The sequence below is a fragment of the Tursiops truncatus genome, chromosome 14 (genome assembly GCF_011762595.2).
Source record: "Tursiops truncatus isolate mTurTru1 chromosome 14, mTurTru1.mat.Y, whole genome shotgun sequence".
Classification (NCBI taxonomy): Eukaryota; Metazoa; Chordata; class Mammalia; order Artiodactyla; family Delphinidae; genus Tursiops; species Tursiops truncatus.
This window is the reverse complement of record NC_047047.1, coordinates 66,055,646-66,287,801: the sequence shown is the minus strand read 5'-3', so window position 1 is coordinate 66,287,801 and position 232,156 is coordinate 66,055,646. Positions and strand designations below refer to the sequence as shown.

Below are 232,156 nucleotides of genomic sequence, written 5' to 3'. Positions count from 1 at the left end.
AGAACAGGGTGATTATAAATCGCACTTTAGCAGGTGACGGATGTCAAATGGAAAATCCAAAAGTTGAAAGTTACCACTTAAAAAATTACCTATCTGGCATATTCTTTCCGGGTAATAGTGGCTCAAAGGCCAAGGGAATATTATTCTTTTTGGACGCTAAAGTTTAAAAAGGATTTCCTAATGGAAATAAGTATGTAGGAAAACATGTTGTTACAGCCTTGCCTTTGGCCTTGTACTTTCTTTTGTTCTAGTTTGAAAGAGGGGAAGGGATGTGGTTGTCTGGCAGTGCAGTCGCTGAAGTCCGAGACAACTTGGCAGCCTCAGCTGACCCTGTGCGGGCATGATGGTCCAGAACTGGGCCACTACTTCCACAGGATCAGAAACGTAATTTTGTCCTTGTCCCTAGACTTGATGTATCAATAGTTTCATACAGTCAGAACATCAGCCAGGCTTCCAAGAGAAATTGGTATTTAAATGGTGTATTTATTAATAGAAATACACTACACCTCTCCAGTGGAGCAGTGTTCATGTTGGGTGGTGACATGTCTCTTTTTGCACAGGAAGGTCACACAGTAAAAACCAGTTTTATAACTGGAAGATTATCTTTGCACCAGAGTGTGGAATTGGAAGAGACATGAATTGGATGGTTAGTGGACAGTGTGTAGCCGGTACTAAAGGCGTTGGAATTCTTGGCTTCCTTGCGTGTTGCTCTGACCCTTCTCCTTTTATTTTTATTTATTTATATTCATTTTTTGCGGCACGTGGAATCTTTTAGTCGCGGCACACATGTGGGATCTAGTTCCCCGACCAGGGATAGAACCTGGGCCCCCTGCATTGGGAGCGTGGAGTCTTACCCACTGGACCACCAAGGAAGTCCCCTGACCCTTCTTTTAACAGGACCGTTACTGTGGGTGGAATGTCGGTGTTTGGGTCTCCTCAGGCACCCACTTAGGACTGCCCGTTAGGGTGCATTCTAATGATTCAGGGACCATGAGTACCACCAAATATGGTTACACCTAAGAAACAAATTTGCTATTTTCTGCCAAACTTTGACTTCATTAATTATCCCCAACCTGGCAAAGTCTGCACTTCCCCACCCCCCAATTTTTTTGTATTATTATGGTAAAATATACATATCATTTAACCATTTTTAAGTGTATAGTTCTGTGGCATTAAGTACATTTCCATGGTGGTTCAACTGGCAAAATCTCTTAACTGGTGATTTTGGTGGAAGGATCAGGTTGAGGAAATGAAAGCGAATATGAATACAATGAGTCTGTTGTGGAGACCCCAGAGTTAGGGCCGACAGCTCCAATTCTGGGTCCGAACTACAACATGGCAGTGATAAATCTGCTTAATTTCTTTTTTCGGTCTGTGACAGGAGAGTAACGACAATGCTGTTTGTGACAAGGATGCTGTGAGAACTGAATGGAGCAGTGTCTGTGGGACACTGAACACGAAAGCTCAGTTCGTGTTAGGCATTTTCCAGTATGGGAGAGGGGGAGGAGCGCAAGTTTTAAGGGAAACTCCTTTCTGTCTCTGACATTTTTTAGAAATTCAGACAGAGCCTTATGGGTAAGCACAGTCCTCCTTTTCCACAGGTGAAAAAGTGAACTTAAGTCTTTTTTCTGTAACGCATTTTAAAAATCTGTTGTTTTACAAGCTATGACATTCATTGAGTATATTTTGGAACATATCAAAAGCATAGGGCTTCCCTGGTGGTGCAGTGGTTGAGAGTCCGCCTGCCGATGCAGGGGTCACGGGTTCGTGCCCCGGTCTGGGAAGATCCCACGTGCTGCGGAGCGGCTAGGCCTGTGAGCCATGGCCGCTGAGCCTGCGCATCTGGAGCCTGTGATCCGCAACGGGAGAGGCCACAACAGTGAGAGGCCCGTGTACCGCAAAAAAAAAAAAAAAGCATAAAGAAGGAAAATAAAATGTTAAGAGAGGTTAACCATTTGTAACGTTATGGTGTATCTCCTTTTAATATTTTTCTCTTTGCATGAGTGCATACACATTTTTCTTATGAAATTGGAATCGCATATTAATATTATTCTTTGTCACATAAAATATTGTTAATTATCCCTTGAAAGAAGAATGCTTGTGGTTCTGCCTTATTAAACTTGAACTTACTCTCCTATTATAATTTGTTATAAGTAGTGCTACGGTGAAGTTCTTACCTTTTGTATTTTTCTTTAAATGTATCCTTATGAGATATTCCCATGAGTAGTGTTACTTAATTAAATACATGAATATTCTCTTCAGACTAAAGAAATTTGCCAAAACCCTTTTCCAGAAGGGTTGTGTTGATTTTCAACCCCACAAAATAGTGTGTTTCCACCTCATCATGAACCTCAGGTCACCTGCAATTCTGTTACGACTTGTATTTCTTAACAGTATTGTGGGTTCAGGTTCTTGTCCATGCTTAAAGGGATTGTCTTATTTACCTGTAAGGGCTTTTTATATGTTAAAGATACCTCTTGCCAAACAGATGGCACAAATATTTTTTCCCAATTTGCCTTTTATCATACTATTTTCCTTTATAGTTTTCTTATTTTTAAGCTTAATAAATTTCCCCCTAGGAAGATAATTCTTGTATAATATTTTGTTCTAGTCGTTTTATGTTGTTGTTTTTTTTAATATTTACCTCTATAGTAACTGGTTGTGATGTATCAGTGCATTGTGAAATAAAGTAGGTTGCAACCACCATTTTTCAAAGTAGAAAAGGTAATTATAGAAAAGATTGGTGCATTGCATGTAGCTAAGGGTAACTGTTTTAGAGGTTGCAACGTAACATGTGTTTCTGTGGGTAAGACGTTTGAAAGCTGCTGCTCTCATCCATATGGAATTATTTTTGGTATAGCTGTGAGATGAGGCTCTAACCTAGGATTCCCCTGCACACACCAGTATTTTCCACACTGTTGAATACTGTTTACTGTGGACTGAATTTGTGTCTCCCTAAAATTCGTACGTTGAAACCCTAATCCCCAATGTGATGTTATTGGAGATAGCACTTTTGGGAAGTAATTAAGTCATGAGAGGGGAGCCGTCATGATGGGATTGGTGCCGTCATAAGAAGAGGAACAAGAGAGCTTGCTTCCTTTCTGCCGTATGAGGATATGGTGAGAAGACTGCCATCCGCAAACAGGAAGCAGATTCTCACCAGGTACCAGATCTGCCGGCAGCTTGGTCTTGGACTTCTCAGCCTTCAGAACTGAGAAATGAATGTTTGTTGTCTCAGCCACCCAGCCCATGGTAGTTTGTTATAGCAGCCTGAACAGACTAAGACCCTCCTTTCCTATCCCATAGACTTGTGTTTTCTTTGCCATATGGTAGGTCTGTTTCAGTGCTGTCCATTCTATTCTATTGATCTCTCTTCTTGTGCTTTGTAAGTCATTTTGTTGTTGTTGGTACCTTTTTATACTTCTTTGAAATATTTTCCTAAATATTTTTGCCTTTTCATTCTTCCATATTATTAAAATAGTAAAGATTCTTTGGTTGTAAGAAACAAAAACTTACTAGATGCAGCTTAAGCAAAACAAATGTAGTATTACAGTTTCAGAGAATCTGTGTACACAAGCAGAAACAGCTGGGGAAGAACCCTAGGGCCTTTGGGTGGTCCCTTATTTGCTGCCCTCTGCTGCCCTCTATTGCCTCAAAGTTCTCTCTGGCTGCCTTACAGTCCGTCTGTGATGTTATAATCCAGCCACTTGCTGATTCTCAGGAGAGCTGGATATTCTCTGCCTCTCCAGATCCCCTCTCCACCTTTCTCCGTCTGCTCTTCGCCTTCGGTGGTTGAGTTTTACAAACTGCATCAGCCCAGCTCCCTTTCCTGGCTTCTGGGAGGGTCAGCCAAGTGGGTGGTACTGGCAAGTGATGGGAGGGTGGGAGGAGAGGAGGTCTGAGTATTCATTCCCCCGGGTGAGCCCTTTGCCCACCACCTCTGAACCCCTTCTCTCCCCACTTGCAATGGTTTATATGCAGAGGTAACCACTGTTATTTTAGATTCTGGATCTCTCCAAACCTTCATGCATTTGTGTACCTACAGATGTGCTCTTAGGAAATAAGTAGTTTCTTTGTTCCCACATAAATGGTATCATACTGTATGTAGCATTCTGCAGCTTGAAGTTTGCTTTTTATTACTCAATATATCTTGGAGGGCTTTCCAAGTTAGTAATATAGAGCTATTTCATTCTTTTAAACTGCATCAGGATCAGCTGGCCGGCTGGTGAAAGCAGATTGCTGGGTCCCACCCTGGAGTTTTAAGTCAGTGGGGTGGGGAGGGGCAGGGAATGTGCATTTCTAACAAATTCCCAGGTGGCATTGATGCTGCTGTTCTGTGAACCTACTCCCTTTTGAGAACCGCTGCAGTGGTTTTAGGCTGTTGAGCCATCCCCTAATAGACACTGAGGTTGTTTCCAATTTCTCAGAAAAATAAAGAAGGTGGCAGTGACCTTGTCTGTACTGGTGCACGTGTACCGAGATCTTCCTAGGGTGGGTATCGAGAAGGGGAATTTTAGGTCACAGGGTATGACCTGTAATTTTAGTAATTACTGTCAAATTGCCTATCAGTGGGCTATAGCAGGTTACAGATGAACTTTCAAATAATTTTCTCCCAAGTTAAAAATAAATCTGATGGGAATTTTGACTGGGCTTGAGATAAACCAACAGATTAAGAGAATTGGTTTCATCATGGAGTACTATAACATTAAAATTTGCTTTTCTCATTTGAAAAGTAAAATATTTACTTTTCTCATTGGATAGGCATATAATATGATTATTATTTTTTAAGAATTGGGAAATGGTGACTCCTGCTTCGACCTCCTTAGGTTGGGATAATTACATTGGGAGTAATGATCTAGTTGCTCCTCTAAGAGTCTGTAAGCATCCCAGCCTCGGCAAAGTACATAAGATTCTTATACATCATATTTACCAGACTGTTACCTCATGAATGAATGGTTTTGTGTGTGTGTTAATTCAGCAGGATAGGGGAAGCACTGGGGTCTGTGTAGGTGGGAATCTTTTCATGGGGAAGGAATTTTTTTGCCTCTCTCCTCCCACACCTGGATTCTCAGTGTTTCGCATACAGTTGATTGCATTTGACACACAGCATTGGAATGTCCCTGGGATTAGGGCTGTGACAAGTATAATGCAGGAATGGGGATGAGTAGGAGGATACAGTTAAGCAACTAATTAGAATACAAGGTAGAATGAAGCAAGCGTCATTTACTTTCGCAGGTGAAGTGCTGTGGAAGCCAGGAGAAAGGAGAGACTGATCTACTCCTAGCCAGGGATCAGAACTGAGGACTTGAATACAGTGACCCAAGCCTTGAGGGAGGGCCTTCTAGGAAGCAAGGACGATTACAGTGAGTGGCAAATAGATGCTTAACAGGCGTGTTCTAAAAACCTCAAACCTCAAACACCTGAAAACACTCTAAAAAACTCAAACACTTACAGGGGAGGTCCTTGATTCAGTTAAGTGGCAAGTTTTTCTCAGGTGTCCCCAGATGGCCCTTTCTGTCTCACTAGACATGCTGTGTCTGGAGTTCAGAGCACATGTGTGTTGCTTCTTGTTCTTGCTTGAATTTGCTGAGTTTAGCGAGTGCACTTAACACCCGGTCACTGTCATCACATTTTTCTCCTATCCTCACCAGATTGCCTTGGTTACTTTCTCAAGTTAGAAGGACGACGTCAATGTGAAAAACGACCATTAGATGTCAGCCTTGCTTTGTGCAAATTTTTTCTTATCGCAGACGAGGCATTTTGAGGAAAAGCTGCTAGTTGTGACCTCTTCCTGTGTAAACTCCCATGATGGGTGGGGGAGTTTGTTTTCTGAACCCCACCCCTGGGCTTGGCCCAGAGAAACCTTGAGATGCTTCCAGCTCTCTTTCTTTTCTGGTGACCAGGTCCCAAAAGAGAACCTTGAATGTCCCTAGCCCAGCAACATGCATCATGAGAGGGACCGAAAATGAATCCCAGTTTAGAGGAGATCGGGTCTCTAGTCTGTGGGCTGGCACCTCCAGATACACTGGTTTGGGCAGTACCCATGGAGCAGGCAACTGGTCTACCTCCATCCCTCCTGGACCCACCACACCCTGCACTGGACTACAAACACCAGTCTGACCAAATGCCTGGCCGACAGGGAAGCAGCAGCAGCTCTTAGTCTCTTAAGAGTCCCTGAGCATAGGAAGCTAGAACCCACGTTTCCCTGCATTTCAAAAGTGAAGTAAATAACAATAAGGCCAGAATCAGAGAAAAAGCACAATACTGTTCACCAACTACATTAATTTTCCCAGTAGACTTTGTCCCTGAAAACCATGGTTTTACATTATGTCAATGACTGTGGAGGCAGAATTTGTTTTTCAATTCTTTTCCCACCTTATGAAGATTTCCAATATGCAGAAGTTAAAAGTAGTATGATTCTCTCTATGCACACCACTTAGGTTAAGCCGTTGTTAATATTTTGCTTCATCTACATTTGTGTGCATCTTTTTTTGCTGATCCTTTAGAGAGTAAATTGGAGATGTCATGACAACTTTACTCCTAAATACTTCAGTGTGAATTTTCTAAAAATTATGACCTCTAACACAATCACAATACCATATTACACCAAAAAATTCAAACAGTAATTCCCTAATATCATCTAATATCTAGTTCATATTCAATTTTCCCCAAATATCTTATTTTAAAAATTAATTAATTAATTAATTTTGGGCTGCATTGGGTCTTCGTTGCTGCTCGCGGGCTTTCTCTACTTGCGGTGAACAGGGGCTACTCTTCACTGCGGTGCACGGGCTTCTCATTGCGGTGGCTTCTCTTGTTGCGGAGCACGGGCTCTAGGCGCATGGGCTTCAGTAGTTGTGGCATGCGGGCTCAGTAGTTGTGGCTTGCAGGCTCTAGAGCGCAGGCTCAGTAGTTGTGGTGCACGGGCTTAGTTGCTCCACAGCATGTGGGATCTTCCCGGACCAGGTATTGAACCTGTGTCCCCTGCATTGGCAGGTGGATTCTTAACCACTGCACCACCAGAGAAGTCTCTCCCCAAATGTATTTTATAGTTGGCTTTTCTCAAACCAGTATACAGTCAAGGTGCACCCATTGGATTTTGTTGTTGAGTCTTCTTTAATTATTCTTGCTCTAAGACCCCCTCTTCCCCTCACCCACCCTTAGTTTTTTCTATGGCATTGACATTGAAGAGACCAGGCTAGTTGTCTTGTAGAATGAGCCACATGTTGGATTTGATTGTTTCCCTATTGTGGGTTTAACTCATTTCTTTCTCCCTGTATTTTCTATAATCTGGATGTTAAATCTCAGTATTATCCAACAGAACTTTCTGTGATGATGGACTGTAATGTCCAGTATGGTAGTCACTAGCCACATGTGGTCACTTGAAATGTAGCCAGTGTGTCTGAGTAACTGAATTTTACATTTTATTTAATTTTCATTCATTAACTTATATATATAATATATATATATTTTTTAACATCTTTATTGGGGTATAATTGCTTTACAATGGTGTGGTAGTTTCTGCTTTATAACAAAGTGAATCAGTTATATGTATACATATGTCCACATATCTCTTCCCTCTTGCGTCTCCCTCCCTCCCACCCTCCCTATCCCACCCCTCCAGGCGGTCACAAAGCACCGAGCTGATCTCCCTGTGCTATGCGGCTGCTTCCCACTAGCTATCTACCTTACGTTTGGTAGTGTATATCACACTCTTCTCTCTCTCCAGGATTAGTTTCACAACCTCCTGCCCTGTCCACCCAAACATGTTCTCCACCTGCAGCTGCTGTGAGCTTCATTCATTGCAGTGACACTAACACCATGGGGTATTGTCCCCTGCATTGGTGAGTGATTTTTGTATTTTATTGAATATATTATTGAAGTAGGGTAGGCAATATCTCCATTTTTGCAATTAAAGAAACTGGGGCTCAGAGAAGTTTGGTAACATGTCTGTGGTCACACAGCTCTCAGGTGTTAGAATTTAGTCTCATTTACCTTTGTATCTTAGTTCCTCACATATGACTGAGTGAGTGAGTGGATCTCAGACTTTCAGTGATAGACTGAACCCAGGAGGTCAAATCCAATAGGTTCACCTGAGAACACCCAGAGTTTTCCCTGGAGGTCTATGGGGTGGGCTACCTCCTGTGTGGGGAGGGGAACAGGTGTGTGTGAGGAATGGAGGTGTGGATGGGTGACTATTTTCAAGGAGAGACCTGGGGTACAGGAAGGGGTGTTCTGCCCAGCCTAAACTCTGGCAATAACTAGTGGCAAATCTTGGTTAAGTCACATATATTTTCTGTGCTTAGTCCAGAGGCTGGGCTAGTGTCTCTGTTTCGGTCCTAAAATTTTGTCAAAAACTTCCTTCTCTAGGAAAGTCTGTCCCGGGTCCCTCTTGAGGGGTCTGCACGAAAACGCAGTTCAGATGATGTCATTCCTCTGCTCGAAATCGTTAGAGCTCCCCTCGCCTGCAGAACAAACCCAGACCTGACAGAGCACTGCAGGTACCGGCCCTGGTCCGCCTGCCTAGACTTGGGCCCTCCTGCCAAATCCTAAACTCGCAGGCCCGTTCGATCCTCTGTGCCTTTGCTCAGAGCATGCCTTTCCCCCTTCCTTGCCCATCTTTTTTTTTTGTGTGGTACGTGGGCCTCTCACTGTTATGGTCTCTCCCGCCGCGGAGCACTGGCTCCAGACGCGCAGGCTCAGTGGCCATGGCTCATGGGCCCAGCCGCTCTGCGGCATGTGGGATCTTCCCAGACCGGGGCACGAACCCGTGTCCCCTGCATCGGCAGGCGGACTCTCAACCACTGCGCCACCAGGGAAGCCCATCCTTGCCCATCTTGATCCTGTTTCCTTCCCGGCCCCGCGAGGATGCAGCTTTTCCACGGAGGGTCTCCAGGTACCTAGTGAGACAGCACTGCAGAACACAGACCGTGTTCTCTGGGCATTGCAGCGAGCATTCCCTGCATGGCATAGAATTGCCATGAGGACAGCTGGAGACCCATCTAGGCTGAGCCTCTTAACTCTATAGACACATCTGTCTCCTCCTCGTGAGGGGTGCCTGCGTCACCTGGGTCTGTCTTGTAGGACTGGAGGGCTGGCCCCTGGTAACTTTAAAGGTAGTGTGGGTTTGCACGTTTGTACATGTGTGTGAATGTGTGCGCGTGTGTGTTCATGTAGGGTGGGGGAGGAGGGGGAAGAACTCAGACCTGACATTCGTGATTGATTACCTACCAGCAATGGTACTGAATTATTTTTGTACATGACTTCATTTAATCCTAACAAAGCCCTTTGTTAGGACGCTTTTTCAGGTTAAGAAACCAAAGCTCAGAGGAATTGAATAAACTTCCCAAGTTAATTCAAGAGCGGCAGGGCAGGGGACTTCCCTGGTGGTGCAGTCGTTAAGACTCCGTGCTCCCAATGCAGGAAACTAGATCCCACCTGCATGCCGCAACTAAGAGTTCACATGCCACAACTAAGGAGCCCGCCTGCCGCAACTAAGACCCAGTACCACCAGATAAATAAATAAATAACTATTAAAAAAAAAAAAAAGAGGGGCAGGGCAGGGTTCCAACCTAGCTGTGTCAACCTCAAAGCAGAGTTCCAGGTGTCCCGAGGTGGGCGTTCAGGGGCAGGCTGGGGCAGGGCTGTGGGGTGGGAGGGCTGCCTACACCCGGGGCACCTCTTCAGAGAGTATTTAAGGGGGGCACATATTTTGGGTTCAAACACTAAGTGTGGTAACTCGGCCGTTTCGCCTTCCTCTCTCTCTCTCCTCGCCTGGACACGGCACTATTGTTCCCACCAAACACATCTGAGCAGATGAGCTCTCTGACTTATTCCAGGATTGGGAGCCGACCCCCTCCCCAGTCCCCCTGCTCTGGTCTCTCCTCCCTACTCAGATGCTGGCCCTCCTGCCAAGGGCTGTTCATGTGAGGACCAGACTCTGCCCAGCTCCCTTGGGAGCAAGGTGGACCCGGAGTGGGGCACTGGCTCCCTGCGGGCTGTGCAAGGTACAGGGCGGTTGGGATTTTGTCTTTGGGGCCGACATTCTTTCCTGGGAGACTCCATGTTTGTTTCCTTTCCACCTGAAACCTGAGTCCCTTCTGTCGCCTTTTTCATTCCTGTGGTGTTGGTCACCATGGAACCTCTTTAGCCATTGCTTTAGTGGAAGGAGTAGACAACGTCAGTTACCTCGGGCCACTCCTCTCCCTGAGTGCGGACACCGAGGCCGGGGGTGGAGGAGCCAGCCATCTTGGGCGATCCAGAACTTCAGGGGTGAGGACGGAACCCTGGTCCCCAGAACCCCCTGGCTGTTAGCCCTTTAGGTCAGGGGCTGGCTCTTCCAACAGGGGACACACTCCTTGGTGCCCAGGACAGTGCCAGGTCAGATGGGGGTTCAGTGAATTGTGCCTCAGGGTCAGCACTAAGTACTGTCCATGCCAAACCCGAAAGCTTTGTTCACATTTGGAATGGAATTTCTGATCCTGGTTTTTATAGTTTGGACATAGATCTTTAAGTTCCCACCAGGTCCTGGGGAGGCGGCACCCACTGCTCTCACATAAGACATGCTTGTCCGTCCACAGCTGTGGGTACCTCCCCGTGGGCAGGCACTGAGGAGGTCCTGCATGTAGACCCTGCGGGCCCGAGGGCTCAAAGGTGTGGATGCAAGCGGTGGGCGGGCCTAAAAGGGGCTCTGCCGACTGGGTTGCCTGGGCAAGCTACGGAGTGGGCCCAGGTATCCCTCAGGGAACGGGGGAACCTGGGCCGTCTTCGTCCGCCAGGGAGTTTGGGGGGAGTCGGGTGGAGGGCCCAGAAGGTGCCGCTGGACTCACGTATCTGTACTCTGAGGCAGCTCCAGATCTCCTCTTTAGCCTCCTAGACGTGATGCTCTGGGCAGACTGAGTAGCAATATCCACTTTGGCAGCCTAAGGTCAGAAACAGGGCTGGTCTCTTAGTATAAAGGGAATCTGAACTATAGCCCAGTGGTTCTCAATCCTGTTTGAACATCAGAGTCACTCAGAAGTTAAGAAAAACACAAAACAAAAAACCCCAAACAGATCCCTGTGGCTGCTCCCTAGAAAACTCTACCTCACTTGGGGCCTGGGGTGAGGCCTGGGAATCTGTCATTTTAATCAGTTCCAGGAGACTCTGATCTGCAGCTGAGGTTGAGAACAAGGGCTGTAGCTAAATGTCGCTTTTCCACATGGAATTCGCACAGAAAGTCTGCGCTCTGGTTGGGAATGGGTAGCAGGTGTCTGTGTGGCCTGCAACCCTCACTGCCCCCAAAGCCTGGACTCCAGCGCGTTTGCTTTAATTCAGCCGTGGAAGGTCTGTCCCCCCAGGAATGTTCCTTCTGGGCTTTGCCCAAAGCAGCCACCTTGTCTTGAGTCTCTCACTCAGTGGGGCGAGGAGCGGGGTGTTGGGAGCCGTGGAGCAGAATCTCCCTCCACGTTGCTCGAGAGAAGTACCGTGTCCCTCGGCTATTCCTGGCAGCTTGTCACTACCATGTGGCCAAAGCCCTATCCCAGCTGTCAGCAGACAGGGGGTTGCCTTCTCCCCTGATCGTGAGGAAAATTCTCCTCAGACAGAGAACCCGAGTGGCTTGAGGCTGTAATCAGTGGGACCAGGCAAAGGCTGGGCTGGGGCCATGCTGGCTGGGCCGGGCTGGAGCCACTGTTTGGCCAGGAGGGTGGCTAGGAGCCGCTCGGCCTTCTGGGGCCTGTGTGGGGATGCGGCGGGCTGGCTTCCAGACGGAAGGCAGGTTTTCTCAGCCCCTGAGTTGGGATTTGTTGCTCAGCAAAAGGAAGTTGGCATTGCATCCTGCCCTGTCCCCAGATGATATCTCGAGGGACCTACTCTCGAGTAGAAATTGGGAGATTTGGGAGATGTGGCCTTTGCCCTTGATTTTATCACTGATCAGCTCTGGCCGTTCACCTCCCTGCCTGTCAGGGTGAAAATGGGTCACTGTTATCTCAGCAGAGAATTTAGAAAATTGTGTGAAGTCACAGCATCTGCGGGTAGACCCTTATCACATGGAAAAAGAATGAACTCAGATCAAGGGCGGGAGCAGATGACTGACCCCAGAGGGTTAAGGGAGGCTGGGAAGGGCTTGGCGTGCTCAAGCGGTCAGCACAGGACACTGAAATGGCTGAGAGGGTCTGAGGTTGGCTTGGTCAGCAAAGTGAGAACAAGGGCCAGGAGCCTGGTACAGATGGAGACTGGCGCGCCTGAGAGAAAACTGGAGAGCTGGCCTCCGGGGAGGCCCTACCGCGTACCTGCGTGATAAGAGGGGTCACAAAGCTTGACACTCAGCGTGAGATTCCAGGGCAGCTGGCAGAGTGATGAGGAAAGTAGCAACTGATGGGGAAGCAAAGTGTCAGACTCCCCCTTGATAAACTCCACCTTCCCCAAGACCCTGAGTTGTCCAAGAGCAAAGGCGGGTTCATGGGCTTCACGGACACTCTTCACAATGAACTCGGCCTACAGTCATGCAGCCCGGGGACTTGGTAATTTTGAAGCGCCCAAGAGAGTCCAAATGTTATAAAAGAAGCGTCCTTTGGTTTAGTGGCAGATTGCTTCACTGTAAGAATGCTTTAACTCCTGGCGGGCTTCCCGCGAAGTGGTATAGAAAGCGTTTGTGGTTTGTACTGACTCCTTTCTGCCTCTCCCCATCATAGGTCCCTGGATGCTACAGGTTGGGGCCCTCTGGATACCTAAGGATCGTACTCACGGCCCAGAAAGTAGCTGCTCCCTGCAGACCACCTCCCAGGTGCCTTCTCCACCCAGGGCACGGGCACCCGTGACGCTGTCCCCCCGGGTAAGGGGCACCTAGGGAAGTCATGAGGGGGTGGGGATCTTCCTCGGGTACTCCCAGGGGCTCCGCCTGGGGGATGTAGCTGGGCTGCCGGGCTTTTCCATCCGGGCCAGGCTGTCTGTGGGCCCTCCCTGCTCAGCCGTCCGTCAGGGGCCTCCCTGGCCTGACTATGGCCTCCTCAGCCTGAGCTTTGCCTCCACTCTCGAGCTGGTGGGCTGGCCGAGGGGCTGAGCGTGGTCTTCTGTGGTGGGAAGATGGAGATGGGCAGAGGATACAGGAGTGGGGCCTCCAGGAGCACCGGCTGGCCCCGTTTCCTCAGCTGACAGGGCAGGAGAGTGGGAACAGTGTGGCCAGCTGTGTGGCGGGAGACTGGGTCCCAGGCCTGGCGCTGCCACTGGGAGCCAGCTGTGTGGGCCTCAGTCTCCTCTGCAGAGTGAGGGGATCAGAGGTCCTGCCCTGGAGAGAATGGGTGCTTGTGAGGGGGAGGGCCACTTCTCCCTGGAGGGCTTGGAGCAGGGGCCTGGAGACCCCTTGGGAGGAGTGTGGAGAATCGGGAATGCCTGAGCAGTTCAGGAAACAGGCCGCGGTGCTCAGGGCAGGGCACCTGGGGAGCCTGTGAAGGAGGCTGAGAAGGTGTAATTGGGGGAGGGGTTTGGAGCCAAGCTGGGGGTAGAAGTCAGGCCGAGAGGGCGGGGAAGACTGGGCTCTGGTGGGGATCATGGTGCCCTGGCTGGCTGGAATTGGGATGGCAAGCCCCCACCTGAGGGCCAGGCTCTGCTTTGGGGGACAGGCTGCAGAGAGCCCGGGGCAGTCTGTCCTCAGTCCTGGCCTCAGTGGACTCTAAGATGCCGCTCTCCCTATGTTTCTGTCCCCCGGCAAGGTTCTGGCTCCGCTGGCCGTGTACTGTGGGAGCATCTCTTGGACCAGTGCTGGACACTCCCGGGGGGAAGCAGTGACTCCAGCCCAAAGACTTTTGGAAAAGGTGAGACTGGGGGACTGGGCCTAGTGACTTGGTCACATCAAACGACCTTCAAGTGCCCAGGGCAGCCTTTCTGGGGCCTTTGGGCAGAGATGGGGGATTCCACCTGACAGCTGCCCAGTCAGGGCCAGTGACCACGGAGCAGAGCTTGGGCCTCGTCCTGGAGGGAGGAGATGGGTGTGTTTAGATGCCCAGCTGTGTCCTCAAGCTACTGGCAGGTATTATTTTTACTTTGGTCCTTACTGAAAATGCCCTTTGGTTTTAGGTGGGTCCTTTCAATCCTGTGCCTCAGGGGATGGAGTTGTACGGAGGGGACCCGCAGGAACAGGGAAGTGGGGCTCTTCTAGGAACCCCGGGAAGGCAGGGCTGTGGTCCCTGGCTTCAGGACCTGGGCTCCTCTAGCACCGCAGCTCTGGTCTCTGCTTCCCTCAGCCTCCCTCCGGCCAGTGCTGAGCGTCCTGCTAGAGAAGCCGTCGCAGCTCTTGAGTGGATGTGGGGAGCCTGGCAGCCTCAAGCTGGGTGCTTCCCTGAAGGGCTGGCAGGCCAGGAATGGCCATCCCAGGAAGCCCGGGGCCCTGTCACTGGGCCCCCAGCCCCTGGTGCCACTTCCTTTGCTGGAGTCGGAGGCCAACCGTGTGGCCCGGGACACCACTCAGATTAAGGACAAGCTCAAGACAAGGAGGTTCTTGGAGGGCTTGGCAGCATCTCCCCGAGGTGAGCCCTGGGCCTGTCCACCTGCCACCTGGGCTGTGAGGACCAGCAGGTGTCCAGCTGGCAGCTGGGCTAGTCAGGGGGCGCCCGCCAAGCACCCTCTCTCTACACCCTCCACCTCCTCCCCGGAACGCCGTCTCCCACCGGGGCCTCTGCGGTAGCTCCCGACCTGCCTCCCCATTGTCACCCTCGCTGCAGAGGAATTCTAGTCTTCTAGCCTTCGCTGCAGAGGAATTCTTTTTGAACACGAATCTGACTATATTCTTCTTTCACTCCCACGGGCTATGCTTAACGCCACCCAGTGGTTTTCAGATGGCCGCAAGGACTAGAACCTGTTGTCCTCACTCCTAATTCAGTACTGATTTTGTTTCCCTTTCTACCCAACCTGCCTCTGAATTTTAAATAGGTAACTTTGATTGACACTTTCTACCAAATTTTACAGGCGTGGGAAAGGACACTCAGCAGAGTCTAGTGGTGCGGGTGGAGCTGGGGGCGGATCTGCACCCTCATCTCTCCATCTCAGCTGCCCCAGGACATAAAGCCCTGTTGCCAGCATCTCAATTAACCCCATTCCCCGCACTCCTGGGACTAACCTACTCCCCGTCCCCACCCGTTACAGCCTCTCTGGATCCTGGGGGAGCCCCCAAAGGAGTTCCCCTGAGGACCGCCATTCCCCGGGCTGCCTCTCAGAGGCTGCTGAGGGTGCCCAGGCCGATGACTCCCATCCAGAGCCTCCCCACCACCCCGGAGGCCAGCGGAACCAAGGACAAAGGCAGGCCTGGACCCACCCAGGAGCCATCAGGGACCCCAGGAGCTGAGACCCGGTGCCCAGGAGGTAAGGCGGTTGGACTGCTCTGAGTCTTGCTTCCCTGCCCTTCTGTTTTTCTTTCTATCCTTTACCAACCCCTGTTCCCAAGCCCTGAGCTTCTCTGGAGGTGTCTTCTCTGGCTTGGGAGTTGCCCCAGAGGTACTGAGCCCAGTCCTCCTGAGCAGAGGCTGTGTGACCACCTGTCTTACACTTGGTGGTTCCCAAGCCATCTCTGATATAAATGTTCCAGAATTCCTCATGCTTCTGGCCCTCCCCATTTTTGGTAAGGAACTGTGGCAGAGGGGAAAGAATGCTGGGCTGGGACTCCGGGGATCTGGGTTCTGGTTTTCACTCTGCCCCTCACTGGTTGTGTGACCTTGGGCAAGTCACTCCCCTCCCTGGGCCCCAGTATGCACTAAAAAGAGGGAATTGGACCAGATGTTTTTGAGGATCCCTTTCGGCCCTGACGTTCTAGGATTTTCTGAAATGAGAACAGAAAAACAAATAATAATAATAACAAAAGGGGTTGGAGTAGGAATGAGGGGATTCCCTTCTTGCCTAAAATGGTAAGGAAACAATGAACCTGGAGGTCTGAGGGTTGTGTGGCTGGAAAGAGAAACAGAGGATACTTGCCAGCACTTCTGCCCAGGTGGCTGCTGATAGAAGGGACTGCCTGCGAGGTGAGCATCCAGATGGAACGTTTCATGGACCAGACCCCTCCTCCAGCTCCGCTCCCAGGCACAGGTGTCCCAGCAGTACCTGCACTGCAGTGACGAGAAGATGCACAAGTCCCTGGCGGGCATTGTGATCCCGCCCTTCCCAAAGGACAAGGTGCCCGCCAGGACCTCCTCCTGCACGCCTGGCTCCCTTCCCAGCCTCTTGCCTCCAGGCCAGGACATCCTCATGGGCCTGAGGCCTGCCACCACACGGTAAGCTGCGCTAAGTCAAAAGTACCTTGCAGCCCTCTCTCCTCTACCCCCCAAGATCCTCTTGGGCTCCCTATGGCTAAGCCTCCACGCCAGGGCAGAACTCTAGGGGCCGGGCGTGTGAGGGGCAAGGTCCTGCACTGTGAGCCTCAGACCTGGGGTCATCACAGCTCTCACCCTTGACTCCAGTGGGAGGGGTGTGTGGGCTTAATTAACAGTGTCTCAGCCTCTGTCTTCTACCAGTGTCCTGAGTGTGTGGTTGCTGCAGTGATGAATAAAATACAAATTATTTTAAAGCTCTATTGAATTCATGGTAGCTGTTTGTGACGACGTATTGATATTTTCTTAATTAATGGACACTAAAAATACAAGTATTATCGTGTCTGTGTATATGGGGGGGGAGTCCACAAAACTTTTGAACTTAAAAGGGGTCTTCATACCCCCAAAAGGCTGGGAATCAGTGGGTAGAGGATCTCTGTGTTGTAATGAATCTGGACTTACGGCTGGTAAGTGGGACAGAGGGTGCTCTCACATGGCCAAAGACATCCCTGTGGTCAGGCCAGACTGCTGGAGTGACTGTGTGTGTATGTGAGAGAGAGAGAGAGAGAGAGAGAGGGCGAGAGCGTGCGCTTTATCTGGGGTCGGCTGTACCTATTTCTCTCAAGCTTCGTCTCTCCCTCTGTCTCCCACGCTGTCTTCCCTTCTGACTGTAGGCGTGTCCACATCTTTCCCACCCCTGGTGCAGTGTGGGAACCCACTGTGGACCTGCTCCTGGGTTTGAGTTCTCTGCCTGATTTCGCAGCTGACCTCCCTCCTCCCCATCGGCACTGCCTCCTCCTTTCCTGCTCAGACACCCTACTCTCCCTCCCCTCTGAGAGTTCTTGGTGGCTCTCATGACTCTCTGGCCCCAGGTAAGTGACCCTCCCATCCCATCCCACTGCTCTTGACTTTTTTGCACCATCTGAGCTGTTGATGCCCTTGGACTCTTCCTCACCTTCCTGACTTTAAACCTGCTTCTCGACCTTCCAGGAAGCCTCCTGTGCACCTTCTTTCATCATTTCTTAAATTTGTTCCAGAGCCCTTTGCCCCCCACCTCCTTGTTCTCCCCTGGGATCTTATCTGTTCAGTGGCTTCCAAGATCATGGGGGATGGGTGACTTCCGTGTCCCCTGCTCTCACCCTGAGGTCTCTCCAGAGTCAAGCTCTGTGCTTCCATCCTCCTGCTGAGCACCCTCAGGGTCCTCATGGCTGAGGCAGATCCAGCATCAGAGGCAGCGAGGGAGGATGTGCCACCGTCACGGCACCACGGACAGAGCACCTCATGTTTCCCCAAACTGCCTCCCTCCTACAAGGTGCAGGTGTTCCCTTTGATCTTCCAATTGCAGCATCATCTTTGACTTTTGCTCCTATTGCCTCCTGTTCCCAGCAGATTGCCGCATCCCATTAGGTCTTTCTTGAACAGTAAGAGAAAATACAAAAGCTACCATCCCCGTCTTGCCCCTGCCTTTCCTCTCAGTTTGCACTTACTGGCTCCCTTTTGACCTGCCCCCATAGCTCCCACCCGGTCTCCTTGCAGCCCTGGGCTCTCCATCCTAATCTCGTGTTTTCATCCACCCCCTGAATACACCTCTTCCATGCATCTCACATTTATGGACTTCCTGGTGCCAGCAGCGTAAAGATGAGTCTCCCTGGCCAGACATTCAGCGTGTCCCAGCGCACCACTCCACACTTCCTCCTGTGCTGCTCTACAGGCTCCGACCCACCCTTCCCAATGCCTGTGCCGAGCCCTGGACGGCACCTCTCTGCAGCCCCAACATGAGCCTTTCCCCCTTGGCCCGCCGATCAGTTCCTATGTTTTTCAAGCCCCAGCTCCACATCTGCCCCCGCTCTCAGGTCTTCCCTGGCCTCCTCAGGGGAGTGGGGAAGGGACGCGCCTTCTCAGCACTGTCCACAGGCATCCAGCCTGTGCACTGCCTGACTACCTCCCGCCCACTGATTTGCTCCACGTTTATTTAAACCTCATTTCTATTCTTTAACTTGGAGCACTACAAGGCAGGGGCCATATCTGGAAATCTCTGTGGCTCCCATGGTGTCAAGCTTGGTCCTGGCCATGGATTAGTCACATAATAAGTATCTGCCCATTTGCTGTCTGGTTGTGACATGGATTTCTCTCCATTGCCTCTGTGAGGCTAACAAATGGCTGGGAGGGAGACTCCATTTCCATTTCATCCATCCTCCCGTCCAGCCATGCATCCATGTGCTCACTTAAAAGCTATGGAGCACCACTCTGTGTCAGGCATCGTGCCAGGTGAAAGCAAAGCCCAACAAGACAGCCAGGGGCAACCACAGGGATTGCCCAGGTCCACCTCTGCCCCCCAAACCTGTTAGTGCTCCTGGGCAGTGGTGGGTTCTGTAGTGAAGACGCAGCGGAGGGGCTCCCTAGGCTGGGTGCCCTGGGGTGTTTGCCTACTGGCTGCAAAACACACAACCCCTCCATGTAGGTCCTGACCCAAGAGGCTGTGCGAGTTCCAGGGAGCAACTCTGAGTCTTGACTGGCCCAGGCCCACCCTGAAGCTCTGCCCCTCCTGTAGACCTCGGGTCCCCTGACCTCCACAGACCCCCTCGGATAGGGGCCCCTGGATCTGGGCAGGCACTGAAACGGGCTCTCCTACTGCCTGTCTTCTAGCCACCCCGGCCTGGGTCTTTCCGCTGAGTGAATCCTCTGAGGCCAGAGCACAGGATGTTGTGTTCCAGTCCTTGCGTTGTGGCTTGTGACCCTGTCAGCCCCCCAGGGGGTCCTGCTGTCTGTGCATCTCCCCGTGAGAAGAGAAAATCCATGTTGGATGAGGTATAGCTGGTCTTCACGGGAATGTAAGCCCATGAAGGCAGGGATTGCCATCTGTCTTAGTGATGCTGTATTCCCGCTAAAACCAGTGCCGGGAATGCCCCATCTTCCTTTCCTGTGCTTAGTTTGGGATTGAACCTCTGTTACAAAACAGTGGTGATTTCCCATCAGCAGCAAAGGGGGTCAGTCCCTCTAGACCCTGAGGGGCAAGGGTGGGGGGATCACCGAGCTCTCCTGGAGTGGGGGCTGTTCGGAGGACTTGAACTCAGTCTGCTCTGAGCTGGAAGGAGGTTTATCCTCATCTGCGGCAGCCGCTCTCCTGCGGACAGAGCAGGGCACGGGGCTCCCTTTTGGACTGAGCAGTTTCATGTGGAGGTGGCTTCCTGGGGAATGGATGGGCTGTGCCTCTGGAAAATAGGGCTCGGAGCTGTGTCTGGACACTGAGGCTGGCCTGGCCTGGCCTGCCGGTCAGCCTGCCCTCAAGTTTGCGGAAGGGACTGCATCTCCTGCGGCTTTGAAGCCCTGGCCAGGAGCCTCGTTACAGGGCCACCCATGGCTCCCTCGGCCCTTGCCCCCTCCTGGAGCTAGCCTGGGCTCCTCACAGCAGGAGCTCTTGCTTGCCATCTCTCACGGGTGTTTTTTTCTCCCCCATTCTTTTAAGATTGGTTGGGGAGGGTGGGCCTTGGGAGAAGACCCCCAGATCACTGGGTATGTACTCGCCGTGCACACCCCCATGTGTTTTTTGACTCTCTGGTTCCTGGGCTGGATCATGGGATCAGAATTAGGGCCAGAGGAGACCTGGGTGCTGTCAGACTCAAACCCCTCATTTCACAGACGGGAAAGCAGAAGCCACCCTGGTGCCACGGACGGTGGCCCCAGCTCTGTGCCGCCCTCCACCAGCGCAAGTTGCTTCACGAACACCCAGCTGAGAGAGACGGTGCTGTCCCCGTTTGACAGAGGAAGGGGTTGAACTGAAGCTGGACCTTCTCCCTGGCCTCAGGGCACAGAAAGCAGCCTTGACGCATTTGCACGCAGGTCCTCACGGCTCCAAAGCTGGCGCTTCTGACCCATCGTGTGTCTGCTGCCCCTGCGCGGTTCTAAGTGAATAGAGGATTCCTCTCCAGACAGAGTGAGAAATTAAACCACATCCCACAATGCCTTAGTCAGCCCATCCCGGAAGGTTTCAGCATCAGGGGAATAGAGCGAACCCGGGCTGGCAGTGAGGCAGGTGGCCGAGGCCCAGGGAGGCTCTCCAGCCTGATGACCTAGTTTGTGGAGAGGATGGAAGGTTGGGGGAGGGGACCTGGGCGGAGCACCCTGAGCCTGGGCCGCAGGCGATGGGGGGCTAGAGGCGGCTGCTGTGCGGACGGGCAGGAGGGAGTGGACTCTTGTCTAGCTTCCCAGCAGCTTACTCTGTAATCAGCTCAGCAGGTGGGTCAGTTGCCCAGGGGGAGGCTGCTGCCCAAGAGGCCTCAGGGTTAAGATGCTCAGCTGCGCCCGAGGGGCAGGCCTGGCACAGAAACCTGTGTGGTGACTGCCCCTCCCCCTCTCCCCGGCTGGGTTGCTGCGGGGTAGCTGGGGCGGTCTGGTGGCGCACGCCGGCACCCATTGTCCCTTCAGAGCGACCCTGAGAGCCCTGGAGCGGGGCTTTGGGCCAGGGGACATGAGCCTGTAGCTACGCCCTCGTCCGCCTCACCAGCTTGCTGCTTGAGAACCAGGTCCCCAGCGGGCAGGGGCCAGGCTGCTTGGACAAGGCTTTCTAGGGTGCCTCTTGGAGGCATAGGTGAGAAGGGGCTACAAAGTGGCAAAGTCCTTAAGGGGCTCTCTGACCCTCCAGCTGTCGGCTGGGAACAACATTGCCCAATTTGGGGACCACGTCTGGCACGTAGTAGGGGCTCACGTGGTATTGTCTGAAGCTGAGGGCTTCCCCCAATCTTGTGGCTTTTCCGCAGTCCCTGCCCTGGTCAGCTGGCACCTGGACACCTGTACCCTCGGTCCTACCTTACTTCTGGGCAGATGGAGGCTTCGCCCCTCCTCTCCCTCGGCCCTGGATCCTTCTCCCAGGAGGGATCTTTGGCAGAAGGTGTGAGCCAGGCAGAGATCTGGGGTGACCCAGGAGCCCTGCCGGACCCCCAGACTCAACATACCCTTTCTGGGGCTTCCCTGGTGGTCCAGTGGTTAAGAATCCGCCTTCCAATGCAGGGGACATGGGCTTGATCCCTGGTCAGGGAACTAAGATCCCACATGTTGCGGGGCAACTAAGCCCACGTGCCACAACTACTGAGCCCATGTGCTCTGGAGCCCACGTGCCACAACTAGAGAGCCCTTGCATCGCAACTACTGAGCCCGCGCACCACAACTAGAGAGAAGCCCATGTGCCACAAGGAAGATCCCGCGTGCCGCAACTAAGACCAGATGCGGCCAAATAAATAAATAAATATTAAAAAAAGAAAAGAAAGGAAAAGAAAAAAACATACCTTTTTCAGCCTCAGGCAGCCCCAGATGGTGACCCCAATTCCAGAGGACCCCTGATTTGCAAGTTCACTCAAGGACAGTGAACTCCAAACTTTGTGAGCAGGAGAACCTAGTTAACATTTCTTTCATTAAAAGAAAACGAATGGGGTCTTTCCTGGTGGCACAGTGGTTGAGAGTCCACCTGCCAGTGCAGGGGACACGGGTTCGAGCCCTGGGCCAGGAAGATACCACATGCCACGGAGCAACTAAGCCTGTGCGCCATGACTACTGAGCCTGCGCTCTAGAGCCCATGAACCACAACTACTGACCCTGCGCATCTGGAGCCTGTGCTCCACAGTGGGAGAGGCCGCGACAGTGAGAGGCCTGCGCACCGCGATGAAGCGTGGCCCCCGCTCGCCTGCCGCAACTGGAGAAAGCCCTCTCACAGAAATGAAGACCCAACACAGCCAAAAATAAATAAATTAATTAATTTAAAAAAAAAAAAAAGAGAAAACGAATGAACTTACCCGCACACTGCCTCTATTACCAGAAATGTGCTCTTTGAAGCCATTAATTGGGAAAATATAGAATGACAAAGAGATACTATGGATTTGATGTCCTTTGGAAATGAATTTGTATTTTATCAATTGTAAGAGCACCTGAAGGTCACTGGGTCTCAGCTTTCCTGTCTGTAAAATGAGAGCCCTGGGCTGGCATTAGTTCTCTGGGCCCTTCACGCTGTGTCATAGTCTCAGATAGGAGCATGGTGGTATATAACAGTCAGTGGGCTCATTTTATTTTTCCTTTTTCTGAAGTACACACCTCCCAGTTAAAACAGACTTACATTCTCAGGAAATATCTTAAAACTCTTAGATAACCGATCTGCCCCTATTTCCTGCCCAGCCTCCTCCCTCCTCACTCCCCGCATCCCCCCACCCCCAGTCTTAGAATAAGGTGTGCAATACTAGTTGAATGAATGGATAGAGGGATGAAAGGAGGAGGGTGTTGGTCCTTGGGCAGCCTGGTCTATACGTGCCAGTGCCGCCCTGTAGAGTCAATTTAACCTGTGTCTTTCTCCAGCAAGGAAGCATTGGGCAGAAGAACCGAGGGTGAGGGGCTTAGGCAGGAAAATGTCACACCAACCGCAGGGCCATAGAGCCTCAGCCCCAAAGGGATGGCTGCTGCTCCTGGGTGCTGGGCGTCCTCAGCTCCATTCTTGTTCTCTACTCCTCAGAGCCAAAACCTTTGGTCCTGTCCGTCAGAGACAGGTCTGCTGCCCCTGAGAAGCCTGCCCTGCCTTCCTCTCAGTCTGCTCCTATTCTGACAGCCTTCTCCTTCAGCCACGCCAAAGAAACCCAGCCCTTGCTAAAAGAAGAGGACCAGAAGGAGAGTGGCACCAAGGTACCTGGAAAGCGAGGGGAAGAGGAAGCTGGGGTCAGAGTGGACCACTGGCTGAACACACACATGTTTCTGAAATATGTAAGTGTGGGACCAGCTTGAGGAAAGCAAGGAAGAGCCCCGAGGCAGCTGCCCCTAGTACTTGAGGCCAGACCCTATAGATGGGTTTGGGGTGAAGGCTGGAGAAAAGAAGAGAAAGAAGAGAGGAGGAGGATGGAGGTGAAGGGAAGAGTACAGTGGGGAACTGAGGGGTGGCGATGAGGGAAGAAGGGAGGGCAGAAGGAGGTCACACATGGTTCAGAAGCAAGTAGGATGTGGGGGAGAGTGCAGAGGGGCTTAGGTGAACCAAGCTTAGTAATTTGAACCAACACCCAAAATAGCAACCCAGAGGCAGCTGACTCAGAGGCAGATCAGCCAAAGGCCTGTGCCTGTCAGGCTGACAAATAACTTGGACTTCTAAGGTGACCTTGATCCAGATGATTCATCCAGATTCTCGTCTGGATGAATTTAGTGAAACGTGGAGAGTCACTGTTATGGTCATCATTTGAAACAGAGATATAAGAGTACAATAAACATACCCTGAAAGCCTGCTGTATGCATATACTATGGGATCCAGTGATGCTGGTAAGGTCCAGGCACCACATCCTCCCACTCCAGCGAGGGTGACGGACCATGAGACAAAGGAAGAACAATTCAGGGCCATGAAATGATCTCATCCTCCACCCCACCTTAGCCGCTCACTCCCATGGTCATACTGTAGACGTTGGCACTGCAAACAACTTCACCACCGTCACTTCTCAACCTCAAGCACCCCATTCACTCACCTCCTTCTCCTACTGTTCTAGCTCAATCCATCCAATATTCCAGCTCCAGCACTTGTCCTTCTCCTGCATCAACAATGTTCTCCTTGAAACGGGATCATTCCCACCAGCATCCTAGCTCTCTGTTTCCTCTCTCCTCTCTTAAAACCAAAGAAAAATATTGCCTTGTGTCTCTACTCGTCCTCTCCTGAGTGCAGGCCAGTGGGGCTTAGTCCCCGCCAGCCCCGTTGAAACTGCCCCCATTGAGGCATCAATGAGGCCACCTTCCCATGTGCAGCACATCTCAGTGCTCTTCCAGCTTGACCCATCGCCAGCTTTTGTGGCTCATCCTTCTTGAATTCCCCACTGAGGGACGGAGATGAGGGATGGCTTCTTTCTTGCTTGTCTGACTACATCAAAATTAGCTCCTTCCTGGTCCTTCTTTGCTGGTGCCTCCTTGTCTTCCTGACCTCTACGTACTGGAGCCCCCAGGGCGCAGACCTCTAGCGTCTTATCTATTTATACGGGCCCCTGTGGTTTGATCCAGCCCATGGCATTAGGTACCACCTCTATGCTGAGGACTCCCAAGTCTCCCTCTCCAGCCCAGACTTTCCCCAGTCTCCAGTAGCTGTTAAATTATATGACTATGTTTATATAGAACTGATACTCGACGTCTCCATTTAGGTCTCTAATTATATCTCAAACTTACCTCGTCCAAGGCTTAACTGTTGAACAGTTACCCCCGCAAAACCTCCTTTTCCCCATGTCCCCTCTCCATGAATGGCAGTAAAAGGCAACTCCAGCCTTCCAGCTGCTCCGGCCCCAAATCTTGGGCCCATCCCTGCCTCCTGTCTTTCTCTCTCATCCCACACCTCATATATCAGCCAAAGCTGTGGGCTCTACTTTTGAAACATGTCCAGAATCTAGCCCTTCTACCATCTTCATTCCTGCTATCCTAGTCCAAGTCCCACCTCATGGGAACCCCTTGTTCTATTTTTGCAACTTCTCGTGAGTCTTAAATTATTTCAAAATAAAAAGTTATTAAAAACAACACTTAGAGAATACCCCCCATCCAGCCAAATAAAAAGAAAAAGAAAAAAAAAGAATCAGATCATGACACTCTTCTGCTCAGAACCTCCAGTGGCTTGCTGTGTCCTCCGGAGGAAAAGCCCAAGCCCCCACCATGGACCACAGGGCCCAGTGCGCTGTGACTCCGGCCCCATCCCTCCGGCCCCACCTGTGTCCTGCCTCTCCTCTGACTCAGGGTGCTCCTGCCTCAGAACTCCCAGCCACGCCCAGCGCACGTCAGCCTCAGGGCCTGCTCCCTGCTTCATTTCATTTATGTCTCTGCTTCAATTTCACCGCCTCTGAGAGTCCCTCTGGGTCTCCCTACCCGAAACAGAAGCCCCGTCACCCTGTGTCCCTTACTTGCCTTCCGGTGCATGTTGCCTGATACTAGAGGCTGTCTGTTTGCCGTCATCTGCCCACTCCATGTGGCTCATGGGGAGCAAGGCCTTTGACCTTTTGTTCATTCTCGGAGCAGCAATCAGCACACAGGAGCCACTCACATTCCTGCTGATGGAATGAAGAAGGTATAGAAAGCACACTTGGGTCTCCAGCGTGATGGAGTTTGCCTTGATCTTGTACCGGATCCAGGTCACCGTAGCCAGGTCTGCCCAGGAGAAGATGCAGCTGAAGCAGATGAAGGAGATGGAGTTGGTCCAGAGAGTGAAGGAGCTGGAGAGGGAGAGGGGGAGGGAGCTCGCTTCCCAGAGCCTGGGCTCCCGGAGGACCTTGATGAAGGAAGGTACTGGGTGCTTGGGAAGGCCCCCTCAGGCTGGGGAGACTTCTTGGCCAACACCTGGGCCAAAAGAGAGGCTGTCCACGCCTCCCACCCTCTCCGTCCTGAGACTGGACAGGGAGCCATGTCTGTTGTCTTGTAGCTCACTGATGGGCCCATTTCCAAAGGGGGACTCTGGGGCCGGGGGACAGGCAGGACCAGCTCTGTCCTCGGACTTTCTCTGCCTCCACAGGCCTCCTTACCCTCCGGGGCAGTGGGACCCTCTCTGTGCCCACTGGGCTGAGCAGCCCCCGCAGAAACAACATTGGCGTCATCCTGAGGAAGCGGGCCGACAGGGCCTCACTGCCCAGCATCCTTGTCAGAAGCAGGAACTCAGCTTTGCCTGCCGTGCTTCAGGCGGGACCTAGACCAACTGGCTGGGGGGGCATGTGTCCCCCTCGCTACACTGTCTTGGGGTGCTTTGGGGTGTGGCAAGGGTGACTTCTGCTGCTCTGCTTCTGCCAGTTGCCCATGTCGGAGGAGGGGGCAGCCTGGGGTGGTCACCTTGCCAGAGACAGGAACAGTGTCTGGAAGTCAGAAGTATCTGGGGGCCAGGCTGGGGACCCAGGGCGTTGTAACGGGAATTGTGGATGGCTGGACAGGTGTGCCCAGCCTGCGTGACATGTCCTAGAGGACTCACCAGTGCACCGGGACCACAGATGCTGGAAGCAGCCTCCATGGGAGTAGCTGGAAACACCAGGAAGAGGAAAAAAGGGGTCTGGGAAGACCCTGGGTTCTTGCTTGTTGCCTCATAAAATGTCAGGGCTGGACAGGGCTGGTGACAGACTGGGATCTGAGGAGCTGAAGGTTCTATGGGGACACTCAGGAAGGTGCCAAGGGACAAGGGGAGGCCCTGTCCCCATTCTACCAGAGGAGTGTCTATTTTGTCTCCCCTTTTTGAATGCTGGGGCTCCATGCGGGATTTCATTTGAAAAGATTTTGCTAGTAAAGAACATTTGAAAACAACCAACCTGGTTCAGAGTTTCTTTAAATGTGGACATTGTTGGTAGAATAGAGCATCATTTTTGTGCTAGAAATAATATTGACTGACCTCCCTTTTCTATTCTCTTTCTATCCTTTTGATTCCATCAAGTAGAAAGTCTTAATCTGGTGCTAGTTTTTAGCACCTCTCTAAGACTTGTGAATCTCCTTTTTAAACAAAGAGATCCTTCTCCCAGCTTGAGACATCAGACGCTGACTGTCCTTTTACAGCTTGAGTTTATAATGTTCTTTTACTGTCCATATTTATCGTATACCATGACAACTAATCATTTACCAATTATGGTAGTGACATAAATTTCCCTTTAAAATAAACTTATTTAGGATTTGAAAAGTGGGTTGATTTGAAGAAAAGTACCATATAAATAAAGTAAAAGTAATTTAGAGATATAGCAAAAAAATCATGAAATTGGTAACTGAATGGTTGACACTTGGGAAATATTGAGCTATCTAACCTAAGCCACTCATTTTATAGACAACAGAGACTCAAGGTCACCCAAGGTCTCTCAAGGTGATGGTGGCCCATGGGGACTATGGCTAATGAATCTTTGGCAAATGAATCTTGATCCAATGGCAAAGCTGAGAGGAGAATCCAGGAACGAGTTCTTTTTTTTCTTGGTTTAAATAAAGGACTGCCCCGATTCAGATTTACTCAGGACCTCCTAGATAGGCCATAGGGAAAGTCATGTAAAGACGAACCTCTGAAGAAAACTAGGCAGGAAGTGAGAGCTCTGGATTCCAGTTCAGGCTCTGTTGATGGAGGAACTGAGGCACTGTGGGCGTCCCCAGCCTCTGTGGGCTTCTGGTGCCTCAGCTCTCTGATTGGAGCATTGGACCAGATGGAAACCTCCAAACGTCCTTCCTGTTCTAGAATTTTATGATTCTGGCATCTGTCCCCAAGGAAGGAGAGCCTAGGAAACGTGATCTGATTTTTAAACAACATCCCTGCTTATTGTCAGTCCCTGCAAGTGTGGCCACATCTTGACCACTCAAGTGTCAGCTAATCGTCTCGTCGGTGCCTTCACTGTCTCCTGCTTCCTCCCGCCGGCTGCCTTTGGGCCACTTCCCTGTCTTGGGTGGCTTCACAAAAGGATGGAGAGTCGGAGGGAAGGAGGAGGAGAAGCCGTAACACGGGCTCCTGGGTGGGGATGAGGTGAGAGCAGGGGAGTCATTCCTTGACAGACTTGCTGGCCTCACCTCGAGCCACAGACAGGGCAGGATTCTGAGTGTGTCACCAGCGCGGTGGGCTTGGTCACATGACATCAAGAGCCTATCACAGGCCAGCTTGTTTATAATAATCAGATGGGCGGTGGTAGGGGTAGAAACTGTCAACCAGGGGTAGGAGTTCGGTGATCTCTGTGGCTCCCCAGGGAGTGCAGCCCAGGCCCTGGCTTCTCACCCTCACGGCTCCCTTCTCCCTGCGTGCCCCCCTAAGGTGGGCTCGGCGCTGTGCGGGTCACGGGTCCGCTGGGTAACACCCGCCTGCTCCTTTCCTTCTCTGTGAGCGCAGCTCACTCCTTACCTGCGGTGCTTACTTTGGGGTCTCCTGAGTGGGAAGAAGAGGAGGAGACGGACCTTCGGGCTTTTAAGGAGCTAAGGCCTTTCTCGAACGCAGAGCTGGGGCTGGTGGATGCCCTGCAGTGCCTGGACCGCAGCGACTGGTGAGGAAACACTCCCTGTGCTCCGGCCGCCGCCCCCCCCTCCCCCACTGCAGGCCCTCGTGGCTCTCCTCGTGGCCCAGATTTCATCAGAAGGAAGCATTGTCCCCTGGAGGAGGCGTGAGGGGGAGTGCCTGTGGGTCTGGCCACCTGCGCCTGCCCCATGCAGTACACCAGAGCCAGCCCTAGAAAGTACGATCTGACTCCGTGGTGCTGTCGTGGGGGCCTGAGGAAGGTCACAGCCCTTCATTTTTCTAAGTCGAGTTCATTCTGCTCCCGTGTTCCTCCCACACACAGTCTTAGTTGCGAGCAGAGCGATGACTTGAGGTCCAGAACCTTTGCAGGAAGGCCTCCTCGTCTTCAGTCCTCACGTGCAAGTGCCTTCTCTTGCAGGTGCTGGCTTTGTGTCTGGCGTAGGCCCGGGCTCTGGGGTGGGCTTCCATCCTGGGTGGGGATGGGCCCCGGGCCCCATAGAATGGCTTGCACGGGATGGTTAGGATTTCAGCCTGGGGGTTACACCAGGACACCCTGCCGCCGAGGCCATTGAATCCCTCTGCACTGCGGTGGAGGTGTGGTGATGGGCATGCCCTGGTCTGCAGAGGGAGGGGGCTCCTTCCATGCCCACTGCCTGTGACAGGCCTGGACTTGCTTCTCAGGCAGATGAAGGAGAAGGGCCTAGTGAGCATCCAGCGCCTGGCGGCCTGTCACTCGGAGGTCCTCGCTGGGAGGCTGCACGACGTGTCCTTGGCTGTGACTGGAGAGGTGAGGCCTCCTGTGTCCTGTGTACTCCGCTTGACCCCCAGCCAGTCCCCTTTCCCTGGTGGTGTTGCTCAGTGTGGGTCACACAGCAGCCATGGAGGTGCCCACGGCTCCCTGCAACATGGGCATCCCTGCCTATTTCTCAGCCCTCAGCCACTGAAGCAGGAGCTAGCCACCCATTTCTCAGATTGGAAAGCTGAGGCCTGGGGTTCCCTTATTTCTAATCTCTGGGTATTGAAACAATCAGCATCTTATGTGCCCATTTGTCATAGCCCTGCATTGTCCTCTGTACTTAGGACGCCTCAGGAGGGATGGAGTGTTCTGGGCCAGATCTCTAACTTCTGGGCAGTTGTAACATTTCCCAAATTCTTTCTCCTATGGGGCTAGAACTTGGCCTAGGCTGGGCTCAGAGGGGCAGTAAAATGTATCGTATCACAAGTGGAGGCCATGACCCATGCCCTTGGGAACAGACTGTTCCAGTGGGGAGCCTGTGAAGGTCCAATTAAATAATTGTGTTTTCAAGACTAAGTGTTGCACAAATTTCAGATGATAATGATAATAATAGAATTGATAATTATGATGATAGCAACAGTAACAGTGTTTCTTTAAAACGGGACTGTTGTGCCCAGAGCAGCTGCAGGGTTTCCGTTTCTAGCCTGGCGAAGCCTAGGCCCGGGTGAGGGTGAAGTCTGTGGGAGGGTGGTGCAGGGTTCCTTCTTCGTATGTGCTGGAGCCCTTGGCAGGGCCCAGCAGCCTGGCAGGGTCCCCCTCCCATCTCTCTCCAAGGTCACCAACCTCTGCTCCAAGGTGTCCCACGTGGCCATCAGCACCCTGGGAGAACTCTTCCGGGCCTTGAAGAAGAATATGGACCAGGAGGCTGAAGAGATCGCCTGCTGCCTGCTCCAGAAGATGGGAAACACCAGCAAGTTCATCCAGAGGGCGGCCAGCCGGTCCCTGGGGGCCATGGTGCAGCACGTGACCCCCACCTGCTCCCTGGTGGCCCTCACCTCGGCGGGCATCTAGTATGTGGGGGCCTGTTGTCTGGGGGGGCGGTGGCCTGGGAAGGTGATGCAAAGGGGAAGAGGCGCTGGGGTGAGGGAGGAGCAGGGAGATGGCGCAGGCACCTCACGTACTTTCCTGGGCGAGGAAGACCCCTGTTCCCTGGTGGGCTTCTCTCCCACCTCTCCTGGACCAGCGTGTGGGTAACGAGGGGAGCTCAGTGCAGCCCCGGGTCCCAGCTGGGAAGGGACAGGTTCTATTGTCTGCTCAACACTGTGGAGCCCGTAGTGGCTGTGGTAATGTCCCCAGAGACGGGGCGGCAGAGGCAGCCTTTGGCCTGTGCCTGAGGAGCCCCTGCCACTGTCTCAGGGGAGGGGTGCTTCCTTCTGATGAAATCTGGGCCACGAGGAGAACAAGGCACAAGACCTCCTCCAGCTGGTACCGCTTGGCCTTCTGGGGTGGAGGAGGGGGCTGGCAGCCACTGGAGCATTTCTGCAGCCAGATCTGCTTTCTCTTCATGTAAAAACCAAACACAGCAGCAAAACCAGAAGCATTTCCCAAGCCCTTTTTCCCACAGGGTGAAACAGCTCTCAACCCCAGCAAGCCAGTTACGACACCGACCCTTATGCAGGGTGGCCTTTTGGGTAGAACCCAGGGCGTGTTGGAGCAGTCAAGAGGCCTTTGCCTACAGGCCCCCGAGCCATGTTGCCTGGGCTCACATCCTGGATTGTTACTAAACTTCCCCATGCCTTGGTTTCCTCATCTGTAAAAGGGGGATAATACTGGGTTGGCCAAAAAGTTCGTTCGGGCTTTGCCGTAACATCGTAGGGCAAAACCCGAATGAACTTTTTGGCCAACCCACTGCTAATACTGTTGTGAGGAGTAAAGGAATTGATTCAGGAAAGAGCACGTAGAGCAGCGGCTGCCTCCACCTCGCATCTGTTGAATGCCCTCCGTGGCTACTGTTAACTCGGGAGAAATGAATTGTACTTAGCTCTGGATTCCTCCCCATGCCGCCGCTTCCTCCCCTGCAAGACGATGACAGGAGTAGCTTACAGAGTTGAGGTGACGCTGGTTTGAAGGTGCTCAGTATGGTGCCTGGCAGGGAGGCTGTGCTCGCAGCAAACTGAGACAGTTGACGGTGGTCCGCAAGGACCAGGGGAGCCTGGTACAGGGCTGTGCATTTGAATGCCCGGGGGTCTGGCTAAAATGCTGATTCTGATTCAGGTGCTAATGATGCTGGTCCCTGGACCAAACTGAGTAGGGAGAGCCCAGAAGCCTCCCTTTGTGTTCCACTGGGACGGACCCCAGGGCCAGTGTCACCTCATGGACTGTGGGCACATTGAATCCACATTGAATGGGGTGAGAAATAAAGAGGTGACATCCTGATGGGTTCCTCCTGTAAGATTTCAGGTTCTCCCTAAAATCATCCATCAGTCTCCTATCCCCCCGGCCCCGTCTCAATTCAGCTCAGTGAATGTGCAGGAAGCTCCCACGAAGTGCTGAAGGGTCGGCATGTGCCCGGCACCCGTGGGGCATGGGGGATCCGACTGAGAGGAAGCTACGCGGATACCCCTGTACTTCCCAGCGGACAAGGACACTGCCACCCCCAGGGAGCACTACTTCTGCCTGGAGGCCTCAGAAGGCAGAAGTAGGTTATTCTAAGTGGAGAAAATGTGGGGAAGTGCATCATTTAGGCAAAGGCAGGACAGGAGCTCAGGAAGGAACGGGGATGGCAGGCGCACAGTGCATCTGGTGACGTCACGTGTCTTCACGTGCTCAGTCCACCCTGTCATCATCCTTAGTTCCAGTGTCAGGAAGGTCTGCTCTTTCCTTGAAGATTCCCTTTAGTCTGCTCGGGACCAAATTCGGAGCCCACTGCGGCATGAAACATGGATGCACAGCTGTAGGTCCACGTGTGCCAGGCTGGGGACCCACACACCGCATTCCTTGGCTGGGCCCTTGTCCGTGATTGTGTTTCCTTTCAGCCACCGAAACCCCTTAGTCTGGAAGTGCACTGCCGAGCACCTCTCGGTCGTCCGGGAGCAGATGGGCGCCGAGAGGCTTCTCTCAGGCACCAGAGAGAGCACAGACATGCTGGTGCACAACCTGGTGAGGCTGGCCCCGGACTCCAACCAGGACGCCAGGTAATGCGGGGCCAGGGCCAGCCCAGGGCAGACAAGGCAACCAGCCAGCCTCGAGGGCCCAGGCCCAAGTCGCTCAGCTTCCCCGGGGCCACTCGGAAGGACAGTCGGTGGACGAAGCTGTGTCCTTTCCCTGCAGCTGTCGTCCCACCTCTCCACAGCGCCACAGCCGGGCCCGCTCAGGGAATGGCCACTACCCCCTGCCCCTGGCTCCCCTCTCTAGCCATTGCAATCTTGCTCTAGTTCCTGTCCCAGCCCAGCTCCATTCTCTATGAGGCCATCCATGCATTCAATTTTTCAAGAGATATTTGATAAGCATTCTTTTCATGACTATGAATATGACTGTGAATAAGAAAAATTAGGCCCCTGCTGTCTTGGAGATTACCTCCTAGTTGGGTAATAAGCAAGTAAATAATTACGACAATTTTAGACACAGATAAGGGGTAAAACAAGAGGTAGTAGAGAATGGGGTCAGGGCTACTTTAGATTGAGAGCCAGGGGAAATCTTTCTAAGGAGTGACATTTGAGTGGAGAACTGATGGGCTAGTAGGACCCAGCTCTTGGAGGGTCTGGGGTGCAAGAGTCACAGCAAAGGAAGATAGTACAGAGGCTCCCGGGTGGGATAAGCTTGCTGTTTAATGAAGAGAAAGGCGAGGCTTTGCGGAGCACCGTGAGTGAGGGGAGTGGCAGGCCATGAGACGGAGAGGGCAAGGCCAGGCCCGGGGTGGGGGCCTCACAGGCCCTGGTCAGGAGCTGGGATTCCCGTTTGGGTGTGACCGGAAGCACTGGAGGATGTTTTCAGTAGGAGTGTGAGGCAGTGTTAGATGGTTTTAAGCAGGAGAGTGATAGGATCTGATTAACTGTCTTTAAAACCTGGTGTTGGGGTGCAGTTAATCACACTCCCCGGTTCATGGCGTGTTATCACCATGTCTAGGGCCCCCAGCACGCTCGGTACAGCTCCAGAGGGCACGTCCACACTGCGTCCTGTGTTGTGTCTGAGGCAGTGCCTTCGTGTGGGGTGTCCGTGCAGTGCAACCCTGGAGGGATGCGACGCACGGGATGCTTCCCACCCTGCCCAGTGCACTCCCACGGTGCTGTACCTCAGTCCTTGTAAGTGGCCCCTGACAGAGCCCAGGAGGATCTCTTTGGGAATTTGCCCGGAGCGCGAGTGAGGTCAGGGCCGTGTTCACTCAGGCCACCCAGGCATCGCCGGGAGCCCTCATGCACGCGGGGCTCCTCCACCTCCCTCCTGAGTTCCGAGGCGAATACATCCTTACAACATTGCAGTTTCTGGATTTCACATTTTTATCCATCTGATGGGGAAAAGTTCTAGCTCATGGCTGTTTCCGAATACTTTTTTTCCCCTCCCTGATTACTAACAAGTTTGAGTGCTTCTTTATATGTTTGCTAGCCTTTTGATTCAAAAAAACACCTCTTATTCTGTTCCTCCTACAACATAATGTTAGGCTTTGGGAAATTCGATGGAGAGGAAGAAGGCCTAGACAAAGCAGAGCTATTTTATGCTTGGAACTTGCTGTCTCTGCAGGATCCTGTTTGGGGATTTTCTGCCTCTCCTTTCTACCTCTCCACGAATCAGCCCATGAAGATAGCACAGAGATTCTCTTTATCGGACCCACTACTGTTGAACTATCCTCTATCTGTCCTCTTTCTTAGAGGGGGCAGCAAGACAATTTTGGTCTTACTACAGTATTCTCCAAAATAATTTGTATATGCCTCAAACCCTTCCTATATCATTAAGGATCCAGGTTTTTGAAAACCAGGTCAGGAAGAGACAACCCCTCAACCCTAGTATCTATTGTTAAATCCCTTCCTTGACTCACTGACCAGTGAAAGGGCTGGATGACTAAAGTTAAAAAAAAAAAAATTGGACGTTTCAGGGGAGACTAATCATGAAAATATTATCCTACGCACCAGATTTAATGATCCGCAAGCTTTCCTCCTGGTTTCCAAGCTGCTGGGTGATCTGATCTGGGGAAAGAGTGATTCACAATTTGGGCAGCTTTCTCATTTTTTAGACAATATTCCCTTTGGTTACCTCATAAACAAATTATTTATAAAAAAACAACAAACATCTCTGACTACTTACTGGATTGATGGTGGGGGAGAGGGGCCAGGATGGAGAAGGGATGCCAGGCAGATGGCTACCCCGGAGTCCCGGCAAGAGGTGCCGGAGGCTGCAGCAGGGGGAGGAGGGGTGGAGTGGGGTATATTTTGAAGGCATAGCTGAGAGCAGTTGGGCGCTGAGGATTTCAAAGAGGAATCAAAAGATGATGCTGAACAACTGGGTGAATGATAGTGCCATTTACTGGCAGGAAGACTATTGTCAGGGAAGTAGAAGGTTTTGGTTGGCTGGTTCTTCACTGTTGGTGGGGGGATGGGCGTTAAGATCCAGCATCTCTCCAGATCTAAACCCCTCTCCGTTCCGACCCTCTCTCTCACACTGGATGGCGTCGACAGCACTTCATTTTCCTTCTTGGAACCCTATGCTTCCGGCTTGCATGGTACCACATTCCCTGGTTTTCCTGGTTCCTCTGTGCCTTTCTCCCCCGCCTGCCCACACCCCGATGCCCGTGGCTGCAGGAGTGTCTTCGTCCTCGTCTCGCTTTTGCAGCCTTCTCTGAGAGGTGCCGTCACTTCCTGTGGCTCCAGCCACGGCAAACTCTGATGCTTCCCCGTGTCTCCCTCCAGGCCAGCCCTTCTCTGAGCATCTGTCCCATCTCTCTGATGCCCCCACAGGACCCATCACCGGGACGTCCCACTGTCATCGTCAGTGCAAACTGTCCCTAAATGAGCTCATTGCCTTCTCTTGAAGCCTGCTTCTCTGGCTGTGTTCCCTCTCTTATTAAAGTCACTATTATTTACCAAGTCATCTAGATGCAGAATGGGGAATTTCATACTTCATTTTCCCCCTCCACGTTTTAATATCTTAGAATCCTAGGCATCTCACAGCTGCTGGTGGCCAGGCAGCAGTTATGACTTGGGCTTTACTATCTATACAGTTGCAAACCTGATCGTTGTTGCTCATTGTATAAATGTTTGAATTACAGTTTGCATCGTAGGAACTACATTATGAGCCTTTCTTTGCTGCTTAGCCTTTTATATTTATTTAAGGAGTCACTGTGGAGAATTGTTGGGTTTAATCGCGTTTAAAATGTCTTAGAAATATTACATTATTATTTGGCATTGAAATGAAGCGTTATCGTATATGAGAAAAGGCATGGAAATAGAGCGATGGGGCATAAATTCGATATTAACGCAAATATTCATCACTGAAAGAATGACCCAAATTCCACAGTTTCTTACAAAGCAACCAACAAGTACTTTATCCAACCTAAGGAAGGAAGGACACTTCCCACAAAAGTGTCACTTCTGTTTCTGAGATAGCATGTAAAAGGATGGCCTTCGCACACGGGGCTATGTCACTGGAGGCAGTGGAAATCACCAATGTCTTCTTTTTCTGTTTTTCCATAGTGGAAAATAAATTAATGGTGCATTTTACAATCAGTGGAGTTTTAGGTTGAGTGAAGTGTGATAATTCTAGATGCTTTGGGCTTCCCCTCCAATCACCTACCAAGCCCTGCAATTTCATCTTCTTTAGCAGCTCTTGAATCTGATCGTCCCTACTTACCCCCACCCTCCTGCCTATGTCAGGCCTTCATCATCTTTCGCCTGGACTATTATAATGGCCTCCTAACAGGTCTCCCGGCCCCGACCCTTGTCCCCAAAGATCCGTCCTCCACAGTGCTGCCTGAGACATTTTGACTTCAGTGCAAATCTGATCATTTCTCAGCTTCCCATTGCCTGCAGCCTAAAGCCCAACTCCTTCACATCTCCCCAAATTGAGTCCTGTCTTCTTCTCTAGCCTATTCTCTCCCTGAGTCCAGTCCCTGCTGACTATTCTCCAACCACACACCTGTAGACCTATCAGACTGTCTTATGGACGCCGGGATGTCTCCCTCCTCCACTTACTCCTTAATCCCATCCCACTTGTGAACTCCGACTCATCTTTTGAGTCCCAACCCAAGGTCACCTCTTCAGTGAAGCCCTCCTTGATGCCCCCCCCTTACCCACCACTGTTTATCAGATAGAGTTGACCACTCCCCCCTATACTGCCCCACTGCACACTTCCTCAGACTTCTAAATGTCTCATGCTAGAAAAATGTTAATACACTTTGGTATAGTCATCTAACAGAATATTATTTAGCCATTGAAGAGGATGACGTGGGAAGATGATTAATGGTAAAGTGAAAAAAGCTGGGTAAATATTGCGTATATATTCTGATATCAATGAAAATGTATATATGCTTGGAAAAAAGACTATAAGAAAATATGTACAAATTTAAGTGATTTTCTCTTGGTAATGAGATTATGGTTGTTTATTTCATGAATCTAGTTCTTAACTGGGTGGGGATTACTGTCATAATGAGAAAAAGTATTAAAAATTCTCTTACTGCAATTAGAAGAATTATGTAAAGCAAATTTATATTGCATTTCTGTGGTTGTTTTTCATCCTGCTCTTTCTCCAATGGCAGGTTTTATGGCCGGAAGATGGTGAATATCTTAATGTCAAACACAAGGTTTGATGCATTTCTGAAGCAGTCCCTCCCATCCCACGACTTGCAGAAGGTCATGACAGCTATTAAACAGTGGGTGAGTCAGCAGGCAGCGAGGTATGAGCTGGTCTGGGGCGGGAATCAGAGCTGAGCCCGGCAGCTCGCAGCCCTCATGCTGGTCAGGGGAGGGGGGCATGCACTCCAGAGGCTTTGATTTCATCCACAACTCCTGACGGGTGGAATTTCCTTCCTGGTGCTCAGACCTGCTTCTGCCTCTCACTGCCTGTGTCTCTTGGGCCTCCCTGGGCCTCTTTGCCTCCATCTTTTAAGTGGGGATCTTGATCCGTGACCCGATTACCAGTGCTCTGGAAGACTCCCCTGTGCCCTCCCAGGTGGAACAGATTATTCCTCTTGTTTTGGTCTAGACTGGAGTGTCTGGCCATTCCCCATAGGGCCACCCCTTTTGGTTCATGTTCTGTGTGTATTTTTCAAGGGAATAGAAGATGGTGATGAACTTCCATCTGCCAAAGGCCGCAAGGTGTCGAGGAGTCTGTGGTGTGTGAGAATGGGCTGCCCGGCGAGGATGGGTCCAGTAGCTCTTGTCTCCCTGGGGCTCCCCATCCAAGACTGCTGATGGAGATGTTCTGCTTGACCCGGGCCCGCCGTGGTGGCCCTGTGGGGAGGGGTGTGCATCTGGGCTGTGACTGAGACCTAGTTGGGTCAGCAGGACTCATGGGTAAATTTATGGGCAGGGCTCCCTCACCCAGATCTTGGGGAGAGCAGATGCTGGGCTCAGGAGCATCTGCTGGGAGAGACGGGCTCCTGCAGTCCTGGCCGTGTAGGTGCAGTTTAAGTGGGATGCATTGTTGGTCAGCCTTTTTGTGTGAGCTCAGAGTTTCTCCATTCACTTAGAGCAGCAGGGCCTTTCCCCATCAGAGTGGCCGGCCTGGGACTAGTTTAGAGGCAGAGGTGGAATCAAGGCAGATGAGAAGGAATGGGCCAAGGGGCTAGAGGCTGGGCATTAGGAGGGGTTAGAAATCCAGCAGGAATCTGACAGTCACTCCTGTGCCCAAAACTTAAGACCCTTCTGCGATGTCCCGGGAGGAACATGTGTAGACTCCTAAGCTGGGCCCCCGGGGAAGCCCCCTGCCCACCTCTTCTAGAGAAGCTTCCTGCTGTCTCTCCCACGCATGCTCTCTCAGCTCATGTTCCCTGCGTTCTCTCTCACTCCTGTGCCTTTCCCTGCGCTGCGCCATCTATACCGGAACGTGCCTATTTATCCTACAAGATGTGGCTCACCTGTCACCTTCTCCCAGAAGCTCTCTCTGACTCTCTGCCCTCATGTCCTCCAGTGGGGCCGGTTGCCCCCCTCCTTCAGTCCTCTGTCTCCCATTGGTCTGTGAGCTCCTGAGGGCAAAGTCCACATCTCTCATCTCATTATTCTCAGTGTCTGACACTTCTCTTGGAACTCAGTAGGCAAAGAGTGTGGAATGTAGGGATGAATGTCAGAATGATGTGGGGCTCTATTGGGTGGGACCTGGGTGTAGGGCATGAGCTCAGAGACCCAGGTCTGAGTTGGCAGTGGGCGGTTGGAGTTCTGTGTGAAGAGGCTCCCATGCTGGCTGAAACAGGCCAGGGGAAATGATGGGCATGTGATCCCAATGTAAGACAACAGAGCTTCTTAACATTTCCCTAGTTCCGGAGGAGTGTAAGCAGAGCCTAGGCAGCCAGGGCTCAGGATACAGGCTCCTGGTAAGACCTTCCCCCACTCTTAGGTTAAATTGTGCCAGTCATCCTTCCATGGATTTCCACCCCCTCAGTCCAAGCTCCCTCACCCCATTCTTTTTTTCTTTTTTTTTAATTAATTAATTTATTCATTTATTTAATTTTTGCTGCATTGGGTCTTCACTGCTGCACGCGGGCTTTCTCTAGTTGCAGTGAGCGGGGGCTACTCTTCATTGCGGTGCACGGGCTTCTCATTGTGGTGGCTCCTCTTGTTGCAGAGCACGGGCTCTAGGTGCGCGGGCTTCAGTAGTTGTGGCTCGCGGGCTCTAGAGCGCAGGCTCAGTAGTTGTGGTGCACGGGCTTGGTTGCTCCACGGCATGTGGGATCTTCCCGGACCAGGGCTCAAACCCGTGTCCCCTGCATTGGCAGGCGGATTCTTAACCACTGCGCCACCAGGGAAGTCCCCCTCACCCCATTCTTAACGTAGCTTCTGAAAAGAGGAAAAAAAGGCAGGAAGAGAGGGCCCTGCTGCCTGATAAGGGGATAGAGCTCTAGGCAACCAAACTGTTGCCCCCTGAGGAAAAAGCATTTCCAGAGTTCCCAAGGCCTGTGTCCCCAAGCGGCAGGTGGAGGGGAAGCTGGGATGGACTGCGTTGCAAGTGAAACTCTTGTTTCAGCCCCACCTGTCTTTGGGGCTTGTGCATGGGACAGGAGATGTGTCCATCCCCTGGGGCTGCCCAGGTCAGACGCTCCTTCCACGTAGGCTCAGCTCCAGTGGCCCGCAGCTGGCGGGGCTGCGCTCCTCCACGCGGGGTGCCTTGGAGATGGCGGAGCAGCTGCGGGAGCTGACGCGGCTGCTGGAGGCCGAGGAGTACCAGTCTCGGATGGAAGGCGTGGGGCGGCTCCTTGAGCACTGCAAGGCCAAGCCAGAGCTCGTCACCGCCAACCTGGTCCGGGTGAGTGCTGCCCCGTCTCTGCCCTGTCTTTCCCTGGTGGGTGCAACTTTGGGAAACTCGGGACAGGGTTGGACATTGCGCCAGACATCGTTTCAGGGTAAAGGGAGTCTGACAAGCACTCGCTATCCAATTGCCACGGTAATGCCATAAGACTCTCTGGAAGTGGCCAATTGGGCAAGGGCCTCACCTCCTGCTGGGTGCGCTGGGACCACTCAGAGATGTCCTGGGTGTCTTTCATCCTCCCAGCAGTTTTACAGGGAGGAGGGCAGAGGTGCAGGATGCTGCAGCTAAGGGCGACTCCTGATCCAGCTACGCACATGAGGTTTTGGGGGCAGAACATGTGGCTCGGAGTAAGCACAGGCTTCCACAGGCTGGAAATGAGGGCAGATGCCTGCTACTTCCGGAAGTGAGGCAGCTGACACTCTACATATAAGAGTAGTTAAGACACAGGCTTCAAGTTTCTTACTAGCTGTGTGATCTGGGCAAGTCATTTAACCTTTGTCAGACTCAGTTTTTGTTTTGGTGGTTTTTTTTTTTTTTGCGGTACGCGGGCCTCTCACTGTTGTGGCCTCTCCCGTTGCGGAGCACAGGCTCCGGATGCGCAGGCTCAGCGGCCATGGCTCACGGGCCCAGCTGCTCCGTGGCATGTGGGATCCTCCCGGACCGGGGCACGAACCCGTGTCCCCTGCATCGGCAGGCGGACTCCCAACCACTGAGCCACCAGGGAAACCCTTTTTTTTTTTTTTTTAATGGTAAACTGAGGACGAGAACACGTGCCTCATGGTCGTTAAGATCACTCCGTGAGCGAGTGCAGAGTACCTAACGAGATGCTCCACACCCTACACCCTTTGCGCCCATCGAGTACTCAGTGTACAGTCGTTTCCCCTCTTGTCCTCCCCCCCTTTGAGAGGTGAGCTCTTCTTCGTCACTGGGAACGTTCTGGCACAGGCTGGATGGCCCCTGTCAGGGATGCAGGAGGAGTACCCTCCAAGGGCAGTTAGTTGGGCTGTGGGACTCCTGCCCAGACTGGGTTCCCATGGGCTCTTGGTTTCTGTTCCCTCAACAGGTCTTTGATGCTTTCACCCTAAGGCTTCAGGATTCCAACAAGAAAGTGAACCAGTGGGCGCTGGAGTCCCTCTCCAGGATGATGCCCCTCCTGAGAGAGAGCTTACAGCCCGTGCTGCTCTCCATCATCATTGCTGTAGCAGACAACCTCAACTCCAAGAACTCAGGAATTTACACTGCTGCGGCGACGGCGCTGGATGTAGTGATTGAGAGTCTGGGTGAGCCTGCCCACAGCCCCTGCTTGGCTCTGGTAGGCAGCTGGCTCCCTCCCTTGTCCCTCCGTAGGGTTAGGGTTGGACATTCCCACCTTCCCTGCTTGGGAATCAGCAGAGCAGTGAAAGGCATTGATTGGCTCTCAGGCCAAATATTTCCCCAGAGGTTGTGTAGGGCAGGGGTGGGCAGCCCAGGGCCTCCCAGGTTCTTGGTTGGCAGGCTTTTCCATGGGACGTCCACCTGTTAGAAGTGGAGGAGATGTGGAGAATATCTAGTCTTGCCTCCTCGTGGTACAGGTGATGGAAATGACTCACCCCAGGTCACACAGCACCACAGTGAGTGAGCCAACAGGGCATTGATGGGAAAACAGATCACGATTGCCAAGAAGGAGCTAGGAGGAGTTGTCAAATTTTTTCAGTTGTAGAGATGGTAGCAGGGGATGTGGCTTGTATGGGGACCAGGCAGGATGCTGGTGAGACAGTAGGATAAGCCTGTTGGAGAGGACAAAGGTGGCCACCCTGGTTGTCTGACATGGGAGTCAAGCTGGGACCCATTGGCTTTTTGAGCATGGAATGAATGAGGGTTGCCTTTTAGGAAGACTGGGCCCAGGGCTTGGGGTGGGAGGGATTTGGGGTGAGGGGTGGAGAGTGAGGGTGGAGTGGAGGCTTGGGGGAGGAATGAAAAGAACAAAAAGGTGGGAGCTATGGGAGAGACGTCAGGGAAGGCAGGAGCTCCTCTGTTCCTTATGTGCTTTGCAGGAGCACATCTTGGTTCTTGAATGTTAGGTGGAAATCTTGGTGCTGATACTTCTGTTATCCATCCTTTCGTAGATGATTAGACGGTGATATTCGGTGTATCTAGTACACAGACTGAAGTGCAAGTTTGAAACCTCCGGTGTGTGAGAACGTAGTACATGATAGACGTATGTCCAGACCAGTAGAACCACGAGTTTTCACAACCTAATCTTGCCTTGCTGGGAGGAAATGTATGATCTGAGAACCGCTGTTGGCTTGTTGCCGTATGTCCCGACGAACACAGAGCAATGTCCTGCCTCTAGGACGTGCCGAGCATCCCCGTGGTGCGGCTGGAAACACTGCCTGGCGCACCCACCCCTCCTCCCCATACTGCACCCTGGCCTGAGTGCAGCTCCCTGGGGCTGGGACAGCAGCTGTGTCCTTGGCTGGAGCCTCCAGGAGACGTTTCAGTTACAAATCAAAGGCCTGGTCAGGCCCTTCTCCGCCTCTCGAGATCATAAATATTGTCAATTTCCTCTCTTCATCTCAGAGGGAATTTATGATTTGCTCAGTGTGTTGCTGTAGAACAAACAAAATAAATCCAGCTCTAAATTACGGCTGTTCTCGGCGCTGCTCTGGGTAAGTGAGATTGCTGTTGCCAACAACCAAGGCTCTTGGTAAATCACCGCGGGCCCTATATTTATTGGGAAAACCTGCATCAAACAAAATAGGCTTTAGCTATTTGAAGAGGCTAAGCACCCTTGTCTGGCGAGAGGAGCTTTTAACGCTTCCCCCTCCAGGTGTTTTAGTTTCCCCTTTTTGCCTTTGAGTCGGCCTCCTTCAGCACGCTGGAGCCTTGGAACTTTGGGCTGCAGAATCTGGTGTCTCATATTGTCACAAGACTCGGATCCCCTCTACGTGGGGCCCTGCTGTTTCCATTTGGGCTGGACACCCTGGAAAGGGGACCTGGGGATGGCCTGCTTCTGTGATTTGACCACACCTTGAGGCAGGTTGCAGCAACCAGGAAGATGCCTATACTTCTCCTTTCCTCCCGGGACAGGGTCTCCTTGGGGATGGCTGACGATGCTCCTTCTGGCCCATCAGCCGGAGGATTTGGTGCCGGGAGAATGGAGGCAAGTGAGAGGGGCACTGCCCTTCTCTCTAATCCTTAGGTCAGCGCTCGGCTGGAATGGAATGGGGTCAAAGGGATGGATGGAGCCCACTAACCCCCTGGCACAAGGCTCCAGAGTGTCACGTTCAGGGTGTTGGCTCCAGGTCATTTGAGCAGGCGTGGTCAAGGGCTTTGCTGTGAGCCATACTCTCTCAACCCAACCAGCAACGTTGCTTTTGGAAGTGTTCTTAACTGTGACGTAAGGATCCAGCTTCTAAATCCGTGAAGGTCAGAACTGGAGGGATTAGGTTGCCAATGAGAATTCATCCCTGTCAGGGAGTACCAGGGGTGGAATCAAGCTCTCCCAGGGAATGGTTCTCTTCTGCCTGGAATGGTCTAGGCCTGGCCTGCAGAGGGAAAAACGGATGCAAGTAATGAAATTTCCCACTGTCTCAGGGGACTAGGTGGTGGACACAGAGGCTGGGGCGGGTGTGACAGGAGAGAAGGGTGTACATCTTCCTTCCCGTATCACCCAGGCTGAGCCCGGGCAGCTCTAGTCGAACTTTAGCACCCAGAGGCCCCTCCTGGAAGTGGCGTGGAGCCCTTCAAGCAGCGGGAGCTTTCTCCCAAGCCGGATTCTTCGTGCCCCAGGAGGGATTCTGGGCTTCAGGCTGGCGAGGAGCTGTGAAGTGCTGTGAAATAAATGTGTGGAAAGTCACAGCATGTTACTGTTTGTTCCTGCTCAACGGGGGCCAAGGAGGTCAAGAACACAGGTGAGGCAGGCCGTCTTCTGGCACAAAGTCCAGATCGCACAGCCAAACTGGGAGGTTGGTCTTCTTAGGTGACCTCTTGATTCTGGAATTGGGTGACAAAATCCACGCATCAGCCACCACGTCTCTCCCAGTCCCTTCCTTTTCCCTAGGGTGAGTGGGGCGGTGATGTGCTGGTTGACAGAACAGGTGGGATTTCTACCTATGTCCCCTTTTGGGGGACAGTAAAAAAGGAGACGTTGGGAGCCTTGTTCCCTGCCCTCTGCCCTCTGTCACTGCCTGCCTTAAGGCCTCTCTGGGGCTGAGCCTGGAGTGGCACCCTTTCTACTCCTCACCGAGACCCTCTGATTTCAGGGGAGTTGTTCCAGGGATAAGGCAGTTCCTCAGCAGACTGGCTGGTTCTGTCTTTGGGCTCTGTTACTGGGTTAGTTACAGAAGAAACTTCACTAATTAAAGCAGCAGGCTGCTGACAGCTCACCACACTCCTGGTTAGACTGAACGCCGGAAAAAGTTCTCTTAATGTAGTGCAGCCCCTGGCCAGTGCTGGAGGGAGCAGATAAACTCAGAAATGGGCAGCTTCAGATCTACAATACTTCTGCTCTTTTGCTCTGACTTTATTTAGTTTTTTATTATTTTTTTTTAAAAATAAATTTACTTATTTATTTATTTTTGGCTGCATTGGGTCTTCATTGCTGCGCGTGGGCTTCCTCTAGTTGTGGTGAGGAGGGGGCTACTCTTCGTTGCGGTGCGCGGGCTTCTCATTGCGGTGGCTTCTCTTGTTGCGGAGCACGGGCTCTAGGTGCGTGGGCTTCAGTAGTTGTGGCATGTGGGCTCAGTAGTTGTGGCTCATGGGCTCTAGAGCGCAGGCTCAGTAGTTGCGGCGCACGGGCTTAGTTGCTCTGAAGCATGTGGGATCTTCCTGGACCAGGGCTCGAACCCATGTCCCCTGCATTGGCAGGTGGATTCTTAACCACTGCGCCACCAGGGAAGCCCCTGTAAATACAATTTTGACTTTGCTCCTTTCATTTAATACCACCCAGTTTCCCATACTGTTACGTAGTCTTTCTAGTTAACTTAAATAATATTTATATAAACTTTATTTTCCTCCACTGTAAAAGTCGTACTTATTAATTATTGAGAAAGTGAAAAATATGAAGCCTTCGGAAGGAAAAAAACTTACAGTCCCAACTCCTCAAAGAAACCATTATTAACATTTAGCGTTTTTTATGTTAGGTATTTTTTTCTGTGCATCTTTGTGTATAGCCTCATGATAATATTACACATTTAAATTTGCATCCTTCTTTAGAAGAAGCAGGCGTGAGCATTACATATAATGACACACTTGAGTCACTTTTACCAGTTCCGTCACGTGCTGTGGCATAGCCTGTAGTTTTCTGTTTCAGTGGATCTTTCCCAGTTTTCCTGCAATGAACAGACCTAGTTTTCCTGGCCACGGAGAATTTGGCTGTGTGACATATTATAACTTACTGAGTCTTGTGCTTATTGTTGAGAGCCCGGTTTGACTGCAGTGTCTTTGCTGCCACTGTCCACGTAGCATGCTTCTTATGTTTTCTTAAAAGCTCTTCTCTGGCTTCCCGGCAGCCTGGGGATGACGTGGCTCAGTGACCTTGGGGTTTGGCTGAATAGAGGTGAGAGGCCCGCTAGACCTCAGCCCCACTGTGGGGAGGGGAGGCTAGGTCCAGGGAGGCCAAGGTGTCTGGCTTGCCAGCCCGTGGCTATTTTCTCTATATTGAAGGGCTTTGCTTGCCCCTTTGCGTGGGCAGCACCAAAGCCAGTGTGGCTTCCTTGTGGTGTGGAAGAGAAGCCTATGAAAACCCTGGGCTAGGCTAACAGAGCAGGATTTTTAAGTTTTTGAAAGTTAGATTCCAGCCTCTTAGTTGGACGCCCTACCATGAAGGTTGCTGGGCTTTCAGAGTATTTTAGGTAATAATAGTGACCTGAAAGGTGAGCCATCACTATGGAAGTAGTCAGAGGCAGAGAGGCAGCTCCTTGGGGTGGTGTCTGGGGTTTATAGACCAGTTTGGGCCAACTTAGTGTCTCTGCTTCAACATTGCCTTGTTCGCCATAAGCATTTATTGGGCGCCTGTTGTGTGCCTGGGAGCATGGGCTGGCACAGATGTCTGCTGGATGTGCATTTTCAAGTAACCCCCAGGTTCTTCACTTCTCTCAGGCTCTGGGAGGCCATGCCAGTGGCCAGGAGAGGGGAGGTCTAGCGGCACCCATAGAGTGTCCTGGACTGAGTGTTGATGGGGGAGAGCAAGGAGGGAGAGGGCCTTGTTTTCAGAGGTGAGCTCATGGCTGATGATGGGGGTGGGACAAACAGAAGCACCTGGAAACAATAATGCAGGTGATGCTGATATAGAAATCTCTTCTTACACATTTACAGGTTTACCCGGACACCCTGAGACCACTTCTCGCTAACTGAAATGTTCTAGAGTCTGGGCTCTCTTTTATCTCCCAGAACAAATTATTTTAAAGACTCTGGACTTACGGATGGAGCTTTTGCAAGCTGCAGAGAAGTGCATGGGTACATTTTCTGCTCTATATTTCTGACGGGTCTCAGCAGGAGAGCAAGGGAAGTAGGAGTTAGCTCTCAACTAATGGTTTCCTGATGGGAAAAACAAAGCTTTGCTTGTACATCTCCGGGGATGCCGGGGCTCTGTGCTGAGGTATGGAAGGAGCTCAGAGAAGGTGGAACCTGCCTGGAAAGACTTCCTTAGGCAGGTTGCTCATCTCTGTCCCCTGCAAAGAGAAATCTGGCCTTGAGATGGTCAGCAGCTGGAAGTCCAGGACACACTTGCTGGGGCTGCTGTGGTAACGCACCTCACCGCCCAGACAGGCGCAGGAAGGCCCACAGCCACATCCCTGAGGAATGCAGTTTGCTGTTTGCCCACCTCCCATGGAATTCTGCTGTGCCTGCTGTGGTTGATCGGTCTATCGATCTACCTACCTCCTTTGCCCCAAAGCTCACAGCAGTTTTGAGGAAGCACAGACAATATCTATGGATCTATGGGAGTAAATGATAGTGTAACTATCACTGTTCCCCAAACACCCCATGTACATTCACTTTTTAAAGTGGCCCCATTATAACCTGGAAAAATTAATTCAGCTTCCCAAAGCGGCTCTTCTCTATGTAGGTGCTGCGGGTACCTAGCCCTGAACAGTTGGTGCCTTCGCTCGGGCCACAGCATCATGGCCACTGACATTCTCCGTCTCTCCCAGACACCCTTGGCCTCCTACAAGCGTTTGCTGGGCGGGTGCGTTTCCTGAGTGGCCGCGCAGTGCTTGATGTCACAGAACGTCTGTCCGGTGAGCATCCAGCCTCCCAGCCCATCTCTGTTCTTCTTCTCTCCTGGCATGTAGTTGAACCACCTACTTATCTTAGACCAAAAATCATCAACTAATCCCCACAGACCATTTAAAAAAAGTTGATAATCTGCTTTAAAAAATAATTCCCACATTGCCAGAGACAATCTTTGTTTTGGGTCAAAATGAGGTAGGTCTGTACACAGCCAAAATAGTTTTAAAGAAACTATTACGCATTTCTTCCTCTTTGCAGTTGGGGCTTCCACTAGCCCCACAGGGTACCTTTGTGTGAATCAGAAAAATCCACCTCTCTGGGTCAACACCACCTCATGGTGCCTGGCTGGGTCAGCAGCAGCTCTGTCGCTCTGACCTTGGGCAGGTTACTTAACAGGTTACTGAACTTGCCAAAAGCCTCCTCCCCCATACTAGGAGGGTCCCACCTAGGAAGGAGGCAGGAGGACCCAATCTGTTCTCTAGACTCCCAAGGGCCCCCCTAAGATCCACATGGATCATGCCACCCCCAGCTTACATCCTTGCGTGGCTCCCAAGCAGTCTCCAGGATGGCGTCCAGGGTCCCCGGAGTGCCCCACAGGTCACTGCCTGGCCTTCTAGCCTCTGCCCCTTTTATTCACCCCCAGTGATATGCACTGGGTCATTTACTCCTCATAACAACCGCACAAGGAGGGTGTGGGTTCCATGGTTGTCCCTTTTGTAGAAATAAGAAACACGGAGCTAAGGAAGTTTAAGGTCCCTTGACTAGTAATCCAGGATTTGTCTCCGGGAGCTGGGCTGCAGAGCCAAGCCCTCAACCTCTGTATGGTGCTGCCGTTCCTTGGGTGGCCCCTGCCTTGGCCTCTGGGCGCCAGCACGTTGCAGGGGCAGACCTCCCATCCTCTCCCTGTTGCCTGCCCACGGGCAAAGCCCTTCTCACTCTCCTTCCTCCACCGGGGCGGTGCCCACTTGGTCTGGCATCGCCTCCTCTGTCTCCCTTCTCCCTGACCCTCCGGCCTGAGTTTCGCGTGCCAGCCTCAGTCGCTGGCCCAGCCAGGGCCTCCCAGCATTGAGCTCTCCGGGGGTGAATTCGGTGCATGTCGCCTGCCCAAGGGCGTCATTCCCACTCCTCCGCCGTCCCATCTCTTGCTCCTGGCCTTGCCTCTGCGCCCTGGTTCAGTCTTCCCCGTGTCCCTGGAGTGGCCCCTTACTTCCAGTCCAGGTGCCAGACCTGCTCCAAACAGATGGCGCGAGTGAGGCCATCTGATGGGGGCTACGATGCAGCTGCAGTGCCAGGCTGTGGGTGCCTTGGGGTGAGAATGGGGTCACGTAACTGAGACCACGTTGGGTATCAGACAAGGAACTCTTTTCTGCTACTCAAAATCAGCATTCTCTGATTACCTGTCCTTGTATAGGTAATTTATGGGCCCCAGAGGCGAGTGGGTATTCATTTACTGTACATATTACCCTTCTATATCCAAGAGATCTCAAAAACAAGAGTTTCTACATAGTTCTATTAACTCTGTGTCAGCCAGGAACAGGGAAGAAAATTTCAATTGACGCAAGGCGTGGACTCATAATAGCACAGCTTAACGCAGGAGTAAATCTTTTGCTAATTACTTCAGCTGTCTTTTAAGCTCGATTTTAATGGGTTTTTCCTCGTGATGCCCCCCTACCAGCTCCTGAGCCACCTGCTCCCTGCAGGCAGGTGAATGTGGTCTAAGGGTGGACGTGAGCTTCCTGGGGCCGGGGTGTAGATGCCTCGCTGCAGGAGGAGAGGGTCCGGGGTGAGGTGCCAGGAAGGAGGAGTGGGGGAGGTGTGGCAGGTTAGGGGCAGGTGAACCCCTCACCATTTGGTGGGGTCAGGGGAGCCCTGCCTGGGCCTGGCTCCTGCGATAGTTTTCACCTCCGGTTGCAGCAGAGATTCAGTGGAGGTTTAGGAAACCTTTGAGTTAGAGTTGTTCAGTACAGGTGGTTAATCGGATGACTAGTTTTCTTTCTGTTCCCTCTGGCTGCCCCCCTTCCACCTCCCCGTGCCCCTCCCACCCTCCCACCACCCTTGGGGCTGACCAGGTGGCTTTAGGGTTAACTGTGCCCTCCCTTCTTAGCCTTTTTCCAGCACAGGTAACATAACTCTCACCTCTTGGCCCCATTTTATGAAGTTGGCGCAGCTGGCGTGGCTCACTGGGTGCAGTCCTGCCTTCCCAGGAATGAGGACCACCTTGACTTTGGAGGGCTCTGTGTCACTGGGAGCCCCCGGGGAGGCCCCCAGTGTGGGGTGCAGGAATCTTGAGGGTATGGCCAGAGAGTCAAGGTACGCATTTCATGGGAGATGGCACAGTGAGAGAGTCAGGCTGAGCTGAGGGGGGCCCGGGCCATCCTCTCCGGTTCCCCACTGTCCCAGGCTGGGTCTGAAATCAGAGGGACCCTACAGGGCTCCCGCTGCAAAATATCCTGGTGGGTTGGATGAAGTTGATGAAGGAAGAACAAATTGGGGGTTTCTCTAAAAATAAAACAAAACTCCAGACCAGCCTCTAAAACGTGGAACTCCAAGAGGTTTGGGGCAGCAAGAGGTGGGAAGAGCGTGGGCTTTAGAGTCAAGGAAGGCTTGGCCTCTGTCCTCTGCTCTTGTTAGCTGTGGCATCTGGGGCCAGCTCCTCGACCCCTGAGTGTTGGTTTCCTCCGCTGTGAAACAGACGAGTGTCCTGCCTCTTGGGTGAGAGTGAAATGGCGTCACAGATGCATAGCCCTGAGCCCTGGACTCAGGCTCCGGCAGTGTTAGTTTCCCGGGTGTGTCTCAGCTCAGGGAACTTTCCAACTTCTCTGTCCCATAAATAAATCAAGTGCTTCTCTAAGCGTTGTTTGCCTTCCCCAGGACTTATCCTTTGGCGGGATGACAGGCAGCGTGCTGATTGTCAAGCAAGTATTTGCACGAACGCACGTAGGGTGACGCGACCAAGGCTGCGGGCCAGAGCAGCCCCTCTGAAGCGGCTTGGGGTACCCCTTGATGAGGCCTTGACGTTGGAGGCAGCCCTGCAATTACTGTGTGACGGAGAGCCTGCTGGCAGGTTTTAGCCTGTCTCTGGGTTTTCTGGGGTCTCGAGAAGGCAGGGGGCCTGGGGTAACCAGATTTGGGGCGTTCTTCACTGGAATGAAGGGTCTGTGCAGAGCCTGATGGTTTCCAAAGCACGTTCATGCCTCCTGCATCACTGCTGGGCTTATCGTGAGGTGTGGCATCGAAACTGGGGAGGCCGTGCTGGTTTTATCTCCCACTGGCTGTTCTATCTTCCAGAATGCTTCATTTGAGAGTCTCGACCTTTCTTCCTAGTACAAGTTTTCGCTGTGTGAACTCTCCTAGGTGGTAATGCAGATTAAAGCACTACTAGGACCAAGTTACTCTTTGTCACATGCCTACTTGCATAGGCACTTCGCCTACACGTATTATCTAATCTCTAACAGTCTTAGGAGTTTGGTTCAGAATTATTATCCTTACTTTACAGATCAGGCAACAGGCTCAGAAAGGTTGGGTGGCTTTCTCAAGCTCACACAGCTAGTAAATAACAGAGGCAGGATAGCAATCGAGATGCGTCTGCCTCTTTCCTTCGCCCTGGGCCTCAGGGACCAGTTATACTGTCATATGCCCTGAGCCCTTTCACCTTCGCATACCCCTTCCTCTGTAAAAAAAATGTTTAAAAGTGTACTTTATGACTGGTTGGTAGGAACACAAATAGAAATCAGGCTGGATAGCTTCAGACTTTTTTCTTCTGATTTTAAAAGAATTTAAAATATTTCCATGGGCCCCTAAGTGTGTTATGAGCCCTAGGTAGTGCGTCTAATGGATTAGTGGGCCCTGCTGGGTTGCCTGCCTTTTGGGGGACAGAGTTGGTGTCCCCAGAGAAGGCAGTGGGAGAGAGAGAGAGTGCTTGACTCAAGTGACTCTCCCTCTTTTCTGCCTGACAGTGTTGGTGGCCTCAGTTTACCCCCGAAAGCCCCAGGCCGTGGAGTGCCACGTACTTCCGGTCCTCTGGTACTTCTTGAATAACATGTTCGGGAACGGCATCCTGCCCGGGCGCGGTGGGAGCGTCTGCACGGCCGTCTGCCGGCTGTGCAGGAGCCTCCAGGGGCAGATGGGCTCCTGGCTGCAGGACTTGGCCGCCAGCCAGCCAAAGCAAGTCCTCAAAACGCTCCAGGAGCTCTTAGACCCGGAATCCCTGTGAGACAGCCCCAAGGTCACTGACGGGGCGCGGGGGGAGGGCACCTGACAGCAAGACAACTGGCAGCTCACGCCCCTTTCATCTGGATTAAAGACAGATCTAGAATGAGCAATCGTTATTTTTATCTTATTTTATTTTTATGATGGAATAATCTCCTGGTCTACTTCCCCATAGAGGTCCAGATGTACATAGTGTATTTTGAGGTAGAAATAAAATAATTACTTATTTTTCTAAGGTTTTATTATCTTGTACTTTTTTACCCCCACAGAATTTTCTAGTAGCTAGGTTTACGACAAAGAAAACAAAACATGATATGGAAACAACCTATGTGCCCATTTTTGGATGAATGGATAAAGAGGATGCAGTGCATGCGCACGCGCGCGCGCACACACACACACACACACACACACACACACACACACACGAATACTATAAGCCATAAAAAGGATGAAATCTTGTGACAACATGGATGAAACTTGAGGGTATTATGCTAAGTGAAATAAATCAAATGGAGAAAGACAAATACCATAAGATTTCACCCATATGTGGAATATAAAAGAACGAAAGCAAAAAACAAAGATAAAGAACAAACCAAACAGATGCAAACAAATACAGAGAACAGAGTAGCAGCTACCATAGAGGAAGGGGCATGGTGGGGGGAGAGCAAATAGGGGAAAGGGAATTAACTGTATGGTGATGAATAGAAACTAAACCTTTGGTGGTAAGCTCACTGCAATGTATACAGAAGTCAAAATATAATATTGTACACATAAAAAAATTAAAAAAGAAAACAAAACACGACAACAGCAAAACCAGCTGCTGATGCTACTGAGACGAAGAATGAGGGAGAAAAGTATAGCACAGATCCCCATGTTGCAGACCATTTGGGGGCTCCTATCTGTGCGCAGCTGGAAAAGCCCTCCTGAACCCAGAGACCCTGAGTTGGCCATTCAAATCCAGCCCATTTGTCATAAGCCTGATTTGGGGTGAACATAAGCATCTCTGGGGGACATCCTGCTTCTGCGTTACAAAATCTTCAGTGCAGCATCCTATGTCCTATGTCCTATGGGAACATTCTAACAGGATCTAAAGGCAAGGAGAGTTTGACATTGGCGTTACTGACAGCCTTCTCTGGAAGGTGGCTTCCTGGCTGGTTCTGAAGAGGACTGGAGGATGATTCACATTTGAAATACCGTAAACAAAAGGACTGGGTGAAGCACAAAGCACCATGGTGTGCAGATGTCATGCGGGAGCTCTGAAACCACACAGGTTACTCCAGCTGGGCCGGATGGGATCGTGGACCTGGAGAGGTGTGTTGGACGCAGGCTGGACCAGAACACGAAGAAGGTGGAGCCACTGATGGAGCAACGAGAGGAATGGGAAATGGGGTCCTGGCAGTGAGAGGGGGATGGATGCCAAGGGCTGGGGCTCTAGACACAGGAGGAGTGTCTCTGCCTTGCCTGGGGGCAGTGGCCGGCTGACAACAGTGTGACCAGAAAGAACTAGAGCTCAGATCGTGACCTCAAACACATGGGTAAGGTGAAGGCTGAAGGGGCAGCATCCCAGTCCCAACCCAGGAGCCAGACCCACAGCAGCAGTCTGGGGCAGATCCAGATGGCCAGGCCCTGAGGCCCAGCTTCATGCCAGCAAGTTTTCTGCCAGGCCCACCAGTGGACCTCTCTCCACTGTCACCCACCCCGAGGTACAACATCGGTCCACTTCTCTGTTCTGAGCCCCTCCTGAGAGTGTGGGGCAGAGCAGGCTGGGAATCTTCTGATCAGCTCATGCAATGTTGCCAGGTGTAACTAGGCTGCCCCCGCTCGCCCCCCTTGCCACGAATGCCCTGGGGTGAGCCTGGGCGTGGTACAGTCATCCTGGGACTTGGGCTTTTAATAGGCAGCTTAAGTGTGCTGGGTAATTTCAGCCACAGCCTTAGCGGCTTCTCACCTCTTTGTGACCTTAGCAGGGACTTCCCCGGCACCACCATGCCCTTTGTTGATTCTGACTGACCGGGCAAACATCAAAGATGCCCAAGAGGCTGAAATTAAACTTTTACACAATTTAATTAATTGAGTTTGCTTGGAGTCTGAGCAGACTTCTTCAGTTTGAGACTGACATTTTCTGCTGGTCAAGATCCTAGAGCCTATCAGAATATTTCAGGATTTTTTAGAACTGTAGGAGCCCAAGGATTTTGAAGGCAGAAATTAAGCTCAAAGACGTTGCCCTGTCTGCCTGCATTCGGGTCCTGCCTTCTGTCTTCAAACCGGAAGCTTCCCATCTCCTGTGCTCTGTACCCATCCTCACAGGTGGGTGTTTAAAATAACTGAAAACAGCTGAAAAGCAAAGAATAAATCATTGCATGGTTCTTTTCCCTTCACTACTTCAGGTTTTAATCTAGTCTCTGGGCAGCTGGGCTCTGAGGGCGACACCCCTGGCACAATCTCAGTGGGGAGGCTGGGTGGAAATTTTGTCTCAAAAGTTTCCCACATCATTACTTTTAAAACAAAGGGAAGACAGCTTATTAGTAACCTGGGCCTGTTGGGAGTGCCTGCAGGACTGAGACCTAATGGGAAATGAAGATTGTCCTGAGAGCCACGGCGGGTTTGAGCAGAGCCCACCTCATTCTTTGCTTGGCTGGCTGTGCGTGTAGCCGGGAGCTCTACTCACCCAAGGTGCTCTTGGGGTGGGAATATAGCATCGAGCTATGGAGGAGCTTTTCTCTCTCTCTCTCTCTCTCTTTCTCTCTCTCCATTGTGAGAATCGAGAACCAAAGTCTTGTCTGAGAACATGTAACTGCTTAGGAATTCCTTGCTTGGGAATTTTTGAGATTTTAGGAAAATTGTTTTACAGGCCCCACTTCTTATCTTATTCTCTCTTCCCTGCTTCATTTCTTGCCTCCTGAGTGGAGAAATGTTTCTCCATTCTCATTGTACTTCGGAATCGTCCAATGAGATTTTTAAAAATGCTGACACCTGGGCCCATCCCCGGGGATTTTTGTTCCATGGGTATGGGGTAGGGCCCAGACGGCTGTCTTTTCTTCTTTTCTTTTCTTTCTTTTCTTCTTTTCTTTTCTTTCTTTCCTTTCCTTTGTTTCCTTCAGGCTTTATTGAGGTATAATTGACATATAACGCTGTGTAAGTTTAAGGTGTGCAGTTGTTACCAAACCAGATTCATTTGCTTGACGCACAGGAAGCTAAACGCTGAGATGCTGAGGTCTGCAGCAGAGAAAGGGTTTCTAAGGCAGCCAAGCGAGGAGCTGGAAGAACGTTTCAGATCTGCTTCCCCAGAAGGTGAGGGGCTAGGATATTTGTAGGATAAAGAAGCAGGGGGGTTCTGAGGCGTGGGGAGTGTGGGGAAAGGTGATTGGAGATAAGAAAAAAGGTGAGGTAAGAAAAAGGTTGCGTTCTGTGCAGGTGCAACTAGGCTACGTGCTTCTTCATGGGACACATGTTCAGAAAATGGTGGCCTTAGCATGTTCTGAGGGTGAAGTTTTTGGCCCTCTGACTTCAAAAGGTCATGACACTTAACGCATGCACAGTTGGAGGGTCAGTTGTCCCAACCAGTCTTAACTGGCTTGAGCTGGGCAACAGCTGACTCCAAGCTCCTGGAAAAGAACTTGGGCAAAACATGTTATTGTTTAGGCTATGTAATGCTAGGAGGACGTGCAAGTTTTTGTGAAAACAATTAAAGCGAGCTTGATCCGCGTAGGCAGCTTATAGTTATTATTTATTAAGCAAGTTATAGTTTAATGGATCTAACTGATGACTAGCCTCGGCTTCACAATGTATTGTTTGATACGCTTACATATTGCAGAACGATGGCCACCGCAGTCTTAGCTCAAGCCTCCATCCGTTCACACAATTGCGATTTCTTTTTTGTGTTGAGAATATCTCAGATTTACTCTCTTGGCCACATTCACGTGTATAATACAAAACTGTTAGCTATAATCACCCTGCTGTACAGTAGAGTCCCAGAATTTATCAGCCTTTTGACTGGAAGTTTGTACACTTTTATCCATGTCCCCCCATAGTCCCCACCCCTGGCCCCCACCTCCCCAACCCCTGGTAACCACCACTCCACTGTCTGTTTCTCCGAATTCAGCTTTTTTAGATTCCATGTATAAGTGAAATCATACAGTATTTGTCTCTCTCTGTCTGACTTATTTCACTTTGCAAAATGACCTCGTTTCATCCAAGTTGTTACAAATGGCAGGGTTTCCTTCTTTCTTATGACTAAATAGTATTCTGGTGTGTGTGTGTGTGTGTGTGTGTGTGTGTGTGTGTGTGTGTGTATCTCACATCTTCTTGATCCATTTCTTTTCTCTCTTCTCTTTTTTCTTTTCTCTACAAGTGATTCTAATGGGTGGCCAAATTCTGAAACCACAGTAAATCAAAGGTGTAGAAAGTGGCAGTGGCTTTGGCCCTGTGGGTGCCTGGCCTGCCAGCTCTTCCCAACTGGCAGCCCTGGGGTGTCCTGGGCTGGGGACAGAGGCTGACTGAGGCCAGGCACTGGAGTCAGAGAGGCTGGACTCGAGTGCAGGCACTGTTGCTCCTGGTATGTGGCCTTGGAGACACTTGTCAACCTCTCTGATCTTCCCTTACCAATCCAGTGTGTGTGTGTGTGTGTGTGTGTGTGTGTGTGTGTGTGTGTGTGTGTGTGTTGTATATGTGGTAAGTGGGTGGGAGGAGGATGACAATATTGCCCACCTTAACCGGGCTGTTGTGACGATTAATGAGATAATTCTTGTAAATACTTAACACGAGGCCATGAGCACAGGAAACGCCTGACGAATATTGGCCATTATGTTTCTGGAGACATTGCTTTAGGATCCAGGTCTAGGCTCAGCTAGGACCAGGGTCTTGCGGGCTCTGCAGCCCTTGGAGTTGGAGGAGTGGATGTTACCTTGGAGACCTGCGGAGCCTGAGACCCACTGTTAACTTGGCCGGGCTTGTTTCAGAGGACGGAGCATGGTCTGCCCTCTCTGCTGGGAAGCTAGGGCTGCTCTTGCCACTGGAGCCTGTCACCTCTCCAGTTGCCTTCCCCCTTCTCCTTACTTGACACGTCCCTCACAGCTACCCTCAGCATCCCCACCCCCTACCCCAGGAGAAATCTGGAAGCTCTTCTCCCTGCAGGCTTGTTCCCTCCCCTCCAAGCCTCTTCTGACCCTCAGCTGGGGGCAGAATGGCTGGGAGGATCTCCGAGCACTTTCTTGCTGAAAGCATTTTCCTTATATTATAATTTGGTCCTGCCAATAGGAAAAGAAAGGAGAAATACTGATGGAAAGGGGGATCGTCTTCCGTCTCCTGGTAATGGAGGGAGGAAAAAGCATCCCGAGGAGGGAAGACCGGAGGAGGGGTCAGCCTCTCAACGGAGTGTCTGCCGTGTTCCTGGTCCGTCATTCTTCTCAACATCTCGTAAGAAAGATATTTCTCCCATTTCCTGCTGAGGAAACTGAGCCTCAGAGATGCTTAATAAGCTACCTCAGCCAACGCCTGGGAATCACTGGGACTCTTGTTCAAGTGCAGACTCTGATTCAGATGGTCTGGGTGGGGCCCGAGATCCTTTGTTTCCAATAAGCCCCCAGGGGATGTCCATGCCACTGGTCTGGCCGGGACCACAATTTGGGGGCCAGGCCTTGGGACACAGCTAAGGCGTGGCTGAGCATGGATCTGCACTCAGGGCTGTTTGACTCCAAAGCGCCTGGCATGCTCCAGGGTACTCTATGGCTCCCAGATATTGACCTCCCCTTGGGTCAGTCTGAGCCCCTTGAGAAGACCAGTTAAAATCCCATGGTCTCTTGGAGTTAGTCTGGCCCCAGAGTTCTGCCCTAAAACCTTCAGGGCAGAGAGGGTCTGCTGCATCTGCTCTGATCACCAGGGCTTGCTGCAGACACCTGGCCATCCAACCGTGGCCTTTGGTGGGATAGGATTTGTGCAAATAAATGAAGACCAACCAAATGAGAAATGCAAAGACTCTCTATTCTTTATAGAGCTTGCGATAGCCAGGGAGTCAGCCACAGTCACTCGTGTTCTGGCAGGGACTCAAGGGCAGGTAGAGGAACAGAAAAAGGGGGAGGTTTCAGGTATGCCATGATCAGTGGAGCTGTTGGCCTGGAGGAAGGTGTAGACGCAGTGTGGATCGCGGCCTGCTGGTGCTTGTTAAAGTGCAGACCCCTAGGTCGTACTCCAGACCTACTGAATGAGAACCCTCAGCCATTCTTATACACCCTCAAGGTCAAGAGCCTGGGGCATGTCCCAGTGCTCTTAGTGGCTGTTAGGTTTCCAGGCTAGCGCACACTTGAGAGTCAGCGTCCCTAAGCCAGTATTTCCCAAATGTGTTTGATGGAAACGTTTGCTTGGGGAGGAGGGATGGAGACCGGAGGAGGGAGGGAGACAGGCAACGGGGTCCTTGGGGCCTGGGAGTCTGATCTGCTGGAGATCAGGCCGGTTGCAGAAGCAGTGTCCTAACTGCCTGTTCCCAGCTGGGCTTCAGGAGTCCCCTGGCCAGGCAGGCAGGGCAGCATCACTGTGCATACAGGTTGCTCACTAGGTGGGCGTTTCTGAGTCAGGGACCATTCAGGGGGTCCAGTTTTGTCCGTATTGTTACTGGGGCTTACTCAGGGAGGCGTTATGGCATCTCTGTATCCTACTACCTGGTGTTTCAGTGAAGAAGGCTCTAACATTTGAAGGTTTTGTTTTGTTTTAATCACAGCTTTATAATTACCTCTCTGTGGGTTGACATTAGCATCACTTAATTAGCATTAATTAGCATCACTTTGGGTTCTCCTTGAGAATTTTTACATCCAGACAGTGATCCAGCACCTCTGTGGCTGATGTCAGAAGCTGTTATCTAAACAAAAGCTTTAGAATGTCACCAGGTTTTGTAAACACAGCCAATCCTGTCCCCTTCCAAAGGAGAAAGAAAAGCTAGATAAGTAATTTTCACGAAGGCAATCTGTTTCCCAGGATCTGCATTTCCTTTCTGTCTCATCCACTGGTTTTTACCACTTTGGGACACTGACAGTGAAGCCTCAGAGGCGTCTCCAGAATGAGGCTTTGTCTGCTCCTGCCAGAAGGTTTCACCTGGAAGCCCACTTCGGGGGGGTCATGGCAACGAGGCACAAATAGTCTTCTGACAAGACTTTTTCTTAATGCCAGGGGCAGTTTTATCTGTGTGTGGGGGGCGGTAGATGAGGAGTGGTTAAGGTGCGTTGAGGGGATTATTATTTTTTTTAATTCTTTTGGAAATTTTGAGCTTCCATCCAAGCTAGTTTAAGAGGAATGGCTAAAACTATAGCTAGACTTTGGCCGGATATGAAAAATTTCCTTTTTGTGAAAACTGAGAATTTCTTCCAGAGAAGTTTGTTGTATCTTTCTCTAGGCTGCCCCCTGGAATAATCTAAATATTGTTGCAATAGGTGTTAGAACCAAGGCTGGCCAGGGGCTAGGCGACTTGTTCTGCCACTAGCTGGCAATGTGTCTTTGGAGGAAAACATCTGACATCTCTCAGCCTCCCTTTTTTTTTTCATCTGTAAAAGGCACTGAAAAAATACTTGCTTTGCTCATCTCCTAGGATTTTTTCCCCCAAAGATCTAATGAAACAATGTAGATAATTCTATTTTGAAAAAGTAGAGTGTTAAACACAGAGAAAAAATATAATTATGATTAACTCCAGTCTTATCCCAGTAAAACCTGCTATTCTGAAGGCATGTCAGTCATTCCTACCAGCTGACTGATAGATCACTTACGACTCAACGTGGGAATAAGTAGGAGATTCAGAAACTTAATCTGCTTTTTTTCCTGTTTGGTATGTTTGACATATGTAGTTGTGATTGCCAGCTAAATGTTTTAGTCTTTTCACTTTGAAAGACATGGAATCCTTCAAAGAAGGAAGTCAATTCTAGCGGAGTTTGACAGCTGTTTTTAACTTTCTCCAAGGATCAAAGCTCAGATCTAGAAGGAGGGGGAAATGGTCCTGAGTTCTTTTCTTAATCAGAAACTTAGCGTGCAGAGATGGCAGAGATGAACATTAAAAGCAAAGATGGCAGAGGGATTATGAATTCAGTCCCCACAAATGGCTCCATAAGATGGTTTAGAAAAGGCAGGTTTGCTCACGTCTTACAGAGGGTAGGATGAGTAGATTGGCATTGCTGTCACTGCCGGGTAGATGAAGAAACGAGCCCATATAAGCCAGGTCACGGGGCGGGTTGATGGAAGTGTCAGGCCTCCGGCCCAGCCATCAGGAGTGGGAGAAAGACTGGCTCGCAGGGTGACGATCACGTGTACCACACCATTCCTTCTTCCTCCTTCTGCTTCTGTTTCGTTCTTCCTTCAGTTCAGGCCTATCAGGTTCGTCTAGGGACGTTAGCTCAGTCCTCAGTGCCACCATTCCAGCCAGATTGTTGCCTTGGGTGCTTGACTTCAAGGGTGTCTGAAATTACCGCATTCGGAACCCAGGCTACCAGGTCGGTTGAATTCTATAGTCACCTGATGCAGGGCCTTCAGACTATCATAAAGTTACTTTCTGAAGTCCATGAGTGTAATCAAGCCAGCAGCGCCCAGGGTCCTCCGTAAAACTGGATTAGAGTCCTGAGTGCGTTAACTGTTTGCTCCCCTGCTTGTGCAACGCATCTTTAATTACATCTCATAAAACCACGTGGATGGATTGATGGACCTTGATTTAAACTTCAGGGAGGTACAGGGCGGAAACCATAGTGCACTATAACATGCTCTGTTAATATAGGCTCAGAACACATTTACTTTATAGCAGTTCAACAGACTTTGATGTGGGGCTACTTAAAAATATATTACCTTTGAAAAGCTTTGCTCTGGCAGATAGAGTGGGTGTTGGCAGCCTGTACGCAGTCAACCAGACGATCAATTGACAAACATGTTGACACAATAATTCATGGCACCAGCTCCTCTGATACATGCAAAACGCTGGTTTATTTCAGAAAAATAGAATATATTTCTCAAAATCCCTTTCATTCATGTTGCAGGGTTTATGAGGCAAGTCTTGCCAAACGTAAGCACTTCACAATGAAGGAAAAGTCTCTCTGGTTTGTCTGCCCTTCATTTTCTATCAACGTGGATTATTTTAGGTTCTGAACTGGGTGTATGACGTGAGGAAGGAAAACAGATGCTGCTTAGGGTGAACGACCGCACAGAACCAAGCTGCGGAAAGAAGATATATTTCATCTTGAAGATTGTATTTATATTTGCAAAAAGCTATCACTGTTCCACTAGAATATTATATTTGCTTTTTTACTCCATGAATCCTTTTGATGGAACTAGAAAATTGTGTTTTTCCCCTGGGGCAGCACTCTTTGCTATGTTACTAATGTGTTGGATAAAGAGGGGGCTGGACACCTCCCTCTCCACGGCTCTGGGGTCCCCGTGTGCATGGAGGATGGCTGTAAACCCCCAGAAAGGAGTCGGCCCCAATAAGAATATGGGTATAATACGCACTTCTTAAATGAATCTCCTATGTGGACGCCCTTTTGTCTTTATACCCAACATTCCTTCTTGGTTTCTAACTGTGAAGAAAAAGAACAGACACATGAGTCTTTAGTGGGTTGGGGCCATTGGCTTAATTAAACAAGACAAAACAAAACAAAAACACCCTGCTCTCCCTTCTCCCTTGAGCACCGGAAGTGGATTGAGCCCGGCAAGCACGAGGTTCTTGGGTGGAGGGGGAGGGTGGGTAAGAGTGACCCATCTGAGAAGCTGTGGAGTGGGGCTTGCCCCTCAAGGCCACTGGGAGTGTGCTTTCCCAGGCACAGACAAAGACACAGATTTGAGGAAAGGCCTGATCTCAGGAGGGGTGAGACCGTGGATGCCACACAAATGGTCTATTGGGGTGGATTTAATTTCTTTTATACAAAGTCTCATTCACATGTAATATGGGCTGAGTGTGGTAGTTGGGATTGTAGCCCAAAAAACATACCTTTGACTCATCTGTTCCGGGGTCAGCTTGGCACTCCTTCATCTTAGACCTTTGCTGCCTTCCAGCCCCTTGGCCTCAGCAACGCCTCCCCTTTCCCCTCTGGGAAGATGACTTGGGATTCTTGAAGCCTCTGAGTCCTTGGGCATCACGATGGCTCCAGCAGCTCATCGTCCCTGCTGCCTGGGCCTAGAGGTTCTGGGTCTCTCATTACATCACATGTGAGGATATATGGCAGCAGCCTGGCCCTGTCCTGGCGCAAGTAGGTGCTCAGTGACAGGAATCCTGTGCACCCTGGGTCCCTCCACGGCTGCCTGCAGGACAGGAGGGGTGGGTGCTCTACCAGCCTAGCTCGGGCTGGTGGTCGGGGGAGCCTCTCCTCTCAGAGAACCTCCTGCCAGGCACCCTCATGAAGGCAGCAGTGGTTCATTCCAGACCCTTCCAGGGCATTTGCTCTGATGCCGACCCCCTCCGTGACGTAATATGCTGCCTGGCTCCCAGCTGCCCACTTCTACCTCATGTCACTGAAGCTGGGTACCCTCAGCCACACCCAGACACTCAAACCAGCCCCAAACCTCTAAGACCCTGTAAGGGGGGGACCTGTGCTGGAGACCCAGAACTTGCCGTTCTCGTGGATCTGGCCCCCACTTCTTATCCAGTCACTTAGACTTTTGATCATCCCTGGGGTTACATCCCCACGTTGCATCCCAGGTTCATCACCTGGGTCCCTGTCCAGTCTCCCGGCAGCTGGGGTTCTGCTTTGTTTCTTCAGACCTCCAGGAAGCTGGCCTCGAAACCCTAGCACGGGGCAGGTCCCCTTTCTGACCAATTCTCTTACCTCTGAGCTGGATTGCTCCACACTGCTTGCTTCCTGAAAGCCAGCCTACGGGGCCCAGCCCTCGTTACGCACGCTGCCGGCCTAACCATGCAGGGGGACCGTCCAGCTCTCTCTCGAGCAAGTTTCCTGAAGCTGGCTGTTCTCACTCACTCACCTGGGCCTGGGTGGCTGAATTTCCTCCTGTGTCCTGCAGCCCAGGCAGTTCCCAGGGCCCAGCCTCCAGCCCCTGGGTGTGGCTCTGCCCTGCTGTGGCCTGAGCTCTGCTCTGAGGATTAGTACACACTAACTGGGTGCGTACAGACATTTCCCAATAGACGGGTGGGTTGTGGTCCCTCTTGGTAGTTTAATCAACTGTTCCTGAGTGCCTTGGAAGAGATTGTTCCTGTCACCCCGTCTGAATAACTGGACAAGTCAAGGTGGGGATCCTTTACTTGGAGCCACGGCCTATCCCTGGGGGAGGGGGCTTGGTCCTCAGGACCCAGTTTAACATGTTCTTGAGTCATGATCTACTTCAACAAGAAAGGACTTGAAGTCTATAATTTTTCCAAACTTAAAAAATCAGCTTTGAAGCAGATGTGGAGGATTGGCCCTTAGCTGTACCCTGTGGGTGAGAATTCTCGTCTTTTGACAACCCACTGAGCTGGCATTGAATCACCCAATTACTGCAAATTCTTTTCTAAATAGAAAGCACTCCACAGCCTCCAGTGGAAAAATCCCAAATTCTGCAGCGAATATCTAGCTCATTGGCAGAAGCAGGTTTGGGGCATGAACAATGGTTCTTCACTTCAGTTTCAACTCCAGCAGAAGTTCTGCAGATGACCTGGGAATAAAGTTGGCAAAGAAGCCCCTGGGGGAGACCAGGGTGTGTGTGTGTGTGTGTGTGTGTGTGTGTGTGCGCGCGCGTGCCTGCCTTACCCACACGTCCTTCTGAGCTTCAGCCCCCACGGGTTTCAGAGAATAGGCTGCTTTGTTTGCGAGGGTCGGTTGTACCCACTCAGTCTGAGAGGCATGTGGGTGCATGGGGTAGAGCATCTGAGATACGCCTCTGAGACAGGCTTAGCTGGAGACGCAGCAGGGCTGCACTGTTGGGCTGGAAGCTTTGCTTTTAGGGCTTTGGAGCTGAGCTTGGGAAGGAGGGTGGGTGGAGCTGTGTGTCTTAATGCCCCCTCAGGCTTCTTATCTCTGGAGCAGTCAGCTTCTAAACAGAGCTCATGATGGGCACATAAAAGCTGTGCCACTATTTAACCTTAAAAAAACAGAAGCAGCAGCTTTCCACCTGCACAAGTACATACGTATGCTTGCAGATGGAACAGTCAAGGGCAATGAAATGTTCAAAAAAATAAAAAGGAATGAAAGACAATAGAGTCTAGAGCCAGGCACACCTGTTCACGTTTTACTCTGTTCTCTTCCTAGTTGTGTAACCTCAGGCAAGGCACTGGGGGGGGGGGGAGTGAATGGAGGAGAGGTGCTTTGGTTTTCTCATCTGCAAAAACCAGGAGAATGCTCTCTCTTCATTCATTGTTGAACGAATTAAATGGTTTCACAGAGCGAACCCAAGTAAGACACCTGGCTCATGCAGCACGTGGTAAATATCGTTTCCTGCTAAATTAAGACCAGCACTTGAAGGATTAAAGAATGTCGTTGTGGGGTCCAAAGTTATAGTTACTCGTTGAACCCCAAGGCAAACCAGGATCTAGAACTGCAAACAGTGATGGTTTAGAATTTAGGAGAGCCTCTGGGCAGTGCCCTTTCCAGGCCTTTCCTACCTCTCAGGAGGAGTTTGGTTGGCCCACCCTCTCTGGGGTTGTCTGACGCTTGGCTGTCACCCTTGCCTTCTGGGGTGACTGGCATCAGTGTGACTCAGTCAGCCAGCCCGTCAGGCCACTTCCTTCTGCTGGCGCTTGTCCTGGGCATGGCTGGCGCTGGCCTCCCGCTGCAGCCCGTGGCCCAGCACGCAGAGCTCTGGGGGTGGTGCACCCCTGCTGCCGCCCTTCGGTTCTGGGGCACAGGGACTGTTCCATGGCTCTGTGTCCTTGGGGCTCTCCTCGCTGCTGCAGAGAGAAAGCACAGGTGCCAATCAAACCCTCCTCGTTCCTCTGGCCCCGCCCCATCTCCATTCTGTCTCTCTCAAGCCCTCCCGTCTGTGTCACCCACAGACCTGGTGGACTCTTGGTGCCAGGCCTCTGCCTTTCTATATCAGCTTTGCCTGCTGGTGCTGTCCTTGTGGGTGTCTGCTGTGGCTGGGCACTGTGAGAGCCAAGCTCCTGGCGTTTCAGAGGACAGGCTGAGTCCTGTTCTCTCTTGGGATGCCCAGATCCTGCTGCTGTGAACAAAGCGTCTCCCTCAGGAACTCGGGAGCCAGGCCTTTATTTTGTTTTTGTTTTAAGAGCACTTCTTATTTAATAAAGAGCTAGGCTTAGCTAGTTGAATCAAAAATAACGCCAACAATAACAGCAAAAAAAAAACCCTGCTTTGCTCAGCTGCCACCCTTTTCCTGAATGGAATAAAATGAAAACTGCTTGGCTCAGACCTGGCATATGGCTAGAATAGAGCTTCCCAGCTGCTGAGTGCCACAGTGAGAGGGGCTCTGAACAGAGAGGGACACCCAATGTGCTCTGGGAGCACAGAATGGAGGGTGGTCACAAGCACAGATCAGGCCTAGGCCAGATGGGGGACCAGCTCGGAAAGCCACACTGGCTACGGGCAGCCAGGCTAGCCTGACAAAGACCACGTGGAGGGTAGAGTTGGCTGTCTGGGTTCGAGTCCTGGCCCTTCCACTTACTAGCTGTGTGACCTATAGCATGTTGATTGATCTCTCTGATTCTCAGTTTCCTGCTTTGTGAAAGGGAGATAGTAATAATACCCATCTCATAGGACACTCAAAGTTATCAATATTGGATGACGCCTGGAAAACTCTCCGCACACTAACCAGCATATGATAGGTGCTCACTAAATTGTCGGCTGTCACTGGTGCTGTTTTGTAGTAGAACTAGGAAGTCGCACCAGCAAGGGACCTGAGGGACCACCCTGTCATATGACAGGTGGGCACCTGAGGCTCGGAGCCTCTCCATCAGTCACCTGAGGACCAGGACTGGCCCCAGCTCCACACATGCACAGACCAGAAGCCCTTCTCTCTGCCCGTGACGGCACCTTCTCGACTGTATTATGAGTGTGCTCGGCTCTGCGTGGTTACGCTTACGTGGGACGTCCAACCAGTGGAGGACAAGTTTGAGTTTGGATCCTAACAAGATCAGGGTGGCAGGAATGGTGGGGGTGGGGTGGGGTGGGCACTGACACTGGCCGTCATACGTGATTTTCAGGCAGTGAGGAACCCACCCTCTTCCTTAGAGCCAGTCTCATCTCTGTCAGCCTCCGGCCCCATCATAAGTCCCTGCAGGACCCAGTGATTTGTGGGCCACAGCTCCCACCTTATTTTTTCTTCTTCCTGTGCCCCTTTTGAGCAGGGGTGGGGGCGTGACACTTTGCTGCTCCCAGACTGGAGCAGAGGACAGGCCGTGGCACGCAGTGTCAGTGGAGGCCGACGCCGACGTGTGACGCAGGATTTGGTTCTTGAACTGTGTCTTCCCCACCCCCAACCAGGTCCCACATATGTGTGAGGCTCAGGCCAGGAGGTCGACTGTTTTGGTTGCCATATGGCCGTGTTTCCACCTGTTCCCAGACCTGCTGGGGAGCCAGGCAGCCCAGGTCTCCAGGAAACGGGGTCAGGGGGCTGCAGAGAGACCCTGACTGGCTGGTCCAGTCCTGGCAAAATTAAAAGCACCGCATTTAGTGGAGCAAGTCTGGGCACACTGAGACCTGGATAGAGACAGGTGCCTTCACCTGGGCATTCAACACATAAATAACAGTTGAAGCTCAGTAACAGAGCTTCCTGGGGAAGCCTCCAAGGACTGTGCCCAATCCCTGGGCCCCAAGATGGGGAAGATATCAACACCATCAGTTTTTCTAAAAAAGCGGCACGGGCTGACCTGTAGGGGGTCAACACCAGACACAGGCCAGTGCATCCTGCAAGCCTGCCTCGGCTGCGAGATACAATGGGTAGGGCTGTCCCTGCAAGTCCCTGCTTGGGGAAACAGCCTGTAGGAGTTTCTGGCTCTCGGGCACTGGCTTGTTGCATGATCTCGGGGGAATCATGCTCAGTTCCCTGGCATTGTTTCCCATACGCAGGAGGGCAGAAAAAAATGCTTGTCATCTCCAGAGCCGCAAAAGCCCTCCTCTTACAGCTGGTGCACTTCTGCTCCCAGACGCCAGTTTTACAGGGCTGAGTGGGGAGTGGGGTGTGTATCTGGGGAATAGGCATTTTCCCATCACATTCGTCACGTGCTCACATTTTCACAGTCTGGAGCAGCTTAGACGTGTGGTCTGACCAGGAGGTACGGGAATGGCTGTGAGTCATTCTGTGACCTTCCACGTGACCTTGGGAAGGCTCCTCTTTATGAATCCTCCTCCCTCTTTAAAGCTACAGTTACTCCCCATCCCACCTCATCTCTCTGAATATTGAGATTCAGGACATAAAACAACCTTTAAGGCCGCCCTATTCTGAGGAGAAACCTGAAAGAATGGCAATATTTTCTCCTTGAACAATTTTCTGTTGCTTTATTATTGCTCCTGCTGTTTTAAAATGTTAGTGTTTTTAATTAATGCCATTTTATTGTCCTTGTTCTCTCAAGCTCTTCTCCGGAAGGGCACAGTTTTAAAAATCTAATAACTGAATAACTGGCTGGTGTGAGGAATAATGCAATAACATTTATAGAGGTTCTCAGATGAAAGGCACTGTGCTGTAGGAAGTTCATTTTAGATTTAAGAAAAGAGCAACGTTACATTAAGATTCTTGCAAAAATAATCAATATTTCATTTCTTTCAAGGGGCTGGGGAAGTTTCTAGAACTATAACCATGCACAACTTTCCCGAGATAATATCTTTATTTAAAATTGACTGCCTAGGACTTTGTGAAAAACTACCATTTATGCCAGGACAGACTGTGAAGTCTGTAACACATATCGCTCTGGCAGAAATTAACTTCTCATTTACACAACTGTGGGCAATGCAAAGATAGCAAGGACTGCTGTGGGTTGAGCTTTGTCTGATATGATATCAAGACACATTGATAAGAGTTCCTCTTTAATCGACCTCAGATTTACATTTTTCTCCCCGTGCTACAATTTGGGAAAAGATGCTTGTCCCCATAAACTCTGAAAAATAATCACACCACCATTCAAGTCCTTTCAACTCCCAGGCAATGGCTATACTTTGAGTCACGCCCCCTTGTAGCTGCATGCCCAGACCTGTCTGCGGGGCTGGGCCAAGGACATGCAAGTCAGCTGCCCCTCATGAGAAAGGCACGCTTAGACCTCAGCCGGTCCAGGGCAGGCATGGCAGCCCTTCCGCCTGGGTTCTGGTGCTCAGTGCTCATGGAGAGTCTTGTTCTTTTTTTCTTTTTTTTTTTTTTTTTTTGCGGTACGCGGGCCTCTCACTGTTGTGGCCCCTCCCATTGCGGAGCACAGGCTCCGGACGCGCAGGCTCAGCGGCCATGGCTCACGGGCCCAGCCGCTCCGCGGCGTGTGGGATCTTCCCGGACCGGGGCACGAACCCGCGTCCCCTGCATCGGCAGACGGACTCTCAACCACTGCGCCACCAGGGAAGCCCGAGAGTCTTGTTCTTGCTCTACACTCCTCTGAAAGGGGAGATGGAGATGAGGCTGGATTGCAGAAGTGGGGGCAGGTCCTCAGGAGTATGGGGAAGCCAGGCTTTTATATTCAATACCTCCAGGACCTGCTGTTTGTTAAGGTGTGTCCCCTGGGTGCCTCCCAGATCCTTTCGGGGGCGGGGGGCGGGGGGGTTGTGTCCACGTGGTCAAAACTATTTTCATAATAATACTAAGATGTTATGTGCCCTTTTCACTTATTCTTTCAGGAATGTAGAGTGGAGTTTTCCAGACTACATGATGTGTGATATCACAACAGATTGACTGTGGACAAAGGTCTGAGAATCCAAGTGTCTGTCTGTGAAGCCCACACCCTAAAGAGGTTTGTAAAACTATAAGACAGTGCCACTCCTTTCGCTCAATTTTTTTGTTATTGTGGAAAATATAGTTACTTTTCATTAGGATATAGTTTATGTTAACATAGAATGGGGTCGTTTTTTCAATTAATAAATATTTTAAACATCTCTCAATTTTAATTTGTAACGCAGTAAAAAGCGATAGATGCAATGCACATAGGCAAAGGCTCCTTGGGGGTCTCGATTTTGAAGAGCTTAAAGAAGTCCTGGGACCAAAAATTTGAGCACGTCCCACTAAGCTGCTGGGCTATTGCCGTAAACCAGGAAAGACAGAAATCAGGCTGCTGGCTCCAGACAGGTGACAATGACTCAACTTTGGGGGTCAAGTCACTTCACCTCAGTTTCCCCAAGTGTAAAATAAGGGGCACATGTGGTGGCACCAACCTGATTGTTTTAAACTTTTTTTTAAATTTTTCTTTTAAACTTTATCTTTAGTACAGCAGAGCCCCTTGCAATTAAATCTTTCTCGGGAACCTGAAGTGTGTAACAGATGAAAGACGGTTGCTTAAGCATGGGGGACTGGGAGATAGGACATTCCTAGACCCCTCTCCCAGCTGCTCTTCTCTGGGAGCACAGTTTGAAAACTACTGACCCAGATGAGCCTAAGGGCATATCAGCTCTATCCCAATAACTGCAGGGCTGTGGCCCGAGGACTCTCCTTACCTGCTCTGGCCAAGCTGGGATTCACAAGCGTCGCTGGTGGTGCCCGGGACAGGCAGGTGAAGGCGGATGCCCGGCTGGCAGTCAGAAGCTGTCCTTCTGATGAAAGGCTGAGGGTTGAGGGCACACAGGGCTGTCCCTCGCTGTGAGTCTGCCCTCAGTCGTGGCCCTGAGCTGCTCCTCCAGCATCCTGTCGGGGTCCCACAAGGACCTCCAGCTTCAGGTGGCAGCGATGGTGGGGTGAGTTGGGGTACTGTTGAGAATGGTGACTTAGCTTCGAACAGAGAGGAGATGGCTGGACAGAAGATGGAACATGTGTTCCCGGATGCTTTGGCCATGGCTGCCCGACTGTCTTCAGAATCTCTTGTTTCCTTGGGCCCCTGACTGGGAGATGCTGGGGGAGATGGGGAGGGGCCAGAGGCAGGGGAACTGGCTTCTGTGCACTGGGCAGGGGGGCTGGAGACCTTGTGCCGAGCGGGTGGGCTTGCCGAGGGAGGGGTGGACAGTTTGTGCTGGGGGGGAGGGGAGGCTCGTTTCTTCACTGTTGGGGGGCTTAGCATCCTGGGGCTCGCTGGAGGGCTGAGCGGTGGGCTGGGGGACCTGTGCACACAGGGCACACTTGGCTGGGCAGGTCTGTGAGTGGAGGGCACGCTTGAGTGCCTCTTGTCCACTCTGGGTGTCCAGTGTGCCCTCGTGGGAGAGGCCTTCCTGACCAGCACGGGGCTTCTGTCTTGGTTCTGCCTTGGGGCCTCGGGAGAATGCGGCTCTCGCATTGGCCTGGCCAGGCTGGGTTCCGAGGTCCTGCCCTGCCCAGATGTGTGGCTGGAGTGGTGCCAGTGGATGACCTTCCGGGGATGCTTGGAGAGGCCTGTGGCCCTGTCCGCTCGTGCCTGACTCTGAGCCCTGCTGCCCTGCACCTCTGGGTTCCCGCTGGCTGCTGGTGGGTGACTGAGGTCCAAGGCGAGCTTTCCGGGATTGCAGCTGCTCTTGCTTCTCCCTGGTTCTGTGCTGCGGGCCCTGGCGAGGGTGGCCGTGCTTTTGCTGGGCAGCAGGTCAGAGGGGCTCATGGCGGCTCTTAGCTTTGGGGAAGCCCACGTTCTCCGGGCGGGGCCAGCCCCTCCCAGCCCTGGCACGTGGGTCCCTTCAAGGGAGCTCTCTGCTAGATTGCTGTTTTCTGGGGGCTCCAGGGAAGTGAATGATTTGTCCATCAGGATTTCCAGAGGCGGTGGAGGGAGATGCTCTGGGTTCTCCTCTGTTTCACAGTTGAGGTCCTCACTCTTGGACGTTTCTGCTGTGAGCAGAGGGGGAAAGGTGGGAGCAAAGGGCCTCCAGCCTGGGCCCATCCTGAGAGATTCTCCACCTGCTGCTGGAGAAATTCGAGGCTTTGGATACAAAGGGGCAAGTCCCCTGTAAATGGGGAATCTGGGAGGCATGGTGGGGACCCCCCACTTCCTGGGGCAGGGGCTCGGCCCAGAGTCCTTGGAATCCCCCAGTGTCCTTAGACCCTCGGTGGGACTGAAAGTTTCAATGAGTTTCTTGACCGATGTTCTGGTAGGACAGCTCTTGATGTTCCAGTCCCGGGCCCTGGGAGCCTCACTGGCCCTCTCACCTGATGGCATGACGTTTGGAAGCCCCTCAGCTTTTCCCGGCCAGGGCTGTTCTCCCTCAGAGTGGGGACAGCATTTCTGCAAGGTGCTCTGACTTGGCAAAATGCTGAAGTTCTTGGTGAGGGACGCCTTCAGCTTGCTGATGGTGCTGCTTGGGGTGACCTTGCAGTAGTGGTCAGGCCTCAGCGCTGTTGCCCTGGGCTGCAGAACCTGCTTCCGGCTGTGCCCCTGCCGTCGGGTGTCCCGGGTGCAAAGCACCTCCAGCCTCTGGCTGAGGTCTCTCTGGACCCTCCGCAGCTCCTGGAGCGTGGGGTCCTCCACGTGGCTCTTCAGACACCCCTCAGATTGGGACCTCCTCTGCCTTGAGGGGGCCTTCCTGCTGTCGCTGGCCGTGTTCGGTCTTGGGGCCACCACGGTTCTCTCCTCTTCCTCGATCCATTCCTGGTGCTCAGAGGGCAGGGGGACAAACTTGATCCTTTCACTGATTGCTTCCTTCATCTTCAGAATCATTTCCTCGTCCTGGGGGCTCCTAAGCCTCCGGGGGTGTGGTTGAAATAGGCTTTCGGCACCACCGGCAGGTGAAGACCGAGGCCTTGCATGGGAAGCGCTTCCCTGCCCCGCACGCGGACTCAGGCGGCTCTCTTTATCTTCCTCCGCCTCTGGGCTGCTGTCCTCACATTCACTGAGGGGCGGAGTGTCCATCAACCTGGAGCCTTTAGGAAAGTGTGCTTCCCTGGAGATCCTGATCCCAGGGGAATCACACGGAGCGCTTTGGCCCAGCCCCCAAGGCCTGGAGGCAGTATTTTCTGGGCCTGTGCTGGAGGGCCAGGGGCTCCCCGATCCACCCTGCACTGCTGGCTGAACCTTTGCTGTAAGAGACCTGGAGAGCGGGCAGTCCTGGGGTCTGGCTGAACCCATCCAGAATGGGCTTTGCTGCCAGGTATGTCTGGACAGCTTGGCCTCCACTGTGGGTGGAATCGCTGGCCTCCACTCTGCAGGCTCCAGCACGAAGTCCCAGCTGGCTCGCTTGCCCAGTTTGTCTGCCAGCTGCACACACTCATTGTCAGCACCGATGCCACTGTCCTCAGAGCACAAGGGTAGGCCCTGCACTTCAGGGTCACCGTGGCCACTCGCTAAGCTCTCCAGGTGCCCCAGAACCCTGAGGAGGTGCTCATCCGCACCCTTCTTCTTGCACAGCTTGTTTCCCAGGTGGCCCGCGGCGCCTTGGAAGTAGCGGCCGGAGCCCTCCAGGAGGCTGTCAGAGAGCGAGGCCACCGTGCCGCTGAGCGCCTGCAGCTTGCTAACTGTGTACTGCAGAAGCTGCTGCAAGAGATCTGGCTGCTCCTGGGGCTCTCTTTTCGTCAAAGGCCAAGCCAGATCCTCCTTAACTTCCTGGAGGAGCTCTTCTCCATCCTTGGAGATTTCCCGTAAGAGCTGGTTGACCTCATCAAAACACAGCAACAGGAAGCCGACCATGGGCTGCAGCAGCTCCTGGGTCTGCGTGGCGCAATGGGTGATGCTCATAACTGCTTCGTATTTGGAGAGGCAGGTGTGCAGATAGGTGTAAGCACGCTGGTGGGCCTTCACCAGGGGCTCAGGGAAGTCTACTTTGTCTTCAGACTCGTGGGCAGGAAGGATGGTTTGGCAGTCATGGTCCTGTTTGCTCGACCTGTGACATTTTGGCCTCTTTCCCCATTTGGAAGTCTCCCGGGTATTGCTTTCCTCACTCTCTTCCCCAGAAAAGGCCGCCCCTTGTGATCCATGGGAACTCTGTCTCTTGAGTGGAACGTCTGTAGCCACGTAGCTCTGTGCTTTGTTCAGCTGGGATGGGGAGGTTTTGGTTTCTGGGATCAGTCCTTCCATATCTTTCCTTTTGCCCGAAGTGGGATCTCTGGTGAGCTGACAAAGACTTTCAGCCACGGATTGGATCCACCTGGGACTTTGCTGCTCTTCTGGCCTCTGTCCCTGGGACGAGCCCCCTCCAGAGTCATAGCAGGTGGAGTTTTGAACCAGCAGAGGGATGGAGCATCTTTCACTGGGCCCCTGACATCCTGGCAGAGTTGCTTTGGGCTTTTTAAAAAACTGGATGCCACTCTTAGCAACGCTGTTAACAATATCACTGTGGGAAGGTGTACATCCCATGATGTCAGCCTGTAGTCATCTCCCATCTGCAACCCTCACAATTTTCAGAGAATTGTATTCAAAACAGGAACAAAAGGCAGTCTTACTAGTCCATCCAGGCAGTTTCCAAGCCAGAATCCTTTGAAGTCCAAGGTGCAACGTCCTAAACTTGGAACCGGCTTTCTTTACTTCCTTGGCCCCATCGTGTAGAGGTAGTGATGCTGCCGCCGTTCTGGTGTTGTTCTAAGTTTTGAACCCTCTGCTGCTGGTGAGCCACAGGGCAGTTCTCGAGGACTTCAGTCCCGTGGATTACCGGATTGCATTTTGCTCGTGTCCTGACAGCTGTGCATGGCAAGTGGAACTTTAAGCCTATTAGGTTAATCATGCCCTAGCCAGTCAGCGCTCACAGCGTGTTCTAATATAGAACTCAGCATTTACTATCTTGGGAAGCGGATTATTTTTGCACGTGCGTATGCTTTTAATTCTGTTCAGATGCCTGCTATATGAAACCTAGGGAAATGAGCCATAATTGCAGAAGGCTCTGGAAGAGACACATTTGTGGAGGGCAAGCGAGGGCTGACCGTTTATGAATCCTGGCAGAGAAGTGACCTTCACAGTTTAATAAGGGCAAACTAGCTGAGTGTGCTCCAACCTGCTGCCACCCAGAAGACCCCCAAACTGCACAGTAGCTGGGAATTGAGGTGATACATTGTTGTTTGTGTGGCTTATAAAAATGCTACGACTTTCTAGTGCTGGAGGACATCTCTAAATAGACAGGAATAAAGAAGGCTTTCCTCTACACTAGAAAAGGGAGGTCGATCGCAGGGAGCCTTGGAGGGGAAAGCAGGAAAAACTCTCCATCGTATAAAGCTTAAGGCTGGTCCCTGTGGACTATAGGGGCTCGGGGAGACAATGCTCTCACAGGAAAAGGCTTTTTACTAAACCTTCCTCATAGGAAAATAAGCTAAACCTGGGCAGTGGAGAGCCATTAGGAGTAGAACTTAAGGGAAAAATGTGTTTTCCTTTTCAAGCCCAGCTTCTATACTCAGTCTGAGCCTGGTGCTCTTGCCCATGGCTAAGGTCGCAGCTGCCCATTTAAAACCTCCTTTAGGGCTTCCCTGGTGGCACAGTGGTTGAGAGTCCGCCTGCCAGTGCAGGGGACACGGGTTCGTGCCCCGGTCCGGGAAGATCCCACATGCCGCGGAGCGGCTGGGCCCGTGAGCCATGGCCGCTGAGCCTGCGCGTCCGGAGCCTGTGCTCCATAACGGGAGAGGCCACAATAGTGAGAGGCCCGCGTACCGCAAAAAAAAACACAAAAAAACAAGAAAACCTCCTTTAAAACTTTCTTTGCTGTCAGTAAAGTCTAGAGCAGGGGTTTGAAGTTGGAAGACTTGAGTTTAAATACTGAGCTCTTCTCCTTTTAGTTGGGGGAATTTCCACAAGTGATTTAACTTCCCTGGGGCAGAGCTCATCTTTGAAATGGGGATAGTGATATCTACTTCGTGGAGTTGTTGGGGGGATTAAGTCAATTGTCAGCTAATGCTAGGCAAGTGCTTGGTGTGGTGCTTGGTAAGAGGTAGGTACTCAAGAAAAAAAAAAAAAAGGTATTCCTTATTCCTTTCCCCCTGGCATCTAAGTCACTTGTAATAAAGTCATGAGAAAATTCATTAGTTTGTCCAGGACCAAGCCCCAGTCGTTTCCTGAATTGTCTGGGAATAACTGCCTACAGATGGCTTAGAGCCCCAGATCGGGTTTTTGCCATTCTACGTCTGTGCAGACGGCTCTCTGCTTGGCACACTGATGCCTCAGGACTTTTCTAAGGCCTCATTGTGTCATTTCTCTGTTCTTAAACACACAATAATTCCCACCAACTGCAGGAGGAAGAGAGGCTTTGATTTAACCATTTCATATTTTTGGTTATTTAGCTCATTGACAATGTTTAATTTTCCTAATAGAAAAAAGATTGCATCGAGCATCTCCTGAAGTTGCTGAGAACGGACTTATATTCTGGCTTTACAGTTTTCATTTTCTCTCACTGAGCCCCATACAACCAACGAAAATAACACTGTGGGTTTTAGGACTCTTCTGCCGGGAGCAAGCTGCAGACCGGCTACCAGCCTGTGTGCAGAGCCTGGGGCCTATCACAGTCCTGTGCCCCAGAGTGCTTAATTAATCAAGTTCTCCTATCTGTTTATTTGAAGCAGGACTCATGGGAAACACAAAGCTGACTCAGTGCCTGAGGGCGAACTGCGTTAGGCATCAAAAAGTTGTTTCATTTGTCACAGCCTGGGCTGGCCAAGTAAACAAGCACACCACTTGGGAAGATTCTTCTCTCTTCCATTTAACCCAGTGCAAAGCTCATCTGAAGGGTTCTTTATGTAAGTTCTTCTCCTCTTGGGATTTTGGCCCCTGCTTGAATCATCTTTGTGAAAACTTTTGATCTAAGTGACTGAAATTATTTCCAAACCAATAATCAAAATAAAAGTATTTGCCCGGAGGATCAGCTGTCAGATAGCTCTGTGCCTTATAGACTGGTTTTCTTGGCTATTCCAAATAATTTAGGAAGCTCTTTATTCACTGCCTCTCATTTTTCATTAAGACTCGCTTTTGTTTTTCTTTGTTTTCAAACTGGTGTGGCTTCAAATTAAAAAAAAGAAGCATTACTTTCAGTGGGAATGTAAAAGTGACCAATTACTTTGGAAAACTGTTTAACAGTTAAACATACACCCACCTTCTGACCCATCAGTTCTACTCCTAAGGATTTACCCAAGACTATTGAATGCCTAGGTCCACAAAAGGGACTGGTACAAGAATATTCATATTAGCTTTATTTAAAAAAATTTTTTATTTTTAATTTTTTCTGTATGCGGGCCTCTCACTGTTGTGGCCTCTCGTGTTGCAGAGCACAGGCTCCAGACGCGCAGGCTCAGCCGGCCATGGCTCACGGGCCCAGCCGCTCCGCGGCATGTGGGATCTTCCCAGACCGGGGCACAAACCTGTGTCCCCTGAATCGGCAGGCGGACTCTCAACCACTGCGCCACCAGGGAAGCCCTAGCTTTATTCATAATAGCCTCAAATTGGAAACAATCCAAACGTTTGTCAATAGGGAAATAAATAAATTGGGCAGTGGAATACTTCCTAGCAATAAAAGGAACAAACTATTGAAATACGTAACAACATAAACTTAAAAATTATTATACTGAGTGAAAGAAACCAGACATAAAAGAGTATATATGGAATAATTCCATTTATAGGAAGTTCAAGAATATACAAAACTAATCTATAGTTACAGAACTCAGAGAAGTGGCTACCTCTGGTAAAAGTTATTAACTGGATATGGGCATGAGGGAATTTCTTAGACTAATGGAAATGTTCTATCTCTTGACCTGGGTAGTGGTTACATGGGTATATGCATAGGTAAAAAGTCCTTGGGTGTACACTTAAGTTTTGCCTTTTATGTGTGTTAAAACACACACACACACACACACACACACACACACACACACACACACACACATACACGCCCCTAACTAAAATGCAATATTGTATACTTTACTCTGTGCCTAAGAGAGTCCCAGCTATAATATTCTTGGTCTTGGAAAAGGGTCCCTGTATTAGTTGTCTATTGTTGCATAACAAATAACCCCCAAATTTAGCAGCTTAAAACAGCAAACATTATCTCATTGTGAAACGTTATGTTTCTGTGGGTCAGGAATGTGGGAGCAGCTCCCTGGATTGTCCTGACTAAGGGTCTCTCATGAGGTTGCAGTGAAGGCATCAGCCCGGTTTGCAGTTATTTGAAGGGTAGAGACTGGCACTGGTTGATTTGCTTCCAAGGTAGCTTGTTCACATAACTGTTGACAGAAGGTCTCAGTTCCTTGCTGGACATTTGCAGGAGGCCTCAGGGCCTCATCATGGGGACCTCTCCATAGGGCTGTTTGAGTGTCTTACAACATGGCAGCTGGCTTCCCCCAGAGTGAAAAGTCCAAGAGAGAGCAAGGAGGAGGCCACTCTGTCCTAATTTCAGAAGCCAAAAACACCTTTACTTGCCTCACATTCTATTCTTTAGAAGTCAATCAAGGGACTTCCCTGGCAGTCCAGTGGTTAAGACTCCGAGTTTCCACTGCAGGGGGCACGGGTTCAATCCCTGGTCGGGGAACTAAGATCGTGCATGTCGTGTGGTGTGGCCAAAAAAATAAGAAGTCAATCAATAAGTACAGTTCACACTCAAGGAGGGAAAAACTAGGCTCCACATTCAAAAGGTCACTAAATTTTTTTTTAAGATCTGGACATATTATAGGTCAAACCATGACATCCAAAACATAACTATGTACAGTAAACCTTTGTTTACTAAGGAATCGTCATTGCCCTTCAACATGTCAAATAAGTTCCACCCCATTTTTTTTCATGTGGCCCTGAACTAATTGGTCAGCAAAAGATGGTTCTCATGTGGCACTGATTCTGAGCCAACACTGAAGTTCATTTAAGCAACCTAAAAAAATGCCTTATTTCTCAAATTCTGTCAGCATCACCAGTGAGCTCTCCTGAGCCTTCAAAACTAAGAAAAATTTTCCACTAGCCAAGCCTAGGGCACAGTTTGTCCTTCAGATCCGAAGGAATGTTCTTTGCAACACAATTTCCTGCTCCAGATGTGAGATGAGGCAATAAGCAAGCAACGACTATGGTGAGCTAGCAGGGAAAGGGAGCTAGCGGTTGGTTGCAGACACTGTGTTAGGCACTTTACGTATATCATTTCACTAGCTTGCCTCCCCTGCTTTGCTGAGGAGAACCAGTAACCATCATTAAAAAATTAACCTGGCTACTGTTACACACCTTAGAGTAATCCATCCAGAGTTGCTCATGTGAGAGGCAATTCTGTGGAAACCAGCACGTGACATTCAGGTGTCTGCTCTAAGTGGCTTCTGATTTGGTGATCATATTAGGAACCCCTGTGTCTTTTCACCAGTTCTTATTCTGTATGTCTTATTGTCTGAATCAGGAGTTACACAGGCCTCTCATTGTACTTCTGGGGGTTGACTGTTTAACTCTTTGAGTTGCCACTGAGAAGCCACCAAAATAAGTGTCTTCTATACTATGTAGCCTATATATGGCATCAAAGTACCTTAAATGTACTTTCCAAATTTGGCAAGAATTTATCCAGTTTTGTTTTGTGTGTGTTTGTTTTTGTTTTGTTTTTTGGGTTTTTTTTTTTTTTTTGGTATGATAAGGTAACTTGTTTTATTGAAATAGATTAAATTCTTCCCTAAAAATTAGATATTTACCGTAGGGTATGCTAACTACAGTAACAAGCAACCCCCAAATCTCAGTGACTTAACACATGAAGAGATATTATTGTTTACCCAATGCCAAGGTAGAAGTTCTTAGTTGGGTTGCTGTCTTAAACAGCTCTCTTCCAAGTGGTGATTTGAGGATCTAGGCCCTTCCATTTTGAAACACTGACAGCTTTAATACATGACTTCCAAGGCAGGAGGGGAAGAGAGTATGGGGAAGTCATACTGGATTCTCAGCTTCTTTGACACACCCATAATTTCTGCCCACATTTTCATGTCCAGGCCTTGTTACATAGCCCCACTTAGATGGAAATGTCCTGGGAAATGAAATCAGTCCCTGGCAGGATAGCTACTTTCCAGCAACATCTCTATACCATGGAAGGGAGCCCCAATTTTAGAGGCCCAGTAGTCTCCTCTGCCACACCCGTGTTTCCAGATAAGGAAACTGAGGCTGAAGAGTTTAGATAATTTGCTCAAATCACATAACTAGCATGTAGCTGATCTGGGATTTGAACCCTTGTCTCTCTGACTCCAAAGCCTGTGTTGTACTTACTACATTTTGGGGAATAAGACAGCTGTTATTTCAATCTTCTCTTGGGTTAGCAGTTCAACACATGTTGGACTTTTCAGTCACCTGCTCAGATCCAGCCCCACCAGAGAGAGGGCTGCAGGAATCTGTGAGAAGCAACTTTGGATTTGCCCTGCAGCCCAAAGAAGTCCTCTAGGTTGCCCTTCCAAACTGTCTCTGTCTCTGACAAGGACCTTTGGATTGATGACTTGGCCGGATGGTCATTGGTTTAAATTATGTCTCTGGGTGGCGACTTTCAGACAGCCCTTAGCCCTGAATTCTGGATCCCACAGGAAGTCCCAGACTCTGACACCCCTGTGCTCAGCCCAGACTCCGGGGTCTCTGGCCCTCAGCTGGCTCGCAGCCAGAGCGGTGCTTGGGACCAGGGAACTGAATATGTTAAATGGCTTTATGTTAACTACCAATTAATTCAAGTCTCTCCTTGGTAAAGTAGACTTCTATTTCCAGCGATATTTTAAAGTAAGAGATGTGGATTTCAGCAAAAATGTTTGCATTTCATAAACATCTTTGCATTTTACATACATTGTAATTTTTATTATTGCTTTCCACTCTTTTCTTCTATTTGTACATATATTTTGCATAGTTGCTAATCAACCTGCCACTGTATTATCCTCATTAACTTAAACGTATCAGAGACGTTTTCCATGTTACAGCGTTCACCACACTTTTTTTTTTGAATTTTATTTTATTTATTTTTTTATATAGCAGGTTCTTATTAGTTATCCATTTTATACATATTAGTGTATGTGTGTCAATCCCAATCCGTTCACCACACTTAAGGAGAAAAAACAGTGATGTGTATAATCGAGGCAACAACCTCTTACTTTAACAAAAAGATAAATAGCGACGAGTCTGTACATATAAAGCAAAGCACAGTTCGTGAATTTGCGAACTCTTCTTTCCTGAGACAGATGTTTCTCAGGATAAAGTCCTTCACAGAAATGCACATAGACATAACCTCATACAGCCACCCCATGGTGTAGATGGATGGAGAAATACAGGATTTATTTGAGAAGCCAGTGTCTGTGTCAGAGACAAACATCTTAATGAAGTGGCAGAGCTGGACTTAAACCTCAGGTCTGGCTGACTCTCAGGCTCTGATCTTTCCACTGTCTCAGGCTGTCTGCTGTGATGGGTCAAAATGAGGGGTGGAAGTGTGTTGATAATTTTAAAATTCTGCTCTCAAGAGCCTGTAAGGGGTCTGAGGGACACCTCAGCTTTACCTGAACACTTCCATTTTTCTCTGTTTAATACACTGGGCTTTCCTGTAAAATACCTTGGGAAGGGATTTAGTAGAGATCTGTTGGGACTTCGCCAGTGCCCAACTCCGGGCTGTCACAATCCCTGTGCCACATCATAGATGGTTTCCAGGGTCCCTTCTGACTCTAACACCCTTGTCATTAGGATTGTGGTTCTGTAAGAGTCTGGCCTTAACAGCAAACAAGGTATTTTCCTTCAGAGCAATAATGTAGAAGTCCGATCGCCATCCCTTCCTTACAAGTGATCATTAGGGGAACCCAAATCTCAAACCCTGTACCATGGAATTCTCCCACTGCCACTGGTCCAGATATATTGATCTGATTTCAGCTCAAATAGTACAGACATCAGTCAGATTATACAATACCTTCATGCCCTTCCAACTTTCTTAATTCAGTAGTTATAGTATTTTTAAAACCGAAAAAAAGATTTTACTGTTTCTTCTTAATGTGAAGGCAATTCATGCACAAAAATAAAACTAAACTGAAATGTGAATAATCCTACTGACTTAGGGATGGTGATGATGATGGTGGTGGTGATGTTTATCATCGTGAGGGTGCTAGGCTCCGTTGCAAACACTTTACATACCTTCATTAATTACGCCTCATGCAGCTCATGCCGCCAGAGGAGCAGGTTGTGAAGCTGAACACGTACAAATGGAATTTAATGTTATTATTAGACAAGACGCCACACCAGGAAGACAGGAAAGATTAAATTAAGCCTAGGTTTTCTGGGAGCTTGTCACTGAGGTGCTTGTAAAGAAGGCTGTGCCCTGAAAAGCCCTTGATTCACTGGCTGAATGGAGTCCCTCCTTTCTTCACTGCTGCCCTTTCGTCCACTCCCCAAGCCCAAGAAAAATCCTTAGCTCGTTGCCGTTGACCTCCAGGTCTCAGTCTCTGCACCCTTAACATGGGGAAGATAAGATGGTGCAGGGGAAGGGCTCCTGGCCTTGGAGTCAGAACGCAGCACACAGGGGAGGAATTAATCAAGAATTCTTCCCTAGCTGTTAGATCACTGCTCACATGTTATCAGAAAGACCCATGGAAAAATTGTTTTAACATCCATATAAACTGAGGGACCACTTGCTAATTCCCAGTAGGGAAATAACAACAGAATCTAATTTCTTGACTTCTGTATATTTACTTTTAAACAGATGTACCCTGGGCTTTGGAAAGATCTTGGTTGTTAGTTGTATGAACTTCTCAAAATAGACTCTTTACTCTTGTTATTTTTGGTTTTGCGTATGTGTCACATTTGGGGAAAGACATCAGGTGATGATGTGAATTCATGGTGGAATGCGGGTGAGAATTGAGCCTCAGGATTTCCCAGGGTTTGCAAAGCAAGAAGAGAGAGACTAGCTAAAGAGCCTTTGTAACGTCATAGCCAACACTGTGCAATTTTCCTTATATTTAAATACTATAACATTTTCTGAGCGTTCCGCAAAATTGCCCTTGGATTGAAGAGTAGATAGCAGATTCAGTTCTTTTGTTAACATTTACATCCATAAGAACGGCTTGTCTGGGCTGACTAGGGGATGGAACACCAACCCCCGCTTATAACCTTACCTGGGAAATTTCATTCCTGCTCACTCCCAACTTTTTTGAATGCATTCCTTGTATAAATTTGGGATTACGAAGACAAAAATAGCCTTCCCCCAAACTGCCAAGTATTTATAATAATGTTTAAGAGAGATTAATTATCCAAGGCTGACCCTGAAGAACAACTAAGGCAAGTGATGATTAAAATACTTGAACTCAATCAGCTGGAACTTTGATCTTCTAGTCTCCAGAACCGTGAGAAAATAAATTTCTGTTGTTAAAGCCACCCAAGTCTATGGTATATTGTTATGGCAGCCTGACAAGACTAAAAGAGATATTACTTTTTTAAGAATGGCATATTTTTATTTATTATAGAAGCAATATGTTTAAACAGAAGCTTGTGTATGAATGTTCATAGCAGCACTATTCACTGTTCACTATAGCGCCATATCACTATAGATAAAGGTGGAAACAACTCAAATGTCCATCAACTGATGAAGGGATAGACGAAATGTGATATATCCATACAGTGGAATATTAGCCATAAAAAGAGTGAAGTATTGATAATGCTATAACATGGTTGAACCTTAAAAACACGCTAAGTGAAAGAAGCTAGATACAAAAGGTCATAGATGACTCCATTTATATGAAATATCCAAAGTAGGGAGATCCACAGAAACAGAAAACAGATTAATGGTTGTCAGGGGCTGAGGAGTTGGCAGAATGGGAGTGACTGTCTTTCTTATGGTTAGATCGGGGCTGTGGGGTTTTGAGAGGGAGATCGCAGAGGTAATATGCCATTTTTATTACATCATATCAAGAATATGTACTGTCAGCATGATTTACGACTGTTGATGTAGACCTTGATGTCGATGATTATGATGTTGGTGTTGACCTGGCTGACGCAGGTTGTTCAACTGTAAAGTTATTCCCCCCAACTTTCCCTACTCTTTGGAAGTACTCTGGGCAGCCACGCAGGGAGAAGAGAGTTATGCTCCCCCTGGATATAAATATTGTTAAGGCTTTTGGTACAAATTGTGAAATTATTCTCCAGAAATATTTTACGAGTTTACATTCTTAGCAGCAGTGTGAATACGTGTCTACTTTACTGCAAATTTGCCGACATTGGTGTTACCCTTTAAAAAAAAATCTGCTGATCTTAAAGAGGAAAAATGGCATCTCATTTTAATTTGCATTTATGAGTTTGTTAGAAAGTTGGTATATTTTAAAAATTATATACTTTGTTGGTCATTTGTATATTTTCTTTCAGGGATTACTTGTACATCCTTTGTTCATTTTTAAAAAATGAGGTGTTTACCTTTGTTTTATTAATTTTTAAGATATTAACATTTTGACTGGTCTTATAAGTTGTCATAATGCCATTGGTGTTTTTTTTTAAGTTTTCTTTTTGCCTTTTAATTTTGTTTATGGTATTTTGGGGGGTACAGAAGTTTTCATTTTACGTGATCAACTCTATCAGCCTTTTCCTTTGTAATTTCTATCTGTGTCGTCATGTTTAGAAATGCTAAATTTATACTTTGTAAAATACCTGGACAAATTTATATTCAGGAAATTATTATTATTGTTGTTATTATTATTAGGAAGTTATTATTTTTAAAGTTGAGACCCCGTGAAATGGGAGGACATGGCTTGACTAGATTGAGCTTTGTCTCGGAAACAGCTAACAGTGGACACATTTCAAGATGGATGACTGTAACTTACAGCCTCTTGTAGGGATTTCTGGGACTGGTTTTAATGTTTTAAAGAACTCTCAAAATGGAAGTGAACTGGCTGACGTATTATACTAAGTTCTTTGGGGTCACAAAATGAGAAACCAGTGGGATGACTTGAAAATGTATGTAAGCACTTAGTGAGAGATGAGCTTTGAAGTTTATGAGGATAACAAGTGTGATTATTGAGTAAGGAGGCTAATTTGATCACCATCCTTCAGTAATTTACATATCTAAGTAAGTCGTCAGAAGTGGGGGAATGGGGAACTTGGGGTCCTAGAGTGCTGGGGTAGCCATAAACATATGTTCTAACAAGTAGCTGTTTCCCCAAAATATTTTTGAAACAATCTTGTTTAGAAATTTCTTCTGGTCAATTTCAGTTATGAAATAAAATTAATCTAATGACCGTTAGTATTACCTTACAAGGTAAAATAGTAAATGGAAATAAACCAGAGGATACTGCGGCAGACTGGGGTGTGACAGGTCAATGGATGTGCTTTTCTCTTTACTTATGTGCATCAGATTTCTTCAGTGCATCTCAAGGCCTTATCTGGAGGCTCCTGACAGAAGAGGTACTTGTGCCCCCTCCCTGGACCACAGCCTGAGGCTGGGGAGAGAGCAAGCCAGCAAGCCTCGGGGAGAAGTGCCTCAGGTCCTCTTGATGTGGCGAGTAGGAATGATGGTGTGGCATGTCTAGGTACAAGAGGATAGAAGACTGGCCAGACCCAGTGTCCCACAGGTCAGAGTGGCATAAGAGGACACCCACAATGTCCTGAAGGTTTCTGTGTAGAGAAAATTTAGCTGAGAAAGAGAGAGAACCAGGGGGTTGGCCCAAGATGAAGTATGAAAACCAGGTGAGGACGGAGCTACCCTCTTAATGGAGAGAATTAATGGGAACCCCCTTGTGTCCTGCAGACCCCCCAAGGGAGCATGTGTCATCTGCTACACCCAGAACCAGACAGCACAGATTAAGACCAAGAAGTGGGCTCCTAGGATAAGCCCTTGAGAGCTGAGATCAGTTCCAGGGAAGAGGAGAGGGCAGGGAGGATAAAAGAGAGGACGTTTTCAACCTAATTGTGACTGAATTATAAACTTGAATTGCCTAAGAAATGACTGAATTCAAATGAATTTCTCTGAGAGTGACTAGATTAAATTTTCTCAATTATAAATTGAAATTACACTCAATTATAGGAGAATAGAGAAAATTACGTTTTTGCACACATGAGTCAGTAACTGTGAAATCTGTACTGGCTCCAATACTTACAGGCAGCCACAGGTATCAGTAAATTCTCAAGAACAGACCATGGGATCATTATGGGATGCTCTTCCAAGTTATTGCTCATCTGTGGCTGCAGTGCAAAAAGTCAACACAATGTCTTATCATCAGAAATCATGACAAAATATATTCCAATTTCTGTTCAAAATGTTCTCTTTATATTAGAAAGCAGAGCTAATGCTTGTTGGTGGAACAAGAACATGTGTTGAAGTTCTGAGGCGGTTCAGTCCAGATGATACGCCTATGATTCTAAAAGGGGGAAGTATGAAATTGCAGGTTCTTCTGAATATCTTCTGTTTGCCCCTTCTAGGCCCACTGCCAAGCCTTGGTACCCTGGGGGGTGGGCAGGGCCCTAGGGCTCCCACCTTTGAGAGGCATTGGCAGGAACTTGGAGGGAGGGAGAAGAATGAGTCGGGGTATTGGTTCCCCCATCTCTCTTTGGGAGAGTATCTTCAGCTTCCCAGGCTTCTTCCTTGCCATGAAGTGAAGGGCCAGGCCCCACTAACGATTCCTTCTCCTCTGCCATTGCTGCTGGAGCGTAAGAGGTAGGTTAAGGGTCATAGCTAATGGCCTCTGGCCCTTTAAATCTGGTAACCATAGCACCACAGGCAATGTCATTATTGTGTATATGCTGCCTGTAGAGAAGCAGGCTAGTACACTTAAAGGAGGACTCCACCCCAGGGAGGCAAGTCAAAGCCTGCCACCACCACCCAGGATTTCTCTAGCTGGAATCTGCATATGGGCCCAAGGGAGCCCATTATGAATACACCTGTTTCCATACACTCCCAGCCAACACTCTAAACAATTTGTGCCCTTGCTGAGGAAGACCCATGAGAAATTGAAAAAAATTTTTTCTGGATGACATTAAGACGACCGTGACATGATGTGGGTAAGTTTCATCATAAAATGAATCTTGTGCCCGCCTAGGCCTCTGGTGAAGTCTCATTTCTGCTAAGGCACAGGTGAGCATGCTGGACAAACCATACTATTATTTTGGACAAATTAACACAGGTTTCAGTAACTGGACATAGACTGTGAGGCAATTTAGGTATGTTTTACATAAATGCATCCTTTCCTACCCAATAGCATCAAAAAGTCAGAAAGTCAGTTCAGTGCTTAAAAACCTGAATAAATTAAAAATGCTTCACAATCCACCTTTTATTTTTTTCCTTTTTACAATTGATAAGCCAGTATTGATACATTATTTTTAACTAAAGTCCATAGTTTACATTAGAGTTCATTCTTTGTGTTGTACAGACTATGAGTTTTGACAAGTGCATAATGTTGTGTATTCATCATTATAATATCATAAAAAATAATTCCACTGCCCTTAAAAATCCCCATGCTGCATATATTTGTCCTTTCCTCCCTCCCTCCCCAGCCCCTGGCAACCAATGATCTTTTTACTGTCTCCAGTTTTGCCTTTTCCAGAATGTCATATGGTTGGAATCATATAGTATTGTAGATTTTTCAGACTGGCTTCTTTCACTTAACAATATATATTTAAGATTCCCCCCAAGTCTTTCATGGCTTGATAGCTCATTACATTTTATTGCTGAATAATGTTCCATTGTATAGATGTACCACAATCTGTTTATCCATTCGCTTATTGAAGGATGTCTTAGTTGTGTCCAATCTTTTTGTAATTATGAATAAAGCTGCTATACACATTTATGTGCATGTTTTGTATGGACATAATGTTTTCAAATCACTTGGGTAAGCACCTAGGAATGAGATTGCTGGATCATGTGGTAAGACTATACTCAGCTTTGTAAGAAACCGTTAAACTGCGTTTCAAAGTGGCTGTACCATTTTTCAATCCTATCGACAATGAATGAATGAGAGTTCTGGTTGTTCCAAATTCTTGCCAGAATTTGGTACTGTCATTGTGTAGGGTTTTAGCATTCTAATGGGTTTGTAGTGATATCTCATTTTAATTTACACTTCCCTAATAGCTTACAATGTTGGGCATCTTTTCATGTGCTTGCTTGCCATCTGTATGTGTATTTTCTGTGGTCAAGGCTATTCAGATATTTTGCGCATTTTTCTAGTTGGGTTGATTTCTTATTGGTGTGTTTTAGGAGTTCTTGTATATTTTGGGTACAAGTCCTTCATCAGATATGTGTTTTGCAAAAATTTTCTCCCTGTCTATGGATGCCTTTTCATTCTCTTAACAGGGTCTTTTGCATAGCAGAAGGTTTTAATTCTAATAAGGTCCAATTTGTTAATTTTTTCTTCCATGAATTGTGTATTTGATGTTGTATGTAAAAAGTTATGACCAAATGCAAGGTCACCTAGATTTTCTCCTATGTTATTATCTTCTAGAAGTTTTACAGTTTTGCATTTTACATTTATGTCTATGATCTATATGGAGTTAATTTTTGTTTAAGGTGTAAGATTTGTGTCTAGATTAATTTTTTTGCATGTGGATGTCCAGTTGTTCCAGCACAATTTGTTGAAAACACTATCCTTTTTACATTGAATTGCCTTTGTTCCTTTTTCAATGATTGGTTGACTCTATTTGTGTGGGTATATTTTTGGGCTTTCTATTCTGTTTCATTTATCTATTTGTCTTTTCTTTCGCCAATACCACATTGTCTTGATTACTATAGCGTTATGGTTAAGTCTTTACATTGAGTCTTGTCAGTCCTGTGACTTTGTTCTTCTTCAATATTGGGTTGATTATTCTGGGCCTTTTGCCTTTCGATATAAGCTTTAGAATCAGTTTGTTCTTATCCACGAGATAATTTACTGGGATTTTGATTGGAAATGCATTGAATGTATAGATCAAGTTGGGAAGAACTGACATCTTAATAATATTGAGTCTTCCTATCCATGAACATGGAATACCTCTATATTTATTTAGATCTTTCTTTCAGCAGAATTTTCTAGTTTTCCTCATATAGATTTTTTTTTTGGTGCTAGTGTTTATGGTGTTGTGTTTCTAATTTTGAATCCATTTGTTCATTGTTAATATATAGGAAAGCAATTGACTTTTATATGTAGGTCTATCTTTTAAATGTCTTCTTTGCCCCTTTCTCTCTTTGCTTCTTTCTGTTTCTTGAAAGAGAGGATGGAACTCAGGATTTGGGAAAAGATATTAAATTAAACATTTCTAAATTAGTAGACTTCAATTTTGAAGAGCAGTTTTAAGTTCATAGAAAATTGAGCATACAGTATAGAGAAGTCCTATAAGCCTCTCAAGCCCCTCACAGTTTCTGCTCACATCTTGCATTAGTGTGATACATTTGTTATGACTTTAATTTTTAAAATTTAATACAGAAAGTAGGTATTTGTGCTTTTAGGCAAAAAGAAATAATTCCGGCCCTCATGGAATCTACAGACCTCACTGGGAAGGCTGAACAAAATGCCTCCATATGAGCAACTAATACAAAATAGTTTACAGTTTTTTTTTTTTTTTTTTTTTTTTGCGGTACGCGGGCCTCCCACTGTTGTGGCCTCTCCCGTTGCGGAGCACAGGCTCCGGACGCGCAGGCTCAGCGGCTATGGCTCACGGGCCCAGCCGCTCCGCGGCACGTGGGATCTTCCCAGACCGGGGCATGAACCCATGTCCCCTGCATCAGCAGGCGGACTCTCAACCACTGCACCACCAGGGAAGCCCACAGTTGGGTTTTAATATGTGTCCTTCCTTAAGTGAAAGGGAGAAATTAGGAGTAGTAGTTTGGAGTAGATAGGGAGCCAGCTCTCCACGGAAGAGGTGAGATGTAGGAAGGCTCTGGAAGAGTAGCAGGATTTGGAAAGATAGAGATTGACTGGATGCAAAGTGTAAGCATAAGAAATGTCATGCACAAGGATGCAGAGGGCAGTCTGGAAGGGGTGGGCTTTATCACGCTTGGCAGAGGTAGGAAATGACCTTGAAGAATGTCAGTGTGTATGGACACCAAGGGGGGAAAGTGGTGGTGGTGGTGGTGGTGGTGGGATGAACTGGGAGATTGGAATTGACATATATACACTAATATGTATAAAATAGATAACTAATAAGAACCTGCTGTATAAAAAATAAATAAAATAAAATTCAAAAATTCAAAAAATAAAAAGAATGTCAGTGTGAGCAATCAGAAGCTGATAAAATGCTTAGAGCTGAGCTTCTAAGCAGATCTTTGGGGTCTGGTTCTTGTAGGATCATTGGGTTTTGGTTTCACATATACCTCAAGGCAGATATTCTGAACCCTTTGCTTCTTTGAATCAGAGTTACAGGCTCATGCCAGGGAGTGTTTCTAAGGAGAAGCACTGCCCTTCTGGGGAAAAGCTACCAAATGGGTCTGTACCTTTTTCATTTGCTACAAGAGTAGAATTTCATGTACACATATCAGGAAAAAGTAACTTGCTTGGGAGGTCCAAAATAGTAACACAGACCCCAAGGGAAGTTGCCCTGAGTTTCCCAGTCCCCTCACTGCCTGGCTGCATTGAACTCACTCTCTTTGAAGGGCTCTGTCATTTCTGGCGGGCAGGAGAACCCTGTGGAGTCTCTGAGGAGGGGGGAAAGCGAGGAGGGAAATGTATGAATCCCATAGCTTTAATCTCCTCTTACTACTAAGGGAAGAGCAAAGAGGGCATTAAATGCCCTATTTTTTTTTTCTTGGTCTGAATTAACTTATCTCAAGATGCCTCTCTAGAGTTATACATAATTGTTTATTTAGGTCACCAATAATGATCCTGCAGGGATTCAAAAAAGTTTTTATAGCGCAAGTACACATTCACATTAGAATTTTAATTACTGCCTTCTCCATATAGCCTTCCTTCATAATATCTCTCTGCATCCAACCCCTTTTTCCCCCCATTCCTGCTGCCACCAGGAGTGACGTGGCTGAATTCAGGCCACTTACCTAACTATAATGATAGCCACATACTTGATCTCCTTGGCTACAAAGTCCCGCTCAAAGTGGCTTGGTTTCAAAATATGGAATCCACTCTTTTCCTTCATAATGTCTCATTCATTCTTTCTGTGAAGCATCTCTTCCTTTGGATTCTCACCTTATCCCAGGACCCTGCACCTTACCTCTAACTCTCCCATATATTCTGCATTAAATCTAGCCTCTTTAGCCTGGATCTCAAAGTGTTTGCTCTAAAAACTTACAAGGCATCCCATGCACTGCTCCTGTCTTTGGTCCACTGCAGCTCATGGGTATCCCTCTGCCTGGCATTTCTTTTTTCCGTCTTCCTCTAAAGGACGAATTGAGTTCTACCTCCTCTATGTAGGGTTGCCATTTTAAGCAAATAAAATACCTAGATAGACAGTTAAAGTTGAATGTCAGATAAATAACAAATAACTTTTAAAAGTACAGTACATACTTATACTTAAAAAATTACTTGTTGTTTATCTGACATTCAAATTGAATTGGGCAATCTATATTTTTTCTGTTGAGTCTATCACTATGGAACTTTTTCTTAATGATCCAATTATCTCTTATTCCATTGTTTTTAGTTCCACAAACATCTAATTCAGTCTTTCATTATATGCTATCTTGTATTATTGATTGTATAAACACTTTATTAACTTTTTTAAACACTTTATTAAACACTGTGTTTATGTATAAACACAGAATTAACACTTATTGATCAACTATTCAATAGTAGGCACTGTGCTTAGTTCTCTTTATACAATAGCTTATTGAATTCTTAGAAGAAATATGTGGTACGGTAGTACTACGCTGATACCCATTTTATAAATGAGGAATCCGATTCTTTGAGAAGTTATTTTATTTGTTAAGGTCCCAAAGGTAATTAAACTTGAACTTTCATCTGTCTGTAGGGTGACCAACTTATTCCGGTAACCCTGGCACTGTTTTTGTTTTAAAACTGAAAGTGCCGTAACCTGGGAACACTCTCGGTTCCAGGCAAACCCTATAAGTCTGACTTCAAAGCCCGGGATTCTATCCTGCTTCCCATTTTTTGGAGAATTTTAATTTTTTTCCTCTCAGTTAGGCTATAAGCTCCCTGAGGACAGGGCAGTATCTAATGGCATTTATGATACTTAGAATTATTTAGTACATGCTTGACAAAGGAGGACCAGGAGCTCCCCTCACAGGTCACACCTCTTTTCTTGGGCCTCTTTGGATGGCAGGAGCTGAGGACCGTGTGGACCAGTGTGCTAGGAGGTGCCCGATCTCAGCTGCATCAGAGATCTGAGCGTGGCCAGTAGTCTTTGCAACAGAGACACACAGTGTCCATGATGTCTCTGGCCATTGCTTGCAAAGATGCTAGGCTATTGTTACTAGCAACGATTCCTCTAAATTGGTGAAATGCAGCTCCTTAGCAGGCGTGTGCTGCCTCACTTGACAAGCTGAACCTTGAGAGACTCCCTGCGTTGAATTCTGAGTTAGGGCATGGGTGAAGCTGGAGAAACATCAGCACCTTGTTGGATGGACAGCAGCCAAGAAAGCTGAGTGGCTGGGTTTTTTTTTTGCTGGCACTGTGCTTTTGTGCAATGGGCACATATCCAAAAAATTAATATATTCTTACATTACTACGTAATAGCTAAGTGGTTGCCGCGTTACTGTTATGCGGCAAAGTGGTCGATGAAGTGTGATGTGAAACGCAGAAAGAGTAGGTTTCCAACCCCTAAGGGCATCTGTAAAACTTGCCTCAGCTCCATTCTGAATGCAGGTCATTATTGAGCACATATTAAATATAAAACCTAAGCTGTCTGTGGAGAAATCATTTATAAAAATCATTTGCTATTTTAAAAAAATCTACAGAAATTGAATTGATAAAGGCTAAGACTCAAGGTAACTATTCTTAGGTGCTTAATTTCACTTTAAAATGCTCGAATTTTAAAATATGCGTTTGTTTCAGGCTTTCCTTAAGAGAGTATATCAGATATGGGACATAAAGGTTAGGCGGGGTTTCCGTTTTGAAGAGTGCTGACAGATTCCTTCTTTTTCCCTCGTTAGAAACTCAGGTGGCTTTTCCTCAGAAGTGCATTAGGGTTGTGATTACCTTGATGATGATAAAGATATTGCCTGATATATTTTGCTGGGCCTTGAAAAGATAGACTATAACTTCTTCTTGGGTTGAACCCCGTGTGAATCTAAGAAAGCAATTCACACTTATTTTTACTTTAACTGTTCCCTGCTGTTGCAAATATGGTTAGGTATGGAATGTCAGAACCGATCTTATTATCAATGCTGTTTTTGTCACAAAGGAGACTTTCTCATGACTCAGTACCAGCTAATTGGTCTGTCAATGGCTTTCTTTGTTAGGTGAGTCATTTGATCCATTGTTGACAAGGTGCAAGCTGCTCTCTACCCACTCTCAGGAAGTTCCAGTGGGTCTGACATTCTCTCAACCCCTAATCAAGATGTTATTATAGCAGCTGATGATTTCCAGTGAACAGAGAGGAAGCTGTATTGGTTTTGTAAACAGCTGCTGGAAAGACAACTTGATGTAGCTTTAGTGAGGTATGAATGCCTCCCACTTTAGAGTGTGTGCATGCATGTGATACAAAGACAACTTCTGTGATTTCTAAATTCCTTGGACATAATAATCTACCTTTACTGAGACTGAAATCTTAAAGGACCAGGCCCATTCAATCAACAAATATTTATTAAATTTTTACTATGGGCCCGATACTAGATATGTTCTAGTTACTGAGGATATAGCAGTGACAGAAATAGACGAAAACTTCTGTTCTCCTGGAGCTTCTTCTTTTAAAAGGTTATGGGTAAGGGTTCTATTTTGAACATGTTATATTTGAGATGCCTATTAACAGATGTCTATTAATCTAGAGTGTACTCTAGATTAGATGTTGAGTAGACAAATGAATATATGTCTGAAGTTCAGGGCTGGAGACAGACATTTTGGAATCATGAAAATAGAGATGGTATTTAAAGCCAGGGACTGGAAGAGATCACCTAGTAAATGAGAAACTGGCTTCCTGGAAGCTCCTATAGGACGCTTGTAATGGTTCCTTTGAGGCATATCTATGAAGGCGATTGCTGAGTTATAAAAAATGCTGATAATTTTTTTTGTTTGTTTTACTAAATGTTACCAAATTGCTCTACAGAATGTATTTAGCAGTTTAAATTCTCATCAGCAGTGCATGAGGATTCCCATTTCCCCAAATCTTTGCCAGTACTGGGGATTATCTTTCTGACTTTTGCCAGGTTGATGGGTAAATAGTGGTGCATTGGAGTTGACTCATGAGAGCTGACTGAGCACATTTCTTCCCAATTTCTTGTTCAGTGACTTCACACTGGTAGCTTGAAATCAGCAGGGGTGAGAGTATCTGTACCATGGAAACTGACAAACACTACAAATTAGGACTCTCCCTCAACTCCCAGCTGTTTTTAAGATATATACCAGCAAACCAGTGGCTATCAGCAGTATCACACTGTCTGTCTTTCCTTTCTCTCATTACTAGTGAGTTTGAGCATCTCTTCTGTGTGCTTGCTATCCTGGCTTTCCCTTCTGTGAATCACCTATTCCTATCCTTTTCTCACTTTTATATTGGATTCTCTGACTTCTTTTTGTTGATATGCAAAAGTTACTTACATATTTTAGATATGAATCCCTAGCTGCTTTTGAATATCTATCTTCTCCCAATTTGTCAGCTGCCTGTTAATTTTTTCCATGGTATTTTTCATTGAAGAGAAACCTTCACTGTGATATAGTCAAATCACCTAGTCTTTTGTTTTAAGGTTTGCACTTTTGCCGTCTTGTTTTATGAAGTAAATCCCTACCCCTGATTCACACAGATTTTCTCCTACATTGTACCTACTTTTCAAATGTAGATCTTTAATCAATCTGGAGTTCACTTTGAATATGGTAGACATGGGGCATCCAACTCTATTTTTTCTTCTTAAACTAATCTAGTTTCCCCCAAACCATCTTCTAAATAATTTATATTTTTCTCACTGATTTGCAGCCCCACATTTACATATATTGAGGTCCCAGGGGTCTGCTTCTGAGGGTTCTATTCTGTGTGGCTGTTCCATTTGTTTCTGTACTAGTAGCATACTATTTTTATCACTACGTAGTAATGACGTAATATCTGGCAGGGTAGGTTTCCTCTCTCTGTTCTTGTTTTTCAAAATTGATTTAACTATTTAAAATTTTATTTTTCCTTATCTATTTTGTAACTTTATGGAAGTTCCTTAAAATTTGAGTTCCTGATGGAATTTTGGTTGGTATAACGTTGAATTTAGAGATTAAATGGATATTTTTACACTGTAAAGTCATCCTATCCATAGTATATCTTCTTTTTTTTAATCTTCTTTTATGTCCTTAAATAGAACTTTAATTTTCTCCATAAAGTTCTTGCAAGTTGCTAGGTTAATTCTTGAATATTGTGCTTTAGAGTTTTATTGATATTGTGAATGGTCTCTTACAATCTATTATATTTCCTGGGTGCTTACTGATGAAGTAGAGGAAACGACTGATTTTTAGAAATTGATCTTGTATTTGGCAACCTTGTTGTACTCACGTATAATGTCTAATAGTTGATTCTGTTGGGTTTTTTATGGTGATGATTTTATCATCTGCAAACATGATAGGAAGATTTTAGGGGTTCTACCCAGGGCTCTGATAGTCTATATTTAACTACCTCTGCTAGTTGGTCTCCAATCTGGCACCCCAATTCTAACAGCTGGATGTCTCCTGTACACTCACATTCTGGAAACAAGCCCTTATCTTCCTCCCCCGTGAATCATATCCTGCCCAATACCTCAGTCCATGTACCAGCAGTGACACTGTCTTCTTTTGATTTTCTTCCCCAACCATTTTCTCATGGACTGTGGTCCTGTTAGCCCCTGACAGACCTTCCTGATGCTGACATTCTGATTGGCTATCTGAATTTCTCAATGATCCCTGCTGCTCAACGCAGCATTTCTGTGTCCTGAATGCCCCAAAGTACACCCTGTGCAGATAATACAAAATTGTGGATCAACACAGGCCTTCATGATAGAGAGACTAGGGTTTGAATCCTATTTCTGTCCCAGGGTACAGTGAGCAAGTTCCACAGCCTCCTGGAGTCTGATTCTTCATTGGTAAAGTGAAGGCAAGTAAGATCCCATAGGTAGGAATCAAACTGTGGTCAGTCAGTAATGTCCCCTTCTCCACATGGATGCTGACCACTGAGGCTGGTCACCTCCTGGGACTGTGGTTTATTGCTACATTGTCCAGGAACCTTGTTGTGCCTTCAGATATAACTGAATCTCAGCAGCTGCAGCTGGACCATTTCCCCATGTGCCTTCCCATCCCAGTGGACGTTTCATGTTCCCAGTTCTGGCCCCATATCATTACCCAGTCCAACTCCTGGTCTGAGGATTGTATAACCCATGGGGTGTTCCAAGAAGCATGACTCCAATCAGTGCTTGCATTCTTGATGATGGTCTAGGGAGTAACTTCAGTTTTTTCAGTAAATGTAAGCAAGTGAGTGGGAGATTCTCTCTCTAATGGCTTGGTATCCTGGGAATTTGCCAAGGCACTGTATAGTGTTTGGGTGTAGCAGAAAAAGCTAGTGGCCTGGCTGGTTCTCACAGAGACTTTCATTATAGTGAAAAGCAACTCAGCCAGCCACAGCCTGTCAACCACTAACAGTGGTTTCTCAGAGGGATAATTTAAATCAGCAATAAAGTGAACTGTATATGTGGAAAGTTTGCCAACAGCACCTTCTGTTACACATAGACCTTTATGAATTTCTGTGGCTTACTGACAATAGGGCTTATTTACAGTTGCTTCAAGCCAACCAAGGGCAGATTATTTTCCTTCTTTTAACCAGTCAAAGAGGTGGGTGGGGTCAGACGAGAACTGGGTGTGATGAGAGCAGAGAGAGGGAGGCGGAACCCCCCGAAGGGAGGAGGAAGCATCTGTGTCACATCATCATCCCTGAGAGTGCATAAGGTGCTGAACCTGCAGGGACAGAGAAACTGGCAGCTGACCAGGGACTGTGGGATGGTCATGGTGTTTAAACGTTGCATAAGCGCTATGAATTTTAGTTGACAGTATGTTCCACCCGATTCCACAATGGGATGTGACTGTCGCAAATGAGTATTTCGATACTGTGAGCTATGCTAATAGAAGCATAGGGCCAAGAAACAGGTGGCAGTCTCTCTCCTCTCTGCACTCAACAGGACACCCCATTCGCTCCTGAGCGTCACATTTAAGAGAGCTCTAGACAAGCCGGGATGCACCATAAAGAGACCCTTAAAATGCTGGTGAGTGGAATCTTAAGCATGTCTCATAAGGAGCAGCCTAAAGGACTGAGAATGCTTTCCCTGGATTCCTTGGAGTTGGACATGATCTGGAGTCTTCAGGGTAGAAATAGAACCCAATAAGGAAGAGATGCAGGGAACTGTATTTTAGCTTCTAAGGTAGGAAGAACTTTTCAACAAGGCTGGTCAAAGATAAAATGGCTGCTTTCAAAGGAAGTGAATTCCTGGTTACTGGAGGTGCTCAACTATGGCAACTTGGTGGGAGGATATCGTAAGGAGGACTCAAGCAAATGGAGGGGGGTCTTTTCCAGGGTCTGGAATCAATTATTCTAACAGGAAAAGATGCTCTTGAGTGCCTGAGCACTTACCTCTGCTCTTGAAGAGTCGTGGTTGACATTAATTTGTCCAACATTTGCTCTTGCCAGGCACTGCATTTGGTGAACGTGGAAGTACAGTGTAGTAGTTGGTATATCAGAGCCAGAATAAAAAGGCCTCAGAGAAAGTTGTTACAGGGGAACACTACTGGCTCCCTGTTACAAACTTCAGTCATGGGGAAACAATGGACTCATTAAGTCCCTTCATTAAGTGTCAAGTAACACCTTTCCTTCCACAGACCAGGATGTCAGCATTCATCACCACTTTCTGATTCTTGGGGGATGGAGAAGGGGGGAAGGAGAGAAGGGGGTGAGAAGGGAGCAAAGCATCAGGGGAAATAAACTTCTGGGACGACTACTCATGCATCCTCTTCTGCCTCTACACTGACACCCTTGGGTGTAATCATTCAACTTGGCTATAGCCTTGACTAGGCTTTTTACAGCAAGACCTGCAAACAGGTAATTGACTGATGGCCCTATTCTGGGCCATGCATGGGGCTAGATACTGGGGAGCCTAAAAAGGGTAAGACGTGGTGCCAGCCCCTAAGAAGGTGTTGGAGTGCTTCCAGCCCAGGGATGTGAGACTGGGAGGCCAGTCAGACTGGTCTAGCTAAGGGCTTTGACGGAGGAGCGTCTGTTCAGCGTGCCATGGGCTGTTTCCCCAAGCATGGCCTAAGGCCAGGCGGGGTTCCGCCGAGAGCCTGCCTCGGCTGCGGTGGAAATACCACAGTGGCGCCCGATCCTCGCAGGGTTGACGCCCGAAGCCCACCAGACCTTTCTAACCTCGAGCCTCAACCGTCGCTCTGCGGAGGGGCTCCGGGGTCGAAGGCAGGAGGCGGCGAGCTCAGGCGCGCGCTCCCCGCCTGTCTCCCCTCCCCGGCGCGTGCGCGGGCCTGGGCCGAAGCCTGCGCGCCGCCGGGACGCCTGCACTGCGCGCGCGCGCGCCGACCCCGCGTGGGGCCAGGCTTCGGCGCGCGCGGCGCGGAGGCGGCAGGCGGGAGGGGCAGGGCGAGGTCGCGGAGCTGCGCTGCGCAGCGTGGCGCGGCGGGAGGCCTCGCGGCCGGCTACCGGAGAGCGGTGCGGGGAGGAGAAGCGCGCCTCTTAGCCTTCTCTCCGCGCCCCTGCGTTCCCCGTCGGCCGTCCGGAGAGGACAGGAGGAGGCAGGTGGGGCGGGAGGGCGCGGGGGCTCCGTGCCGGGCGGGCGGGGGTGCGGGTGCTCGAGGGCCGGTTGACGGTTCGGGGAGGGCAGCGCGGAGGCGCTGGGAGCCCCGCGGTCGCCTGCAGTGGGCGCCGGAGTCTCCGGCTTCTGGAGGCCTCCCTGGGGCGAGGGCGGGGTTGGAACGGCCCACAGGCGGGGAGCCGGGTTTCTGGTTTCTGTTCCTCCCCGCCGGTTTAACTTCAGGATGAGATGCTGCCAGGTGTGTGGGACGGGCTGGACCCCACGGCGGAACTGAGTTCCGGCCCCCGCTCCGCAGCTCCAGCTTTGACCGCCCCGACGCCCTTGGGAGAGCGTCTCGCGCGCAGCGATGGGCAGCGTGCTGTACCCAGCCCTTCGTGGTTTTCCTGAAAGGGGCCTCTTCACATCTCTCATTACTCCCCTTGCTTATTAAGCTGTTTGAGAAACCTTTTGCCGGTGAGAATTCAAAGCTAAGACAAATGACTCTGCTTCCAGTCGTTTGCTACCCCGAGATTCCTTAATTCTAAATCATGGGAAGGGAAGTTAGGGAAAACACTTGCGCTGAGACTGCTAAACAGAGACTCCTCATCCTTGTGGGTTAAATTGGTGGGTTTATAATGTCAGCTTTCTTTTGAATTAGATGTCAGGTTGTTCATTAATCTAGAGACTATGTAGGCAATTTGAATTTAAACTCTGAGGCAATGTTTTGATATGTATCAGAGGAGGATATTCTCATGGGATGATAACTTGCTGTATGTTCCCAGCTAGACTGTGCTTCACATTGTAGCAACGTCATAGTATAAATTGGTGCCCTTTAAATATTTCGATGAAGAAACACCCTCCTTTGAAACATCCGCCAAATACTTTAATTGTACTTCACTTTCACATTGACATTTGTCATTTATATTATCTTCTGCACGAATTAAAGTCATCTAAATGGCAGAAGATCACGTGGTGCGGGACATGAAGCAACTGTGCAGAGAAAGAAGATAATTGAAATTGGCAGAAGTCTAGCTTTCTGCATTTTTATGAGGCAAAGCCATCCTGGTTTCCATCCTATTTTGCTAATTTAAATATGCATTTTGAAATACTCTCGTTTGATATGGACTACCTGGGCTGTAAGATTGAATCTTGAAATAGAATGAATTTGTTTATTTGTTTTATAGTAGATTTGGCACATGGTATAGTATTTTGCAGGATTTATTTCGGACGTTTCAGATTTACCAGAAACAGCCCCTATCAGCAAGGCTTTTAGAAAAATATTTATATGATGTCTTTTATGGCTTATAACAACTCCAATTTTGAAACATACTAGTGATCTTCATGTTACAGAATCAACTTAACACTTTATCCCAATGTAAATCTGCGAACATCTGGTTACTTTTAGGCTTACTGTTCTCTTGTTAATTATGTATAATTAAGTATGCCACCATAGGCTTGCTTAGGTTGTTAGCCTTTGTTCCTTGTTGTTTCAGGCATTTGTATATTGTTTTCTTGTCTAGAGTTTGATTCAGTAGAACTTCCTGAGATGAGGGGAGTGTTCTTTCTTCAGTGTTCAGTATGGTAGCCACGAGACACATGTGGCTTTTGAGCATTTATGTTTTTAGCATTTATGTTAATGTTAGCGCATTGACCAGGTATCTCTGAAAAAAATACAAAATATTAGAGCCATGTTACAAGTTGCATTTACTCAGAGCTGATTCGGGGTGATGAGATTCATATGTAAATCAAACTTTGGGGAAGTTGATTCTTGTTATTGCATCTGTTATGTACACAGTTAATTGGGGCCAACTTTTAATCTTGGATATCTTTACATAATCCATTCTCACCAAGTAACCATAGTAGGATTTGAAATGAAAGTATATACTCAATCCAGCTAGGCACATCTCTAGGTTTAACCAAGATTCCCAGATCCTTAGACCCAGAAATCGCTTTTAGGAAAGGATTCTAAACTAAAACTCTACAGAAGTTTGTGGAGGTGTATAGCTTTCTTAAGTGGGACAAAAGGTAGAATGTTGGGCTTTTCGTGTGAAAGAAAGGGAATGGGACCAGGGGAAAATGCAATGCAGACACAAAACATGAAGAATATTCACTGCATTGTTCAGGTAATATAGTAGCTTCTATGGGTTTGAAATATCTAATATGTAAAGTGAAGTTGATTAAGTCTTGTTGAATGAATCATCTTTCCACGTCAAATCTAGGATTTGAATATTTATTAACTGTGTATAAAACACTAATCTAGCTCCTGGGGCAAGTGATAGTCGTGTAAGATACAGTTCCTGTCTTTAAGGTTCTCAAGTCTACAAAAAAATGAAAGGTACACTCTGAAGATCACTTTAAAAAATAGTTTTGAATGGGAAACCCCACTCTTTGAAAGGGAGGTTTTGAAAGGTGGCTTCCTCTTAACCAGCTCAGAAAGAAAACCACTTAGTCATTTTGCTGGAGCATTAAAAACATGGCTGAGTCCCAAAGTGTGATTGTAGTCAGATTAACCTTCCTAAGACAGCTTGAATCAGGACAGTCTCCTTTTAAAAAATCAACCGTTTCCAGTGCTCATGGAATTAAGTGGTTTGGTGTTTGATCAGGTATAGAAAGCACTACTGAGGAGAGTCCTAAAAAACCACAACAGCCTTTCCTCTTACTAGATGTGCCTGAGTTCCAGCCTGCTATTCCTTTAATGGGCTCCCCTTTTAAATTTATGCCCCTATTTCTGCCTACTCATCTTTCAGGACTCATCTCAGTGATGCTTTTTTCACTGCACCATTTCTGATTCTCAGGAACTCCCATAACAAATGTTCCTTGTACTTAGGTTATGGAACATATTTCACTCAGTTTTATCGTCTATAGTTATTAGTACTATTTTATTCACCCTAGTAGACTGTAAGCTACCTAACAAGCATGGACCATCTGTTACTCATTTTTGTATTCTCTGAAACATCTAGAATAGTGTAGTGCCTTGTACATATTAATATTTATTAAATTTTAATTCTGGTCCTTGACTTTAAAGGATGCTTCATACCCGGCATAGACTATTTTGCTCAAATTTACTGCCAGGTAGGTAATTTGTAGAAGCCAACAAGTAGAAATCCTGACTGACTTTGAATACTGAGAAGCTATAGTATTGAAGGAGGGCTGTCTTTGTGGTAGGCGCTACTTTTTGAAATTGTTAGTATTTGAGGAAGTTCACCATGCTGTATGGCAACAACTTTTCCTATTTATGTGGCCAGGGTAATGTCAAAATGATTCAAAGTATTGGGTGGCGAGTAATTTTAGCATCCAAGAAACCTTGAATACCTTTAACATAGTAACACTGTATTAAGTTATTTGATATATAATATCCATGTCCATGTAAACATGTACCTTATGAGAAAAAAGAAATTGCCTTACTCTTTACCAGTTTCTGCTGGTATTCAGAAAACATATGAATCTAATTGGAAACAAACCTCTTAGCTCAGAAAGGTGACTGTTTCTTTGGAGCAGGGTGGTGATGGTAGGTAAGCATGATAGGTAAAGGTGATAGACATAGAGTTGGTTTACCAAGTATAATAGAGCACACATTGAATAATATCTAGCATGGCATTATCTGCTAGAGTAAGCTATCTGTTAACCATCTTTACTTATTCTATTCTTTCTACTGAAATAATCTAAAATCACCTTTATTTAGTTTTGTAATATAGTTTTCTGCTTATATTTTGAACAGATATAGAGGTTCGTAATATTTCAGACTGCAAAGATTTGGTGCAAAAGAAACTGGAAGGTTTTTAAGCTTCAGAGTTCAGTTTTACTAACATTTTCTCTGCATTCTGTGTCATCTCTGATATGTGTGCTGGGGTGCAGCAGCTGTCTAATTTAGACATATTTATTCTGAGTGCTCATGTTTCCTGGAAAAGAGAGGTAGTATAAGTGATGTGGTTTAAAAGGCATGGCCTTCCATCTTCTGCTGGGACAAACTAGACAGATCCTCTGCATTGTTAAGTGAAACCATGTCGGTAAGCTCCTAGATTTAAATTTGTACAAGTGATATGGTCAATTTTCAGTAAAGGTTTCTGGGATGTTGGAAAATAATGAGCACATTTTAAACTAGATTTTTTTCATGTGATGAGCACGTGGCATGAGCTACTGGATGACAGATGATAGAACCTGTGTCAGATCCTATGAGAAGTTAGAGATGCACCTACAAGGGATAACATCTCGTTTGTTACTGCGAGTAAAGAGAACATCACCCATTTAGGGTAGCTCAGTGTTTAAAAAATGTTTTCACCTATTATTAGGAAATATATAGTAGTAGTTTTTTATTACTCCCGATCTTTGCCTAAAAAGATTACATATGCTGTTGACCCTGAGAGACAGTGTTAAGCAATGTATATTCTTTAACAACAGTTCGCTAAAAGGAAATATTTTTCCCTTTTTCTCTAAAATAGATTTTTGAAGGTTGAAGTTAAAAATGTCAATAGATTAGATATTTTTTAAAAATAGGCTTTTTGTGACTGAAGGCAGTTATTCTAAGTTGCATACAAATATAATAGATATGCTTTTCCCCCCCTTTCATTAAAGGTGGCTTTCTAGAAGATGACCATAGAGGACCTTCCGGATTTTCCATTAGAAGGAAGTTCGTTGATTGGAAGATACCCATTTTTATTTCAAGGTTCTGATACACCAGTTATCTTTTCCATTTCTGCAGCACCAATGCCTTCAGACTGTGGTACGTTAAGTTGCTGTGTTTATTTTCTGTGAACTAGTGACTTGACTTCTGTCTTACACCCTTTTATTATTTTATTTTATTTTGTGGTATGCGGGCCTCTCACTGTTGTGGCCTCTCCCGTTGCGGAGCACAGGCTCCGGACGCGCAGGCTTAGCGGCCATGGCTCACGGGCCCAGCCGCTCCGTGGCATGTGGGATCTTCCCAGACCGGGGCATGAACCCGAGTCCCCTGCATCGGCAGGCGGACTCTCAACCACTGCACCACCAGGGAAGCCCTGTCTTACACCCTTATTGTACTCCTAATTTTTCCTGAAACCATTTGTTGTGGTTTTCATAAAATTGCTAAATTTTCCTTTTTCAAAAATAACAATTGCTTATTGCTTTTTCTGCCTCTTAAGCTAAACGCTTTATTTCTGCTGTCATCATTTTTATTATGTAAAAACGTTCATTTTAAGCACCATGGTGGATTCAGAGGATTTTATTTTTAGAATACAGTGGTGCTTAGACATCTAGCATTCTTCTGCTATTGATGTATTTATTTTGGTTAAATATATTGACTTGCTTAAAAAGCCATGTACTGAAAAAGAAAAAAAAGACATAAAAGCACAGTGCACTAGCCATCTTTAAGGGCCCTGTTGTCTCTGCAATACTGGGATTCCAATTAACAAACCAAATAATCACTGCTGAAATGATCCAAACTTGGGTGACAATGTAACAAGTGATGTGTTTTAATACACAAGCAAGCCTAATTTGGATCCTGTTTCAGTTGTCTCCCATTGTAATTATCAGTGTATACACAAAGTATAGTAAAACAAAACAATAAAAGCCCTGTACTTAGAGAGGGTGAGACCTTTCCCTGGAACATGGTGGGAGATTGATTCATATTTAAATTGGTTCATTTAAATGTTCTTTGTAAAATGTAAATTTAGGAGTATTCTAGTTTTTTATCTATTTAGACTTATTTCCCCAGGACCCTATTTTATCAGGTAGTTGATAAAGGAATAAAAGAAAACCAGGAGGTAAGCTTGATGGATGTGTTACATTTCTAATTTAGTTAGAGTTTTTCAAGTAAAATATTGGGCCACCATTTCAAATTGTCTTTGGAGGTAGAGATAATGCAATTTTTAAATATTAGTGAATATAAAATGATTGGATTGTGAATTTGTCTTTTTAGTCATATCCATTCTAATAACTGCTCATCTCCAGGTATGCTATTTTATGTGTTCATATTCTATAGCAGCTTGCCTTGCAGTCATCAAAGGTGTTACATAAAACCTGTGCCTACTAGATCTTGGGAGTTATTTGCAGTGTTTACAAAAATTGACTGGATATTGATTTTCAGATACAACAAAATCAGTTATGCGGGAACAACCTTGAAAAGCACTTTGTACCTTGCTAATGGCACTTCCCTCATTCTGTCTTGAGTCATAACTGTCTTATTTCCTTTCCCAGACTGTAGCTCTTTGGATGGAGTAGAATCATGTTTTGTTTTTGTTTATCTCATTGGGCTAATGTAGTCATTTGTTGATGTTAGTTGTTCAGTGTTTGTTGAATAAATACATTGGATGAAAGGTGATAATGGATATTATTCCCTTTGTATAAGTGAAATTAAAAATTACCTGTATTCTTAGAACGATAGATTCTTAGAATCTGAATGGACCTATAGTTCAGCTTTCCCTACTCATTTCCCAGTATAGAAATTATGTTTTCAGGTTCTCTGATAGATAACCATTCAGCTGCTTGGATATTGTCAATAGTGGGAAACTAATGAAATAGTCCATTTCATTGTTAAAGTTTTAGTTGTGATAAAATTGTTTTTGTATATGGACTCAAAGTATGTCTCCTTGAAACTTTGGCTAACTGGTTTGATATGTAGAACAAACACTTCTTTATATGATGACCTTCAAATATTTGAAGATAATTTGGACATTTTAAATTAAGTCTGTACTTCTTTAGACTACACATTTCTGGTTCCTTCACCAGTCTCTCATTGTCAGGATTTCTAGACCTTTTTCACTCTAGTTGTTTTCTTCTTAGTATGCTGTAGTCAGGCAGTGTCTCCTTAAAATGTGGCATCCAGGGTTGTATTTATTGAGTAAGTATTTGTTGAGGGCCTGTTATATGCCAGGTACTGTCCTAGATGCTGGGGATAGCACGGTGACCAAGACCGACATTCTAGGAGGGAAAACAGACAATAAACAAACAAATGAAGAAACCAATCATAAATATTATAGATTATAATGAATTCTGTGGAGAAAAGCAACAGGGTGCTGCGGCAGAGGATAATGGAGCAGAGAGGCTGTTTTAGATGGGCTGGTCATCTGGAGAATCAGAAGCAGCTGGTTGAGAGAAGAGCCTGGAGAGAAGTGTTCCAGGCAGAAGGATAGGAAATCAAAGGCACAGAGTCGGGGAAAAAACTTTGGTGTGTCCTAAGAAATAGTGGAAGGCCTCTGAGGCTGAGAAGCAAAGTGGTTGAAGGGCAGAATGGCAGGAGATGAAGTTGGAGAGGAAAAGGCAGGGGCCAGACCAGGCAGGATCGTTTGGTAGGGAATTTGTATTTTATCCTAAATGTAATGGGAGCCATTGAATGTGAGACTGAGACTGAGATTAAAATCAAGAAACAAAGAAAAAGAAACCAACCCACACAAACCAGAGCTTAGACATTCAGCTCAGTGTTGACCCTCAAGGTGGTTACCCTGCAAGACTACAAAGATTTTTGGACTCAATTTTGCTTTGAATGCCTTCAGAGTCAGTTTACATGTATTAAAAGTCCCCAAGTGTATTGTTATTATTTTTACATAAACAGTGAAGTTATCTCTTAAAGAGATTTAAGCAATAATAATAACAAAAAAATCTTATTTACCCACATAGTTACCATTTCTAGTGTTATTCATTCCTTTGTGCAGACCAGATTTTCATCTGATGCCACATTCCTTCTGCCTGAAGGGCTTCCTTTAATGTTTCTTGCAGTGCATATCTGCTGGTGAGGAATCCTTTCAGCTTTTATATGTCTGAAAACATCTTTATGTCATCGTCTCTTTTGAAAAATGTATTTATTAGGTATAGAATTCTAGGTTGATAGTTTTTTCTTTCAGTGCTTAAAGATGTTGCTTCACTGTGTTCCCACTTGTCTTGATGGGAAATCTGCTGTCATTTGTGTTTCTCTGTATGTAATGATCTTTTTTTCCTGACTGCTTTTAAGATTTTCTGTTTATCATAGGTTTTGAGTAATTTTACTGTGATGTGCCCTGGTGTAATTTTCTTTATGTTCTTATGCTTGGGGACTGTTAAGCTTCTTGGGTCTGTAGGTTTCAATTTTCATCAAGTTTGGATAATCATTATTTCTTCAAATACTTTTTCTGCCCCTCCTCCTTTTCAGACACTCCAGTTACACAAATATTAGACCACTTGAAGTTTTCCCACAGCTCACTGATGCCTTTTTTTCATATTTCAAGAACTCTTTTTCTCTTTGTATTTCATTTTGGGTAGTTTCTATTGCTCTGTCTTCAGGTTCATTAATCATTTCTTCTGCAGTGTCTAATCAGCTGATGATCTCATCCAGTGTAGTTTTCATCTCAGATGTAGTTTTCATCACTAAAGTTTGATTTGGGTCTGTTAAACCTTTTGAACATTTGGAATACAGTTACAATGGCTGTTTTAATGTCCTTTTCTGTTAATTATAATATTTGTGTCAACTCTAGATCTGTTTTGATCGACTATTCCCCTGATTATGGGTCACGTTTTTCCCTTTGCAGGCCTGGTAGTCTTTGATTGGATGCCAGACATTGTGAATTTTACCTGCTGGGTGCTGGATATTTTTCTGTTTCTGTAAATATTCCTGAGCTTTGTTCTGGGATGCAGTTAAATTACTTGGAAAGTGTTTGACCTTTTCAGATCTTGCCTTTATGATTTGTTAGGTGGTTCTGGAGCAGTGCTAATCTGGGGCTAATTACTCCTCACTACTGAGTACTCTACCCAAAGCCTGATGAATTTTTTTCTCACTCTTTTTAGCGGGAACAAGCACAGTTCTAGGCTCCGTATGATCACTGGGCACTAATCCCTCTAATTCTTTTGGATGGTTCTTTCCCTTACCTCAGGTTTTTCCTCACAAGCATATATTAAATACTCAAGGGGGACTCCCTTCAGATCTTTGGGGTTCTCTTGCTTTGCATCTCTCTCCTGTCTGATACACTGCCCTGTGAACTCTAGCTGCCTTATTTCCTTGAGCTCTCAGCTTTGTCTCCGCAACTCAAGGAGTCTGCTGGGCTTTTTCTTGGTTTCCCTCTCTCTCTGCTGAAATCTGGAAAGTCTCAGGGCAGAGACATGGGGGCAGTTGTGAGACTCCCTTGTTTGTATCCTGTCTCTTAGGGATTGTATCTTTCATTAACTGATGTCCAGTGTCTTGGAAACCTCATTTCATCTCTTTCCTTTGTTGTTGTCGTTTTTTGGTTGTTTCAGAAATAAGAACACATATGGTCCCTGTTACTCCATCTTGACTTGGTGGGGTATCCTTCCCATCTACCCTTCACCTCCTTTCTTTTGATTAAAACTTTTTTTTTTTTTTTTTTCTGTGTGGAAGCTTAAAATTTGGGTGTAGTTAGATTCGTTAGTATGTAGTATAGCTTAGAGTTTAAGATTATAGGTGAGTTTGGATTATAGGTCAATCCTGACTCAACAGGATTGAGGATCCTGACTCAACAGGTTCACACACTTCACAGTTGTGTGATCTTGGGCAAATGGCTTACTTTCTGTATTCCTTTGTTTTTTCTTTGATAAAATGAGAACAATAATAGTACCTACATCCAAAAAAAAAAAGTACCTACCTCATATGGCTGTCATGAAGATTAAATTAGGTAATATATGTAAAGTGCATAGAACAGTTCCTGGCACCTATTAGACACTTTATAACATATTATCATTAGTATTTAAATGAGCTGTCTGCTGTTTGTCATTATCTCAGTATATAATTACAGAAGCATTATTATATGCTTTAGTATTTATTAGGCTAGTGTCCCCTACCCCCTACTCTGATCATTATTCTTCTTAGTTAAAATGTTCTTGCTCATTTCTCTTACATTTACTGTCTAGATATTTGCTTCTCATCACGTGGTACTTAGTCTAGTGGCATTGGCATCACTGGGAGCTTGTTAGAATGCAGTCCCTGCCCCCACCTGAGACTTACTGGATTGGAATCTACATCGTAACAAGATCCCTAGGTGATTCCTATCTACGTTAATGTTTGAGAAGCTCTGGCACAGATGAGCAGTAGAATAATTTTGTCTGTCTCCTCCCACAAATAAATCTTGGTGAAATTTTGATTGATTAAAATTGAAATTATTTAAAATAATTGTTGTTGGGAAACTTGACAGCCTTAAATATTTTACCTTCCAGTCCAGGAACATGATGTGTCTCTCCATTTAAGTCACCCACCACTTCAGTTTTCTTTAAATAAGCCTTACACATTTATTGGCACTTTTATTGTTATTATGTTCTTTTTCCATTGTGTTTCATTTTTTAAAAATGGGAAGTCATTTAAAAATGCAGAAAATATAGTGATAGCAAACATGTGTCACACATATCCACCATCAGAAAGAATAATTATTAGCATAGTATCTTATTTCCTTTAGCTCCTGTTTTTCAGTTACAAGAATTAAAACCTTAAAGTTGAAATTCGCTCCATTTTCCTTTCCGGTTCCATTTTCCTTGCTCCCCAGAGGCAACCACCATCTTATATTTAGTGTGAAGATTGCAGACCATTTAATTATACATTTACTACATATATGAGCACCCATAAACAGTATATAGGATTGCTTTGTGTATTTGTAATTTTATGGAAACGATAGATGTTGTATATTATTCTTCAACTTATTTTATTGATCAGTATGTTTTTTTGAGACCTATCCTTATCAATTCATAATGTAGATATCGAATTCATTTATTTCGTTGTAAGAAAGCATCAAATCCATCCTATGGATATACCACTTTCTATACATCCTCTATGGAGAGATGTTTCAGTTTCCCAGTTATTTTGCTATTATAACCAATGCTAGAATAAGCATTCCTGTACATGTCTCCTGTAGACACATGCAGAAGAGTCTGTTTAGGTATATATTTAGGAATTTCTCTACTAGAAATGCCCAATGCCTAGAAATGTCACTGATCCATAAATATTTATTGAATGGCTGAATCAATTAGACCAAAAAAAAATTCCAGTAAACTGCTATTTATAGGAAACACACGCACATCTTTGAGAAATTGGTATCTGTGTTGCATACTGATTCTCTTCTGACTCTTCTGTTTGTAGAGGACCATTTTGTTCTCTGAGATTTTGAATAGTACATGCTCTTAGTTTTAGTCTTTCTGATTCTCTTCTGATGGACTGCTCTACTTTTTTTTTTTTTTTTTTTTTTTGCGGTACGCGGGCCTCTCACTTTTGTGGCCTCTCCCGTTGCGCAGCACAGGCTCCGGATGCGCCGGCTCAGCGGCCATGGGTCACGGGCCCAGCCGCTCCGCGGCATGTGGGATCTTCCCGGACTGGGGCACGAACCCGCGTCCCCTGCATCGGCAGGCGGACTCTCAACCACTGCGCCACCAGGGAAGCCCGGACTGCTCTACTTTTATACACGTCCTTGGTTTTGTGCTTCTCCTTTCATCGTTCAGTTACCCTGATTCTAAAAGTAAGAGCTGTGTGTACATAGTATAATTTTGGAAAATCAATAAAGACACAAAGAAGAAAATAAAAAAGCCACACAAATCCTGCTACTCACATATGCTGTTAAAATCTGAGCTCAATAGTGAATTCTCTTGGGGAGACAACATAATAGAGGCCAGAAGATAGACTTTGGAGACAGACCTGATTTTCTACCCCAAATCTGCCACTTACTAGCTGTGTGAGTTTGAGCAGGTGTTATTTAGTCTGAGCTTTGGTTTCTTTATCTGCAAAATGAGAATAATAATACCTGTCAGGTAAGGTGTCTGGGAAGATTTGTAAGGTGTTTGGTAAATTGTAAACACTCAGCAAATACTGCTTCTCTAATGCTTCTCTTCTTTAGATGCTTCTGGTTTTTTAGATTCCCTACCTTCTTATAGATTGTTCAAGATAGTAGAATCCGAGTTTCTTCTATTCTCTTTTATTCTCTAGCCATAGGATGATCTGTTCTCTCTGAATCTTAAGGAAGTTTTAAAAGATTTAAAAATCATGTTCAATTGTGTCTAGTATTCCATGTCTTTACTGATACATACTCCAAAATAACCCAATCACTCTGTCCCAAGGCTTCAAAGTAATGCCTGTTTATTATAGAAAATAAGGAAAACAGAGAAGTAAAAAGAATACTTAAAATTACACATTGTTCTAGTACACTGTTGAGATTTTGGCGTATTTCTCTCTATTATGTATGTTTTAATCATGGACGTGGATCTACTGTTCATGACATGTTTATGTTTTGAGAGGTGAAAATACCTATAAAATTTGACAGATTTTCTGTGCTTTAGAAGAAGTTCTTGGAAACTTCAGCGTTTAAGATCAGTACGCTCAGATTTTTGTTTCATTTGTGATAAGATGTAGTGTGATGAATGTGACTGCATTCTCATAGCAGTTCAGAAATGCCTCATAATTTTTGGTGGTCCTGACTTTGGTTTTGAGAATTGCTTAAGGTAAATCTACTTTTTCTGCACCTAAAAATATTTTGTGTCATTTGAGTCCTGGTCTTGTTTATTATTTTCAATGTATTTATTTTGAAATTTTAACAAATTTAACTTACACCTTTTAAATTTCAAACAGAGTTTTCTTTCTTTGATCCTAATGATACATCATGCCAGGAAATTCTCTTCGATCCCAAAACTTCTGTATCGGAATTATTTGCCATTTTAAGACAGTGGGTTCCTCAGGTCCAGCAAAATATTGACGTTATTGGAAATGAGGTAAGGAATTCTAACGTTGTTAAGTCTTGTATTGTTAGGATTGTTAATTGTATAGATTTTTTTCCCCCATCTGAATGGAAAGGTGGTGATAAAGGGGAAACCTTTTAAAGATGCTGATGCTTGTTCTTCATAGGTTTTCATGGAGCAGTGAGTTAGTACGTTCTTTCCATTATTCCCTCATGCTCCTCACTCCCTTGCATCTGGAGTTCTGACATCTGACTCTTGGTGGCAGCAGAGGGAGCCTTCTTCCTTTGTACAAGTTGATTTTGTAAATTTAAAAATATACTTTCATGAGGTGATTTGATTACTGTCACATTTATCTATACTTTGGGGTGGCTTGGTAAAGATCTAGGCTTAAATATAATTTTAAAAAATATTTGATTTTTTCAAAGAGGGATAAAAGAATAGTGCTGGGTTCCTTGACCAGCATACTGTCTCGTTGTAAGAAGAGGGAGCTTATACTTTTTTAAAATACCATTACTCCCATTAGAAAGGAAATTTGCTTGTCCTTTGAGAAGTTAAGGAACATATTGGGGTGCCAAATTACTTTGGAATACTCTTTAAGAATTTCCTTCCGTCTGGTGACAAGTTCAGTTTTCATTTTTGTTGTAGGGTACAGACTTAAAATTTATCCTTAAGAGAAGCCAGTTCTGTCTACTCATTTTACTGAGAACTAATTTAATAAGATAGACTAACTTGGTTTCCCAGCATTGGTTTGAAATCAGTAGACGTTATGTTGTAATAATATCTTCCTTGGTTTCCTCAGATTCTTAAGAGAGGTTGCAACGTGAATGACAGAGATGGATTGACAGATATGACTCTTTTACATTATACTTGCAAATCTGGAGCTCATGGTATTGGTAAGTGTGTGGTGAATCTGTTAATGGCTTAAGACATCTGTATTTGTACTTGTATAACTGTGTTTATGCCAACCAGAGTCCCTGGGAGGGCACCTGGCTGATGATAATAATATTCCCTGAATAGGCGAGGATTCAGTTAGGTCTTCCACACACCTTGTTGCCTTTCCTCCCTTTTCTCAAGGGAGTCTTTATAATCTCCTGGTACCTCCCAACTTTTCTGGAACAGGCTTCATACCAGCCTGTTTGCTAGGTGAGAGTAACTGGTAACACCTGGAGTTTATGGCAAGGTTTGACAATCCATGCTCTGTTTTCCAGGCAGTCCCAATCCTACAGACCTGGTCTTTAGGTCTGTCTAAGGTCTGTTCCTACATACATAACATATGTGCATAGTTTCCAAAATTGATATTCGCCTGTTCTTTACTAATTTTTACACCTGCCTCTTACTTAATTATATACTGTGAACATCTCTCCCTGTTTCAATAGTCTGATACAGTGCTTCTTAAACTTGATAGTGAAGGACTTTTTTTTTTTTCTCTAATCCATCATGGAGTGATACTTTTGTAAAATAAAATAAAAATGAGTTTGTAATAGAAAAATGAGATAAAGACAAAATACAAGCCCAAGTATTTTTCAAAAGCCTAAAATTATATTTCAGTTAATTTATTCAGAAGAAATAATTACATAGGGAAAAAGAAAAGAGTTATAAAAAGTATGAATTACAGTTTGGGACCGTCAGTGGTCCACAGAGTGCACTCTGTGTAGCCCTGGTTTTAATGGCTCTGTAGTATTGCATTATATGGATGTCTCATAATTTATTTAACCAGTGTCTTATTATTGTACTTTTAGGTTGTTTCAAAATTTTATTCATAATAAAAAGTGCTGTGATGAACATCTTTACAGCCAAGTGTTTTATCTGCCCTTGGGTTTGATTATTTTCCTGGAATAAATTCCTTGTTACATTTTTTGAGTTGTAAGTGTATATTCAGTACGCTGTTTGCATTGGCTTTTTAGATGAGGTAGTAGATGGCCATCCACTGGAATTTGTACTGAAGAAAAATAATTTAGAAAACCTTCTCTAGGTGATGTTGATACAGCTGTAAAGTTTGCAACTCAACTTATCGATCTGGGAGCAGATGTTAGTTTGCGGAGTCGCTGGACAAATATGAATGCTTTGCATTATGCTGCTTATTTTGATGTCCCTGAACTTATAAGAGTGATTTTGAAGACATCTAAACCAAAAGGCAAGTACTGTAAGATCTCCATTAGATGTTATTAATTGAATACTTTATTAGTGGCATAAAAATTATAATTCAAAGATACTTTTACTTCTAATCCATCTTGTTCCATGTGACCTCCAATCCCATTTTATTTTTCAGAAACAGTTTAACTTTTCTTTATTGAAGATTAGTTACTATCCTTTCACAGAAGACTTAGTACAAAGAGAAACGAAATAAAGTGTTCTCTGGCCTTTTATATCTCTTCAAGTCCCCCAGTATAACATGGATTTTATAAAGTGTAATTGAATCTATGTATACTTCTTTTGTCTTACTTGTGTAGCCAGAAATAGAGCAATAAAACCTTCAGAGCTAAACATTGAAATCATGAAGAATATTTATTTTAGGTGGCATTCAGTTCTGAAATTCTGTGATTCCATTAAGGGATAGATTTTCATTTTTTTTTTCTTCCTGTCTTAATGATGCTATCCTAAAATTGAACATCATAATATCTAAACCACAGTCCTGTATTTAGACATTCTCTCTGGGTCCTCTCAGGGGGTCAGTTTTCTTTTGAGAAAAAAATGAGGGCAAGTGCAGTAGTATTACTTCAAGTTAAAAGTTGTATGCAGTGTTTTCTCCATTTGTAGAAGACTTGTTTTAGAGATGGCATAGATAAATTTCCCAGAATGTCTGTTTCTAACCTCTGCTTTGTATAATTGTCCATCTCCTCTTTACCTTTTTACTTTTTCACTTTTTGAATGATGTTAGGAAGAAAGCCTCTCTTGATAGTACAGTGTCTTTAATAGCTCAGGAGAGTGTCCTGAGCATGTCTTAGTTTGTTTACAACAGTAGGTAGGGTGTGGGATGGTGGAGCTGTAGTTAGATTAAGGTCGGATTGGCAGAACCAGAGGTATATTAAACCCATATTCTAAAATCAGTCAAAATGGGATCCCCAAATCTGGAGTATTTGCTGTATAGCATCGTGATGATTTGTTGAAAGTTATTAAAATGTTTTTAGAATTGCAAGATTCCCATTCTTATTGTGAAGTCCAAATTCATTTGTTGAATAAAGTATTGTGAATGAATACAGTATGTAAGCATGATGCATATGTTTAATTACTCTTTAATTTATTCCTGTCTTGAGAATTCTCCATTGTTTTACCTACTATTTTTTTCCGTGAAGAGGCAGATAGTAAATATTTTAGGTTTTGTGGACCACATGGTCTCTGTTGCAACTACTTGATTCTGCAGTTGTGGTGTGAAAGTAGCCACAGAGACTATGTGGCTGTGTTCTAATAAAACTTTATTTACAAAGACAGATGGTAAGTTGGTTTTGGCCATGGCCATAGTTTGCTAGTCCCTGACCTAAACCCTACTACATTATAGTTGTCATGGCAAATATGCAAGAGGTTTAATGAGAGAGTGTGTTAAGATAGTTACTTTTACAAATATGAATTATTGCCATTAATTGCTTTAAAATATAGTTTAGTTTGTGATGGTTGGAAAACCCATGCTAATATCAGTCCATTTGATAGTGAAATTTTATTGTACTAAGAAAAGTATTAGTTAAGTAGGTTGTAATATGAAGAGTTTGTTCCATTGTGAGAATCGTCCTTTCAGTGGGTTGGTTTAAGTCTCATAAATAGCTAATACCCCTCCTCCCCCAAATAAACCCAGCCTGTCTCCTTTTACCTTATACTAGCTTAATTTGAAAATTTTGTTAATACGCTTGCGATGTCTAATTGCAGATGTGGATGCCACTTGCAGTGACTTTAATTTTGGAACAGCTCTGCATATTGCTGCATATAACCTGTGTGCAGGTACTGTGAAATGCTTATTGGAGCATGGAGCAAACCCTGCATTTAGGGTAAGAGGTTAAATTAAAAGTGAAAAATATTAAAAGAATAAAAACATCTAACATTATCTCCCAGGAAAGAGTTGAATCTGGATGTTGTTGTAGAGCTCTTATATAGGTAAATAATTTATATTTTTGTGCTGCATGTAAAGAGTAATGGTGATAAACTTTTGTCTCAAATTTAAGGCATAGCAGTGAATTTCAGTCCTTTTATATTGATAAGCTCTATAAACCTTACTTGCATTCAGATAAGTAAAATACTCTTTAAAGTATCATCTTTGAGTTTAAAAATATCTTTCATTTAAGCTTTTGGTATATTTATAAAACCTTAGCTGTTAAATAAAAGCGCATATTTTAAAGTTATATTTCTGTATTAAATCATATTTTAAATTCTTTTGGAAAGAAGTTTTATTTCAGACAATTTAAAAAATGCATATTTAACAGTGCAGTAAACCTTTAAAATCGACTTAAAGGAAACATTTATTTTTTCAGGGTAATGTTATACATTTACAAAGTTAACACACAGGATTGAATTTCATAATCTTCAAATTGTTTGGTATTTTGTTGTCTTCCCAAAAGTGGCTCTCAATGTTCTTTTCTGTTATATTGATAGCAGTGACTTGCTCTGGCAGGGATTCTTAATTGGGTCTGTGCCTTCTCTTGAAGGGGCAGGGGTGGGCAATGTTAGAAAAAGCCTCTTCCCTTCCTCTTTTCCTCGCTCCCTCTCTGCTTTCCTGTTTTCCCTTCCCTCCCTACTTCTTTGCCCCTTTTCTTTCTGTTTAACCCCGTTAATTATTTAATCAACCCCTTTCTTCCTCCTTGCCTCCCTCCTTCCTTCAGGTCCTCTTGTTTATTGGGCACTGGGAGAATACAACAACAAATACGTCTCTGTCCTCAAAGAGAATATTGTCTAGAGGGGAGGACAGACAAGAGAGCAGTCAGTTTTACTGTAGTGTGTCCTGGCAAAAGTGATGTTGAGTGCTTAAACGTAGTTAAGAATTAACCAGGTACAGGAGGAAGCTGAGAAAGGCATGTTAGGCAGAGAGAGTAGCGTGCACAAAGGCTAGGAGATGGTAATTCAGTTTGGCTGGAGTGTGAAGGTGATACGTGTCTGCTTTTGCTAGTACAACTGTTGACAAGACCCTATTAGTGGAGAGAATATTTTGAACCCAGTAAGATGCAGTGAAGTGTGTCATTGAGGTAAATTACCAATTCAGGCCCCAAAGAATTAATAGATTACCGAATTTTGGAGGTTAATACTTAAAAAAAAAAAGCAGTCAATATGTGGGTCAGCAGTAGCCCTTGGATCAGACCCTGACAGCCACTACTTTAGAAGAAAATGGAATTCTATAGCTAATCATGAACAAGCCGCCTTATGTTAACATGATATCATTGTTACTTTATTATTATTTAGTATTTTTTAAACAGAAGTTTTATTTTATATAGGAATTGACGGAAGTGTGTGACTTACTCTAGAAAGGTGAGGACTTAAAAATCTGAAGTAAATATTCATTGTAAATATAGCTTATTTACAACTTATCATGACAGGTTTGTTGATTAAAAAAAGTTCTTTTCCCTCTGTCTTTTTCTCAAGAGTACGATAAGCGCTATAGGTATTTTCATTACATTTTGTACTTTTTCTTTGAAAAAAAAAAAAATCGGGCATCAAAATAGTTCATCACTGTCCCAGAAATTTGATAATATGTCTTCCTACCATGTTTTTACTTAGGACGAAACTGACTTGAATTTTAAAATAAAAAATGCGAGGCGCTTGCAAACTAAATGTGTTTTAAAAGCCTCATGCTTTTATCCATGTGGAGCATTTGAAGATAATTATTAGAGGAGAAGGAAAGGGAAAAAGTTTTCTGAGCAAAAGAATCTTGGTTCATCTTATTAAGAAAAGATTACGGTCTGGAATCTTTCTGATGAAGCCTGAGTTTTTGGTTAGGGAACGTAGAAGAAAGAGAACTTGTTTGAGGGTAGGACAGCACAGAGCAGCAGAAGGGCTGAGAGTCCAGTGGGTGCTGGCCATGGACTGCAGTGTCATCCCTGCAGTAATTATGGAGATGATGCTGAGCGAGTCACTCATCTCTCCTTGCCTAATTTTCCTAATTGGCAAACTGGAAATGGTATTGATATCTTACTTGTTTAGTTGGTGTCTTCTGCTACAGTCCAGACTCTTAACAGGTAAAAATTTTTATCTGTTTTATTCACAAGCTTTTTCTTGCTGTGATAACCAAATGAGATAATTTATATGATAGGATTTTGCTTATATAAACACTGTGCAAATGTTAGTGGGCCTGTGACTGCCCATTTTTGCTTGCTGCAGGATAAATCCCAGCCCAGATTTTAGAAGTAGATTCTGTTCTTAAAATCTGAGTCACTCCATGAGTGGGCAGGATGGGTCGAGGTCACAGAGCCAAGGTGGCAGCTCTGGGGGAGGGGAGGGAGTCTCGGGTCTGGGGTTGGGAAGCCAGGCAGTCCTGTGACTTCTGTCTCCAGCCTGTGCAGCCAGGCTCTCTTCCCACTGACTGCCTTCCTGCTCTTCCCTGAGCCTGGACCTCGATCCCCACCAGCTGAGCTGCCCTGTGTTCCCTCACCTCCCTGGACCTCTGCGCCAGTGCCTCTCAGCAGCGAGGCCCTCCCTGACCCCTGTGTGTGAATCGCCATCTCTGTGCCCGTGTTCCCTGTCCCCCTTAACCTGCTTTGTTCTCTCTGCCACTTTTTACCCTTCGATACACCATACGTTTTATGTGTGTGATTATGTTCTGCCTCTCACCAGGCTGTGTGCTTTCTGAGGGCGGGGCTTTTGTTTTCTTCACTGTGTGCCTTTAGCACTTAGAATGGTGTCTGGCAGGTGGTAGAAGTTTAGTAAATATTTTTGAATAAATAAATGATAGATGAATTTAACTTACTTTTTCCAAAAATATTTTTATATGACCGTGTAGAGCTCTGAGCAGATATGAACTGAAAAATTTCTCTGCTCTTTATTTGTAGAATGACAAAGGACAGATCCCTGCTGACGTTGTCCCAGACCCGGTCGAAATGCCCTTAGAAATGGCCGATGCCGCGGCAACTGCTAAAGAAATCAAGCAGATGCTGCTCGATGCGGTGCCTCTGTCGTGTGATCTCTCAAAGCCCTTGCTTCCAAGTTACGATCGTGTTACTAGCAAGGTGATGCTGACGTCACTTGGCCTGAAGCTGGGGGATCGTGTCGTTATTGCAAGACAGAAGGTATAGTCAGTAGCTGCAGTCTCTAAAGCGATGTCCAAGGTCATTATGTGGGCTGTGTGCCAAGGGTGCAGTGTGGTTTTGAGTTTTTTTTTTTTTAAGTTCCATATGTAGGTAGAAGGATACTTAATGGAAAACTTGAAACTTAGATGCACGGTTACTATAAAGCACAATTTAAGAATATAAACTATTCAAACTGAATAACGAAGACATCTTTATTTGAATGGGAGAAAAGTGGAGCATAGTGGAGCTGCCGAGTGAATTTAGAGGCATCCAGCCTGCAGGTTTTCCCTTGCAGCTCCCCGCTCGCACCCCTCCTCAGTAGTGATTCTCCCACAGCTACTACTGCACAGAAACGGAGCAAAGGTGACCCTCACTGTTCCTGGGTGTTTGGCTTCTTGATCCCACAAACAGGGAAATCTTAGATATGATTTCAACCTGGTAATGAAAATGTATGTGGGAAAGAGGACTCCCAACGCCACCCGACTGAAGATTCTCTGGACACCTCTTTCTCCAGAGCCTCAGTTTCCAGGTGGCTTTCACTTGTTGCCCTTCTCTCTTTTTAAAAACCTCCTATGGGAGAGCTGTTTTTCTCTTTTTGGGGCCAATTGGGAGCTCGGTATGGAGAATGGGACAGGGAATTTGCGCTTGCGTGTGGAATTTCTAAAATAGCTACGGCTAAACATCTGGGTGGCTTCGTGGGGAGTGTTATGCACTTTTCTCAGAAAACACTGAAATTTGAACATTTGAGTTACTAAGAAAGTTGCTTCAAAAAGGAAGGTAAGCTACAAACTATTACACTGAGAATGACATTTACCAACTTCCACAAGAATACATTCATGGACATTTGTTAGTTTTCCGTTGTCCTATCTGTGGAGCTAAAATACCAAGAAATTATGAACGCATAGCATTTTGTCCCCTTTGGATTAATATTCAGCTTCTTTAGTATTCCTGTCCTACGTCTGAGAATGGACTTTTAGAAGAGTTATTCTGTTTTATTTTACTACTTTTTATTTTGAGTAATTTAAAGCTATACAAAAGTAGAAACATATAACGAACATGCGTATATCAGTCGGCAGCGTTTACCTTTGTCACCTCAGAGCCAGTCTTGTTTCATTTATATTTACCCTCAGTCTATTGCTTGTCTTTTCATTCTCTTAGGGCTGTCTTTCAAAGAGCAGGCGTTTTAAATTCTCATGAAGTTCATTTTATCAAAATTTTATTTCATGGATTGTGTGTTTAGAATATCTGAGAAATTTTCTACTATGTTTTCTTCTAGATGTTTACAGTTTTAGGTTTTATATTTAGTTTTACATTTAATTCTGAGTTAATTTTTGGATAGAGTGCTAGGTATAGATAGGGTTTGTGTGTTTAGTTCTCTGTGTTTCTCTTTTTTAAAAAAATAAATTTATTTTATTTATTTATTTTTGGCTGCATTGGGTCTTCGTTGCTGTGCATGGGCTTTCTCTAATTGCGGCAAGCTGGGGGCGGTTGCGGAGCGAGCGGAAGGCCGTTGCGGTGCGCGGCCTTCTCATTGCAGTGGCTTCTCTTGTTGCGGAGCACGGGCTCTGGGCGCGTGGGCTTCAGTAGTTGTGGCGGCACACAGGCTCAGTAGTTGTGGTTCGTGGGCTCTAGAGCGCAGGCTCAGTCGTTGTGGTGCACGGGCTTAGTTGCTCTGCAGCATGTGGGATCTTCCTGGACCAGGGCTTGAACCCATGTCCCCTGCAATGGCAGGCGGATTCTCAACCATTGCACCACCAGGGAAGTCTTGTATTGCTGTTTTGAATGGAATATTTTATAAATGTCAGGTCAAACTGGCTTATAGCTGGTTTCAGGTTTCAGTTTTTCTGTATCCTTACTGGTTTTCTGCCTTCTTGGCCTGTTGATTATGGAGAGAGGTGTGTTGAAGTCTCACTGTGATTGTAGATTTGTCTATTTCTCTTTTTAGTTCTATTAGTTTCCACTTCATATGTCTTGGAGCTCAGTTGTTAGGTACATATAGATTTAGGATTCTTATGCCTTCTTGGTCCATTGACTCTTTTATCATTATTTAATGTCTCTTTTTATCCCTGGTAATATTTTCCTTCTTCTGAAGTCTACTTTGAGAGAATTTTTTTTTTTTTTTTGCGGTACGCGGGCCTCTCACTGTTGTGGCCTCTCCCGTTGTGGAGCACAGGCTCCGGACGCACAGGCTCAGCGGCCATGGCTCACGGGCCCAGCCGCTCTACGACATGTGGGATCTTCCCGGACCGGGGCATGAACCTGTGTCCCCTGCACTGGCAGGCGGACTCTCAACCACTGTGCCACCAGAGAAGCCCTGAGAGAATGTTTTTGAAAGACTTCCATGATAAAGTTGCAAGAGTGGGAAACTTAGAATTACTGGTAGTACTCAAAAGTTACTCTGATTTATGTTTTCTTTAGGTTGGAACATTAAGATTTTGTGGAACAACTGAATTTGCAAGTGGGCAGTGGGCTGGCATTGAGTTGGATGAACCAGAAGGAAAAAACAATGGAAGTGTTGGGAAAGTCCAGTACTTTAAATGTGCCCCCAAATATGGTAAGTTAGATACTATCTAATTTAATGAGAATTAATTTAAAATAATAAAATTTTACTCTTTTATTATTTTTAAATAAAACTTTCTCCCCGGTTACTTATGTAATAAATGAAGTGACTGCCCTTTTCTTACTGTGAGCAATATTGTGCTTGGGAGAGGGTGTCTTACTAGGAGGGCACCTAGCTCTGGAGACCTTCCTGAATCCTGCTCATGGTGGTGTCATGACTGAAGGAGGGATTTTGTTCTTTATTACCAAGGACATACAGAGCTCTAGAGATTGAAAAACTTGAAAAGCTAGTGAGGCCAACTTTATTACTGTGCTCCTGAGCTGGGATGATTCTTTTTCAGACAAATGTTTGCTTTATTTTATATTCTCTGTTTCTCTCGTATACACACACACACACACCTTGACACATTGATTTCAGTTTGCTTTTGTCACTTACTATGTTGTGAATATTTTTCCTTGTTGTGAAGTACTTTCCCAGAACATTAATTTCCCTGGTTGCGCAGTATTTCATCTTATAGCTCGACAGGGAAGGCAGTATATGGTACAGTGTTGAAGAGTATGGGCCTTGGAGCCCGACTGCTTGGATGTGAATCAGCTGCTCTACCTACCAGCTGTGGGACCTTCTTTCTCTTCTTGTGCCTCAGTTTTCTTCTGTAAAATGAGGATAGCAATACCGCAAGAGTTCATGTGGGAATTAAATGTGTTGATAAATATATAAAGCACCTAGAATAGTGCTTGGTTCCCAGTAAGCACCCCCAAAATGTTAACTATTTGCTAGCTGTTATGAATTTATCAAAATCACCAGTTTCCTTTTGTCATATACTTAAGATGGAGCCTCATTTTGGGGTATATTATTAAAATTTTTGTTTATAAAAAATGCCCATTACGTTAGATTTAAAAAACATAAAAAAGGAGAAAAAAATAAAATCACCTGTATATATTTTCTGTTTATTTTTTCCACAAAATTTGGATTATATATAGTTAAATAGTCTGCATTTTTATCTGACATCCTATTATAATTTCCTCAAATCTTTAAATATTGTTTGAAAATGTGATTTTTTATGGCTCAATTTCCTTTAATTTTTCCAATTTGATGGGTGAAAATTTCTGTTTAAATTCATGTTATTCTGACTGTGGTGAAATAAGATACCTAAAATGTTCTATTGTAGCACATGTATTTTTTGTGTTATCTTGGCAATTGCCAAGAAATAATTATTCATATTATTTGCCAATTAAAAATTGGGATGTTAGCTTTTTAAAAAACGGATGAGTTTTTAAAAAATAAATGCATCTTTAGGATATTAAGCCTTTATATTTATTACAGATTTTTCACCCAGTTTGTCATTTGCCTTTGAACTTCATCTGCAGTGTTTTTGGACACGTAGTTTTATGCCGTTAAAAGACTTTTCCTTTATAATTTCTTATAACTGCTTTTATGCTAAAGTAGATAGTTCTTCCTAATCCAGAATTCATTATAGGTTATATATTTTATTCTTTTGAATGTTTTAATTTTTAAATATCACATTACTTAATTTGGAGTTTATTTGGTTAGTTGTATAAGGATAAGAATTTAAGTTTAGTTTTACTCTATTAGCTAATTTCGGCAACTGTCAAGCAGACTAAGGGCAAGATCAAGACCCTTAGCAACACAGAGAGCAGATGTAAATCAGAGCCATGAGAAATGCTTAGATTGTAACAGAATGCATGTGGCCTCCCAAATCCCATCATTCCAAGGAGAGGCATGCTTGATTAGGACAAAGATGGACACGCAAGGACCCTGTCTCCATCCCCTTTTACATACTTTATGGCAAGTTGGGGGGCAAGGTCATGTGTTGGATTATATAAAAATGGGAATAGCCCTTCCTGCTGAGCCAGCTCAGTAGTCTGAGCCAGATCTTTGCTAAACTGTCAGTACTTGAGGTGTGGGGAGCAGGAGAGGCAGAGAACCCCCTGACTAAGCAGAAGCCAAAGCATTTGTCTCTTTTCAGCAACAGTTTTTTGGGTTTTTTTTCCTCTCTCTAAATCTGTCATTTTCCCTTTGGCTTGCTGTACTTCCTTTAATATAAATTAAGTTCTTATAAATGCTATAGTCTGTTTTGGGATTGTTTTGTCCCACTGATCTATTAATTCTAGCACATATTAGATTGTTTTGATTGTAAAAATTTTATAATAATTTTTTAAAGATCTTTTTAAAAGCAGCTTTTGGTTCATAGCAAAATTGAGAGGAAGGTACAGAGATTTCCTGTATACCTCCTGCCCACACATGCACAGTTTCCCCTTTTATCAACATCCCTTCACCAGAGTGTACATTTCTTACAGTGGATGCACCTGCATGGACACATCATAATCACTCAGAGTCCATAGTTTGCCTTAGGGGTCACTCTTTGTGTTGTATAATCTGTGGGTTTGGACAAGTGTATAAGGGCATGTATCCATCATTGCCGTATTACAGAGTGTTTTCACTGCCCTGAAAATCCTCTGTGCTCCACCTGCTCATCCCTTCCCACCTCAGCCCCTGGCAACCATTGACCATTTTACTGTCTCCATAGTTTTGCCTTTTCCAGAATGTCAGATAGCTGGAATCATAGAGTATATAGCCTTTTAATAATGCCTTCTTTCACTTAGTAATTTGCATTTAAGTTTCTTCCATGTCTTTTCATGGCTTGATAGCTCATGTCTTTTTAGCACTGAATAATACTCCATTGTCTGGAGGTATCACAGTCCTCCATTATTTCTCCATTCACCTACTAAAGGATATCTTGGTTGCTTCTCTAAGTTTTGGCAGTTATGAAATTTTTTTTATAATTTTTAATATTTGGTAATACTATTTTTATGTCTTAATAATCACCAAAGTGAACACATATACCTAGTTTAATAAGTCAAGTTGTATTATAAGGTTTATTAAAACAACAGCTAAACCCTCTCCTGGCTTGCCCTTCCTTAACTCTGAGACCTGTTCTTTAGAGGCAAGAACTTTTTTGACTTCTTTAGATGTATCTTCTGATGTTCATATTCATATTTTAAATAATATATGAATCTTTCCAATTTTAGACATCTTTTGACTTCATACTATGAAGAGAAAGATTTGGTGTTCATACTAAGTCATTTTTTTTTCTTGGTTTACTTATTTGTTTTGGTGGAGCACATCCTTCAGTAGCTTTTTGACAGAGGACTCATGGGGAGTGAATTTTTTGAGACTTTACATTCCAGAAATGTTTATTTCTACCCTTACACTTCATATGATAGTTTAGTGGGATAAGGAGTGTTAGGTTGAAATTCACATTTTTTCAGTATTTTGAAGGTGATACTCTATTGTCTAAGGCAATTTGGCAAACTTTTTTTGTAAAGGGCCAGGTAGTAAATATTTTGGTTTTATGGGTCATACAGTCCCTTGTTGCAAAACTATTCAGCTCTCCTGTTGTAGTGAATAAGCAGTCGTAGACAATATGTAAACAAATGGGTGTGGCTGCGTTCCAACAGAACGGTACAAAAATAGGCGGTGGGAGGATGTGGCTCTCAGGCCATAGTTTGCCAGCTATCATCCTGAGCTTCCACTGCTGCTGTTTAGAAGTTTCAGAGTCATCCTTTCTTCTGTTTTTGTCCTTTTCCCTGTTTTTGGAAGCTTCTTTGGAAGCTTTAGCTTTTTTTCTCTTTTTTTTATCATTTTCTTTTTTCTTTAGAGTTTGTACCATTTTTATTTCTTACTAAAATTTTAGTGGAGTTTTGGGAGGAATTGTGGTTAAACAAAATGGATCATGTTTATCCAGAAATTCATTACTCTTCTGTTTAAAAATAATTCTTCCTTATGTGTTTATTTCTAGTTAAGCCTTATCATTGTATGTCAAGATCTGAGGAGAGTCCCGTCAGTACTTTGAGTAGCATGAGATTCTGAACAGGAAGGTTAACCCATACACAGTGCACACTTTGGGCTTTGATTATATCCAGTCTGTCATTGCTTTAAATTTAGTTTTGGTTTTCCCAAATGATTTAGTTAATTTAAAAAGAAAAAACAAGGAGAAAGAGCTATGTAGTTCATTCATTGAACAATATTATTGTGACATTAATGACACAGGTTTGAAAAATAATTTATGGTCTGCGCTCAAATATGTTTTGGTTTTCTGTTTTTTACAGTCCTTCCTATATCCACACATACAACTTTTCACAGATATAATCATAATGTAATCAAACATACAACTCAATTTTTGTTCTCTTGATTTACTTTTCATATATTTCTATATTTCTACATAATCTTTATTGTTTTACTTATTAACAGTGATGTCATAGTTCATAAACATAGTGGATTCATTTATTCTATTGCCAAATAATTGTTTTCTCCTACATATAGTATTGCAGTGATGATATACTCAGGTATGCAGTCTTTTCCTCCTATTTGGATTATTTTCTCGTAAATTAATTTCCAAAAGTATGATTGGGTTTTAATAGTAAACTAGAAATTGCTTTGGCTCTTGAAGTCTATCTTCTCCTTATAATATGCAAACGTAAGTTTGTAACCTTGTTCACAGTATTTCCTTATAATTAATGCCATAAAGTAAATTAGGTCAGAATTTTTGTCTTCAAGTAAGATTTTACAAATTTACATCCCACAGTATAAAATAATTTATTTCTTCAAACCCTTGGCAACACTGGATGTAATCATCATCAAGCTTGAGTGCGTGTGTGTGTGCATGTGTGTGTATTTGGCAAGGAAAATAATTTAGAGAAAAAAATAGAAAGCGAATCTGATAGGTGGGAGACAGAAGAGAGAAAACATTGTGGAGAAGTCAAAAGAGCTAGGAAAATCAGGAGGAAGGATTGTAGAATCTGATGGAGGAAAGAATTTTGAGATTAGCAGAAAAGTAGTATAGTTTGCACTTGTTAGCTATAAACAAAGAACTCACTTTTTGTAATCTTGAGCATTTCATCAAACCTATTTTAAAACAAGTTGTTTTAATGTATTACATTTTAGTCATAATGTGTCTTTGTTAGATTAGGCGTAAACACTGAATGGTAGTGTATAATGTACATATTATGTCTTTATTTTTTCTTCTTAAATGTCTTAGCCAAATAATCTTGGTATTTATAGTCCATATTCACTATTTCTAATGTCTGTGCATATTTATATATACTGTAATTTTATGCCTGGATAAATTTCTTTTTTAATGGAATTTTATACTCCTAGCTGCAGCAAACAGGCAGCCCCCTCCCCCTGTCCCCACATACCTTCCCACACAACACACACTGTATTGTTTCTGTTGTCAGTTGTCAGAAGCTGAGGGCTAAGCCTCTTGGGAAATTATGTTTTATACTCAAAAAGATTTTTTATATCCCTACTATGTGTAAGGCACTATAGTTAGGTACATTGGGGGAATGCAGAGATGAGTATTGGATTTTGTCTTCTAAAGTCTGGAAGATAGATAAAACATGAACATAAAAAGCTATAATATGGGAAAAAATATGTTCTAAGGAGCTATAGATAAAGGGACATGAGGAATAGTTTTTGTACTATATAGTGCACTGTTATTTGCCAGTACTTAGAAATAATTATAATTCTCTTTTCCCTGAGTTTCACTTAGTGCCTCGTTAATGTTATGTGCTTCTTAAATTATTGTGTATATTGTTAGTCTTTTTTTTTTTTTTTTTGCGGTACACGGGCCTCTCACTGTTGTGGCCTCTCCCGTTGCAGAGCACAGGCTCCGGGCCATGGCTCACGGGCCCAGCCGCTCTGCTGCATGTGGGATCTTCCCGGACCGGGGCACGAACCCATGTCCCCTGCATCGGCAGGCAGACTCTCAACCACTGCGCCACCAGGGAAGCCCTATGTTGTTAGTCTTGACAACTAGATTGTAAACTCTCTGAGGGCAAGTACTGAGTCAGACGTACTTTTTCTCTGTCTCTCACTACAGGGCACCTAGTAGACACTAAAAAAGAACTTAAAGATTTATATTACTGAATGGCTGTACTTGTCCTTTTATTTGAAGTGCTTTTAATTGCTTAACACTAAAATTCTGCATTCTCTTTTAGGTATTTTTGCGCCCCTTTCAAAGATAAGTAAAGCAAAAGATCGAAGGAAGAATACAGCACACACTCCTCCTACAAAAGCTGTACCTCTCGTCAGGTCCCAGAAAATTGATGTAGCGCATGTAACGTCAAAAGTACATACTGGTAGGTCAAACCAGAAAGTTTGATATCTTGTTCGTGTTTTACTTTTTTCTGTGGAATGCCTTATATTTAAATTGCTTCACACTTTTTGGTTAGCTGCCTGTGAAACCTGCATTTAATAAAACCTGCAAAGTTCTTGGTTTATGATTTTAATCCCTGACAAGTGTTTTTCAGATTTGTTCCTTCCTTTTTTTCCCTTCTATTTCCATACTTTTATCACCCCCAATCTAACCTCAAAGCTAGACTTCTGTACCTCTGATAAATATTTATGCAGCACAACTAGCTTTATGTTTCTCACCTATTCAAGAATTTTAGTGACTTTTTTTATCAGAAAAAGTTTCGACTCTTGAAACTGGCCGTCAGAGACCTTTCTCTGATGGAGTCTCTTACTGCTTCGCAGCTGAGCTGTGGTTTGTCACGTCTCACTATCTTTTGTGTACATGGTTCTCACTCTTCCCGTCATACTTTCCCTATCTCTCTGGGAAGTATTTGACTTCTGCCTGAGGTTTGAGTCATTCTTTACCTCCTTACTCACATCCTGTTTCTCCATGAAAACCTCCGTGATGACCCCGCTCACTTCGATCTCCTCGTTCTCTAATTTCGTATACACTCTAATCCGTACCAGCCTGTTGCTATTTGTTATCTTGGGTTTTGTCCTCTGATTGCTTTATTTGGGCAGATCTTCTATTCTGTTAGAAAAATCTTCAACTTTAAATGGACTGTGAGAGCATTTTGTACTTTCGTATTCACTGTAGCACATAGCACAGAATAGGTGCTTAATAAATACTTGCTAACTCATCAATAACTGAAGCAGAAAGGCACTCACCACGACTAAAGGATTTTGTCTACAAATTTGGTTGGCCTTTCTGCTCTGTTCCACTGGCCTATTTGAATATCCCTGTGTTAGTAATGAACTGTATAATTACTATAGTTTATTTATTTATTTTTTTCTTTTCTTTCTTTCTTTTTTTTTTTTTTTTGCGGTACGCGGACCTCTCACTGTTGTGGCCTCTCCCGTTGCAGAGCACAGGCTCAGTGGCCATGGCTGACGGGCCCAGCCGCTCCGCGGCATGTGGGATCTTCCCGGACCGGGGCACGAACCCGTGTCCCCCGCATTGGCAGGTGGAGTCTCAACCACTGCGCCACCAGGGAAGCCGTGTAGTTTTTTTAAAAATTAAATCTTGATATCTAGTAGAGGAAAGCCTTCTATCTTTTTCTTGAACAGTGTCCTGCCTGTTTGGCCCTTATACATCAAACTTCCTTATAAATTTTAGAATAAGTTGTTAAGTTTCTTTAAAAAAAATGTGTTGAGAGAGGGATGGGGGGCTGGGCAAAATAGGTGAAGGGAATTAAGAGGCAGAAACTTGTAGTTAAGAAATAAGTCACGGGGATGGAACCTACAGCATAGGGAACATGGCCGGTAATGTTGTAATAACTTTGTAGTGACAGAGGTAACTAGACTTATTGTGGTGATCAATTCATAATGTATATAGATGTCGAATCACTATGTTGTACACCTGAAGCTAATATAATATTTAGGTCAACTACACTTCAATTAGAAAAATAAAAAGGAAAAATAAATAAATAAGGTGATAAGTATATCTCCAGGGCAAGAAAATATTATTTTGCAAGTACAAACTGGAATTATATCTCAAAAAAAGTGCTTGTCACAAAATTAAAGTTTTTTTTGCGCCTTAATAGAAAGTTAACTTCTAGACAGATAAATTAACAAATTATGTTAATGTTATTTTTAGTGTCAAAAAATAAAAATATCCATTGAAGTTTTAGTTGGTGTTACATTTAAACCTTAAATCAGTTTGAGAACTGACATCTTTACAATATTCAGTCTTTTAATCGTAAGCTTGGGATATTGCTTTATTTAATTGGGTCCTTTAAAAATATCTCAATAAAAGTTTATGATTTTCTCTACAGATATTTCGTACTTGTTTTGTTAGGTCTATTCCTAGGTACTTTAGACTTTTTGATGCTCTTGTAAGTGGTATCCTTTTAACTTGAAACCCAGAAGTACACAGCAGATATGGAAAGAAAGCTCAAAGAGAAGCCCTGTTTGTGGTCTGAGGAGCAGGAAAGGGGTCTCCTGCTAGACAGAAAGTGGAGGAAGTCCCTGTTTTCTTTTGTGATTGCTCTTTTTTATGTCTTTGGTTCTTTCCCACCACAGTCCCTAGGCAGTCCTGCATGTTGTAATAGCAGCAAGGGATGGCCACGCACCTAAAACCCCAAGGGAGGGGAACCCTTGTTTCTGGCCAGAGAAACTGTGGTCCCAAGAACAGGATGGAATCCCCATTAGTTTTTCTTCTTTTTTCTTACTGCTTGGCCCCATAGGCAGAGTCAATCTCAAAAGGTTATATGACAGGGGCTCCCCTGGTGGCGCAGTGGTTAAGAATCCGCCTGTCGATGCAGGAGACAGGGGTTTGAGCCCTGGTCGGGGAAGATCCCACATGCCACAGTGTAGGGCGCGGTCAGCTAACTGCTACGCGGCAGGAAGCTGAAATAAGCTGAGTCATCCTTCCTGTGGCCACTGCGCTTGCGCTAAGTATACTAATGAGGTTTTAAAGTAGCGACCTATCCGATGCTGGCTCACAAATCGCACCATCGGCGAAAGCCAATCACAGAGCGACACATGTTCTTAATCCCTATATAAGCAGACTGCTATAGGATTGCGGTGTCTTCCTTCCATCTTTCTTCAACCAAGCTGTGCTCCAATAAAGTGTGATACGAGAAGAATCTTGCGTGTGGCGGCTCGTTATTCTGCTGGTCGGAAACGGCCCGCCGCACCACAGAGCAACTAAGCCACAACTACTGAGCCCGCATGCCATAACTACTGAAGCCCGTGTGCCTAGAGCCCGTGCTCCACAACAAGAGAAGCCACCACAGTGAGAAGCCTGCACACTGCAACGAAGAGTAGCCCCTGCTCTCCGCAACTAGAGAAAGCCCACATGCACCAACAAAGACCCAACGCAGCCAAATGTAAAAATAAATAAAACAAACAAACAAGAAGGTTATATGACAGAGCAGGGAAATTAAAGCCTAGGTATTCTACCCAGAGTATCAGGAAGGGGTGCCTCTGGGAGCAGGAAAGTGTCAAGGAGACCGTGGTGAGGAAGGAGCTCAAGAAAGTGATCTCAGAATGGTGGGCTTACTGCCTGGTTGTGTGTGCATGCATCTGACCACGGGCTTCGGTCTCCTGCACAGACCACTGCCCAGGTCTCAGACTGACTACTGGGTGGCTCAGCACACGAGACAGATCCCAAATAGGCTTTGGCAACTGAACTGACATTGGAGCCACAGTCGCAGAAGATGGGTAGGAACTGCCAGCCTGAAACTAACTGTCTGCTAACTGTCGAATGCCTGCTAAAACAGAACAGAGCAAAACAGTCAGCACTCTCCATGGAATTTAAGCAAGACCCAAAGTCCTGTAAAATAATGTTCATACTGTACAGGATACAGTCCAAAGCTGCTCCAAATATGAAAACCCAGGAAAATCTCACCAACTCTCAAGGAAAAGGACGATCAAAAGATGCCAACCCTGAGATTATACAGACATTTATCAGATAAAGATTTTAAAGAATATATTATAACCCTCTAAGAATTAAGGGTGAACCCTCTTGAGACAAATGGAAAAATTCAGCAGAGACATGAAGGTATAAAAAAAGAAGCAATAATTCATATACATACGCACACACACACGAGTTCAAGTAAAACTGAGGTAATCTAAGATTGGTGGATTGTAGCAATGTCGATATCCTGGTTGTGCTTTTATGCTATAGTTTTGTAAAATGTCACCTTTGGGGAAAACTGGGTAAAGTGTACAAGAGATCTCCCGATACTGTTTTTTACAACTGCATATGAATTTCCAGTTATCTCAAAATTTTCAAATAAAAGGAAAGACTCAAACGGATACTTCAGGACTGAAAAATATAACTGAAAATAAGCAATTACTCTGTGAGTTGACTTCACAGAGTCTCTCTCCCCCACCCCCAACCCAGTTTCTGCTGTTGTGGTTCTGGCCCTCACTGCTGGCCTCTACTTCCAGTCTCTCCTCCTCTGGTTCCTTCTAAACTTTGCTGTCGGGGTAATGTTATTCACCTGTGACTGTTCATGCCATTCCTCCTTTCCAAAGCCCATCAGAGGCTCATTCCTTACTGAAGAGCTCCGGTTCCTTTGCCAGCACCGTTACCCTCTAAGATGTTACTGTGGCCCATCTATCCAGGTTACTTCTCCTGTGTCCCCCCAAAATCCATTTTATTCCAGCCAAGCTACTCATCCTTCTCTGACCCTGTCTTTCTTTAAGTTTTTTTTCTTTCTTTTTATCCATCCAAAATGGCAACCTTCAGTTCTTTCTGTTCATACCTCCAGTATTCACTGGAAGAAATCTGCCGTATCTCTCAAGACCCATATTGGAATGTGATCTTCTTGATGAGGCATTGATTTATCTTTATAACCATGATTATTGTCTCCTCCTTCTATGCTAGGGCTTACATCAAACATGTCCTCATATTATGGTTATTCATGTCTTTCTGCCACACCAAATTGAAAAGGTCTTCCTTTAGGGCTGGGACCATGGCTTGTTTTGTTTGCGACGCTCAGAGTGCCAAGCTCATTTTTCACCCAGAACGCTTTGTAAGTGAGTAGAATCGGAATGGATGCTTGATGGAATTAGAAACTGGGTGGAGTCCATTAGGTTTCTTATTTACATAGTTTGGTTCTGTAGAATTGAAACAGAAGTCTTAATATTAAGTAGAGTATTATTCATGAGCCCTCTTTTAAAATCAGTGTTTTGGGGGAGTTGGGTGTAGTGAGAGTCGGGTAGTCATTCAGAGAGTACAGGGTTTCTTACTATCTGACTCTGACTTAAATGAATAATTGCTTTAATGATTTGCAGAAATTTTTACCGCAAATTTACTATCTAAATAGACAGTCTGCTACAATGAGTTTGCCTGCACACGCCAGTGAAATCATGAGTTGTTTGCAGGCCTTAGTAAGTGTGCAGCCGTCACAGCTGTACCAGGTTTGCTTTACACGCTGGCACTGTGCAGACACACTAAGAGTGCATTAAGTATCAGACACTTAGATAGCTGGGTTTTAAATGCTCTATATTATTTAGAATTCCTTAGTGGATTTTTAACTAGGTGGAAAAGATACTTTAGTGATATTTGGGGAAAGTGATGGGGGTTTTCAGATGGGCTTAGGAATACATTCTTTTCTTTCCCCTTTAAATAATGAAACATTGGCCCCTGCCGTCTGTGAATTTATCATCCAGCGTGTTCTCAGAAGAGGATAAGATTTAGATAATGAAGGAGGTCTGTACTTTAAAAAGCAAATACAGGGCTTCCGTGGTGGCGCAGTGGTTAAGAATCCACCTGCCAATGCAGGGGACACGGGTTCGAGCCCTGGTCCAGGAAGATCCCACATGCCGCGGAGCAACTAAGACCGTGCACCACAACTACTGAGCTCATGTAAACCACAACTACTGAAACCGGTGTGCCTAGAACCCATGCTCCGCAACATGAGAAGCCCGCGCGCTGCATAGAAGGGTAGCCCCCGCTCGCCACAAGTAGAGAAAGCCTGCGCGCAGCAACAAAGACCCAGTGCAGCCCCAAATAAATAAATAAAATTTAGAAAAGAAAGCAAATACATATTTTTGTTTAACGTTAAACAAAATTCGTTCTTGCTGAAAGTGTTTTGTTTGTGTTCTAGGATTAATGACATCAAAAAAAGATAGTGCTTCAGAATCAACACTTTCATTGCCTCCTGGTGAAGAATTGAAAACTGGAGCAGAGAAAGATGGTAATATAATTTATAACTTCTATTTTCAAAATTTAATTTACTGATTGAACTTTAAAATAATATAGTGATGTAGCTTATATGAGGCTAAAGTTTAAAGTTTGTAAGGGAAGAATCATTACAGTAAAAATTTATCCTTAAAAATCCCCTAAGCAGCTGATAATAAAGTGTGTATATTTTATATATATATATATATATATATATATATATATATATATATTATACACACACACACACACACACACACACGTATTTTTTTTGTATAAAATCCTGTATTGTGATTCTCATGTACACTTAAATTAGAGAATTACTGGACTAGATTAAGAGAATAAAAGGAAATTCCATAGTGTAGATGTCTTGATAACAGCATTTAAAGTTGCCTTTAGCTGTCAAATCATTGGGTGAATAGAGCACAAATAGAAAATTCAGAAGTATTCCTGCTTGCCTTCAGGTTAACTCAGAACATTTTAATATTAAGCTTTTGTTACCTTAAAAACACATTAGTATGTTTTTTATATAAATAAGATGTGATTCTACTAACTCATCTTAAGTGAGAGGTGAGACAGCGGTGGTTAGGATAGGTAGTTGGTCTAATTAGTGACGTGACAGCGCTCTCCTGTATGAGACTGCCATCATATAGTGTGGGTCCTTTGGGTCCTTAAAACTGCTTGGGCTATAAAATCTTGTATGTATGAACTGCAGTCTATTTTGATGAAATCAGGCATTTAATTCAACACTAGTTAATCCACAACTGAGGAAGCTAAGTGGAGAGTTTCAGAAGGATTTACCTGGAAAAGCATCTCATTGGTTCACTTCTTATTTCCCACCCTCTGATGTGTTCTTTTCCTGTACCGTTTTAGTTACCCTGCTTGCATCCGTCAGCAGCTCCTCCTCTACATCTTCTTTGGAGCACAAGCAGAGTCACTCCAAGACACTGAATGCAAGTGGCAATAACAAGAAGACAATGAGCAAAAGCCCTTCTGTCTCATCTAGAGCCAGTGCCGGTATCTATGGCTTTTTCAACCAGGCTTTCTTGGTGTTTTTTATCTTGGTTTGTTTGTAAGTAGATTTGCTCTTTTTAAATGTGTAGAAGGAACCCTTGACTTCAGTCAGGTTGAACTACTTGTTCCTCCCCTGTCTCCCCCCAGCCCCCCACCTCCCTCCCCTTCGTCAGCACACTCTGGATCTCTGTGCCTTTCCCTCGTGCTCCTACCATTTTTCCTTGTCTGGATTGACTTCTTCTCTTCCTCATGTATCTATGGACTCTAGCCCCTGTAAGGTTCGTGTTAGAACTTTATGATAGATCTTCAGATACTTGGAAACCATACGGTCTGTTCTCTTTCTTTACTTACCTCTTTTCTAATCTAAACCTAATAATAATAACTAACATGTCAATACATGTTATTTACTATTTCAGGTACTATTAAAGGAATTTTACATACCTTAGTTCATTTAATTCTCAAAATAAACCTATGGAGTAGGTACTATTATGATCATCTTCAATTTATGAATGAGGAAACTGAGGCTTAGGGAGGTTAGGCATTGGTGCACAGTGGCAGTTTCTAAGTGCACACCTGGGCTTCACCCGCAGGTCTATCTGATGCTTTGCTGCTACCAGAGTCCGCCTCTGTCTCAAGTACCTTCAGCTCTTCTTCATGCTGTAGGGTCCCCAGACCCTTTCCAGCCTGCTGGTAGAGAGCTGAACCACTGCCTCTCGGTACAAATCCAGTCTGAGGCTACTCATGCAGTTCTGGTGACCACACTATGTCATTGGCTCAGACAGAGCCTTATGCTAAGTCTCTTCGTTTTGTGGCTTGACATAGGACTTTACATTTATTTTCATTTAATTTAATGTTTGAATTTTTATCCCTCTGAATTTTGTTTTTTATATCTTGTGTATAGCTTTTTCACACACTTTTGTGTTATCTTCTTACTTAAAAAGCATGCTTTCTCTATTTTTAGCCAAGTCATTGTTTAAAACTGTGTAGGAGAGGTTGACAGTGATAACCTTTTTAACTTGCTGTGAAGCCTGCATGATCCCATTCAGTCCACATTTCTTCAGTTATGTGTAAGGATATATAAAACACGTTTTCTTGTTGAAATCAACATATATATTGAATTTACTGCAGTTCAGTTATTTACCTGCATAGAAAGAAAATGAAGCCACTTTGGCATAACTTATATTTTATTTATTTTAAAAAAATTGTTTTATTTATTTATTTTTGGCTGTGTTGGGTCTTGTTGCTGCGCACTGGCTTTCTCTAGTTGCGGCGAGTGGGGGCTGCTCTTCATTGTGGTGTGTGGGCTTCTCATTGCAGTGGCTTCTTGTTGTGGAGCATGGGCTCTAGGCGCGGGGGCTTCAGTAGTTGTGGCACGTGGGCTCAGTAGTTGTGGCTCGCAGGCTCAGTAGCTGTGGCACACGGGCTTAGCTTCTCTGCCGCATGTGGGATCCTCCTGGACTGGGGCTTGAACCCGTGTCCCCTGCATTGGCAGACAGACTCTTAACCACTGTGCCACCAGGGAAGCCCATAACTTATTTTTAATGAGCCTCATAGTAATTACTAGATTCTTTTTCTAATACTTTTAATACTTGAACCAATATTTTATTGTAGAAAATGTTCATGACAGGATTTCTTTTTCTCTTTAAGATACTTTATTGTATGGGGGAAAAAACCCCAAACCCTCAGTAGTAACACTGATATAATAAAGTTAAAAGTTGAGGCCCTAAAAGTGGAGAACCTGGAAACTTTGCTTGAATATTTATTTTCTGAATAGATTCCTCTTCCCTTGAAACCAGTTTCTCTTTAATGCTGTGAGGAACAGAGGTGAAAAGATGCAGTGATGTAGCAATCCCATTTGTCCTCATTTTATTTACATTTTAAGGCCCTCTTCATTTGGAATTTGGGCTTTTGACATTGACTTGATTTTAAAATTTATGTGTGGGTATGGAATTATCTTTTTTACCCTTTATATAAGGGTATAGTTCTAGTGTGCCTACATACTTAACCTTTTTTTCTTTTTATAAATTTGAGGGGTTTGTGGACCTAAATAATAGTAGAGATGAAGAGAGTTATCAACTAGAGTGAGAAGGAGGTCCTTTTAAAAGGGGAGGGAGATGTGTGAGAGAAAGTTCCGAACCCCAGAGATGTTTCCTTAAGAAAGTATTGCTAGAGTGAGTGGATATTCCGCTTTCTCTGTCGGTTTGCATTTGGGGTAGATGTGGACTGCAGAGGGTAGACATTTAGGGGAAGCTAAGGACAGAGGATTAAGGAGAAAGAGGAGCAGAGAGAAGAGACTGGGGGATGGGAGAGGTTGGGGAGGACGTCTGTGAGCTCAGCCCCACTGTAGTCCACGTTGAACTCTCTGTCCTTGGTCCATTGTCTGCAGGCAGCGTGGGGACAGACGTGAGAGTTTCTGGTCACAGGGTCAGGGTTTTAAGTCAGGTGTGCCACTGACTCCTGTGAACACCATGTCTTCATTAATTCCTGAGTTTATTTCTTACCTATGATTATAATTCTCATGAAAAGCGCTTTGTAAACCGTGAAGTGCTTGGGAAATGTTAGTTATTTTGAGGGCCAAGGACTTTTTAATGTACACTTGATCCAGACCTTCCTTCTCCCTGAGTTTGTGTTCCTCATTTGTTACCATGTTTTTAGTTTCTCCCTGTTAACAGTCTGACTTACCCTCTATCCCGCACCCTCACGCAGGGTTCCCTAGGCGTTCTCAGATGACAGCCACTCAAATCTGTTCATGGACTGATGGGAGAAGCCTCAGGGGCCCACCTCTTCTCTGTTATAATTGAACAGCTTTCAAGGCAGTGTTTCTCCAGGACTCCTGATGTGCAGTAGCGGGAGTTGCAGGCTTTAGGTTTGAATCGAGGTCTGGGCAGGGAGTGCTTTTGTTTCTAATAAGGAAATCAATTTGGGGTAATTGGAATCTTATAGCAATTTCACTTTTAAATTACATTTATGTATGTATCATTTACACTGAGTCCCACTGAACTACTATGATTCTAGCGTTTTACTAGAATAAGGATGGGTGGACTATAGCCCATGGGGCAAATCCAACCTACCACCTACTTTTGTAAATAAAGTTGTATTGGAACATGTTGTGCCCATCTTGTCTGTCTGCTTTTGTGCTGTGACCGCAGAGTTGAGCAGTTGTGCAGAGTAGTATGGCTTGGAAAGCCTAAAATATTTACTATGCAGCCCTTGAGTCAGAACAGGTGTGCTGACCTCTGTTCTAGTAGAGAGTGCCACCAGGAAATCGGATAAAGCTGATACTTCACCAGGAATCAAGTGTAAGCTCCTGTGGCAATGATTGTCTCAGGAAACCCTTCAAATTTCTTTTGAGTAGCTTTACTTCACATGTGAGAAACACAGCTTAGATGCTGTGTATAAGGAAAGGCAGCATATGTTGACATCTCCAACTAACTAGACTGGTTAGAATAAATAGTAGTTTTTTGGCTTATGTGCTTTTTGAGTTTCCCTTTGTTTTTTCTCTTTTCCTGCCCCATCCCCTTCCCCAACCAACCCCAAAACAGGTTTGAATTCCTCAGCAACATCTGTAGCAAGTAATGCACGCTGCGAAGGAGAACTCCGCCTTGGAGATAGGGTGTTGGTGGTGGGCCAGAGAATTGGTACCGTTAAGTTCTTTGGGACAACAAACTTCGCTCCAGGTAACTCATCTGTATGGTCTTTGCTCAACTTGAATTCTTTAGATAACAAAAGGTTCAAAATTTTACATGTAAATAAAACTTATAGAGAATTCTTGATGAATAGTTCTTGTGGGTGGTGGCTGTGGCACAGAAAATGGAAAACATTGATTCAAATGCAGACTGTTTTTACTCAGGTTGATTGTTACTAATGAATTTTTTGCCGTTTGTGTTTTAAATTGTCTAAAGTTAAAGTTAGTTGTTACTCTCCAGTTTTACTCTCACTGATTGCCAAGTGTGCTAAATAACAGAGAAAACATTTGAGGATTAGATTTGTGCTAAGCATAATCTTGAAAATGAGTGGATAGTGCGTTTACTGATACAGCTTTTAACAGTGGCTCGGCGAGAAAAGCAAACAAAGCGGTTCAAAGGAAAATGAAAAACGTTTGCGCACTGTGGGATCTTAAAAATGCATGTTTGTGTATTTATATACTCACTCCAATCTAGACTTAACATTGTGTTTCCAAAAGTAAAGATTATCCTTCTTTTATATTTTCAGTAATTTCTGATTGTAATTTCAAACAGAAGCCGGTTGAATAAAATCATGTTTGTATTTTTAAATAGCAATATGCTGTTTTGACACATGGTGGCATTGCAGCATTTTAGGAAATGGTTACCTAGAACATTGATGTTTTAAAAAAAGTTTGTAGCCTTCTGTCAAGAACTCTGAAGGATCTGAGATTTTACCCTATTTGCAAGTTAACAAGTTGGATTGCCATGGTTTCATAGATGCTGGCAGAAGATGGTAGGCTGCTGGGTCAGCGATAGAGGACCTCAGTGCTCTCTGCAATAGTGGTAGCCAAAGTGGCAGCATTCTCTTCTGTTTCCTGAGCCCAGTTCCCAGGGGGTGAGATAGGGAGGGCCAGGTGACACCTGTACACCCAGTGGTTTATGCTATAGGAGAGGAGCCCCGAGCTTAAGGAATCTGAACCTTTGTACTAGACAATAAGCATTCCTGTCTTTTGTGCCGGGGGAGACTCTGTCTCCATCCCCCAAGGCCATCTTCTCTACAAACATCCATGAAAAGACGGTCAGTGCCTCTGTCCATAAGGCCTGTAGAAACATGGAGAATTGTCTCCCAACACATTCTTGTTTCATTAGTACCATTTTTAATTGCAGTCCAACTACTAATGGATTGGAGATGGGCTATATGTTTTATAATTCATGTCTCTCTTAGGGCACCAGCTAGTAATTGAGATTAGTTAGAATGTTCTTAATATGGTTCTCAAATAAAAACCTAGGAATCCCAAAGGTAGGTTATTTTTCCACAATCACTATGTCTTCTGAGCTTCCTTTCTCTGGTTTTATTAAACAAGGCTCGAACGGTTTGTTTTGTTTGGAAGCAGTTGTTGTAGGTTGAATTTTAATTTTTAAACTCCTAGTGTAGAGCATTTAGAAATTTGAGAAGTAATAAGCAAATATAAAAGTTTGAAATTTTTCATTAAGGTCCTTCTGCTCTTTCAGAAAGAAGTAGCGTGTATTTCTTGTGGCATCAAAATTTAGATCAATCAATTCTATAGGACAGTGGTAATATCTAGGCTTTTTATAGATGATAAGATCTAGACCTGACAGAGGGCATGTTTAGCCCCTTCAGCATGTTTAGCAGTGCCACCTCGGAAAGAAAGTATCCAGACAGTATGCAGTCACTATGGTTAACACTTGCCATAATGCCTTCCTGCTGTGTGCTACACACTTTCAGGAGTTACATGGTAAACATGTAGCAGTGATATGGTGTATTAAAATGGGAAAATGCAAAAATTATATAGGAAAGCATCAAAGGCAGAAGGAAGTAAAACTTGGAAAATTATAACCGTGGCACTCAGAAATAACGATGGCAACCAGAGTAACCCAGTTAGCGGCATTCAGAAATGCGATGACTGAGCATTAGTATGGCTGAGCAGTGGGTTTGTATACCTTACTCTGTACCTGGGCAGGGTAGGACTGTTTAGGTATAAAAGACAATTACACGCATTACGTTAGTCTTTTCAACTCAAACTCCAATATCGGGAATGGACTCAGGTATCATCTTTTTGAACGTAAGAGGAAAAAAATTAAGAACTTCTAGATTGTCATTTTAGAGGTTATACAATTGACTCTTTGAACTATTAATCTGAAGGGAACAATATTTTTGTATTTTGTCATTTGTCATAAGTTTCTCAATATCTGTATCCTTATTTTTTTATTTGTTACTGATTCTAAGAGACCACATACAATTACTATTGTATTCTACTTTTAAATACAAAAATGAGTGGACTGTCAGGTACTTTTAACTGAACTGGAGGTACCCTCATCCAGAGCCATTACTCTAGGAGTATATGTCCATTTATCTAATATTTGCCACACTAAAAGCAACCTCACTATTTTAATTTTATGCTCTCTAGAAAAGGAAATCCTATTACTCTCCTCAGAGTGGGCGCTTTTAAATACTTAAAAGCCTTTTAGAAAATTATTCCTATTAACTCAACCTAAATCTTTTCATTTAGGTTAAAAATGATATTTTTTTCCTTCCTGGGTAGGGAAAAAATGAAAGAAAAAGAAGAGTCACCATGAAGTCTAGTCATATTTTCCATATTATTTTTGTCCCCCTTTAATTATTTCAGAACTGTTTGTGGTATTCTAATACTGGAAGAGTAAAATGAAAAGATTGCATATTCAGTTTATGATTTATACATCTCGGTATCATGTTACACTGCTCTCAAGTTAAACAGACCATGCTACCGAGTTAAGGACAGTTTCTTATTGTAGCTTTTAGATATGTTTTGGTCATACACTACTGGTATAATAGCTAATCCTTGCCAAATTTGTGTGTGTACATTTTATCTTTCTCCCCTAATGTACAACTCTGCAATTATGCTTGTAAAATGTTTTTCTAGTTGAAAATTTTTCAAATTTTGTTTTATAATTTTATCATGTGAAAGTTTAATGGTCATGAGGATTTTGGTCATTTGTGACAATGTTAAACCATCTAGACTTTGGGTTTGTATAATAGCATAACAATTTTGGATAAAGTGCAGATGCTTTTAAAATCCCATGTTCTTGTTCTAGGATATTGGTACGGGATAGAGCTTGATAAACCCCATGGCAAGAATGATGGTTCAGTTGGAGGTGTGCAGTATTTTAGTTGTTCCCCAAGATATGGAATATTTGCTCCCCCATCCAGGGTACAAAGGTGAGAAACAATGAAATTTACACTATTCACAAGAACTTTTTGTAATGTGCAGTGGGTTATAGTTAGAGTCCCTAATTTTATATTAAAGACATGCCCTGACTGTAGCCCATGTCTTCTTTCAAGGGGTTAACCAGCCACCTTCTTCAGAGGGAAGGCTCATGGAAAGCTAAATTTGCTTTGCTGAGGATTTGCAGTTTTAAAAACCTCCTTTATTCCTCATTTGCAAACCCTGTGAGTATGTGTAGGCTAGTAGGAGTGGTGTTTGCCGCTCTGAACAGTGAGAGCAGCAAGCTTAATCTGTCATGCAAACAAAAGTAAAAATGCTCTCTGATTGCCTCAGTCACATCCTAACTACATTAAATTTCCTGCCAGCAGGCACCCCATTCATTCTCCTACAAACCTAATGGAACCAAAATGGCTTTTTCCTTTGATTTCCTTAGTTTTCAAAAATAGATAAGCAGTAGATCTTTGGGGGAAGTGAAGCTTCAAGGATTTATATATAATATACCTCCCCGGTGTTTCTTCTTAAGATAGTACACTTTTGTACCAGCTCACTCTGGGTTTTTAAAAAAAAGTTGAGCAGAAGTGAGTCCTCATGAAATTCCAGGTACTATTGTGTGAAATGACTTAATGTGCTGAAAGAAGTTGGCTGGGTATGCTTTTCAGTGGATGGGAAATGGGATACTCATCTTTAAATAGGAAATAACATGTATGGTATAGTCACATTCATGAGAATAGATCTATGATCTCAACCTCGGAGTCCCATCTTGTTCCCTTCCAACTGGACTGTGTGACTGCCTCCTGGCAGATTTAATAGGTTTTATATCCATTTTCTTTCTCACTTTGTTTTTCTTATTGAATAATTACATGTAATTTTTGTATTCTTTTCCTTCTTCTATGATGTACTTAGTATAATTCTTTTCTTATTATTTATGATTTTATAACATTTAACGTATAATGCTTTTCAGTTTACAAAGTACCTTCAATTAAATGTTGTTTCATTTGATCCTAATAAGTATTTGGTCAGGTGAGCTGGAAAAGAATAACTACAGATGGTCCCTGACTTACAATGGTTCAGCTTACGATTTTTTGACTTTATGCTGGGGCAAAAGTGATAAGAATTCAGTAGAAACTGTATTTCACATTTTGAATTTTGATCATTCCCTGAGTTAGCGATGTGCAGTACAATTCCCTCGAGATGGCTGCGCAGGGCAGCAGCAGCTCCCAGTCAGCCACGTGGTCGCGAGGTGAACAACCAATACATTTACGACCCTTCTGTACCAATACAAGCATTCTGTTTTTCACTTGAAGTACAGCATTCAATAAATTACATGAGACATTCAACACTTTATTGTAAAATAGGCTTTGTGTTAGATGACTTTGCCCAACTGTAGACTCATGAAAGTGTTCTGAGCACATTTAAGGTAGGCGAGGCTAAGTGATGATGTTCAGTAGATTAGGTGTATTAAATGCATTTTCAACTTAAGATGGGTTTATCGGGACGTAGCCCTGTTGTAAATTGAGGAGGATCTGTACAAATAGTTATTGAGCATTTAGTAAGTGGTGGGCTCTGTACCATGTTACTTCATAAATCTCCCCCAGGCCCAGTGAGGTATAAGGTAATATGATTATTCCTATTTTTGCAGGTGAAGAAAAGTTACAAGAGATACAGTAGCTTTGCTAAAGTCCTATAGCTACTGTAGGGGACGAAAAACTTGTCCTGTCTATGAATTAAACTGACAACAGATAGATGAACAGGAGAAAAATCATGCACACTTATTAAATGTTAATTTTACATGCATGGGGGCATCACAGAAAGCAGTGAATGCCCCAAGTAGTGGTGAGAGTGAAGAGTTTATAGACCATCTCAATACGGGAAAGGGAGGGGGAGAACGGCCACTGTGGGGGAGCAGATGATGTTAGGAAAGATTAGTGGGCCCTTAGGAAAATGGATGGGGATACGATAGTCTGTGACAGTGTCTGGTGGGGTGTGGTGGTAACTCCTCATGTTCTCTCTTGTGATGAGAGTCAGTCTTTGCTTGATGAAACTCCCGGGAAGGGGATTTATGACAATTCAGTTCTTTTTTGGGAAGATCTGTTTTAGGCAGATAAGGGGAGTTCAGAGAAAGCCTCTTCCTGCATTTGTTGATTCTCACATGTCTTCAGCTCAAAATAATCTTTGCACCAGAGTGGCATGTTTTGGGTGGGATATTTTGATCTCGCACAGTAGTTAATGGTGGAGCTGGACTCAGCCCAGGTTTGTTATTTTGCTGTTGTTTTTTTCCTAAGCCCTTGCTTTTAGGCAGTTTGCTGGGGTTTTTCTTGGTAGTCATTTTATAATGAAGAAAAAGAGGTAGTAGCTAGTGGCACTTACACGTGCTGGCACTGTTTGAAGTACTCTGTATGTATTGTTCACTGCTCTGCAGCAACCCTGTGTGTCAGGTACTGCAGTTATCCCTATTTCACAGGTGGGGAAAGTAAGGCACAGAGAGGTTAAGTGAGTTGTGCAGTTGTACACAGCTCCCAAGTGGATATTTGAGCTCAGGTAGTGTAGTATCAGAATGTGTACTCTTAACCATTACCCTATAATGGTTAAAAGAGGCCCAGTGACTTTCTTTAGGACCTATACCTTATAAATGATTGATTTGGGAATAAAATCCATACTGAGTCACCCGTCAGTCTTCTGGGTTCTCATATTACTTTGAACAAATCTTCATTAACACATTGCTTCATTAACCCATTTTTTGACTTGATGGTGGTGCAAAAGTGATAAGAGTTTAGTAGAAACTGTATTTCACATTTTGAATTTTGATCATTGCTACAGTCTCTCCTAAGTTTTATTTGTCTCCTAGTCATGAGGACTGGGGTTCTCCGTCTCATGTTTGATTACCCAAGGAGCACATTCTGGCATGTTGTGTGCACAGTAAATATTGATCCAATTTTGTTCAGTGTTTTTATGCTGTAACGGCTTTCTTCTCTGTTATGTTGTGAAGCCTCTTTCTCTCTCCCTTCTTTTTCTTGCTTTGTTTATGGAACACACATTTTTTACTTTTTTTTTTGCCATCTATTTGGTCTTTAAGGTGATTCATTTAAAAGCAGCCCCCTCATCTTAGAAGAAGCAGGGCACTCTCTCTAAATGAACTGCTCTCTCTATCCAGCTGTCTTCCTATCATCTTCTGATTGTCTCATTCATCATCATCAAATACTATTAAGTGTCTTTTAGCACTTTGTGCTGTGCTAGGCGTTCTATAAGTAAATAAAACAGACATGGTGCCTGATTTTGAGGAGTTTCTAATTTAAACCAGCTTTGGAGCTCTTTAAAGATAACACTGATCTTCAAGAAGGAAGAATTTTAAACTAGGGACTCCTGAGAGAACAGTCAATCACATAGTGACCAATCACAGCCTCACCTTATATTGCGCTCCTCCCCAGATTGTAGCTGGCCGTTTACAATTTTTTAATTTTAATAGTTCCATTAAAAAATGTGCCTCCTGTCCCAGAATGCACATGGTACTTTCCTCTGCTTGAATGGTTTTCTACTATCACCCAAGTATCATCTAGTTAATGCTTTTTCTTCTATTAACTTACATATCAACCAATATTACTTTAGAGAAATTCTAAGACACTGACTGGATCTAATCTTTCTCTCTCTCTCTCTGTCTATTTTTTACTCAAGTGGTTTTTATCAGCATAGCATTAATTTTCTTATTCTCAGTTCATACCGTTACATACTTACTACTAATGAACTGATCACTTTTAGAATTAAGTTCTCAACTCTCCATCACAGCTTAATTCAAGTATCTGTCCTCTTCATCAAGTCATATTCTTTGCATTCATTAGTCTCTCATTGATTGCTGTATGTTATGTATCTTGTGAAAATGATGCATGTGAATTGCAAGATGAAATTGCAAATATTGTAAGAGTTGCAGGATTTCTTTATGGTAACAAAGTGTGCTGATGCAAGTGATTGATAGAATAAAGACTGCAGACTTAGGTCAGTAAACAGTTGGAAGAAAATGAGACTGTTATAGGATTGGCTTTTTAAAAATAAAGAATGATTTGAGTATCAAAGAAATAGACCTATAGTGAACGTGACCTTTATGATTGTGCTTAGAGTCAAGTACAAAATAAAACACGTTGAATCGTATTAGCCAGTTTTATCAGAAAAATCACATATATACACAAACTCAGCTGATGTTTTTTCAATGTAAAAGTGTGGTGTTTTTACAGTTATAACCTAACATTTGTTAAATTTCACATAAAATAAAATTTTCACATTTTTTAGTTTCATCTTTGAAAATAAAGCTCCAAAGAAGCAAAGTCAGGCCCCTATTTGAAATGAAGTCACCTGAAGTTGACTTTCTCTGTACTTACTATGCTTATATTGCCTGTCTGTGGTGCTAGATTGAAGTTCATCCCTGGCTCATGATAGATGCTTAGTAAATGCTTGTCGAACGAGTGAAATAAGAAAGAACCATTGGTGTGAAATCCTCAGTTAAGCACCAGTCTTAAATCTGAAGACCAGCTACTTCTAATGAGGTTTGCATTACTTGTTTTATTCACAGAGTAACAGATTCCCTGGATACTCTTTCAGAAATTTCTTCAAATAAACAGAATCATTCGTATCCTGGTAAGATTACACAGTTTTATGTTCCTAATAATTATTTCTTTGCTTTTATTCAATGAAAAATTTTTATTGTAAAGTATATATGTATACAAAAGAGTATATGAAATATATTTGTATAGTTTGTGTAATCATAAACAACATCTGTTACCCACTCCATAGCCAAAGATGATGATTACCTGTATGTCCTATAGAAACCCCTGAGTATCCCCTGAGTCTCACCTGCCTCCGTTTTCGTATACTCTGTCTTCAGGTTGTGCATCTTGAATTTTATGTTAATTATTCCCTTGATTTTCTTTATGTCTATCCCCCATAGATATGTCAATAAATAATATATGTTTAGTTTTTTTTTAACATCTTTATTGGAGTATAATTGCTTTACATTGTTGTGATAGTTGCTGCTGTATAACAAAGTGAATCAGCTATACATATACATATATCCCCGTATCTCTTCCCTCTTGTGTCTCCCTCCCACCCTCCCTATCCCACCCCTCCAGATGGTCACAGAGCACCGAGCTGATCTCCCTGTGCTATGTGGCTGCGTCCCACTAGCTATCTATTTTACATTTGGTAGTGTATATATGTCAATGCCACTCTCTCCCTTTGTCCTAGCTTACTCTTCCCCCTCCCCGTGTCTTCAAGTTTAGTTTTGATTGTTGTTTGCTATGTTAGTTAGTGTTCCATTAAAATACATTATTCATTTTATATTTGATGGATACTTGGGTTATATCCTGTTTTTAACTATTAGAAACTGTGCCGTTGTGCACATTTGCAGAAGTGTCTCCAGGATTGCCAGGCATGGGATACCCATATCTTCAGTCTTCCTGGGTGTGCCAAACTGTTGACGTGGGCAGTGGATGAGAGTCTCTGTCACTCCTCATCTCACCAACAGTAGTCTTGTTTGCCCATCTGATGGGTGTAAATGGTATCTCCTTGTGGTTTTAATTTGCACTTTTCAGATTACAGATGAGGTTGGGCCTGTTTCCATGTTTATGGACCACATAACATTTCCTCTTCCACGATGTTCCTATTCACATCTACTGCCCATTCTTCTTTTGGTTTGTTTGTTTTTTTCTTATTAATTTGTAGGTTTCTTTATATATTTTGGACACTAATATTTTGTCAGTTTTGTTTGTTGCAAATATCTTTCCCAGTTTTTGACTTGTCTTTTGCCACCCCCTCCCCTTCCTTTTTTGGCATCTTTTGATGAGCAGGAGTTTTTAATTTTTAAGTTGTCAAAATAGCAAACTATTATGCTTTTGCATGTTTTGTGACTTGTCTTTTCATTGTCTTAACAGTGTCTATCACAGAGTGGAAGTTTTTAATTTTAATGAAGTCCAAGTTATCAATTTTTTCTTTCATGACTTGTGCTTTTGGTGTTGTATCAAAAATGTCACCACCAAACCCAAGGGTACTGTGATTTTCTCCTATGTTATCTCCTAGAAGTCCTGTAGTTTAGTGTTTTACATTTATATCTATGATTCATTGAGTTATTTCTTGTGAAAGGTGTAAGTCGATGTCTAGATTCATTATTTTGCATGTGAATGTTTAGTTGTTCCACCATATTTGTTGAAAAGGCTATCCTTTCTCCATTGAATTGCCTTTGCTCTTTTGTCAAAGATCAGTTGACTGTGTTAGTGTGGGTCTATCTCTGGGCTCTCTATTCTGTTCTGTTGATCTATTTGTCTTTTTCTTTTGCTGATACCAAACTGTATTGATTACTGCAGCCGTATAGAAATTCTTCAAGTTTAGTAGTGGACTTTGATCTTCTCCCTCAATGTAGTGCTGGTTTATCTGGGCTTTTTGCCTTTCTATATAAACTTTACAATGTGTTTATTGATGTCTGCAAAATAATTTGCTGTATTTTGATTGGGATTGCATTGAATGTATAGATGAAATTGGGAAGAACTGATGTCTTAACAGTATTGAATTTTCCTATCCATGAACATGGAGTGCTTGTCCATTTATTTAGATCTTTGATTTCTTTCATCAGAGTTTTATAATTTTCCTAATATAGATTCTATACATGTTTTATTAGATTTATACCTACCTGTTTCTTTTTTTATTTTGGTGTTAATGTAAGTGGTATTGCTTTATAGTAATTCTTTTTACCTTGTATCAGCCTTCTTGTGGTTAAGTACTTGCCTAAAAAATCTTTTTCTAGCCATTGCCTTAATCTTTCTATGTTCTCATGTCTTTGGAATATCTTCTATTATCATTTTTTTTTTTTTTTTTTTTGCGGTACGCGGGCCTCTCACTCTTGTGGCCTCTCCCGTTGCGGAGCACAGGCTCCGGACGCACAGGCTCAGCAGCCATGGCTCACGGGCCCAGCCGCTCCGCGGCATGTGGGATCTTCCCGGACCGGGGCACGAACCCGTGTCCCCTGCATCGGCAGGCGGACTCTCAACCACTGCGCCACCAGGGAAGCCCCTGGAATATCTTGTAAATAGAATATAACTGGATTTTACTTTTTTTAGAAAAAGACAACCTTTGTTTTTTAATCTGAGTTTCACCTATTTGCATTCATTGTAGTTAGTAATATATTTGGATTTATTTGTTATTCATTTGTTTTCTAATTTTTCAACTTTTTTGTACTTAAATGTTTTTCTTTCTTGACTTCATTCTGGTTATATTGCTACCCCCTCTTTTTTCCATTTAATTTTTTACTTGTATAAAAATTACATTCTATGAATATGCTTCCTAGTAATTAGGTACTTTGACATACATACTTAGCAAAGCCTAAAGTTAATCATTATGTTTACTCTTTCTCAAATAATAGGAAGTCCTTAGAAACTGAGTTTCTATTTTGTTTCCCTCACAAATTTCACATTATTATAATAGTTTTTATATAATTGATATTTATTTAATTTGCTCATGCATGTCAATATTTACCGATATCTTTCGTCATTAATCCTTAGAACGTACACTTGAAATCATTTTGTTTCTACCTCATCTATATTCTTAAATATTTTTTTAGAAAGGGTCTATTGGTAGGAAACTCAGTTTTTGTCTGTCTTTTCTAATGATAGTTTTACTGAGTAAAAGTAAAAATTGGTGCAATTTTAATTATAGTTTGAAAGCTGTTTTCTCCCTGCACATTGACAATATAATTCTTCTGCTTTCTGTCTTCTGTCAAATTTTTGAGAAATCAGCTGTCAGTCTCCTTAATCCATACCATTGTAGGTGGTTTATCTTTGCTGTTTGACTGCTTTTAAAGATCTTCTCTATTTCCTTTGTGTTGTACAGTTTTGCTATGATTATGTCTAGGTGGAGACTTCCCTTTGTTTATTCTGTTTGGCATCTTGGGTCTTCCTGGATCTCGGAATTAGTGTCTTTGATTAATTCTGTAAAATTCTTGCCCATATACTGAAAATATTTCTTCCTTTATGCTCTTTATTATCTCCTTCCAAAATTCTGACGAGTAGTATAGTCCACATTTTCACTTTCCCACGCCTCGTTCATATTTTTCACAACTTTGTCTCTCTGGACTGCATTCTGGATATCTTCAGAGTTACCTTTCTGTTTCTTGATTCTTTCTTCTGCTATGTTTATTCTACTGCCTAATTCAGCCGCGAAGTTTTTTAATTACAAAGTTTTCATTTTTTTTCTTTTTGCAAGTCTGTTTGGTTGTTACTTATTGTCACTTTCCCCACATTTTCAAGTTTTTCTTTTATGCTATTAAACATTTTAAATATTGTTACTTTTTATGATTAATAATTCAATATCTGAAGTCTTTGTGAGTCTGATTCTGCCATCTGTTTCTGTTGAGCCTAACTTGTGGCACCTTCTTTCCTTGTGAATTTTGTTATTTATTGTTGTGAAATGCTTATTTTACTTAGAATTTAATGTATGGGAATTCTTTTAAGCCTGGGTTGATGCCGCTTGAGAAGATTATACAGGCATATCTTGTTTCATTGTGCTTTGCTTTTTTTTGCTTCTCAGATACTACATTTTTTTACAAATTGAAGGTTTGTGGCAACCCTTCACTGAGCAAGTCTGTTGGCGCCATTTTTCCAACAGCATTTGCTCACTTTATGTCTCTGGGTCACATTTCGGTAATTCTCACAATATTTCAAACTTTTCCGTTATTATTATATTTGTTATGGTGTATCTGTGATCGGTAGTCTTTGATGTTAGTATTGTAATTGTTTTGGGGCGCTGTGAACCGCATCCATATAAAATGACAGACTTAATCGATAAATGTGTATGTTCTTACTGCTCCACCAACTGGCTATTACCCCATCTCTTTCCCTCTCCTCGGGCCTCCCTATTCCCTGAAACTCAAAAATCTTGAAAGTAGGCCAATTAATAACCCTACAGTGGCCTCTGAGTGAAAGGAAAAGTTGCATGTCTCTCACTTTAAATCAAAAGCTAGAGATGATTACGCTTAGTGAGGAAGGCATGTCAAAAGCAGAGACAGGTCAAAAGCTAGGCCTCTTGTACCAAACAGTTAGCCATGTGTGACTGCAAAGGAAAAGTTCTTGAAGGAAATCAAAAGTGCCACTCTGGCGAATGCACAAATGGTAAGAAACAGCCTTATTGCTGATCCAGAGAGAGCTTTTATGGTCTGGACAGAAGATCAAACCAGCCACAGAATTCCCTGAAGCCAAAGCCTAATCCAGAGCAAGGCCCTAACTTTCTTCAATGCTATGAAGGCTGAGAGAGGTGAGGAAGCTGCAGAAGAAAAGGTTTGAAGCCAGCAGAGGTTTGTTCATGATATATAAGGAAAGAAGCCGTCTCCATAACCTCAAAGTGCAGGGTGAAGCAGCAAGTGCTGACGTAGAAGCTGCAGCAAGTTATCCAGAAGATCTAGCTAAGGTCGTTAATGAAGGTGGCACCACTACACAATGGGTTTTCAGTGTAGATGATACAGCCTTCCACTAGAAGAAGATGCCTTCTAGGACTCTCATCGCTAGAGAAGGGAAGTCAGTGTGAGGCTTCAAAGGAGAGGCTGACTTTCTTGTTAGTGGCTAATGCAGCTGGTAACTTTAAGTTGAAGCCAGTGCTCATTTACCATTCTGAAAATCCTAGGGCCCTTAAGAATTATGTTACATTGGGACTTCTCTGGTGGCGCAGTGGTTGAGAATCCGCCTGCCAATGCAGGGGACATGGGTTCTAGCCCTGGTCCGGGAAGATCCCACATGCCGCAGAGCTACTAAGCCCATGGGCCACAACTACTGAGCCTGCGCTCTAGAGCCCAGGAGCCACAAGTACTGAGTCCACGTGCCACAACTACTGAAGCCCGTGTGCCTAGAGCCCGTGCTGCGCAAAAAGAGAAGCCACCGCAACGAGAAGCTCGCACGCTGCAACTAGAGAAAAACCACATGCAGCAACAAAGACCCAACACAGCCAAAAGTAAATTTAAAAAATACTAAATAAATTTATTAATAAAAAAGAATTATGTTATATCTACTCTGCCAGTGCTCTGTAAATGGAACAATAAAGCCTAGAGGACAGCACATATATTTACAACGTGGCTGACCGAATATTTTAAGCTCACTGTTGAGACCTACTGCTCAGAAAAAAAAAAAAGATTCCTTTCCAAATATTACCATTGACAATGCACCTGGTCACCCAAGATCTCTGATGGAGATGTACAATGAGGTTAACGTTGTTTACGTGCCTGCTAACACAACATCCATTCTGCAGCCTGTGGGTCAAGGAGTAATTCTGAGACTTCCAACTCTTAGTATTTAAGAAATACATTTCATAAGGCTTTGGCTGCTATAGACAGTGATTCTTCTGATGGATCTGGGCAAAGTTCATTGAAAACCTGAAAAGGATCCACCATTCTAGGTGCCATTAAGAATATTCGTGATTCATGGGAAGAGGTCAAAATATCAACGTTAATGGGAGTTTGGAAGACGTTGATTCCAACCCTCATGGACGACTCTGAGGGGTTCACAACTTCGGTGGAGGAAGTACCTGCAGATGTGGTAGAAATAGCAAGAGAGCTAGAATTAGAAATGGAGCCTGAAGGTGTGACTGAATTGCTGCAGTCTCATCGTAAAACTTGAACAGATGAGGTATTGCTTCTCATGGATGAACGAGGAAAGTGGTTTCTTGAGATGAAATCTACTCCTGGTGAAGATGCTGTGAAGATTGTTGAAATGACAATAAAGGATTTAGAGCATTACATAAACTTGGTTGATACAGCAGCAGCGGGCTTTGAGAGGATTGACTCTAATTTTGAAAGAAGTTCTACCGTGGGTAAAATGCTATCAAACAGCATCGCGTGCTACATCGAGAAATCATTTGTGAAAGAAAGAGTCAGTCAATGTGGCACACTTCACTGCCGTCATGTTTTAAGAAGTTGCCATAGACACCCCAGTTTTTAGCAAGCACCACCCTGATCAGTCAGGACCCTCCACCAGCAAAAAGATTGTGACACCGAAAGCTCAGATGATGGATAGCAGTTTTTAGCAATAAGGTATTTTTAAATTAAGGTATGTGTATTTTTCTTCTTTTGTACATAATGCTACCGCACACTTAATAGACTACAGTATAGTGTAAACAACTTCTAGATGCCCTGGGAAACCAAAAAATTTGTGACTCGTTTTGTTGAGATATTTGCTTCATTACTGTGGTCTGGAACCGACCCTGCAGTCTCTCTGAGGTATGCCTGTGTTTACTTCTGCCAGTTGCCTAGAGGCACTGCCAACCTTAGTTTACGTTCTCTGCAATGTTGTTGTTGTCGTCTTTATATTACACAGATAAAATGAATTTGGCTGGTGATCACAGATCTGGAGGGGGGAACATTTTGCTTTCTGCACAGTGGGGTTGACACAAGCTGCTTTCCTTTGTGTTCCTCTGAGTGGTGCTTCATTTTGTTTCTCATTTGACTTGACACTGAGGATGAACTGCTCGGGACCCTCCCTTTTGTTAGGACCCCATCTTGGCAGGCCCCAGCTTCTCTGGAGGGCAGTGTAGTCCTGGGGTACAAGGTGGTTAGGTTGCTTTGGGGGAAACCTTCCATGGTTTCTCTTTTTGGTTTTTGGCCTCTTTGGAATTGTGCCACTTGTATGAGGTCAACAGTATTTTTTTAAAAAAAATTATAGTTGTTTTAAATTATACTTGCTTCATTCGGGAGGTTCACGCAGCACATCTGGTGGGCCGTAACTGCCAGAACTGGAAATCCCTTTCTTTTTTAAAAGCATCTTTTAAAGACTTTACCTTTTGTGAAGTCTTTTTCTTTTTTTTTTTAATAACTCTGTCATTTGGGGATGCCAACAATCATAAGCTCTGAAATTCATTGTTCAGAATTTTATAAATGGGGTATATTTAGTGATAGTGTTTTTTTAAACCATTTTTATCCTTTTATTTTTTAATACGATTTATCAAGATTATAATATTGGAGAGTAAAAAGATTAAGCTTTATCAATGTGTAATTCGATTTCATTTGGTTTTCAGGAAAGTTTATAATAAAAACCTCCAAAAGTAATGTCATGATCTTAACTTATTCATGTAGTGCATAGTTTGATGAGAAAGGTGAGGTAACAATCGTCAAGAAGTCTAAACTGTTACAATCTACATGCACTTATTTTCTTTGCTTTCTGTTTCCAAAGAAACACTTGGTAGAATAGAACGTCTGTAGAAGAAATGATAAAAGATAACTTTTAACAAGGACTGTGAATTTGTGATTTAGTTTTCCTCATCTGACCTTAACTTTCATATTTAGGTTTTAGGAGAAGTTTCAGTACAACTTCTGCTTCTTCCCAGAAAGAGATTAACAGAAGAAATGCTTTTGCCAAGTGAGTATTAAGAAGATTTAGAAAAAACGCCTTTCAGGATGAACATGACAGGATTCTGTGAAGAAATAAAAGTGGGATTTTGTATCTTTTACATTGCGTGGTAGAATTTTAACACTTAGGAGGAAAGGTGTGATGAGTGTGTCAGTGAGAAGAGTTCTTCCTCCCTCCTTTGCAAGCTCAATTAAAAATGTCACCAGTGACTAAAAGTAGTATACGGAATATATTTTCAAAGAGGTTTAGTACTGTTAATAAAAGTTGGAGGAATTTACATTCTGTATTATCATTGAATAGGGTGGACTGATTTTAAACTCTGTTTACTTGATTAGTCAGAGAATTGATTTAATATTTTGGGAAGTCCATAAAAGGAATGTCAGGCCTATTTGCATCAGGTCATCTTATTATTATTTTAAAAAATACTCCTACTTCCTCTTGTAGAATACACTGCTCCCTTTTTCGTTGTTGTTGTTTCTTTGTAGAGAGAATCTCCTTTTCTCTTTTTCATTTATATTGCTATTTATAGACCTCAGACCCAGTTTACTCCCCCTAATAGTTTTCTGAGACGTTTAGGAACTTCTTAACCTTTTGAGGAATATGAGGCTCTTCTAGGCTGATTAGGTTAAGGAGGTGTTTTTTTGTTTGTTTGTTTTTGTTTTTTAATTTTAAATCCTTCCAGTTAATCTATGAACAATGCCCTGGGGGAAAAACGTCTAGCTCAGTAGGTAAGTGCACTAGTTGTGGGGCCCTAGAAGCCACTAGGAATCATAGCCCACACAAGAGGACTTGACGATCACATGAGCAACAGGCAGGTAGTTTATATAATAATCTGGCATGAAGTTATTGGAAGGCCTCGCCAAGATCTGAGGTTTCACTTGAGAACGCTGACGGGTCCTGAGGCACTGGTAGGTACTGTTTAGCAGAGTTGGGTGGGTTTTGTTTTGTTTTTTTCCCTTCCTCAAAACCTCTACCAATTCTGAGATTTTAAAATTGGTCTCCTCACTTGAGTAGCTGAAAGAGTTTAAGGGCAATAACTTTATGCTCCAGTTTATTGAAGATATTCAAGAGTTCTTAGGCAGAATGGAAGAAATTACTAAGAAGAGGCAAGCAGGATATAGAGGATTTTGAAGGGGGAAAGGTATCAAAATCAGTGTCAAGATGTTGGTGAGGGGAAGAACATGATACAGAGAAGCAAGGGAAGGAGAGAGAAATCTGAACCGTGGGAATTATACAGCAGGTATGGATATGTACAAGATGATCTGTTGACATGAGAAGAAAATATCAGTACTTCTGTTGGTTTTCTTTGAAAATAAAAATAAATGAAGCTTTACTGATACTTCTACAGATTGACTCTAGTACCTGTTTTAAAAAAAATAAACATATTCTTATTGAGGATATATAATCAATTTAAAACTTATTTAGTTTTTACTTAAACAATATGTGACCAGATGTTTGGTGATCAGTGTTATACGAAACAAAAGAAAGACATTAGGTGTTTAGACTTTAGGTCCTAGGAAACCTGTCCCTGATCTCAGGGGTAAGAAACATTGTAGTGATTGGATGACTTTCTGCTGAAGTGACAGAGTTGATTGTATATTGTGCTGTTTTTAATCTGGAAGCATGATGTATTCTGAAGAATGTGGGTTGAAGAAATGAGTTTATTGACATTTATCAAACCCTGTGCCATTTTCTTGTCTATTCATATGGAAATAAAAGATACTTCCAGAAGAAACATGGAAAATATAGTCAGAGATAATGAAAATCCCTGCATAAGAAACTGGAAGGAATTGGGGCAAAGGGCATGTTTGCAAAAGAGGGCTGAGGAAAGGGAAGCAGCAGCCGGCTGCGCCGTTTTTGAGAAAGGGCAGATGTGCTTCTCCAGTTGGCTTATTGAGGTGGTGGTGATGAACACCTTCGTTCAGAGGAAAAAATGATGGAGGGGGTGTTGGAAGCAATTCTTCTGTCTTCAGAATTCTTAGTATATCTAATACCAAGCATGGGGGTAATAAACACAGGGAGCTTGAGATGTTAGCATAGGTGTCACTGCCACCTGGTAGGCACAGGCATCCTCTCTCCCACCGTCTGCATCCAGCCTGGGATCTGTAGCTCACCTGTCGCTACATCTCATTTCCATCATTACCAACTTAGCTTCTCCCCATGTTTTCAGAGTGCATCTCCTGAGAGTCTCCATTGGGTCCTCTCTGTGGAACCCAACCTGTCCACATGATGTATTTGGCCAGCTCAAATTTGAATGTCTTTGGGTAGAACTCATATAACCCGGTTGGCTGCAGGTTCCATCATTTCACGTCACATGTTCTCATTTTCTGCCTGTCCCGTAAAGCTTTTGAATTCTCAAACGCGGAATGAAATCCAGATTCATTGGCATAGCGTGTACAGGCCTGCCTGTTTCTCTGGACTTAGCTCTCGTGGTAAAATCCTCACAAGTGACAATTTGCTAAACTCTCTGCGCTGTTCAAAAAAATTTTTTTTAAGTTACACGTAATATATTTTGCTCCCATGACTATGTCTGCTTCCCTTCTCTGTCTGCTCATCTGTCAGATTTGTTCAAGTGTCACTTCCTCGCTGAAGTGTCTTCCCTGGGACCTTGAGTGAGGATAGATTTCTCCCTCTTTCGTGCGCCTTCTGCTTTGTACCCGTCTTTATTGCAGGATCTGTAACGTTTTACAGATTACTATGCACAAGTTCCTGGAGCCTAGCTCTGGACCTGCCATTTCATAGGTGAGCCGTTAGTGTTTTTGAAGGAGGAAGCAACGCTCTCCAGTGTAGCGTAATTTACAAATTTCTCACTTCCCTGGGCTTTTAGAGCTTTGACGTAACGTGAATCAAATCATTCTTATTGGAATGTTAAATCTTTACCCAAACTATTAAGTTTTGGCTTGGATATCGAGTTCGTTTATTACTTATTTCTTTCTTTAAAATTTTTCTGATTATGAAAGTAGATTGGACAAAATTTGAAAAAATTACACTAAATTAAATGCAGATCAAGATCGTCTGTAATTTTATCACCTAGATGAGATTATCACTGTTAGCATTTTGTCATATACTTCTCCAGCTTTTTTCTAATGCATGTATCTGAATTTTTAAGCAAAGTGGGACAAATCATACTCTATATACTCTTTGAAAGATTTTCCCCTTAACATATCCCATAATAATAATAATTTTATTCTTCTTCTTTAATAATTTTACTCAGTGTGACTTTTGCAGTGTTTTTAAAGACTGTGCTGTGCTGTGATATGAAACATTTTTGTGGCATTTGATAATACGTGAAAAAACATGAACTAATGGTAGGTGGCATACTCTTTAAACGCATGTCCGCCTCCCCCTCCCCACCCACGTATGTGTGTCTGTGTGTGTTCAGATGAATAGCTTTATTTTTTCCTAGTTCTTTCTTTTTTTTTAATTTATGCATTTAACTCTTTAATCTCTTGGGGATTTTTAAAATATGTAGTGTGTGGTAAGAATCATATTCTTTTCCAAATAAATGACCAGGTTTTACAGCATTCCTAATTAGAATGTTCACTCCTTTCCCACTGATTTGAAGCTTTACTTCTTATCACATATGAAATAATTGCATGTATTTTTCTAAAACATCTTCTCTGTGTCACTTAAAAGTACATTCTTACGCCAGGGCCACATTTTGTTTTTTTTTTTAAATTTATTTCTTGGCTGTGTTGGGTCTTTGCTGCTGCATGCAGGCTTTCTCTAGTTGTGGCGAGCGGGGGCTACTCTTCGTTGGCGGTGCACGGGCTTCTCTTTGCGGTGGCTTCTCTTGTTGAGGAGCATGGGCTCTAGGCACGCAGGCTTCAGTAGTTGTGGCTTGTGGGCTCAGTAGTTGTGGCTCACGGGCTTAGTTGCTCCGTGGTATGTGGGATCTTCCTGGACCAGGGATCAAACCCGTGTCCCCTGCATTGACAGGCAGATTGTTAACCACTGTGCCGCCAGGGACGTCCCCACATTGTTTTAATTTTTGTAATTTTATAATTTAACATAATGGCAATATAAATTTTGCCATATTATTATTTTTCAACCTTTTCTTAATTATTAATACCCATTGTGGTTGTGAGCAAGAGCCTGGCCTTTGTGCTTGACGACCTTGGATCTGAACCCCAGGTCTCCTCTTTACCATCTCTCTGACCTTAGGCAAATAGCTTGATTTTTCTTAGCCTCAAATTCCTCCCTGGTCTGGGCGAGGTTGGATGAGATAATGTATGTGAAGTGTTTGGTACATAGTAAGTGCTCGGGAAACGATAGATACCGTCATTATGTGAAATTCGAGTAATTTCATCAGGTTGCAAAAAAAAATATCATTTTGGGGAGGATTCATTTATATATATATGTTTCTATCCAGGAACAAAGCTTTTTCATTTTTCTTTTGTATATTCTTCGGTAAAGATTTATACTTTTCTTACAGCTCTTACGTATTTCTTTGTTAACTTTGTATTCGTGCATTTGACGTGGTAAATAATATTTTTTTCATTACATTTTATAACTAGGATTTATCAGATGTGGCATAGGACAGGCTTTGGCCTCAGTTTTCCTACCCATAAAATTAGAGTGCTCTTCCCTTCTCGGGGTCGTTAATAGGAAGAAATGAGACATGGTGTGTGAGAGTGTATTTAAAAATACGGAGAGTGGAATAAAATAGAAACCAAGCAGGACCCAGGCTCTGCTCGCAGTCAGGCTCCGTGCAGTTTTGGTAACAGGTTCTGAGTTGTCTCTACTGTGGGGCTGGGAGAAGGGTTTCTCCTGGAGGAGAGGTGGCGTGGACTGGCGGGTTGAAGGCTCCACTGGTGGTGGTTTCTGGATGACTGTTTTGGGAGGTCTCAGGTCATAGGACAAGCTCCTGGGCATGTTTCTGTTTTGGGCAGAGTTGGCTACTTCCCAGGGACAGTGGAGGAAGCCCTGGGCAGTATTGGCATGAGGCCTTGGACGGGTTCCACGTGTGGGTGCCCAGTAGTTGTGTCATCAGGTCAGGCTGGTGGCGGGTGCTAGGAGGCAGTGCCTTGTAAGTAATGTTTTGTTGTAGAGAAAAGAGGAGGGATCCTGATCCAGACGACTAAGGTCCTTCCTAATGTTAGTGACAGGGAGAGTGGCAAACCCTTAAATGTAACTGGAGTTCATTCGTAGAAGGTGTGTGTGTGTGCGCGCGTGTGTGTGTAGTTTCTAAAGTTGTGGATTAACAGTTTTTAGAAATGGTTTTCATGTAAAGGAGTATTTGAAAGGTGAGCAAAATGGCATTTTATTTACCACGGCCAAACCACTAGGCTCTTTTCCTTTTGCTTGTTCAGCAGGTGTAGGTGTCTTTTTTCTAATTGCTCTTTTACCGAGGGCATGCGCATATATAAATTGCTAGTGAAATCTTCAATCCAGATTAGGGTAGTATTAAAATAGCCAGAAGAGAAAAACGTTTTAATGTTAAAGAAAAGTATATCCTAATATTGCTATTTAGAATAAAAAAGATCAAGTTGTGAACATAAAGTATGCCCTTTTGTGAATGACTTGTGAACCTGGCTGTGGAAACGAATACGGTGAATTGCATCACGTGGCTTTCATGCTTCAGAGTTTCTCTTGCGTTCCCTCTGCACAGGTCGAAGCCCGCTCTGCGCCGCAGCTGGAGCAGCAGCACCACGGCCGGCGGCCTGGAGGGGCGCGTGAGGCTGCACGAGGGCTCCCAGGTCCTCCTCACCAGCTCCAACGAGATGGGCACCGTTAGGTACCTGGGCCCCACTGACTTTGCCTCAGGGATCTGGCTTGGACTGGAGCTTCGAAGCGCCAAGGGAAAGAATGATGGGGCAGTGGGGGACAAACGCTACTTCACCTGCAGGCCAAACCACGGGGTCCTAGTGAGGCCCAGCAGAGTGACCTACCGGGGAATAAACGGGTCAAAGCTTGTGGATGAGAATTGTTGAGTTAAACTTCTACAGTATTAAATGAGCTCATACACACACACACACAACGTAAAATAAAGAGTCCATGGCAAATGGTTTACTTTATTTAGCTTTTAGCCGTTATTTAAAATTTGAAAACAGAGCTATCTTCATGAAAAGCATTATAACAATTCAGAGAGACTCCTTTAAAAAGCTAGAAATACGAACTGTGGGAATCATGGTTCTCTTAAAACAATCTCAAAATCAGCCTTTTTTTTTTTTTAAGATTTATAGCTTTAGACCCAAGAGAATTCTGAGACTTGGGAAAAAATGTGCCATTAAGTGACTGACTGATGTTGCTTACTCTGTCTCATGTTTGCACAGAATAGTGGATTTTCCATATGCCATAACTGTGAAGGTTTTCACTAGCTTTGGTTAACGTAAGACCTTCACATGACCTTTTTCTGTCAAGTATTTTCAGAGTTTTTATTTCTTTCTGTACTAATAAGGACAGTAAGAGAATAATAGCTGTGTGACTAGGTATTTTTCATGTCTTTGGGTCAAGTTATTTGCCCTTCCAGGAATGCCTCACCTACAGGTACATTAGGACTGTAGGTAAGGCATTCCTGGAAGGGACTCTGGAGCTCAGCCTCTTGCCCGCTGCCAGGTTCTAAAGCCACTCTTCCTCACGCGGGGTCACAGGCTAGCTGGTTACCAGAGCTACAACTAGAACGTGGGTCTCCTGACCTGTGGCTCGGGCTCTTTCCGCTGTACAAAGCGTGTCATCTCAGATCTTTCTTCTGTGTTAGTGACTGACTGCCTCATCTGGAGGAACCACAAAAACCCATGATTAGGTTTATAAATTCAAGTCACAATTAGAATTTTTTGCACGTGCTTAATTAACTTCCTTATGGGACATATCTATAAAACATACATATATGAAGCACTTTTAAAATAAAGCATGATGCACTTTCCTCTTTGTGGAGGATTGGCCATCATTTCCTCCAGGGATATGAAAAACATTAAAAAAATTATATTTATGACAAGAGAGCAAATTAAGATGTGTTAAGAAGAATGTAGTAGCTATTCATTTAAATGTTTATGGTTTCTTGATGTTTTGTGTTATTATTCATAAAACCGGTGTTGCGTTTGCTGTTGTTGCTCTTTTTATATTTTCAGTTGTTGCAGAATTCAGCCTGTTATAAAGCTGCAGAACTGTATCATGTTTTTATTTTCCTTTTGAGCACATGTTAACAAACTAAGCTTCGTAATAGAGTGATGTAATAATGCAGAACATTTGTGTTGTGGGTATGTATTGAAGTTTGTCCTGTATGTATAAAGATATATCTTTTATTGTAGATATTTAGACTCTAAACTACCACGGAAATAGTGGAATAGTTTGCTTTATAAGATAAAAAGCATCCTTCAAAACGGAGCTTGCTTTGTGCTTTAGAAATAATACATTGAACTATTTTGCAATATACTATTTAAAATCTAAATTCTCTTGCTTTGCTGCCTTTTTAAAAAGGTGTGAAATTTCAAATATTGCTAGAGCTATTTTCCTGAAATACATTTGCAAAATAAGGCTGCTTTGTAATCAAGGAATATTTTTGATTGAAGAAAGTGACTGTACTGTGTCAAAAGTAAACTTATTTTATTATATAGTTTATTTCTTAAAAACTCTATTTATACCTTACCGTGAAGTCCATGACTACACTGAACTTGGTTGTCCATAATTCTTCCTGTTAAATATAAAACCCTGTAAGTTAGTAACAGTAATGCCAACACTGAATTTATTTTGAGGTCAGAGAACCAATTGTTCTCATATTTAGATTAGGATTATTAAATCCATGTAATGTGTATGTTTACGTATACTATACATAAAAATTAGGTGTTTTCATTGGTGTTTTGCTTATGTCATTCAAAGTTCATGTCTTGAGCATTAATAAAAAGGGAAGCTGTTTTGGTTTGGAGTGGCATGTTGTCACTGACCCTGCCTGCAACTCTCCTCTTCTCAGGTACTCAGAGTATATATGCTTTGTAGTTCACTTTTTTCTTCTTACAGTAATGACTTGGATTTGTCCCATCCTTACCCTATAGCAGTGGTCTCCAACCATTTTGGCACCAGGGACCGGTTTCGTGGAAGACAATTCTTCCACGGACCGGCGTGGGGGGATGGTTTCGGGATGATTCAAGCACATTACATTTATCGTGCACTTTATTTCTATTATTATTACATTGTAATATATAATGAAATAATTATACAACTCACTGTAATGTAAAATCAGTGGGAGCCCTGAGCTTGTTTTCACTTGCCACTCACTGATAGGGCTTTGATATGAGTCTGCAAGCAATTGATTTATTACGGTCTCTGTGCAGTCAAACCTCTCTGCTAATGATAATCTGTATTTGCAGCCGCTGCTCAGCGCTAGCATCACAGCCTCAGCTCCACCTCAGATCATCAGGCGTTAGGTTCGCATAAGGAGCACGCAACCTAGATCCCTCGCATGTGCTGTTCACAGTAGGGTTCGCGCTCCTATGAGACTCTAATGCCACCGCTGATCTGACAGGAGGCTGAGCTCAGGCAGTAATGTGAGCGATGGGGAGCGGCTGTAAATACAGATGAAGCTTTGCTCGCTGGCCCGCCGCTCACCTCCTGCTGTGCGGCCCAGGGGTTGGGGACCCTTGTCCTATAGAGAGTCTTAAAAAGTACCATGCTTCTACTCAGCAAATGAAGTTATGTTTTTAGCTACTCTCCGATTATATTGTTTTGATGGACAGAGAGCCATTTAAGAAAAGAATGTATTTCTTTGGTTTTCTAAAATTGCTTAATTATCTTTTATATCAGTGGGATTTCATTTGTTTATTTAGGGTTGGATAGAAAACCTTGCGTTTATAGATTTCAAAATATATATAAATAAGTATCTACATTCTACTAAAAGGCTTTGTTTCTATATTTCCAGGTAATTTGATGGGAGTATTTTTTAAGTGCTGAAAAGTGTTGAGATACAGACATTTGTGGAATCTGAGCTGAGGCATTGAAATCTTGGTGAGACCGTTGCACTGTCTTCTCCCGAACTCCTTATCCCCTCTCGTGTGTTATTTTTCTCCTTAGCATTTACCACCCTTGGTCATGCTACAACTTTTTGCTCATTACTTGTCCTGTCCCTCACTGGATTGAGGGATGGGTTTTGACTGTTTTGTTCATCATTTCCTCCCTAACACCTGGAATAACACTTGGCACCTACTGCAGGCTCGGGAAGCATTTGTTAAATGAACAGAGGCAGTGGAGGCTGTCGATGGTTTAAAGTAGAGGTGTTGTCTCGCCAGCTTCAGCCAGGTGGGCTTGAGAGACCAGGCCGTGGGACGGGTAAATTTTGCTGGGTAGGGGAGGACACAGGACAAGAAAGGTTTGAGTCATGGTAGCCCAACTTTACCCCAAAATAGTGACATGAAGGAGATAGAAGGATGTTGGGTGTCAGGGGTAGAAAAGGGGGCAGGAAAGACACAGTGGGGTCACCTAACTGCCTGTCTATTGTCCCTGGGGCTGGTTTTGAATATCTGTTGTGATATGATGGTAATTTAGGGAACACAGTAACATGTGTGGTCTAACACAGAGAGGATGAACTGGATCTCACCCAGGTGTGCACAGCATTGGTTTCCGGTGCCAAGCATTTTTGTTTCAGAGTTTTATTTTGGACCTGCCTATTTAGGCTATGTGATAATATTATTTAAGCCACGTTGACTGAGGCTAGAGACCTAATGTGTTAGGGATCATGCTTAGTTAAGAAATAGATCTAGTAATTTTAACCGTTCACTGGATATTTGTTATCTAAATGATTGACTCAGAGACATATAATATGTATCACCACATGGCAAGCAAGTAGGAGAATTTATTTTTTATTTTTCTTCATGCCCTTTGCTTCACTACACTTATTTGTAATACAAACACAGTAGGTAATACAAAACTCACATCACATATATTTTTAGTAATTGTTTAGTAATATCCCTTGGTACATAGGCTCTTATTTACAAACAATGTCACATAAGCTGCTTGAATATACAACAGACATTCTTAGTGGAGCTTGTGTGTGGGCTGAACAAGTTAAGTAGATCATGTTAAGATTTTCTTACCAGCAGAATATGATGCCTTTGCGTAGGCAAAAAGAATTTTTTCTAGCAAAATTTTTGCCAGTGCTCCTTTTTACAGAAGGGAAAAAGGAGTTTATGGGGAGGAATTAGAGTAGATGGGCACATGTTACTGACAACAATATATTTTCATTATGCGTGGTAGAAATGAAATTTCTTTTCTGCTTGTAGCCTTTTCCCTTGACGAGAAAGGCACCAAGCGGTGTGGGAACCTTTTTCCTCTCGTCCCTTTAGAATATCTTATAACGAATAGAATTTTCACGATAAAGCAGCAGCAGGTCTCATTATTTTTCAGTTCAAATAGGGAAGTGTGGTCGTGGTGCTGCAGCAGGGCAGTAAGTTCTGAGTTATGTTAGTAAAGATACTCTAGGTGTTTAAATTGAGCCTATTAGCTTAAAACATAACCTGTCCCTAGTGATCACTGCCGTCATTTGACAAATGATCATAAATATGGTTTTAATTTCAGCTCTAAAACCCTAAATGAACCCAGATGTCAAGTTTGTTGCTCCTGTAGATACGCAGGTCCTTACACTCAGGCACACCTTGTACGCCTCTGTCCTCGGAGGAACTGGTCTTAGGATTGGATGTTTAGTCGGAGTTGTTTGAATTGGATAGATGAAATTAAATAGGGAGTATCAGGAAGCTACTTGCGCTGAACTGAATTTGAATTTGAAGCATTCCTAAAGTTTAGGAAGTTTAAATATCCAGATGCCGTGTTCTCCTTGACCTGTGTTGATCTCAGAGGTTAAGTTCTTTCACCTCCAGCCTGATAGAGGTGTTACTCAAAGTACCCTTACCTTCTTGAAGACTGGACTAACTATTTTTCACATAACAAATCAAATCAGACTGACATGGAAATGAATCATGTTAAAATTACATGCACAGCTTCAAGCCGTTCTTTTTATTCTTTCTCTAATACGACTTCCGAGATTCAGCTTACATCTCAGTCAACAGTGTTGTTGATGACACTGGCTGTCCCTGACAGTTCTTGTTATGAAGGATAGGTGTTACTACACAATATCTTTGGGAAAAATCCTAAAATGGATTTTAAAATGAATTTTAATAGTCATAAAAGTCCCAATTGGTGACAGGGGAAAGTAGATTTTGTATTATACACAATAGAGAAGAGGATTAAAGTGAAAGTTTTCAGTCTCCTTTATTGAACCTGCCAGTAAAAATGGATTTCTAATAAGAATTCCAGTAGATTATATGTATCAGTTTAAAATGTTGTGATTTTTCTCAAGCAATCTTTTCTCTTTCTTGAAGGGACTAGGGCTTAGGGAAGTAAGAAATAGCATGAGATTTCTTGAGGTCTCACTTCACACTCCTTGGCGTGTGACAGAGGAGAATTCAGTGTCATGTTCTGCTTTAGTTTCTTTTATAAAACATCACCGGCTGCTAACTGGTACATACATGAGGAAAAAGAATTTGTCTTTAATCTTACTTTCCTTCTTACTGAGAACTGTGAACTACCACATAAATATAATTTTGAAATAATGCAAAAATATTTAAACTGGTTTTTCTCCCCTCAACTGTTAGATGCGCTAAAATGTAGACAGTTGCCTGCAGTTGTCACAATCTTCTCTTGGTCTTTTGCTGGGGCATTTGAGTTGGCTGTCTTTTGGGGATTCCCTACTACTAGATCCACTACAACGCTATATAATTCGGAACAGGTTTCCAAAAATTGCCCTCCAGTGGCAGTGGGTGTCTCCACAAACCCGAAAAGAGGGATTCTCTCCAATCCAATGGTGACTGGGAGAGAAGACTCCTGTCATTAGTGAATTCCTCATCATCATGGTTCCATGGTGCTTGTTCAGAGATGCCTGACTCCACACACACTGCCTGGTTGCGAATGTGTGGCCTGTCCTGGGCTTTGTTACTCTGGGAATGAGCACTGACAGCAAGTGCGTCAGATCTGTCATCGAGTATTAGGTGTGGTTAAAGATAACGCTTCAAGTGATAAGTTGCATGATTTTACTTTGCTAATAAGGTGGCCACTGTGGCAAATGTAATAGAGAGTAAGTGGTGCCGTGGTGAGCGTGAAGGTCGCTAAACAGACGTGATTCTCACAGTCCTGCGTCAGCTTTGCTTCTTTCAGGAAACCACCCCAGACAGCAACTTCATTTTGCCATGTTAATGATTTTGTGATTTGTTACAGAGATCTTTGAATAGAACAATAAACAGAGAGCTGATGCTAAACTTCTTTCTGGTCTGCTTTTGTATAAAGGTTAAATATAATTTGGCTCACTGGGATTGTGCACTGAATTAATTGGCTTTAGCCTCGGAATGAATTAAGGGTCTCTCACACACACACACACACACACGCACGTGCACACGCACACACTGGTCATGTCCTACCAACTGTGGGCCAGGTGTTGGGATTTACCTTACACAGAGGTGAAGTCTTACAGAATCATAGACTTCAGAATCAAAGGAAGGGGGCCTCTGAGACCAAACTGCTCATGTTTTTAAATGAGAAAGTGAGAGTTTAACTTGCTCGGGTCATGTAGGTAGGTAATTGCTGTCTAACACCTACACCCTTAACTCCTGCTCGGTCTGCCTGCTGTTTCTCAAATAATTGATGCGCGCTAAACCATGCAACATATCATAACCATCTGAGGTTTTAACAGTCTGATAGTCATCTATACTGGCAAATAACCTCTCAAGATGTCAACGCTCTAGGGAGCGTTAATCTACTAGTTGCTAAGGCTTAGTGAGTTCATTTAGTAAGACTGCCTTTCAGCTAACACCGGCTGAAAAGCACCTACCCAACGAGCCTTTTAGTGATGGCGGGATAACTAATTGTGAGCAATTGCTTTCAAGGAGGCAGTAGGCCTTAGCAGATGAACGGAGTGGGGCAACCGCTGGAGCACATGTCAAGCAGAAGGATCTGAGGAATGGACGGCGGACGGCGCCGCAGGCAGACCCGGGACCTGCGGTTCTCCTACCCTGGTGGTGCCGTCTTTACGTGGAAGGGTTACACGCTTGTTTACATCTCCTGAACAGCCGAAGAGGGGAGAGACGTCGCTCTGGTGCTGTGGTTAGTGTCCGTGTTCCTCCCTGCCCCCCAACTCCATGCCATATTCTTTTGTTGCACTGAGCTTTCCAAATGTTTTAAAGCTGTTAAGCTAGGGCTAAAAATAGCTTTGTACTTGAGTGGTGCATTAGAACTTAAACACACCTACTGAGGATACCAAATCAAAACAGAATCTGAATAGAAGCCTTACCAGTTGTTCTTGATAATTATCTTTTATTTTAGGGCATCCTGTGGAGGATTATGGGAATGCTGGTTTTCGTTTTGTATGTTCACACAACAGCATAGGGAACCATCTGCTGCAATGAAATTAGCAAAGTCAAGTTGTATGTTCTTGGGGGACCCATTTAAAAAGTCATTAGCTAAAGACAGATTGACAACACACTTCATACATTTTATGACTCTTGTCATAGGAAGTCTGTTATTCAGAGTAGTCTAAATTCATAAGCGTCATGTTTTAGGTCTACAAAGCTCATGTGAATTTTAATCCTACTATTACTGGAGAAAAATCTAGCAAAATAGCCTGATCCCTTAGAATTTCTTAGTGCTATGCCGTGTGGATTTGGATGCAAAAGCCTCACATTTTATGGGCTGAAGTTAATCTGTGGTTACGTAATATCTTACAGCTGTAGCGCTTACCAAGCACTACATGGAGAGGCCAGAAAATTTTTAAAAAGAATTCATCCAATGGGTTAAATATCTTCCTTTGATGCTTATTTTTTAACACTAAGTGTGGTAGAGAGTCTTCACATTCTTCTTTTGCCCTGAAAGCCCTTGGTTCTGGTAGGGTTCTTGCTACCGTCATTAAATAAGTGACAGGCAAAGCCAACATGGCACAGAAGGGGAGCCGGGAGGGCCAGACGGGGGTGGTGGGGAGGGCAGGTGTGTAGAGACACACGCTGGCTGTTGAAATTCTCCCCACACCCAACCCAAATCACTTGGGAATTCAAGAGGCATGAGAGGGAGTGCTTGTGCTTTCACACAATTTACAATCTTCCTGAGGGGCAGTGAGAAAGGGAAGTTACTGTCCTTATTTTGTACAATATATGGAGACGTTGAGGTATTGACAGGTCTGATAAGCCATGGAGAGCCAGGACTCACATCCTAACGGGCTAGAGAATCTGGTCTTTCAACTACTAAGTATACCTTACTCTTTCTAAAACATGAAGTTCATTCCTGCTATGTTGATTGGCTGTCATTTTGAGGTGCCACGTATGGATAAACTGGTCATTCCTCACAGATTGCTGATTTCCCAATGGAACGATTGTGAACTCTGATGAGCTTCTTTCTAGACATGGAATAAGAATAATTATACTAGCTTATGGTTTAATTCCCATAACATCTACAGACTTTTAATTGTGCCTGTTCATGTTCTGGGTGGGACTTTGCATCATAACTAATAAATATGTGAGTCCACAGCATCTGTACAAATTGCTGGAGCCATATGGCTGGAGCAATATTGAGTGTACAACAGTCCAGATTAATACCGTGCCAATACCTGGGCTTACAGTGAGTTAAATAAAACATCTTGAGGACGTTATATCTCAGTGTGGAGTTGTTTATTTTCCACGTATACAAGCTTTTAAGATTGGACTCTCATTTACACGAAAATTGATACCAATAAAGATGATTAGAGAGAATCAACAAATCAATCTCAGTGGTAGTAAGGCACAACCTGAAAATGTAATGGATCTGTAGTTTTTAAGAAGAGAAAGGGCTAAGATGTTTTTCCTTGTTAATGAAAGAGTTGGCTATTTAACCACGTAACATGCTCCCTGTTTCACTGGCTACTGGTGTTACAAATATAAAATGAAATTGTTCTTCTCAGTTTTGACAGCTCTCTGTCATCCTTTGAGGAGAGTGTTTTTCAAAGTGTGATTCTTGCACCCCTTCAGGTGGTTTACAAATTAGACTAATGTTTATATAATTAGACTTGACTTCGCACCAGGCATGAGCTAAAACTTTATTGATAACAGGTATTTAGAGATGAGTTCATGGATGGTTCATCTTCATGTGTGTCTGATGAAAATATTTTTGGCAGTTAAAGGAAAAGTGGTGTCCAGGGTGTCAGTGCTTCTAGAGATGTGCAGAACTACTGACGAGGGCAAGGCTCTGCCATGGGAGGAATCAACACTCACTGGTCTAGTGTTGGCTTAGAACAGAGTGGCTTTCCCACAACCAGAGTGAGACTTTTTGTTTTCTTTTTTTTTTTTGCAGTACGTGGGCCTCTCACCGTTGTGGCCTCTCCAGCCGTGGAGCACAGGCTCCGGACGCGCAGGCTCAGCGGCCACGGCCCATGGGCCCAGCCGCTCCATGGCACGCGGGATCCTCCCAGACCGGGGCACAAACCCACGTCCCCTGCATCGGCAGGCGGACTCTCAACCACTGCGCCACCAGGGAAGCCCCAGAGTGAGACTTTTGATGTAGGTGAACTTAAGAAGGTAGGAGAAAAGGTAGATGAACACTGTCCTTTCGCTTGGGAATGCTTAGTGCCTAACAAGCGATAAAAGATGCTTTCCTCCCAAAGTGATGTTTTGGCACAGCTACCACCAGAAAAGAAACTGGGCAGGAGAACGAAGGGGAGCAGAAAGAAAGAATGAGATAAAGCATCACTGCATATGTACATGTGTAAGGTTTAACAGATTCCCAACTCCTTTGCATGGAGATAAATTTCATCCGCGAAAACCAAGTTCAGAACTCCCATCCTAATGTGTCACTGCCAACCTCAGCACTCCAAGTGTTCCTTAGTTCCTTTACTCATTGCCACCCAGAGAAAAAATTCTCTTTTACCCTGTAGTTGACAGGTATACAGATTATGCTCTGTGTATTTCAGCAAATTTGTGTTTCCGTGTATGCTAGGATCACATGATTAAGGGAGCGAAAACTCGGGTGAAGCCCGAGGAAGGAAGGATCGATACTGCATTCGTACCTCTTCTTAGGACCGTCGGAGGGCCTGCTACTCCAATGATCCACCACTAGTAGTAGAAACTTCAACTTGGGAAGCTTCGTGATTGAAACTGTTGGAAGGTTTGACACTAATGCCCATGAGTGGATATGTTTCTCTGCTTCCATGTATCACTGCTGCTTAAATTTTTTCTTTTTAAATCATCGGAGTTTATTTTCGTGGAAAGTCTTAAAATAAGTAAGTAATAATTTAAATCTTGAGTTTTCAACCCAGTAGGAAACCTCACACTCAGTTGTTCACTTTTAGTAGGAGGGTTCTCTTAAGGCATGAGGTATATTAATTGGATGTTGGAATCTCTCGATCTGTACCCGTGTTTTGTCATCTCAAAGCACTTTGAGTGTTTGCATTTCATTTAGATGAGTGTATACACATTTTCTCTCTACTACCGTAACTATTTACCACATTTTTACGATCGTCGATGAATCACCACAACTGAAAACATCCAAACGTCATCCACAGTGACGTTTCAGCGAGTTGTCTATGATTTTTCTTTTCCAAGTAAAGAATGTCTTTCCCCGCGCTGACTCACTGCAGAGAACTCCCTTATTTCTGTTCCCTCTGTCCTCAAGTGGTCCATGCCCACATCAACAAGGTAAGGGAACATCTATGACTCCAACTAGGAAACACATGAGCGCTAGTTCTGCGTGCGTGGAGGCGGAGCGCACAGGATTGGAAAGAAACAGGGAGAGGTGGACACCAGCCGTGCGTCAAAACCCTGCGCAGCCCCGTTCGGGACTCGTGTTTATCATTCGTCTTTATGAGATTTTCTCCTCTTGAAAGAACAGGATGAACCCGTGCTCAAAACCTCTTGAAGCAGTTTGAAAATACAGCTTGTGATGTGCCACTTCAAAACAAGTTGGCACAGAATGAAAAGTGACGTTTGCTCTGGGGCTTGCGGAGGGCCCGTTACCTGGCGCACGCCGCCCTCGGGCTGCGGCTCGGGCTCAGGGCGCAGGCTGGCTCTTGGCCGCGGGGTCCTCGTAGCGGCCCGGGCCCGGGGCGGCGGCCTCCGGGGGGAAGCCCTGCTGCTGGTAGCCGTAGTGGACGGTGCCGCACGGGAAGTGGCGCAGCCTGAACAGGGGCACGTCCCTCAGGCTGGTGGTCAGCGAGGACGGCTCGAGGAGCAGAGAGGTGCCTGGACGGTGGCCGGCGGCCGCGGGAGGCAGGATGGCACGGCCGCCCTCGCCGCCCGGGTTCCCCCTCTCGCGCTGCTCCTTCTTCGCCGGAGGATTGCTCTTTTTGGTGGGTTTCTCTGTAAACCAGGAGCCGTAAGTTGGGTTCCATAGGCTGGTGGGCTTGTTTCTGGACCCCTGGACTTGGTGCAGCTCCGAGGGCGGGTTGGACTGAGAGAATGCCATGTTAACGTGTCCCCCCTTCACGGCCAGCGCCCTGGCGCCTCGGGCAGAGGCCTCTGCGGCCACGGGCTTCTTGCCGGCTTTGCCCGAGGAGGTGGAAGGCAGAGCCGTGCGGGCGGCTGGCTCGCGGCCCTCCTCCCGCTTGGCCTGGGGAGCGGAGACCAGCAGAGGAGGGATTCCCTCAGGGTCCTTGGGCCTCATGGGCACCTTCTCTTCCTCTTCCACGAGGGGCCCGTATTCTATGGGCAAAGCAGTGTTGATCACATCTGGGTCCTACAGGTGGGAGAAATGGACGGACGGAAACTTTGAACCACAGGCCAAACATGTTGGATCTGGAAGCTCCCTTAGCGCGGATGTCATCCGAACTTATTTTACAGATGAAGAGACTATTCAGTGTTCATTGGGAATCTGCTAATTTATAAGCACGGGGGAATAAGAAACAGGAAATCATCCTCATCTTTGGAGAGCTTGGTGGATAAGTACCATTACGGAAGTGCCTGCAGGGTGCTGGGAGAGGGTGCCGGGAAGTGGCCCACTGCCAGGGCAGGGGAGAGGGGTCAGGAAAGACTTCGCAGAGACCACCTTTGGGCAAATCTTACAGATTAATGGATTTAAAAGATTGTAAATTACTTTTAAAAATGATTCCTTTCAACTAAAAAGTCTATGTGCTTGACTTCAAGTGTGTGTGTGTTTGTGTGTGTGTTGGGGGCAAGGGGAGGGTAGGAGAGGAGAGACACACTATGTGGGCTTAACAGGTTAACCTCTAGTTCTCGTCTTTCCATTTCCATCATGTTTGGATGGGCTACACTTGATTATAACATTTCTGGGTGTAGTCATCGTATCATTACACGGGCCAATATCACAATGCAGTGGTTCTTTAACTAGTTTGTATCTGATGACACCCAGGAAATACTGAAGTGCTACGAGGAAAACCGTTTACAAAATCAGCTCTGTGCTAGATCATTTTTACAGCAACAGACTAATACAGAAAAGCGGAAGGCAGTTGCCAGAGATTTGAGGAAAATCTGTGGTAGAAAGCTTAAAGTTGCAGAAACTTGATTCTGTAATATTTTATGCAAATTGGAAAAACCATTACTTCGGTTTAACAGAAAAACATATAGGTCCAGTATTCATCAGTAAAGAGTTTAAGAGTAAAAAACAACTACCTTCTAATTCTCTCTGCTTTAGTCTTAATTCCTTCCCTATTAATCATTAATCTCTATAGTGAGTCATTCAAAATATGCTTGTACAGAGTTCCTTGCTTTTAAGAGGGATCTTAGGTACTTTGGAGAAGAAAATTACTCCAAAGTATATATACTTAAGTGGATGTATTCCATTAATATTACAACATAATAACCTAAAAGCCACTGAACGTAAAGTTCTCTGAAAGAACCCCGAATGACTTGAAGTCTGTGTAGATAAATGCCTTCCGAGCCCAAAGGACCCGAAAAGATGGAATCATGAGGACAGGAAATGACTACAGTGTGAAAATGGGTATGTCTATTGTCACAGCTAAGATGAGAGGGAGTTTAGAGAGGTAGTGGCTTATTGTCTGACTTCTAAAATGTTCTCCAGAATTAGATATCCTGACGGAATGAGAGGCAAGAGAGGGAAAGAAAGCACATACAGCGGAGAGGAGGTAAGTGCTGGCCTGAAAGTGGTGCAAGTGGTGCAGAAGGAGGGGCCGCCCTGAAGGAGAGGAGGACACGGCTCCACTGAGGACGGCGCAGGTGCAGAGACGAGGGAAACGGAGGGGGCGGGGGTTCTCACTTGATGGCCTCCTCTCTTGAGGAGGTAGGAGGCGTAGTCGTCTGCAGAAATGGTATCCCATTTCTATCAAAAGAGGAAAAACTTAGTCCTTACTGATGGAAATGGGAGCGGGATTTGCGTAGGGACGAGCGGGATGGCGGGGAAGCTGTGTGGCTTGGACAAAACCTCTCCAAGCCTCAGCTCCTCTTAAGTGGCAGCGACTAGTATTTGTCTACAAAACAGGCAAACTGAGCTACTACTCATTTTACTTTATAGATAATTAACATTCGTCCTCATGATCATAACTCATGTTTCCTGGCTGGTGTAACTGTTATTTCCCATTTTGGTATTTGCCATCTGCAAGACTTTTCCATATAAACGCTGGCCAAGGGGGGCGGAAATGTTTATACCTGGGTGCAGTATTCAATCCTCTCCAAAATTATGGCAAAGTTGGGCCTGTCTTCAGGCTGATGTTGCCAGCACTGGGTCATTATCCGGTATCTAAAATAAGAACAAGCACATTAATTAGAATCAAGAGAAACAGGATGAAAAATACGTTTTTTCCCCCAGCACTTTTCTAAATGGGACTGGAATGGTACTGTCTTCGAGGGTGGGGACTCATCTTGTCCCGTGTTGGCACATGTTGCCCTCTGCTGATGGGCAGAGTGTGAAGGTGTATATAACATAGGGCTCGTGAACATGGACATCCTGGTGTTTACGTTACATATGTCTCCTCTCGTTCCATTCCTGAATTAAAGTCAGCTCTGGGACAGAATATTCTATTTCCCATCTGCCTTGTTTGTGGGAACGAGGGATGCCAGACAGGACAGCAGAAAACGCAGGGAATAGAAACACTTAAAGGAGACTCAAGACCCATGGTGCAGGGCGGCAGGGGCGGAGTCTGGGACACAGATTCCTAGGAGGTGCTTGAGGCGTGTGAGCCTGGTGAGGCCACAGCCTCCATCCAGACGACGGATACCTTTTCAGGTGTGACATTATTGCTTTCACGGGGCTGGAAGACTAACCCATTGAAGCCACAGACATAGTCCTCTCTTGGGGCATATTAAATGAGGTCAGCCGTCTGGTTCCTTATTTTAAAACAAAAAAGCATATGTGGCTGCAGATATTCCTTGAAAAGGAAAACTGTGCTTAGTAACTTGTAGAAATTCCTAAAAGAGTCGTACACAGGCCCGGGGCAGTTCTTAGGTGGGTCCATCCGTCCTCCACTGGTGACAAACTCCAGAACCTCCTGGTTGCTTTTGCTAGGGTACGGCATGTATCCAAGAGAGAAGATTTCCCACAGAAGCACTCCGAAGGACCTGCGCACAGGACGGGAGATGTGGATACGGGTACACACACAGACACAGGCACTGACACACACACGTGTACACATACACACTCGGACACACACATAAATACACAGACGCACATACATATCATATACACAGGGTCATAAACACATACACAGACACACATACATAGACACACACAGACGTACACAATGTAAAATTTTAATTTTTTAAATTTCACATTTTTTCCATAATAAAGAACTCTTCATATGGAGAAAAAGAAAAGAATGAGAAAGTAGTCACATGTGAAGCTCCATAAAAACATAACCAGCATGTTATTTTTTTTTGTTCACGTTTCTGTGCTTAGATTTTTTTTATATAATTGCTGTGATTTTTTTTTTGCAAATTCCATTACAGCATAAACATTCTGCATGCTAATACCACCATTTTTATAAATAGAATTTGACATGGCTGTAGAGTGTTCCACTGAGTAGCTGTGCCACAATTTGCTGTATCATTTCCATACTGTTTTACATTTTTAAAATATTTAAAAATACTGTGCTGAACATCTTTATACATTTTTAAAAGGATAATTTCCTTAGGATAAATTTCCTGAATTTAGAATTAGGATAATCTAGTAAAATCTAGGATCATTTTAAAGGAATTACTAGGTCAAAATAATATGAACACTGAAACCTTCGTTACCCATATTGTCCATTTGACTTCCCAAGAGGTCACTCTGACCATCAGCCAGCATTGTGCATCAGGCACTCCCACCAACACTGAGAACTTCTGCTGATTTTTAAGGTAAAAAATGGTAGAATATTTTAAATTATGTTCATTGACTTGATAATTAACACGGTTGAGTGTGTGTGTTAATTCATTTTTTTCTCCTATGAATGGTTCATATTTAACCACATATTGTCCATTTTAAACCACATATTGTTTTGGTATCGATCAGTTTTTTGATTTATAGACAAACTTGATATATCAAAGATGTTAACCTTTTATCCACAATTCAAATAACTTCTATTAGTTGCTTTCTAATTCTCCTTTTTAGCATGCCAAAGGTTTTTATTTTTAGGTAGTCAAATCTATTTAAAATTTTTTTTGTGATTTCCTCCATCTGTTTTATAGATTCTATAGTCCTCTCTTTACCAGCAATTAGATGAATATTTGCTATTTTCTTCCAGTTGTATTTGTTTTTTTCTCTCTTCCCAAATCCAGTCGGAATTGAGTTTGGTGTATAGTGTGAGGTAAGGATGTCACTTTATTAGCTCTTCTAAAACCACTTTTCGAACAATACATATTCCTAAAATAATTTTCTCTTCAACTATTGACTTGTGAGTAAAACAGGTCTGTTCCAGGCTATCTATTCACTTCATCGATTTGCCTCCTTCTTGCACTGATACTACTCTCTTTTACTTTTTGTGTATTTATGTTTTAATATCTGGTAGGGCATTTCCCCCTTATTTCTCTCTTTTTAAAGAAATGTATTTGATTTCTCATTTATTTGCTTTAAATGAACTTTATAATGATTTTTATCATGTTCCAAAATCATCTGCTTTGATATTTTGACTAAAACTTCTATTTTAAAACTTTAATTTCATAATTAGCTTTTTGACCAAAAAAAGAGCCTATTTTAATTTTTGTGTCTGGTTGTAGTTTTCCGATGTTAATAAATATTACCTCAAAAATTGTAAAGAACTATAGTTCCTCCATCTCCTAAGGAACACAAAGTACTTTTTATTGACATAATTTAGGTGAAATTTCAAAGGTTCTTGTGAGGAGAATTGGGCAAAGATATTTTCCATATATTTTAGGTGAGAAGGCTGAAGCAGAGGTTATTATACAGCTAATTCAAGACAGACTGGAATACATTATTAGATCTCTTAATTCTACTACCTACAGATTGCCTGGTGCATATATTATTCCTCTCTGTTTGGTGGTCTGCCCCCAAGGCAAAACAAAATAAGCAAAATCATGGATGAAACTGGCAGCAGGGCTTAAAGAATTCCAGCGATACGTTTTCTGCTTGTCTAGATAGACAGCTAGGGAGATAGATTGCAGTATCCTTTGAGAGAACCACTGTATAGACTGAAAATAGGTGTTTATTTTCTTACTTTAGAGTTCAAGGGAGCAAGAAGTCATGCTGTTTATAGAACGTGGATAATTTCAGGTAAGTAGTGTTGTCAGATTTAGCAGATAACCAGACAGGACACTCAGTAACATCTGAATTCCAGTTAAACAAGAAATACTTTATAGTATTAGTGTATCCCAAACACTGCATGGGACATACTTATACCAAAACATTATTCACTGTTCATCTGAAATTCCATTTTAACTGGCCATTTTGTATTTTATCTAGCAATCCTACAGATAAGGTAAATCTATATTTTGTATGCCAAATGGTTCTTTAATCACCTATAAGCTGAACCTGTCCTAAATAGGAACTACAAGGTCCAAAGCTTTGCACCAAAGCATTCAAAATCAGACAGAAACAAATATAAGAAAAAAATCCCACTCTGTTTCTCCTGGTATTGAACTTGCTCTGCCTGAAATTATAGAAATAGCTTAAGTGATTGCTGATGAAATTATTTTAAAAATTTGAATCAATGAATATAATCTGATGAAAAATTTAAAGTCACAACTGTGCTATGTTTATCACCTTTTAAAGCTAAACTTTATTTTCCTTTATTCATAACTTGAAGTTGGAAGATTGTCTCCAATTTTGTCTCCGTGTTCACACTTTGCCTGCCCCTTCCATCTGAACCACCACTGGCCCCAATTATGGTAGAGGGTGGGGCGCACTTTTAGGAAAAATGGGAACCCCAAAGTTACTGTATCGTATTTAAATCTCCAGCTGATTCCATCCACAGTTCGCTGCAGTTCTCTGAGCTTCAAATTCATGTACCGCCATCTCCACCGGCCTATTTTAATAGACAACTCAGACTTGACATGTTCCAACGAGCTCTTTCTGCACCCAAACCCTCTCCTCCTCCAGTCTTTCCAGCTCGGCAGTACCACTGTCCAGCTGTCTGCTCAAGCAGCAAACCTAGGAATCGTCCTTGATCTCACTCTTCCCCACACCTTCCACTCCACATCCAACTTAGCACAGTCTTGTTGACTACTCTCAAGACAGAGCTTGAAACTGACCACGGCCAATGGCTTCCACTGCTGCCACTAGGTCTAGCCCCTCTCATCTCTTATCTAGAAATAAGCAGTGTTCGCCTAACTGGCTTCTCATCTTCACCTGCCCCACTCCAGTCTATTTTCAATGGAAGCCAGAGTGATATACATATATATATATATATATATATATATATATATATATATATATATATATTTTGTGTGTGTGTGTGTGTGTGTGTGTGTGTGTGTGTGTTACGTGGGCCTCTCACTGTTGTGGCCTCTCCCGTTATGGAGCACAGGCTACGGACGCGCAGGCTCAGCGGCCATGGCTCATGGGTCCAGCCGCTCCGCGGCATGTGGGATCTTCCTGGACCGGGGCACGAACCCGTGTCTCCTGCATCAGCAGGCGGACTCTCAACCACTGTGCCATTCATCTCTGATCTGTGTTTTTTTTTTTTTTGCTGTGCCGGGTCTCAGTTGTGGCACATGGACTCCGTTGCTGTGTGTGGGATCTTTTTAGTTGCGGCACAGGGGCTTCTTAGTTGTGGCATGCCTGTGGAATCTAGTTCCCTGACCAGGGATCAAACCCGGGCCCCCTGCCTTGGGAGCATGGAGTCTTACCCACTGGACCACCAGGGAAGTCCCTTCTGATCATTTTTTACTATGATTTTATTTGTCTCCTTGGAAGCTTGCAGCATCTTGATCACCACTGGCCTGAAATTTCATGATGATGTGCTCTTGTGTTACTCTCTTTATTCAGTGCTTGGCACTTGCTAGATGCTTTCACTCTGGAAACATATGTCCTGGGAAATCTTCTTGGATTATTTCTTTGATATTTTTATTCCTTTCATTTCCTCTATTCATTCTTTCTGGGACTCCTAGTTCTCAGCTAACTGGGTCTAATGGTCTAATCCCTTTAATTTTCTTTTCTTTCCTATCTATTCCATCTATTTATAGTTGCTTTATTTTCTAGAAGATTTATTTGACTCTGTCTTCCAATCTTTCCATTACTTTCACACATCTATCATCATCTTTTAAAAAACAAAACCTTTATTTTCTTAAGAACAGTTTTAGATTGTAAAGAAATTATGAAGATAATACAGAAAGTCCCCACATACCTCACACTCAGTTCCCTCTATTTTTAGCATCTTACATTAATGTGATACATTCCTTACAATTAACGAGCCAATATTAAGGCATTATTATTAACTAAAGCCTATAGTTTATTGAGATTTCCTTAATTTTTGCTGAATTTCCTTTTGCTGTTCCAGGACCCCATTAGAACATCACGGTATATTTAGTTGTCATGTTTCCTTAGGCTACTCTTGACTTTGGCAACTTCTCAGATTTTCCTCGTTTTTGATGACCTTGACAGTTTCGAGGAGTACCAGTCAGGAATTTTCTAGAATGTCAAATTAGGATTTGTCTGTTTTTCTTAGGATTAGAGTGGAGTTATTGGGTTTTGGGAGGAAGACCACAGAGGTTGCCATTTCATCATATCAGGTGAAGGTACTTGCTATCAACATGATCTGTCACTGTTCACGTTGACCTTGATCGCCTGGCTGAGGTAGCGTTTGCCAAGTTTCTTTCTTCTCCCTGCTTTTCGCTCCCTGTGCTCTTTGAAAGGATGCTGCCGTGTGCTGCCCACATGGGCTCCGGGGAACTAATGCTCCATCTCGTTGGAGGGCTCTCTCATCATATTTTTATATCCAGGAATTTTTTTCCCTAAAAACATTGTTTTAAATAATCTTTTGTCTTTAGATTATGGTTGCAATAATATAACTTTTGAGGATATTGTTTTTAAAAGTTTTCCTAAGTTTTCTGCATTCTTCTTCCTCCAAGTTCCTTTTTATACGTTTGTTTCCTTCAGATCAGAATCTTTTCTCAAGCGCTTGTTGATTCTTGGCTGTCTGTTCATGTATTAAGACTGGGACACGACAAAGCTGATGGGAAGCTTTATGTAGATAAGCTTGTCAACTGGCGGGCAAACTGGCTCGCTTGTTTCATGAGGTGCATTAGTTTCCTGGCTGCTGTAACAAAGTACCACAAACTTGGTGGCTTAAAGCAACACAAGTTTATTCTCTCACAGTTCCAAAGGGTGGATGTCTGAAACCAGTCGCGTGGGCTGAAAGCAAGGTGACCGCGGGGCCACGCTCCCTCCAGAGGCTCTAGGGGAGAACTGTTCCTTGCCTCTTCCGGCTTCTGGTGGATGCTGGAATTCCTTGGCTTGTGGCCACATCTCTTCAGCCTCTGCCTCTGTCCTCTGTGTGTGTATGATACTTCCCTCTGCCTCTCATGCCACTTGTGATGGCATTTAGGGCCCACTGGATAATCCAGGATAACTGTCTCACTTCAAGATCCTCAACTTAATCACATCTGCAGACTCCTTTTTTCTTATAAGGGAACAACGGCAGGTTTCTGGGATGAGGGCCTGATACCTTTGGATGGCCATTATTCAGCCCACTAGCACTTGTGGTGTCTGAAGTTTTTCACTTCATTGGTCAGTCCCTCCTTCAAGAATCTCCTCATCTCCTTCTGCCTAGCTGCCGTGTTCTTGGCACTGAGGGGATGGAGGGGGCATTATACCTTTAAGTAGGTAGACTTAAAAAATATATATATATATATGCATGCTTATAGTAGAGAATTGCTGATGTCTGATGTCCCTAAGGCCGGAAAGACTTTAGTTCAACCTCTTCAGAGAAGGAACCCCAGCCCTGTGTGATGGTAGAGGAGGGATGGGGTGAGGGAATGATCTAGTTACTTTTTAAACAGATCTGTAACTCATTTTCCTCTCTGCTGCACCTCTACTTTCAGAGGTGCCGGCACCTTCCATTCCTGGGCCTTTCTGGGGCTCCTGATCAGGCAGAGTGAACCAGGCTGCTTCTGGATGGCCCTAGATATCAACTTTCTAATTTTCTAAGTAAGAGACCACTTGTCTGTAAACTCTCCACTTTCCCAAATTTTGTCGTTGTTGTCTTTGACCTTGTGGATTTTTATGCAACTAAAAAGACTCCCTTGTATATGTGTGTGTGTGTGTGTGTGTGTGTGTGTGTGTGTGTGTGTGTATTTTGGGAGGGAGCACAGGTTCAATTTGCCATTTAAAAAATTATGTGTTGCTCTTACAGGAATTATGTAAAACAGTATGGAGATTCCTCAAGAAATTAAAAATAGAACTAAAGATCTAGAAATCCCACTTCTGGGTATACATCCAGAAGAAATAAAATCAGTATCTTGAAGAGGTATCTGCACTCCCACGTTCGTTGAAGCATTATTCACAATAGCCAAGATATGGAAACAACCTAAATATTGATTGATGGATAAATGGATAAAGAAAATGTGGCATGTATGTAAACCATAGAATATTACTCAGCCATGAACAAGAAGGAAGTTTGCCATTTGCAACAACATGGATGAGCCTGGAGGACAGTATGCTAAGTGAAATAAGTCAGACACAGAAAGACAAACACTCAGAAGCGGAACCATGGACGCGGAGAGTAGAATGGTGGTTGCCAGGGGCTGAGGGGAGGGGGAGGGGAAGATGTTGGTCAAGGAGCACAAGGTCTCAGTTATGCGGGATGAATAAGTTCTGGACATCTAATGTGCAGACAGTGTTTTCCAAACTGATTTTTAGCTGTAGAAGGGGTCTCACCACCACCATCACCTGCAGCACTTTTGTGCTCATAATTATTTCCTTTTCTCCATGATTCTGTCAATGTGGAGAATTTCATTGATCAATTTTTCTAGTCTTAACTCAATGTTGCATTCCTGGAATAAATCTAACTTCGCTATTATGTGTGGCTCTCAGTGTGTGGTCCCCAGCCTGCAGCATCAGCATTGCCTGGGAACTTGTTAGAAAGGCAACTTCTCAGCCACCTCAGGCCTTCTGAATCCTAAGCTCTCAGGGTGGGGTCCAGTGTTTACCTGTGTTTTACCAAAGCCTTTCCGGTGGTTCCGATGTACGCCAACCTCTGAGAGCTCCCGTAGGAGAGGTGTGTTGATTCTTCTCACCCTTCCCCACGAGAGTGTGGGATCATTTGGCTCACGAGCTCTACCTTAAGGCCCACGGTGGGACCTGGAGGAGGGCGGCAGAAAGACTCACCACGTGTCTGTTTTAGAAGTAAATATTCCTTCCATGAAGGCCTCCGGGGGCATCCATTTGACCGGCAGCATCGCACAGCCTCCCTTTCGGTAGTAGCTCGCTCTGCAGGGAGAAGAGAAAAGCGGACTTGGTTCTGGAAATGGCTCTGAGCCAGGTACCTTGAGAGAGTGGCAACAACATCTACCGGTTGACGGACTGAAATTAACAAGGGGCGCTTGTGGTTCAGGAGGGGAGCAGGGGACACAGATCACCTAGTTAACAACCTTAGTGTCACCTCACAGGAGACAGAACAGCCCACTGCAGGTGTGAAAGGAAAGAGCTATGCAATGACTAAAAATGCCCGCTGGCAGGTAGTTAGAGTTCCCTGATGGGTTTTGTTTATTACAGCTCACAATGCATAACATTACTCCAACCTTATAAGTACTGTTCTCGATGATCCACGGTAACGCGAGATCCCAAATGGGAGAATTGAGGGCAGGGCTGGTGTCCTACTCTGGATCCTCCTCGGCACTCACACAGCATCTAATTCAATACAGGTGCTCGACATGGAACCCTCTAGGCAGCGGGCGGGAAGCTGCATGCCATAGCAGAGCCCCCAGGAGAGCACCTGCCTTCCATGGCACGAGGTGACTCACTAGTTTTTGTCACTGATGTCATTAATGCAACTGACTGATAAAAACTAATAACTGAATTCATACCACTGTGCTCCCATGCCTGGTGTGTTATGGGAGGCGGCTCCCCACCAGCTGCCTAGATTAATTACTCCAATAAACATGAACTGAGTACTTAGTATGTGTCAGGTGTTCTGCCACGTGCTGAGGACACAAATAAGTCATAGACTCTCTCTTCCAAGGTATGGTTTAGTGGAAGAAACAGACAGAATCAACTGCAGTAAGAACAACACGTGATGATGTAGGTATGTACGAAGCTCGGTGAGCAATGAAGAATGCATTTGTTCTACCCAAAGGGGGGGTAGAGTATAGGAGAAGTTTTTTGGGGGCGCTGTTGGAGCTGGAATGGCAAAGCAGCTCTCGAGGAAGACCATTCCTGACATGTGGCGTCGTGCGGTGCCTGTGGGAAGCCGGAGCTGTAGGGAAGTTGGGTGGTGAAGCCTAGAGCTGGGGAACTGTCGGTGCTGAGGATGGAGAGGAAGGGCCAGATCATGTGACTCACTAAGTCTCACTGCAACATTTGTGTCTTAGAGCACAGGCTCTCCCGGGGTGCTCTGAGACAGGAGGGGAAGGAACGCTGAGACTCTGGGTGATAGAAGAGGGTGACGTGGAGCATTAGCAAGGTATATGGTGGATACCAGTGGTAGATGACTGTAGCTGAAAACATTGCTAACTCCTAATTTCCTAGGTACTGCTGTCCTGTGGTAACAGGATGCCATCGGCATTCTTACCCCACGGAGATTGTTTACCAGTTCCGTGGGAGGCCTTCAGGGTCTCCCTTATTCTCCAAAGACTGAAAGGTCTACATGACCATCCCTCCTCACTCTACCTCCGGATTAGGGAAGGTGTAATTAGTGACCATGCAAGGGAGTCCCTTGCTCAGCTAATGGAGTGAGTCACTGTTGTAAATAATTAGACAAAGAAGAAACGGGAATTCCCTGGCAGTTCAGTGGTTAGGACTCTGCGCTTCCACTGCAGGGCAGGGGGCACGGGTTCAATCCCTGGCTGGGGAACTAAGATCCCCCATGCAGTGTGGCACAGACCAAAAAAAAAAAAAAAAAAAAAAGAAACTAGGGGTTGGGAAGAGAAGAGTGGGATAAAGTATAATAGTATTTTTTTAAATTAAAATTTACTTTGTTTTTTAATGTAGCCTTAAGAATATTACAGGGGAAAAGAAATGAAGCTGAGCTAAGTACCTATGGGCTTTGAATACACTCCTGTGTCTCCTGGTGTTAGAAAAGAAGAGCGATGAGCTGGGCCCAGTTTCCTGTCAGTTCTAAGGTGCTCTTGCCTGGGGTGATGGAAGCTAAGCCTGTTTAGAATTCCTGAGTATTGAGGAAAGGGGTTAAGCAACTTAAAGTTTACTTAGAAACATTTTCCATATCAAGTATCCAGGTTATTCTGTGTCTCAGAACATGTTAGGACTATAGAGTTGGAACAGAAAGACAATCTAATTAACAGCTTAGTGTCAATTATCGCAGGCAGTGTGATCCTTGAATTAGCCCTTCAGGCATGAGCAATGATTAAGGCTTCCCATGTCCTGAAAAGGAACTTAATGACATTTTAGGTGGCGGGTTGACAAGGCAGCAGAGGTGCTTTAGGGCACAGCAGCCTTGTCACACTCTCTTGAGGGGGTTAAGCTGAGGAGGTGAGCTCTGATGGGTGATGGCAGTCTGTACTCACCGGTAGATGTCTCGAGCCATTCCGAAGTCTCCAATCTTGGCCACCCTTCCAGGGCCTGGACAGGTCAAGAGGCAGTTCCTGGCAGCAATGTCCCTGGGAAGAAAAAAAATGAGAAAATGCATTTCCTAATTTTATTCTTGAAAAGATAAATGTATAATACTCAGCACAAGGATTTTCACCTCCAATCTGAAGGTTCTCTTTTCTTCCCTATAGTTCCTTTCTACATTATACTTCAGTATGAAAAAAATAGCTAAGCAATTCTAGGTCTCAGAACTAAGAGGGAGGGGGGAAGGCGGAAGATGGCGGAAGAGTAAGACGCGGAGATCACCTTCCTCCCCACAGATACACCAGAAATACATCTACACGTGGAACAACTCCTACAGAACACCTACTGAAGGCTGGCAGAAGACCTCAGACCTCCCAAAAGGCAAGAAACTCCCCACGTACCCGGGTAGGGCAAAAGAAAAAAAGAAAAAACAGAGACAAAAGAATAGGGACGGCACCTGCACCAGTGGGAGGGAGCTGTGAAGGAGGAAAAGTTTCCACACACTAGGAAGCCCCTTCGCGGGCGGAGACTGCGGGAGGCGGAGGGGGGAGCTTCGAAGCCGTGGAGGAGAGCACAGCAACAGGGGTGCAGAGGGCAAAGCGGAGAGATCCCCGCACAGAGGATCGGTGCCGACCGGCACTCATCAGCCCGAGAGGCTTGTCTGCTCACCCGCCGGGGCGGGCGGGGCTGCGAGCTGAGGCTCTGAGGCTCGGGTTTCGGTTTTGGAAGGAGCTCAGGGAGAGGACTGGGGTTGGCGGCTTGAACATAGCCTGAAGGGGTTAGTGCACCACAGCTGGCCGGGAGGGAGTCCGGGGAAAAGTCTGCACCTGCTGAAGAGGCAGGAGACTTTTCCTTCCCTCTTTGTTTCCTGGGCCGTGAGGAGACGGGTTTAAGAACGCTGCTTAAAGGAACTCCAGAGACGGGCGCGAGCCGCGGCTAAAAGCGCGGACCCCAGAGACGGGCGCGAGCCGCGGCTGAAAGCGCGGAATCCAGAGGCGGGCGGGAGACGTTAAGGCTGCTGCTGCCGCCACCAAGGGGCCTGTGTGCGAGCACAGGTCACTCTCCACATCCCTCTTCCGCGGAGCCTGTGCAGCCCGCCACTGCCAGGTTCCCGGGATCCAGGGACAACTTCCCCGGGAGAACGCACAGCGCGCCTCAGGCTGGTGCAAAGTCACGCCGGCCTTTGCCGCCGCAGGCCCGCCCCACACTCCGTGCCCCTCCCTCCCCCCGGCCTGAGTGCGCCAGAGCCCCCGAATCAGCGGCTCTTTTAACCCCATCCTGTCTGAGCAAAAAACAGACGCCCTCCAGCGACCTACACGCAGTGGCAAGGCCAAATCCAAAGCTGAGCCCTGGGAGCTGTGAGAACAAAGAAGAGAAAGGGAAATCTCTCCCAGCAGCCTCAGAAGCAGCGGATTAAAGCTCCACAATCAACTTGATATACCCTGCATCTGTGGAATACCTGAATAGACAACCAATCATCCCAAATTAAGGAAGTGGACTTTAGGAGCAAGATCTATGATTTTTTCCCTTTTCCTCTTTTTGTGAATGTGTATGTGTATGCTTCTGTGTGAGATCTTGTCTGTATAGTCTTGCTTCCACCATTTGTCCTAGGGTTCTATCCATGTTTTTAAAAAATTTTTTTTTCTTAATAATTAATTTTAATAACGTTATTATACTTTACCTTCGTTCTTTCTTTCGTTCTTTCTTTCTTTCCTTCCTTCCTTCCCTCCTTTAGACAACGAATCATCCCAAATTGAGGAGGTGGTCTCTGACAGCAAGATTTATGATTTTTCCCCATTTACCTCTTTTAGTGAGGGTGTATGTGTATGCTTCTGTGTAAGATTTTGTCTATATAGCTTTGCTTACAACATTTGTCCTAAGGTTCTATCCGTCCCTTTTTTTTTTTCTAAATAAGAATTTTTTAATTTAATAACTTTATTATACTTTATTTTATTTTTACTGTATCTTCTTTCTTTCTTTTTTCCTTCTTTCCCTCCTTCCTTCCTTCCTCCCTCCCTCCCTCCCTCCTTTCTTTCCTTCTTGCCTTCTTTCCTTCTTTGCTTCTTTGCTTCTTTCTTTCTTTCTTCCTTCCTTCCTACCCTCCTTTCCTTCTTTCTTTCCTCATACTTCTACTAATTCCCTCTACTTTTTCTCCCTTTTATCCTGAGCCGTGTGGATGAAAAGCTCTTGGTGCTCCAGCCAGGAGGCAGGGCTCTGCCTCTGAGGTAGGAGAGCCAACTTCAGGACACTGGTCAACAAGAGACCTCCCAGCTCCACATAATTTCAAACGGCGAAAATCTCCCAGAGACCTCCATCTTAACACCAGCACCCAGCTTCACTCAACGACCAGCAAGCCACAGTGCTGGAAAACCTATGCCAAACAACTAGCAAAACAGGAACACAACCCCACCCATTAGCAGAGAGGCTGCCTAAAATCATAATAAGGCCACAGACACCCCAAAACACACCACCAGACGTGAACCTGACCACTAGAGAGACAAGATCCAGCCTCATCCACCACAACACAGGCACTAGTCCCCTCCACCAGGAAGCCTACACAACCCACTGAACCAACCTTAGCCACTGGAGACAGACATCAAAAACAGGAGGAACTACGAACCTGCAGCCTGCAAAAAGGAGACCCCAAACACAGTAAGATAAGCAAAATGAGAAGACAGAAAAACACACAGCAGATAAAGGAGCAAGATAAAAATGCACCAGACCTAACAAATGAAGAGGAAATAGGCAGTCTACCTGAAAAAGAATTCAGAATAATGATAGTAAGGTTGATCCGAAATCTTGGAGATAGAATGGACAATAGAATGGACAAAATGCAAGAATCAGTTAACAAGGACCTAGAAGAACTAAAGATGAAACAAGCAACGATGAACAACACAATAAATGAAATTAAAAGTACTCTAGATGGGATCAATAGCAGAATAACTGAGGCAGAAGAACGGATAAGTGACCTGGAAGATAAAATAGTGGAAATAACTACTGCAGAGCAGAATAAAGAAAAAAGAATGAAAAGAACTGAGGACAGTCTCAGAGACCTCTGGGACAACATTAAACGCACCAACATTCGAATTATAGGGGTTCCAGAAGAAGAAGAGAAAAAGAAAGGGACTGAGAAAATATTTGAAGAGATTATAGTTGAAAACTTCCCTAATATGGGAAAGGAAATAGTTAATCAAGTCCAGGAAGCACAGAGAGTCCCATACAGGATAAATCCAAGGAGAAATACGCCAAGACACATATTAATCAAACTGTCAAAAATTTAATACAAAGAAAGCATATTAAAAGCAGCAAGGGAAAAACAACAAATAACACATAAGGGAATCCCCATAAGGTTAACAGCTGATCTCTCAGCAGAAACCCTATAAGCCAGAAGGGAGTGGCAGGACATACTGAAAGTGATGAAGGAGAAAAACCTGCAGCCAAGACTACTCTACCCAGCAAGGATCTCATTCAGATTTGATGGAGAAATTAAAACCTTTACAGACAAGCAAAAGCTGAGAGAGTTCAGCACCACCAAACCAGCTTTACAACAAATGCTAAAGGATCTTCTCTAGGCAAGAAACACAAGAGAAGGAAAAGACCTATAATAACGAACCCAAGACAGTTTAGAAAATGGGAATAGGAACATACATATCGATAATTACCTTAAATGTAAATGGACTAAATGCTCCCACCAAAAGACACAGATTAGCTGAATGGATACAAAAACAAGACCCTTATATATGCTGTCTACAAGAGACCCACTTCAGACCTAGGGACACATACAGACTGAAAGTAAGGGGATGGAAAAAGATATTCCATGCAAATGGAAACCAAAAGAAAGCTGGAGTAGCAATTCTCATATCAGAGAAAATAGACTTTAAAATAAGGACTATTAAAAGAGACAAAGAAGGACACTACATAATGATCAAGGGATCGATCCAAGAAGAAGATATAACAATTGTAAATATTTATGCACCCAACATAGGAGCACCTCAATACATAAGGCAAATACTAACAGCCATAAAAGGGGAAATCGACAGTAACACATTCATAGTAGGGGACTTAAATACCCCACTTTCACCCATGGACAGATCATCCAAAATGAAAATAAATAAGGAAACACAAGCTTTAAATGATACATTAAACAAGATGGACTTAATTGATATTTATAGGACACTCCATCCAAAAACAACAGAATACACATTTTTCTCAAGTGCTCATGGAACATTCTCCAGGATAGATCATATCTTAGGTCACAAATCAAGCCTTGGTAAATTTAAGAAAATTGAAATTGTATCAAGTATCTTTTCTGACCACAACGCCATGAGACTAGATATCAATTACAGGAAAAGATCTGTAAAAAATACAAACACACGGAGGCTAAACAATACACTACTTAATAATGAAGTGATCACTGAAGAAATCAAAGAGGAAATCAAAAAATACCTAGAAACAAATGACAATGGAGACACAACGACCCAAAACCTGTGGGATGCAGCAAAAGCAGTTCTAAGGGGGAAGTTTATAGCACTACAAGCCCACCTTAAGAAGCAGGAAACATCTCGAATAAACAACCTAACCTTGCACCTCAAGCAATTAGAGAAAGAAGAACAAAAAAACCCCAAAGCTAGCAGAAGGAAAGAAATCATAAAAATCAGATCAGAAATAAATGAAAAAGAAATGAGGGAAACAATAGCAAAGATCAATAAAACTAAAAGCTGGTTCTTTGAGAAGATAAACAAAATAGATAAACCACTAGCCAGACTCATCAAGAAAAAAAGGGAGAAGACTCAAATCAATAGAATTAGAAATGAAAAAGGAGAGGTAACAACTGACACTCCAGAAATAAGAGATCATGAGAGATTACTACAAGCAACTCTATGCCAATAAAATGGACAATCTGGAAGAAATGGACAAATTCTTAGAAATGCACAACCTGCCAAGACTGAATCAGGAAGAAATAGAAAATATGAACAGACCAATCACAAGCACTGAAATTGAAACTGTGATTAAAAATCTTCCAACAAAGAAAAGCCCAGGACCAGATGGCTTCACAGGCGAATTCTATCAAACATTTAGAGAAGAGCTAACACCTATCCTTCTCAAACTCTTCCAAAATATAGCAGAGGGAGGAACACTCCCAAACTCCTTCTACGAGGCCACCATCACCTTGATACCAAAACCAGACAAGGATGTCACAAAGAAAGAAAACTACAGGCCAATATCACTGATGAACATAGATGCAAAAATCCTCAACAAAATACTAGCAAACAGAATCCAACAGCACATTAAAAGGATCATACACCATGATCAAGTGGGGTTTATTCCAGGAATGCAAGGATTCTTCAATATACGCAAATCTATCAATGTGATAAACCATATTAACAAACTGAAGGAGAAAAACCATATGATCATCTCAATAGATGCAGAGAAAGCTTTTGACAAAATTCAACACCCATTTATGATAAAAACCCTGCAGAAAGTAGGCATAGAGGGAACTTTCCTCAACATAATAAAGGCCATATATGACAAGCCCACAGCAAACATCATCCTCAATGGTGAAAAACTGAAAGCATTTCCACTAAGATCAGGAACAAGACAAGGTTGCCCACTCTCACCACTCTTATTCAACATAGTTTTGGAAGTTTTAGCCACAGCAATCAGAGAAGAAAAGGAAATAAAAGGAATCCAAATCGGAAAAGAAGAAGTAAAGCTGTCACTGTTTGCAGATGACATGATCCTATACATAGAGAACCCTAAAGATGCTACCAGAAAACTACTAGAGCTAATCAATGAATTTGGTAAAGTGGCAGGATACAAAATTAATGCACAGAAATCTCTGGCATTCCTACATACTAATGATGAAAAATCTGAAAGTGAAATCAAGAAAACACTCCCATTTACCACTGCAACAAAAAGAATAAAATATCTAGGAATAAACCTACCTAAGGAGACAAAAGACCTGTATGCAGAAAATTATAAGACACTGATGAAAGAAATTAAAGATGATACAAATAGATGGAGAGATATACCATGTTCTTGGATAGGAAGAATCAACATTGTGAAAATGACTCTACTACCCAAAGCAATCTATAGATTCAATGCAATCCCTATCAAACTACCACTGGCATTTTTCACAGAACTAGAACAAAAAATTTTGCAATTTGTATAGCCAAAGCAATAGCCAAAGCAATCTTGAGAACGAAAGAAGGAACTGGAGGAATCAGGCTCCCTGACTTCAGACTATACTACAAAGCTACAGTTATCAAGACGGTATGGTACTGGCACAAAAACAGAAAGATAGATCAATGGAGCAGGATAGAAAGCCCAGAGATAAACCCATGTACATATGGACACCTTATCTTTGATAAAGGTGGCAGTAATGTACAGTGGAGAAAGGACAGCCTCTTCAATAAGTGGTGCTGGGAAAACTGGACATGTACATGTAAAAGTATGAGATTAGATCACTCCCTAACACCATACACAAAAATAAGCTCAAAATGGATTAAAGACCTAAATGTAAGGCCAGAAACTATCAAACTCTTAGAGGAAAACATAGGCAGAACACTCTATGACATAAATCACAGCAAGATCCTTTCTGACCCACCTCCTAGAGTAATGGAAATAAAAACAAAAATAAACAAATGGGACCTAATGAAACTTCAAAGCTTTTGCACAGCAAAGGAAACCATAAACAAGACCAAAAGACAACCCTCAGAATGGGAGAAAATATTTGCAAATGAAGCAACCGACAAAGGATTAATCTCCAAAATTTACAAGCAGCTCATGCAGCTCAATAACAAGAAAACAAACAACCCAATCCAAAAATGGGCAGAAGACCTAAATAGACATTTCTCCAAAGAAGATATACAGACTGCCAACAAACACATGAAAGAATGCTCACATCATTAATCATTAGAGAAATGCAAATCAAAACTACAATGAGATATCATCTCACACCAGTCAGAATGGCCATCATCAAAAAATCTAGAAACAATAAATGCTGGAGAGGGTGTGGAGAAAAGGGAACACTCTTGCACTGCTGGTGGGAATGTGAATTGGTTCAGCCACTACGGAGAACAGTATGGAGGTTCCTTAAAAAACTACAAATAGAACTACCATATGACCCAGCAATCCCACTACTGGGCATATACCCTGAGAAAACCAAAATTCAAAAAGAGTCATGTACCAAAATGTTCATTGCAGCTCTATTTACAATAGCCCGGAGATGGAAACAATCTAAGTGCCCATCATTGGATGAATGGATAAAGAAGATGTGGCACATATATACAATGGAATATTACTCAGCCATAAAAAGAAACGAAATTGAGCTATTTGTAATGAGGTGGATAGACCTAGAGTCTGTCATACAGAGTGAAGTAAGTCAGAAAGAAAAAGACAAATACCGTATGCTAACACATATATATGGAATTTAAGAAAAAAAATGTCATGAAGAACCTAGGGGTAAAGCAGGAATAAAGATGCAGACCTCCTAGAGAACGGACTTGAGGTTATGGGGAGGGGGAAGGGTGAGCTGTGACAGGGCGAGAGAGAGTCATGGGCATATACACACTAACAAACGTAGTAAGGTAGATAGCTAGTGGGAAGCAGCCGCATGGCACAGGGATATTGGCTCGGTGCTTTGTGACAGCCTGGAGGGGTGGGATAGGGAGGGTGGGAGGGAGGGAGACGCAAGAGGGAAGACATATGGGAACATATGTTTATGTATGACCGATTCACTTTGTTATAAAGCAGAAACTAACACACCATTGTAAAGCAATTATACCCCAATAAAGATGTTAAAAAAAAAAAAAAGAACTAAGAGGGAAATGGAAAAGGATTTGGGGAGATGATTGAAATGTTTAATGGGATAATAATAATGAAAATAACTATAATAGGAACTAGAAAAGTGACTGGCCCTTTACTGTGTACTTAAGCATTGTTCTATGTGCTTCATATCTAATTCTCACAACTCTGTAAGACACAAGGTGCTATCATTATCCTTATTTTATCAAAAACACTTAAGCTAAGAGAAGATAACAGAGGGACGTAAGAAATGCGTTTGGCTGTAGGCTATTGTTCTGTACAGATTGCTGGTTGGTTTTTGCCGGTTGGATGAAGGAGCATCCTGGAACAGCATAATTTCCATGACCAGATTCAAGTAGGTCAAAGTATTCCCAAATACTTCTAGTTTTATTTTTTAATAAGCCATTATGGTTTTTACATCTGTGATTTTATCTAAAGCCTTTGCTAAGCTGTATGCATCATAGCTATGTGGCCAAAGAATCACTTCTTTCGAGTTAGAAAGTTACCTTGTCTTCTTAGTTGTTATTCTCCAGATGGCCTATCCTCCCAGAGCACACCTGTAAGCCTTGATCAGAAGCTTTCCAAGATTCATCAACTTCTACTCACTGACTGCTAACCCATTCTTTTTTTTTTTTTTTTTTTTTTTAACGGTACGTGGGCCTCTCACTGTTGTGGCCTCTCCCGTTGCAGAGAACAGGCTCCGGACGTGCAGGCTCAGCAGCCATGACTCACGGGCCCAGCCGCTTCGCAGCATGTGGGATTTTCCCGGACCGGGGCACAAACCCGTGTCCCCTGCATCGGCAGGCGGACTCTCAACCACTGCACCACCAGGGAAGCCCCGCTAACCCATTCTTGACATGCATGTGGGGATTAAGGATGCAGCCAGAAGAAGTCTGGAATGGGTTTCTAATAACATTAAAGTCCTGGACGGGGAAAAAAAAAAAAGTACTCCTTGGGGGGAACAGGTGGTGTTTTCACATTTTCAGTTGGTTTCATGAAGGTTCTGACCTTTGGCTGAGAAAGAAGGACATGGAGAATAAACAACTGGATAGTATTAAAAATAGGGTCTGGATAGGGCCTCATGGCTTAGGAGATCAGAACAATGGGTCAGGGTGGGAGACGGATGTCATTAATGCCAATGCCCTGATCCAGAAGGTTTAAGTTGAATTTCGAGGAGCAACGGCGCATAAAATGCCCTAAGGCAACCATAAAAGCATAACATATATGACATCAAAAAGAAGAAAAAAACAGTAAGAGATATAGCCACTGCTTCTCAAGAGAAATACAGTGAAATAGACCAGGAACAATATTTATGGATCCAGAAAGGTCTTTCCATTGATGTGCAGGGAATGGTTGCTTAAAAAATTGATCTTGAATCTAATGGCAGGAAAGTAAAGGTAACATCATAGAACACACCAAGAATTGGTAGAATGACACATATTTATTGAAATGGCAATAAAGCATGTCCAAAGGAAAGAGATCTAATAGAAAAATGGAAGCATGTGGATCTGGTGAGGGAGCTCCACTCTGAATTCAGCAGGTGTGGTTGCATGGGAGTCTGCGAATCTTAAGGCAGACACTGGGTGGAGGAAAGAGAATTAAGGTAAACCTATTGGGGGAGTGTGCCACAGACCTCAAGCCAGTTAGAAGATGTAAAAGATGCTTTCTTCAAACCAATTACCTCAGAAGACAGCTCTGATCGAGATGGACAATTTCTGCTAATAGTCACCCTTTGCTTATAAAGCGATCATCTGATACATTATTGATTCAATCTTTGACAATTTCATTTCTCAAAAAAGATAAAAGGAGCAACAGACTGTTACTCTGGGATCTAATTCTGACCTTCAGTAACTATTTACAGATATGAAAGCCATAAGAATCTTAAGAGAATATGATCCTGTTATCTTATTATCTGTAATAACAGCACTGGATATACTCAACATGTTATCATGCCTCTAGGAAAGCAGATTTCAAAACGTCAGAGGAAAGATGGATATGATCCCTCAGTCAGAGAATCTGGATGCTTGGTGACTAATGTGGGAGTGGAGATATAAAGGCAGAAATGGGGACTTCCCTGGTGGTCCAGTGGTGAAGAATCCACCTTCCAATGCAGGGGATGCAGGTTTGATCCCTGGTCAGGGAACTAAGATCCCACATGCCGCGGGGCAACTGAACCCGTGCACCACAACTACTGAGCTCGCATGCCTCAACTAGAGAACCTGCATGCCACAAACTACAGAGCCCACGTGCTCTGGAACCCGTGCGACACAACTAGAGAGAGAAAAAACCTGCACGCCACAACTAGAGAGAAGCCCGTGCGCAGCAACGAAGAGCCCGCATGCCTCAACGAGGATCCCACGTGCCGCAACTAAGACCCGAAGCAGCCAAAAATAAATAAAATAATAAATAAATCTTTTTTTTTTTTTTTTTTAAAGGCAGAAACGACCTCAGGGAGAAGCGAAGGGAGAGATCTGAATTCACCAAGGTGACAGCACATGTTGCTCTCGGATGAGCCCAGATTTAGAGGACGTGGACAAAAGATGGCAAGATGGCTCTAGCCAAGGACTAATTCCAAAAAGAGTACAACCTTGTCATGTCTGAACAACAATAAAGCCCAGAGCTGAGATTTATGGAAAGCTGTGTACACATTAAAAAGGGCAAGAATAACAATGGCAGCGTTGGAGGAGAACAGAAAGAATGGAGCCTGGCTTCTCTTTTACTTCTGTTATTTCTATCAAGCACAATGATCTGCAAGTTGGAAAGGTTGAAAATCAACAGGAAGATCTGAAGATCAAAGTGATGAAGTGACAGTCAAAGGATGAGCCGATGTGAGCGTCTCGCCTTGTTTCAGGAATGGTTCTGGGAAGCTAGGCCAGTGTATTTCTTGACCTTCAACTTCCCCATTTTTATTAGGGAAGGAAGCGTAGCTTGTTATCTACCTACATGCTTTTCTATTTCTAAACTCATACATATTCTCTCCTTTTCTATGTTGTATTACATATTCTAATTATTAGGAACATGTCTTATACTCCTGGATGGGTTAATGAATGTTTATTAGTTCACCAGGTTGTTATTTACTAAATTAGAAGCAAATGGTTAGGAAGAGCTTTGCAAAGAGCCTAACAATCTATTTGACTTTTCAGGTTTCAGAATCAAGCTGTCTGCTGAGAAAGCCATGAATGGCCACATGGAAAGACATACGTGTCGTCTCTCATGTCTATAGCATTACACATGGACTTGATGTACCAGTGAAAACACCATTTAAACACAAGGAGTAGAGTAGAAGAGTAGAAGAAATGAAGTACAGAGGTGGAGAAAATAATCGTTATTTTTCATTTCAGAGTATTTTAGAAAAAAATAATTTATCCAATAAATATTTATTGTGCCCCACCATGTGCCAGTGATATGAAGATGAATAAAACAGGGTCCTTGCCTTCGAGTTACTCATAGTCAGATATGTGAAAATACAAACTCCTTAAACTTCCCTTAAGGAGCCCAGTTTTCTAGATATGGAAACGTTCACATGATCTAGGACTTGACACAGGCAGGAGTCCCTGCAGGGGGTCAGGTATAGCTCATCTGGGTCTCCAGTGCTGGCATGGATGTCTTATGATCCCACTTTACCTATGGGCCAGATGAAGCCCTGGTAGAGTGATAACCATCTTAAAGACAAAGCTGAGCCATCCAAACAGCTTTGGAGAGAGACCTATTGTTCTGCTCTGAAGGCACGAGCTGGGGCCCTGAGACATGTAGGGAAGCATACAGAAGGTGGGGGTAGAGCAAGGCCACTTAGACTCACCGGTGGATGAAGTGATTTTCCTCTAGATACTGGCAGCCACAGGCGATGTCCCGAGCCACGTGCAGGAGGTCCAGCATGGCCAGGGAGGAGGGCTGATTCTGTGGCAGACAGAAGTGACCAGATGATGAGAAGTTCTTGGGGGAGAGAAGGTCTGAAACACTTCCCATGCTTGCTAGGAGGCCACACAGGTGCGCCACCCCCAGGGTCTCAGCCCTGGCTGCACATTCGAAATCACCTGGCGGCTTAAAAATGCAGATGCCTGGGCCTCAGCCCAGACCAAAGACTCCATCTCTGCAGGTGGGCGCAACATTTACAGGGTCGCAGCTCCCAGATGAGCGGGGCTGGAGCCCTAAACCACAGGAACCGGGACTGGCAGACGTCCTGCCCCTTTGCACTTTTTCTGCCCATTCTTCCACCTCAATCTTCATAAACATTTGGATCCCCCAAACATACAAACAGGCCTGTGGGGAAATAAAGGGGGCTAATATTGTTTTAGAAATGCTCTAGTTAAATGCTTAAAAATATTTTTTAAAAAATTAATTTTCTTCCTGAAGACCTAGACCTGAAGTGGATTGAAAAAGGAAAGCTTCCAGAAAATGATGGGCAGCTGAAGAGCCATCTCCGGCCTTTCTGCATGATTCTCTTTTGTGCAAAAGCTGCTGCCGCCCCCTCACCCCCGCTGCCCCCGAGATGCACCCCGCCGTTGCCTCCCCGCAGCCTGGTGGAGCCCCGGGAAGTCTTTTCTGAGGGCTATGCCCTCCTTGGTGTCTTTTAAATTCCTAAACCCCCAAGTCTGCAGCAACACGTTGTCATGCAGGGTCACATTCACTGCGCTCTTCTGTGCCTATCTTACCATGTCCCCAAGGAAACTTCGAGGCACCCGAGGCAGGGCCTTCAGCGTCCACTTCCGTGGTCTCCAACATGACCCTTAGCTCGCTGTCGTGGTTCAGTGAACAAGGGGGTTCGTTGGTTGATTACAGCGGAACTAGGGTTTACCCAGATGTCGGCCACAGACCAGGGCCTCCCCGGGACTCCTTGGAGAGACAGCACGGGACTGAAGGAGGCAGAGAGGCGTTTGTCTAGGGCATATGCTTCAGTTCTGGTGGGGGAAGACTCAGGGAGGGGCATAGTCTCTGCCCATGGACCACTGGGCAGTGCCTTACATGCAACAGAGCAAGTCCCAGGACATGATCTCCTTTGATGCAACATCCCGTGTGGTCGGTAGGGAAGAGAGGTTACCTCTGTATTAAAGACGAGAGGGCTGAGGGCTCAGAGAGGCTCAGGTCACACAGTCAACAGGGTGGAGCCGAAACTGCCCTGAACTGGGCTTTAAGGATCTGGGTTGGGGGAAGTAGGATTCTAGGAGTTAAAATGGAGTTTCTCGGGAGAGCGTGTCCGAGAAGGGCCGGAGTAGCCATGGGCGCAGCGCATGGTACCCAAGTGAATACGGATGCAGCACACAGATGCCGTGAGGGCACATTCCGGTGCTCGGTTGAGCTGAGCTGGGCTTCATCCTGCTCGTCCCTTATTGGCTGTGTGAGCTGGGGCTGACCGCTTTGCCTCTGTCCAAGCCACCGTGTCCTGGTCTGTGAAATCAGCATGACACTCTTGGCCTCCCTGGATGGTTAAGAGCACCTACAGTCAGCAGCACAGAGTGAGCGCTTCACAGAGGGCTCTGCAGTTATGCAGGGGGCTGCTCCTGGGGGTGCTGTGGGGTCTCGGGAAATGGCTCTTGTGTTGGGCTTCTCCCGGGACCTTGTCAGGCTGAGAAGTACTGGGCACTGTGAGAGACAGTCCCCTTCTCCTGGGGAAAAGGAAAGTAATATATTTCCAAGGGGAATATGCATCCATCTTGCTATAGTATTAGAACAATCTTTTCTCTCTCTTTCTTTCAAATTGCTTTCTGTTCCTGCCAAAGAGGACCCAGTCCTAGCTCCCCCCGGGTCTCTTTGTGTCTTAGCCCCCATCACTCAGGATGCAAGGACCACTGACGTCTCAAATGCTCCATGAGTCTGGTGTGCTGCAGGGACTAAATCTTCCCATGCATTAACCCACGGGCCGGGATTATCTCGGCTCCCTGTCTTTGGCTGCTCAGAGCAAATTAACCGCGCCGCTAATCAGTCTGAACAGAGCAGACAGACGGTAACCCATGGGTGTGTGTGTGTGTGTGAGTGTGTGTGTGTGTGTGTGTGTGTGTGTGTGTGTGTGTGTGCGCGCGGTGGCGGAGGTGTGGATGCTGTGGCAAAACCGATACTTAAAACTAGCAGTGCAGAGTGTAGCCAGTGTGCTCAGTGTCATTTCTATCCTTCCTGGGCAAAGAAGGCCTTGGAACCAGGGTTTCTGCCCCCTATTCGCCACTGAATGCGGCACTTCCTTTGGCAACTCGGGCAGCCATGGTTATGGGTGTAGCCTGCCCAGTACTCAGAGAGGATTTTGTGCAGTATTTCCCAAAGCAGGCTGTGGGATGGAATTCAATCAAACAGGCATGGGAATTCCTGGGTTAAATAGGCTTCTTTATCACAGAAATGATCAGAGTCTTTGCTATACGCTAATGTGTGTTGAGAATCGGTAAGAGAGGAGTCTGCGTGGCTCTGAGATTTGCTTGACCGAGGAATTCTTCTGAGCGTGTGTGTGAGTGTGCAGCACCTCAGGGTACCGGAGTTCCCTTCAGGGACACTGTTTTGACCAATATCCTACTTTGACACAGGAGAAAAGAGGCCCACTGAAGTGGAATAATTTCTTTGCTCGCAGTTTCTGAGGGGCTATTTCCAAAGGATAATGTATATACTAACAAAAGACAGAATAATATTGATACCTGTTCCTTCCTTAAGTAGCTTCTGCATTTAGAGATGAAGGGTCACAGGACATGGGGGAGGAACTGTTTCACCAAGTGAAAAACAGACTAGGGGTATATTTTAACATGGACACATATGAGGGTAAGAGGGAAAGATGAAAGGAAGAAGCAAAGAATGCAGACAGGGGACACAAAATACTAAACGTGGCAAAAATCCATTTTGAAAAGTGATGAGATGCGAACGGTGCTGGGCCCTCATATTCCTGGCTCCTGACATGGCCGAGAAAATACCCCTCCACGCGTTTTGGAGGCAGCATTGGTATTTGGCAAAGTTGAAGCCAAAGATGAAAACCTAAGCATTAGTTGCAACCAGAGGTTCTCACCTCTGTGCTGTTCACCTCTGACATCCAAGAAGCCGTCTTGTACTGAGCCTCTTCTCTAGAGCCATTACCTACAGGATTACCATGTTCCAAACAGCTATAGACACTATAGCAGTCAATGACCGCCACCTTGAATAAAGAGATTACTGACTCCTTAATGGTCTTTGTCATTATTGATTGAATCAACTGATATTAAAAGACAGCTACTAGCCTACATCTGGCATATATTAAACCCTCAATAAAAATTTGTTCAATAAAGAGAGCATCTGCAAAGTTATTTTGACATTAAAAGGGTCCTTCCTTCTTGAGGAGGTGGGTCCTGGGACCAAACGATGTTTTCCTCTGTACCCATGAATTTCATTTCCATGACAGACATGGTTGGCCCAGGTACCCATTCTGTCTTCTGAGTCTGTATATCCATCATTACTTCATGTCCTTCTATGCTGATGGTCCATGGAGCCACTGAGCCCCGGGGATGGCAGGAAGTGAGTACAGAGTGCTCGTGTGACTCTGAGTGCCCAGCCGGGTGCCTGCACACATCAGGTCATCATCAGGTAAGCCCGGAGACTCAAGGACTTCAAACAAATGAATCAGGTGGACTTCAGGCCTTTGAATCCAGTGAGCTCCACAGGCTGGAGGCACGACTCTGCCCACGCTCTCCTCAGGGCGTGTATCTCTCCGGCCCTGATGTCCATCAGCCAGCCCCTCCCGTCTTCATCATGTGTAGGATTTGCTGATATTAGCCCCCTCGGTCCACTTCTAAATCGCGCTCCTTTCTCACAGTCAACCTGACCCCCACTCCACTAAGCTGGATTTTGTGGTTCTGAGAATCATGCAGGACACCTAGCAACCTCCTCCCCACCTCCCCACCCCTTCCACCCACGGCCGGAAGTTGCTGCTACAAACACATTTGCACGGGGTCACTCTGGAGGCTGTGATCCGACGTTTTAAATCACCCGTCGTGGGCAGTATCTCAGGAACGACCAGCTCACCTGAGACGAGTGGGTGTGTAAAGGGGTAAGGAGGAGGACTGGGGTGCTACCAAGGGGCACGGTTGGCAGGGAGAGCCACACAGAAGAGCAGGGTCAAGGGTTAATGGGCAGATTTGGTCGGGGGAATCCCGACCCTTAGAAGCGGCTCTCCCAAGCGGAGTGGACCTTCTGCTGGCTGTGGGCATCCCTCGGGCGGTAGCTGCAGCTAGAGGTCGGGACTCGGCAGCAGGCTCCTGCTCTGAGCCTCCTGGGGGCAGCACTGGGGCTGGAGGTGGTGGGAGAGATCCGTGACCTGCTTGTCCTTGCTGGTGCTTCGTTCTTTGAGACAACATCCAAATCCTCTTTCATCATCAAGGGAGAGAGATACCTTTGCCTGCAAGTCCTCGGACTTGCCAAGTGAAGGGTTCCCAGATTCCCTTTACAAGGAGGTCACAATACTTTCTTGTCCTCAAGCCCCAGGAATCTCCAGTGGGAAAGCCAGAGCTATGCCTCTGCCCAAAGTGTGATACCAAGTGTTCCGTGTGACGTCTGCCAGAGGCACTGCTTCCCAGCACCGCTCGGCCTTGCTGGGTGCTGGTGGGAAAGCCAAGGCTGGTGCCCAGACCTGGCAGAGATGCCGGCATAGCTGGCGGCATTTGCTCTGAACAACCCACCCTCACCTTGGCACTCAGGGCTTCTCGAAGGGGACCATCTGGATAAACAGCACAGCAGGCTGGAGAGAGCATGGAATCAGGATCCACCAGACCTGAGCTCCAGCCCCAGCTCTTTCACTGCCTGTGCACCTCGGCAAGTCACATGACCGCCCTGAGCCACTGTTTTCCCGTCTCCAGAATGGGGTGAGATCTGTACCGTCTCCTTCACAGGGTGGTTGTGACAATGCAGATGAGGATTACCGTGAGGTGGGCTTAGTTCTCTCTGCCCCTCCCCCAGCCCCTTCCTCCTGCCAGGTGTGCTCAGGTGCACACACACTCATCTTCTCGAGGCGTTAGAGCGGATTCCTCTTAGATGCCGAGAGAGGCCACCCAGAGGCTTGTGGGAACGGTGTGGAGGCTACTAAGGATGCGGTTTCTAAACTGAGCCTGAGCGAAGGCGTGGACTGGAGCAGGCGTGACCTTCCGAGGTTTCCGCAACCACTTGGGGTCCTCGTGAGGAGAGCGTTCCGTTCTGGTCTTGCTGTGGCAGAGCGGTTGTCGGTCTTTCTCTGTTGTCCTGGGGGTGGGGAGGGTACAAGTCTTCCCCGTAGTTCTCATAGTCCAGTGGCAACCAGAGGAAGTCAGGTCCTAACTCAGGGGTCTGCTCTGCTCCAGTTTCCAGGGTCCAGGCTTCTTGAAGACCCCGGCAGTGACAGGAGTGGACAGCTGGACTCCGGGCTCTCCCAGTGTGCTGTATTTTATAAATGATCTCTGTCCGAGATGTTCTAGCCTAGCCCGAGGAGTTCACGTTGCAGATGCTGAGGTTAGAGGGGGTTGGCTGCCCTAAGCAGGTTGTCTAATGGCCAAGCAGGGCTGGGCGTGGGTGGGTCACTTAGGTTTCTTCACTCCCCCAAGCTCTAGCCCTTTAACCATAACATGTATGCAGCACCTTCCTAAATACCCCAGCACTCTACTTTGATAGGAAAACTACAAGGTCAGGATGTCCACATTTGAGAGATGAGGACAGTGGGGTTCAGAACAGGTGGATGCAGAGTGACCTGCCCCAAGTCAGCTGGTTGAGTGAGTGACACAGCCGGCATGAAAGTCCCCCCACTGTGCTTGTCCCTAGTTTTGGTTTTCCACAATCAGCAGGCCATAAAAATAGATACAGCCTGGAGAAGCTGTTGCACAAGACTTGCACAAGATCCCTGGGGCTGGGCTCAGCCATCGGCCACCTTCTGGCCCCTCTCTCCCGCCTTTCCCCCAGATCCGAGCCCATGGGCCGACTCCCTCGGTCCCACTGAGTATGTTGCTTCCCAGGCTGCCCACCCTGGCTCCTTCCTCCCCCTGCTCCGTCCCCCAGCACAGCTACTGGGAAAGGCTGGTTCTCACTCACCGGGCGAGGGCGCGTCTCTCGGAGGAAGGACTTGAGGTCTCCTCCCGCCATGAGCTCCAGCAGGATAAATCGGGGCAGGGCTTGCAGACTCACCCCGATACAGCGCACGATGTTCTGGTGGTTGAACTTGCTGCAGAGCAGAGGGGAGTAACCGAATTTAACTGAGCTGAGTCTGGGAAAACCTTAAGTGGGCAAAGCCGGGTACAGATTTATGCTTTCAGAAGCCGCATTTTGTAAATGCTTTCTGTAAATGTGGGAAGCAGGGCTCCCAGGCTGGGCCTAAGCAGAGGATAATCCGGCTGCTCAGCAGCTGGGAGAACCAGAGGGCAGGTCTGGCGGGAGCTCAGTCTGCTTGAAAGAACTTGCTTGGGGGCGAGGGGGTGAGGAGGAACTTGGGTGAGCAGGTGGGGCGGGGTGGGGAGAGGAGGGCTTTGAGGCTGGGGCGCGGACTGCTGGCCAGGATTCACGTTTGGGGTTTGGGTTTTCAGAGGAAGGCCTCAGGCGGAAGAGGAACTGCTTTCCCGAGGGACTGCGTGAGACCTGCCAGGTGATCGTGTGTGGAAGAGAACAAGGAAGTGGGCCACGGATCCCACTGTGGACTCCTCATGGGGGCTCTGAGATTCGGGTTTTCCTGTTAACGTGATCCTATCGGGACACGTGAGGCAGCGGGGCCAGGGAACTCCACGTGGGCCCACGCGTGCAGAGGTGACACACCGGGTGACTGTACACCCAAATATAATGCTGCTTAGTTACTGCCAAGTACGGAGATGGACTGATTCAGGTCTCCTTCCATCTACCCTCCTACTTTCCAGGTTTTATTCAATAATCACATACTACATGCTCAGTCAGAAAATACGTCATTTTTAAAGCAGGGGCTGAGCCTGCTGCTATCCTCCTATGGACCCAGCGCACCACACATGCTGCTCTGGACTCGTTCCACTTCTGTCAAGGGGAGACCTCGGGCTGCCCCAGCCTTCAGGATGTTTGAGGTTCCCCAGTGCACCAGGAGGCCATGAGCCTGGCCAGATCTCAAGGTCCAACATCTGCTCTCAGAGCCCCGGCCACTGAGACTCCCCGTGGGGGGCCCCAGATCCACCAATTGAAGGGTCAGGCCAGCTGGGTGGACCAGGGTGGGCGCCTTCCATCACTTGGGGGCCCATTTCCTTTACATGAGGGCTGAGAGCTGGGGTTGGCGCCAGCACCTGGTGGAAGAGATACCTGGAGGAGGATTGTATCTTCTACTGTCAACAACCAGCTGCTCTGTTTCTTAAGAAAAGGGGGAAAAGAACCAGCTGGTGACACAGGGATGCGGACTGAAGGTGGAGCGCTATCGATTGGATTCTTTTTCTAAGACAGGGGGCTGGTTCCACTCTGGTAAGACGTGCTAAGAATTTAGAGAGTCTCCTGTTGGAGAGGGAGGGCTATGCTGCAGGACAGTCCTGTTTCCCTCGGAGATGTGCCTGTTAGAAATATCTCGTGTCCCTTACAGGCTTGGGGCAGTGGTGTGGGGTGTCTCCCTGTATCGTTACCTGATGATCAGGGCTTCCATGAGGAAATCCAGTTCGTCCTGTTCGGAACACACCTCAGGCAGCGTCTGGGCGCAGAAGGGAGGGTGGGAAGGAGAAGGAGGCTGTGAGCCGCAGAGGTCAGAGGCTTTCAGCAGAGAGCCACACTTACAGAGACCCCTGGTCAAGGTCAGGCCCACAAGGGAGCCGTCTCTTACCTTTACAGCCACTTGCAGGGGGCTCGGGTCGTTGGGCATTCCAGACACCTGACCTTCATACACCTCCCCAAACGCGCCGTGGCCCAGACCCCTGTTCAAAGAGAAGGCGAGATGAGACAGGGGCACATTTAGTGGACGCACACGGGAGCCAGGGGGTCACGCACACCCTCAAGGGTAACGCCCTCAGTCTGGCTTTGCTCGTCGGTCCTGGCCTCCATTGGTCTACCTGGCAAGAAAGTTTCCAAGCCAGGATTCAGGACACTGGCTGGACATTCCTTCTGTGAACACTTACTGAGCCTCTAATATTTGCCAGGGGCCTAGAGGGGACTAAGGCTCAGCCCGCCAGGGAGGCCTGTGCTCCCTGGGGCCGGTGGGGAGGGGCACAGACAGCTGGTGGACACCCCCTGGAGTGTGCTTGGTGAGTGACAGACACGTGCACAGGGTGCTCTGGGAGTGGGGAGGGGAGCAAGGCCTGGGGAGGGGCACTTGGGCGGATTTTGAGGAGAGCCCCATTCCTCCCATCTAATCCTCCTCTCATTGTACCAACCCCATGTGTATATGGGGTGTTGAACAAGCAAACACCCCCCCAATGGCCCTGAACACTGAACCTTCTCTCCCTGGGGGGGCTGGGGGGGCCCCGAGGGGTGGCTCTACTGGCTTCTTGCTGCCGGAGGAATTCGTGGTGCAGGGATGACATCCAGCCCCCTGGAGATCTCCCTTCCCTGCCGCCCCCACACCCCCCGCTGCCCCCCAGGACAGTGATGGGCACTCACCGGATGAGGGTGATGTTTTTCCTGGGCACCTCCTTCAGGTCACTGATGGAGGAGGTTTTGCCGGCAAAACAGTAGTTGGGGTTGTAGTCGGTCATGATGGTGGAGGTGCGGAGCTTGCTCAGCTTGTACTCGGGGCTCTGCAGCTCCATCTGCATGGCTTGCAGCTCCTGGTGCTTCCGGCGGTACACTGCAGACACACGGAGGTCAGCGCAAGGTGGCCCGGGCCAGGCAGCCAGGCCACCTCCTCCAGGAAGCTTTCCTGGATCTCCAGCTCCTCCACAGGGATCTAAATCTTTCCATCACACTTAGTCATACGAACAAAATGATTACAGATGTGAAAGCGTACCTTTAATTGAAAGATGAAAGTAAATGTAAAGCTTAAAATCATATGAATGGAAACATTTATTGTATCGTGCAGGGGCAGAGGCACATTAGTTTGGGTCCTCTGAGAAGCAGACCCAAGACAGGATTAAACAGGCAAGGATTTTACTAGGGGAAATGCCTGTGAGAGATAATTGGGAGGGAACCCAGGAAGGCTGGGAAGCCACCATACTGTGTTGAAAGTCTGACCCCATGTGAAGGACATATTTCAGCCGATCTGCAGTCGGCTGTCAGAGGAGTCCCATGCCTCCAGGAGGGGGCCTGCCTTAGCAGCTCTGCTCTGCCCAGGCGCTGGGTGAGGCAAGCATGGCAATGGATTTGAGAGTACAGCTGGGGTTCTTGGTCACCTGTGTTTCCTACAGTTGAAGAACCGCCAAGCCACATAGCTGGAGACCGTCACAGAGTGAAAGGTCTCTAAACTGGGTCTAAGCTGGTGCCTGAGTTCTAATTCTGCCTTTGTTACTTACAAGCTGTGACACTGACAAGCGACACGTGACCTCTTTGGATCTCAGTCTCCTTCTCTGTAAGCAGGGACAATAACTCCTGCCCTGTCTCCTAAAGCCCCACTCCCCGTCCCCTAGGTTTGTGATAATGAAATGAATTCACCAACATAAAATGGTTTTGGAGGGAATTCCCTGGTGGTCCAGTGTTTAGGACACGATGCTCTCACTGCCGGGGTGTGGGTTCAATCCCTGGTCAGGGAACTAAGATCCCACAAGCTGTGCAGTGCCACGAAAATAAATAAATAAAGGAAGGAAGGAAGGAAGGAAGGAGGAAAGAAAGAAAGGAGGAAAGAAAGGAAAGAAGTGGTTTTGGAAAGTTCTAAACAGCTTTCCCAGTACAAGTGACCACTATCACTGTTACTACTATGTGTGAGAACATTCTATATATAAGGCAGACTCCACGGGGGTGATTCACAGGGCGGGGCCGGGGCAAGTGAGTCAACTCCTGTGCGCTCAGTTCCTCCTCTGTGAAATATGCCGACCGTGATCATAGGGTTCTTTGAGGGTCTGGTGAACTAAAATGTGTCAGTCACCCATCGCGTGGTAAGCGTGCAGCCAGGTAGCTCTCGTCATCCTGCCCTTTGCAGGATGGCATCAGGGGGATCACATTAGCTGCCACCTCCCTGTCCCCCCCCCACCAGATTCCCTGCCCTCGAGCGGCTGGCCTGAAAGTGCTGTCCGGAGCTGAGCCTTTCCTTCTGCTTCCCCTCAGGTCCCTGCCCACCTGTCCCGGGCATTTCCAGCAGGAAGAGCCTGGCTGGACCATGCAGGGCCCTCTGCGACCTGCAGGTCAGCACCCCCTGGCTCACTGGCCTAATTGGAAACAGTCAGGAACCAGCTCTGCATTCTCTGCATGGAGTGGGGAAGGGCGGGCTGGAGGCGTGACACAGGAAGCGAGCCAGACTAGAAGAAGCCCAGGTCTGATGAGAGCTGAAAGGGAGGCCTGGGGTGGGGCTGACCTTTAGCACTCTGAAGAGTGCCCCCTCCTTGAGCAACCAGGGGGCTATGCACAGGGCTGAGGTTCAGAATCATGGCTCCTAGGAAGCAGGGATGTGCAGGGGGTGGAGTGAGGGGGCCTTCTGTTTTGGCTTGGCGTGGCTGCCCTCATCACTGCCCACCCAGAGAGAAACCTCGGCATCCACGGCACAGCCTGAGATGCTGTTCTCTTCTGCCAGGTCTGCCTTCCCTGCCCCGCTTTGGAAGTGCTGGGGCTCTGGGACACTCACCGATCATGATGCCGGAGAAAGCCAGGACGAGGGCGGCCACGAGGGCAGAGGTCACAACGGAGAGGATCAGCGAGAGTGGCAGGTGGGGCTCCGGGGTGGGCGACACTGGAAGACAGGTCCCCACGGGGCACCAATGACCACACGGATTCTCCTCTGAGCTGGCCCCAAGTCAGAAAGACCCTCCCCGGCCTTGGACGCCTGGACCACCATCCTTTTCAGAGGACCAGGGCATGAAGCAGGTTTGTCCTGGTTTTACAACTTTCAACAGTAGCTTTCGTGGGGAGGGAATATGTAAAAGGGATAAATATCAAAATCTGGACATTGATCCAAAACATCAAATGTGCATGACAGGATGAGGATGAAAGGAGAGCCAGCAGCGGCTGTAGAAGAGATTCAGGCACCTTAGAGGACTACAAGCTCAGTACGACCCAGCGACAGAGCGTCCCGGTCAGTTAGACTCTAGAGGCTGAAATGATTCTCTGTCCGCGAGCGCACCGGGCCCAGCGCATGGGAGGGAGCGCCCGGGTGCACACTGGCATCGACCACACCGAGGCACCGTGCCTGGGCCCGGACACTGCATTTCAAAAGGGACGTTGACAACTGGGACACCAGGGTGAGAAGGAGGCATAAACCTGTGTCCCACATGAATGGATGGAAATAAACGGGTTATTTAATGTGGAGAAGACTTGAGGAGGAGGACGGCAGCGCTGTGTTCTGACGCCGCGCCTGAAGGGTCCCTGTGAGCAGGGAGCCCAGGAGTGGAAGCTGGAAGGAACGGGTCTGGCGCTGTGACTCCCCGATGGGACGCTGTGCCTTAGGAGTACTGAGGTCCCTGGCGCTGGGGGGTCCAGTGGAGATGGGCCGGTCCCCTGGTGGGGATGTGGGGGTCACATCCGGGATTAGGGGTGGGACTAGGTGACTTGCGACTCCTTCTTAGGCCGTGACCCACCTTTCACACACAGGTCCCTCTACCCATCAGCAGAGCACTGGTGCTGGGGGCAGACGGGGTGTCAGGAAGTTTACAAAACTGCATCTGAGGTGTCCCAGAACCAAAGAAACCAGCTGTGGCTCAAGCTCTGGGCTCCCTCCCCCACCCCCTTACCTATGCAGGAGACGCCGTCCTCGGCCAGCACTGTCCCATGGTCACAGAAGCAGATGACCCTGTGGCTCTCGGGGTCCATGTGGCACTCATCTACCTCACAGTGGCTGCAGTTCAGGTAATGCTTAATATTCACTTCCCCGTGGCCCTCCATCACTGGTGAGAAGGAGGGAGGGTCAGCCTCGGGCGGAGGCCGCCCTGAACCCCACCCTCAGGCTCTGCGCTCTGTCTCCAGCTGGTCAGGGCAGGTTCTCTGGTCCCTGCTCCTACGTCCCATTGCCGCTGGGAGCGCTGCCTGTGCAGGGAAGTCCACAGCGCATCTGGTGAGGGGAACTCAGACAGAGGCCAGGCAGGCAAGTGGGAGGGTCCACACGAGGGTCACTTAGGTTGGTACAGGTACCGGGCCTATTACTGTTGCACTTTCTAGGGCTGGCCAGTCTTCTCCTTCTGTGTCCAAATCAGATCACGCATCCTGATTTCCAGGAAACTTGGTGAGATGACCACTAAGTAGACTTGCCTGCAAGGGACCCACGATCACACCTTTGTGTCCTGGACTCACATCAGTAGCCCTGGAGTTTTAGCCGGGAGGGAGAACTGGCTTAAGGAAGCTGGTTGTGCCACCTGGCAGAGGGGGTACCTTTTAAAGCCGGGGTGTACAGGATGCCCAGTGGATTGATGAAGGAAACCCCATCCTCTCCGTCCATCTCGGGGTCATTGTTTGAGGCTGCATTGCCACCTGTGGCAAACCAGAGGAGAGTTTAACACAGAGAGGTGGGTGCCCAAGTCTGGACACATGTGCGCATCAGCAGGGCAAGCAGCGGGGTCAGGGAGGGGCCTCGAGGGCGGGGCGGTGGGGAGGGAAGGGAGGCTCAGGGCACAGGGGCTGCACTTGGGGCTCGGCTCAGTAGAAGCCTGGTGTGTGGGCCACTTTCTCCTCCAGGTCTGGGCCAGCTCCCGCTGGGGGGTCTTCACCACTCTGCTGGGCCCCCCCCAGGAAGCAGTCCATGTTAGCAAGAGTCAGAAGAGTTCTAGTCTCCCCGGGCTGGGTTGGCCCCTTGGCCCCTCTTCCAGGACTGGCCGGGCAGTAGCACCGAGGAGTGGCTGTCCTGTCCCATCCGGTCAGGGTTGGGGCAGGGGGGATGGGCCCCTGTGCCTCTAGGCTCCTGTCCCTCCTTTCAGTGGGGGTTGGGTTATCTTTGGGCTCCTCCCCTTGGGCTCCGCCCACCCACCCTAGGCTTGGAAAAGAAGAGCATCTGGTCAACACAAGCATCTCACACACAGCGTAAAGCAAAACACGGACAGCACATCACAGCGCGTGCATGCATTGTGTCCTAGTCTGTGGGGATGCTTCTCAGCTTCAGAAGGCTCTTCTCCTCTGCTCTGAAGCCCAGAGGAGAGCTGGGGCCAGGGGCCAGCTGCTTGCTGAAGGGCTGGGCTGGGACTGCCCGCAGCTGCCCTCAGGGCAAGCACCCATCAGCAGGGGGAATGGCGCCCTTCTGGAAGCTGGCGGGCTGGGGCAGGAAAGGGAGTGTGGGGAGTCCACGAGGCCAGAAGCTGCACACCAGGCCCTCAGGGAGCGGGATCGGCAAGGACTCGGGCCAGGCCATCCGAAGGGAGGCACGGGGTAGAGGAGTCTGGCCTCCAAGGCTCTCAGGCCAGTGCGTCCTTGGGGGAGGCCCAGAGGAGAGGCTGGGAAGCCAAAGCCCCTGTATCATTGGCTTTGGGGGAGATCAAGAATCATATGGGATCTTGATGCTGTCCTATCGAAACCTCGAGGCAGGATGCTGGCTCGAAAGCCAACACCCTGCCTCTGGCTCGTGTGGTGGGGCTGGGGGGAAGGCGTGCAAGGTCACATTACAGTCCACACTGGGGGTGGGCCAGGGGCGTGCAGGCAGGGGCCGGGGGGCAGACAGGGAGGTGAGGTGCCTAGGACTAAGTGGGGAGGGCAGTGACACCTTGAACGCGAATCATCTTTACCTATATATCCTCCGCCTCCTCCACCTGAGGAGCACCCCCCTCCACCCCCTCCGAAACCCCCTCTGGTCTCCCACCCCCACTTCTTCACGGCCTGGGGGCAGGAATGTCCTCCGGTGGCACCTTCCAGCAAAGACTTTCCAGACCAGAGCAAGGAAGTGTTATCATTCCAGCCACCTCCGCCACCTGTGGGAAGAGACGGAGAAACGCCGAGGTGAGGGTGCTGGCTGGGTTTGGGCAGCAGCTGGGCCTGGCGAAGGAAGCGGGGCTCGGTGTCTTCGAGGGGTGCTTGCCCCTGTCCAGTGCCCAGGGGCCCTGTCCTCAGTGGGGCCTGGGGCCTTCAGAGTCCACGGCCGAGCGTGCCCTTTGCCCGAGGGAGAGCTGCTCTGGCCACAGTCGTGCATGTCCCGATGGGAGCCCCTCGCGCCCCAGCTTCTTGTCAGGCCTCTGGCTCAAGAGCCCGGCAGTGTGCTCGGTGAGGGACGGGGGAGGGGACAGGCTGCACGACTACTAAACTCTGCCTCTGCCTTCCCTCTATGCCTGCCAACTCCTGAAGCGCCCGGCCTGCATTTCATTAACTGCTTCCCATCTCAAAGAACCGGGACCAGCTGTCAAAACCCTGCCGAGGTCACGGCAGTGAAATTCCTAGCAGGAGCCCTGGATTAAGGCACCAGATAACCCAAAGTGCTTTAATTGTCTGCTAGGCAAGAACTTCCCCGGCCTGAGACTTGGTTTCCTCACCTGTCACTTGGAGATAATGAGACACCTCATGGGGTGGATGTTAGGATCAAAGAAGACAGGGAGCGTATGAAATATTTTACAAACCGCCAAGTGGAGGGCTCGCTGGGCGTTTGTGAGGCAGGACACACACAGGCAGAAGGCCTCACACTCTGACGCTCAGGCAGTGTCTTGCCTGCCTGCTTCTAAGGAGCTGCTCCGAGGTCAAGAGCAAAGAGAGCTGTGGGTGGAGGTGGTGATGCTCTGGCTACAGTGGCAGCAGCTGGAGCTGTGCTTCCCAACGCCTGGGCCTGCTCTGAGCTCTTGCAAACGAAATGTTCTTTACAGAGCTAGGTTGAACGTAACTGTATCTTAAGGCCACAGGCAGACCACAGTACATCTCTCCCGAGGCCCTGGAAATTCCAGGACGCCCACCTTGTCTCCCCATATCGTTTTGTGTGACATTTCAAGAGGCAGTTTACTCCAGAAGACCCCAAAGCCCTTTCTGCTCCAGCAGATGCTGGCAGGTGGGAACCGGGAAAAACAGCTGTGCGTGTGTCTGCTGGAACCGTAAGGGTTAACCTGCCCGGAAGGGTCCTCTGGGAGAACTTGTGGCCAAGGTTCTTCTGGACCCAGAGGGGGCAGCAGAGGGACGTCTAGGTGGGGAAAGCTGCAGACAGGGATGACTATGGTGCTAGAAAGAGGGAGACAGGTTTCAGGAAATGAGGTCGAGGTGAGGAAGAAGCTTGGGTCTGGAACAGAGACAAGCAGAGCTGAAATGAGGTCCTGGACAAGTCGTGAGGACCTTCTGTCAGCTTCGGAAGCTACAGGACTCCAAGTGTTTGGCCTCCCTTTGCCAGCCAGAGGGTGGGTATGGGGCCAGTCAAGGTGGTTGATGTCACGTGGTGGAGGGAAGGCCCCTCAGCGCCGTTAGTCGGAAGTGGGCTCTGCTGGCTATTTGGGGCCGTGAGCTTAGTGAACAAGTTAGGACGAGATGGGCCTGATACCAGGTCTGCCCTCCTGCCCGGAGCACCCTACCCTTGCGTCCTGCACAGTCCCCAGCTAAGTTGGTTTCCGACCCCCACTCTATCTTGCAGCCTTCAAGCAAACGTGTGGAAAAGAAAACGATGGACGTAAAAATAAAAACAGCAACAGCAGTGTTTTAAAAAACGGATTAAGTACGAAACAGTTTGGCCATTTTGAGGAAAAAAATCCACCAACTTTCCATGAGCTTGTTGACTCTTCTGTAAAATGAAATGATATGTTTGGAAAACCCTACAAGACTGTTTTGAAAAGCACATGTATAATAGATGTGGAAGTGCTTTGTAATTTATTACATGCTGGACGGATGTAAGGGGCACTGTATCACTGCGGTAATTCCTCGCTGTGACCGCTTCTCCTCTTTCTTCTATCTCTCTCTCAATTGAAGAGAAAGTCTGAGTGTTTATTTTAATTAATCTCAAATCTTAAACACCTTCAAAAATCCTCCCTCGATCTGATTGTGGAAAAAAGAAAATACAAAGAGGAATGGCTGACTTGGGAGGAATCAGAGAATTCACATCCCCTTTGGTGTCTGCCCCCTATTTCTGCGTTGCTGGCTCTCATTAAGGAGACAGAGAGCCCAACCATGGAGATTCCAGAAAGAGATTTTCCAGCAAGGAGATGTGTGCCCTGGCAGCCCGGGGCCCGGAAGTACGAACAAGCCACAGGGGCCCGGGGGCCTGACTCTGCCCAGATTCCTTCCACCTGCTCACATCCAGTTGCATTTGGTAAAACCCGGGGACGGTTGGGTTGGCGGTCAGACTGCTGCCGCCTGCCTCATTTTCTCAGTGACCTTCTGCAAGTCCAAACCCCGTGCTGGCAAGGCGGCCTCTGGGTCCCCAGCGTGTGGCCTGCCCTTCCTCTCTTGATCCCGGTACCAGTATCCAGAGCTCCCAGCATCTCAAGGGCCAGCGACTAAGATGCCCACAGGTGTGTGATGGCGCCCGGCCGAGCTGAAGCTCACACAGTCCCGGGAGAATGTTCTGGGAGAGGGTGGGCTTGCAGTGGTTTACCTGCGGCTCCGGAATTGCCATTCAGCCCTAGAACTGAGGAGTTATTCTCCAGTCTCTCTGGGTGGAACGTGTCTGTCTTGGCTCCGTAGGCCCTGCCGCCACCGCCGGCCGCAATGATCAGGGGCACTGGCACTCCATCCTTCATCTGCCCAGGGGAGACATTCAGAGATTGAGAAACCGAGTGGGGTTCCCACTCTGGAGACCCCTGAGCAATTTAAATGTGGCCGAGTGTTTGCTGGGCAGTGGGTGACATCTCAGTGGTCTGAGGGCCCTGATCTCATGTTACAACAACCCATCAGCTCTTCCATCCCCTCCAGCCCCGGGCTCGTGTATTAGTCCAGGTTCAGTACGTGAAGCAAAAGCACTAGGCGACAGAAATGTTTCTGCATACGAGGAGGCTGTTTCTACAGCCCCTTTCCTGAAGTTCCTCTCTAGCCTCAGCGGTCTGGCAGCTGGTGTGCAGAAGCAGGTCTCTCTCCCTCTCTCCTTCCTCTGCACACTCAGGGGTCTCTGCTCTGATCCCCACAACTTCAAGAATAAGCCCTCAGCATCACCGTCCCTGCAGGAAGACCCAGCAGGAAACCTTTGCCTATTTTCGATGACGTAAGAAAAGTCCACCTTAGGACAGAGGAGGGCACAGTGGGACCCTCTGGGACTCTGAAGCAGGATGGCAAAGGTGTGCGTGGTGAAATCCAGCTGGCATATCAACATGAGAAGGGCCTGCCCTTTCCTGGACGGACAGGGAACCTTATATTCCCTCTGGGCCTTGGTTTCCTCAACTTTAAACGGGGCTAAGAGCACTCGAGGTGCTTCATTCCCAGGTCTGTCCTGAGGATCCAACACCAGGACACAGAGAAGGCGCTGCCCTGGGGAAGCTGGCACCCAGACCTCACCTTAAATACGTAGGTGGCTCCGCCCCCTCCGCCGCCCCCTCCTGCCCACTCGTGCACACTTTTGTTCACGCGGATTTCTTCTTCTATCACGTTGTTCTCTCCAATGCAGACTTTCTGGATTAGTTGGTTTGTCTGGAGAAACAAAAAGCACCTCAGGTTTGTGCCCAGGGTTCTCTACCTCCCAGCACACAGACCTTCTATGTTTAAAGATAGGGTCTGACGATCTCTCAAATAGCTTGCCGTTGAATTGAGGAGACAAAAACTACACACAGATAACTGTCACTCTGGGCAGTATTGGAGAAGGACCACAGGGACAGCTTAGAAGAAAATGCATGGGAAGTTGAGGAGGGAGAGTGAGGCTTTGTTGCTGGACTGGTGAGCAGGGAGGACTGCCTGGGGGAGGTGGCATTCACTTGGGCCTTGAAGGATGGGGAGATTTTTAAACACTGAGAATGGGAGAAAATTAGGACATTACAGGGGAGGAGATCAGCATGAGTCCAGAGGGAAGGAGGTGAGCGTGGTATTTGGGAGGAAAAGTATAAGGAGTCTCTCTGGCTCAGAAAAGTCCATCTGAGGACAGAGAGGTGGTCCAGGAGGACCTGTTAGGGTCCTTTGGATTCTGAAGAGGGGGTGATAAAGGCCCCATGCGGTAAGACAGTGCTGGCGGGAGTGTAAATGGGAGCGGGTAGAGGGAACCTAACTGGACAGTCAGATCCTGGACAGAGGCCTTGAGTACAAACAGAGAAGGAGCTGGACTTCATTCTCTAAGCAGCGAGGAGCCACTGAGGTTTTTTGAGAAGTTGCAGTTTGAAGTATCTTGTAAAGAGAAGAAAACGGTGGGAGGCCAAACTCAGATTTTATTCCACCTGGTGTGGGCCCAGGCACCTGGGAGTCTCTGGGGACATGCTGGAAATTCCTGTGACCCAGAAGCCTGGAATCCCTGAATAAAGAGGGCAGCGTTTCAAGAACAGCCACCCTGCTTGTCAGTCACAGCAGCTGAGACGAACTCTCCACGCATTGGCCTGACCTTGGAGGAAAATGACTGCTTTCGCTTAATAGAAAAAAGGCCAACAAAACATCAAATTTTCATCGAATGTTGCTGTGTAACCAGCCAGTGGACGTGGCAATTCATCTTGAGTGACTCCTTATGCTAAAGCACTCAGGGGTGCCGGGAATGAGTACTAGAGAAATTTCCAGATAAATAGCTGAGATGCAATTTGTTTTATGGCATTTTGGATTTAATGATGGAAATAATTTGATATGTTTTAGAGTGGATTTAGTGTGGGTGGAAGGGTCTGAATTGCTACTGTGGACAGCTGACATTTCTCCTGTGTATGTGCAATGCCATTCAGGGCTGGGGCGGGGGCCGAGTGGCATGGAGTCTGCTGGAAGGAAACCCTGCCAACCGCTGCCTGGGGAGGGCCTGAGATGCAAGGGGCATGCTCTGAGGGCAGAGCCAGGGACAGGGCATGGAAGTGTGTGCTGCCAGCTAGGCAGAGCAGGGCACAGAAGACAGTGTCCAGTCTCACTTCCTGACTGGAGCTTTGCTGGGCCATCTGTCTGGATCTGTCCTCCTCTACTAACTGGAGAGCTGCGGGACTGCCCCGGTGGTCCAGTGGTTAAGAATCGGCCTTCCAATGCAGGGGACGCGGGTTCGAGCCCTGGTCGGGGAACTAAGATCCCACATGGCACAGGGCAACTAAGCCCGCGCGCCACAACTAGAGAGAAGCCCACGCGTCGCCACGAAAGATCCCACGTGATGCAACTAAGACCCGATGCAGCCAAAAAGTCTAAATAAATAACTAAAAGAAATTGGGGAGCTGCCCAGTGCGAACCAGTGGTGCTAAGAAGGTCCATCCCCTCTGACCATGTTCCCTTTCCTCCTCTCCTCTGCCTGGCAGCAGTGGGGCCCCCACCCCTTGGGGATGCCCTCTTCCCTTGAACGGAACTTGCCGATGGCTGGAGATTGCTGGAGGGAGCAGTTGGGCTGCAGGATGGCCTTTGTCTAACTAGAGCCCAGCGTCAGCGCATTCCCCGCTGCCCCGGCGGCTCAGGTGTCTCCTTTGAATGGGGTGGGGGGAGGGAACAGTTGATTCGCTTCTCAGTCTGCATCTTGCTGGGTCCACAGCTGCATTTGGAGGAGCTGATCACTTTTCCATGATTCGCTTTCTTGACCTGACTTCTGGAGTCTCCTCTACATCCCTGGCTCCCCCCTCCCCGCCTCTTTTGTTGGTTCCTCTTTTCTCCATTTCTAAATGTTGGGGGTCTGCAGGGTTCAGCCCGTGGTCCTCTCCATCTACACCACTCCCTAGACAATCTCAACCTGTCTCAGTTTATGCTGACCTCTCCTGGATTTGCATCTCCTTTCCAGACCTCTCTCCTGAACGCCAGTGGCCTGTCTTCCTTGTCCACAAGCAGCCTCCCCTTGGCCGTCTACCAGATCAGCTGAGCTCAGTGAACCTGCTCCTTCCGCAGCGGGCCCCAGCTCTCGTGAAGGCAGCTCCCTCCTTCCAGTGGCTCGGGCATAGTTCTTGGATTTTATATTCTAAATACACCCAGAATTCAGCCGCTTTTCACCACCTTCACTGTTACTGTCTTTATCCAAGCCACCATCATCTTGCCTGGATTAATGCAATAGCCATTAGATTCATTGCCCCCGACTCCTCCCTTGGGCCCAAGTGGTCTGTTCTCCACATTGTAGCCAGAGGAGCTAATATGCAAATCGCTTCAGGTCACTATTCTGCTCAAAACCGTCCTATGGCTTCAGTATGTTCTTCTGATGGCCTGACCTGGTCCCCATCACCCCTCCCTCGTCTCTCACCTACTCTCCCTCCTGTTCTACCCACTCATCCTGGCTGCTCCTTGAGCACACCAGGCACGCTCCCGCCTGGGGACTCGGCCTCTGCTCTGCCGGAGTCCCCACTTATTTTCCTGGTTCAGTCCCTCAGCTCTTTCAGGGCTCTGCTCAGCTGTCTTTTTCTCGGTAGGCTTCCCTTCACCACTCTATTTACGATTGCAACCTGCCTCTGAACTCCAGCACACCTGACTCCCCTTCACCCTAATTCTATGCACCTTAACCCTGTCTCTTTTGGGTGTCCTGAGGAACTTACGTTTACTGGTTATTGTCTGTTTGTCCCTCTTCCCCTGGAGTCAATGTAAGCTCCATGAGAGCAAAGGATCTTCCTTTTGTTCATGAATATCTCCCCAGTTCCTAGAACTGTGACTGGCGTGTAGTAGGTACTCAATACATATTTGCTGAATACATTTGAAAGACTTGGGAACTGGGTGGGTGTGGGCTGGCCCTTAACAATACTTGCCTTGTGAGTGATGGTAGTGGTGGAAGCTAACATTTAGACCTATGGTTTTGCTCCCCTGGGGATGTTTGGAAATGTCTGGAGGCATCTTCGATGGTCATTTCTGAGGGATGCTACTGGCATCTGATGGGTAGAGGCCAGGGATGCTGCTAAACAGCCTACAGTGTACAGGACGGGGGCTGAGGTGTGTGTGTGTGTGTGTGTGTGTGTGTGTGTGTGTGTGTGTGTGTGTATGGGGGGGTGGTTCCAGCAGCTGGAGCCCATTCCAGGCTTGGGTTGGCCAGGCACACGGGAAGAGCCACTCCACGCAGAAATGCAGTAGAACCAGCAGAGCTGCCAAAGCCTGCAAGTTTAATTCTTGGGGTCCACTTCGTTCTCTAGTGAAGTCCATTTTTCGGCCTAGGGAGGACTGGAGATTGAGGTAGTGCCTGTAAAAGGTCTTTCTCCCTTTCTCAAATGACTCCTGAGGGGCGGAGGTGTGGAGCAACTGGGAAGAGCAATTCTTTTCCCCATGCCCATGCTATGCCCGACCCGACCAGCAGAGGGGGCTGCTCTCCGTCCCTGGCTTCTTTGGAACTTCCCTGGCACATCCAAGGTTTGAGAGCAAGTAGGTTGATTAATAAAATGATAAAATGCAGCAGTCCAGAGGAACAAGTAGATTACAATTGAATTAAAAAAGGACTCAGTCCTGTGAAAAGACGTAATTGATGACAATCCAATCAAGTAAAAGTTCCTTGCGGAAGTCAATGCAATCTTTCTGCTTAGATGGAAGAATTACATTAGCACTCAATAAATTCCTGTGAAAATTACAGCGGCTTGTAATGTAATGGCTTAACACTTAACAATCAGGTTGGAAAGTCCTGATTATAGTTGCTAAATAAAAGAGTCCAGACATTTCTCATGCACAAGCTTGCGCCTGCGCACTTTACTCCTGTTGCTTGGTTTTCAGCCTCTAAGGTGGGGTTGGGGGTAGGGCACATACTTTACTCCTGGCTCCCAGCCTGGGGCCTGGCTCTTAGGAGCCTTGAGGTTATTCAGTGGAATTGAACTGCTTTCTCATAGCTCTTGTTCCCACATCTGTCTTCCAACTCTGCTCTTGAATAAGTTTCTGGGGAAGGAGCCCTGGGTCCTGAGACCTAGAACCCAGATCCCTGCCCCGGTCCCACCCAGTGCAGAAGCTCACCCTCAGGTGAGGGCGTGGCCTGGCCCAATGCCGAGAACCCCCTGCAGAGTGCTGAGTTCCCATCAAGACAGCCAGCACCACCAGGGTCCTGCGTCCCCCAGCACAGGCAAGAGGCATGGCTGCTGCTTTATCAGTCTCCACTGTCTCCCCTTCCTGGTCATTGTAGACCACTACTGGCTTTCTTAAGTACTGCTGTTGGAGCTCTCCCTGTTTGACAGCTGGACACCCCCAGTGGGGTCAGGAACCAGAATGAAGGGTTGTCTCTGGGGCTGCAGAGGATGACAGTCTGGCTTGTCTAGAGATGTGTTATAAGTGGAAAAGGGGAAAAGGCTGTAGAAACTGAGCCCCAAGCAAGTTTGGGGCAGCAAAAATAGGAGCCAGAGTCTCTGTGCTGCATTATGAGTGACTCTGGACAAGTCCCTTCACTTCTGTGGTCTCCATGTTCTCATCTGTGAAATGGGGGTAGTGGATTACATGGTCTTTCAGCTCTGAGTCTGTGCTTAAAATACTTAAAAAAATTTAATCACACAAATAATAAATAATATGTGAATGCATTATTTTTGTAACAATATCAGACATTACTGACAAAGCACCCTCAACTCCAGTCCCCTCTCCAGAAACAACCACTGTTATCTGTATCTTTCAGAACTTTTCCTATGGTTTTATATGCATATATGTGGCTATGAGTCTGTGATTTTGAGCTGAACAAGACATGTTTAGTCTGGTATTTTCCTGTTTATGATAATATGGCTAAAGACAATGGTGCCCTTGCAAGAAAGCTTAGGCAGTGGGCTTCAACTCGCACTTGTGCGAAGAGGAACCACCATTTGTCCATTTTAGCAGAATTCAGCTCTTCAGTTTGAAAGATTGCTCATGAAACCCATGCCTCAGCCTTGGTGCCTGTAGGGATGTGCGACCCCCAAAGCCACACCACCCACCTTCTCATGCACCCAAATGGCCCTGGAAAGGGAGGAGCGTTTGCAGGCAGAACAAAGGGTGAGTCCCGCCATCTTTGAACGTGAGGTCTCCGAAGGCGTGTGTGCAGTGTTTGTGTCCTCTGAGGGACCTGCCTGGCTACTGGTGAGTGTGGAGGAGAAACCCCCGCTCTGGGCACTTACACTGGGGCAGGCATCTTCCCCCTGCTGCCCGACCAGGATGTACAGCACGTCGTCCTTCTCCAGGTTGAAGATGCCCAGCACAGACACGCCGTGGGATCGCATCATCGTGTTCTTCCCGCCTTTCCCGCCAGCAGCTCCGTAGCCTGATATGCTGCAACAGGACAGAGCGCATGGGTTCCTGCCATGGTATGAAAACTGACTCCCCTCCTGCCAACCCAGCGGCTCCTAACAGGCCGAACGCACCACCCTCGTGCTGGAAGTCTCTCCCCTGCATCAGCCCATGAGGTCAGCAAGGAGGGTCCTCTCCCCACTGTCAGGAGAGGGAGGTCAAGTTCAGAGAGGGGCAGGGAGATGCCTCATTCACAGAGCTAGGAAGGTAAAGAACTAGTAAGGGGTAGAAGAGAGGAAGAGAGGGAGAAGGGGGGCAGGGAGAGAGAGAAGAGATGAAGACAGGGGGAGTCTGTATTAATGTGGGCTGTTGGGGTGATGGTGTCCTGAATACCTGGGGTTTCCTGTTATGGACTTCTCTCCCTGTCCAAGAGCAAAGGACTCATGTGGTCAACCTTAGACAAGTAACTGAACTTTCCTGTTCCTCATCTGTAAAATGGGGATAAGAAAAACCTACCTTCTAGCCCAGGTGTGTGGTGAAGATTGAAGAAATGAAGTGTCGCAAGTCTCAGAATTGTGGCTGGCACGTAAGAAGCACCCACTAAGTATTTATTATTATTCTTACTGACTGAAGGAACAGTAATTGAGTTGGTACAATGTTTTAAAGTCTCCCTATGGGGTCTAGACACAAGGAGTCCCACATGATGATTGAGGAGAGCGGTGTTTATGAGCACAGACTGTTTATTCGCATCCCGCCAGCAACTCCTTCTGGAGCAACGTGTGTGCGGACAACAAACAACCAATCATGATGAAAATAAAACCAGCAAGTGGGGATGCGGGAGCATTTCTGCTGCCTCTTAGGTTGTTGGGTTGAAGTCAAGCAGGGATGGGGGAGAAAGGACCCAACTGATGAACCGTATCAGAAGAGCGGTGTGCCCTGAAGACAGCTTGTGTGCCCGATAGACACGCCTCCCCAGAGACCGGCTGCCAGGGAGAGGGACTTGGGGGGCTTTCAAGTCCCTGCATATTCAGATCCAAGGTCCTTGAAGAAAAGCTTCCGGGGAGAGCTGCAAGATGGTTTTGCACACGTGCGCACATGGCGGCTTCTCCACCTATACTTCTAGGAAATGTCCTGTGTTCCAAGCATGGGAGGGGCCTCCTGGAGGCCTTCCTAAGGCAGAGCCTGGGCCTGTTCTGCGGAGACAAGCCTGGAGGGCCAGCTGATGGCTAACGTGGCAGGTGAGGACCTGAGGTCTCTGTAGAGAGCGAAGGAGAATTGAGCCCACTGTCCTGTCTCCGGGGCCCGGCACCGATGGGAGATCGTTGCAAACTGGCATAAGGCCACGTGCCTAAGACGAGGCGGGAGATGGGCTCCAGGCCCTCGGGGGGCTTCTAAAGAAATTGGGGAGACAGAGTCATGACATCTCCCTGTGGGGGTGGTTATATCGGGGAGGCAAAGCGGAGGCACCAAAGGGCTCTGGGGTTCCATGTGAGGAGTGGACCTCTCAGAGTCCCAGATCCTTCCCTCGTCAAAGAGGGACCATTCTTTCCTTTCCGAACTCACAGGGGCATGGGAAGGTTCAACATCTGAAGGAGATAATGGGTGAAAGCCCCGAGAAAGTGGCAGGTCTCGGCACAAATCAGGGCCATCAGGTGCTCAGGGCCCGGGAAAGAGGCGGAGGACTGCGACAGACATTGAGGCAGCGGAGCTGGAGGCCTTGGCTGGTTTGGGGCGTGTGGGGTGTGGGTCTGAAGTCGGCTTCATGGTGGAGATGATGGTTGGGTAGGACCCAGACAAGCAGAAAGAGGTGGAGGGTACGAGTCAGGCTTGTGTGAACGTGAATGAAGAGGCAGGAAACCTAGGCGCTGGGGTGGGGGAGTGGGGCGTCGTAGCTCTGCAGAGGGAAGTAGGGCCAATTCCTGAGCGTCCTGCAATGTGCCAGGCGTGAGTGCCTATGGCGTCCCCCCAGCAGCCGTAGACGGTAGCTGTTAGCAATCTCACTTGGCAGTTGAGGAAACCGAGGCCCAGAGGGGTTCGTTTGGACCGGGCAAACCCTGGTCCAGAGCTCTACATTTCCCCTCATGGAGCCCATTTCCCCTCCGACATGCTGCTGCGAGGTTATATGATGCACGAGAGTGGTCTGAGAAGCTACTGGCCCATCCTAATTCACTCAGACCCTCAGCCACACCCTCGCTCCTGACCCATTGGAAAAGGAGAGGTGATAAGGACAATTAAAAGGCTGAGGAAGAAGGAAGGCTCATTGGTGAAAGGAAAACAGCAGAATTATTTAGCTCAGAGAAGGCAAGCCTGGGGCCGGGGTGGTGCTGGGCATTCCAGAGACTCTGTGGAGTGTAGAGACAGCAACGTGGGCGTAGACGGGCCACATCTATCCTGCTGGCCCCTCCAAGGTTCCGGGGCTTTGGCAGTTTACCTAAGAAAGTCGTTTCCATCTGAAGGTGTTGTGGGCTTGGAAAACTGCGGCCCAAGAGGGAGTCCTCACCCTGCCCACTCCTGCTATGTCTGAGAGGAAAGCTGTACCCGGCTCATCCTTTCTGCATATTCGCATGCATTATGAATCGTTCTGAACTCTTTCACATGTTTAAATTTAGCCAAAGCATTATATTTTAGAAGTTGCTTGTTCCTGACACGTTTTCCCCTCTCTAAGCCTTCTTTCCTATTTCTCTTGCCCCCAACCGAGTCTGAACTCCAGCCCCATTTGGGTCTTGACCTGGCTGTTGGCAGTGAAGTGGATGGAAAGAGCCCTGAGTTCTGAGTCATACCCTGGGCGCTCTGCTGGCTGTGTGACTTGGGGCAACTTGCTTAACCTCTCAGAGCCTCAGCTTCCCCTACCAAGGAAAGAAATGAGGACCCCTGCCCTCATGAGGGTAAGTAGTGGGTTTGAAAAGATTACAAACTGTTCCCAAGTGCAAGGGGGACTCTGGGCTGGGGTCAGCTCTACAGACCCCAAAGGAGACAGTAGAGATTGGCACCCAGGTGTCAGCAGCTGGAGTTTGCTTTCCTGCGTGATGGCCTCAGCCCCACGTTTCCACCTGGACTATTACTGGCTTAAAGACACGGGACTGGCGGCTGCCCACCTGGGCTACTGGTAGGGGGTAGTGCCTCCCTCATCAGCCCTGTGAGGCCTGAAATCCCACCACAGAGCTTCACTCCTTTGGAAACTTCTAGCTGCTACTAGAAGGCCCATCTCCTCCTGGGTGGGCTGCGCCACAGTGAAAAGAGCACAGGCTGGATGCAGACAGACCTGGATCCAAATCCAACTCCTTCACTCAGGGCCAGGAACTGGGTTAGACATCTCCTGCCCGGGTGTTGGCCTTGCACTTGATCAGCCTTGAGAGCCAGAGCCTCCTGAACTTTTGTGTCCAAGGCACCTTGCTTACCTCTCCTGGTTCTGGCCCTGTTACTCGCCAGCTGTGTGACCTTGGGTAGTTTATGTACCCTCTCTGAGCTCCAGTTTCCTCATCTATAAAAGGGGGATAAGAATATTTACCTTAAAAGGTTGTTGTGAGAGTTATATGAGATAATGCCCCTTATAAGGGGCCTAGTTCAGCCCCTGGAGGGTAGCTAGTGAGTAACAAATAGTAACTGCTGTGCTAATGTACACCTGGGGGAGCCTGTCCACTCCTCTCCTGGGGTGACTTCTGAGAAGCAGAAGGGGGTGAGTGAATAAGGCCCCGGATTCTAGAGAGCAGGGCAATAGGTGGAACAGAGTGTGGCCGAGGAGCCAGGGTCAAGGGTGTTCAGTTTCACCCAGGACCTACTTCCACAGGGAGGCAGTGGGAGCATAAAGCCAGCCCTGGCGCTTCTGAGGACCCCCGAACTGTACGAATCATGTTATACAAACTTGTGCCGGAATAATGACCTCAGCCTGAATCTTCGAAGCCTTTTCCCATCCCTTGTAAACAACTTATTTGGATGGTTGACAAATGACAACAAATTAAAATACTTGCCACTCAAGTGGGGAAAATGCCTCGCAGTGATTCCAGTTTACTGGAAGTTACAGGATACTGTTCTCAACGAGCTGATGCTGTAATTTTTTTGTTTGTCTTCGTCTAAACCCACGTCCCCTAGTCAGCATGGATGTTTATTGGGTTTGCGTTTTGTATTATTGACTGTGAGCTATTGTTACGTGATGTAATTGAGTTGTGAATCTTCTTAAAATAAAGAATTAGCTGCAAATCAAAGTGGCTGCCTGCTGGAACCTGAAAGGAGAGCACAGCTGGTGTGCAGCGTGATGGCGGTGTCAGCGGCACGCTTGGTGGGGCTGCCGGGGGCGGTGGAGGGGGGGAAGGAGTGAGAGGACCCCCCCCAGGGGAAGCAGGAAGCACCTCATTTCTCTTCCACACCTGCTCTGGGCTCTGCCTCTAACACCCAGTGGGACCTTGAGTGAGTCCCTTCCATCCTCTGTGTCTCGGTTTCCTCCTCTGTGAAATCAGAAGAGTTAGGTCCGCCCTGTGTATCCATCCTGCCTCCAGGTCTGCCGTGAGAGCACAGGAGACATTGGGTATGTGCAGGGCTTGGTCAGGGCGAGAGCTCTGTGCAGGTACACAGTCGTATGATCCAGATGGGTCAAGCGAGCCATCAGATGACACCCCCGGGGGTCAGCGGTGGAGGCATGTGCTCCTTGCTGCCCCAGTTCCATTCCAGTTTTGCACCAATGTGTAAGACTCATCGTCCACTCATTCCCTACCACCTTCCTGACCCAGGAATATCAGAGCTGGAAGAGGTGTCAGTGACCTCTCTCTCCAACCCCTCCTTCAACAGATGAGAGCAGGGGCAGCACACTTTCAAGGTCATACAGTGTGTCAGAAGTTGAACCCAAACTTCATTCTGCCTGCGGCTCATGGATCTTTGCTCAGTGCTGCCCCCCTCCCTCCACTTTCCCTGCTCTGTGCTCTTCATGGCTGTGGCTATCTGCACAATTACTCTGGCAATGAATCATGACTTGTGACTCTCTTCTACAATTGTTTAGAACTTGATTGGCATTGTGGACTGTTATTGAACTTTTCTGCCCTGTGGCCTTTGCAAAGACTGCAAGGCCCCAGAGGCTCAGTCCTCTCTACGAGTTCTGCAGCATCTATTCAGGGCCTGGCAGACGACCGGAGGCCCCTCGCCCCGCACCACCCCGGCTCAGAGCCGGGCAGGCAGTAGGCGCTCCATGGGACGCCTGTGGATTTGAACGATGGTGTCATCCAGCTGCACGTGCTGGTCTGTGGAGCCAGGTGAGGAAACTAGCGTCAGTGATGGAGGCCGTTAGGAACAGCTGTGGCCCAGGTTGGCTGGGGGGCTTTGCTGGCTCCAGCTGGGATCTGAGACCTCTTGTACGTGATGTCCGAGGAACAAGTGAACCATGTGAGAACTGTCATCAGGAGCTGCGGGCTGTGCTTGATCTAAGTTTTTGTAGATGATCTGTGTGCACGTGGGCACGTGCGCATGCATGTGCGTGTGTGTATTTGTGTGTGTACGTGGGAAGCTGGGGGAAGAGGGGGACAGGGAAGGATATGGAGAGGCAGGAGAACAGGCTGTGGGCTGGGCGGAGGGAGGGAAGGATGAAGAGGGGAAGAAGTCAGGACAGCGAGAGGCTGGCTGGCTGACATCTGCATGCGACTGGCCCTGCGCGGGGTGTCACACACCGAATCGCACTAAATGCCCCCGGGCCTTGGAGCCGGACTCAGTCAGTGTGTGTCTCCATTTTAGGCGGAGGCTGAGGCTCCTGCCCCAGCACACACCCCACAGTCCACGCTCCTGCTCTGATCCACCTTAGCTGCCCTCCTCCATGGGCGCTCAGAACCAAGATTTGGAAATCTCCCAGATCAGGCGTCCCTCCCGCTCCCATCCCACCCACCCAGTCCTCCAGTCATGCCGATTCTACCTCCCAAACATTTCGGCCTCTCCCGCCATGTTTCCCCTGCCCTGGTTTAGCCCCATGTGACTCTTGCCTGCATGACCTCACCAGCCTTCCCTCTGTTTTCCCTGCCTCCCCACTTGCTTCTCTCACCACCACCATCACGCTGGCACCAGAAGGAGCTGAACGTGTTCGGGAGGTGAGGCTCCAGCCTCAGGGCCAGGTCCTGCTTCAGCTCCTGCAGGCCCTGGCTGGCCCCAGGGGCTCCTTCCACCAGGAAGGCCCTCCCCTCGTCTTCGTAGACAACTCTGTCACCTTCAAGACTTAACTCAGGCTTCTGTCTCCCTGTGGAAGCCATCCATGAACTCAGGCCCTTCCCCTGGCCTCTGACACAGGGCTGTGTGTAATCCTCCATTGCAGTACTTTCTACATCACACTGAAATGCTTTGTTCCTACATCTACCGCTGACTGGGGCTCCTCTTGGGCAGAAACTGGGTCTTGCACCTCTTTATATAGGCATAGTGTCCTAACAGGTGCTTAATATGGTCCGCTGAGACGTGCAAAGCAGGAGGGGAGCAGGTATGGACACCTGTCCTGTTCTGACAGAGGAAGTGGCAAATCCAGGGGAAGGGGAAGCCCAGGGCAGGAAAGCAGTGTGTGCGTGTGTGGGGAGGAGATGGGGATTTAGGTTTTGCCCGTAAAGCCCCACCTTAGCCTGGCACGTCCCACCTGTCTCCTTCCTGGCCTGTCCTTCCTCTCCCTCTTCGTGGTAGTAGACAAAGGTGTAGAAGATGGGAGAGGAACACCGGGTAAATGACCGGTTAATTAAGAGCGGAGGTGTTTTCATTACTATATATAAAATAGATGACTAATAAGAACTCACTGTATAGCACAGGGAACTCTACTCAGTAGTCCGTAATGACCTATATGGAAAATGAATCTAACAAAGAGCGGATATATGTATACGTATAACAGATTCACTTTGCTGTACAGCAGAAACTAACACAACATTGTAAATCAACTATACTCCAATAAAAATTAATTTAAAAAAAAGATTCTTTTTTTCTTTCTTTTTTTTTTTTTTACCTGTATGCATCCCTGAGCAAGCCCCAGGCAATGACGTCTCACTGTGGCACACAGTGGGTGCTTGATAAGTATAGCTCGCTTTCCCTCACCTCTCTGAGCAGTAGGTAGAGACCTTGACTGTAGCAATAATCGTGCCAGGCCTCAAGCTGCAGCCAGGCAGAACTAGCTGAGCGCCACACTCTTCCAGGAATAGATGGACTCCCTAAGGAATGATTCCAACCTTTCTGTTCTCAAGAACCTTTTACATCCATCCTCCTGTGTGTCCTACATTTGTCTCACTAGACGAACTGCACTTACTAAATAAGAATTAGTTAATATGGAGAAAATATCTTCCAGAAAAAGGGCACCTGACTTCTCAACCTGGATATTCTGACTTGGGGACATTTCGATGTGGTCTGTATAGCAAATCATTAAATGGTCTGCTTCTTTGATGCGATGTTATGTGACCAGTAGACATTATTGTCCAAGTCTCAAGCCTCATCCAGGGTCAAGGATGAGGTGGGGGTCAGGAATATCTGTAAGTCTTTGTTGGGTTAAAAAACAAGGAGTCAACAGCAACAACAAAAACCCAAAGGCAACATTGTTTGGCTTTGATTCTTCCATTTTGATATGGTGCTTCTCAGGCCAGTTCCAAAAAGTCCCGATCAGAAGTCCCCTTTACAAATGTGGGTACTTCGAAGTGTCCTGCTTCAACAGAGAAACGGCTCCTGCGCGTGTTTCGGAGTGTTCAGCGGGCGGTGCTGGGGGCTGGGAGCTAGTCTCAATATTCCAAAGAGAGAAACGGAAACCGTTCTCTGATTTGGGCTGGGCTTGTAGCAACACGGGTGGTTATACCGTGGCAATTTACACAGATCAGAAACCTGGCTAGACTTAGATGTGGCTGTGATTAATAAAAAATAGGAAGATGAATTATTACTTAATAAGTGTAGTTTGGCAGGCAAAACCTTTCAAAAGGCAGGGCCTAGCTGAAGAAGTCAGAAAAAAGTCCTTGGAAGCAGAGAAGTCAGGAACTACGGCTGTTCCTGGAAATGCTGTCTGGCCACTGCCTGACACCACTCCAGGGGATTTCGCTGCCGTCACCTGGGCTGGGGAGCACCTGCCACGTGCAGGGCATGTGCGAGGCACTTGTACGTGATCTTTGCAACCAACAGGGCAGGTGTTAGCAACCCCCAACCTTCGCCTTTTACAGGTGGGGAAACAGAGTCTCAAGAGATTAAATAACCCACCCGAGTTTGGAAGTGGGTCTGATTCACACTATCTCAGGAGGAACGCAGCTCAAGAGGACCTCCATAAGTCGCAGAGGACTTCGAGCCAGTCTAGCCTGGGAGTTGCCCTGGGCAGGGATGGGACAATGGGTTTTGCTGGGGGTAAAGTGTTGAGGTCTCTGTCTGCCTTACAGCTCCTCTGCTTTCTTCTTCACATTGCTTTTTGTATGTGGGGATCTGCACCAAGGGCTGGGCTGGCCACTATCCCTTCAGGCGGTGGGGCCTCCCCTCCCAGGCTCTCACTTCTGGAGGCTTCCTGGAGGTGGGTGCTGCATGATTCCTATGCCCCCTTCCATTTCCTGTTTCCTGAGTGGGAGTTTTAATGGAAAGAACCAACAGACTTTGAGACTGAGGGTCCTGGGTTCAAATTCCAGCTTTGTCACTGACTGAGTGGCCTTAGATCTATTGCTAAGCTTCCTGACACGTTTCTTCATACGGAATCAAGGGAATATGGATAAAAACAATAGTAATAACATCTACCTCATTGCGAAAAGGAGGAGGAATACCTAGTGGGTCCTCAACAGATATGCATCCCCTTCTCTCTAGGACAGTGGATGACCCCTGGAAATTCAGCCAGGTCGGAAGGGGAGGCCCGGCCTGCTCAGTATGGCGTGGCCAAGGGTAGCCGGAGGTCTTTGGCCATTTACTAGGGATGTGTGGGACCTGGAGCAGCTAATCTGATTGCAGTCAAGCCTTGTTATTGCATTCCTGCCCAGAATGTCATTTAAAAAGCACTCAGGGCTTTCCCCGGAACGCATTTACACTGAAGTCCCAGGGGTGGGAATGTGCGGAAAACAGGGCAACCTGAGAAGCCCCTTTCCTTCCCAGGCGGCTGAGGATGTGCCGGGGGTTGGGGGCCGCGGGAGGGGAAGCAGCTCACTTCCCACTGTGTTCAGCCTCTAGGGGGCATCTGCACAAATGACAGCAAAATTACGATGCTTCCTGTTTACACAGCCCAGCCGTGTGCGGTGGGAGGAACCTCTGCAGAGCTGCGCCTCCGAAGTCTGGGCTTGGAGGCCATTTCTTGACCACGTGGCCGTGGGAAGCTCCTGACGCCTGAGCCTCCGTTTTCTCAACTGTAAAATGAGGACTGCGGCACTGGCCTTGCCCACGGCATCGAGCTGAGCGAGGATGACAGCATGTGCTGTGGTCAACCCAGCGGCTGCATTGGCGTCATCTGGGAACTTGCTAGAAATTCAGATTCTCGGTGAATGAATGAATATGGATGGATACCATGAGTACAGTGAGTACCACTGGTGTCTCCCTCCTCGACCTGCATCCAATAAATGTCAGTGTTTTGTCATATTTGCTTCATTAATGTAAAAATGTTTAGCATGAAAAAAAGAAATTCATATTCTTGGACCCCAGTCCAGACCTATAAAATCATACACTCCGCGAGTGGAACCAGCAATCTCTGTTTTAACTGGCCTTCCTGTCATTCCGATGCCCGCTCAAGGTTAGGAGCCACTGGTCTAGGCCTTGCCATTAGCTTCGCTTAGCTGAGTGCCCGTTGGAGTCGGGCCTCCCTCCAGCCTGGCCTGGCTCTGGTGGAACACTGTGGGGTTGGGCCTGGGATAGGAGTTCCAGAATAGTTGCTTCACTTGCACACAGTGAAGGCCCAGGAAAGGAGGCTCAAGCGTAAGAAATCATCTTGCACGTGTAGCACACTTTTGTCTCCCAAACATTCTGACATTCATTGCCTATTTGAACAGCATGAAGTTCAAAGAACAGCTCACTATAATTACAGTTATTAATAAAGCTAGAGAATGTTCTGAAGCTGGTGCACGCATGCATATCATCTCCACACATGAGTCTGGGCTCCTTGAGGACAGAGGACGCAGCTTCTTTTCTTGCCATACTCCATTATCCCAAATCTCCCCAGCTCCAGCCCTTACACTCCAATGTGGGCCAGAGTCTGTGGCCTCGGAGCCTTGGCCTGCCCGGGCACCCCAGGACAGCAGGCATGCACCCAACGGCAGGACCCCAGTCCTCTTCGGGAGGGTGGATCTGCCCCTTGCCCTCCCCCTCCCCCATACCCACCTGTAGGTGTCGGTGGCTGGCACCTTCCAGGTCTGGATGCCCTTCAGGGGGCCCTCGCTCCCCACCACCACGCTCAGGTTGGAGTTCCGGTAGGCATTGTTGCACTGGGCCTGCGTCGGGCCGTGGGGCCCACTGGCCCCGCATGTGGTGAACAGCCAGTGAACTGCACACAAGAGGAAAGGCGATCACTCACTTGGCCTGGCCCTCCCTCCTCCGTGGGCCTCCCTCTGCTGCCTCTGAGCTGTCCGCTCCATGAGGCCAAACCCACGTTCCAAGATGGTACCCATGTCGGGGCAAGGAACACTAATCAGTCATTTGAACCGGAAACTTCTGTTGAAGATCTACTGTGTGCCAGGCCCTGGACCAGATAGATACTAAGGGAGAGACACAAATGGAGCAGACTTGGAGCCTGGCCTAAAGAAGCTTACAGCCTACTAAAGGGAGACCCAAAGGGATGCAACAAGACAGGACAGTAACAGAAAAAGAGCCTCAAGAGGGTCTGGCTAACATTGCATGTGAAGGTTCTGAGGAGGGAGAGAAGACCCCTCTCAGGTGAGACAGGCGGGCGGTGGCCAGGTCCTCTCCTGGTTTCTCAATGAGTCCAGCACAGTGCTGGGCAAAGAACAGGTGCTCAATCTGTGCTACTGTGACTGGATCTAACCCGCTTCCGAAAGTTTGATATCTGCATATAGGATCTTCTTAGCTTGGAGAAGATCAGAAGAGTAAAGTGGACACAGAGTCAGCTCCATGCCCTCCTCCCCCACATTGGTTGGGATTGGAAATGCATTAGAAGCAGCTCTCAGGCTCTCTATGTAACAGAGTGTAAAAAATGGGAAACAGGTCACATCTGCCTTTGGTGCACGTTCTTTTCCAAGCCCCTCACCGCTTCCTGGTGCTCTGTCTTCCCCCGGAGCACCCAATGCTCTTAGGTGGCCTTCTGGGGGTGCCTCAGGAACACCCAGCACATCCCCACCCCTCCACTGCCACTGGGCCATTCCTTCCAAACTTTCTATCTTTGAGCCTGGCTGGACCTTGGGGAATTGTCAGATTTCATCCTGGCAGGAATTTTAACATGTTTACAACCTATAAAAACTTCCAAAAAAATGTGCTCTTGATAAATCACTTTTACTTAAAATACAAACATCTCATTATAAGGTTGAAGAAATTATTTCCCTTTAAAGTGATTAAGTCGAACTCTACCTACAGAAAATTATGAAAAAATTAATTTGGGTGTATATAGTTTTGTTTGCTGAAGCATAAAATTCTTTTGATGACTTTCAGCTAACTTGATGCAAAAATGAAAGGTGAATTTGGGTTGCTAATTATTAGCAATCAGATTGAGATTACACTGGGCAGTCTTGATAATCTGAAAACCGGGCTGGCTGTGGTGGGCTTTTGTGACACTGCCCCAGAGCTGAGGTGGGGAGACCGAAGCTCTCGTTGGGGTTCTCATGCATACAGCTACTCAATACTGAGCACTCAATACCTTTCTTGGCTTCATTTTTTCGAATGAAGATGTTGGTTTCTATCTGGTTTCTGAAGGTTGTTTCAAGGGCAAGAAGGTGACGAATCCATTCATCTTTGGTGTGGATGGCTGATTGTTAATTTTCTCATCTATTTGTATTATAAGGGGTAACCTGTTCATTCAAAGGACTAACTCTCTACTGGAGGCATTTCAGCAGAGCTGTCTTGGCCAGATGTCCTTTCACCCTCTCCAGTGTTCAAATCACGTGTGTGGGCTGTGCCAGAGGGGAGAAGCGGAAAGGATTCAGGCTTTGAAATCAGCACGAACATCCGAGTTTGCGAGCAGCCTCATCATTGTTGATTATGGGACCTCGATCATGTTCCATTGTCTGTGAAAGGGGCTGGGTTGCCATGAGGATTAAAGAAAGCGAGGGGTATGAAAGGTCACTGTAAAGTCCAAAACTCTAAAAATGTGAGCTGTGTCGCTGACACCTGCCTGCACCCAAGGCCGGTGCTGTTCCTGACGATGGGAAATGCGGACAGAATTTCTGTGTATAGGGATCCCTCCGCCAACAGCACCTAGGAATTTAAACTCGGTGAGTTGGGGATGACGATAGGAGCAGGGAAAAAAGAACAGCTCAGAAAAGAAGTTAAAAAGTACACTCCTCCCCGTGGTCTCTAGCTCCTTGAAGCCTATTCTGCAGGTTCAGTCTGTGCCTATAGCGAGCAGCCTGGGTTTGGGGGCAGCCTTATCAATCTGGGGCAGAAGCATGACGGTTCACTTAGTTAGTTCAGTCCTGGAAATTAAAGAATTTAGACATAAATATAAATATGTATTTTTTTTCCCCTGAAGAGTGTGCTGAGGAAGACAGTTCAAGGCAGGCGTGGGCTCGGCACCCTACTGGAGCACGTCCTTCAGCAGGACCCTCTTCTGCCTCGCTTAACATTGCTCTGAAGGTTCTGAGATGTTCCCAGAGAGGGTGGGCTTCTACTTCTTGGCCAAGTTGGGCATCTGACGGGGTAGGAAGAGGGGAATGGGCTTTGGATCCAGATGGGCCAAATTTTCTCATTGGATTTTACCTCTGATGAGGTATGAGAACTGGGGTAAACTCCACATCCTCTCTGAGCCTCAATTTCTTAATCTGAACAAGTGGAGGTAATAACACCTAGTACTTAGACATGCTGTGGAGTATTAAATGATGACCTAAGCAAAGTGCTTAGAACAACATTATGCATTAGAGACGCATAGTGAATATAGTTTAAAAAGTGTGTAACTTCCTGCTCAGTTTTTGACTGTAAGGAAGCAGAGACACCCAATCTCAAGATTTATGTTCCCCAGTCCATAAAGAAGGGACTCTAAGGGCTGTTTCTCAATATTTTCCCAACTCAGTGGACATATATTAGTCTCAGGTGGTTTCTATGCACAAAATTCTGTTTTCATTTTCAGCAACTGCTGATGGAGAGGTCCAGAGCGGGAATTCTTTCTAAAGTAGATTCCATGGGAATAGAGGATTTGCCATCCCAGGTCAAACCCATGATTCACCCAACTGGAATTCTGTTGCTCCCACAGCCTTCGAGGCATGGTGGTCCTCCCTGCTCCCTTGGATGGCTCTGACTCTCGTAAATCTGCCCAAAGTTGTTTGGAATTAATTTCTGTGTCCCATCAGCAGCACTTCTTGGGGGTATGAATTCTCTGAGTTTATTGCCCATTGTGAAGGGCTGTCCTGCTTCTGATGTGTGTGGCTTGTCTTACTAAGGCTTCATCCTGTCGGTTCTCTTTGCTCATTCTGTTTGGAATCTCACAGACATCACAGAATGCCACAGCAAGATGGGACCTTGGAGATATCTGAATTCAGTGGTTCCCGAACCACCTAAGGACCTTTAAAAATACAGATTCCAGGGCCCTGAAGATTCAGATTAGTAGATACTAGGTTGGGGCCACGGTGGAGGGAGGACAATATTTGCATTATATGACAACTTTTCCAGGAGAGCCAGCCTGCTGTAAACAGAGTGGATAATCAGTCAAGCTAGGAGTTAAACATAGATCTTCCGAGTTTAAGTTCAAGACTTGAAAAGGTGCTACCATGAAATCCTCATGGAACCTTTCTGCAAGTCTGTTTTTTTTTCCCCCCTTTTTAAATCTATGAGCCCAGAGCTCAGTTAAACCCGACCAAGTTTGTTCAGGACCAGAGAGTAGGCAGGCCACCATGAGGGGAGAGGAGTCTGGTCAGGGTATGTGGTAGGTAGACCCTCAGCCTCAGAAAGTCCCACAGTAGCTTAGCCTAGCAGAGGGTGCACTTTAGGGGGTCATGGGCACAAACCAGGGAAAACAGCTGCTCAGTGTCAGGACTCTGGCCCCCCGAGAGGCCATGGGGAGCCAGGGGGTGCCAAAAGGGAATCTGGTAACTGGAATGTTTACAAGATCAGCAAGCAGACATATGAGAGGGACTGGGTAATAAGCAACAAGGGAAAAATCTTGGTTTTTAAAGAGAAGATCAAGGTCACAGTGAGACCAGCAGTGAGGTGAGCTTGACGCCAAGTTGCCAATCTGAGAGTTCAAGGGTCCTCACATTTCCCCAGCTGAGAGTCTACACTGATCCCTGAGGCTCTGTGGAGCTGTAGGAGGATTAAATGGCCCCCAAGGAGGAGCCTGGATTGGGAGCAGGCGAGGGAGGAAACCCGGCTCTTTCCTCTTCTCTTACTTAAAAAACAAACAAAAAAACAACCATTGTATTAAAACTCATTTATGAGAGAGAAAAGACAAGAACTGCTTTATCTTGTTCTTAATTATACCACCCACTGGAAACCTAGTTTAATAGTCACAGCTATATTGTATAAAGAACCCACAAACATCAAAATACTGATTGGTTATAGACAGCTGAGGAAAGAAAAATCCATTAAGCACTGGGTTTCATTTTAAGTATATTGCAGCCCCCTCCAAGAAGAAACAAATCAATTAGTAATACACAGCACAATGTTAAAAAAATAGGCTAGGTAGTGATCGTGCTGGTTTTATTACTGTTGCTAAGCCATCTCATCTGCTCAATTGAATGCAAAGAAATAAAACGTGCTACAAAGGAAAATAAGTTCTCAACTATCATTACTAATCACAATAATAAGGATCTGCCTCACATCAAAGGCCTACATGGTTGTGCCACAGAAGAGTGCTCAATGGCTCTTGTGGATCTTATATACCATTTTTATTCTGATCCACGGAGCTCAATTTTATCCATATCTGTTGACTGAGCTGAACTTCATGGGAGCTGTGGCGTATTGAACCATTTTGATGGTCACCGTAGATCTTGCTAAGCAAAATAATGACCAAAAATCCAAGTAAATATAATCATTCACCATCCATAAATGTATATGACACTATTCTTTATTATAAATTGGAGAAAGTAGCCCTTCTTGTGAATACATGGTGAAAATTAATAAGTTGTTCTCCTTATTAGGGCAAAATGAAAGCAATATACATATCGTTGCCATTGTGAGGTTAAAACATTTCAACTCTTTAAACAATGGAGTAGCATCCCCTTCTAGATACAAGATCAATGTCTGATTATTGCTGTCTTTTTTTGATGTTAACAGTTGTTGAAGCTTAATGCCTAGGTTCGTTTATTTATTGGGAGTTGCAAAATAATGATATTCAAATTATATACTTTTTTCCTTATTTATTAGTTGACATATATTTATAAAGAGATGCTTCCTCTCACCTACCATGTTGTTACCCAGTGGTATAGTTCATATAGGAAAGGCAGGATAAATGCTCAATTCTTTCTCCTTATTTGCAGTGTTCAAGGTAATGAATTGGTCCTCTATCATCCTCTGAAGTCGACTAATTAGTTGTTTGCATATCATTATGAATACATGAATTTAAACATATTTTGAGTTTTAATTAATCATAATTATTATTCCTTAGAAGCTCAAATTGTCACATTTTTGGTCAGTGGTAGCTTCCTGAGTTCTTTTACTTCCTTGCTACCTGGTATGATGAAATGTTCCTTCCCCCGACCTGGGCTCAGCCATTTTTTCAAAAGCTTTGGTTTCTTTCAGTGAAAAAAGGTTTTTTAAGTATAAAATCTGGGTGCTATAGACACTTACTGCTACTGGGTTGGTGATTGTTTCTAGGCTTCTTTAGTGGACAGAGCTAGGAAATATACATGTTGTATACATATGTATATCAGTATAAATACACACACACACACACACACACACACACACACACACACACACACAATTTATATGACAAAATACCCATGAGTTCACACTGACAGTTCCAAATCAAATTCAGAACTACAGGGTTTTTCATTTATCCTCTTCTATATTACATCTGTATTTCTTTTTCCACACTGAGAGTCTTGGTTTTCAAGAACAAAGGTGATAATGGAATTAGAATATTCTATAATTACTCATTCACTTTATCCTCCATTATACACACAATAGTATCAGAGTAACAATACTACTGCTATACCATAATCAATAGAAAAA

At 45.8% G+C, this 232,156-nt stretch overlaps 5 protein-coding genes and 3 long non-coding RNA genes across 14 annotated transcripts; 5 read left to right on the top strand and 3 right to left on the bottom strand.

The window, feature by feature from the left end:
• The first annotated feature begins 12,820 nt into the window (after positions 1–12,820).
• Positions 12,821–51,064, top strand: TOGARAM2 (TOG array regulator of axonemal microtubules 2). Its single transcript, XM_033838801.2, is given in 23 exon segments — positions 12,821–13,743; positions 13,746–13,793; positions 14,223–14,504; positions 15,121–15,275; positions 15,277–15,336; positions 16,048–16,238; positions 19,741–19,787; positions 22,768–22,934; positions 25,361–25,538; positions 25,765–25,889; positions 27,278–27,317; positions 28,081–28,231; positions 28,885–28,990; positions 29,774–30,009; positions 31,975–32,133; positions 36,684–36,801; positions 37,198–37,252; positions 37,255–37,291; positions 39,193–39,385; positions 40,452–40,668; positions 46,522–46,608; positions 50,557–50,840; positions 50,842–51,064. Coding segments are annotated over 23 exon segments (3,069 nt in total). The 5' UTR covers positions 12,821–13,670; the 3' UTR covers positions 50,902–51,064.
• Positions 51,065–59,736: 8,672 nt separating this feature from the next.
• PCARE (photoreceptor cilium actin regulator) lies at positions 59,737–72,077 on the bottom strand. Its single transcript, XM_019942580.2, has 2 exons — positions 68,332–72,077; positions 59,737–63,641 (listed from the first exon to the last, which is right to left on the bottom strand). Exons 1-2 carry the CDS (start codon positions 72,075–72,077, stop codon positions 63,467–63,469), a joined length of 3,921 nt encoding a protein of 1,306 aa, XP_019798139.2. The 3' UTR covers positions 59,737–63,466.
• Positions 72,078–81,933: 9,856 nt separating this feature from the next.
• On the top strand, positions 81,934–83,455 carry LOC141276399 (uncharacterized). The gene is made up of 3 exons (XR_012325897.1): positions 81,934–81,945; positions 82,984–83,200; positions 83,377–83,455. It is a non-coding gene; the product is annotated as an uncharacterized lncRNA (long non-coding RNA).
• Positions 83,456–94,777: 11,322 nt separating this feature from the next.
• CLIP4 (CAP-Gly domain containing linker protein family member 4) lies at positions 94,778–158,885 on the top strand. Of its 7 annotated transcripts, none has more exons than XM_073791475.1 (17): positions 95,991–96,445; positions 96,761–96,918; positions 101,017–101,164; positions 108,944–109,083; positions 109,850–109,943; positions 111,023–111,184; positions 112,909–113,027; positions 116,013–116,249; positions 118,668–118,803; positions 124,830–124,970; positions 130,686–130,775; positions 131,633–131,776; positions 135,316–135,450; positions 138,532–138,655; positions 143,221–143,285; positions 150,958–151,030; positions 156,633–158,885. In XM_073791475.1, the coding sequence occupies exons 3-17, from the start codon at positions 101,032–101,034 to the stop codon at positions 156,952–156,954; spliced, it is 2,115 nt and encodes a 704-aa protein (XP_073647576.1). In that variant the 5' UTR covers positions 95,991–96,445; positions 96,761–96,918; positions 101,017–101,031; the 3' UTR covers positions 156,955–158,885. The 7 variants fall into 7 exon arrangements, with proteins under 7 accessions (XP_019798564.1, XP_073647576.1, XP_073647575.1 ...); XM_073791474.1 differs by having other exon boundaries at positions 96,688–96,918; XM_019943005.3 differs by lacking the exons at positions 95,991–96,445; positions 96,761–96,918 and adding an exon at positions 94,778–94,914.
• A 1,919-nt stretch (positions 158,886–160,804) lies between these two features.
• LOC101335510 (ALK receptor tyrosine kinase) lies at positions 160,805–205,358 on the bottom strand. Its single transcript, XM_033838800.2, has 13 exons — positions 205,226–205,358; positions 204,592–204,744; positions 203,490–203,594; positions 201,380–201,566; positions 200,607–200,697; positions 200,413–200,477; positions 198,884–199,013; positions 192,690–192,787; positions 181,039–181,131; positions 178,685–178,786; positions 171,349–171,483; positions 170,575–170,665; positions 160,805–168,688 (listed from the first exon to the last, which is right to left on the bottom strand). Exons 1-13 carry the CDS (start codon positions 205,290–205,292, stop codon positions 168,005–168,007), a joined length of 2,001 nt encoding a protein of 666 aa, XP_033694691.2. The 5' UTR covers positions 205,293–205,358; the 3' UTR covers positions 160,805–168,004.
• LOC141276351 (uncharacterized) lies at positions 174,774–180,425 on the top strand. The gene is made up of 2 exons (XR_012325762.1): positions 174,774–177,505; positions 177,711–180,425. It is a non-coding gene; the product is annotated as an uncharacterized lncRNA (long non-coding RNA).
• On the top strand, positions 188,783–192,280 carry LOC109551175 (uncharacterized). The gene is made up of 2 exons (XR_002177883.3): positions 188,783–191,718; positions 192,034–192,280. It is a non-coding gene; the product is annotated as an uncharacterized lncRNA (long non-coding RNA).
• Positions 205,359–210,124: 4,766 nt separating the features above from the next.
• Positions 210,125–226,491, bottom strand: LOC141276366 (ALK tyrosine kinase receptor-like). Its single transcript, XM_073791637.1, has 4 exons — positions 226,398–226,491; positions 226,205–226,367; positions 215,842–215,992; positions 210,125–210,358 (listed from the first exon to the last, which is right to left on the bottom strand). Exons 1-4 carry the CDS (start codon positions 226,489–226,491, stop codon positions 210,125–210,127), a joined length of 642 nt encoding a protein of 213 aa, XP_073647738.1.
• Positions 226,492–232,156: the final 5,665 nt, after the last annotated feature.

Bases quoted from the DNA above. Each gene is read 5' to 3' on its own strand.
- PCARE (XM_019942580.2), bottom strand. From the start codon at position 72,077: ATGGGATGTACACCTTCCCACAGTGATATTGTTAACAGCGTTGCTAAG. The intron at 63,642-68,331 runs GTAAGGAGAGTC...TTCTCTCTGCAG, and splicing joins TCCCAGCTTGGCCAGAGCAG to CAGCGAGGAGAGCCCCAAGG.
- CLIP4 (XM_019943005.3), top strand. From the start codon at position 101,032: ATGACCATAGAGGACCTTCCGGATTTTCCATTAGAAGGAAGTTCGTTG. The intron at 109,084-109,849 runs GTAAGGAATTCT...TGGTTTCCTCAG, and splicing joins TTGACGTTATTGGAAATGAG to ATTCTTAAGAGAGGTTGCAA. The intron at 138,656-143,220 runs GTGAGAAACAAT...TTTTATTCACAG, and splicing joins CCCCCATCCAGGGTACAAAG to AGTAACAGATTCCCTGGATA.
- LOC101335510 (XM_033838800.2), bottom strand. From the start codon at position 205,292: ATGGACGGAGAGGATGGGGTTTCCTTCATCAATCCACTGGGCATCCTG. The intron at 203,595-204,591 runs GTAAGGGGGTGG...CCTGTCTTCCAG, and splicing joins GGACGGCGTCTCCTGCATAG to TGTCGCCCACCCCGGAGCCC. The intron at 200,478-200,606 runs GTAAGAGACGGC...TTCTGCGCCCAG, and splicing joins CCCTGCAAGTGGCTGTAAAG to ACGCTGCCTGAGGTGTGTTC.
- LOC141276366 (XM_073791637.1), bottom strand. From the start codon at position 226,491: ATGGGTACCATCTTGGAACGTGGGTTTGGCCTCATGGAGCGGACAGCT. The intron at 215,993-226,204 runs GTGGGTATGGGG...GTCCTGTTGCAG, and splicing joins CCAGCCACCGACACCTACAG to CATATCAGGCTACGGAGCTG. The intron at 210,359-215,841 runs GTAAGTGCCCAG...TTGTTTCTCCAG, and splicing joins GGGAAGATGCCTGCCCCAGT to ACAAACCAACTAATCCAGAA.